At 43.3% G+C, this 288,358-nt stretch overlaps 1 protein-coding gene across 1 annotated transcript; it reads right to left on the reverse strand.

Annotated features, from left to right (window-relative positions):
* Positions 1-59,531: 59,531 nt before the first annotated feature.
* Positions 59,532-186,766, reverse strand: SLC5A5 (solute carrier family 5 member 5). The gene is made up of 16 exons (XM_082257497.1): positions 186,725-186,766; positions 183,699-184,066; positions 182,692-182,757; positions 182,560-182,611; positions 182,408-182,475; positions 170,060-170,214; positions 168,925-169,065; positions 148,538-148,667; positions 147,263-147,351; positions 115,565-115,677; positions 102,713-102,783; positions 102,533-102,619; positions 73,367-73,560; positions 64,789-64,892; positions 60,111-60,205; positions 59,532-59,850 (listed from the first exon to the last, which is right to left on the reverse strand). Exons 2-16 carry the CDS (start codon positions 184,059-184,061, stop codon positions 59,656-59,658), a joined length of 1,923 nt encoding a protein of 640 aa, XP_082113623.1. The 5' UTR covers positions 184,062-184,066; positions 186,725-186,766; the 3' UTR covers positions 59,532-59,655.
* Positions 186,767-288,358: the final 101,592 nt, after the last annotated feature.

Genomic DNA, 288,358 nt, shown 5'->3' on the forward strand with positions numbered 1-288,358 from the left:
ATCACAAATATAATAAATATCAAGTTATAATCATAAAGAAGTCCTAGAAATTTTTTTAACAATCTTGATTGTGCAAAAAACATTTCAGTTGTGATCAGAGGGGCTTCACCAGAAGAAAGCCTCCACCAACCCACCAAAGTGCAAACACTCACCTCTACTGATTGACCCCCACAAAAAATGTCAAACTCGCATGTTAGTCAGACACCAGGACCCAGGAGAAACTTTAACCATATAAACCAGGAGCTGCAGTCCTCACTGATTCAATCTGTATCTAACATAGCTTAGTGAAAAAATCCTGTGGAACCACAAGCCTCAAACACTTTCTTGCTCCAAATAGTCACACATGAAGGAGAAGAGTATACCGTTCAAACTCAAAGTAGAGAAAAACAAACCATAGTGATCACTGTGATATACCGTCTTTATTTAAAAAGCAAATTGCACTCACATAAGTACGTCAGATAAAAGTGCTCCTCAGTAAAAACTGCTGTGCACAAATAATGCTGTTCAGGAGGTGTCCCCAATGACATCATCCATTACGAAACACGTTTGGTGAAGTCACAGTGATCCTGGATTGAATACATTCTTGTGAGCTGAAGGGCCTTAAGCTTTCCATTGAGGTTTCTGTGGTACAGAAGTCATTCTTCACCTGAGCCACTGCTTCCTAAACATTGATGTTTACATCTTCCCACCGGCCATAAGTAAGTCATTCACCAGTGTCTTAGGCCTAATAATAACTCCAATGCATAAACAATGTCTCTTCATAAAACTGTTTACCTGTGGGATTTGGCAGAGTCATGTCATTAGTGTTGCAGCAATCTTCCTTGGAAGTATGCCCATAAAATAATCCAGCAATTAGGGTTGAGGGGAAAGGCAGGTTCCACCTTTCCACTCTATAAACAGCCCTGCCCTGTAATTAGCTCTCAAGTGTATCTCATTATATTAGTGAAATTTATCTTTACATTGATTCATCTTTCACAACCAAAAATATAAGTGCCAGATTGGTGCTGTGCAGGAAGCCTGCTAGAAATTGTATATATAGTCCAATGTACAGTATTCAAACAAAACTCCAAAGTTTGTGTAGACAAGTTTCCAAATGATTTTGAACAAAGTGCCAGCATTCTGTGCAGTTCAATTGCTTTGCAAGATAACACAAATTGTTTACAAAAGTGCTTCAGTGCTCCACCACCTATTCCACACCAGAGAACTCACCAGATAGCCATGACTACCCAGTACCGATAAGTCATGTAAAGCATAATGATCTCAGGGCATTCTCAATAATTATTATTCCCCTCAGTTTGCATCCAGGGGATTACTCCTTTATGTGCTGTTACTTAGTGCTCCTTTCACATGGGTTGTTCAGTTGTCACATTCAAAAGCAAAGGGGAATCGACATAGTGTAAAACCTTTTAATATTTATTAAAATTTGAAAATGTTCACACGCCTCCTACCCACATTAGTTGGTGCTATACCTTGCACCGAGGGTGTTCATAGTGCAGTACGGTAAAATCACTGAAGTGCTGGGCAGTATGCAAACCGCTCTCTACCTCGCTCGTTACCTTTCCCAGGTATACTGGCCTTCACTTCCGAGAGTACTCTGCTTGATGGTGTCACTTCCAGTCCCAGACTGATGCGTTTTGTCATACTGACATTATAAAGAGGTGTGGCCGGAGGTTCCTAATGCTCTTTATCTACTCGGCTGCAGCTAACTTGGCAATGCCACATTTCTCTCCCATTGGCTTGTTACACCTCCATGTGTGTGTGTGCACTCTCTGCCCACCGCTAGTACATTGCTAGCAGTGGATAACCAAGCGGCAAGCTGATTGGAATCTTACAGTGTATGGATGGAATATTACATCAATGTGCACCTATTAGTCATGCTCTACACATGTGGGAATGCATACTGCACGCCCGACAATGCAAAATACACAAATATCAAGCAACAAAAAACAAAAATATGTGTGAAAATAAATAATTAAGCACTATGAAAACAATAGAAATGACAGAATATACCTAAATAATACCAAATTAGAATACCCCTATGTAATATTCTGCACCTTGCCTATTACCTTATTACAATATATCATGCTGAACTTATATACACAATTGTATTCGACTTATTTGATTTTTCACAAAATTCATGATTGCTACAACACTATTGTTACATTAATTGTAATCACATATATGTTATTTAGCACCATACTCCTCTGGCTCAACTAGGTTTAACTGGGACACTGTAGAAAAATGCCTGTTAGCGCTGTCCTGACGCCAGCTGAATGCCGACCAACGCTTCCCGGCGCTTGAAAATACTGTTTGGCTGAAATGTATTGAAACTTCGACTTTAACTCCTTAGTAACTCAGAAGATCCAGGACTGTAGTAACACTTGACTCTTGACACTCTGTCTAGCTCAAAAGCCCTATGAATGGCTCCCTCCAGCCCTTCACTGACTGAGGTAGCTCCTTGTAACTGCTTGTGCTGCTGCAACCCTTAACACTGTACACTTGACTCTTCAGGGCCCAACCGCTGGCGCCCCCTTTACACTTTCAGGGTCATCTCATTAGGCACCCCCTCTGACACTTCAGGGTCCTCTCACTAGGCATCCCCTTGACACTAGCTGACTCCAGATCCCTGGGACCTTCACCGGAGTGGTCCCCTCTACACTAGGCACACCCTCAGGGGCAATTCACAATACTCACGAACTTTGAATGCTTTCCTGGAACTGAACCCCTCTATCTCCACTGGTCCTTGGCACACCGGATCCTCTCTGCAGCTTAGCTCTCTCTCTGTACTTTTCAGGTAGCCACCGAGACTCCCGATCCTTCTGACAGGAGAAGAGACAGCCGTACTCTCCCTCTTGGGACTCTACTTCCGCCAAAGTAACTGCGTCATGCATTCCCCTCAAACTTATACCCACTCCCAGAATCCTCTGCGGCAGAATCTGCCTTCTGGGGTAGATACAGGCATGAATGTGCCTCTGATTGGGTTTCCTCCACTACCCAATGAGAATCCTCTCATGGAGCACAGTGGGGAGACTCCCCTCTCAGCAGCCACACCTGAGAGACATGACAGCCCAGCTGAAAACCATGGCCCTGCTGTTAGGCAGCCAAGGCCCACTATACTTTGCCTAGCACCTACCTTGTAGGGTGCTACATCTATATTAAAACCTTATGGTATAAGGCTATCTAACCTATAAATCTATTTTGTTTCTTTTTGGGATATTTTCTTAGTTTTATCCTCACCTCTCTAATGTTCTTGTATTTTGTCTATACTATAAAACTTCAATAGTCTGGCATCTTTATTATGGTTCTCCTTAAAGTGGCTAGACATGCTGCGTTTATCATAGCCCTTGGTAATATTTTTCATGTGTTCACTAATTCTTCTTGTAAGTTCTCCAGCAATTCCACCCTACTGAATGCGACATCGGCACTCCAGCACGTAGGTTACATGCGCCAGTAAGCATGAAATAAAGGCTTTAACCTCATATTTTTCCAGTGGTTCTGGGTTCAAACCAGATTGTTTTCCTTTCTTTATGTTTAAAAGTCCTGCATGCAATACACCTTGTACATCTGTAAAATCTTTAACTATCTAAAATCTTTTACTGTCTGTCACCTTTTTTGGGGGATTATAACATGTTTTACTATCATGTTCCTAAGGGGTTGGGCTTTACAATAAATACACTGTAGTTTTTTTGGGTAATACGGTCTCTAATGTTTTGTCTTTTAGGAGGATAGGCCACAACTTGTTAACTCCCTCTCCTTCCTTATAATTCATGCTAAATTGGGTCAAAAATGCATATTCCATATTTTTCTTATCCTTTCTCTTTTGTTTCCAAATATTTTACCTCTACCTAATTTACTTCCTTGCTCCTTGGTTTCCAATAGTTTGTGCTTATCATGGCCCTTCTTTACAAAGCTGATAATCGGCAGTTCAGTTTGCTCATGGTCATTGCTGTCCTGGTCACAGTTCTTCCTGATCCTAATCATGTGCCCTTTAGGGATATTGTTGACCCATCGAGGATGGTGGCAGCTATGTGTTTGTAGTAAACTTTTGCGGTCAGTCTCTTTAAAGTACATTTTGGTTTATTTTGTTCCCTTCACTAAAGATGGTTAAATCTAAAAAAGTTATGACTTTGGGGCTCCATGTACCTGTAAATGTTATACCATATTGGTTGTGATTTATATTTTGCAAGAATTCTTTTAGTTTCGACTCACTCCCCTTCCATATTAGCATAACAACATTGACAAATCATTTGTAGAATATTAACTCATCTCTTCTTTTGCCAAAGATTTCTTCGTTTTCCAATTTTGCCATAAATAAGTTGGCAACACCAGGGGCATATTTCACCCCCATGCCAACACTCTTAGATTGTAGGTAATAGTCTCCATTTTACACCCTCCATGCCTTATTCACGGTTAACACTAGTATACAGGGCGTTCACATCAATAGTGGCAAAGATGTAATTATTTTCCCATTATTAAGAATTTCAACAAGCTGTCCACTATCTCTCAGTTATGCTGGTTGTTGTACCACCAATTTTTGTAGGAAGGAGTCAATATATTCCCCCATTCTGCTAAAAACAGAATTTATGCCGCTAATTATGGGCCTTCTCGTTGGTTTCTTTTTATTTCTATGTATTTTTTGGTGTGTAATAAATAACTGTCATTTTTGGTGCATTAGGTACCAGGTAACATACCTCCTTTTTATTAACCACTTCCCGCTCGCCCTATTACAAATTGACGGCGGGAATGTGGTTGTGTTATCCTGACCAGACGTCATATGACGGCGGCAGGATAACACAGCTCTGGGAGCCCCCCGGGAGCGCGCAGAGCGGCGATCGGTGATGCGAGCTGTCAGTCTGACACCCTGCATCTCCGATCTCGGTAAAGAGCCTCTGACGGAGGCTCTTTACCATGTGATCAGCCGTGTCCAATCACGGCTGGTCACATAGTAAATAGGAACAGCCGTTGATCGGCTTTCCTTAGTTCGTGCCTGACAGGCACGAGTAAAGGAGCTCCGATCGGCGGCTCCCCTGACAGGGGGGGGGGGGTCGGCACTGGTAATCAGATCATTGATTACCAGTGCAGACCCTCGGGGGGGGGGGATGCCACTAGATCCACCAGGGATGCATGACCCCAGGGATGCCCACTATGACCCCAGGGATGCCCACTATGACCCCAGGGATGCCCACTATGGCCACCAGGGATGGCAATCAGGGCTCAGGGAGCCCCCCATTGCCCTCCCCATCAGTGATGCCCACCAGTGTCCTCCCTATCAGTGCTGCCCACAAGTGCCCATCATTGCCATCCTTTAGTGTCGCCCACCAGTGCCCATTATTGCCCACCAGTGCCGCCTATCAGTGCCCATTAGTGCCCATCAGTGCCGCCCGTCAGTGCCGCCCGTCAGTGCCCACCAGTGCCACCTATCAGTGCCCGTCAGTGCCACCTATCAGTGCCCGTCAGTGCCACCTATCAGTGTCCATCAATGCCGCCTATCAGTGCCCAGCAGTGCCGCCTATCAGTGCCCACCAATGCTGCATATCTGTGCTACCTATCAGTGCCACATATCAGTGCCTATCAGTGCCGCATATCATTGCCGCCTATCAGTGCCACCTATCAGTGCCACCCCATCAGTGCCACCCCATCAGTGCCTCCTCATCAGTGCCTCCTCATCAGTGCCTGTCAGTGCAGTCTCATCAGTGCTCATCAGTGCAGGAAAAAACTTATTTATTTACAAAATTGTATAACACAAACAAAAAAACTTTTTTTTTTTTCAAACTTTTCGGTCTTTTTTTATTTGTTTAGCAAAAAGTAAAAATCGCACAGGTGATCAAATACCACCAAAAGAAATCTCTATTTGTGGGGGGAAAATGACATAAATTTGGTGTAGGTACAGTGTTGCATGACCGCGCAATTGTCATTCAAAATGCAACAGCGCTAAAAGGGGAAAATTGGCCTGGGCAGGAAGGGAGGGAAGTGCCCTGTATTAAAGTGGTTAAGTATCTTTAACCTTTTCCCTTTCTTTACAAATCTCTTCAATTTATTCATAACCTTGCTTGTATGGTTTTCTGGCAGGATTTTACAGTATCTCACAAAAGTGAGTACACCCCTCACATTTTTGTAAATATTTTATTATATCTTTTCATGTGACAACACTGAAGAAATTACACTTTGCTACAATGTAAAGTATTGAGTGTAAAGTTTGTATAAGGCTCCATGTACACGGGACGCTGGAAATGGCCGTTTAGGAGCAGTTGGGCGTTTTTTTCAGAAGCCCCTGAACCCATCTACATGTTATCTTATCTGTCCATGTACACCAGGTCGTTTACAGTCATTTGCAGGCAGTTGCGTTCAGGGACTGTTTTTAGAACGCAATTATTTGCGTTCGAACTTGTGTTTCCCGGCGTTTCAAACGCACAAACGCGTCCGAACGCGTCTAAACGCGTCCGAACGCGTCTGAACGCGATGACCCGCGTTTAACGTTCGCGTTTTTCCATTTTAAAGGGGAATAATTTTTTTGACCTCTAGGAACGCTTCTAAACGCAAACGCCCGCAAACGCTGCTAAACGCCCGCTAAACGCGGGTACAAACGCGACTGAACGGACGTTTCAAACGTCCTAAAAATTCCAGCATTCAAAGGGACTTTTAACAACGTCCCGTGTACATGGAGCCAATCAGTGTAAATTTGCTGTCCTCTCAAAATAACTCAACACACAGCAATTCATGTCTAAACTGCTGGCAACAAAAGTGAGTACACCCCTAAGTGAATATGTCCAAAAAGGGCCCAATTAGCCATTTTCCCTTCCCGGTGTCATGTGACTCTTTAGTGTTACAAGGTCTCAGGTGTGAATGGGGAGTAGGTGTGTTAAATTTGGTGTTATCGCTCTCACTCTCTCATACTGGTCACTGGAAGTTCAACAAGGCACCTCATGGCAAAGAACTCTCTGAGGATCCTTAAAAAAGAATTGTTGTTCTACATAAAAATTGCCTAGGCTATAAGAATATTGCCAATACCCTGAAACTGAGCTGCAGCAAAAAACAGATCATACAGCGGTTTAACAGGCCAGGTTCCACTCAGAATAGGCCTCGCCATAGCGACTAAAGAAGTTGAGTGCACGTGCTCAGCGTCATATCCAGAGGTTGTCTTTGGGAAATAGACGTATGAGTGATACCAGCATTGCTGCAGAGGTTAAAGGGGTGGGGTGTCAGTCTGTCAGTGCTCAGACCATTCGCCACGCACTGCATCAAACTGGTCTGTATGGCTGTCGTCCTAGAAGGAAGCCTCTTCTAAAGATGATGCACAAGAAAGCCCGCAAACAGTTTGCTAAAGACAAGCAGACTAAGGACATGGATTACTGGAACCATGTCCTGTGGTCTGATGAGACCAAGATAAACGTATTTGGTTCAGATGGTATCAAGCGTGTGTGGTGGCAACCAGGTGAGGAGTACAAAGACAGTGTGTGTTGCCTACAGTCAAGCATTGTGGTTTGAGTGTTATGGTCTGGGGCTGCATGAATGATGCCGGCACTGGGGAGCTATAGTTCATTGAGGGAACCATGAATGCCAACATATACTGTGACATACTGAAGCAGAGCATGATCCCCTCCCTTTGGAGACTGAGCTGCAAGGCAGTTTTCCAACATAAAAACCCCAACACACACCTTCAAGACAACCACTGCCTTGCCAAAGAAGCTAAGTGTAAAGGTGATGGACTGGCCAAGCATATCTCTAGACATAAACCCTATTGAGCATCTGTGGGGCATCCTCAAATGGAAGGTGGAGGACCACAAGGTCTCTAACACCCACCAGCTCCATGATGTCGTCATGGAGGAGTAGAAGAGGACTCCAGTGGCAACCTGTGAAGCTCTGGTGAACTCCATGCCCAAGAGGCTTAAGGCAGTGCTGGAAAATAGAGGTGGCCACACAAAATATTGACACTTTGGGCTCAATTTAGACATTTTAAGTTAGAGATTTACTCACTTTTGTTGCCAGCGGATTAGACATTAATGTCTGAGTGTTGAGTTATTTTGAGGGGAAAGCAAATTTACACTGTTACACAAGCTGTACACTCACTACTTTACATTGTAGCAAAGTGTCATTTCTTCAGTGTTGTCACATGAAAAGATATAAGAAAATATTTACAAAAATGTGTACTCATTTTTGTGAGATACTGTATATGTGCCTTCCTCAGATAGTATATTTCTCATCTCATTTTCATAACCCTCTTTATCTAAAACCACAATCCCTCCCCCTTTATCGGCCTACAACTACAGTATATTGTTTGCACTTTCCAACTTCTTAATGCCCCTCTCTTTATCCTTCTTCCTCTTCTTATATGTAATTTATAGATGTCTGGCTCATCCATCTCGTTTTAAAGACTTTGAGGCATTGGCTGTTTGATAGTTGTAGGCATGGACGAAGATAAGGGGGGGGGGGGGGGTTGGGGTGTCTGAAAGCCTCCAAAGCAGAGTTCTGGTTGTGAAAAAAGGGAGCTTTGCACTTGTCAATGGATGGGAACAAGGCAAGGTCCTGTGTTGATTCAGCTGCTGCCGCTGTCATGCTCCCCCTCCTCGCTTCTCACCGCTTTTAGATTTTGGCTCTGCTCGGCTCATCTCAGCTCGGCTGGTGGGCACGGCGGTCTGCTTGCATCTCATCTCGGCTCAGGTCAGCTTTGGCAGGGGGGGGGGGGGGGTGGGGTGGTCCACTGACATCTAGGCTCCACTCGGCTCGGGCAGGGAGGGGGGGGAGTGATCCGCTGATGGCTCAGAACGGCGCGGGCGGGGGGCAGTCCGCTGACCCGGTGCACACTGCACAGGGACATAAAGGCACCTTTGTTCAGACGTACTGCATGGAGGTACCAGGAGAAAAAAGATCAATTCCTACCCTCAGTGCCCTGGACTGCACAAGAAAATGAAGGTCAGTTCATGACAGCTCCATGCCACAGACAGACTGCCCTGCCATCTGCTGAAAATAATCTGAAGGGGGTCACGGATGTAAGAGGGGAGTAGGGGCTGTAAGATAAGGGTAGTCCATCCGCAGTCTCTGTTTATCTCCTGTAATCCATCCACAGTCTCTGGTTTTCTCCTCTAATCCATCCGCAGTCTCTGATTATCCCCTGTAATCCATCCGCAGTCTCTGGTTATCTCTTGTAAATCCCTCCGCATTCTCTGGTTATCTCCTGTAATCCATCCGCAGTCTCTGGTTATCTCCTGTAATCTATCCGCAGTCTGTAGTTATCTCCTGTAATCTATCTGCAGTCTGTGGTTATCTCCTGTAATCCATCCACAGTCTCTGTTTATCTCCTGTAATCTGTCCGCAGTCTCTGTTTATCTCTTATAATTCGTCCGAAGCCTCTGGTTATCTCCTGTACTCCGTCCACAGTCTCAGGATAATCTCCTCTAATCCGTCCACAGTCTCGGATTATGTACTGTACTCCGTCCGCAGTCTCTGATTTTCTCCTGTAATCTGTCCGCAGTCACTAATTATCTCCTGTAATACTTCCACATTCTCTGATTATCTCCTGCAATTCGTCCGCAGTCTCTGATTATCTCCTGTAATCCATCCGCAGTCTCTGGTTATCTCTTGTAATCCATCCGCAGTCTCTGGTTATCTCCTGTAATCCATCCGCAGTCTCTCTCCTTAAGCCCCTCCCACGATCATGTTTCGCCACACCCACGTTTTATCTCTGTGACATACCCCTCAGTCTCAAGTTTAAGAGTTCAGAGGTATCTTCTGTATGTATGGACTCTGCACATTATCACTTCTCTTGCCTGGTGTGCTCGGTTAACAAAAAATCAGTTAGTGTGCTGCCTTCCACAAGATGGTGCCCCGGAACACAATAGCACAGCAGGGGAGATCACTGTACTAACACTGTGTGTCTAACAGTGTGTCCTAGGCCTTAGACTGGACAATAGCCAACCTCACTGGGGAATGTTTATAAAACCAAGAAAAAATACAAATGTGCAGCGATAATGATGATAATAATGTCCGACAACATATAAAGTCCAATCAAAAAATTCATATAGGGAAAAATGGTGATGAAAAGAAATCCAACATGAAAAAATGATGTAAACTAGTTGTGCAGCAAATCCCAACACCAGTGAAGGTAAAAAATAGATTGCGCTCACCAAATGGATGGGATCCAAATACCATATAGTATAGGGGTCAAACAGGCTTGAAAGAGTGATGGAGTGTCCCAACAGGATTCACCGACCACGATGGACAGCGTGTAGATCTCCGGCGGATATGATTAGTCAAAGACTCCACTTCCACACGATGGATGGTGTATCAGAAAAAAGGGGGACATATATAGCGTAATATTGCTAAAAACAATTTATTTTAAAAGTAGCTGATACACTTACAGACATCCGTGAAAGAATAGCGTATATAGTATAAAACAGCTGAGCTGACTAGGTCCTCTTAACATGTTTCGGCATATGTGCCTTTTTCAAAAGATATTGTCAGCAAGTTACATGTCCTCTATATATAATATGTGGATGATATTCAGTGCACCTGGAGGAAAATTTTCATCCATCGTGGTCGGTGAATCCTGTTGGGACACTCCATCACTCTTTCAAGCCTGTTTGACCCCTATACTATATGGTATTTGGGTCCCATCCATTTGGTGAGCGCAATCTATCTTTCACCTTCGCTGGTGTTGGGATTTGCTGCACAACTAGTTTACATCATTTTTTCGTGTTGGATTTCTTTTCATCACCATTTTTCCCTATATGAATTTTTTGATTGGACTTTATATGTTGTTGGACATTATTATCATCATTATCGCTGCACATTTGTATTTTTTCTTGGTTTCACTGTTTATCACTCCTTTGTCTAGTGATTGGTGTCAGCTGCTTTTTACACTTTTGAGTTAGCGCAGTAATTTTGTTTTTACATTATTTTCAATGTTTATAAAAACTGGAAGAAGGAAAACCTGAAATCAGGTTAAATAGGAGGATCTGAGAAAATAGAATTAAGAATGTGATTGGTTACTATGAGCAACACATTGTTTTTCCTTTTCCTAGTCTTTATGAATTTATCGCAATTTGTTTTATTTAAAAATACTTTTATTTAGTACCTGCTGCTGAACCCCTCTCCAGAACAAAAAATTATCTACGGCCCTGGTTGTAGGATCCACCTTTGAAGCAAGGTACCCAGGATGCCGCTTACTCGTGGCCAGTGAGTTTTCGGTTTGTCCAAACATAGATCCTGCATGTGCAAGTTGTAAGGAAAGGATCAGCTGTCATCTGATGGGTTTCAAAGAATACTAATTACCCTTCCTTGGAATTCAGAAAAACTATTCTTTAGGTCCTCTTTTTAAGTATCTGCATATTGACCTTTTTCTTGATCGATGCTGTAACAGAACCTTGACCCACACTGTGTTTGTGGGCTTCTGTCAGTATACGGCTTCCTTTAGTCTTGAACAAAGATATCAAATCCTAACCGCCCCCATACAAAGCTAGCCGACAACTTAGATTTTTCTGGAACCTTCTAGTTTATTGAACAGTCACACAGAATTTATATACAGCATGGACATCCCCCTCCTGATCAGATTACCCCATCAGGTCAGGGGTTGCCTGATTACATCATCATATGCAGATGAAACTACACAGAAATAGTATTAACCTGAACTAATTATCTAGCCATCTAGACAGAAAAAATATGTGAGTTCATTAACAATCAACAATGGGACAGACAGGCTTAACAGAATCCACATCACACCTCAATACACAGACAATAGAAAGAGACCGCTAGTAACAGACTGTCCGTCTCTGACACTGAAGAACATGGAACAGAGGCCAATGTTATTTGCTCTTTCAATGAACATGTTCAGAATCAAACAGGCCAGGAATAGTCCTCGCATATTTCTCGAGATACATGGCTGACAAATATTACTGTCCCACTTGAAGCAATCCAAACCATATTCTCAGTGTCCATTAAGTATCTGTCTTTCACTCCCAGCGACGGTGAGTACCGTCACAGATGCTGTTTTAGATAAAACCTTTCTCTGTCTGACATGACCGTTTTGTGTCATTTTAATGTAATATATGCCTTATAAAACTTTTAAAAACTACAAGTTGTGCTCCATTGAGAGTATTAAAATGTAAATATTTGATAAAGTTCCATTAAGATATGCAACAGACTTGCAAGAAAAATGTAAAAAAGTATAAGTGTGTGTATATATAATATGTCAGAGATATGTAACTAAAAAATGTTATTTGTCAATTGTCCATGAAAAAAATGTAATCATTTATCGGTAAAAAGTGAAAATATAGCCCACACTGGTTTTGCTATTGTAACTAGTTAATTAAACAGATCAAACCCCATAATTTATCGACTGTGTTTCTGCTCTTAACATTGTTTTAAAAAAATTCTGCCCCCCCCCCCCAGCACCTTTTATATACTTTCTATACTGCCCTAAATTGCCTCAAAGCATCACTGACCATGGAAACTTCACACTGGACCTCATGCAACTTGGATTCTGTGCCTCTCCACTCTTCCTCCAGACTCTGGGACCTTGATTTTCAAATGAAATGCAACATTTTCCACAGTCCTTGATGATTTGCAGAGCCATGTCATCTGCTGGTGTTGGTCCACTGTGTTTTGTCAAGTCCGAAGTCAGCGCCTCCCTCTACCAGAAAATTCTAGAGCACTTTATCCTTCCCTCTGCTGACCAGCTTTATGGAGATGAAAATTTAATTTTCCAGCAGTAGGGATGAGCTTCGAGTTTGAGTCGAAGCTAAGTTCGACTCGAACATCGGTCGTTCGAGCGTTCGTCGAATGACGAACAAATGTGCTTCTTCGCGGGAAATTGGAGCGCCCATAATGCACTGCGCGCCCTCTGATAGATTATATCAGGTCATTGAGTATCTACCGGTCACTTGCATATACCCTATATTGATCTGATCTCTATCTATATATAGCGCAACAGATTAGATATCAGGCCATTGAGTATCTATCGGTCACTTGCGTATACCCTATGTTGATCTGATCTCTTTCTATATACAGTGTTATTGATTAGATCATATCAGGTCAGTGAGTATCTATCGGTCACTTGCGTATACCCTATATTTATCTGATCTCTATGTATATATAAGGCTATTGAGTAGATCATATCAGGTCATTGAGTATCTATCGGTCAGTTGCGTATACCCTATATTGATCTGATCTCTATCTATATATAGGTTTATTGAGTTGATCATATCAGGTCATTGAGTATCTATCGGTCACTTGCATATACCCTATATTGATCTGATCTCTATCTATATATAGAGCTATTGATTAGATCCTATCAGATCATTGAGTATCTATCAGTCACTTGCGTAAACCCTATATTGATCTCTATCCACATCATGTCCGAAAGGCCGACAAGGAGAGGCAGACGCTCATAGGCCATGAAGAGAGGGCAAGCAGCCTCTGTGTCCACAGTGAAAAGTGGTGGTCACACATGGTCGACATGGTGCATCCTCTGCAGGCCTGTACTTTATTTCCGGTGCTGCCCGTGTTATTCAGCCCCAACATGTGAAAGAGTTGGTGGAGTGGATAAATAAGCCATCCTCATCCTCCTCGTCCTCTTACACCCACGCTCACAGTAGTTTACCTTCCACTGCAGCTGCCAAAGCGGCCCATTTCACAGGCTCCTTCTCCACAGCTACTCCTTCTGTCGTCCCACTATCATGCACGGAGGAGTCATCTGAACTATTCGATCATAGTGTCAGTGACATGCTGCTGGAGGATGCGCAGCAATTTGAAAGCTGTGATGTTGGTTTGCAGGTTCATGAAGGGAATAATGTGAGCCTAGAGAGAGGGGGGTGACATTGACCGACAAGAAACTAGCTGTCATGTTCCCACAGCTGCAACATTCTGCCAAGTTTGCTCCAGTGACAAGGAGGGAGGGGATGATGAGGTCACTGACTTTACTTGGGTGCCTGACAGGATAGAGGAGAAGGGGGAGGGTGAGGAGGAGGCACAACTCCAATGAGGCAGGATGTGCTCCAGGGGCCGCCATAGGAGTAGTCAACCTATTGCATCACAGCACAGAGCTCCACAGGTGCAGGGTGCTACAAACTCCCCGCGGACTCACAAAAGTTCATTAGTGTGGGCTTTTTTCAGCACGTGTGCAGTAGACCTTAGCATTGCTCTTTGCAACATCTGTCTGAAGCGGATCAAGCATGGCCAGAACACCAGCCACTTGGGCACCACATGCTTGACAAGGCATATGACGACCTGCCATACAGTCCGTTGGCAACAGCACCTGAAAGAGCCACAAGATCAAAACAAGCATACTGCACCTTGCTACTCATCTGGGATCTCTAACCCTATACCTCATGTCTTCTCAAATACCAGCATTGATAGGGATGATGGTATAGCAATGAGTGCCACAGAGACTTGCACCCAATCTGCTAGCAGTACTCCACCGCTTGATTTGAGCAGCAGGCAAATTTCACTACCCCAGTTGCTGAACCATAGAAAGAAATACTGTCCCAGCCATCCACATGGTCAGCGTCTTAATGCCAGCTTGGTCAAGTTGCTAGCATTACAATTGCTGCCTTTTCATCTGGTAGACTCTGCTCCCTTTTGTGAATTTGTGGAATGTGCTGTACCACAGTGGCAGGTACAAAAAAGGCATTTATTTTCGTGTAAGGCCATTCCGGCTCTCTTTTGTCATGTGGAAGGTAGTGGTTTGGCCTCGTTAGACAGAGCAGTCAGCAGGAAAGTGCACATTACTGCTGACTCTTGGTCCAGCGGGCATAGACAGGGATTTTACATTTCTTTCTCAAGGCACTAGGTAACTCAGTGTTGCAGCTTGTTTTGCCACCAAACCTCCAAAAAGCTGGTGCTGGTTCTGCCACATCTGGCTACTCCACCACCTCCTCCTCTTCTTCTTCCTCCATGTCCTCTTCTGCTCAATTGTCCTCTGAAGCAGCAGTGCTCCCTAAGCGTTCAAGGGCCTACACAAGCAGTCAGGTTAAAAGATGCCACGCCGTGTTTCAGTTGGTCTGTCTAGGGGATAGGAGTCACATCGGTGCAGAGATTTTGTCAGCTCTGCAGGGGCAGGCTCAGAGATGGTTGACGTCATGACAGCTTGAGCCAGGAATGGTTGTATGCGTCAATAGCACCAACCTTCTCTCCGCCCTCCATCAGGGACACTTGACACATGTTCAATGCTTGGCACATGTCCTGAATCTGGTGGTGCAGCGTTTCATGACCAGATACCCAGGCTTCCAAGATCTCCTGAGGCAGGCCAGAAAAGTCTGTGGCCATTTCCGGCGTTCATAAAATGCCAGTGCTTGCTTATCTGACATTCAATGGGAATTCAACCTGCCCACCAACCGCCTCATTTGTGACATGCCCACCAGGTGGAACTTAACATTGGCAATGCTGAAGCAGCTGCACATGCAGCAGAGGGCCATCAATGAGTACCTGTGTGAGTATGGCACAAGGACAGGGTCAGGGGAACTTGGATTTTTTTTGCCACGCCAGTGGCTTTTGATAAAGAATGCATGCATCATCCTGTCATCATTTGAGGAGGCCACAAGGATGGTGAGCTGGGACAATGCCTGCATCAGTGACACTATCCCTCTAGTCCGCATGGATGTAGAGGATAGCATACAGCAGTCTTCAAGGGATGGTTTTGATTCCCCAGAAACCCCAGGAGTTGTACGTGGTTGGGGAGAGGTTGCTCCTGGCAATGTCATTCTTAGTGACCCAGAGGACTCAGAAACTCATGCCTCCTCCAACTTATGTTGCATGGGCTCCGTGATTCTGCAAAGCCTGCGAAAGGACCCGAGGATTCGTGCTATCAAGGAGAGCTATAATTACTGGTTGGTATCCATTCTTGATCCACGTTACAAGAGTAAAGTTGCAGAGCTCATCCTGCCTTCGCAGAGGTAGCAAAGGATAAAACATTTTGAGGAGGCCTTGAAAAAAAATGTGTGTACCACCTTTCCAGACACTGGGGGGTTAACATTCTCTTGACGTGTTTCTGAGGCATCGTTCAGCCAAAGGAGGATTGGTGGAGAAGGCGGCCGGCTGACCGATGCCTTTAAACAGTTCTTTAGTCCCCAGCAGCACCCAGGGCTGTTAGGTTTAAGGAATCATCGGCAGCATCTCCATCATATGGTGCATGATTATCTAGGCGCAAGAGCAGACTTGGAGACCTTTCCAGCTGAGCATCCACTGGGTTACTGGATCTTGAGGTTGGACCACTGGCCAGAACTTGCTCAATATGCAATGGAGCTACTGGCCTGTCCTGGTTCCAGCATGCTTTCTGAATGGATGTTCAGTGCTGCTGGAGGTTTTGTGACGGACAAAAGAGTGTGTCTGTCCACAGACTCTGTTGACCAGCTGACTTTTATCAAAATGAATCAGTCCTAGATCAACAACAGCTATCAAGCCCTTGATTCTGATGTAACTGATTGAATTTGCTAGGGGTCTGTCATCCCTTGAAGACTGCGTATGCTGCCTATCCTATTCCTCAACCTTGATTCAGCCAGCTTCCAACAATGTTTTTGGTTTAGGTCACTACCAACCCCCAAGGCCTAATTTTTCTGCACTTGTATGACAGGTGCATACAATTTAAATTTCGTATGTAATTTTTAACAGCAGGCCCTGTCCATGTGCCCTGTGCCCAGCAAGAGTAACTGTGAGGGGTTACGGTGTTCAGGCATCACCAACTCCAAAGGCCCAACTTTTGAAACCTTCATGACAAGTACATGCGATTTCAAATTTATATGGGATTCTTACCAGCAGGTCCCGTTCCTGCGCCCAGCAAGAGTATCTGTGAGGGGTTGGTTATGGTGTTCAGGCACCACAAACAGCAAAGGCCCAATTTTTGGGACTTGTATGACAAGTACATGCGATTTCAAATTTGTATGGAATTCTTACCAGCAGGTCCCATTCCTGCGCCCAGCAAGAGTAACTGTGAGGGGCTGGTTATGGTGTTCAGGCACCACCAACACCAAAGGCCCAATTTCAGTTTCAGTTCCTGCCGATACTAACCTTCCAGGTCCCCATCACTCCAGCCGGTTTGCATAGCCACCACCCAACCTTGGCCAGGTCAGATGACAGCACGCCCCCACTAGATCACTGATAAGAACACATATAACACTTGATCTTTGCCAATTTCAAATTGGTATGGAATTTTTAGCAGCAGGGCCCGTTCCTGCTCCCAGCAAGTGTAACTGTTAGGGGTTGCTGTGTTCAGGCACCACCAACACCCAAGGCCCAATTTTTCTGCACCTGTATGACAAGTACATTTAATTTGACATTTGTATGTATATTTGTATATGACATTTTTTCCTTTAGAAATGTCAGTATTGCTGCAGCAGGTTACATACATTGTAGAGATGCACTACTTTACAGGCACATTCAGGGGACCCCCCAGACACAATATTTGAAGGAATGTTTCATTTTTATAGTTTCACTTTAAGTCTCATTAAAATCAGTCAATCACTGCTCCTTTAAAAATGATCACTTTTAGAAACGATTTTTGAATTGCTACATGTTCCCCATACTTTTCAGTAAGCCAACATTTCTGTAGTAAAAAAAAATTTTTTCCATTGGTCTTATGTAATATTACAATTTTCTGAGATACAGAATTTTGGGTTTTCACTAGCTGTAAGCCATAATCATCAAAATTAAAGGAAAGAAATGCTTGAAATATATTACTCTGTGTGTGATGCATCTATCTAAAGTATACGAGTTTCAATTCATTTTTTGATGATCTTCCAATTTTTTTAGATGCACGTGTGTGGTGTGTGTGTGTGTGGTGTGTTTGTGTCTATAATTAGTAGAGTCCACCTGTGTGTAATTGAATCTAAGTATAAATACAGCTGTTCTGTGAAGCCCTCAGAGGTTTGTATAGAGAACCTTAGTGAACAAACGGCATCATGAAGGCCAAGAAACACACCAGGCAGGTCAGGGATAAAGTTGTGGAGAAGTTTAAAGCAGGGTTAGGTTATAAAAAAAATATCCTAAGCTTTGATCATCTTTGAACAGCACTGTTCAATGCATAATTAAAAAAAAATGAGAGTATGGCACAACTGCAACCCTAACAAGACATGGCATGTCCACCTAAACTGACAAGCCGGGCAAGGATAGCATTAATCAGAGAAGCAGCCAATAGGTCCATGGTAACTTTGGAGGACCTGCAGAGATCCACAGCTCAGGTGGAAGAATCTGTCCACAGGACAATTATTAGTCATGCACTCCACAAATCTGGCCTTTATGGAAGAGTGGCAAAAAGAAAACCATTTTTTAAAGAAAGCCATACGAAGTCCAGTTTGCAGTTTGCGATAACCCATGTGGGGGACACAGCAAATGTGGAAGAAGGTTCTCTGGTCAGATGAGACCAAAATTTAACTTTTTGGCCTAAAAGCAAAACCCTATGTGTGGCGCAAAACTAACACTGCACAACACCCTAAACACACCCACCGTAAAAACATGGTGGTGGCAGCTTCATGTTATGGGGATACTTTTCTTCAGCAGAAACAAAGAAGGTGGTCAGAGTTGATAGGAAGATGGATGTAGCCAAATACAGGGCAATCAAAGTAGGGCAAATAAAGTATGCAAAAGTTCACCTTCCAGGAGGACAACCTTAAACATACAGCCAGAGCTATAATGGATTGGTTTAGATCAAAGCATATTCATGTGTTAGACTGACCCAGTCAAAGTCCAGACCTAAATCCAATTGAGAATCTGTTGCAAGACTTGGAAATTGCTGTTCACAGACTCTCTCCATCAAATCTGACAGAGCTTGAGTTATTTTACAAAGAAGAATGGGCAAAAAGTTCACTCTATGGATGTGTAAACCTGGTAGAGACCTACCCGAAAGGACTTGCAGCTGTAATTGCAGCCAAAGGTGGTTCTACAAAGTAGTGACTAAGGGGGGCTGAATACAAATGCATGCCACACTTTTCACATATTTATTTGTAAAAAATGTGAAAACCATTTATCATTTTCCTTCCAGTTCACAATTATGTGCCACTTTGTGTTGGTCTATCACATAAAATCTCAATAAAATACATTTAAGTTTTTGGTTTTAACCCACTCACAGCTCTCACCCCTGCAGAATCACAACTTCTCCACAGCTGTCTCTCTGCAAAGCTGCCCCAACCCCTCCCCCTTTCCCTCTGCGGCTCTCTCACCTTTTTCGCAGTTTCAGTAGAATGTCCCCATTCTATAAGGTAGGGCTTTTTTTCCCAGCCTACTGTACGGTCTCATCTATGCAACATTACTTGGCAGATCAGTGTAGCACAGAGCCAAAGGGTTATCAAAATGCTTCACTCAGCTCCACAATGCACTTATCTGATAGGCAGCAGGAGGTGACAGAAGCTGCCTCTGGAATCACCTATCATAAAAATGTAAACAGTTGGGGCGCCTGGACCCAGGGCACCCATTAATATATGTAGGTAATATGCCTGGGGTGTCGGCACTAGCACACAAAAGCCAGTGGGGGAAGTGAGTAATATAGAAAATGTCCTCTACTGGCTTCTGTGTTCGGTCTGTGACAGCCTAGAGAGGAGAGGGCCGCCAGAGGTGTCAGAACGCCGGTCCGCCACGTTCCAGCAGAAAGAAAGCCCTGTTTATTCCTTCAAAAACAAGCAAAACAAAGTAGCTTTTTTTCAGGATAAACAAAACGGTCCATAACACTTGTAGCACAAATAAAAGATATGGCTCACTGCCTGCATAAACCTTGTACCATTATAGGTCACCAAAGCTCAGCAGTGTCTCAGTAGCCCAAACAGTACACAGCTACTTCTTGTAAGCTTGTCCTGCTCGACACCACACCTTATGAACACCTGCTGGCTGCTTCCTGCCCTTTTCAGCCCTCTATCACAGATGGGTTAACCCCTTCAGGACCAAAGTACCCTTAATCAAGGTTGGATGTTTTTTCCCACCCAAAATCTCTCCAAGTCTCTAAATTATAGGGCCCATATCAAGACTTACCCTTTTTTTAAAAAAAAAAAATGATTACATCCCCTGATTACATAAGAGCTGGGGGAGGAGAAGCAGCAGCAGCAGCAGCACACTGACCTTGCCAGCAAATTTTGGCTGTGTAGCGGAAGCATGTCTGGGCAAGTCTGATTGTTGGAGGCGAGCAGGCTGTGTTTCCAGCATAGCTAGAGAACTGACCACAATGTACTCTCCTGCTTAGTGTGGTCAGTTTTAATAGGAAAGCAGAGGGACTGGCAGGAACACCAGGGATCTCACACAAAGGAAGCAATACAAAGAGAACAGGATACTTCCTCATACAATTACATGGTACATCAGGCACATATCAAGAAAATGAAGTGTTGGGGTAACAAACGGTTTAACAATCCTGTCATAACTACAAATCAGTTTTGTCCTTTCTACCAGATCACCCCAGAACCCCCTCATCCTACATACGCTATATTACCAAAAGTTTTAGGACGCCTGCCTTTACACGCACATGAACTTTAATGGCATCCCAGTCTTAGTTCATAGGATTGAGTTGGCCCACCATTGCAGCCATACCAACTTAAACTCTTCTGAGAAGGCATTAGGAGTGTGTCTATAGGAATGTTTGACCATTCTTCCAAAAGTGCATTTATGAGGTCAGGCACTGATACGGACTAGAAGGCCTGGCTCGCAGTCTCTGTTCTAATTTATCTTAACCACTTTAACGCTGCTCACTGTGCTGCTACTGCGGCACAGTGGCTCGTTATCGTCTGGCGACATAGGTCTACATCACCAGACATTCCCCTCCCTCAGCGGCTCGCGCGCCGCATGAGGCTCGCTCCCGCTGTATTCAGTCACAGCGGGAGTCGGGCCAGGGGAGGAGCGGCTTTGATAACCGCCGCTCTTCCCCGATCGTCGGGGATCGAGTGTGGAGATCCGCCCGCTTGTGTAAACAAAGCGTACGGATCTCCTAAGTGACAGGCAGGGATTCAGCATAGCTAAACCTGCGATCTGTCCTTGTGTCACATAGTCCCCTCCCCCCACACACGTCAGTAAGCACCAGGCATACATTAACCCCTTGATCACCAATAAAAATTAACCCCTTCCCTGCCAGTGTCATTTTTACAGTAACAGTTCATATTTATAGCACTGATTACTGTAGTAATGTCACTGGTACCCCAAAAAGTGTAAAAAATGTCAGTCAAGGGTCCGATCTGTCCGCCGCAATGTCGCAGTACCGCAAAAAAAATCGCAGATCGCCGCCAGATCGCTACCATTACTAGTTAAAAAAAAAAACCCATGAAAATTACATAAATTTCCCGTAGTTAGTAGCTGCGTTAACTTTTGCGCAAACCAATCAAAATACGCTTATTGCGATTTTTTTTAACCAAAAATATGTAGCAGAAAACAAATTGGCCTAAAATTTTTAAAAAATTAGATTTTTACATTTTTATGGGGGGGAATTTCATATAAAAAATGTGAAAAAGTAGCGCAAAAAGTAAAATTCGCACAGGTGATCAAATACCACTAAAAGAAAGCTCTGTTTGTGGGGAAAAAAAGAACGTCAATTTAATTTGGGTACAGTGTCGCACGACCGCGCAATTGTCCATTAAAGTAACGCAGTGCCGAATCGCAAAATATGGCCTGGTCAGGAATGGGGTAAAATCTTCCGGTCTTAAAGCGGTTAAAAATACGCTCATTGAGAATTTTTTTGTCAAAGACATGTAGCTAAATACATTTTGGCCTAAATATATGTCAAAAATTGAATATATTGGATATTTTTTAACTGTCAAAGTAGAAAAATATTGTTATATTTTCAAAATTGTCGCTTTTTTTATTAATATCGCAAAAAAAAAAAAAATCGCAGAGGTGATCAAATACTACCAAAAGAAAGCTCTGTTTGTGTGAAAAAAAGGACGTAAATTTAATTTGGGTACGCGTTGCATGACTGCGCAATTGTCAGTTAAAGTCGCACAGTGCCGAATCACAAAAAGTGGCCCAGACGTAAGACAGCAAAATCCTCCGGTGGTAAAGTGGTTAAAGGTGTTCTATCGGGTGTAAGGGCCAGGATTCTGTGCAGGCCAGTCAAGTTCCTCCACCTCAAACTTGCTTATCCATGTCTTTTATGGACCATGCTTTGTGCACCTGCAGTCATGGCATCTGCATAAACCTAGAGATGATCCTATTAAAATTGTCAGAAGAACCCTGTGTCCCAAAAACCTGACAATGCTGATCCCAGAGACATCACCTGCAGACTGCAGTAGTCATTTTCAAAAAATCAAAGTTACTACAAGCAACTAGATTCCATGATGAAGTACCCCTTAATGCATCTTTGCCTGATTCCTCCAGACAATCCCTTTCTATGCCATGAGTGCCTAAACCGCTTCTAAATGCCCTCAAAGCGAAAAATCAAACTCAGAGGTTTCTCCTGTGACTCCTTTTAGGCCACTTACAAAACTTTCTGGGTAAATTATAACCACCCTAGATACCTTTGTGAGGCTTGCGACTGAAAACTCCTTTGCCAGGTCTACCTGTGCACCCACAATGTCAAAGGCAACAGAAAGGTTTTGAAAAGCAATCCTTGAAATCTGCTAGGGACGCCTGAAGCTGTTCTTTTGTTGGAACCTCATGACATCTCCCAGTGATTAGCTAATCCCTATACCTACCTAGCTTTTGACATTAAACCAATCTCTCCTAGCTACTGTGCCATTCCCTGCTTACCTTCACGACAATGCTTCCCTTAGGAAATCTCCTTCTGTGTGATCCTTTGGCAGACACCTGGATGACCTTCTTTCTAGGGCTTCCCCTCCTTTCCACTAAGAGCATATGTCCAATTGTGCCTTCCTATTTTTGATTATTTGAGCTACCATGTTTAACATTTATTGCTTAGCGACTCCTCCAATCCTACACCTTTCTTATTTTTCTTGCCCTCACAGGGTAACCACCTCTTCAAGCATTTGTGCAGGTCTACAGTTTCTACCTTTTTGTTTGTAACATGTGCCATTTGCTCTGAGCCAATGCTGTTTTCAAATAATCTGAACTGTTATACACTATAGACTTTTTTTTCATTGCTTACTTAAACACCATGTTTTACATCTTTTTAACCACTAGATGGCATCTAAACCCTTTAATCACATTCCGCACTATGAGGTTATTTTTATGCTTACATAGATTTCTTTACTTGTTACATTACCCTACTGTCTTTCACTCCAAACTCTCCCTTCCCGCTCCCTATATTTTAGTTGGAGACACCTCTCACCCTTTTTTATGTATTCTACCTATTTGCCCAGTGGCTAAACTAGACTTGAAATTCTCTACATTTAGTACTTGAGGGGTTCCTCCAAAAAAAGAAAACCAAATACTTTATAATGTCCATAAGGATATAATGAAAGACATTTCTCCAAGAAATTAATTTTCAAAGTGACCATATCCCCAATGTCAGATATAAAAAGGCTGCCACCTGATTTCATAGTTCCAATCAAAATGCAAAAACGAATAGAATATCCATAGCCTTTTACACATTTTTCCATTCTTAGGTCTTACAAAAACACATATTACTAAATGATTATACCCTATCTAACATTTATTCTCCAAACCAATACTAAGTGTGCTTCTTCTTCTCTATTACCTCTGGTCTTGAGCAGTTCAGCTCGTGCAAGCTAACTGTTGCAGGGGACTTCAGTCTTTCTTTTGGTCCTCTCCTAGACACAGTAGTTGTGGTGGTGAAGAGGGGTGTGGTAGTAGTGATGACTGATGAGTACAGGTAAACTGTTTGGGACACCATGATTTTTAATGGCAGGGCCTGGGGGAGGGGTTCATTATTGACGGCTTTTGTCCCGTCCTGTTTAAAATCAGCAGTCATCATTCCTATTGTAAAAAAGTAAACTGTGGAAAATTTAGACAACTATAGGCCAATAGGCCAATAGCTATGACCTCAGTACTGATCAAGTGCTTTGAGAGGTTGGTTGGTAGATTACCAGACAGTTTAGATCCCTATCAGTTTGCATATAGGGCATACAGAAGACGCTTAAGCTTTAATGCTACATGGGGCACCGAGTCATCTGGAGCACATAGGGAACTATATAAGGATGTTATTCATAGATTATAGCTCTGCCTTTAATACCATCATTCTCCACCAGTTAGTAAAAAAAAAATCTAAAATTGGATTTGCCTCTATTCAGTTATTCCTGGATAAGGTATTTTTAGTAAATCGCTTACAGATGGTTAAACTGGGTAAATGTGTCTCTTCCCAGCAAGAATTAAGTACTGGCACACCACAGGGTTTTGTGCTGAGCTCCTTTCTTTATGCATTATATACTTATGATTGTACCCCCTGTGACGGTGGCGGGTATCAGACCCCTGGCCTTCTCATCCAACTCGTGACCAAGGACCAGGCAATCTCACACCCTGCCGTCACTTGCGTAACAATGCCACTCTCAGCTGCACCCGGCACACCGATTTTCCAGCTTGCGGGACCACCATCTAGATGCCATCAGGCTGAGAGCGATTGTCACCGGGCCAATTAAACAATTAACCCTTTCTCTGCCACCACCCCTACGTTTGAGCCCAGCGGACGCTCGTAATTTTAGAAGTACCAACTATGACTTTAGAATAATCATCTGTAACACGCGCTGTCACCGCAGACAGGAGTGTCCAGAGGATTTATTCTAGACAGTAGCGCTCTTCAAGAGACAGGTTCTTTGGTTAGTTTGCGTTAAGAGCTTAGAGACAAAATTAACACTTCTCAAAATAAGGTTTAATTATAAAAAAGGTTAAAATTGGAGCAAATAAAAATATTTACAAAAAAATGGGTTACAAAGAAATAGAGACACAATTCAGCAATGTAGAAAACTCAGATAAAGAATTAGAAATGGAAATACTTGCATTCAATGTCCCAAGTGTATCAGAGTTTCAGAAGCTGAGCATGTGTGATCGGTTCTCCCACTTGTTCGATGTTCCTTCCTTGATGTTAAAATGAGAACTGAAAACTCATCTGCTTCTCTCCCTTTTCTCTGACCCGCAGGGGGTGTCACCAGAGGTCCTTGACCAATAAACACAGGGGCCATGGGCGGCCCTGAGGCTCAGAAAATTCCAAGGAACTTCCCGATTAGACAGATTTATAACAGAATTCATATCTTGAATGATGTAAGGGTTACATTCTTTAAACGGCTAGTTCCTCACTCCGCATGTGATTTGCTTTCAAACGATACCAAACATGAATATTTTTATCACACAGGGAATATCTTATCGCTCTTTTCTATTCCATGTGTGATAGGGGGATCATGCATGGTCTCGTTTCGTTCAGTATTTTATTTGGCATTCAAGTATATTTTCTAGAGACATATCTTGGTTGGTTTTAAAGTTCTGAAGTTGTGTGTAACTGTGGTCATTTTCCTAATGAACAATTTGGCTGTGGAATTACAACACAACCTGGTCAGCCGTAGTGGACATCTGCAAGGAAGTGCTGAGATAAGGTTTGCTTCGTTTATGACCCGGCCTGTACATCTGCCAGGATGTGCTGAGATAAGGTGTTCTTTGAAGCTCTGCATACTAACGTTAATTGGGGTGGGGTGGGGTGGGGGCTGGTGAATGAGTGACCTTTTGGTTTAAAAACTCTCATGGCTGAGCTCTGAGACAAAATGGTTGCCTGTGACAGCTTTTCAGGATATCCATCGCAGGATACCATTACACCCCCTATTAATGAGACCAATAGTATTATCAAATTTTCAGATGACACTACCATAATCGGTTGTATCACTAGCGATTATAAGGACCCATACAGGAAGGAGGCTGATAGAATAGTAGAATGGCATATAGAGAACAATTTGACCCTAAATATAGGGAAAACAAAGGAATTGATCATAGATTTTAGGACGAACAGGCCTGAACCACCACCGCTTTTTACTTACATTTCTGAAAACTTATCATGGACAATGAATGCATAGGTGCTAACAGTCCTGGATTTGCAGGACATTTCCGGAAATCAATGTCCTGGCCAGCTCCAGTCCCTGGAAGAACCCCGATAGGACAGCGGGAGTTTGTCACTGACACAGACTAGGGGCGGGCTGAGTGTATTGTTTTTACACTTCTCCTATCTACCTCTCTGTGTCTAGTTTATGCACTGTACTGGCCAGGATAGGTACCACCCCTTTCTCCAGCCACCTTGTGTCAAAGCTGTGCACACACTGTTCCCGGGCATTGCTGGCCTTGGATCCGTTCTTCCATGAGCATGAGTGCTTTGCATGACATTGGCTCATCAACAGGAGGAAGGTATGTGAGCACCATACCACAGGGCTGGAGGGGTCTGAACTAGGATGGGGCTTACAGAGGGGTCTTTACTGGGAGGGGGGCTTACAGAGGGATCTGTTCTAGATGTGGGGCTTACTGAGGGGTCTGTAGTGGGAGGGGGCCTTACTAAGGGGTCTGTACGAGGTGGGATTGCTTACTGAAGGGTCTGTACTGAGAGGGGGGCTTCTACTATTGAGGGGTCTGTTATGGGAGGGAAGCTTCTAATACTTAGGGGTCTTTACTGGGAGGGGGGCTTCTACTACGGAGGGGTCTGTACTGGGAGGGGGGCTTCTACTACTGATGGGTCTGTACAGGAAGGGAGGTTTCTACTACTGAGGGATCTGTGCTGAGAGGGAGCCTTTTACTACTGAGGTGTCTGTACTGGGAGGGGAGCTTCTACTACTGAGGGGTCTGTACTGGCTGGGTCACATCGTCTCAGGTCACAGCGAGGCTCAAACAAAACACAGGATCTCAAGAGCCATTTTGAGACTCGTAGAGGAGAACTTCTTCCTTCTTGTATCAACCAGGTCCCGCAAGCTACAGTTTGCCTAAATTAAGGTATGTAGTTGTAAACATATATGGACCAGGGCCGTCTTTCATAAGGAGGAAAAAGGGGCAGCTTCCCCAGGCCCAGTCATTGCTGTGGGGCCCAAAGAAGCTGACCTTCTCCTGTACTATACCTGCAGTCTCTGACCTTCTCCTGTACTACACCTGTAGTCTTTGATCTTCTTTTTTAGTACGCCTGCAGTCTCTGACCCTTTCCTGTACTACGCCAGCAGTCTTTGACCCTCTCCTGTAGTAGGCCTGCAGTCTCTGACCCTCTCCTGTACTACGCTAGCAATCTCTGACCTTCTCCTGTAGTAGGCCTGCAGTCTCTGTACTATGTCTGCAGTCTCTGACCCTCTCCTGTAGTATAACTGAATGACCCAGGCACTGCGCTCCTCAGATGGGGAAACTCCAAAGACTGAAAACATATAAGAAAGGAGGCACAGCCACCTAGTGCTTTACCCTTGGACACCTTTAAAATGTATTTAGAATGCCAAATGCATACTCACAAACATGAACAATAAAAATTGCTTAGAATAAGTCCACCACGATGTGGAAAGGGGATATCCCTATGTAAGGACCGCTGACCAAAATGCATTGCTACATTTCTTTGGTAAAAAGAAATCCCCTTTAGTGTATATCACTTGGTTTGTGTGAAAGTTATAGCGAGTACAAACTATGGCATATATACTGAAGTTTACACAGCTATAGACGTGATCAGCAACTTATAGTGTGACTGTGATAGTGTGGTGGGCAATCTGATGCTAACATTTATTGGGAGGGACACTAACTGACACTAATGTCCCTAGTGAAAATATTACAGTGATAATACTGTACACTGTACTAATGACAATAATGGGTAACAGGGGTGATCAGAGGGGCAGTCAAGGGGTAACTGTGTGCCTAACAAGTGTATGTGTGCTACTTTTACATACAGGATCTGGTCGTCTTTTCACCCTGAACTCAGGGTTGAATTCATGAAGAAGAAACAGCCAGATTGCTGTTCTGTGTTTGGGGGTTCTGTGTTTGTAAACTCAGAACTCTGTGCTGTGATTGGCTACAGCTAATCAGCAGGTATACAGCCAAAATTATTGGCTGTAACCTACTGAAAAATATGTACAGGGGCGCAAGCACACACACCTAAAAACCAGGAAGTGGACCACGGCGTAGTTGTACATTGCCCTGCCTGGTGGTAAAAGTACTGTTAGAGGGCAGCAAGTGGTTAAGCAGCAAGTAAACATGTTGTTCCTGAAGTTAATATATTGAAAGCAGATAAAATGGGTATTGCTGTTCGTTGCATATGAGACTGTATAGCCGCAGGCTAGTTAGCGTGCCCATGCTGACCCATGTCCACAGCCAAAAGCATCTACAATGGGCACATAGACATCAGAAGTGGACCACAGAACAACTAAAGAAGATGGCCTGGTCTGAATAAAAAGAAGTTCTTGGTCTGTGTGTGTTGCTTACCTGAGATGTCACTTGGATGCACTATGGGAAAAAGGCAAACTGGCGGAGCAGTGTGATGCTTTTGGCAATGTTCCACTGGGTATTCTTCGGGTTCTGCCATTCATGTGCATGTTACTTGACACATACAAGCTACCCATACATTGTTGCTGACCAAGTACATCACTTCATAAAAACAGTATTCCTTGGTGGTAGTGGCCTCTTTCAGCAGGATAATGTACCCTGCCACACTGCAAAAATGGTTAAAAAATGGTTGGAGGAACACAAGTTTGAGGTGTTGACTTGGCCTTCAAATTCTCCAGATATTGAGCACCTGTAGATGTGCTGGAAAAACAAGTCCAGTCCATAGAGACCCCACCTTGTAACTTAGGGGACCTAAAGGATTTGCTACATTTGCTACATAGTTTGGTGCCACAGATGCCTTCAGAGGTCTAGTGGCATTAATGCGTAAACGGATCAGGGCAGTTTTGGTGGGGACCTGCTCCATATGAGGTGGGTGTCATAAAGTTATGGCTGATCGATATACATTGTTAAAAAAATTTAAAGGAACACTTTGAAAACATATCAGATCTCAATGGGGAAAAATATCATGCTGGTTATCTATACTGATATGGACTGGGTAATGTGTTAGGAACGAAAGGATGCCACATAGTTTGGTGAAAATTACAATTTTCAACCCTAAAAGGGCTGAATTCAAAGACACCCTGAAAATCAAAGTGAAAAAATGATGCAGCAGGCTAGTCCATTTTGCTAAAATTTGATTGCAACAACTCATAATGGTACTCAGTGGTTTGCATGGCTTCCACATACTTGTATGCATGCCTGACAACATCAGGGCATTCTCCAAATGAGACAACGGATGGTGTCCTGGGGTATTTCCTCCCAGATCTGGACCAGGGCATCAATGAGCTCCTGAACAGACTGGGGTGCAACCTGGAGGCATCGGATGGACCGAAACATAATGTCCCAGAGGTGTTCTTTTGGATTTAGATCAGGCGACCGTAGGGGCCATTCAATGGTATCAATTCCTTCATCCTCCAAGAACTGGCTGCATACTCTAGCCACATGAGGCCGGGCATTGTCGTGCACCAGGAGGAACCCAGGACCCACTGCACCAGCGTAGGGTCTTACAATGGGTCCAAGGATTTCATCCCAATAACTAATGGCAGTCAGGGTGCCATTGTCTAACCTGTAGAGGTCTGTGTGTCCCTCCATGGATATGCCTCCCTGGACAATCACTGACCCACCACCAAACCGGTTATGCTGAATGATGTTACAGGCAGCATAACATTCTCAGTGGCTTCTCCAGACCCTTTCACATCTGTCACATGTGCTCAGGGTGAACCTGATTTCATCTGTGAAGAGCACAGGGTGCCATTAGCGGACCTGCTAATTCTGGTGTTCAATGGCAAATGCCAATCGAGCTCCAGGGTGCCGGGCAGTGAGCACAGGGCTCACTAGAGGACTTTGAGCCCTCAGGCCACCCTCATAAAGTCTGTTTCTGATTGTTTGGTCAGAGACATTCACAGAAGTGGCCTGGTGGAGGTCATTTTGTAGGGCTCTGGCTGTGCTCATCTTTTTCCTCCTTGTACAAAGGAGCCGATACCGGTCCTGCTGATGGGTTAAGGACCTTCTACGGCCCTGTCCAGCTTTCCTAGAGTAACTGCGTGTCTCTTGGAATCTCCTCCATGCTCTTGAGACTGTGCTTAGAGACACAGCAAACCTTCTTGCAATGGCACGCATTGATGTGCCACCAAGGAGGAGTTGGACTGCCTGTGCAACTTTTATAGGGTCCAGGTATCGCCTCATGCTACCAGTAGTGACACTGACCCTAGCCAAATGCTAAACTAGTGAAAAACTGTCAGAAAAGATGAGTGGTGGGAAGATGTCAGTGGCCTCCACCTGTAAAACCTTTTCATTTTTTTTGTTATTAGCCTCCACCTGTAAAACCCTTCCTGTTTAGGAGGTTGTCTCATTGTTGACCATCTAGTGCACCAGTTGTTAATTTCATTAACACCAAAGCAGCTGAAACGGATTAACAACCCCTTCTGCTACTTAACTGACCAGATCAATATCCCAGGAGTTTAATTGATTTGATGCTATACTCTGAGTATAAAGTGTTCCTTTAATTTTTTTGAGTAGTGTATATCATAGCAAAATACTTTTCCTTATTTGTCCTGGAGCTTGCAGATTAGAATATGACATCTGATGCTAGCTTTGGATGGTTGTTGTGTGTTACTAAACTTTGCTTCCTTTTCTTTTTACACAAACTGGTTTGACAACAGGGTGGGATAGGGTACAATCCAATGTATAGGACTAAAGGAAGGCAGCAAAGGCAGGTTAACCTGTACAGACCTGTCCAGCAATAACAGCTCTGCTCTTCATAAACAATACCAGTGCACTGCCAGTGGTGACAGCGCGCCACTGGAGGGTTTCGTTTTGAATGGGTTGTAAACCCTCATTTAAAAAAAAAAATGAAAATAACAAACATGCCTATACTTACCTGCTCTGTGCAATCATTTTGCACAGAGCAGCCCTGATCCTTTTCTTCTGGGGTGCCCCGCTGACACTCCAGGTCCCTTCTTTTTATCAGGTGCCCCCACGGAAAGCACCTTTCCATGGGAGCACCCACGTGGGCTTACTCCTGAGCCCCGCTGCTGCGTCCATTGACACAGACAGCGGGACTCGGCCCGCCCCAACTCCCACGTCACTGGATTTGATTGACAGCAACAGGAGCTATTGATTTGGCTTTTTTCCCCAGTTATACTTACCTAGGTGGGTGCAGCATCGGTGCCATGCTGCATCTGTCCCCCGGCGCCTCTTCACTGAAAACTGAGCGATCGAACACCGCCGATCACTCTGTTCTGACAGCTCCCCGAGCAGAGAGCTGATGACTGTCAGCAGCTCTCTGCTCCGCCCCCTTCTCGCTCATTGGAGCGCTGGGCTGTGGAGGGGCGGGGGGGGGGGTTGGCTCAGGCTTTCAGTGCCTCGCTGAGATTTCGAGTCAGGTGTCAGTCCAGGCACCTGGTGGATCCCGAACTTGATGGTCGTGATGATGCGGTGCCTAGACTGACATCTGTGAAGTCAGCAGTAGAGTTGAGCGAACACCTGGATTTCCGGGTTCGGCGGGTCCGGCACAACTTGAAAAAAAAGTCCGGGTTTGTGACCCAGACTTAACCCGAACTTGACCCCGATCCCGAACCCCATTGAAGTCAATGGTGACCCGAACTTTTGAGCACTAAAATGGCTCTAAAACAAACAATGGAAAGGGCTAGAGGGCTGCAAATGGCAGCAACATCTTCTTAAGAGCATGGCAAGTGCTCTGCAAGCAAATGTGGATAGGGAAATAACTTAAAATAACTTAAAAAACATAAAAATAAAAAAGAATCATCTTCTTGATCTAGGAGGACGAGGCCCATATGGAGTAGGAGGTTGAGGTGGCGGTGAATGTGGCAGGGTAGGTGGAAGCGGCGGTGGAGGAGGACGAGGTAGCCAACACTGGTTTTTGTTTTTAATTTTATTTCTTTTTAAATTAAGGTAAACCCCAAAAGAGTGAGAAAGATCAAAAATACAACATTGGCTGGGTGAGGCCGGTATACATGTCTATTCTGCACAAGGTACAGACAAGTCTTGTGGGATCCATGCCTGGTTCATTTTAATGAACGTGAGCTTGTCCACATTGGCTCTGGACAGACGGCTGCGCTTATCTGTGATAACGCCCCCAGCCTTGCTAAATACACGTTCAGATAATACACTGGCTGCAGGGCAGGCCAACACCTCCAAGGCGTAAAGGGCAAGCTCAGGTCATGTGCCCAATTTGAAAACCCAGAAGTTGAAGGGGGCAGACTCGTCATTCAGTACGTGTATAGTACATAAGAAACGGTAAGGAACTGTATATGGTATATGGTAAGGAATGGTGATGGCGGCGGGGGGGCTTTTTTCCCCCTTCTGGGTTGAGTCTGGCCTTGGAAAAGGTATGTGTCCCCGGTTGTGGGCCAGGCTCTCCCAAAGCTGTCTAAGTTCTGAGGCTCTCTGGTAGGGACGGGGCTGCACTGGTCTTGCCAGGGACCGGGATTCAGAAAAGCCTGTGGTGTATGTGCCCCTGGAGTGGCAGTCCAGGGGTGCCATAATTCACAGTGGATGGCAACACTATGAGTATGGTACCAAGGACACTGCACTTCCTACACACGTTTTGCACACCTGCCTCTAGGGCCGGGCCTTTTGGTCAGGAGTCAGGACCAGAGGAATTTTTTATTTCTGGCCGAAGGGCCTGCCATAGTATTGCAACGTGGCCCTAACCTTGCACTTCTCCACTATCCCTTTCCCCACTCTTATGTGTTGTGTGTCTCACGTTTTGTGTTTTTTATTGTGGCGGTACACTTTATTTTGCACAGTATGATTAGTAGGGTGTAGGTCCTTGGGCCTGTCCCTGAAAGTGTTGGCAGGGGGTGGATATGGCCTTCTGGCTTGGTTCACCCTCTCTCATGGGGTCCCTCTTCGGGAGAGCCCCACCTAGTACTTGGGGTGGTCTGTTTCAGCAGACCTCCTAAAGAACGGGGCTGCATGGTTTCGGCCAGGTTAGCCAGTGTAAGTACCCCAGTTCCTGTCAGGAGCCTTGTGCCCCGGGGGATCAGGGTCAGGGACCATGTGTACACCCTGTGCACTTTTTGTGTTTCACTTTTTTGGTGAGCACTTTTTTATGCACCCACCGGGTGATAGTCACACACCACGGGCTTAAAAAAAAAAAAAAACAGCTGGTGGTCCTGGTTGTTGTGGCGTGCCGACAAAGCTTTTCCAAATTTCATACATGCTAACCCTGCCTTCTGAGGTGTTGGCGGTGCCCTGGCTGCATTGGTGACCTCCTCCTCCTCTGCCTTCGCCTTGTGCTTCCACTGTGCCCCTGCTGTCAGGTGGGAATGCCATCAGCATAGCTTCGCGACCTTTTGGCTAAGATCAAGTGTAGTATCTGTTGTTATCAGTTATTCAGTGGGGGGGCGCTGTGCTGTCATCCGGCCTGACCAAGGTTGGATGATGGCTATGCAAACATTCTGGAGTGATGGGGGCTTGGAAGGAACCCACCCTCGGAGCCACTTGTGAATGACTGCCCTGAAAGCCTTGGAAATCATCACTGCTCCGGATGTGGAGGTGGTAGAGGATGAGGAAGCGGAGTAGGAAGAGTTAGCAACAGGAGGCAAACTGAAGCGCCCTGCAATCCTCGGTGGTGGAAGGAGATGCGTCAAACAAATTTAAAGGGTGTATCTCACAGTAACATAATCAGCAAACGCTGCAAAATTATTAATTTTCCCCTAAATGGGTGTTTATTGAATAGAATAATACAACAACAGTATCTAAAAGGGTGTATCTCACACGTACAGATACAGACTAAGCCGCAATTTAATATCTCTCTTTCCCTTAAATGGGTGTTTATTGAATAGCAGAATAGAACAACAGTATCCAAAGGGTGTATCTCACACATACAGATACAGACTAAGCCGCAATTTAAAGTGGAGTTCCACCCTAAAATTTATCTTCGGTCCATCTTCTTGCTCCGGGTCACCTGAAAAACAAATGGATTAGCGCAATTTTTTTTTTTACTTACCTTGTTTTAGAAGATAATATACTCACCTTACTTCCTCTTCCTCCCTCGGCGGCCACGGCGAGTCATCAGTTCCTAGCTTGCAATGATTCCTGGGAGCTGAACGTCATCGCTCCCAGGAATCAATGCGCCTGCACCGGCCCCGACGTCAGTTCCGGTGTGTAACGCTCCTGCGTTTTTGTAGTAGGCTGGATTTGCAGCTGCAGAATCTCCACTCAGTAGTCATGTAGAGATGTGTTGAATAACCAGATCCAACTCTCCAGACTCATCACTGTGGGCCTGTCAGCTTCAGCATACAGATATACACACTCAATAAGATGTTCCTGGAGTGATAGGATTTATATGATAGTATGAAGATGATGTGCTGAAGGGACAGGTGTGAACAGTGACAGAGATGGCAAGCACTTGATAGAAATGTTCAGGAGAGTATTAGATGGTATTAGGTAGAATGCAGATAGGTTAGTAATCGAGTATGGTAACAGGTGGTAAGGACAGCAGATGACAAATACAGGATAGACTAACCCAGTGCAAGGATAGATGATAGTAAACTCAAGAGCTAGCAATCTATGTAACAGTGCAGATGATAGAATTAGTATGCATAGATAGTAACAGTCCTTAATGTGCAGAGGTAGATAGTGTAAGTAAGGTTATGGAGGATTCCCCTGTGGGGTATTTATCACTAGTAAGGTTAGTAGTAGAAGGGTCCAGTAGTGAGGGAGTGATCCAGTAGCGAGATACAGGGATCAGTAGCGAGGTTTAGGTCTGTTCCAAGTAAAAGAGAATAGCTGGAGGTTCCGGCAGCAAGACAAGCTTGTAAGCATGTGGACACACAGGCAGGTTGAACGAACAACGTGAGAGAGAACGCCGGCGGTTGAAATAGCTGGTAAGGTGAGCTGTACTGCAGCTTTTCCAATAAGTTTCTTAATTGAGAAGGGTCCCAGAAATAAAGGTCCAAGCTTTTTGCTAGGGATCTTTAATCTTAAATTTCTTTTCGATAGCCAAACGAGGTCCCCAATAACATACTGAGGAGAAGGTCTTCTACGTAGGTCGTAGTACCTTTTTTGTTGGCTATGGGCGTGTGAGATAGTGGTATTAAGTAAATCCAGAGAGTCCTTTATTTGGGTAAGATAGTCTGAGGCTACTGGGTTACTTGATGGTAGGATGCGTGGTGGAAGAAGTGTGGGATGAAACCCATAGTTCAAGTAGAACGGACTTTGCTTAGTAGTACTGTGGGTTGCGTTGTTATAAGCAAATTCCACCAGAGGGAGAAGGTCCACCCAATCATCCTGTAGGTATGATGTGTAGCAACGCAGATATTGTTCTATACACTGGTTGACTCTTTCAGTCTGTCCGTTGGTCTGAGGGTGGTAGGGAGAAGTGAGCTTTCGCTCAATCCGTAATATTTGACAAAGAGCTTGCCAAAATTTAGAGATGAACTGTGAACCACGGTTGGATAAAAGAGTCTTTGGAATTCCGTGTAACTTGAACACATGTTTCATCAGTAGTTCCGCTGTTTGTTTAGATGAAGGTAGTCTACGGATAGCGATGAAATGTGCCATCTTTGTCAGGTGGTCCACTGACACTAGAATGGTATTAAATCCTTTAGAAGGTGGTAGTTCTACTATAAAATCTAAGGACACAACTTCCCATGGAACCTGGGGTATTGGTAGACTGCAGAGTAGACCAGATGGTTTTGTAGTGTCAATTTTGGACCTTGCACAGATGTCACATGAAGATACAAATTTTTGTACAGACGTCTTCATATCAGGCCACCAAAACTGCCTAGTAAGCAAATTAAGGGTTTTCGTCATACCCATATGTCCTGCCATGGGCACATCATGTGATAACTCCAAGATCTTGGTGCGCATAATAGGGGGTATGAGGAGTTTGTCGTTGTAATAGAGGAAGCCTTCTGCATCAGTACTTAGTTGTGGTGGAGGTGAATCCAATCCTATACTGTGCAAAATCTCTTCCTTCAGGGAACGAACAACCCCAATAATACGTTCATAGGGTATTATAGGAATAGAAGGGATTTCAGCGCAGTTATCTTCGGTTAATCGTGATAGCGCATCCACTTTTTTATTTTTGTCTGCAGGCGTGTAGGTCACTAAGAAGTTGAATCTTAGGAAGAATAATGACCATCGTACCTGCCGGTGGGAGAGAGTTTTGTTAGTCTGGAGGTATTGAAGGTTTTTATGATCTGTATATATGAGTATTGGTAACCGGGTACCCTCAAGTAGATGTCGCCAATTCTCCAGTGCCAGTTTTATGGCAAGCAACTCCTTTTCACCCACTGGGTAATTCACCTCTGGGCTGCTTAATGATTTTGAAAAGAAAGCAACTGGGTGGAGTGGTGAAGTATTTGTTGGTCGTTGGGAGAGAACTGCTCCTACTGCCATATTTGACGCATCTACCTCCAGAATATATTGGAGGGATGGGTCTGGATGGCGTAGTATGGGAGCAGAAGTAAAGCTTGATTTTAACAAGCAGAAAGCTCGATTTGCTTCTTCTGACCATTTGAATGGTTTCTTTATACTTGTCAGTTGTGTGAGAGGTCTCACAATGGCAGAAAAGGTCTTGATGAACTTCCTATAGAAGTTTGAAAATCCAAGGAATCGCTGTAATGCCTTACGAGTTGTTGGTATAGGCCAGTCCAGAATACAGGATATCTTGCTCATATCCATCTTAATTCCGGTTTTGGATATGATGTATCCTAGGAATAATATTTCTTCTTTATGAAATAGGCATTTTTTAAATTTCACGTATAGATTGTGTGCGAGTAATCTGGATAACACAAGTTTTACATGTTTTATATGTTCAGAGAGAGATCGAGAATAGATAAGTATATCGTCCAGATATACTACAACACAGACATCAAGTAAGTCTCTAAAGATGTCGTTTATGAACCTTTGGAAAGCTGCGGGAGCATTACACAACCCGAATGGCATCACAAGATATTCAAATAATCCGTATCTGGTTCTGAATGCTGTTTTCCACTCATCACCGTCACGGATTCGGATTAGGTTGTATGCCCCTTTCAGGTCTAATTTAGAGAAGTAAGTAGCCCCACGCACTTGTTCAATGAGTTCAGGGATGAGCGGTAAAGGATAGCAATCCTTTATTGTAATCGTATTTAATTGCCTATAATCGATAATAGGCCTAAGACTTGAATCCTTATTGCGGACAAAGAAAAGTCCTGCAGCTGTGGAAGAAGTAGAGGGTCTGATGAACCCTTTTGTCAAATTCTCATCCAAGTATTCCTTGAGATGAGAAAGTTCATCCTGTGAAAGCGGATAAACATGACCGAAAGGCAATTTGCTGTTAGGGAGTAGATCGATAGGGCAATCATAATCCCTATGGGGAGGCAACACTTGAGCATTTTTTTCAAGGAATACTTCGGACAGGTCCTGATAGCATAGTGGTGCAATCTCATCTGACACCACAGACAGGATCTTTCCATAAGATGGGAGGTTACACGTAATCTCGCAATAGTGAGAAGGGAAAGACAAAGTCCGTCTTTTCCAATCTATGATTGGTTGATGTGTGTGTAACCAGGGGAGTCCCAAAATAATAGAAAAATGGGGTGAAGATAGTATATCAAAAGTGGTGGTCTCCATATGAGACTCGTTAGCAGTGACAAGGAGTGCTTGTGTCTGGTTGGTGATTGGACCAGAAGATAGTGGAATACCGTTAATGAAACTAACAGAAACAGGTTTAGATTTTGAAATAATAGGTATTTTATTTAAGGTAACAAAACATGTATCCATATAGTTTCCACAAGATCCGGTGTCGATCATAGCCTTGGTGGTAATCCTAGTCTGGTCCCACTGCAATGTCAAATGAACAAAGAGATAGGGGTTAGAAAAGGAAGTCGTTAATCCTCCTAGCAAGACATGTGAACACTCACCCTCTTTTTTGCGGACAAGGGGGCAGACGCTTATCAAATGATCCGGGGATGCGCAGTACATGCAGAGGTTTCTGGATCTTCTTCTGGCTCGTTCAGTAGTTGATAAAGGTGGGCGTATGGTTCCTACCTCCATGGGAGTAGGGTCAACGGCCGAAATCCGAGAAGGACTAGACAATGGCATTCCCATTTTCTCAGCCTTTCTTTCACGCAGTCGCCTGTCGATGTTGATACTGAGTTGTATTAAGGCATCCAAGGTGCCAGGTAAATCCGCTCGGGCGAGCTCGTCCTTAACAGCTTCTGACAACCCGAGTCTGAATTGAGTTCGCAGAGATGTATCATTCCACCCTGAATCAAGGGTCCATCTTTTGAACTCAGCTACAAAGTCTTCTACAGGTCTCCTTCCTTGTTTTAAAGCCCTCAATTGAATATCAGCAATACTGAATATAGCGAGTTCCGCTAGGAATAAAGAATAGGAGTTGAGAAGCTGATCATTTTTCTCAAAGAGAGAGTCTGCCCAGGCCCGTGGATCACCCGTTAAGTATGAGATAACGGTACAGACTTTAATTTGATCAGTAGGGTATGTACTGTAACGTTCATGCGTTTTTGTTTGTGGATGGATTTACAGCTGCAGAATTATTACACTCAGTAGCCTTGTAGAGAATCTGTTGAACAACATATCCAACTCTGTGCAGGGATGAAGCTGCAGCCCCGGAAGTGACGGCGGGGCCGGTGCAGTGCATCGTGGGACCGAAGAGGACACAGAAGAGAATCGCGCTGGCTTCAGCTGCCCACACCTGAGATGGCAGCGCTTTGCAATACATGTTCAAGGTAAGTATTTCTTCTAAAAGGTAAGTGCAACCCGGGACAGTTCAGAGGCTATCCATTGTGGAATGCACTAGCCCTGACTGTCCCGGGGGTATTTTTATGTATTTTTTTTTGTTTTAGGTGGAACTCCGCTTTAATGGGTGTTTATTGAATAGCAGAATTGAACAACAGTTTCTAAATGGGTGTATCTCATATGTACACATGTACAAATACAGACTAGGCCACAATTTTATATTTTTTCCCTAAATGGGTTTTTATTGAAAAGCGGAATAGAACAACAGTATCCAACAGGTGTATCTCACAGTAAAATATGCAGACTAGGCCGCAATTTATTTTTTTCCCCTAAATGGGTGTTTATTGAATAGTGGAATAGAACAACAGTATCCAAAGGGTGTATCTCACAGTAACGTATGAATGAAAATTTTTATTGTTCCCTTTAATTGGTGATTTTTGAAGAGCAGATTAGAACACAGCAGTGTCTAAAGGCTTTATCTGTAATGTTCCGGTACCTTTGGTACCCTAAATTACACTTTCCACAAGTGTATGCGCCCTACCATTTACTTTTGGAAAGGTGCGCATACACCTTTAACCACTTCCATACCGAGTCATGTAAAATGACGTCGGCAAAGTGGTTGTCTAGATCCGGGCCGCCGTCATATGACGTCGGCCCGTTCTAGCTGCTACTGCGCGCCCCCGGCGGCGCGCAGCGGCGCGATCAGGGATGAGGCTCGTCCCTCGGACATAGCCCATCACTGATCAAGGTAAACAGCCAATAGAAATTGGCTGTTTACCACGTGATCGGCTGTGTCAATCACAGCCGATCACATGAGCGGCTCCTGCACGAGCCGCTCGTTCTCTCTGCAATGCGCGCCCCCGGGGGCGCGCAGAGCAGCGATCGGGGACGAGGCTCGTCCCTCGGACAGAGTCGATCCCCGATCTAGGTAAAGAGCCAATGAAATTGGCTCTTTACCACGTGACCGGCTGTGTCCAATCACAGCCGGTCACAAATGTCAACAGAGAACACGGTAACTAGCTGTCACCGTGTTCTCCTCCTCACACACTGATCCTGTGTGAGGAGGAGATTGTGGAAACAGCTGGTTACCAACTACAGTGCACCCTAAACACACTGATTGCCCCCCCCCCAATAAAGAGCACCTGTCACTAGCCCATCAAAGTACCCGAGTACCTGTCATCAGGTACTCAGATGACAGGTACTCGGGTACTCTGATGGGCTGGTGACAGGTATTCGGGTACTCTGATGACGGATACTCTGATGACAGGTACTCGGGTACTCTGATGACAGGTACTCGGGTACTTTGACGGGTACTCGGGTACTCTGATGACAGGTACTCGGGTACTCTGATGACAGGTACTCGGGTACTTTGAGTACCTGTCAACGGAGTACCCGTCATCAGAGTACCTGAGTACCTGTCACCTACCCATCAGAGTACCCGAGTACCTTCCACCTGCTCATCAGAGTACCTGACGCCTGAAGTACCCAAGTACTTGCCGCCTGCTCATCAGTACCCATCACTACTCTTCAGTACTCATCAGTACCTATCACGTATCAGTACTGATCATCAGTACCCATCAGTATAGTATCACCTATCACCTATCAGTCAGTGAGTACTACTCATCAGTACCTATCACCTGCCTGTCACCTGCCCATCAGAGTACCCGAGTACCTGTCACCTGCCTATCGGAGTACCCGAGTACCTGCCACCTGCTCATCAGTACCAGAGTACCTGTCACCTGCCCAACAAAGTACCCGAGTACCTGTCACCCTTCATACAGCCACCATGTCCAAGTCCAAAAAGGTTTATATACGTCGTCCGTTTAAACCTAAATACCGGTGTTATGGCAGCAGATAGCTGCCATAACCCTGGTATTTTTTTAAACGGTGGACAGTTGGCTTTCCGATAAGGGTGGTCCCAGCGGCGGATTCGCCGTGGGATCACCCTTCCGGGATGGCGGAAGAGGCGCCCCCCCCCCCTCCCGACGCGTTCCGGTCCTTTTCCCCGCTTACCGGACCCGCCGGCAGCGGGGAAAACGATCCGGTCCCGAATCCTCACAGACAGGATGTCGAGTGAGGGCAAGCTTGCCCTCACTTGACTCTATGGTCTTGGAGGACCGGAGCTACGGAAAATGTTGTTGCCTAGCAACCGGTTTAAAGGTCCTTTTTTTTTTTTTTTTCATTTTATATTATAATTATTTTTTTTTTTTTTTTTTTTTCTATCTTTTAGTGTACTTGTGAGATCTGAGGACTTTTTGACCCCAGATCTCACAAAAAAGAGGTCCTGTCGTGCCTATTTCTATTACGAGGAATATTTACATTTCTTTTAATAGAAATAAAAATGATCAATTTTTTTTTTTTTTCTAAACGGTGTAAAAATAAAAAATAATAAATAAAATAAATAGTAAAAAAAAAAAAAAAAAAAAATTAAAGCGCCCTGTCCCCGTTAGCTCGCGCGCAGAAGCGAATGCATACAGAAACCCCGCCCACATATGTAAACGGTGTTCAAACCACACATGTGAGGTATCGCCGCGATCGTTAGAGCAAGGGGAATAATTTGAGCCCTAGACCTCCTCTGTAACTCAAAGATGGCAACCTGTAGAAATTTTTAAATTGTCGCCTATGGGGATTTTTAAGTACCAAAGTTTGTCACCATTCCGTGAGCGTGCGCAATTTTGAAACATGACATGTTGGATATCTATTTACTCGGCGTAACATTATCTTTCACATTATGGAAAAAAATTGGGCTAACTTTACTGGTTTCTTATTTTTTAATTAAAAAAAGTGAATTTTTTCCAAAAAAATTGCGTTTGGAAGACCGCTACGCAAATACGGTGTGATAAAAAATATTGCAATAATCTCCATTTTATTCTCTAGGGTCTCTGCTAAAAAAAAATATATAATGTTTGGGGGTTCTAAGCAGTTTTCTAGCAAAACAACTGATTTTAGCTTGTAAACACCAAATGTCAAAAATAGGCCTAGGCAAGTGGCTAGGATGCATGATGATGCTCCTTGGATGTTAGGCCCCTCTATATGGCTAGGCTGTGAAAAAGTCTCACACATGCGGTATTGCCATACTCAGGAGGAGTGGCAGAATGTATTTTGGGGTGTCATTTTTGCTGTGTACATGCTATGTGTTAGGAATATCCTATAAATTGACAACTTTGTGTAAAAAAAAAAAGTTTTCATTTTTTTCCCACATTTTCCAAAAACCTGTGGAAAAAAATGATATGTTCAAACGACCCATAATGCCTCATAGAATATACGTTGGAGTGTTTGCTTTCCAAAATGGGGTCATTTTGTGGACTTTTCCATTGTATTGGTGCTCTAGGGCCTTGAAAAGTGTGATAGGTAGTAAGAAAGTTTTATGTGTATTTATGCTCCTAGAACGCCTGAATGTGCTTCTTGGACGTGGAGTCTCTTTTTGTGGCCGGGCTGTGTAAAAGTCTCACACATGTGGTATCGCCATACTCGGAAGGAGTAGCAGAATGTATTTTTGGGTGTAATTTTTGCTGTGTACATGCTATGTGTTAGAAATAGCTTATAAATTGACAACTTTGTGGGAAAAAAAAGAAAAAAAAAATTTTTTCTTCATTTTCCCAAGAATTGTGGGAAAAAATTACAACTTCAAAAAACTCACCATGCCTCTTACTAAATACCTTGGACTGTCTACTTTACAAAAAGGGGTCATTTGGTCGGTATTTGTACTGTCCTGACATTTCAGGGCCTCAAGAAAGGAGATAGGCAGTCAGTACATCTGGTGTGATCAATTTTCAGTAATTGGTACCATAGCTTCTAGACTCAATAACTTTCACACAGACTAAATAATATACACTAATTTGGGTTAATTTTACCAGAGACATGTAGCAGTATACATTTTGGCCCAAATGTATGAAGAAAATTTTATTTTTTGCAAAATTTCATAATTGAAACTAAAAAAAAGTGTTTTTTTTTCAAAATTTTTGCTCTTTTTTTGCATATATCACGAAAAAAAAAAACCCCAGTTGTGATCAAATACCACCAAAAGAAAGCTCTATTTGTGTGAAAAAAATGATAAAAATTGTGTTTGGTTATAGTGTAGCATGACTGAGCAATTGTCATTCAAAGTGTGAGAGTGCTGAAAGCTGAAAATTGGTCTGGGCAGGAAGGGTGTCAAACTGCTCTGTATGGAAGCGGTTAAGACTGGAGCTGTCATCACTCAGCGCCGGACTAGATGGCTATTTAAGGCGTCGGCTCTCACTCACATGTGTTCGTTCAAACACCCTTATCTGGATGCTAACCTTGCTTGAAGCTTCCATGCTTGCAAGCTTACTTCGCTGACGGAACCTCGCTGCGCTGATCCCTGTATCCCGCTACTGGATCATCCGCCTCTCCTGAACCACCCTTCGGCTGTATCGCTAATAGTGCTAAGTACCCCGCAGGGGAATTCTCTATAAACTTATACTAAGCTTACACTATCTAGCTCTGCATAGTAGAGACTGTTTATCACATCTGCATAAACTAGATTGCTAGCTCTTGAGACTACTGCTACTTTTCTGCACTGGGTTGATCTCTTTTGTATGTCCACCTGCTATTCTATCATCTGCTATCATACAACATTGCTAAACCTTCCTGCATCCATCTGCTACTGTCTCACCTTCAAGTGTCTATCACCTACCACCTCCACTCAACCTATCCCTCAAACCTTCATCATTGTGTTACCACATATATAAAGTCACTCTAGGAACCAGCTTGCTAATTGTGTGTATTTGTGTGAAAGAAAAGTGCGCTGATCAGTGATATGCTGCTCCCAGAAAAAATGTAATTAAATGTGTAATGAAGTGGTGCGCTATATCTAGATAACTGTGCAATAATTTGCAACCAATAAATTATACACCTTCAAAATCAAACAAAGAATGTGGTGCAATGTGTACAATGTACAATATTGTATAAAGAAAAAAGAAAAAAGTCCCAAGACACCAACGTGTCGATATTAGACAATCTTCAGTGATGTAATAAGTGACAGATGGTGTTGAAAACAAATGGTGACTTGAATTCCCTCCACCTGTTGGAATTCCTCCTTACCGGACGGAATAAAGTAAGTGCTCTCCTTAGCAAAATTAAACGATCCCAGTGCTCTAAAATCAAACAATGGTGATCCCCACCGTGCGTTCAAAGTGGCCCGCTGGGCTTCTTACCAGATGGATAGAGATAACATGCGTTGTTATATTCCTCTCAAACGAGTGTGTCTCTATATCCAGTTGGTATTGACGGCCTCTGATGGATATGGATACCAGATACTACTATGCAGCTCTCAGGCGAATCAGACCTTGTATGCAGATGGCACTGACAGCCGCTTGTTCAAAGCGTTAGGAAAGATCGTTGCATTCCAGTATAACAAATAGATCACAAGGAACAGTTTCTTACAGAAGTTCTTCACTGTTTTTCTCCTTTGGAAAGAACTGCAATCCTTGTTCTTTATACAATATTGTACATTGTACACATTGCACCACATTCTTTGTTTGATTTTGAAGGTGTATAATTTATTGGTTGCAAATTATTGCACAGTTATCTAGATATAGCGCACCACTTCATTACACAATTGTGTGTATTTACTGGCTGAAATAAGACCTTCCACACATGATGAGTCATTGAGGTTGGGAATGGTATCTCAGCATATCTCTTACATGATAACTGACGTGGAACTATTTCTGCAGCTGAAAATCCACACCATATAAGAAACGCAGGAGCGTTACAGATTGAACGAACCCAAAAAAATGGATTCAGCAGAAATAGCCACTCAGGTGACACAATTAAAACAGCAAGTATCTGCGTTAATACACGCACTTGCTGAATTAAAAGAAGACAATCAGGCTCTGTCGCAGCAGGTAATTAGACTGACACAACTTACCTCTGCTCAGTCCCCTGAACCCAAGATAAATCCCCCTTTGGTATTTACAGGCGATCGCAAAAAATTTCGCGAATTTAAAAACGCATGTGAGTTACTTTTTTTGCTAAAACCTCGTACCTACCTTACTGATCACATTAAGGTTTGTACTATTATTTCTTACCTATCAAGCGATCCTCGAACCTGGGCAGATTCTCTTTTTGAGAAAAACGACCAGCTTCTCAACTCCTATGCCTTGTTCCTGGCAGAGCTCACTAGCCTATATGATGACCCCAATAGGCAGAGTACTGCTGATCTTCAGTTAAGATCCTTGAAACAAGGAAGGAGGCCTGTGGAAGACTTTGTCGCAGAGTTCAAGAGATGGACCCTTGATTCAGAATGGAATGATGCATCTCTGAAAACCCAATTTAGGCTTGGCCTATCAGAAGCCGTTAAGGACGAGCTCGCCCGAGCGGATCTGCCAAAAACCCTGGATGCATTAATACAACTCAGTATTACCATAGATAGAAGACTACGAGAAAGAAAGGCTGAAAAGATGGGAATGCCATTATCCGTTTCCTCTCGGAGTCTGGCCGTTGACCCCGTTCCTATGGAGATAGGAACCATACGCCCACCGCTATCAACTATGGAAAAAGCCAAAACACGTAATGAAAATCTCTGCTTGTACTGTGCATCCCCGGATCACAAGATAAACGTCTGTCCCCTAGTCAACAAAAAGAAGGGTGAGTGTTCACATGTCTCTCTAGGAGGATTGACAACTTCATTCACTAACCCCTACATTTCTGTTTTTTTGACATTACAGTGGGACCAGAACAGGATTACTACTAAGGCCATGATTGACACAGGATCTTGTGGAAATTATATGGATATATGTTTTGCTGCTTTAAATAAAATTCCTATTATTTCTAAACTCAAACCTGTCTCAGTAAGTCTTATTACCGGTGTTCCGTTATCCTCTGGTCCGATCACCGATCAGACACAAGCACTTTTAGTCACTATTAACGAGTCTCATAGGGAGACTTCTACCTTCGATTTAATACCATCACCCCACTTTCCCATTGTGTTGGGACTTCCCTGGTTGCACACACACCAACCAACCATAGATTGGAAGAAACGGTCCTTGACCTTCCCTTCTTGTTATTGCGAGGAAACGTGTAACCTCCCGTTTTCCGGGAAGATTCTGTCTGTGGTGACAGATGAGATTGCACCACTATGTTATCAGGATCTTTCTGAGGTTTTTCTTGAGAAAAATGCTCAAGCATTACCTCCTCATCGAGACAATGATTGTAGCATTGATCTACTCCCAAATAGCAAATTGCCGTTCGGTCATGTTTATCCTCTTTCACAGGATGAACTTGCCCATCTCAAAACCTATTTGGATGAGAACTTGGAAAAAGGTTTTATTAGACCTTCCACTTCTTCCACAGCAGCAGGACTCTTTTTTGTTCGCAATAAAGATTCAAGTCTCAGACCTATCATCGACTACAGGAAATTGAATGCTATCACAATAAAAGATCGCTATCCTCTACCACTTATCCCTGAGCTCATTGAGCAGGTGCGTGGAGCTACCTATTTTTCAAAATTAGACCTGAAAGGAGCATACAATCTCATTCGAATCCGTGATGGACACGAGTGGAAGACTGCGTTCAGAACTAGATACGGATTGTTCGAGTATCTTGTGATGCCATTCGGCCTATGCAATGCCCCTGCAGTTTTCCAACGATTTATAAACGATATTTTTAAAGACTTACTAGATGTCTGTGTTGTGGTATATCTGGACGATATACTTATATATTCACGGACCCTGTCTGAACACATAAGACATGTAAGACTTGTATTATCGAGATTGCTTGCACATAATCTTTATGTGAAGCTGAAGAAATGCTTGTTCCATAAAGATGAGGTACTCTTTCTAGGCTACATCATATCCAAAACAGGAATCGAGATGGACATGAGTAAAATATCCTGCATTCAGGATTGGCCTACACCAACTACACGCAAGGCGCTACAGCGATTCCTGGGATTTTCAAATTTCTACAGGAAGTTCATAAAAAACTTTTCTGCTATTGTGCGACCCCTCACACAGCTCACTAGCATAAAAATACCATTTAAATGGTCAGAAGAAGCAAATAAGGCTTTCCACTTGTTAAAGACAAGGTTTACTTCCGCTCCCATATTACGCCATCCAGACCCATCCCTCCAATACATTCTGGAGGTAGATGCGTCAAACCTGGCAGTAGGAGCAATACTCTACCAACGACCTACTCCCACTTCACCACTTCATCCAGTCGCCTTTTTTTCTAAATCCCTGAGCAGTCCCGAGATAAATTACCCCGTGGGTGAGAAGGAACTGCTTGCTATAAAATTGGCTCTGGAGAATTGGCGACATTTACTCGAAGGCACCCAATTACCAATAATTATATACACGGACCATAAAAACCTCCAATATCTTCAGACTAGCAAAACTCTCTCGCATCGACAGGTACGATGGTCACTATTCTTTCTAAGGTTTAACTTCCTAGTGACCTACACACCTGCAGATAAGAACAAAAAGGCGGATGCACTATCACGACTAACTGAAGAAAATTACTTTGAAATTCCTTCCGTTCCTATAATACCTCACAAACGCATTATTGGAGTTGTCCGTTCCTTGAAGGAAGAGGTTCTGCATGGTATAAGGTTGGATTCACCCCCACCACAACTAAATACCGATGCAGAAGGCTTCCTCTACTACAACGACAAACTTTACATACCACCTACCCTACGCAACAAGATCTTGGAATTATCGCATGATGAGCCTATGGCAGGACATATGGGTATGACAAAGACTTTCAATTTGATTTCTCGTTAATTCTGGTGGCCTGACATGAAAACATCTATACAAAAATTCGTCTCTTCATGCAATGTCTGTGCCAGGTCCAAAATTGACACTACGAGACCATCCGGCCTACTATGCAGTCTACCAATACCCCAAACTCCATGGGAGGTTCTGTCATTGGACTTCATCGTAGAATTGCCTCCTTCCAAAGGATTTAATACCATCTTGGTGTCAGTGGACCATCTGACAAAGATGGCACATTTCATTGCTATTCGCAGACTATCTTCGTCCAAACAAACGGCAGAACTCCTGATGAAACATGTCTTCAGATTACATGGTATCCCAAAAACTCTTTTGTCTGACCGTGGATCCCAATTTATTTCTAAATTCTGGCAAGAACTATGTCACATACTACGGATTGAGCGGAAGCTCACTTCTCCTTACCATCCGCAGACCAACGGACAGACTGAAAGAGTCAACCAATGCATCGAGCAGTATTTACATTGTTACACTTCTTACCAACAGGATGATTGGTTGGATCTTCTCCCCCTGGCAGAATTTGCCTACAACAACGCAACTCACAGTACAACCAAGCAGAGTCCGTTCTACTTGAACTATGGGTTCCATCCCTCTATTCTCCCTCCACGCATCCTTCCTTCAAATAACCCAGTAGCCTCAGACTATCTTTCCCAAATAAAGGATTCTCTGGGTTTACTAAATACTACCATTGCACACGCTCACAGTCAACAAAAGAAGTACTATGATCTTCGTAGAAGACCTTCTCCACAGTATACTATCGGGGACCTCGTTTGGCTCTCAACAAAAAACTTGAGACTGAAGATCCCTAGCAAAAAGCTTGGACCTCTGTTCTTGGGACCTTTCCCAATCAAGAAACTTATTGGAAAAGCTGCAGTGCAGCTTACATTGCCAATGGACCTAAAAATCCATCCCATTTTCCATGTGTCGCTACTAAAACCCCATGTTCCGGACCAAGGAATAAGGCCTAATATTCCACCTCCCCCTCCTGTACAAGTTGAAGGTGGAGAAGAATACGAGATAAAAGAGATTCTGGATTCTCGTATCTACAGAAGAAGACTTCAGTACTTGGTTAGATGGAAGAACTATGGGCCCCAAGACGACACCTGGCTAAACACCTCTGACATACATGCCCCTAGATTAATCCGCAATTTTCATGCGAGATACCCGGACAAACCAGCTCCAGAGGCCTTCAGGAGCAGGCCTTAAAGGGGGGGTATTGTAATGTTCCGGTACCTTTGGTACCCTAAATTACACTTTCCACAAGTGTATGCGCCCTACCATTTACTTTTGGAAAGGTGCGCATACACCTTTAAGACTGGAGCTGTCATCACTCAGCGCCGGACTAGATGGCTATTTAAGGCGTCGGCTCTCACTCACATGTGTTCGTTCAAACACCCTTATCTGGATGCTAACCTTGCTTGAAGCTTCCATGCTTGCAAGCTTACTTCGCTGACGGAACCTCGCTGCGCTGATCCCTGTATCCCGCTACTGGATCATCCGCCTCTCCTGAACCACCCTTCGGCTGTATCGCTAATAGTGCTAAGTACCCCGCAGGGGAATTCTCTATAAACTTATACTAAGCTTACACTATCTAGCTCTGCATAGTAGAGACTGTTTATCACATCTGCATAAACTAGATTGCTAGCTCTTGAGACTACTGCTACTTTTCTGCACTGGGTTGATCTCTTTTGTATGTCCACCTGCTATTCTATCATCTGCTATCATACAACATTGCTAAACCTTCCTGCATCCATCTGCTACTGTCTCACCTTCAAGTGTCTATCACCTACCACCTCCACTCAACCTATCCCTCAAACCTTCATCATTGTGTTACCACATATATAAAGTCACTCTAGGAACCAGCTTGCTAATTGTGTGTATTTAGTTACATAGTAGGTGAGGTTGAATAAAGACAATAGTCCATCCAGTTCAACCTGTGTAGGTGTGTGTGGCTGTACTCATCTCACATACCCCTGAATGTTCTGATCCTTGAGATGTAAGTCTAAGAGTCTTTTGAAAGCCACCATACTACCCGCAGAAACCACCTCTTGTGGTAGAGAATTCCACAATCTTGTAGCCCTAACAGTAAAGAACCCCCCACGTTGCCTGTGGTTAAAACGCTTCTCCTCTAATCGCATTGTATGCCCTCGAGTCCTCATGCAATCCCTTCGAATGAACAGCTTTTTTTCTAAGCTGGGATCCCCATTAAGATATTTATAAATTGCTATCATGTCCCCCCTCAGACGTCTCTTCTCCAGGGAGAATAAATCAAGCGATTGTAGACGCTCTTCATAGTCAAGGTCCTCCAATCCCCTAATTAGTTTAGTTGCCCTTCTCTGGACTCTCTCCAGCTCCAACACATCCCTCCTGAGGACTGGCGACCAGAACTGGACAGAATACTCCAGATGCGGTCGGACCAGAGTTTTATAAAGTGGAAGGATTATAGTCTTATCTCTGGAATACATCCCTTTCTTTATGCATGCTAATATTCTGCTGGCTTTGGCAGCTGCCGCTTGACATTGCATGCTGTTGCCTAATCTATCATCAACCAAGACTCCCAGATCCTTCTCCATTTTTGATTCCCCCAAGGGTTCCCCTCCTAACGTGTATTGTGTTTTTATGTTTTTAGTCCCCAAGTGCAAAACCTTACACTTCTCCACGTTAAACCTCATTTGCCATGTCGTTGCCCACTCTGTAATTTTGTCCAGGTCATTCTGTAGGATATCTGCTTCATGCTGTGCAGTTATTGCCCTGGCCAATTTTGTGTCATCTGCAAAAACTGATAACGCACTACTGATCCCGTCCTCAATGCTGTTTATGAATAAATTGAACAAGGTTGGTCCCAGGACTGAGCCCTGGGGCACCCCGCTTACAACCTCAGACCAGTCTGAGTATGCGCTGTTTATTACCACCCTTTGGACACGCCCTTTAAGCCAATTCCGTATCCAAGAGCAAACCCTGCTTTCGATACCTGCAGACCTTATTTTATAAATTAAGCGCTTGTGGGGAACTGTATCAAACGCCTTAGCGAAATCCAAGTACACCACATCCACTGGTCTCCCCCTATCTAGCTCACAGCTTACCTCCTCGTAGAATGCTAAGAGATTGGTTTGACAAGAACGCCCATTTGTAAACCCGTGCTGATTACTGCTGATGATGTTGTTGTCTTTAGCAAACTCTACGATATAGTCCCTTATCATCCCCTCCAGAAGTTTACATACTATTGATGTCAAACTGACAGGCCTATAATTTCCCGGGATATGCCTCTGGCCCTTTTTGAATATCGGAATCACGTTAGCTTTCTTCCAATCCCCTGGTACATCTCCTGTCCTAATACTGTCAGCAAAGATCAGGAACAGTGGTCTGGATATAACCTTACTGAGTTCCTTGAGTACTCTCGGATGTACGCCATCCGGGCCTGGTGATTTGTTTGTGTTAAGTTTATCCAGCCTTTCCCTGATTTCACCCTCTGTTAGCCATAGTGGCAAATCCTGTGTATTACTACTAACCATACAGTCATGGTCAGTGTACCCCTCCGTTTCCTGTGTAAAGACTGACGAGAAAAAAGCATTCAGCACGGTTGCTTTTTCAGTGTCCTCTGTAACCATCCCCCCATCATCGCTAATTATGTGTGCAATATGCTCTGCCCTAGTTTTTTTGCTGTTGATATATTTAAAGAATTTCTTTGGGTTTTTTTTACTATCCTCCGCTATTTGTCTCTCAAAGTTGATTTTAGCCATTTTGATTTCGTGTTTGCTTTTCTTATTTGCCTCCTTGTATTGTTCGAAAGCCAATACAGTGCCCTCTGATTTATATTTCTTGAAGGCCATTTTTTTTTCCCTAATACGTTTTTTAACGTTACGGTTTAGCCAGCCAGGTTTGGCTTTGTCTCTTCTAAATTTATTTCCCATAGGAATGCACTGCAAGATGCCTTTGCCTAATATGTTCCTAAAGCATTCCCATTTTTCCTCTGTGGTCAGGGATCCCAGGGTTTGGTCCCAGTTTACCCTTTCCATCAATGAGTACAATTTTGGAAAGTTTGCCCTTCTGAAGTTTAGGGTTCTTATGTTCCCCACTTGCCTTGTTATATTGTTATTTATACTAAATGTGATCATCCTGTGATCGCTAGAGCCCAGGTTGTCCTGAACTACTACCTCCGAGATTATGTCTGGGTCATTAGTGATCAATAGATCCAGGACTGCATTTTCTCTAGTCGGAGAATCCACCAACTGTGACATGTAATTATCCAGTAAGGTTTCTGTGAATAGACGGGCCTTCTGTGAGTGTGCAGTCCCCTCTTCCCAGTCAATGTCAGGATAATTGAAGTCCCCCAATATGATGACTGATCCCAATTTTGCCACTTTACTTATTTACTGGCTGAAATAAGACCTTCCACACATGATGAGTCATTGAGGTTGGGAATGGTATCTCAGCATATCTCTTACATGATAACTGACGTGGAACTATTTCTGCAGCTGAAAATCCACACCATATAAGAAACGCAGGAGCGTTACATTATCTCACAGTAACATATAAAGGAAAAAATGAAAAAAAAAATGTTTCCCTTTAAATTGGTGATTTTTGAATAGCAGATTAGAACAGCACTGTGTGTAAAGGCTGTATGTCACAGTAACGTATAAATGAAAAACTGAAAAATAATTATTTTTGCCTTAAATTGGTGATTTTTGAATAGCAGATTAGAACAGCAGTGTCTAAACACTTTATGTCACAGTAAAAAAGGAAAAAAGTTTTTTTTTTTTTTAATCCAGATTAAGCAGACACATATGCACTGAGCTTGCATTACATGGCTGCTACACGTCACACGCCTAACAGGTTGGATACTGTTGTTGTTCTATTCCACTATTGAATAAAAAAAACCCATTTGAATGAAAAACTGAAAAATTATTTTTTCCCCCTTAAATTGGTGATTTTAGAATAGCAGATTAGAACAGCAGTGTCTAAACACAGTAAAATATAAAGAAAAAATATATATTTTTTTAAAATCCAGATTAAGCAGACACATATGCACTGAGCTTGCATTACATGTCTGCTACATGCCGCACGCCGCCCACCTAACAGACTGATAAAAGTTTTTTTTTCTCCCTCCTCCTCACTGGGCTCAGGTCAAGGCAAAAAGATTGTGCTCTGCACCCCCACACAATAAAATCGATGTACATCGATGTCTGATTAAAGAAGATTCTCCTATTCTTTCCCTGAAAGCAATCTCCAGCCTGCCCCTACAATAATCTCCTATCTCTCCCTCATATCAGCAGCAGCAGGAACCTGACCCTACAGTATTTAGAGCAGAGTGAAGTGCGGCGCTACGTGACTCCAGCTTATATAGAGGCTGGGTCACATGCTGCACTGGCCAATCACAGCCATGCCATTAGTAGGCATGGCTGTGATTGCTTCTAAGGGCACACTAGTTAAACGCTTGTTGATTGGCTGTCCTGCAGCTGTTGAAACCGCGCCATTAAAACGCGCCAAAACATTAAAACAGCGCCAAAACATGAAATAAAATTACCGAACAACGGACTGTATCCCGAATATACAGTAAAATGTTCGGGTCTGTGTCCGGGTACCGAACACCCAAAAGTCCGGTACGATCCAGAACAATACAGTCCGTGTTCGCTCAACCCTAGTCAGCAGAGAGCGGACAAAAACGGGTCACAGGAGTGCAGGGCGAACTGCACTCCTGTGATCCATAGGAGATAAACAGCCAAACAAGCTTTGGCCGTACATCTCTTAAGGTAAGTCTTTCATAATGTGCTAGTATTTGATGCATACTAGCACATTATGCCCTAACTTTCAGGAGGAATTTTATTTTTTATTTTTTGAGACTTTACTGCTGTAATATTTTTCTTGAGCAAATCTACTCCCTTGAGTTTTTCCACAATACAAGATGAGACCTCATAAATTTTAATGTAGCCATGACTGGACTACCATATTCTGAAAGTGCAGACTCACCTCCTGTTCCTTCATCATATCGCAGAGACTGGGAGAACGGAATTAAGTGGACTATAGTCTTCTGTAAAGTGATTACTATGTGGCTGGATTATTTAAGAACTATCTTTCCCAGCAAGCTCTGGAACAGTGGAGCATCTTGGGAGAGGCTATAAAAGTATTAGCTAAACAGGCTTGCAGCCTCTTGCTTCCTGGAACCCATCGTGGGCACTTCAGTCTAATGTGCAGAGAGCGAGACAGCAGATTGTGGCCTACTGCACACCGCCTGATCCATCTGCAGACTCAGCCCCGGTGGAAGGGATGTCCGTCGCAGTATTGCAGACATCCTTGCAGCATTGCTGATCGGATGGAGTTGGCGGAACACCCTGAGATAGCAGAGCGCAGCCATCCTGAGACTACAGAGTGTGGAGGATTGCATAGCTTGTTTCCCTAGGACCCTCGTTGATGGACATCAGGATTTGGTGAGAGGGCACCTGCTCAGAGGTTCAGACCTCATTTGTCACAGTTCTCTCTCTCTGAATACTGACACTGCAACTGAATTGGTTGCCAAATTGTAACGGTACTAACCGTCACTATGAGTGAAAGACAGATACTTAATGGTTTGGATTGCTTCAAGTGGGACAGTAATATTTGTCAGCAATATCTCTCCTGAAGTTTGAGGATAGCCTGTTGCCATGAAGTCTGTGACTCCAAAATGGTCAGAGCATTGATTGATGTGTATTCCATGTATTTCAATGAAGGAGACACACAGACTGTTATTGCAGGGTTGTCCTATTGTCTGTTTTGAGATGGAATGTGCTATCTGGCCCATTGTTAAATGTAAATGACCTCATATTGTTCTGTCCAGATGACTAGATAATTAGTTCAGGTTAATTCTGATCTGCAATTCCATCTGCATATGATAATGTAATCTGGGCCCTGACCTGGTCAGGAGAGGGGGGGGGGAGATGTGTCCCTGTGCTGTATATAAATTCTGTGTGACAGTTCAATAAAGAGTTCTACTTCACCCTCAATCTAGAGTCCTGTCTCTTATTGGGGGAATCTGCTACAAGGAATTGCTATGCTCTTCATACTCCCTTGGATAATCACTAAGCTCTTGTAAGAGCTTGTTGCTATTCCTGCTTCACCTCCGGGGAAAGAGAGCTTTACCCACTGGAAACTGGAGCCATGTAGTAGGTCCAGGGTGGGTGGGAGATGGCGAGACCCCAACCAAGCTGGTGGATAGGAGACAGCGAGACTCCAGCCAAGCTGCAGCGGTTCGTTGGGTCCGAGGTGGTTATGGTGTCTGGTGGAGTGCTTGGAGCCCTCGGGAAGCACTAGTTGCATCCGTCAAGGAGGTACCCAGTCAGGGTGCCAGTTAATCTGTTACATTAGTGGCAAGCGGTGGAGAGGTACAGATATCAGCCACCATGGAAGAGGAATTCGGAAGGAGGTTGTGAGAGATGCAGATGTAGCATAGGGGACCAGTGTCAGAGCAGGTCCTGCGAGGATGGCATGAGTCCCCAGCAGAAGTGCTGGCAACAGGGCAGAGTGCTACCAACCTCTGCTCAACACCCGCAAAAGCTACAGAGTTCCAGGAAGCTGGGGAAATCGGCCCCTTGCCCCAGCAATAAGCTGATGAAGTGAAGTTTCTACACCCAGCTGAAGCGCTGGCAGCCAGACATGTCAGTTTTGCTGAACTGCAGTGGTTTATGTAGGCTTTAGCTGATTGACAAGAATTCTACAAGTTATCATCTGAGTGAAAAGTAAAGCTCATTTATATTGTGTCAGTGTATTATTTAAAGGAGCATACAATATGTCTGAACCTAGAGTTTCAGGAGGGCTGGACGGTTAACAGGGTCATAGCAGTGCAGAAGAACATACACTTAACAGCAACCCTCAAGGGGGCAATGGTGCTACATTCAATATAGAATCTGAAATAGCCCATGAATGATCTAAAAAAATTCACTATGACCTGGTGAACAAATGTGGCGAAACACTTACCATTTTTACTCACCCTAGACCTACCCACATATCTATATATTCAATTACCTCCAGTAATAGCTATAAAATCTATAAAAACAAATAGATTGCATAGGAGTTCCTTAAAATTTACCCAAACCTTTATAATGTTTCAAACCTTCCACTACAGGCTGGGTAATCTTCCCAAAAAACAGAGGTTTCATTAAAACCCACTAAAACAGTCCAAGCTAGAAGCAAAGCAGAGATATTGTTAACCTCATTTAGCAGGGTCTTCAAAGACTCCTTATAAAGTCATGTTGTAAATAGGCTGTAATACTCCTATACACAGTATGTGGGTCTGGGTGTTGAACTAAAACTGAACTGATAAATCACAAGCTTTCAATTTGGGTTCATTTTTCATAATTCCTGCTATAATTGAGTAAAAGGGATTAACCTATTGTATAGAAAGATACAGTACCTATAAGTTAGACACAAACATATTTATATTCTAAGATCCAGGAAGCTAATAAAACACTTACATCTCCTAAGTGAGACATATATATTATCTATAGCCTGTTTGGTCTCTATGAAATTGTCATTTCAATCTGCTTAACAATATGTTGGTTGTTAGATTGTGAAACTTTGTCAGAAGGAAATATAGAAGTACAGTAAAACCTTGGATTGCGAGCATAATTCGTTCCAGAAGCATGCTTGTAATCCAAAGCACTCTTATATCAAAGCGGATTTCCCCATAAGAAATAATGGAAACTCAGATAATTCGTTTTACAACCATTTATTTATAAATCCTTCAATTTATAGTCCATATAAAAAGATTATAGCATTGCGATAGGTTGTGTAACCATAAAATGTCCATCCACAAACAGCCGCTTTCACAAGGGGATTGGAAGCAAAATCCAGCAGAAGCTACAGGGTATCAAAGAGAAGAGAGGCGCCTCTAAGTGTAGCAATATGGTTCCATTTAATGAAGGAATAACATTTAGCAACTCACAAACTCACATGGTTGATGAATAAAACAGGCACATCTAAGTATGCAGGGATCCGGGGTAAAGCTGTCCACATAGACCATCTTCTGCACCGCCGGCTGCCAGTCTGTAATCCTGACCAGGAAGACCACCCTGCAGTAAAGAGATCTGAAAGCGAGGGGCAGCATGGAAAGGATGACGTAGGTGACGCTGCAGAGGTTGGTCCTATGTGGACAGCTTTACCCCTGATGCCTGCATACTTAGACGTGCCTGTTCCAATCATCAACCATGTGAGTTGCTAAATGTTGTACCTTCATTAAATGTAACCATATTTCTACACTTAGAGGCGCCTCTCTTCTCTTTTATACTCAGCTGTGACTTGAGGCTACTTGTATATCAAGACATCGCTTGTATATCAAGTCAAAATTTATTTGAAAATTTTGCTTGTCTTGCAAAGCGCTCTTAAACCAAGTTACTCTCAAACCAAGGTTTTACTGTATTTAGAATTGTTGACATTAAGGCTGTGTCTGCTGAGTATAATAAAATATCAACACAACCCTCAGACCCTTTGGGTGTAATTAAATCAGTGACACTACATGGACAACAAAATGCTGTTGCATTTTTCTGTAAATATCTTTTCTGTAAATATTTCTTGCACTTTTTTCTCTTAACTTCTTTAAAACGAGCTTTGAAAATCATTAGGCTGAATCTCTAAATGCTCTTTGAAACAAGAATTTTTACTCTATTGTAAACTCGGTTACATTCTTGGTGGCCAGTGATAGACACTCCTTTTAACCACTTGCCTACTGTGCACTTAAACACCCTTCCCATCCAGGCCAATTTTCAGCTTTCAGCGCTGTCACACTTTGACTGACAATTGCGCGGTCATGCTACACTGTACCCATATGACATTTTTATCATTTTTTTCACACAAATAGAGCTTTCTTTTGGTGGTATTTAATCATCTTCGGTGTTTTTTATTTTTTACAAAAAAAAAGAATAAAGACAGAAAATTTTGAAAAAAAAAAAAAGTTTTTCTTATTTTCTGCGAGTAAATTTTGAAAATAAATTTCTCTCCTTCACTGATGTGCGCTGATGAGGCGGCACTGATGGGCACTGATAGGCTGCACTGATGGGCACTGATGAGGTGGCACTTATGGGCACTGATGAGGTGGCACTTATGGGCACTGATGAGGAGGTACTAATATGCCACACTGATGAGCACTGATAGGCGGCATTGATAGGCGGCACTGATAGGCGGCACTGATAGGCGGCACTGATGAGCACTGATAGGCGGCACTGCTGGGCACTGAGAGGTGGCACTGCTGGACACTGAGAGGTGGCACTGCTGGGCACTGAGAGGCGGCACTGACGGGCGGCACTGATGGGCACTGAGAGGCGGCACTGATGGGCACTGGCGGATGGCACTGATGGACACTGATGGGTGGCACTGATGAGCACTGATGGGCGGCACTGATGAGCACTGATGGGCAGCACCATCAGTGCCCACACTCAGTGCCCATAGTGCTGCCAGTCAGTGCTCATCAGTGCCTAGATGAGCAGGCACTGATGGGCACTGACTGGCAGCACTATGGGCACTGATTGTGGGCATTGATGGGGGACACTGATGGCGGGCACTGTGAGCACTGTTGGGGGCAATTTGTATGTTTTTTTACCTTTTAGTAATCAGGGCACTGGTGATCAGTGCCCTGCTTACATGTCTCTGTGTCCCCGGCGGCTGACGGCTCTCCCTCCTTCCTCACACTGCAGGCTCCGTGTGAGGAAGGAGCGCCGGCGATGAGAGATGATCTCATATGTTTACATATGAGATCATCTCTCATTGGATGGTCCGATCACGTGGTGAATGGCCGCTGTGATTGGCCATTCACCACGATCTGTGATCGGCTGTGTCCAAGGGACACGGCCGACACAGATTCTCCCCGATGCGCGCTCGCGGGAGCGCGCGGGGAGCCTGCTTCTGGGAGGCCGTTTAAAAACGACCTCCCGAAAATTTGAGTCCGCGCTGCAGCCGTATATAGGCTGTAGCGCGGATGCGAGGAAGTTAAAAGCCAGAACAACAGATGCACATGTGGTAGTGGCTACTGTGTGTGTGTAGAGGGCTAACAGCTCAGTTAACCTGCTTCAGTGATGTTCTCTTTTAATCTTCTGGTGCTTATACTATTGTCCCAGACCACAAGGTGGTATCTAAGAGCATCAAGGTCACCTTTTGGTTGGTAGAATAGTTGTATATTACTTTTCAGAGAATAAACTAACTCTGCACTAAAGAACGGAAACCTTTGTGTAGGTAGTTCTCAGAGATAAGCCGGCACATTATATATATATATATGTATATATATATATATATATATATATATATAGATATATATATATATATATATACACACACACACACAGTATCTCACAAGAGTGAGTATACCCCTCACATTTTTGTAAATATTTGATTATATGTCTTAATAAGACAACACTAAATAAATTACACTTTGCTACAATGTAAAGTAGTGAGTGTACAGCTTGTATGACAGTGTAAATTTGCTGTCCCCTCAAAATAACTCAACACACAGCCATTAATGTCTAAACTGCTGGCAACAAAAGTGAATACACTCCTAAGTAAAAATTTTCAAATTTGGGCCCAATTAGCCATTTTCCCTCCCCGGTGTCATGTGACTCGTTGGTGTTACAAGGCCTCAGGTGTGAATGGGAAGCAGGTTGTTAAATTTGGTGTTATTGCTCTTACTCTCTCATACTGGTCACTGGAAGTTTAACATGGCACCTCATGGCAAAGAACTCTCTGAGAATCTGAAACAAAGAATTGTTGCTCTGCATAAAGATGGCCTAGGCTGTAAGAAGATTGCCAAGACCCTCAAAATAAGCTGCAGTATAGTGGCTAAGACCAAATAGCGGTTTAACAGGACAGATTCCACTCAGAACACTCCCATACACACCTGCACACTCCCATCCGCTACCTTTGTTGCTTAAGGGGGAGCAGTTGAATGTGGTAAAAACAGCGCTCAACCATGTGTTTTTATCAACCTTCTAAAGCAAGTGTAAGCATGGCCTTAAAAATCTTTTGTTTGTTTTGTTTAGTGAATTTAGTGCTTGGTCACCTTAGATAAAATGTAAGCATGGCCACAGCAGTAGGAGATCCTTCAACTTTCTCCAGTGTCAGTCAGTCATAACTAAAATGAAAAGGGCCTTGCCAAGTACTACTCATAGTAAAGTCAAGTGTCATCTGAGATGTCATTGTCTTATACTTTTCAACCCATAAACCGTTCATATCCTGTTCCTATCCGGCGGATATGCACAGAGACATAGCAACAGAAAGTCACAACATAAAAAATTATGTTTATGTTTATTAAAAAAAAAATGTAAGGACTGTAATTATATTATATACATTGAAGATAAACCTAGAATACATAGATTTGCAGAAGCTTATAAAAATATATAACTTATAAACAAGATTCTCTGTCCACTTTGTTTATGGTCAAAAATGTAGGGCAAGTCTTGGAATGATGATTTGGGTCTTTGTCTGGGTAAACGGCATTTTCTGGATTCAGCATATAGCCACTATGATCTCTATGTGGGAACTTATTTTTTTTTTTCAATGTAGAATCTAGATTGATCTTATCTTCTGCTAGAAAATCCTAGGGTCAGAACATATCTATTAGTTTGTTGTCTTTTAAAATATAGTTTATCAATTAATTAATCAAAATGCCAAAATGTCTATTAATACTATAGCTGGGATACAAATGAATCATCATGCATAGTTGGCAGAATTGTTCAATTACAATTTTAATACAGGACCAAACAAACAGAAAGAAAGAAAAAAAATCATATGTAATGCATCATTGTTTGCTAATTAGATCTTAAAATAGGAGAATAATTCAGTATTCCAATCACTTACCTTCTCAGCTTTTTGTTTCTCCTCTGATTTTAAGTTGTCCCATACCAAGTCCCACCATAGCAAACCATGAGCTATTGTTTCTCTTTTGGTAGGTCCTAAATTATAAATGAAAAGGAGTCACCCAATCTGCATATATAATATCTATAACTACATGGAGGTAGCCATGCTTATTAGCTAATAACCCAAGAGCTCACTCTATCACTCTATCAGGAATTGTAGGCGTGCTGCTCTCCTCAGATGGGGAAACTCCAAAGACTAAAATCACAAAAGAAAGGAGGCACCTAGTAAAATCGCATAAAACAAGTCCACCTCAATGTGGAAAAAGGACATGTCCCTAAACGGTCCTAGCACAGGGACATGTTCTTTTCCACATTGAGGTGGACTTGTTTTATGCGATTTTATTCTTCATGTTTGTGAGTATGTTTTTGCATTACAAAACAATTTTCAGAAGGTGTTGAAGGGTAATGCACTAGGTGTTTGCGCCTCCTTCCTTTTGTGTTTTTAATGTTTGCTTATTACTCTGGCCCTGTTCTCTGCTTTACAAAAGACGCAATAGATGTACTTTACTACCAAATCTCATCATAGCAAAACATGAGCTGGTATTTCTCTTTTGGTAGGACCTAAAGTACATATGTATAAGAAGGATTCACCCAAAATCTATATCTATATGGAGGTAGCCATGCTATTTGCCTGTTACATACTCAGGCCTTCCTATTTTGCAGTATTAAGATTCAGAATCAGTATAGCCACATTCAACAAGGACAACACTAGGGCACAATAATAAACAGAACAAAGCACAATGACAAAAAAAAAAAAATATATATATATATATAAATATATAGAACAAAGCACATTATACATTGGATGTACTTTACTGCTCTTTCTTACAAACCAAATCTTTGAGTCAGCTGGCTCATTGCAAACAGTGCATAACCTATGTGGCTAGTATCCTATTCATTGGTTTAAGAATATGTCAGAATAATTGCACTGAGCCACAGAGAGTTGACCACAAATGTTTGCATTTTATTCAAAAAAAGCTATTTAGAAGAATAAGCTTACAAAAATGTTAAAGTCCTATCCAACTTACACTACAAAATTAACTCAAAATATGCACATAGTGAAAATACACTTTTCCATCAAAACTCTATAGTAGGAAGACATCATTCATTATTTATTATGGCCTGGAAAAAAATAAGTTTTATATTATTCAAGTAAATATGAAAAACTAAACTAAACTAAAAGCTTTGAAAACGCCCTGGAGGAGGGCGAAACGCGTTGACGCAACTTCCGGTTATGGACGAGACGGAACGTCACTTCCGGTTAGGCACTTCCTGGTCGCATAGTGGAACGCACGCCAAGCGCTGCTCACACGAGGCATATGATACATGCGCTTTAACAATATATGTTTGTAAGTAGGGATGATCGAACGGTTTGGGTCGACCATCGGTTCGGCCCGAACATTGGGTGTTCGAGGTTCGGCCGAATTTAGAACTTTTTGCCCAAAAAGTTTGGAATTCGGCAACCAGAACAGCCCAAAATGCAATGCTTCAGGAAATGGGCTTTAAAAGCCCGTGATTGGACCAGAACCATTAGCAAAAGCCAATTGAGGGGGCAGGAGAATGCTAGGAATGTGATTGGAGTGACTAGGGGGTCCCTAGACCAATCATTAGTGAATACGCCCCCCAGTATATAAGATCGCCCCGCCAAATTCCTAGCATTCTTATACTGGACATGGAAGAGAGTGGAAGCAGTTCTGTTAATTTTACTTTAAAAGTGTCATTTAGCTATTTTTAGTGTGAGGAAAGGGATATCTAGTGTAGTTAGAGTGCTCCTTTACACTTAAGTTAGCTTCAAAAAATTAGTTTCTGTAGGGAAAGTATGAAGTGCCAGGGTGACCGTAATGTAGTGTAGGGGAAACTGACTGCCATGGCAAGCTGACCGACTGACCAAACCCTTCCATACCAGGGTGACCGTAATGTAGTGTAGGGGAAACTGACTGCCATGGCAGGCTGACCAAACCCTTCCATACCAGGGTGACCGTAATGTAGTGTAGGGGAAACTGACTGCCATGGCAGGCTGACCAAACCCTTCCATACCAGGGTGACCGTAATGTAGTGTAGGGGAAACTGACTGCCATGGCAGGCTGACCAAACCCTTCCATACCAGGGTGACCGTAATGTAGTGTAGGGGAAACTGACTGCCATGGCAGGCTGACCAAACCCTTCCATACCAGGGTGACCGTAATGTAGTGTAGGGGAAACTGACTGCCATGGCAGGCTGACCAAACCCTTCCATACCAGGGTGACCGTAATGTAGTGTAGGGGAAACTGACTGCCATGGCAGGCTGACCGACTGACCAAACCCTTCCATAACAGGGTGACCGTAATGTAGTGTAGGGTGAACTGACAGTGACTGCCATGGCAGGGTGACCAAACCCTTCCATGTCAGGGTGACCGCAATAGAGAAATGATCATTTCTCTGAATAGCTTCGGAACACCATTATGGCTTCTCACCAGCAAGCATTTTTTATGCTGCAGGGGCTGCCACTGTCAGTGCTTTTTTGAGGACATGTTTGATGTCAGACATGACATCTGAACATGTGTATAGGGGGTATATACACATATATGTCTGAATATATACCCCTAGACATATATAGGTGTGATAGTAGCAGAAATAAATGCTTGCGCTAATGAAATCATTTACAGTAATATATTTCTGCTACTATCACACCTATATATGTCTAGGGGTATATATTCAGACATATATGTGTATATATACCCCCTATACACATGTTCAGATGTTTTGCCTGCCTCAAAAGAACCCAAAAAAATGCCAAAAAAACGCTAGCGTCAAAAAAAAAAATGCCCAGGTGTGTTTTTGCTGGCATTTTCTGGGGGGTTTTGGAGGCATGCAAAACATCTGAACCTGTGCACAGTACCACTATACACAAGTTCAGATGTTTTTCCTGACTGCAAAGAACCCAAAAAAATGCCTGCTATTAAATTAATAGCAGGCAATTTTTTGGGGTTCTTTGCAGTCAGGAAAAACATCTGAACTTGTGTATAGTGGTACTGTGCACAAGTTCTGATGTTTTGCCTGCCTCCAAAACCCCCCAAAAAATGGCAGCAAAAACACACCTGGGCATTTTTTTTTGACGCTAGCGTTTTTTTTTGGCATTTTTTGGGGTTCTTTTGAGGCAGGTAAAACATCTGAACTTGTCTATAGTGGTATATATACACACATACTTATATGTTTATACACACCTAGACATATATAGGTGTGATAGTAGCAGAAATATATTAGTGTAAATGATTTCATTAGCGCAAGCATATATTTCTGCTACTATCACACCTATACATGTCTAGGTGTGTATAAAAATATAAGTATGTGTGTATATATACCACTATAGACAAGTTCAGATGTTTTGCCTGCCTCAAAAGAACCCAAAAAAAATGCCAAAAAAAACGATAGCGTCAAAAAAAAAAATGCCCAGGTGTGTTTTTGCTGCCATTTTTTGGGGGTTTTTGGAGGCAGGCAAAACATCAGAACTTGTGCACAGTACCACTATACACAAGTTCAGATGTTTTTCCTGACTGAAAAGAACCCCAAAAAATGCCTTCTATTAAACCGGGAGAGAAGCTAACTACCGGACCTGAAAGAAAGTGTTCTAATACAAACAATCTTTTTTGTTTCTGGTTCTGGACATGCTACAGAGCTGAAACTTCACATATTATATTATATTTTAATGGTGGATACGGAGGCGGACTTTTACCCTACCCTTATCCAAGGCTATAAGAAAAAACATCTCTGAGATCCTGGCAAAGAGGGCTTATGTGCAATACACCCAAGGCTCAAAAATTCTGGCAATTTGGTGAGTGGGGAACCAAAAGGGGTCACCTATCACTTTGGAGCACCTTGAATAATCTTCAGCACCTGAGCACTTTATTTGGATCACTTTAAAGGACTTTGTCTAGAAATTATAATATTTATCACGGTTTTCATTTTTATGAATTTATAATATTTATGTCACAATTTATGTGCACTTTTATTAATGCTAGCTCTGCTTAATTTTGGTTTTTAATAAATTAAAATATGAAATATTGCATTTTAACCTCTTAGCGCTGGAGCTTCACGACCCTTTAAAAGGTTTTTGATACCGGGAGGTGAGGCGGGGCCTAAGATCACGTGACCGCCGTGATTGCCTGTCACAGCGGTCACGTGATCCAAACATTCCTGATCGCAAGGAGGGAACGGGAGATCGGTTAGATGAGGTGTGCTGGAAGCCCAGGTGTGTTGTTAACAATTCACGCAAATATGCAGCCCCTTGACGTTAAGGACCAGACACCAAGAGGCCGCACATTTGCATGCGGCCCTCGCAAAGGGGTTAATAGTTCACAGTCCTTTACTCTCCTTTCCTTACTCTCATATATTCAGCTCTTTACATTTTAAGCTATGCTGAAAGAAGCTCCTAGAGGTTTTATAAAGTTAGAGTCATCACAAGGCAAATCATCACAGCAGTAAACTTTTTCTTGGCTGTGCTGTTTCTTTATCTGTACTAATTATCTGTACTAATGGTTGCAAGCAACCTCATCCATGGGATAAACCAGCTTAATCTGTCAAAACGAAATAAAGCCAACACCAAATCATATTTCCATTTTGTCCAGATTAGATATATTACCTGTCAGTTGACTGATTATAGCTCCAAATACAATTGTACTAAAAGTGCCGAATGCACCATAGTACAGGTAGGATAAAGAGTAGAATTCATCTGCGATAGTTGGCCTGTTGGGCAAAAACAAATACATAAATAAAACAACATTCATACACTTCAAATTTACCTCTCCTTGGGCTGGTTTTAGACCTTAATTTTGCAGCAGTAAATATTATGCCCAGAACCATCTATAATAATAAAATGCAAGTGTCTCTGCGTCCAGTGTCCCTGTGTCCGTGGGATTGCGCTACTGCGCATGTGCCCCACGGACAGCTTTTGGGACGCAGAGAGACTTCGGGCGGCGGGCGGCGCTGGGTGGGCGTGTACAGGAGCTGATCCCTGCCCACCTTTCAGCATTCTATTCAGTATTGGCTGGCGTTTTGATCCAGCTGGGGAAGGAGAAGTACTTCACCTCGGTGGCGGAGAAGAGCGCGACTCCAGGGAAGAGGCCTGTCGGATAATGCCTCGAAGGCATTATCCGACATGACAGAGGCATCATCCGACAGGCCTCTTCCTCCGGAGCCGCGCTCTTCTCCGCCACCGAGGTGAAGTACTTCTCCTTCCCCAGCTGGATCTGAACGCCAGCCAATCCTGAATAGGATGCTGAAAGGTGGGCAGGGATTTGCTCCTGTACACGCCCACCCAGAGCCGGCGTCATGTCGGATAATGCCTTCCGTCGGATAGTGCATCCGACGGACTGCGCATGCGCGGTAAATGACATCACTCCAGCTGACTGCTCCGCTCAGCTGGGGTTGACGTCATTATTACGCGTGTGCAGTCCATCAGATTTATTTTTCGGCGGGAAGAACAGCTGACTGAGAAGAGGCGGGTATATAAGTATAGTAAATAATAATCATAAAAAGTAAATAATAAAAAATAAGAAATTAATGAAAAAAAACATTATATAGACATATATATATATATATATATACATATATATATATATATATATATATACATACATATATATATATATATATATATATATATACATACATTGTATATAGATATATATACATATATATATGTATCCTTCCTGATTGGTCAAAAGGCCAACCCCATGCCATTGGCCGAGGAGGAGGCGCCAGGAGGACTGAGGAGACGCGGGAAGTCGGGGACTGAACTGAAGAGAAGCTGCCATGACCGTGAGGTAAGTGCACAGATGGGTCTCGCGGGGCGGGATGCTGGCATCTCTGCATTGATTGGGGGCAATGCTGTGGCACTCTGCAATGGTTGGGGGCAATGCTGTGGCACTCTGCAATTGATTGGGGGCAATGCTGTGGCACTCTGCATTGATTGCTGTGGGCACTCTGCAATTGATTGGGGGCAATACTGTGGCACTCTGCAATTGATTGGGGGAAATGCTGTGGCACTCTGCAATTGATTTGGGGCAATGCTGTGGCACTCTGCAATTGATTGGGGGCAATGCTGTGGGCACTCTGCAATTGATTGGGGGCAATGCTGTGGGCACTCTGCAATTGATTGGGGGCAATGCTGTGGGCACTCAGCAATTGATTGGGGGCAATGCTGTGGGCACTCTGCAATTGATTGGGGGCAATGCTGTGGTACTCTGCATTGATTGGGGGCAATGCTGTGGGCACTCTGCATTGATTGGGGGCAATGCTGTGGCACTCTGCAATTGATTGGGGGAATGCTGTGGCACTCTGCAATTGATTGGGGTCAATGCTGTGGCACTCTGCAATTGATTGGGGTCAATGCTGTGGCACTCTACAATTGATTGGGGGCAATGCTGTGGCACTCTGCATTGATTGGGGGCAATGCTGTGGCACTCTGCATTGATTGGGGGCAATGCTGTGGGCACTCTGCAATTGATTGGGGGCAATGCTGTGGGCACTCTGCAATTGATTGGGGGCAATGCTGTGGGCACTCTGCAATTGAATGGGGGAAATGCTGTGGGCACTCTGCAATTGATTGGGGGCAATGCTGTGGGCACTCTGCATTGATTGGGGGCAATGCTGTGGGCACTCTGCATTGATTGGGGGCAATGCTGTGGGCACTCTGCAATTGATTGGGGGCAATGCTGTGGGCACTCTGCAATTGATTGGGGGCAATGCTGTGGGCACTCTGCATTGATTGGGGGCAATGCTGTGGGCACTCTGCATTGATTGGGGGCAATGCTGTGGCACTCTGCATTGATTGGGGGCAATGCTGTGGCACTCTGCAATTGATTGGGGGCAATGCTGTGGCACTCTGCAATTGATTAGGGGCAATGCTGTGGCACTCTGCAATTGATTGGGGGCAATGCTGTGGCACTCTGCAATTGATTGGGGGCAATGCTGTGGCACTCTGCAATTGATTGGGGGCAATGCTGTGGGCACTCTGCAATTGAATGGGGGAAATGCTGTGGGCACTCTGCAATTGATTAGGGGCAATGCTGTGGGCACTCTGCATTGATTGGGGCAATGCTGTGGGCACTCTGCATTGATTGGGGGCACGCTGGTCACTCTGCATTGATGTTCTCCTCCCCCCCCCCCAATTGCTCAGTCTAAAGGTTTGCGCTCAGAAATTTTTTTATTTGCTCAGCACAGTAAAAAATTAGAGGGAACGTTGGCGGCCGGTGTTCTGTCAGAAAACCCTACCCCATCAGATTTCCCTACCTATGTTATTTCTGGTGCAGGTTCGCCATGCACCAGCTGTAGTAGCATCAAACGTCTTACTGCGCATGCGCAGAATAGGTAGGGAATTTTGATAACATCGTAAGGGCTGAGGCACAAGTCCTACTGCGCATGAGCGGGCGCATGCGCACCAACGGATCGGGCAGCGCCATCTCTTATAACAAACATACATCCCATCTCCATGGCACACACTGCGCCAAACGGACAATCCTATTCCCTACCCACATGCGCACGCCCACTGTCTCATTGTCGGGTCGGCGCAGTGTGGGGCATGGGGATCGGATTGTTGGGTCGGTGCAGTGTCGGGTCAGCGCAGTGTTTGCCATGGAGACTGGATGGATGTTTGTTATAAGAGATCCCGCTGCCCGACCCGTTGGTGCGCATGGTTTTAAAACAGCACTGGGATGAATAGCCATTTCTCTGCACCATTTTAAAACAGCACCTGGGACTCAAGTATTTTAATTTGTGTTCAGAGAGAAAGGAATCAGCATGGTTTTTACAAAAAAGGCACTTGATGTAATACAACCTAATGCAGCCTATACACTATGAACAAACATTTGATCACGTATATTTTAACCGCTTGCCGACCGCCCACAGTATATTTACTGGGGCAGTCAGCCCCTCCTGGGCAAAGCGACATAGTACTACGTCGCTCGCCCAGGAGCCTGTAGGGGGCGAGCGCACGCTGCCGGAGGTACGCTCCCTCCCCCGCTCGTTCACGGCCATCCCCGCGAGAAAGGCAGGCGGCTGATGTAAACAAAGCCGCCTGTCATTCTCCCTGGTGTAACTGCAGAGACTATACGATCCTGGTATGTAGGATCGTATGTCTCTGTGGTTACATCACAAGCCATGCCCGTTGACAGTTAGAATCACGCCCCTAGGGACACACTTAACCCCTTGATCACTAATAAAGTTAACGCCTTCCCTGCCAGTGTCATTTTTACAGTAACAGTGCATATGTATAGCACTGATTACTGTAGTAATGTCACTGGTACCCCCAAAAGTGTCAAAAATGTTAGTCAGGGGTCCGATCTGTCCACCACAATGTCGCAGTCCCGTAAAAAAAAGGCAGATCGCTGCCATTACTAGTTAAAAAAAAAAAGACAATAAAAATGACAGAAATCTTTCCCTTAGTTAGTAAACGCAATAACTTTTGCGCAAACCAATCAAAATACGCTTATTGCAATTTCTTTATCGAAAATATGTATCAGAAAACAAATTGGCCTAAAATGTTAAAAAATTTTGATTTTTACTTTTTTTTTGGGGGGAATTTCATATAAAAAAATGTGAAAAATATTGTTATTTTTTTTAAATTGATGCTCTTTTTTTGTTTATAGCGCAAAAAATAAAAATTGCACAGATGATCAAATACCACCAAAAGAAAGCCCTGTTTGTGGGAAAAAAAGGACGTCAATTTAATTCGGGTACAGCATTGCATGACCGCGCAATTGTCCATTAAATTCACGCAGTGCCGAATCGCAAAATAGGCCCTGGTCTTTGAGCAGCCAAATCCTCCGGGGCTTAATTGGCTAAGAAAAGTCTCTAGCTAAAAAAGCATTGTACGGCACAAGAAATGTTTTCATGTTTGCAGCTAGGCTGTAACCTTCTAGAAGGGTTCTTTCCCCCTAAATTTGGCCAGGGGAGGGTGCCACAATGAGAAGATCTCTTTTTTTTGGACCTTGTCCTAGCTAGGGGCAGGTGCTGAAGGTCCAAAGAATAATAGCTGGCCTGTGCTAGGACCTAAGGTGTCTAATTGTATAGAGCAGTAAGGAGCAACTACGGCTATAACTGTCATTAAAAAGCTCACTAAGAATTCCTATCTCAAGGCCTGGGATAGTTTGCTAATTTTGGGTATCCTGTGCCCCTAACCCTCTCTATTATTTTTTATTAGGCAAATAAACTAGAAAAGATTTAAGTTATGGTCTTCAAAGTATTTTGCCCCACATTAAGGCAAGGGCTAGTCTGCCTACCTTCTTCAGGACTCAACCCTCACTTTCCAGGTGGGAGAAATGCTATAGTTGAATTTGACTGTATTTTCTGTTTTCCATGTTTTGATGAAAATTATGATTTAGTGATAGCGCTGCCTTTTAAGTGTTGTTGATTTTATTCTTTTGTCAAAGTTACATACTCTATCAGGTTTTATTGCTAAAAGTAGTGCTGTACAAAAAAGGCACACTAAAATAGATACAACAAAACAAAAAATTGATAAGGCTGCAAGCAAACAAAATAAAATAAACACAGTTATCATAGAAATAATATAAAGAAAAAACAAACAAGGGTGTTATTTAGCATTAACAATATTTTTATTCTTACCCACTATTTTGATTTATTTTGTCTAATCATATTTAAGAGCTATGCTTTTAGAAGTTAGTTTTAACAAGTATTTAAAGAGAAAACGTCAGTCTGACGATACCCATGTGTCTATTTAGCAGGGCTGAATTGGATTTACCCTTTTGTCTCCTCCAGGTCAGCTACCTTATATCCCCCCCCCCCCCCCCCCAAGGCTGCTTTGGATGCTGCCAACACCAATAATTGGTCCAGAAAACACAGAATTGTAAACATACTGACGTAACCACAAACATGTCCTCATAATCAGTAATTTAATGACACATGTTGCTGACCATCAAAACTGCCTAGGAAGGGCCTAGGAAAGGTAGGAAAGGAGGAGAGGGAATATTTCACTGACAACCAATGCCTGGGGGGGGGGGGGAAGGGCTAGTATTATGACCTTAAATGCCTGGGAAAGGCGGAGGATATATTTTACTGATCACCAATGCCTGGCAAAGGGGGAGGAAATATTTTACTGATCACCAATGCCTGGCAAAGTGGGAGGAGATATTTTACTGATCACCAATGCCTGGCAAAGGGGGAGGAAATATTTTACTGATCACCAATGCCTGGCAAAGTGGGAGGAGATATTTTACTGATCACCAATGCCTGGCAAAGGGGGAGGAGATATTTTACTGATCACCAATGCCTGGGAAAGGGGGAGGGATGTTGGATATTTCCCTGACCACTGATGCCTGGGAATAGGTGTAATCTTGTTCCCATTCCTACTGATGCGGGGGTGGGGGGTGTTCTAACTTTCATTGGAGCAGATGCTCAGGGAGGGGAGTGTTCTTCCTTCCACTGATGCAGGGGAATTGGTCCTATGCAAATTCAAGGGGGGGAAAAAAAAAATCTCTCTATTAATGACATTGACCCATTGACCACAGACATTTTTTCTTCAGCTTACTCCCAACTAGTGCCCATTTTTCCTCCTGTGACCAGCAAGTGTCATTGTGTTACATACATGAGATCTTAGATCTGGATATGCTGTCTGGATATGGATTTTACTTTTAAAGAATAAGGAAACAATTTAGTGTTACTTTAACTCAGTGGCGGCCAGTGTGTTGGGGGCGCAGGGGCGCCGCCCTCCCATCCATGCGTCCGGCCCCCTAATCTGCATGCAGGGCGCCGGATGCATGGAGCTTAATGGGGTTTTTTTTTTTTACATCACCTGATTAGAGCCAGAGGCTCTAATAGGATGATGCAAAGGGTGGGCTCGGGGCGCAGAGCAGTGCGTCCCGAGCCTACCCATTGTGTGACAATAGCGAATGAAAATTCGCTATTGCCACACCCATCCTCCTCCTGGCCAATCAGGAAGCGCGTCCGATATGCGCTTCCTGATTGGCTGCAAGGCAAACCCCATGCCATTGGCCGAGGAGGAGGCGGGAGCGGGAGGACTGCAGGAGACGTGCCGGGGGACACAGTGAGGAGAAGCCGCCAGGACTGAAGAGAAGCCGCCGCCAGGTAAGTGTATTGTTCTAGGGGGGAAGCCCACACTGCACGCACGCTGGTCTCTGCATTGATGGGGGCATGCTGTGGCACTCTGCAATGATTGGGGGCACGCTGTGGCACTCTGCATTGATTGGGGGGCACGCTGTGGCACTCTGCATTGATTGGGGGGCACGCTGTGGCACTGTGCATTGAATGGGGGCATGCTGTGGCACTCTGCATTGAATGGGGGCATGCTGTGGCACTCTGCATTGATTGGGGGGCACGCTGTGGCATTCTGCATTGATTGGGGGGCATGCTGTGGCACTGTGCATTGAATGGGGGCATGCTGTGGCACTCTGCATTGAATGGGGGCATGCTGTGACACTCTGCATTGAATGGGGGCATGCTGTGGCACTCTGCATTGATTGGGGGCATGCTGTGACTCTCTGCATGATTGGGGGCATGCTGTGGCATTCTGCATTGATTGGGGGGCATGCTGTGGCACTCTGGATTGATGGGGGCATGCTGTGGCACTCTGGATTGATTGAGGGCACGCTGTGGTACTCTGCATTGATTGGGGGCACGCTGTGGCATTCTGCATTGATTGGGTGGCATGCTGTTGCACTCTGCATTGATTTGGGGCACGGTGTGGCATTCTGCATTGATTGGGGGCACGCTGTGGCGCTCTGCATTGATTGGGGGCACGCTGTGGCACTCTGCTTTGATTGGGGGCACACTGGTCACTCATTTTTCTGTTTGCGCCCCCCCAAAAATTTGGAGCACCAGCCGCCACTGCTTTAACTGACAGCAATGGTCCTTAGGGGAAGCAAGTATACTGGTGACGTATGCATCACAGAACCCTTTACAAAAACAGCATACTGCGGTCTTTCCTTCAAGTTTCTATGTTCACATTTCTCATGTCTAGTCCACAGCTGCAATATTATGCATTTGGGAACAGATTTCTTGCCATACTAGCTGATCCTAAATAATAAACTCCTATAGCATAAAAAAGAAGAAGAAGAAATGCATGGTCCCCTTGCAGGATTGATTGGTTCCCATAACAGAAAACTGCATGAGAACAGTTTCAGGATTTTCTTTGGATGGATTACTTTCAGGCCTTATTTCACATAAATTGGCACTTGGCAATGGTTCTGTGCCCAGTTATCACCCTTAAGCAGACTATTAGCAGGCCAAATGTGTGGAAGTATCTACTGCTGTGCAAATAATAACCTCTAGATACTTGTACATATTCACTTACATGTACTTTCGATAGTTCATTCTTTGCTTGATTCAAAAAACTTGGATCTTTATTTTGGTAGATTTTAATTTGCTTCCATTCACTTTTCTCTACATGGCTTTGGTAAAGACTGTGCTTACCATGCTTGCTATGGCTGTGCAAACCTGTCTTCCTATGTAGCTTCCCCACATCTTTTTATGTTGCCTACCCCTAGAACTTTTTTTATCAAGTGAATTTTGCAATTGGTTTATTGTCAGTCAGCAAGGTATTCATCAATGAGGGTTGTTTTGAGACGGTCCTAGATAAAACTTCCCAAAACACTGGTACCTGATGCCGATAACACCATTATAGTTACACCTCTGGTTTTGGCAGAGTGGGCGAGTAGAATGCGAGCGCCACCTTTGGTGAAACACTAATACAAATTAAATGATAAACACTAAGGCTCCTTTCACCAATACGGACTGTTCATTTCATCAGTTCAGTCACGTCAAAATAAATGAAGTATTCATCAGTTTTTCATCAGTGGTCATCAGTTTTTTATCCATTTTTCATCCATTTTCACCTGTTTTTCATCCATTTTTCATCAATGCTCATCGGTTTTTTTTTTTTTTTTACATCCACTACCAATGCAAAAACGGACTGTTTGTTGGTTTACATCCCTTTTTCGACCAATCCGTTTTTTTACAAGAAGAAAAATAGAGCTTTGATCAGTTTAAAAAAACTGATGATGACGGATGTGGATGTAAACTGATGTAAATGGATGATCATCCATTTACATCCGTTTTTCCATAGAGATGCATTGATGTCCATTTTTCATCCCTCAACGGATGGATGAAAAATGGACAAACGGACAGCATGTGTTAAAGGGGCCTAAAACACAAATACATGCATGCATATGTATTGCATTTGTTACCTGTCTAGAGCCATAGTAATGTTTCTTGGAGGAGGAGAGCCATAGATGATTCCATCACTAGAGTTGTAAAGAGGACAGTGTTCAGCATAAGTGGGCAAAACTCCCATCATCTCTGGGGATGGGGGGTAGAGAATACCACCAACTGCTACCCAAAGAGATAAAATAAATCCCACAGCTAGCCCCGAGAATGCACCCTAGGGATAGGAAAAACATAATGAGTACAATAAATTCCAACTGTGAAATGAGTGTTTAAAACGGAAATTTAAACTTATGTGTTTGTAGAATAGGTCCTGAGACATTTAGAAATTGTTCCCCTGCCTATACCCTTTACCATAAAGGTATCAACCCCTATTCTTGCATTTCTAAAGAGGACTGCTCTTGTGCCTTTTCCCTCATATAGGATATTCCAGGTATAAAGTTTTGTTGTAGAGACTAATGCTACCAAGTCTGTATCTGTTCATAAAGAAACGAACATAAAATAGCATTTTATGTGTGAATTAAATTTGTCTTTTACAAAGGGGCAACCTGTAAAAAAGGATGCTGTATACTTATCTTTTTAGTGGCCTATATGTTAAAACCCCACCATGTTGCTGCTCTTCAGTTGCTGAAAGTATCTGATACGCTATATTACCAAAAGTATTGGGACGCCTGCCTTTACACGCACACAAACTTTAATGGCACCCCAGTCTTAGACCGTAGGGTTCAATATTGAGTTGGCCCACGTTGTTCCAGCTCTTTCCCCCCAGTCAGCAAGACAGAGAGGAGCAAAGAAAATGAAGAGGGCTGAATGGTTACCCGGGTTGCAGCCTCTCAGCGTTAGCACCGGTCTGTGAAGGGGATCGTGGAGCGAAGCATAGCAGGCATCACAGGGCAAGAGACTGGGGTGCAGAGCTCCATTCTGCCTGGCGTTTGGCACCCAGTGATTTCACCCCTCCCTCATGTCCGTGTCATCCGGCTCCTCCTCCCTGGTACATCTATGCTATGGTCAAGAACTCCGTGGCCATTGTTTCGCTGTATTTGGCAGCGTTGAGCAGAATGTCTTGGAATGCTGACGTCATAAGAGTTCCCTTCACTGGAACTAGGGGGCAAAGCCCAACCCCTGAAAAACAACCCCACACCATAATCCCCCCTCCACCAAATGATTTGGGCCAGTTCACAAAGTAAGGTCCATAAAGACGTGAATGAGCAAGTTTGGGGTGGAGGAACTTGACTGGCCTGACAGAGTCCTGCTCTGAACCCGATAGAACAATGTTGGGATGAATTAGAGCAGAGACTGTGAGCCAGGCCTTCTCATCCACATCAGTGCCTGACCTCACAAATGCGCTTCTCAAAGAATGGTCAAACAATCCCATCGATACACTCCTTAACCGTGTGGACAGTATTCCCAGAAGAGTTGAAGCTGTTATAGCTGCAAAAGCTCATGTGCGTGTAAAGGCAGGTGTCCCAATACTTTTGGTAATATAGTGTATATCTGGGTGCATCAAATACCTGCTCCCCCTGCCACATGTTGTAGTTTGTCTTGCTGACTCTTATGTCAATACAGGATACTTGCAGTTGCCAGGAATCAATGATGCAGTAAAGTTTTAAAACAAGTGTCACCGGAAAGGTAAGAATAAAGCATCTTTTTTTTTTTTTTTTTACCGGTTGCCTTTAATTTTATTTCAACACAATAGGTTCACTGTAATGTTTTTTTTTTTTTTTTAATCTGTGATTACATGTGTTTACATGTGTGGGAAATGCCACTAAAAATGTGATCATCTCAGGATGATGTGATGTTACTGAAATAATATATATCATTATATATTTATCTTGGTTACATCTATTAATACTAAGCTCCTGAGACTTTCATAGCCCGTAAATATTTATTATGTAAATGTTATTGACGGGTTCATTATTTACATAGAACATTTGCAAATGAGCAATTACACATACTTTGGTGTGGTTCAGAATGCGGCGGAAATATTTTTAATTTGTTTTAGCTAGCCAGTTCTGACTTATGAATCAATGTATTATTTTGTAGTAACATATCTTACGCAGACTTCATTGCTCTGCAGGATTGGGATTTAAAGGTAATCTAAATCAGGTTTGATTATCTATGGTGCCCACTCCTAGCAGGAATAAAAGTGACGCGAAATCAAAAATTGTGTAATTCTCATGAATAGGAGACGGATATTATAACATTTTTTTTATTCTATCCAAATCCCGATTGTTATTTTTGTAGTTTTTAATATTGCATATAAACATTCTACTAGATGGACTTGTGTCTTTTTTAAAACCTGACTAACTATACCATTCTGGATACTCATTTTAAGTCATCAGATGGAGCTCCAGACTCCTTTTGATATAATATCTTGGATATTCTGCCTATCGTTTACAGAGCTCAATAGCTCAGCATGAATTCTATATACACAAATGAACAATTCCTCACAGCCTGCATGTTAAACGGGTTCACACCAATCACACCTTTTGGAAAACACATATATCTCAGAAAAACCTATCATGGATGCATCTTAAAAAAAAAAAAATTAATTTGTAAAATACAGAAAATAACAAAAAAAAAAACATAATAACAAAAAACTCCAAAACATATGTTTAAGCATATGTAACTCTGTAAAATATATTCCCATTTAATTATAGCCTTTCCTTTAATGTATAACTAAAGGCAATTTATTTTATTTTTTTATTTTATTTTGTGTGAAGTGGAGAGGGTTTATAACACCTGTCAGTTTTCATTGCTGTTTGTTTCCCCGTTAAGGGGATTCACCCTCTCGATTTGTCTTGTTTACCATTATCATTGAAAGTAAAAGTAAATCCCAAATTTTGGGTTGTCCCCAGAAAAAAATCATAGCAAGTCAGATATCAGGAGTGGGCAGAGTCTCCAGAAGGAACCACGTTTTGATCGGGATCATCAGGAACGCACACCTCTAAATGCCGGCGAGGTAAGCTATCCTTAAGCTTGCTTAAATTTTCTGCCTTTCCTATGTGTCCTATCTGTCGGTTCTCAAGGAACCCGGACACACTCTCGGCTCGGACCTTTCTTGTTGGGTAACGTGTGTGTGTGAATGTGTTTGTGTCCCCCTTCATGGGTTGGACTGTGTGTAGCTAGGGAGAAACCTCTGCATTTCCCTGCGTTGACTCCTTGTGGGCGACCTGGGTCGAAGGCACATGGTAGGGTCAGATATAACCCACAGAGAAGAGAAGAGACAAGGAGGGTCTCTTAGTGAGTGTTTTGTCTATTGTCATAAACCTCTTCTTTCCACGGAGATAAGTGGAGACTACTCTTGTAAATCTGGAGGTTTGCCGTACTATTTGTTTTAGATGCAAGAGGGTATAGGCACAAGTAGAGAAGAGACTGGCCAGTCATTGTGGGCATTAAATGAAATAAGGGAATAAAGGGTGAGAGACTATCAGAAAATTCCCAGCGCAAAATGAGCGCTAGAGAATATATGAACTGAAGGCACGGTTCTGCCTATACTGAGCCCCTAGATAAATGGAATGAACAGACATTTTAAACACAGAGATTGGGTCCTGTGACTCTGTTCCTGCATATGCAGAGTTAACTTTTATTTAGAGTCTCAACCAGAAATTTCTACAACAATCGTGATTAGGGAAATCTTCCAATGGGGACACTAGTTCTGGGGATCCCCAAGAAATTCCCTCTATTTGCAGGGATTTCCTCTCACTTCCTGTTTGGCTATGGGACAGGAAGTGAAGGGAAATCTCTGCAATGGAACACAGATGACATAAAAAAAATCTGACAAGGGTTAGAACCCCCCTTGCTCTATCCAAAAAAAAAAAAAAGTTGTGCCTATAGTTCTACTTTAAGTATGGAAGTAGCAAGGTTTTCCAGCTATGCAAAGATATGTTTACAGTTGGATTAACAGAAAAGTTAAAGATTAGATATTCCACGTAACATTGTTGACACATTAAATTGTCCCTTACTATCACATTAGCCTTCAATGCCAATGCAAACACAGACTCACCCATTATGGGAGCAAAAATATAGCCTACAAAGGACAACTGCAGGTAACAAACACTTTGTAAACCACCGAATACCTTCATTAAAGGGTATGTTCAACTTCTCAGTCAGAATTTAACTTTTCAATAAATTAGAAGCCTTTTCTTATGTCTTCTCTGCCCAAGCCATCCCAATGTGCTTATCTCTCACCTACCCAGTCAATGGCAGCTTTCAATGTGCACCTCTCTGTTTGAAAAAATGAAAAGTTTGCAAAAAAAATGCATTTTGAGCCCTGACTTCCTGTATTATCATGTGACCTTCCAGGAAACTTTATATCCTATCATGTACTGCAGTGGTGTCAAACTCAATTTCATCGCGGGCCGCATCAGCCTTATGGTTGCCCTCAAAGGGCCGGTTATATCTGTGAGATCAGATGTCCAGAGCACCCCACGCCCCCTTACATGAGATGTCAAGAGCCCCCCCACCATCAGAAGTCAAGAGTCACCCACCCTTCCTTACATCACAATGCACCCCCTTACCCTGTGCTGCTGCCAGGAAGAAGATGCAGGTGGATCTGGGAGGAAGAAAGTACAGGGTCTGGAGGAGGACCAGAGAAGGGCTGGAATCAGCTTCCAGAGTCTGCTGAATGCTGAGACCAGGGGAGGCAGAGACAAGGTGGTGCTGTGGCTGCACAGAGAGGTGCAGGATCTGTAGGAGGAGTTCTGCCCTCCTCTCTGCTGTGGACTGCTGAGAAGGGGGGGGCAAAGACGAGCCTTTCTGCAGCTGTACAGAAGAAGAGAAGCGCTGGATCTGGCAAAGGAGTTCTGTCCTCTCTGCTGCCGACTACTGAGACAATGTGGGGGCAGAGACAAGAGGGGTGCTGCAGGAGAGGTGCGAGGGCCACATGAAATGGCCTTGGGGGCCGCATTCGCCCCGCGGGCCTTGTGTTTGACACATGTGATGTACTGCATCACAGAATAGGGCGTATTTTACTTCTGTGAACCAAGCCTCCCTCATTAATATACTACCGCTTGTTTATTTCCACCCACTTTCTTACTTCTTTTTAAGGTGGACGTACCCTGTACAATCTGATTGTACAGTCCCCTTTAGATCTACCATCAACTACATAGCGCAAGGGCCTGCCTGATTTGTTACAAATTGAATACATTCTTCAAATGGGTTCACCTATTCCATAGTTTTGTTAAATTTAACCACTTAAGCCCCGGGAGATTTTTTCCCCCTTCCTGACCAGGGCCTATTTTGCGATTCGGCACTGCGTGACTTTAACGGACAATTGCGCTGTCTTGCGACGCTGTACCTAAACTAATTTCACAACCTTTTTTTGCCACAAACAAAGCTTTCTTTTGGTGGTATTTGATCACCTCTGCGATTTTTTGATCATGCGCTATAAACAAAAAAAGAGCGTAAATTTTGCAAAAATAACAATATTTTTCACATTTTTTGTATATGAAATTCCCCAAAAAAAAAATTTAAAAATCAAAATTTTTTAACATTTTAGGCCAATTTGTTTTATGCTACATATGTTTGGTAAAAAAAAAAATCGCAAAAAGCGTATTTTGATTGGTTTGCGCAAAAGTTATTGCGTTTACTAACTAAGGGAAAGATTTTTGTCATTTTTGTTGTTTTTTTTTTAACGAGTTATGGCGGCGATCTGCAATTTTTTTTGTGGGACTGCGACATTGCGGCGGACAGATTGGACCCTTGACTGACATTTTTGACACTTTTGGGGTTACCAGTGACATTACTGCAGTAATCAGTGCTATACATATGCACTGTTACTGTAAAAATGACACTGGCAGTGAAGGAGTTAACTTTATTGGAAAGGGAGGGGTTAAGTGTGTCCCTAGGGGCGTATTTCTAACTGTGATCGGCTGTGGCTACTAGTGTAAGAACAGAGATCAACGGTCCTACATAGTAGAACCGTGTGATCTCCATTCTTACACAGGGAAGAATGACAGGCAGCTTTGTTTACATTAGCTGCCTGCCTTTCTTCCGGTGTAACGGATCGGGTCCGCCGGGCACACGCGCGGGGGGGGGGGTCCGGGAGCGCGCCTCCGGCGGCGCGCGCTCGCTCCCTAGAGCCTCACAGGCTAGCGACGTAGACCTACATCGCTTTGCCTGTGAAGGGCTGACCGCCGCAGTAAATAGTCGTGCGGCGGTCGGCAAGCGGTTAAAGCAGATTGTACAGAGATTGTACAAACCGATTGCATAGCATATTGCCAGCTTTATACAAGTACATGGGGTGAAGACATTAAGCTGTCAATATGCTTGTAATTCACATCCAGCTCAGGAAGGGGGAGGGTGTAAACACACCTGTTTCTCTTTCAGGCCCCATTCACACCTAGGGTAGCGGGAGTGCACATTTGTTGGTGCATTTTTCCTGCAACATGCAGAAGGCAGCCAATTAATTTCAAATGACTGCCCTACGTGCGACAAACGCAGCAAAGTAGCTCATGGGGGATTTTGCCGCTTTGGGGTTTGCACAAATGTATCCGCGCGTTTGTTGCTATTTTTTCACTCGAAAAAATGCGTGTTTGCTTCCTCATTTGAGGTTAACAATTAATGTCACCGAGAGCGCAACTAGTTCATTTTAGGTCTATAAAGGTTGCCATACACTATACAATCTGATTGTACAATTTCTGTACAATCTAATGGCAGGACACACCTATCTATCCAATCACTCTGTATCCAGTCAGGCGGGTCCTTTCATTACATAGTTGAGGGTAGATCTAAAGGAGATTGTGCAATCACAATTTATAGTGTATGGTGAGCTTTACAAACTTCCAGTGACACCCTTCTTCTGTTTTCAATACTACAGCTGTGCTCCACGTAGGCTGTTATGTGATTGCTCAGCTCCTGCACACTTTGCCAAGTGAACAATCTAGAACGTATGAGTAATAGTGAAAAATGAACCACTAGCTGCGCAAATAAATAGTGAACAAAACAAAACACAATAACATATGTGTGAATACATGAACCATATAAGCCATTAAATGTGAAGAAATATTGATATGTAAGAAAGTCCAACTCCACCGTGGAGATCATAATAAGCAATCTCCAATTAGTTCACAGACAGTCTAAAAAGAATAGTGATAGCTGATGATCAGGTGAGATTCCAGTGGCTGATTGAAATGAGGAAACACCCAGAAAGTCCTCCACCTCTGTGCTCCACTCCCCTCAGCAAAGCCACTCACCCCCACTTATTGCCCTCCACTCTCATGGACCAGGTAATGCGCTAGGATGTTCCACTTTGGCACACAGGATGTAGCGGATATTAGGTCCCCGGTGACTGGGCTGCCTTCCTTACGCTCAAATTTTGTAAGAAAAAAAGAGCCCCACTAGTGCAATGACGTCTAAGACCTTTAATCTACTCAATCATCCAAAAAAATGCACGTACATATATACAATCCTTAAAAGCACATCAATACATATATGCAATAAAAGCGGGGATTGGGGTGCTCACTCTCACGCCGCGGCACAATTGTCATAAGACGCTGGAACACAGGAGACTCCTCCGCTCACCTGACCGATCCTCCGGTACGCCATGTGGCCACGCATTTCGTCACTTCCTGACTTTGTCAAAGGGGGTGGCCACATGCTCTGACCGCCGGACTTATCACTAGTCACAGCACCAATGAGAAACTGACCCCACCTGAGCTCATTAACACTTGACACCGCAGGTCTATTTCACTGATCGGCATCCATATTCAACAGTGCCATTAACCCTCCTAATGTCAAGTATTATTGCACATACCGAGCAACTGCATGCTCTGATCGGCTCATTTGTTCAACTGTGCTGTGCTGCTTCGCAGCTTTAACTGTCTAGCAGTTGTTATTACATGTTATGTTATGCTATGTTATTGGTATCTTCCTTGCACCCCTGCTGTTTCTGGCTAGATGGTTTCTCCCATCCTCCATTTTCCTGCTGTAACTCCCATTTTGTTTAGTTGTTATGAGGAGACTGCAGAGTGTGGAAGCTGTGTAACTTCATTGAAAATTTACCTATGGAAAAGTCTCTATGTTTATGCCTTTGCTAACTTGAAGCATAAAGAAGCATTAGTCTACAAGGAGGTCACAGGTACAATCGATGCTGAGACAGAACAGTAAATTTTCAGGAATACACAGCTTCAGAGAGTACATTTCCATGAAGAATCCATCACAGGTATCTCTGCAGCTTCAGAAAGTACATTTCCAAGAAGTACTTGAAGTAAATTTTCAATGGTTTCATCACACAGGTATCTCTGCAGCTTCAGAAAGTACATTTCCAAGAAGTACTTGAAGTAAATTTCCAGTTGTTTCATCACACAGGTATCTCTGCAGCTTCAGAAAGTAAATTTCCAAGACTCTGCAGCTTCAGAACAGTGAGTACCACACTTGTCTGTGAGTCACCAGAAGCATTACTCTGCATATGAAACCAGCCACCTACTGAATGCTTCATTACTGTTACAGCCTTTTGAGGTGATCCTGAACTAGTTCCAGCAATAGCTAGCTATTGTATCAAATACCCAGCACCTCAGCCAGCCTGCTTAATAACAGAAGTCACTACTTACAGAGCTGAGCTCTGGCAGATTTCTAACAAGACACCAGAAATACAGTACTTATTATGTCTGACAGAGATCTCACAGAGTTACCTGCATTTAGTCAAGATAAAGCAGACTCCTTACTTCATTCTGCTCGTCCTGTCAGAGCCCCTCATCCATCCTTGAAGGCAAGGGAGGTTTATGAAGCAAGTAAGGAAGAAACATCTAGTAACCTGACTGCATTATGGGAAAAGACTTTAAGTTGTATAACAGCCACTAATGAAACTAGCAACAATTCTGAGCAATTGAACACTGCTCTCTCAAGGGTTAAGAAGGCATTTGAGAATTATAAAAGACTTTCTGAAAAGTACTATTCCCTATTGGCACATTCCAACATAGAGGAAGCTGCATTGGAATTAAAGGACTTTACTTCTAATGACCAGCAGAGGCATAGTACATATCTTGAAGCAAAGGCACAGATAGAAGGTAGATTGGCACAGCTACATGAGACTACATCCTGTAACTCTGCTTCTTCCAGACACTCAGGAAAATCTTCTAGGTCTGCCCGCTCATATCATAAATCTTCTTCTAAGTCTTTGCGGTCCTGCTCTATAAGGTCAATACTGAGTGACCAAATACTCAAAGCTCGCCAAAAGGTTGCAGTAGCCCAGGTTCAAGCCGCCTGCTCTGAAAAAGAAGCAGCCTTCAAGGCTCAGCTAGAAATTCTTCAGAAGAATAGAGAAAAGGAAGTAGCTTTAGCAGAGTTATTTGTCTTGGAACAAGCCCTATTGGAAGAAGAAGGAGCAGCTTGTACCAGCTTAGCTGCTTGTCAAGACCCTGTTGAAAGGACCCTACAGTTTGTCCTAACTCAGAACCACGACAATACAGTCCCACCTACAGTTGGAGATTCTTCTCATAATCATCCAGCAAGTGGATCAGAAGGCAATGTGTCGCCAAAGCAAGCTGGTCAACTAGATGCACCTACTAACAGAGACCCTCCACAACTACTGCACGTCACAAAATCAAGTGAATCTACCTACGCAGCTCATGTGCCACCACAACCCTATGTGCATAGAGATTACAAGGGCACAGCAGAAGACTACAGAATGAACTCTATACCCCCTTTGATACAGCTCTCTTTGACTTCAAATGCTCAGAGACCTTCAGTCGACAGACCCTTACCTTAATTAAACCCATCTGCAACACCTTTCTCTCTACCTACCAGCCAACATCAGATACCAACCATGGTCCAAGACGGCGCACCATCAGTAGACCCTGTGGCTATAAAAACTGAAAGCACTGACATTGCAGAGTTCAGCAAGTATATGATTCGACGAGAGTTGATTACAACTGGACTGTCTAGATTTGATGACCGCCCAGAGAACTACAGGAGTTGGAGATCTACATTTAAGGCGGTAACCAAGAACTTGGACATTGATCCTCAAGCAGAACTTGACTTACTAATAAAGTGGTTGGGGCTTCAATCTTCAGGACAAGTCAAGAGACTTAAATCTGTCTACATTTATAACTTTAAAGCAGGCCTTGATGCTGCCTGGGAACGTCTAGAACAAGACTATGGGAGCCCCGAAGTCATTGAATCTGCCTTATTCCAGAGACTAAACCACTTTCCTAAAATCTCTGTTAAGGACAATCATAAGCTTAGAGAGTTAGAGTTCGTACGGAAGGTTGCAAGATCCAAGAATGACCCAAGCTTCTTCTATCCAGATACAACCACCATTCCTTTAAGTACTTCAAGGGGTATTGCCACCAACAGTAAATTCAAGGATTTAAGGCATCCTATTGCCGTGGGGAAGACCGCGATAGCATCCAACGTCTTAGTTACAGACATCAAAGCAAGCAATCTTAATCAACAGTGTCCTATTCATAATGCGCCACACTCTCTCTCCAAATGTCGTGCATTTAAGGACAAGCCTATTGAAGAACGCAAGTCATTTCTCAAAGAGCATAATATCTGTTTTAAGTGTTGTGCATCCTCCGATCATTTAGCAGGAGACTGTAAGATCGCCATCAGATGTTCTCTCTGCAACAGTGACAAACATGTGGATGCTCTTCATTCAGACCTGTTCAAAAGGAAACCTTCACCCGGCAGCAACCCCAATACTACATCAGATGATGGTGGGGAGAGAACTGAGCAATATGCCAACCCCGTAACCACAAGGTGTACAGAGGTATGTGGAGAAGGGCTTTGTAGCAAGATATGTCTTGTAAGAGTTTTTCCTGAAGGATGTCCACAAAATTCCATAAAAATGTATGCCATACTCGATGATCAGAGCAATCGCTCATTGGCCAGTACAGAATTCTTTGACCTATTCAACATTCAAGGAGAGACCTGGTCCTATACCTTGCAGACATGTGCAGGAAAGGTCAATACTTCTGGAAGAAGAGCCCATGGCTTCGTAGTTGCATCAGAATATGAGGACACAGAGTTTCCTCTTCCAACTCTAATCGAATGTGATCAGATACCGAACAACAGAGAAGAAATCCCCACACCAGAGATTGCACGTCATCACCCTCATTTGAGTCACATTGCTAACTACATTAAACCACTTAACAAGGATGTTAAGATTTTGATTCTACTAGGGAGAGACATTCCTAGAGTTCATAAAATAAGAGAGTTATGTAACGGTCCAGATGATGCTCCTCAGGCCCAGAAACTTGATCTTGGATGGGTGATAATAGGAGAAGTCTGTTTAGACCAATCTCACAAGCTCTTGGATGTAGCTTCCTACAAAACTAATGTTACCTGTCAATTGATGAAATGTCCATCGCACTATTATGTGAAGGAAAGACTTGATTTTAAGAACGAAGTTCCATATCAAGCACTCCAAAGCATTAACTGCAAGCTCACTTCTCAAAAGGACTTTGGTGATTCAATGTACCAGACTACTTGTGATGACAACAAGATTGCCTCTTCAGTCGAAGACAAGGAGTTCATCAAGATTTTGGATGAAGAGTTCTTCAAGGACAATTCCAACAGACCCAAGTTTTTAATGGACCAGTCTTCTACAAACTCAGAAGAAGTTATCGATTTCCACCTGGAGGATCCAGATACTGATCCGGAAATCCGGCCTGAAGTTGTAGCATTGAGTTCCAACATCTGCTCAAGAAGAAATTTGGAGGATGAAGATGACTCCACAGATATGGGGGATGGAGCTGATGAATGGATGCAGGCCAAGACTCTGGTTAAGCCTCCGGACCAGCTGGAACTCAGCGACGCTGAACTTAAGGAGGAATTCACTCGTATCCTGACTGCAAACAACCCTCATGCCCCCCAGAACATTGTGAGGTACAGTTTTAAGGAACGGGCCTAAAAACCCATTAACATCGTGGTCCAGCTGGCCGTACACTTCTCCCTGGATGGAAACATGTTACACAAAGACTCTGATGAAGCGCGGCGACAGGGGGCGAAGTTGGGAGTCATTGAAGAGACTCAGACCAACGACTCCACAGAGCCGGGAGACAAAGATACAGATGGGAAGTCTGACGCTCAGGCTAGTGAAGAATGGACAGAAGGTGAGGAAATACCATCCAGGAACAAGAAGGAGAGAAAACTGACCAACCAGTTCAATTATAGCGAGAGAGCGTCCCAGAGCATTAACAAACCCCTGCGGGAGCGAGCTTCTCAGACAGAGCCACCTCCAAGGACCACCTTCTCCGCCACTGCAAACCAGTGGAAATTCAACCCACCACATGCTTCACACATGGGCGGAGCATGGAAACGTATGATTGAGATGGCAAGGCGCATACTGGATTCTATGTTGCTTGATGTGAGTTCTTCACGTCTTACTCATGAAGTACTTACTACATTCCTTGCTGAGGTCGCAGCAATAATCAACTCAAGACCGCTGACAGCTGTATCCACAGACCCAGAATGTCCAACTGTTTTAACTCCAGCTGCATTATTGAGCCAGAAAATTGGACAGATCCCAGCGCCAAAGAGCATCTTTGAGGAAAAGGACATATATAAACGTCAATGGAGATATGCTCAATACCTTGCAGATTGTTTCTGGGACAGATGGAGGAGGGAATACCTCACACTTCTTCAAGGACGTAAAAAGTGGCAAACCCAGAAGCCTAACTTAAAGGAAGGGGACCTGGTTCTTCTAAAAGACAAGCAAACCAATCGGATCCAGTGGCCAGTTGGAGTTATTACACAGGCCATTGCTAGTGATGATGGAAAGGTCCGAAGTGTGGAAGTCAGGATTGTAAAGGACGGGAGCCCAAAAACCTTCCTGAGACCAGTCACTGAGACAGTCCTAATTATGCCTGCTTCCAAAAATTCTGATTCAGTGTTATGTGTAGGAGTCACTTAGACCTCTAGCATAGTTAGCTTAGAGGAGAGGGCTACATAGCATTCTACTGTATGCAATGTTAATTGTATGTTTATGGAAAATAATTGTGTAGTGGTATCTCACGATACCAGGCGGGGAGTGTGCTGCCTCGCAGCTTTAACTGTCTAGCAGTTGTTATTACATGTTATGTTATGCTATGTTATTGGTATCTTCCTTGCACCCCTGCTGTTTCTGGCTAGATGGTTTCTCCCATCCTCCATTTTCCTGCTGTAACTCCCATTTTGTTTAGTTGTTATGAGGAGACTGCAGAGTGTGGAAGCTGTATAACTTCATTGGAAATTTACCTATGGAAAAGCCTCTATGTTTATGCCTTTGCTAACTTGAAGCATAAAGAAGCATTGGAGAACACCTCTGGAGTCTTTATTCATTGAGTAAACTATCTGTTAAAGCCATCATTCAACCTGCTGCACACACTTACAGACTGGGAGTCTACAAGAAGGTCACAGGTACAATCGATGCTGAGACAGAACATGTGCCATTAACCCTCCTAATGCCAAGTGTCAGTTATACTCAACAGGCAGCTGGATAATGGTCTCCTGCATATCCCTCTAGAGAATTTGAATCTAGAAGGCTTGCTGACTGACCGCTGTATATATAAAGCAATAGTTTAACCGTGTGTATGTTTAACCTTCCTAATGCCAACAAAACCAAACAGTTGGCCCGATACTAATGTCCTATTTAGCCATTTAGATAATCCAAAAAGCACGCTAGCGGCCCACGGTGTATACAAAAGGATACATTAGCCGTATGTACGCTTAACCCTTATTTACCTTGACCCGCACATCAAACAAATGGCGAATCCATCTATTTAATTGACCTTACCAGCCAATCAAAGCATACGGGAGGGTGTTTCACCCTTAAACATAAGCAGTTAGGTGTAATGAGCTCAGGGAAGGTGTACAGACTGTTTCAAAATAAAATAAATATACATCCAAAGAGGAGCTCATAAATGAGATGTAATACATAATGCTACATGTTAATAAATTACATTAAAATTAAATTTGGAATTAAAAACAAGGCGGTATAATAACTCCAGCGCTGATGACACAGCACAAACATGCTGTCACTAAAAAGTGTATAAAATATATGTCCATATCCTAAAAATATGTCCATATACTACAGAAGTACCACATAAAAAATGGAATAAAAATACATGTAAAATAAAACAAATAAAATCTGGAAAAAAAATCACACCCTATCCCACAGAAATTGATCTGATTGGTATTAATAATCGCTAATAAAGCAATTCAGATCAAGTTCGATGTTCATACCTGCTAGTTCTAAAGTTTTTAACAAGTAAATTCACTTGGTTTCACATTTTGAAATGTCCCTAACCCTATTTGATCCTCTCCAATTTGGGGGGACCCTTTCAACACCCCAAAATTGAAGACCACTCGGGTCCCTTTGGCAGGGGAGGGCTGGCAGCCTTAGGCCTGGGGGGCAAGTCCAGTCAAGTGGCCTATTGAACCATGGAATCAGCTCACCATCCATGCCCACCTGGTTTTGGACTGACAGCTGTATACAGTGTCTGGCCTCTACATTAATCCAGCCCTGAGTGCGGCCTTTTTACTAGTTTTTACCACTTTTTCAGAGTGGCCTGCAGGGCATTTGCCACCCTGCCTCCCTTGCCAGTCCTCCCCTGCCCTTTGGTGTGCTGTTCTAAAATGTTCTGAAACGCTGTGGTATTTAAAGCCATTTTTTATAATCTGAGCGTGTTCACCAACTCTTACTTTTAAAGTCCTTTTGGTCCATCCTATGTACATAAGATTACATGGACAAGAAAGGGCATACACTACATGTGTGGTATCACATGTGATGAACTGTTTGATATTAATAATGTTATCATCGCGGGAAGAGGAAAACGAAGATCTATTTCTTATATTATTGACCGCATGATGGCACGCTTTACATTAACCACAGGCCTTAAAACCCTTTCTGTCCGAAAAAAATTAGGCTGTAGAGGGGTCTAGTATCTTTCTCACCACATGTTGGCCAAAGCTGGGTGCCCTTCTGTAAATAAAGATGGAACCTGGGGCAGGACAGGTCCCAAAACCTTGTCCATCCTTAATATGTGCCAGTGTTTTTGGAAGATACTCTCTACCTCCTTGTACTGACTAGGGCTGAACGATATTCGATTTTCCCATCGACATCATGCGGTGAGCGTGGGCGATAGTCACATCGCCGGAACATGCAATGGAAGACAGTGTGGAAGGCAGAGAAGTCGGGACTCACAGTGAGTAGAAGTCTGCCCTGCAGCTAGTTCTCCTGACTGAGCGGTGAGCAGCGCGCCGTGAGCAGCGGCACAGCGAACCAATTATGCGTGCCTGCACACATGATTGGTTCGCTGTGCCGCTGCTCACGACGTGATTGGTTCGCTGTGCCTCTGCTCACAGCGCTCACCGCTCAGTCAGGAGAACTAGCTCCAGGGCAGACTGAACATGTCAGGGGACGGATGTCAGGCTGTGTTCTTCTACTCACTGTGAGTCCCGACTTCTCTGCCTTCCACCACACTGTCTTCTTAACCTGCTGTGATAGTTCCCAGTTCCCTACATTAACATTAACCCTGGCCTGTATGGTACAATCAGAAGGCTGTACTACTTCCCTACAGTAACATTAACCCTGTATGGTACAATCAGAAGGCTGCACTACTTCCCTACATTAACCCTGTATAGTACAATCAGAAGGCTGCAGTAATGTCCTACATTAACATTAAACCTGTATGGTCAGAAGGCTGCACGTTCCACGTGCCTGCACACGTGATTGGTTTGCTGTGCCGCTGCTCACGGCGCTCACCGCTCAGTCACAGCCAACATTCACAACATTCATCACTACTAAAAATGCACGACGAAGAGGATCCGCCGCAAAAAATATCGCAATATATATGGTTGGGGAAAAAAATATCGCAATGTGATTTTTTTTCAATATCGTGCAGCCCTAGTACTGACTATGGAAGTCCAATAAGAACGAAAATTGATGTATATCATCTCCCATTTTTGTCCTATTTTCCAAGCAATGACTTCTTGGAATTGAGAATCTTCTGTATCTCACCTTCTATGACCTGCTCCTTGTAACCCTTTAGAACTTGGGACTTGTTCCAAATAGTCCCTTTCGAAAGTACAATTTCTTCTAACTCACATTAATTGCCCTCTGGGTATATTCTTCAGCCACACCAGGTGATGTCCACTGTTAATAGATAAATAACTATTTTTGTCGGTGGGCTTAAAATATACCCTAGTTGAAAACCATCACTAGACCTAAAAATGGTTACATCTAAAAATTGGATGCTATTTTCATGACACCTAAAATCCAATTTGATGTCACAAGTATTATTATTTAACTTGGTCTTAAATTTGTCCAGACTTGTTTTAGACCCTTGCCATATAAAGACTATATCGTCTATGAACCTTTTATAGTACAGTAATTCAGGTTTATGTGTTTCATAGACGAACTTATCCTCCCACTCTGCCATAAACAAGTTTGCTTGATTGGGAGCAAACTTTGCTCCCATTGCAACACCTTTTATTTGGCTAAAAAATTCACCTTGGTACCAAAAGTAATTATGCGCAAGGCAGAAATCCATAGCCCTGCGCAGAAATACTTTATTGGAGTGGGGGATATCATCCCTTCTACTCAAAGCCCAATTTAGGGCAAGTAATGCGTCATCATGCTGTATAATAATATACAGTGATGACACATCAGCTGTTACTAAGAAGACGGGAGCATCCCTAGATATTTTTACTGTGTCTAGAACATTTAACTTGATCTGAATTGCTTTATTAGTGATTATTAATAGCAATCAGATCAATTTCTGTGGGATAGGGTGTGATTCTTTTCCCCGGATTTTATTTGTTTTATTTTACATGTATTTTTATTCCATTTTTTTTGTAGTACTTCTGTAGTATATGGACATATTTTAAGGATATGGACATATATTTTATACACTTTTTAGTGACACAGCATGTTTGTGCTGTGTCATCAGTGCTGGAGTTATTATACCGCCTTGTTTTTAAATTTAATTTTAATGTCATTTATTAACATGTAGCATTATGTATTACATCTCATTTATGAGCCCCTCTTTGGATGTATATTTCTTTTATTTTGAAACAGTCTATGTACACCTTCCCTGAGCTCATTACACCTAACTGCTTATGTTTAATGAGGAAGTATACCCTCCTCTGCAAGTTGTACCTATAGGTAAGCCTATGATAAGGCTTACCTATAGGTACTGTAAATATCTCCTAAACATGTAACATTTAGGAGATATTTACCTTAAATGCAGCCAGTGACATCTCTGGCGCATGCGCTCTGGTGCCGTTCCTTCAGAGCCCCGTGCCGTGATCGTCGGCTCCCACACGCATGCGCGGGAGTGACGTAATCGCGGCTCCAGCCAATCAGATGGCCGGGTGCCGCAAACCCAGATGAAGGGCGACAGAACATGTTGCCCATGAGAGAGGTGAGTGGTCGGCACATCGGGGCTTCGTTTTAAGGTAAGTATTTCATAACGAGCTAGTATGCGATGCATACTAGCTCATTATGTGTTTGTCTTTCAGGTGTTTTTTTTTCAAAAAAAAATTCAGAGGTTTACAACCTCTTTAAGGGTCAAACACCCTCCCATTTGATTTGATTGGCTGGTAAGGTCAATTAAATAGACGGATTGGCCATTTGTTTGATGTGCGGGTCAAGCTGGAGGTAAATAAGGGTTAAGCGTACATACGGCTAATGTATCCTTTTGTATACACCGCAGGCAGCTAGCGTGATTTTTGGATTATCGAAATGGCTAAATAGGACATTAGTATCGAGCCAACTGTTTGGTTTAATTGACATGCGGTATTAGGAAGGTTAAACATACAGTGGGTACGGAAAGTATTCAGACCCCCTTAAATTTAGCACTCTTTGTTATATTGCAGCCATTTGCTAAAATCATTTAAGTTCATTCTTCTTCCTCATGAATGTACACATAGCACCCCATACTGACAGAAAAACACAGAATTGTTGACATTGTTGCAGATTTATTAAAAAAGAAAAACTGAAATATCACATGGTCCTAAGTATTCAGACCCTTTGCTGTGACACTCATATATTTAACTCAGGTACTTTCCATTTCTTCTGATCATCCTTGAGATGGTTCTACACCTTCATTTGAGTCCAGCTGTGTTTGATTATACTGATTGGACTTGATTAGGAAAGCCACACACCTGTCTATATAAGACCTTCCAGATCACAATGCATGTCAGAGCAAATGAGAATCATGAGGTCAAAGGAACTGCCTGAAGAGCTCAGAGACAGAATTGTGGCAAGGCACAGATCTGGCCAAGGTTACAAAAAGATTTCTGCTGCACTTAAGGTTCCTAAGAGCACAGTGGCCTCCATAATCCTCAAATGGAAGACGTTTGGGACGACCAGAACCCTTCCTAGAGCTGGCCGTCCAGCCAAACTGAGCTATCGGGGGAGAAGAGCCTTGGTGAGAGAGGTAAAGAAGAACCCAAAGATCACTGTGGCTGAGCTCCAGAGATGCAGTCAGGAGATGGGAGAAAGTTGTAGAAAGCCAACCATCACTGCAGCCCTCCACCAGTCGGGGCTTTATGGCAGAGTGGCCCGACGGAAGCCTCTCCTCAGTGTAAGACACATAAAAGCCCGCATGGAGTTTGCTAAAAAATTAATTCTAAGCGGTATGTGTGGAGAAAACCAGGCACTGCTCATCACCTGTCCAATACAGTCCCAACAGTGAAGCATGGTGGTGGCAGCATCATGCTGTGGGGGTTTTTTTCAGCTGCAGGGACAGGACGACTGGTTGCAATCGAGGGAAAGATGAATGCGGCCAAGTACAGGAATATCCTGGACAAAAACCTTCTCCAGAGTGCTCTGGACCTCAGACTGGGCCGAAGGTTTACATTCCAACAAGACAATGACCCTAAGCACACAGCTAAAATAACGAAGGAGTGGCTTCACAACAACTCCGTGACTGTTCTTGAATGGCCCAGCCAGAGCCCTGACTTAATCCCAATTGAGCATCTCTGGAGAGACCTAAAAATGGCTGTCCACCAACGTTTACCATCCAACCTGACAGAACTGGAGAGGATCTGCAAGGAGGAATGGCAGAGGATCCCCAAATCCAGGTGTGAAAGACTTGTTGCATCTTTCCCAAAAAGACTCCTGGCTGTATTAGATCAAAAGGGGGCTTCTACTAAATACTGAGCAAAGGGTCTGAATACTTAGGACCATGTGATATTTCAGTTTTTCTTTTTTAATAAATCTGCAACAATGTCAACAATTCTGTGTTTTTCTGTCAGTATGGGGTGCTATGTGTACATTCATGAGGAAGAAGAATGAACTTAAATGATTTTAGCAAATGGCTGCAATATAACAAAGAGTGAAAAATTTAAGGGGGTCTGAATACTTTCCGTACCCACTGTATACCGCGGTCAGCCATCGTGCCTTCTAGATTCGAATTCTCTAGAGGGCTGCAGGAGACCATTAGCCAGCTGCCTGTTGAGTATAACTGACACTTGGCATTAGGAGGGTTAACGGCACAGTTGAACAAATGAGCCGATCAGAGCATGCAGTTGTTCGGTATGTGCACTAATACTTGGCATTAGCAGGGTTAATGGCACTGTTGAATATGGGTGCCGATCAGTGTAATAGACCTGTGGTGTCAATTGTTAATGAGCTCAGGTGTGGTCAGTTTCTCATTGGTGCTGTGAATAGTGATAAGTCCGGCGGTCAGAGTGTGTGGCCACCCCCTTTGACAAAGTCAGGAAGTGACGAAATGCGTCAGTGGCTTGGCCACACGACGTACTGGAGGATTGGTCGGGTGAGCGGAGGGGTCTCCTGTGTTCCAGCGTCTTATGACAATTGTGCCGTGGCGTCGGGACCAGAGTGAGCCCCCCAATCCCCGCTTTTATTGCATCTATGTATTGATGTGCTTTTAACCACTTCCATACAGAGCAGTTATACCCCCTTCCTGCCCAGACCAATTTTCAGCTTTCAGCACTCTCACACTTTGAATAAATACTTAGAGCTTTCTTTTGGTAGTATTTAATCACCACTGGGTTTTTTATTTTTTAAGTGAAAAAAGAGCGAAAATTTTAGTTTTTATTATAGAATTTTGCAAATAAGTAATTTTTTTTTCATAAATTTGGGCCACAATTTATACTACTACATATCTTTGGTAAAAATAACCCAAATTAGTGGTTATTATTTAGTCTGTGTGAAAGTTAAAGAGTCTACAAGCTATGGTGCGAATCATTGAAAGTTGATCACACCTAATCACACATGATGTACCGATGGCCTATCTAATTTCTTGAGGCCCTGAAATATCAGGACAGTACAAATACCCCCCCCCCCCAAATGACCCCTTTTTGGAAAGTAGATATTCCAGGGTATTTACTAAGAAGCATGGTGAGTTTTTTGAAGTGGTAATTTTTCCCCACAATTCTTGGGAATATAAAGAAATACGTTTTTTTTTTTTTTTTTTTTTTACACAAAATTGTCATAATAACAACACACAGTATATGCATACTTGCAATTACACCCCAAAATACATTCTGCTACTCCTCCTGAGTATGGTGATACCACATGTGTGAGACTTTTACACAGCTTGACCACATACAGAGGCCCAATATTCAAGGAGCATCGTCAGGTATTCTAGGAGCATACAGTAAATTACACATATTATTTCTTAACGACCTATCACACTTTTGAAGGCCCTGGAACACCAGGACAATGGAATTACCCACAAAATGACCCCATTTTGGAAAGCAAACACCCCAACGTATATTCTATGAGGCGTAATGAGTCTTTTGAACGTGTCATTTTTTTCCAGAGGTTTTTGGAATATGTGGAAAGAAAATGAAAACTTTTTTTTTTTTTTTTTTTACACAAAGTTGTCAATTTATAAGATATTTCTAACACATAGCATGTACATAGCAAAAATGACACCCCAAAATACATTTTACTACTCCTCCTGAGTATGGTGATACCACATATGTGAGACTTTGTCACAGCCTGGCCACATACAGAGGCCCAACATGCAAGGAGCACCATCAGGTGTTCTAGGAGCATAAATTACACATATAATTTCATTACAACCTATCACACTTTTGAAGGCCCTGGAGTACCAGGACAATTGGAAACCCCCACAAAATGACCCCATTTTGGAAAGCAAACACCCCAACACATAATCTAGGAGGCATGGGCTGCATGTAGGTACTCAGGTACTCTGATGGGCTGCAGACAGGTACTCAAGCACACTAATCGGCTTCAGAAAGGTACTCGGGTACTCTGATGAACTTCAGAGAGGTACTTGGGTATTCTGATGGGCTAGATACAAGTTCTCAGGTAATCTGATAGGCTGCAGATAGGTACTCGAGCACTCTGGGCTGGAGACAGGTACTCGGGTACTCTGGGCTGGAGACAGGTACTCGGGTACTTTGGGCTGGAGACAGGTACTCGGGTACTCTGGGCTGGAGACAGGTACTCGGGTACCCTGATGGGCTACAGAGAGGTACTTGGGTACTATGATGGGCTGCAGAGAGGTATTCGGGTACTCTGATGGGCTGGAGACAGGTACTCCGATATTTTGATGGGCAGAAGACAGGTACTCAGGTACTCTATTGGGCTGCAGATAGGTATTCTGAAGGGCTGGAGACAGGTACTCGGGTATCTGATGACAGGTACCCGGGTACTGTGATGGACTGGTGACAGGTACTCGGATAACAGGTACTTGGGTACTCTGATGGAATACAGAGAGGTACTCGGGTACTCTGATGGGCTGCAGAGAGGTACTTGGGTACTCTAATGGAATACAGAGAGGTATTCGGGTACTCTGATGGGCTGGTGACAGGTACTCGGGTACTCTGGTGACAGGTACTCGGGTACTCTGGTACTCCGGTGACAGGTACTCGGGTACTCTGGTGACAGGTACTCAAAGTACCCGAGTACCTGTCATCAGAGTACCCGAGTACCTGTCATCAGAGTTCCCGAGTACCTGTCAGAGTACCCAAGTACCTGTCATCAGAGTACCCGAATACCTGTCATCAGTCCATCAGAGTACCCGAGTACCTGTCATCAGAGTACCTGAATACCTGTCACCAGCCCATCAGAGTACCCGAGTACCTGTCACCAGCCTATCAGAGTACCCAAGTACCTGTCATCAGAGTACCTGATGGGCTGGTGGCAGGTACTCGGGTACTTTGATGGGCTGATGACAGGTACTTTGATGGGCTTTTGACAGGTACTTTGATGGGCTAGTGACAGGTACTCTTTATTGGGGGGGTCAATTAGCGTGTTTTGGGGTGCACTATAATCGGTAACTAGCTGTTACTGCAATCTCCTCCTCACACAGGATCAGTGTGTAAGGAGAACACGGTGACAGCTAGTTACCATGTCCTCTGTTGACATTCTGTGACCGGCTGTGATTGGACACAGCCGGTCACGTGGTAAAGAGGCAATTTCATTGGCTCTTTACCCTGATCAGGGTTGGACTGTGTCAGAGTGACACTCTCCATCCCCGATCGCCGATTTGCGCGCCCCTGGGGAAGTGCATGTGGTTCATGTATTCACACATATGTTATTGTGTTTTGATTTGTTCACTATTTATTTGCGCAGCTAGTGGTTCATTTTTCACTATTACTCACATGTCGATTTTATCTAAGTTGCAGCACAGTTATTGATTTATATATTCCAGTTTATATTATTTTGGAATTTGGTTTTGAAGCACAAGAGCTTTCAACACAATCTAGAACATATGGTACAAAACAATTGATTAGTAGAGGAAGACACTGGCTGTGTATTCAGTGGGAACAGTGCTCACTAACATTGTTTTCAGTGTTTGCAGATGACATCAAGCTATGCAGTGGAATAACATCCTTACATGAAGTCTCCAACTTGCAAGTCAACTTTAATGCACTGTTTAATTTGGCAAATATGTGGCAAATAAGGTTTAATGTTGATATGTAAAGTTATGCACTTGGGGGCTAAGAATATGCATGCATCATACATACTAGGTGGAGTAGAACTGGGGGAAACCATAGTGAAGAAGGATCTGGGTGTTCTGGTAGATCATAAGCTTGATGATAGCATGCAATGCCAAGCTGGTTTCCAAAACTAGCAAAGTCATTTCTTGTATTAACAGAGGTATAGATTCCAAATAGAAAGATATCATTTTACCCCTGTACAAATTATTAGTTTAGCACCCCACAGGTAGGTGCTAGGTAAAGTATAGGGATTTCAGCTGGCTGTCATGTCTCTCAGGTGTGTCTGCTGAGAGGCGAGTCTCCCCACTGGCTCCATGAGAGGATTCTCATTGGACAGTGGAGGAAACCCAATCAGAGACACACTCTACCCTATCTACCCCAGAAGGCAGATTCTGCCGAGAGGATTCTGGGAGTGGGTATAAGTTCTGAGGGAATGCATGACGCAGCGTCTTTGGTGGGAAGCAGAGTCCCAGGAGGGAGAGTACGGCTATCTCTCCTCCCATCAGAGGAAGCGGGTGTCCCGGGTGGCGGCCCGGGAATCTAAAGAGCGTGGAGTTGAGCTGCAGAGGGGATCCGGTGTGCCGAGAACCAGCGGAGAGAGGGGTCCAGTTCCAGGAAAGCCTACAAAGGTTGTGAGTAAGGTTCTAGGGATCCAGGAATCAGCTAACTGTTAAAGGTGGTGCCTAGTCAGAGGACCCTGAAGTATTAGAGGGGGTACTTAGTCACAGGACCCTGAAATATTAGAGGGGGTACCTGCAGTTTGGGCCCTGAAGAGTCAGTGTACAGTGTGAAGTGTACAAAGTTGAGAGTTTCAGCAGCACAAGGAGTGATAAGGAGCTACCTCAGCCAGTGAAGGGTTAGGAGGAGATGTTCAGTGACTTTTGAGCTACACCAAGTATCAGGAGTCAAGAAGTCTACAGTCCTGGAGTTTCTGAGTTACAAATCCAAGTTAAAGTCGAGGTTTCAGCACTAATTCAGTCAAGCAGCATTTGATGCGTCAGGTAGCGATGGTTGGCATTCAGCTGGCACCAAGACAGCGTTAGTGAGCATTTTTTGTACAAAGTCCCAGTTAAGCCTAGAAGAGCCAGATGAGTATCCCACTCATTCCCTTCTCCCATCCCCTAAGTACAATAAAACAAAACAAACTAAAGATGCTGGAATAGTCATTGTCTTAGCTCTCACACCTGAGTTCTCAACTTAAATGTGTTGGAAGTGTTACCGGTACTGATGTCAGACCCACCTCAGGCCCCAGGCCTGGAAATATTGCTACATTACTAAGACCTCATCTAGAATATGCAGTTCAGTTTTGGACACCAATTTACAAAAATGATATTGGGGAACTGGAGAAAGTGAAAAGAAGGGCAACCAAACTGATAAGAGGAGCTCAGCTGTAAGGAAAGATTAGAGGAACTGAGTTTATTCCCTCTGGAGAAAGTGAAAAGAAGGGCAACCAAACTGATAAGAGGAGCTCAGCTGTAAGGAAAGATTAGAGGAACTGAGTTTATTACCTCTGGAGAAAGTGAAAAGAAGGTCAACCAAACTGATAAGAGGCATGGAGGAGCTCAGCTGTAAGGAAAGATTAGAGGAACTGAGTTTATTCCCTCTGGAGAAGAGGAGATTAAAGTAGCAGTCCAGGCAAAACCCAACACTAAACCTGCTCTGTGTCACATTTTAAACCTAATCTATCTAACCCTGTAAAGCAAAAATCACTGTACTTATCTATTCTGCACCTGATCCGGTCCAGTCTCCAGCAGCGGAAGCTCTGTGCAAGAGAGGACCAAGAACTGCTGTGAAATGCCTTGGCGTCATCCGTAGACTTACTTTGGGGCTTCCATTGTCAGATGCCTCTCCTGCACACACCTCCACACTGAAGCTGTCGCTGAAAGCTGATGCTGGGCCTGGACTGAATCGGCTGCAGAATAGGTAAGTACAGTGATTTTTGCTTTACATGGTTAGATAGATTAGGATTAGGTTTAGAATGTGGCACAGAGCAGGTTTAGCGTTAGTTAGGTTTTGCTTGGACTTCACCTTTAAGGGGGGATATGATCAACATGTATAAATACATAAGTTGTCCATATAGTGAACTTGGTGTTGAGTTATTCACTTTAAGGTCAACACAGAGGACAAGTGGGCACTCTTTATGTCTGGAGGAACAGAGATTTAATCTCCAAATAGGAAAAGGTTTCTTCACAGATAAGAGCTGTGAAAATTTAGAATAGTCTCCCTCAAGAGCTGGTTCTGATAAACTCAGTAAACTGCTTTAAAAAAGGACTGGATTCTTTCCTAATTGTACATAATATAACTAGTGTTGCACCCTCCTATGTAGGTGCTAGTGAGAAAGTATAGTTGTGAGCCCTGTTTGCTTACCAGAGGGGCTGTAGGTAAATCTATATTGTTCTCTACCTACCAGAGAGCAGGATCGGTTTGTAGGGTCTGCTCAATGAGCTCAGTTTGCAATTCATTATGTCTAGAGAAGTGTTTCGCACTGGTCCAATGGGGAGGCATGTTGGACAGTGGGGTGCATAGGCTTTGATACACTCCTGGTGATTGGCAGGGGGCAGGTCACCTCGGTGCATTCTGGGATACTGTATAAAAGCCAGGATCACATGTGTTGCAAGGTCCTTGGCTGAAGATCAGAGTCCCGGAGGGAAGGGGCGGCTGCCTCTTCCTCTATAGCAGTGGCATGTGGTCGCAGGAGGTCATCCTGAGGGCCAGAAGAACAGAAAAGAGAAGCAGAACTCAGAGATCTAGGAGAGCTGACTGAGGGGGAGGCACTAGAGACCCTGGGGCCATAGTATCGTGAGTACAGGGACTTGTGTCAAGAGGCCTGACCTGAGGGGGGCCACCCCACATGTAGGATAGTCAGTGGACGGGTGTCAGCAGTGAAGAGAAAGAGGATGCTAGTGAGAGTGTTCTAAAGATAATTGCTAGTCCACAAAGTCATCTTAGGAAAAGAGACTTCATTTCTAAATTCACCCATAGTGGCAGGGTGAACAAACAGCCTGGCTGTACCTGAAGATAGGAGTCCTCAACCACTTGTGCATAGGTAATTTGGAGTATCCCACTATTCCCTTCTCTTATCCCTAATTTATAATAAACACAAAACAACCAAAATGCCCCTGGGCTGATTATTGGAGCAAGCCACTGAAGGAGAATGTAAGGACTTAAAAACTGTAATTTTTGTATGCTGGTAACTCAGGGGGACCCAAAAATATGAAATTTGGCAGTCCTTAAGAGGGCAGTGCTACACTCAACACTAACATTTATAGGTAAAGTTGATCCAGGGAAAATCCTATTGCCTCTCCTGTAATCAGGAAGGATTTTTTCCCCCTGCTGGAGCAAACTGGATTATGCTTTCTTGGGGGGATTTTTTGCCCTCCTATGGATCAACTGTGGGTATAGGATTGTTTATATGGAGGTTTTTGTGTGTGTGTGTTTTTTCTTTTCTATGTTTTTTGAACTGGATGGACTTTTTTCAACCAGTATAACTATGTAACTATGTAGAGGCATGATGGGAACAATCTCCTGAAAGGGGGGATAGGTGCAGTGTGTGTGCTAATGAAGTCCGCTGTTGAAGTACTTCTTTAGTTTACTAAGGCTGCTTTCACACTGATCAGTTTTTCTTTAGTTTTTGTGTTAAGAAAAGCTGAAGAAATATGCGTGAAGATTAAATCTTATGGAGCTCTTCACACTGGTCAGTTGCGTTTTTAAAAGTCTTGCATGCTGCATTTTTGGTGCGGTAAAAAAAGAACGCACCAAAAACACACCTCCCCAATGAAATGAAGGAGAAACGCAACAAAAATGCACCCGTGGTGTGTTTTAGATGCCATTTTGAAGTCACATGCCCTTTTTTCACAGGTGCAAAAAGCACCAAAAACACAGAAAAAAGCAGTAAAAACGCTGCAAAAACGCATATGCATTTTTACTGCATTTTTTAAACGAGCAGTGTGAAAGCAGCCTAACAGTTTTCTTATTCCAAATACCAGGACCAATACCAGGAAGTAATGGAGGAATTTTCTATAGAATACCCTGGAGGCTGAGGTAAGCCTGCCCTAGAATATAGAGAAAGCTTTTTCTTTTCTGAAACATAGTTACATTGATGGTCTATTGGTACATAGGGAAGCTGGAATTTAGAGGAAAAAAAGGTGAACTTTAAGGTAAATGTAAAACCTAATTGGAGGAAATGTATTGCGTATCATAAAAAATTGTTTGATTTTTAGTTTTTGGAGGGTTTTTTAGTCAAGTTGCAGTCAATAATTTCTTCTCTTCAGTGTGATATTTTTTGCAGTCTCTTTTACAACCAATTCCTGTTTGCATGCACTCCAACAGAAATTGCAAGTTATCGCTTATCTCAGGCTTCCCGATAGTGACAACAACTAAACATGCCTGTGCAATGAGCGTCGGCACGCCTGCTTATAGTAATTACTATAAGTGCATGTGACAGGTTCACAGTGTAGTAGAACAATTGGCAGACAAAGACAGATTTTTGTCATCCTATAAAAAGGTAATAAGTGCCTGAACAAGCATCTTCATGCCAGTATCACCAGGCATTGTTTTATTAAATTCTAAAAATTTAAAGAAATTGAAAATATCTTTAAAAAATGTAATTAATGTTTTATATTGTATGTATGTAACTATGTATATTGTAGGTTAAATCAGATATTAGCAATGGAGTTTACATCTACTTGAAATTGTATCTCTAGTCAAAAAAGGGTTAGAATTCCTGTCAGATTTTTATTGTTGTCTGAGCTGAGATCATTTTGTCCTATTTGTCCTTGTAACCACTGTCTCTGTTTTGGAAGGGGATTTCCTTTCTTTTTGGATATATTTCCTATCTCTTAGCATGTCATTTATACAGACACATCCGCAACAACCGTTCTCATATATTATACTGTGATTAGTAGTAGTTCTGCTACTAGGTGGTAATATTATGTTTAATGCTTCTATAATTTATTGTTCTCTCCAGTGAAACCACAGGGTTATGATGTTATTTCCTGTTTATGTGTTTCTGTTGTTTTCCAAAAAAACAAGAAGGGCTCAGCCAGTCAGGGCCATCTTACCGAATGGGCAGGGTGGGCAGTTGCCCAGGGGGCCCCGCCTGCCCAGCCCCAGCCAAGCATTAGTCCCAATTCCCGTGTGCATCCCGCCGCCAAACTTAGCAGGTGGCAAGCACCTGTCGGCCCTGCGCTGCTGTCAGGCCACTTGGGCCATGAAGGGGGGAGCCCACAACTGCAGGAATGCCTGTCCGCGTCCACGGGAACAGGCGCACACAGGACAGTCGAGTCTGTGTGTGTGTGTGTTCACCGTACCCAGCTGCCGAACTTGGAAGCGGTCATTAGCCTGGCACTGCTGTACCCATAAATATCGCCTTATCGATAAGTTGCATTTTTATTCTCATGGGTGATAGGTGTAGGCAGGGCCCCAGTGCACTGCATTGCCCGGGCCCTTTAATGCTCTTAAGATGGCACTGCAGCCAGTGCCGGGACAAGGCCATCTAGATCCCAGGGTGGACATGCCAAACTGTGTTCCCCCAAGATGTATGAGCATTATGTGTTAGCAAAAATCCCTCCCCCCAAAACAAAATTTAAGTCTAATCCACATGCTTACCCCCTAAGCATAAATTCCCCCCTGCTGAAATTCCCCCCACCTCTCCCAGCTCAAATCCTCTCTCTCCCCAAATTCCCCCAGCACACATCCTCTACTCCCGAACCCCCCCCCCCAGCACACATCCACCCCCACTTCAAATCCCTCCTCTTAGCACAAATTCCCCCCAAAAGAATTTCTCCTCCTAGCACGTATCTCCTCACCCTTCTACCATATCACCTCTTCTAGCACAAATCCCCCCCTACTAGCACAAGTCCTCCTCCTCCACTTCCTCCCAACTGAAATTCCCCCAAATTACCTTTCCTGGCACCCCCCAATTGCCCCTCTTAGAACAATTCCTATCCCCTAATGCGCCCCACAAATCCCCCCCCCCCAACTCCATGTGGTGCCCCCCCATCTCACATGATACCACAGTGCCCAGGGCAGCTGCCCCCCCCCTGTGCCCACCCCTTGCCCCGACCCTGGGCTCAGCCATGTGTCCAGCATGTTCTTGACTGATAACAGTCATATCTGCAGAACATTTCTATCACTCTCACTTCCCATTGTTTCTCTGTAACAGGAAATCTAGGTAAATCTCTCTATAATGGGACACAGACAGCAAATAGGAAAACAGACAGGGTTTGTGACCATTCCATTGGCAGTAATCAATAATAGAAAAAAACTTTGATTACATTTTAAAGGCAAAATAGGGTTGATGCTGCTGAGGACATACATACCACAGTGTTACATGAACTGGTAAATATTCCTAAGATAAAAACTCCAAGAAGTGGGCCACTGATTACTCCCATTATTGTAAAGGAGCCCTGTGTAAGAGAACAGAGAGCCAATAGTTAGAGAACACATAGTCAGAGAAACACTGTATTTCTTTTTGACTTGACTGGTCACCAGCCTAGTACCTGTAGAACGCCACCACCAAGCAGTGATGACAAGGCTGCTACTGTAATGCATGCACATCCATAAATGACAGCTGAAAAAAAAAGAGAAAGGGTATGGAAAATGTATTTTCTGTCATACTCCCTAAGTCACAATCAACACATTATTCATAACCAACACATTCATTAACTTATGTAATATATTAATGCATTTCTAATACAATGCAGAATAAAGGATGGTATACGTGCTCCTCTGCCCGTGAATACCACACCTACAAACAATAAACTGTGATAGTGTCAGCAATAGTAGGTGTGGGCAGCTAGGGTGTGGAATTGAAAAAGTACCCAGCATTTACTCAGGAACTCCACAAGAAGGTTTGGATTTTGCTGTGTTACAATCGTATTAGGTGGTTTGCCTCGCTGGCAATAGCATAAGATTTAACAGACAACTGACCTAAAGTACCAGTTCAACGGGCAAGTGTGTATTCGGAAAACAGAAGTCAAATGATAAGCTGGGGTTTAACAAGAGCCAGCCAAGACTCACAGAACATAAAACAGTGCAGCCAAATACTACAATATCTCACAAAAGTGAGTACACCCCTCACATTTGTGTAAATATTTTATTATATCTTTTCATGTGACAACACTGAAGAAATGACACTTTGCTACAATGTAAAGTAGTGAGTGTACAGCTTGTATAACAGTGTAAATTTGCTGTCCCCTCAAAATAACTCAACACACAGCCATTAATGTCTAAACCGCTGGCAACAAAAGTGAGTACACCCCTAAGTGAAAATGTCCATATTGGGCCCAATTAGCCATTTTCCCTCCCCGGTGTCATGTGACTCGTTAGTGTTACAAGGTCTCAGGTCTGAATGGGGAGCAGGTGTGTTAAATTTGATGTTATTGCTCTCACGCTCTCATACTGGTCACTGCAAGTTCAACATGGCACCTCATGGCAAAGAACTCTCTGAGGATTTGAAAAAAAGAATTGTTGCTCTTCATAAAGATCGCCTAGGCTGTAAGAAGATTGCCAAGACCCTGAAAATGAACTGCAGCACAGTGGCCAAGACCAAACAGTGGTTTAACAGGGCAGGTTCCACTCAGAGCAGGCCTTGCCATGGTCGACCAAACAAGTTGAGTGCACGTGCTCAGCGTCATATCCAGAGGTTGTCTTTGGGAAATAGACGTATGAGTGCTGCCAGCATTGCTGCAGAGGTCGAAAGGGGGGGGGGTCAGCCTGTCAGTGCTCAGACCATACACCGCACACTGCATCAAATTAGTCTGCATGGCTGTCGTCCCATAGGGAAGCCTCTTCTAAACATGATGCACAAGAAATCCCGCAAACAGTTTGCTGAAGACAAGCAAAAATAATGACATGGATTATTGGGACCATGTCCTGTGGTCCGAGGAGACCAAGATAAACGTATTTGGTTCAGATGTGTCAAGAGTGTGAGGCAGCAACCAAGCAAGGAGTACAAAGACAAGTGTGTCTCGCCTACAGTCAAGCATGGTGGTGGAAGTGTCATGCTCTGGGGCAGAATGAGTGCTGCTGGCACTGGGGAGCTACAGTTCATTGAGGGAACCATGAATGCCAACATGTACTGTGACATACTGAAGCAGAGCATGATCCCCCTCCCTTCAGAGACTGGGCCGCAGGGCAGTATTACAACATGATAACGACCCCAAACACACCTCCAAGATGACCACTGCCTTGCTAAAAAAGCTGACGGTAAAGATGATTGACTGGCCAAGCATGTCTCCAGACCTAAACCCTATTGAGCATCTGGGGGGCATCCTCAAACAGAAGGTGGAGGAACGCAAGGTCTCTAACATCCACCAGCTCCATGATGTCGTCATGGAGGAATGGAGGAGGGCTCCAGTGGCAACCTGTGAAGCTCTGGTGAACTCCATGCCCAAGAGAGTTAAGGCAGTGCTGGAAAATAATGGTGGCCACACAAAATATTGACACTTTTGGCCCAATTTGGACATCTTCTTTTAGGGGTGTACTTACTTTTATTGTCAGTGGTTTAGACATTAATGGCTGTGTGTTGGGTTATTTTGAGGGGACAGCGAATTTACACTGTTATACAAGCTGTATACTCACTACTTTACATTGTAGCAAAGTGTCATTTCTTCAGTGTTGCCACATGAAAAGATATAATAAAATATTTACAAAAATGTGAGGGGTGTACTCACTTTGGTGAGATACTGTATATCAACCAACAAATGGTATTGGTAAGTGCTTATAGTGGGGGCAATCGGTATTTGACCAAATTGGAAAAAATACACCGACCTAAGAGTCTTCTGGCAGGAATGAAGGCTGGCAGTCCACAGGGAATACATGGAAATCGATAATTCCTTTCAGTTTGCCATACATACCTATGCTGTTTGGTTTGTTGGTGAATGTGCTATATTTGACATTGACTACTGTTATGTAAGCATAAACTGGATCTTGCAACACGTGACATGAAACTATTGAATTTGCCAAAGATTATATTCACCAGTTTAATATAAACTAGCTTACATTTAAATTGCAACTTTAAACCCTGGCATTAGTCAAAGAAGTGGAGTCAAACAGTTATGAAGCATGTCATTTTAGAACCCAGTGACTGGCTTATTTCTTAAAGAGGAAATTCAGTGGGTAATGGGAAAATTAAAAGTCAGCAGCTACAAATACTATGGCTGCTTACTATTAAGAAACAAATAATAGTCCCTGGAGTTCAGCACTGCCTTTTCTGCAGCTGATTCACCCAGGGCTGCTGCTCCTTCCATGCTGCCATCTTGGTTTTGGGTGCCAGCTGTGACTTACTGATACTTCACAGCTGGCACAAGCACAGCCTAACGTGAGACTGGTCCTGCAACCTTCCGGGATGTATAACCTGAACCTATCATTCTGCAGGCAGAGGGAATCGGCAGGCAGAGGTGGCAATGAACTTGCCTAGGCGAGAAATGAGGAGGTGGTATCAGCAGGGCCGGTGCTTCCACTAGGCAAACTAGGCAGCCGCCTAGGGCGCATTGCCACCTAGGGGCGCAGCCACGAGTCAGCACTCACTCTGTCATCAATGATCCCTGTGAGCTGAGGAATGGGGCGGCAGTGGTGGAGGAAGAAGGGACAGAGGAAGATGCCAGGTGTCTGGGGCAGTGGCAGAATTACCAGGGCCTGGCTTTCCACCATTGTTGGGGGAGCCCCAAGGGGCAGGAAAGGAGCCCACCGGAGTGCTAGCTGCATAATGATCCTCTTCGTCTGGAGCTGAGCGGCCTAATCCCTGGGCGGGAAGTGACTCTCTAATCTGAGCTGGTGGACAGCCGGTCATTTCCCTGGGTCGGTATTAAGCATGGAGGGGAGGAGAGCTGAACCTGAGCCGAAGCTCGGCACTGGAGGGCGGCACCTTTACTGGAGCAGAAGCGACGAGGCAACGGAATGGTCTGAGGATGTTGGTGATGAAGGAGGTGCAGAACTCTCTGACTGCTGCTTCTCCCTCCACCAGGAGCCGGTTAGAGCTGTGGTGAGCACTGTGGTCCAGGAGAGGAGCGTCCTGGGAGAAGGAATAAGCAGGATCATGGTGAAGGAGGGCAGAGTGCAGGCCACTCTCTTCATACTGCCCAGTAAGTGTCCCCAGAACAGGGAATCAGGGTCCCTGGGTGTGACATGGAGGATCCCTGGTGTGAAAGAGAATTGCGGTCACCAGGTATGCCATGGGGAATCTGAGTCACCAGGTGTGACATGGGGGAGAGGGGTCACAAGTGTAACAGGGGTTTGGGGTCACCAGGCGTGCCATGAGGAATTTGGATCCCTGGGTGTGCCATTGGGGATTGAGGTCCCCAGGTGTGACATGGAGGAACATCAGGGTCTCCGGGTATGACATGGAGGAACATCAGGGACCCTTGATGTGACATAGAGGAACATTGAGATCACTGGGTATGACAGCATTACATGGAGGAACCATCAGATCAGGGTCACTGGATATGACATAGAGCAGTTTTTAACCCCTTCCCTTTTTATTTATTTATTTTTTTGGGGGGGGGGGGGGCGCAAGTAGCTGATCTTGCACCGGCCCTGGGTATCAGGAACCATGAAAAAAGGTACCTGCTCCCAAAAAAACAAAAAAATGCAGTTTCTGAGGAGCCTGGGGGCAGGAGGAAATTAAAACAGGTCAAAGTCATTTTCAGGTGAAGGTCTGCTTTGAGCAACTTAATCCTTTAAAAAAAATAACCCTTTTTTTTTTTAATATTTAATATGGTGTACTATAGCAGTTACTACAAGCCCTCAATGACGGTAAACATTGCATCTTTCTGTGAAGTACTACAACATAGAGGTGCTCTACAGCTTGTTCTCACAGTGAAAGCCAATTGTTGTGGTTAATTTTTTGTAATGTTTAATCTGATCCTCCTGCACGTGGCAGCTTCTACATCACTGAGTCACAGAACCAGTAAATTAATTATTGTGCATACAAGACAAAAAAGGCGAGTTAGTTATGCTTGTTTCTATAAATACTAATTTAATTGTGGAGTGCAGATCTAAAAGATACATGAAGATAATTAATTTTATTTGTTATCCAAGGAAGTTAGTTTGGTCCAGTATTCTATCTCTACTTATTACCATGCCCATATAAACCCAGTATCGGACTAGTCCCACAGAGATAAGTACAACGATTTTTAAGGGTACAGTGTCATCCATTAAACAGTTTAATACTCCCAGAGCACATCTTACATCTTTAACAACAGAAAATGCTTATTCTAAAATGGCCCAGTCCAAACCAGAGCTCAACTGAGATCCTGCTTCATGGCGGAAAAATGAGGCTAGTTAACAATGAGTTGAATCTTTGAGCCCAGAGGCTTCCCAGGAAGCATCTGAAAATATGTAGTTGTTGTAATAAGATGCTGATAATTTTAGTAAACCAGTGCCCAGTCTATGGACTTTTAAATCTTTACATATTTTAACTAGCAATAAATTAACTTTATTACAAGCCAATTTTGACCTCTGTAGCTGAAGCCACTATTGAGCAATAATTCCCAAAGTCTATAGCAGAGTGCAAAAAATAGGAGATTGATACAGGGATATGCCAAACCAGCCTGCAGTCCCTTCCCCAAACTAGTTCGTGGAAGAAACAAAAAACAGTGTCCCTGGGGAATTTGAATGGACCAGGCTGGAGATAATAAATATAGTAGAGAAAGTATAGAGGAAGTATGTAAAAATTAACATTTATTAATCCATTTAAAATCACAGATCACATGTATAAAGATAAAATATTGAAAAGCAAGGTGATCTACATATACAATAAATATTACATATATCCTGGTGAGGATGCAGATCAAGGGTTCTTGAGACAGGTAAGTGTATCCAACATGTTTCGGAATATGAGAATTCCTTCTTCAGGGGAAATGTACACAACCATACAATCACCACATCAACATCTAGGGAGTATACAAAACAATCCACCTTTCCACCTTTTTCCAGGGGTGTCCACTACACGGAAAATTTATTTGCAGCCGTTTGTTTAATCCTATTTGTTGGCCCCCAAGTCATTATCAGAACGGATGCTCAGCTTGCATATATTATGTTTTCAGCCCGCTTGTCTCTCTTCCTTTTGCCGGTCACTAGGTGTTCCCCGGCACGCAAAGGCCCCCGCAATGCCTGCTGGGGCCTGTAGTTTGGGTCGCTTGTATTGGGATGCGGAGGTACCCGGGCGCTTTGACGTCTCGAGTCCACCGCGCATGCCCACTCGAGGGAATTACCATCTTCCCGCGATAGCTGCCCAGGTTCGTGGCGGCGGTCATGTGACGTCGGGCGCCGCTGTGTCATCGGGGTGCGACGGCGTCCGACGCCGCATTGACCGGGGGAGCTCCGCATCGGTTTGGATCTGCTCACCCGCCCTCTGTTTCTTCCTCAGTGAGGGAGGAAGAGGGAGGGGGATGCACTTGGAAGCTTACAATGGGATATGACCACCATTTGGAGCAATGGGGACACGGATGGGGTATACATTGATTAGACCCTCCCCCCCTCCCCCCACACGGACACACACCTCCCTAATTAATTAATTAGGTAAGTACTATCACATGCAGCACATAAACACTCCCGGAGATGCATACCCCATTACCCTTGGGTCACTGCAGCGGAGTCTGTGCTGGTTTACACTGGACAATTTTTTTCCTGTCTTTCTGGGTAAGTGAAGGGTTTCCACTTTTTTCCCTGTCCCCATCAAAATGGATATGCCATTTGCAGTGAGTTATAGTTAATTCCTTTCCACCTCTTTATTCATCCCAGGTGTGGATCCATCCCTCCATAGGTGCTCCTTGTGACCACTGCGTGGACACGGCTTTTGGGACAGACGGGACGAATAGTGGGGACCCATAGGACCACTAGCACATAGGGGGGTTCCTACTCCCTTGTATGCTGCACTACGTAGAGGGGCCCTGCCGACATATCTCCATTTTATCCCATTTTTTTCTATTCATCGGTGCTATACCAGTGGGCCTCACAAGTGGCTTTGATTTAATGGCTGCATAGATATTTACTCTACTGCTTTGTGACACTGTTTTGCAAGGACTTATGCACATGCATCCTGCCTCTTTGGTAAGTTGATGCACCTGTATACATACTTCCTTTTATTGTAATACATCTTTATCTATATACATATACACATTCTAATATAGTATATGAATATCTTGAATCTCCTAGTTGGTGGAACTCCCTATATTGATGGAAAGATGGTTTTTACATGTGTACCATAACACTCATATTTGTTTTGTATACTCCCTAGATGTTGATGTGGTGATTGTATGGTTGTGTACATCTTCCCTGAAGAAGGAATTCTCATATTCCGAAACATGTTGGATACACTTACCTGTCTCAAGAACCCTTGATCTGCATCCTCACCAGGATATATGTAATATTTATTGTATATGTATATCACCTTGCTTTTCAATATTTTATCTTTATACATGTGATCTGTGATTTTAAATGGATTAATAAATGTTAATTTTTACATACTTCCTCTATACTTTCTCTGCTATATTTATTATCTCCAGCCTGGTCCATTCAAATTCCCCAGGGACACTGTTTTTTGTTTCTTCAAAGTCTATAGCAGAAGTGCCAAGGTCACTCAAGTTCTTTTCTCTCAGCAGCTTAGCTAACCCTGTTCTCCCATCCCAAAGATCCTGCTTAGTTTTTATAATAGCAATGAAAAGGCTACAAGGATAATGTGCCACTGCTTAGAGGGGAATGAACTGTACTGCTGAGAGAAAGGACTTGAGTACTTATGCTTGAACTTTAAAGCTGAATTGCTCCACAATGCCTGCAGAGGTCATTGACATTTTTTGTGAAGTTAGTTTTCTTGTTAGGAATATGTAGTGGTTACAGATTCACTTTAAGGAAAATTATGGTTGTTATTTAAAATGTACTTGACTTTAAGGAACACCCCTTTGTTTGGGAAAATGTGAAAAAAATAACGTAGGAAATTCTTCAAGGAGTTATTTCCAATCAGCGTTTTGCCCAAGTCCACAGAATGGACAACCACTAAGAACAGAGTAGCATTGTTACATTCCATTAACAAAAGAGCACACAAGCACAGCACAAGTGAGACCATTTAGTAATTTAAAATTCAAATAAAAAATGTAAAGAATATATCTCAAACATCCATACAGAAGTAACAGCATCAAAGCAGAATGAGTATGGATTGTTCCAGTAATATACCCTTTCTAAACCAACCTTTTTATGGACAAAGGTATGAGAAGGCCGAAAAATTAGAGCGCTTGTTAATATTGCAAAGTAAACAAAAAAGGACGATCTTGGCATGAGTTACAAGAAAACAACAGTGGACTGATATCTGTGATTAAGGAATTAAAATATGATAACGGTACACTTAAACACAGTACAGTTAAATTCACCACGTGATAATAAACTTTGTAAAAGCATTAATTTCTACCAAGAGAGTTATGTAAATAAGTCTGAATCTATTAAAGGGGCCCTGCCAGTATAGAGGAAAAAGTCTGTAAAAGAAGACGGTAAATACTTACCTTCCTTGTGGACTATGTTCTAAAACTCCAGAGGCGTAACTAGAACCTTCAGGGCCCCGGTGCAAGAAACCATGAAGGGCCCCCTGGACCACTGGCACCCTGGGGCCCTTTACTCTCGTTGCGGGGCCCTTTATTATGGTCCCGCAGCTGGACCCTTTCACAAGTTCTGCAGTGGGTCCCCTTCCTGCCATCTTGGGGCCTCCCCACGGTGGTGGAATGCCAGGGCCCTGTCGCAAGTGTGACCTTTGCGATCCTGGAAGTCCACCCACTGATGTCGGTAGTTTTTATTTTTTGGTATTTTAATTGTATTGTTTTATTTTTTTTTTTTACAATGTCACTGACTATGACTCTGTCCATTCAGAAAAGGAAGGAGCTGGTAAAATTACATATTTACCAACCCCTTCCTGGTTCTCTATTGTGACATATCCCCTGTAGCAGCCGGCAGGAGAGGGAGGGAAGGCAGCACAGTGGGGAGGGGGGACCAGGGGAACACACAGGGCCCAGAGACAGCAGAACACAAGTGAATTGGATAGGAGGAGTGGTGGGGGCAGCATACAGAGGAACCAATCTCCTCCATTTTCCTCCTGCAGCTACAGAAGGAAAAAGGAGGACAGTGATTTCTCTACATGCTGCCCCCGCCTCCCCTCCTATTCAGGTGTACGGGGGAGCCACATGGGCCCCCTTGAGCATGTAGTTACGCCCCTGTAAAACTCCATGTAGCTGATTTGTGGTCCCGGCAACCATTAGACACTTCTGGGTGTATTGAATATCTGCTCACCCATTGCACACTGTGGTTTCTCTCCATGGCTAATAGTCCTGTAAGGACACTTGTTGCGGAGAGAGAAACCACAGCACGTGGAGGGGGATTAAGTATTAGAAGCAGTTTGAAGTGTTTGATACCTGTACTAGCCATATTTTAGCTATGTGGCAGAGTTTTAAGGCATGGTCTGCTGGAAAGGTAAGTACAGTGCCTTGAAAAAGTTTTGTACCCCTTGAAATTTTCAAAATGTTGTCATGTTACAACCAAAAAGTAAGTGTATTTTATTGGGATTTTATGAGATAGAACAACACAAGGTGGCACATAATTGTGAAGTGAAAGGAAAATGATAAATTGTTTCAACTTTTTTTTTACAAATAAATATGTGAAAAGTGGGGCATGCATTTGTATTAACCCCCTTTACTCTGATACCCCTAACTAAAATCTGATGGAACCAACTGCCTTAAGAAGTCACCTAATTAGTAAATAGATTCCACCTGTGTGAAATTAATCTCAGTATAAATACAGCTGTGCTGTGAAGCTCTCAGAGGTTTTTTAGAAAACCTTAGTGAACCAACAGCTTCATAAAGGCCAAGGAACACACCAGACAGGTCAGGTATAAAGTTATGGGGAAGTTTAAAGCCAGGTTAGGTGTTAAAAACATTTCCCAAGCTTTGAACATCTCACAGAGCACTGTTCAATCCATCATCCGAAAATGGAAAGAGTATGGCACAACTGCATACCTACCAAGACATGGCCGTCTATCTAAACTGACAGGCCAGGCAAGGGGAGCATTAATCAGAGAAGTAGCCAAGAGGTCCATGATAACTCTGGAGGAGCTGCAGAGATCCACAGCTCAGGTGGGAGAATCTGTCCACAGGACAACATGCACTCCACAAATCTGGCCTTTATGGAAGAGTGGCAAGAAGAAAGCCATTGTTGAAAGAAAGCCATAAGAAGTCCCATTTGCAGTTTGCGAGAAGCCATGTGGGGGACACAGCAAACAGTTCATCTCCATCCAATCTGAGGGAATTTGAGTTATTTTTCAAAGAAGAATGGGCAAAAATTTCACTCTGTAGGTGCACAAAGCTGGTAAAGACATACCCAAAAAGACTTGCAGTTGTAATTGCAGCAAAAGGTGGTTCTACAAAGTATTGACTCAGGGGGGACTGAATACAAATGCATGCCAAACTTTTCACATATTTATTGTAAAAAAAATTGAAAACCATTTATTCCTTCCACATCACAATTATGTACCACTTTGTGTTGGTCTATCATATAAAATCCCAATAAAATACATTTACGTTTTTGGTTGTAACATGACCAAGGTGGAACATTTCAAGGGGTATGCATACTTTTTCAAGGCACTGTATGTACCTTCTTTTACAGGCTGACCATAAATTTGATCCCTGCACTAAGGCGTAACTTTGAAAGTGCCAATCTCTTTGCTTGTTTTTCTACAGCTAATTCATTGTAACAAACAAATAAGAATGGCTGATTACTAGGAGTCATATAATGAACTTAATTGTCCAAAAAGAGGGAAATATATATTTATCGGAGAAAGGTCATTATGAAAATAACTATGATGTTTTACAAGTTGTTATGGATTGATAAAATAGGATATAGACCAGATATACTATATGATTGATGTTGTAGTAAGGTTAGAGATTGAGAATCTCCAATCAAAGTATGAGATTAATTTTGTGCTATTCTATGATTATGCAAATAGCAGAGTGGCATAATGCTTCCTTATTATCAATATGACAAATATGAAGTGACCTAGATTAGTCCTCCTCCAGGAAGAAGCTGGGGTGTCCCCGGGAAATAGTTAGTACATTGTGTGTATGTATTACATGGCTATGTGGAGCAACAGCAAGCACCAGCTGATGTTAAGTGCTAGAATGGATAACAACCACGCAACTGGAAAGATGTGTAGGCAACAATTCACTTCTCAGCATAAGCATTAGAGGCCTCCCAATAACTTCCATAATTTTGAAAACCAAGAATATTTGAATAAATAATTGCAGAATGTGAGCACTATATTAATTATCTAGCATGGTAAATACAGCATGTTAAGTCCCGGTTCACACTGCCACGACTTGTCAGGCGACTTGGTCGCCTGACAAGTAGCGCTCCATTCTGTGCAATGAAACCGTTCTAATCAGAGCGACTCAGTGTGAACCGGCTCTTAATCTCAGAAAAAATATCTTTATTAGTAAACGCAGGCCAATTTATGAATACCTACAGTACAGAAAGACATGTGGAACTTTTTTGGGGAGTTTACTAACAGCAAGATATATCCAGCTTGAGTGACTGTAGAAGGTAGTGAATTTACAATCCATGAACTGCATGAATGGACTGCTTGAGGAGACATTAATGGTACTGCATGTAGAAATGTCCTGAGTCGTTCAAAATTGTGTAAAATGTATGTATAGCCAAAACATTTTTCTTCATAAAGAAGGGTGGGATTGCTAACTCCTATTAGGTTATATTTTACCTGTGTACTGCTGGGGATATTTTCCATTACTTCCTGTTTTGGAGATGAAACAGGAAGAGAGAGTAAATCTTCCTTACATTAGGGGAATTTACATAGTGCTTTTATAGCAACTCTGAAATGTAGGATTTCTTCTTACTTTTTGCCTTAGAGGAAGTGGTCATCAGGACAAATAAAGGGATATATCTCCCTTAGTTGGGGCACAGACCACAATAAAAGTTTGGCATTGGGTCTAACCTTCCCCCACTCTATCTGTAATTGAAAACATCTTTAGTATTTTCTTACAGTTTAATGGATAACAGTGAACAGGTAATATGAACCTTTCAATATTTATACTCTTACACGTCCACATTATTAAATATCCGTGACAAAATCCTTTCAATTTTCAAAAAACGTTACATCTTTTATTATTAAAGTCTAAGTTCACCTTCAAAAAATAGTAAATGCACATTTTTTTGCAGGGAACCTGTAAAGCATTGCACTCACGATCAGCAGATCATGGGTGCAATGTCAGGCTCTTGCAGTTTGTCAGTTATACTGTCTGCCAATACCTCAGATACAGGCAGGCAGTTACTGAAGTCCAGGAAGCTTAATGGACTACAAAAGTGGTCACCAGCGCCCTAGCAGTTCATTGAGAACTACAAGTCTTCAGCCACAATGGCTGATGGTAGTTGTAGTTCATTCATTCATTCATTCACTGAACTCTTTGAATGAATGAGGCGGCTGTGTGAGTGGAGAGCCGTATGGCCACATTGTTTTCAAATTGTGACAGCCAGTGCAGCTAGAAGGTCCCCCCTGTCACAGGGAGGGGCTGTTCAGGATGTGGGGTGGTGCATACTCAACATGTTACATGTTACACCTTAAAACGATTTTTACTCTAAAAAAAGATCCTGTTCCTTTAAAGCATGTTAAACAGTATTATGCTTGTGCAGTGTTATTTGTCCCTTTCTATGCTGTAAAAAACCTAGTTGATCTTGCAGGTTCCTGTGTCCCCCTGTGTGTGCTGAACACGCTAATCATGACTGCTGATCCACGAACCCATGTTAGTTTACTTGCCTTCCCCTCTCCCCCTCCCTCCCTGCTTGTCAGTGTGTGAGACATCTCCTCCTTGCCCCTCCCCTCCGGCTGCTATTACATTTGTTCATAAAGTTAGTGATTACAATTACTGACAGCCCATCTGTAATACCAAGATATACTGTGCAGTGTCTTTGTTTTTTTTAAACTATGCATCTAAATACCTTTCACATCACCGGTGTGTGGTCATGTGACCTCCCGCCTGACGTCAGAGGGGAATCTCAGCCCCTCCCTCTGTAGTCCTCAGAGATCGGGGAAGGAGAGCGGCAGGCAGTAATGTTTCTTTTATTTCAGAAGAGACATTGCATGTTTCTTCTGCAAAAAAAAAGACTGCCTGCTCACATTTTTAAATGCTGGACTTTAGTTCCGCTTTAAAGAAAGGTATTTATTCATTTATTTCCGCAGTGTTTAATCTGAAAATGTATTGCAGGGGGCATGCCTTATCCTTTGGATGTGGAAAAACTATGTAGGTTTACAACTACTTAATAATATTAATAAGTAGAAGCAGGGTAAGCAAAGAATTGATACTCACAAAGTCCCTTTGAAATGTAGGTTAGTTTTTTCACTGAAATGTCTGCCTTATTTGGCTTAATTAGATCCTCAACTGTTACTGCAGCCATGGCGTTAATACTTGTAGATGCTGTGCTGAAAAGAAAATATTGCAAATCGTTAAAACATGCAACATTATATATTATGAAGATTATTATGATTATTATAATAATAGTTTATTGCACCATTATATTCCATAATGTTTACTGTACAGTACAGAGACTATTCACACAACTGAACATAAAAGGAATATAATAGTATAAGGGAACTGCTTTTTAAAGCTTGTAGTCTAATTGGCAAAGAATAATAAAAATGACATAGGTAATTAAAACGGAGAAGTCATAAAAAATCAGCATGTATGAAAATACAGTATATCAACCTTCCATGCATTCTTTTACTGAGAGCAGAGATATCACAGAGCTCCCGATAGTTACCCTGATCTAAACCTGTTCCCGGCACCGTAGGCTCAATTCTTCAACACCTGAGAGTTCCAGCTCCTCCGCTGACACTCCTGATACACTTGGCTGTTCTTTTCTCACCATGGTCACCCACAAAAAAAAAGGATGAAGGCAAGTGGTCAGAGCACCAACATGGCGCCTCCCACAACAGGTGAGAGGAGCCGTTATCCATGATGTCTTTGCTTGTGTATCAGTGTGGTGAGCTGATTAAATGCATGGTATTCACATATCTATGTGAGTGGTTATAATCCCTTTGTTTAGTTTTAAATAAATCATTTGAAGCAGAGAGCACTATGGTTTTCCATTTTTATTCTATGGTTACACATGGTTGATCGAGACTCTGACAGAAGAATAGCGTGGTTCAGGGACGTTTCTTGCAGGAGTATTTCAGCATCCAGTAGTGGGATCATAGTCTGGAGGTGAGCAGGCAATCTGTCTAGAGGTGGTGGTCACTAAACACTTTGGATTACATTATTTGAACTACCACTTTGAGTTATCACAACAGTGGAGTAGATATTCATAGTTGGGACTTTTTGTGACACTGTTTTACATTGCATCTACCAATTTAGTTGTTATTACATTATTGATTTTACTATGTATTTATGGTTGCGCTGCACTGAATGTTTGCACTTTTTTTTGGCTTGAAGAGAGACTGGTGGACACACTCTGGTAGGTGTTGGCAGCAATCAAAGAGGGCCTCAATTTTAGGCCATTAATTATTATTGTGAGATTATTGTGAGCACATAGTTTAGGTGATATTTGTGCTGATTATATATTATTTAATAGCCTCCTGCAATGTACTCCTCGTGGTGCAGAGCAGACTAAGGAGACTGTGAGTAAACCACCTAAAACCTCTAAGGCAAATGCCAGCAAACCACCTCGTGATATGTGGTTCTAAGCCCAAAAGCTATCAGGGCTGGCTGAACCTATGGGAAAGGCAGAGTCGGATGATATTGCAGAGAGGGATGCCACAGAGCAGGAGCAGGAGGAGGAGGAGGCGGAGGGTGACACAGCTTTGACGGCCATTACTGATCAGCCAGAACACCATTCAGCAGAGATAGAGGAAGGCGAGGAAGAGGGGGAAGGTTAAAGTGAGCAGCCGACCTTAGCTGAGATCCTGCGGATGGTTAATAAATGTACCACATTGGTAATATCCTGCTATCTGTGCCCTACAGGAGACTTACCTCACCACTGACTCGGACTCATGTTTAAATTTTGCATGGGTGGGGAAAGCATATCACTTTACTCATACCTCCTTCCCTCGGGGCGTGAGTGCATTGATACACAGCTCACTGGATTACCAAGAACAAGAAATTGATTGTGTTTTGGATGATGATAGGAGATACTGTATGTAATTTATTATGTCTTTTATTTTCATTGAAATGTATACTCACTTTTGTCTACATTCTGCATCCATATAATCACCAAGTGCTTAGGGTAGTGTGGGAATATCAACTGGGTCACCCAGATGTTCCTCTATACATCATGGGGGACCTTAACTGTTACCTGGACCCGGCTCTAGACAAACAACCTCCTGCTACTGCAGAGAGCAGTATTTACTGCTAAAGATGCATGTAATTGGCCATAAAAGGGGTATAGGGGTCCGGGTACTGCCCTGTGGGACATCAGCATCAATGCAAAGAAAATATTTAAAAAAAATTGTTTTTCCAGGAGAAGTGATTTTAATGATGCCTAAAGTACAGCAATAAAAATGAAAAATTCCTTTACAAATAGTGCCTGGGGAGTCCCCTTAGTCTGCCTGTAAAGTGGCGCATTTGTGGCATGCATAGAACATGCTGCAGCAAAACTGACATTTCTATAGAAAAATTTAATTTATTCACGGTTATAATTGCTGGCAACTGGCTATTGAAAAAAACGGCCAAAAACAAAAAAAAAAAAAAAAAACAGCATGCCCCCCCCCCCCAAATCCATACCAGATCCATATACATGCCCTCAACATGAGATAGGGGGGGGGGGTGTTTTGCTTTGCAAAGCACCTTGTCTTTATGTTGAGGGACAGGGTTCTCTTCACAACAACCCTGGGGTGGGGTTGTGGGGGTATGCTGAAAGGGGGCTTATCGGAATCTAGAAGCCCCCTTTAACAAGGGGGCACCCAGATCCCAGCCCCCCCCCATGCGAATGAGTATGGGGTACATAGTACCCCTACCTATTCACCAAAAAAGTGCCGTAAAGTTATAAACACAGAGACCAAAGGGTCTGATATGCACTGGGGGGGGACCCCACGCATTTATTTTTTTACTATTTTCTTACCATCAATATTTATTTTTTTATTCAGCTGTCAGCAGGGAAGACCATTGACAACTAATAAACTCATCGGTTGTTAAAGACGCCATGGCCGGCTTTCCAGGCCTGCTCCTTAACAACCAGCTTTTACTGCACCCTGATTGGGCAAAGCTTTGCCCAGTTAGGGTGCAGAATGCCATGTGCAGCACGCAGTGCATTGCAGGGTGTTCGGTGGGTATTGCAAATTTGAGTGTTCCCGAGCGGGGCTAACAGGCAGTGTTCAGCCGGAACTCATGCTCAGGCCCGAACCATTTGCCCAACTATATTCGCCACACGGCCTTAAAAAAAAACCTAATTGATGAGGTGGACTGGACTGACCCATGGCAGAGCAAACACTTGGGGAAAAAACAATTTTTGTGTTTCTCAAAGTCTCATTTGTCCTTATCCCGCATAGACCTCTGCATTTAATAATGCTCCTTTGGGCATCTCTGACCATTCCCCACTAAATACTTATTTGGAGGTTTGTCCAAACCCCCTTGAAAGCTGAATTCCTTCTGGTTAAATTTATTCCCGTCCTATGGACAGATAGTTACCAAAATCACTGAATTCTGGCATATTCACACAGGTCATCCTAGTGCTGGTGCTCCTAAATACTGGTAATACACAGATATGTGCAAAATTGCAAATGATGTGCAAATTTACAAATGCATAAATATGTAAGCAGACCATATGAAGAAATTCATAAAGGTGCAATAGCTGAAAGTGCAAAATCTGTAACCATAAATTCATCAAAAGTGCAATGCCTGAAATTGCAATACTATATAAAAGGTGCTTTTCTGTGCAAAAATTGCAATTATATACTGTATGTATAGAATCAAACCATAAAATTATATTAAATAAAAGTGCAATATTATAGTGCAATAATTACTGTGCAACAATAAGGTGCTCAAGTGTATATATAAAAAAGCGCACAACAACTGTGCATCATAAACTGATTACAATAAATAGTCCAAATAATGAGTCCTTTGTGCAAAATATGTGATAGGCCAACGTGATGATGCATAACACAAGCAGTAATGGTGGCACCCTCTGAAACACCGCCAAACTGTGGAAAAAATGCAGACTCACCAGATGGAGTTGATCTTTGTTGGCTTATGTTAACTAAAGATCAATTTGCGCTTTGGGGTCTCCATATGTAGGATGGCTTGTGTCCCAATGGATGAAATTCCTGTGAATGATCTCAGAGGGCGAGATAAGGAAGAGGACTCCTCATGGTGTAGTATATTAAAAATAGTCCGTATTTATTGGTAGATAAAAAGTGTATAAAAATATACAAATCCAGCAGACACAGTTCAAAATGATTGGTAATGGCCCACACTGTCTCCCGTGATCTGTCCAGTGCCTTAGTGGTCAACAGTAGCCAATACAGGGAGCACTCCCGGAAGTAGGACAGAATGGCGTGCGTTTCAGAGCGGGCCCAGAACGAGGCAGTGTGCGTGTCAACTTTATGCATTTCGTCACAGAATCCTTACACACATACCTAAAGGATATAGCATTACTTAGCTTGTCCACTATTCATAAGACCCAATTAAATGCATTTCTCACACTGGAGGAACTTCAAGTGGCAACCGGGATGTTCCCTAACTCGAAGGCCTCAAGGGAGGATGGTATTCCTATAGAAGTATATAAACAAAATGTGGACAGTATGCTACCTAGATTGCTAGCAATGTTAAATGAGGCAAAGGAGTGTAAACGTCTCCCTTTATTTATGACCAAAGCCAATATTGTCTTGTTATTAAAATTAGATGAAGACCCCCTAGGCCCCGGTTTGTATAGACCCATCTCGGTTCTCCAAAATTACGTCAATATTCTGGCAAAAGATTTGATAGCACTGAGCGGACAGATTTATGGGTCCTCATGCGTACGTTTGGCTTCGGGGAAGGTTTTATTGCATGGGTACAACTGCTGTACAATGCTCTTAAAGCAGCAATTCGAGAGGCAGGAAGGGTGTCATCAAACTTCAGTCTATACAGGGGCACCAGACCCCACTGGCCATTGAGCCCCGTGCAGCTCTCATTCATTCTAACTCTGTTATCAAAGAATTCCATTATGGGGAACTCCATGAAAAATTAATGTTATACGTAGACAATACCATGCGGCTTCTGGGAGATACCTCATCATCCCTGCGAGAAGCCATGAGGGTCATACAGGCATTTGGTCATTACTCGTTATAAACTGAACTAAGTCCTCCCTCATGCTCTTAGATAGGACGCCTACAGCAAGTTAAAGGGTTCACTAGGTTTAGCCCCATATGGGATAATAAGCACTACAGTGAGCTTGGAAAATTATAATATGGCCTGAAATGGCAACAATATGAGGTTATTCAACTATGGCAAATCTTTAGTAATGGCAAATTACGTACTTTTTTGCTCTACAAATACAGTTTTTTTTCTCCCCTCATCTATGCAATTTTATTATTTGCAACTTCAACATGAGATCAGGACCCAACAAGGTGCTGATTTATGGCTACAGAGCACCACTTCCATTTTCAATTACATGTACGAGGTAACTTCCTATAAGGGGTTCATATCTTGCAGCTATGCATTACTTAATATGTTCCTTCCAGATTGTACGAGTAAAGTGATCTCCTAATGGGAACAGGATGTTGGGACCCTTGAAGAGGAACAATGGGAAGAGGCTTTATGAGCGGTTACTCAATGCTCTCCTAAGGTTGCTCAACTTCTACGCCACTAGTGAGCTCCTAGTCCACTATGCACCTGATAGACTAGTTAAATTGGGTGTACGTGATGACCCCACTTGCACTCCTTGCATTAGGGATCATGGCAATCTGATACATCTTCTATGGCTATGCCCAAAACTGCATGTATACTGGAAGGGGGTTATAGGCACTATTAACCGGGTCTTTCCGGGTCAGATGGAAGGAGAGGACCCTAAACAATGTTTGCTGGGTATAATAGATGATGTTCCCGCTGGGGACACCCCCAGCATGCAATTTTGAAGGGCCTTAAGGGCCGTGCCTTGGCATGCACCCAGAGGAGGAAGGGTGCAGCCATGCATGCCTAATTCAACATGGGATGCTGTCTCTGAAGCCCATAAACACATCCATGCATCGGCAACTGTCCCTCCTTGTCCGGCCTTCGTGCTGTGTGGGGAGGTTCTGAGGGAGCTGCCTGGGGAAGCAAGCATAGAAGCCAGACTTCTGTGTTTACAAGTGACAGAAGAGAGGTAACAGTGAATATGGCCAACCCAGGGCCTATATAAAGGTAGGGGCCTGGAGCTGCAGCTCCAATAGCTCCTACGTTAATCTGGCCCTGAGGAGGACGAGGTAGCCAACACTGCTTCTTTTCAGAAATTTTAAATGAGGGTACACCCCAAAAGAGTGAGAAAGAGCAAAAATAGAACAATGGCTGGGTAAGGTCGGTATCCATCGCTATTCTGCAAAAGGTATGGAAAAGTCCCGTGGGATCCATGCCTGGTTCATTTTAATGAACGTGAGCTTGTCCACATTGTCTCTGGACAGGCGGCTGCGCTTGTCTGTGATAACGCCCCCAGCCGTGCTAAATACCCGTTCAGATAATACACTGGCTGCAGGGCACGCCAGCACCTCCAAGGCGTAAAGGGCAAGCTCAGGCCATGTGCCCAACTTGGAGACCCAGAAGTTGAAGGGGGCAGACCCCTTATTCAGTACGTCTAGGCGTGTGCACACATACTGCTCCACCATGTTGGTGAAATGCTGCCTCCTGCTAAGACGTTCCATATGAGCTGCTGTTGCTGCTGTTTGTTGTGGCGTGCTGACAAAGCTTTTCCACATTTCGGCCATGCTAACCCTGCCTTCTGAGGTGCTGGCGGTGCCCTGGTTGCGTTGGCGACCTCTTCCTCCTCCTCCTCCTCTGCCTTGTGCTTCCACTGTGGCCCCGCTGTCAGGTGGGAATGCCAGCAGCATCGCGTCTACCAGCGTGATGGTTGGTGACCCAGGTGGTGGTGTTGCTGACAGATCGTCTGTTTGCGGGGTGGCAGGTGCCGGTATCACTACAGATGTGGCTGGAGCGGCCGAGACTGCAGCAGAAGAGGAAGCAGGATGAGCCAGAGACGTTTCTTGGCTTTGAAGGTGTCTACTCCACTGCAGCTCGTGCTTTGCACTTAGATGCCTGATCATGCAGGTTGTGCTCAGGTTGAGAAGGTTTATGCCTCGCTTCAGGCTCTGATTGCACAGGGTGCAAACCACTCGTGTCCTGTCATCAGCACATTTTCTAAAGAACTTCCACGCTAGAGAACTCCTTTGAGCTGACTTTGGTGCACTCGTTCCCTTGCTGTGTTGGGCAGTAGCAGGCGTAGTGTCTAGGACACGGCCGCTCCGCTTCTGCACCCTGCTCCCTCTTCTGCTGTGCTGGTGGCTCTGTGCGACCACCGCCTCTTCCTCCAAACCACTCAGGTCACCTGCATGACGTTCATTCCATGTAGGGTCGAGGACCTCATCGTCCTCCACATCATCTTCCACCCAGTCTTCACCCCTGCCCTCCTTGTCGGTCTCCACAGTGCTGAACGCCGCAGCAGTTGGCACCTGCGTTTCGTCATCATCGGAGACGTGCTGCAATGGTCCTTGCATGTACTCATCTTGAGAAGTAAGTGGTTGGGCATCGCTGCACTCAATCTCTTCCACTTCTGGGGCAGGGCTAGGTGGATGGCCCTGGGAAACCCTGCTGACAGAGTCCTCAAAAAGAACAAGAGACTGCTGTATGGCTTGGGGCTCAGACTGCTTGCCTGATTTGCAAGGGGGTGAGGTGAAAGACGGTTGGACATCGGCTGCAGGTGCCAACTCTGACCTTTCTGCAGTAGACTGGGTGGGAGACAATGTGAAGGAACTGGAGGCACTGTCAGCAGCAAACCAATCTGCTATCGCCTCTCTGTGTTCTGGCCTCATCACTTCTAGAGGCATATGATGCCCTACCAAATACTGATGCAGGTTCTGTCGCCTACTAACACTTGAGGAAGGTGTTTCACTTGTGCGTGTAGCTAGCACAGATCGACCACGTCCTCTCCTTGCAACAGGAGCTCTACCAGCAGCACCACGACCCAGGCCACGGCCCCTATTTGACGGTCTCCTCATATTTCTGTAATTTAAGATCTTGCCCTAGAAAGGTGTTCATTGAATAGCGGAACAAAACAACAACAGTATCGCACGGGTGTATCTCACAGTCAAATATGCAAAGTATGACGCAAATTTAATTTTTTTCACCCCAAAAGGGTGTATATTGAATAGCGGAATAGAAAAAAGGATATAAAACGGTGTATCTCACACGTACAAACACAGACTAGGCCCCGATTAAAATTTTTTGTACCCTAAAGGCAGGATGAGGAAGAGGAGTAGGAGGAGCTGGGAACAGGAGGCAAACTGAAGCGCCCTGCAATCCTCGGCAGTAGAAGGAGATGCGCCAAACAAATTTAAAAAGGTGTATCTCACATGTACCGATACAGACTATCCCGCAATTTAATTGTTTATACCCAAAGGTTTTGATTAAATAGCGGAATAGAAAATATGATCAAAAAAAGTGTATGTATCTCACACGTACAAAACCACACTAGGCCCCAATTACTATTGTTTGTACCCCTAAAAGGCTGGATGAGGAGTAGGAGGAGTATGGAACAGGCAGCACCCTCAAATCTTCAGAAGTATGAGATGAACCCCAAAAACTTGGAAAGGTGGATCTCACACGTACCAACACAGACTATCCCGCAATTTAACTGATCCCCAAAGGTTTTTATTGAATAGCGGAATAGAAAATATGATCAAAAAAAGTGTATGTATCTCACACGTACAAAACCACACTAGGCCCCAATTACTATTGTTTGTACCCCTAAAAGGCTGGATGAGGAGTAGGAGGAGTTTGGAACAGGCAGCACCCTCAAATCTTCAGAAGTATGAGATGAACCCCAAAAACTTGGAAAGGTGGATCTCACACGTACCCACACAGACTATCCCGCAATTTAACTGATCCCCAAAGGTTTTTATTGAATAGCGGAATAGAAAATATAATCAAAAAAAGTGTATGTATCTCACACGTACAAAACCACACTAGGCCCCAATTACTATTGTTTGTACCCCTAAAAGGCTGGATGAGGAGTAGGAGGAGTATGGAACAGGCGGCACCCTCAAATCTTCAGAAGTATGAGATGAACCCCAAAAACTTGGAAAGGTGGATCTCACACGTACCAACACAGACTATCCCGCAATTTAATTGATACCCAAAGGTTTTTATTGAATAGCGGAATAGAAAATATGATCAAAAAAAGTGTATGTATCTCACACGTACAGAAGCACACTAGGCCCCAATTACTATTGTTTGTACCCCTAAAGGCAGGATGAGGAGTAGGAGGAGTTTGGAACAGGCAGCACCCTCAAATCTTCAGAAGTATGAGATGAACCCCAAAAACTTGGAAAGGTGGATCTCACATGTACCAACACAGACTATCCCGCAATTTAACTGATCCCCAAAGGTTTTTATTGAATAGCGGAATAGAAAATATGATCAAAAAAAGTGTATGTATCTCACACGTACAAAACCACACTAGGCCCCAATTACTATTGTTTGTACCCCTAAAAGGCTGGATGAGGAGTAGGAGGAGTTTGGAACAGGCAGCACCCTCAAATCTTCAGAAGTATGAGATGAACCCCAAGAACTTGGAAAGGTGGATCTCACACGTACTAACACAGACTATCCCGCAATTTAACTGATCCCCAAAGGTTTTTATTGAATAGCGGAATAGAAAATATGATCAAAAAAAGTGTATGTATCTCACACGTACAAAACCACACTAGGCCCCAATTACTATTGTTTGTACCCCTAAAAGGCTGGATGAGGAGTAGGAGAAGTTTGGAACAGGCAGCACCCTCAAATCTTCAGAAGTATGAGATGAACCCCAAAAACTTGGAAAGGTGGATCTCACACGTACCAACACAGACTATCCCGCAATTTAACTGATCCCCAAAGGTTTTTATTGAATAGCGGAATAGAAAATATGATCAAAAAAAGTGTATGTATCTCACACGTACAAAACCACACTAGGCCCCAATTTCTATTGTTTGTACCCCTAAAAGGCTGGATGAGGAGTAGGAGGAGTATGGAACAGGCAGCACCCTCAAATCTTCAGAAGTATGAGATGAACCCCAAAAACTTGGAAAGGTGGATCTCACACGTACCAACACAGACTATCCCGCAATTTAACTGATCCCCAAAGGTTTTTATTGAATAGCGGAATAGAAAATATGATCAAAAAAAGTGTATGTATCTCACACGTACAGAAGCACACTAGGCCCCAATTACTATTGTTTGTACCCCTAAAAGGCTGGATGAGGAGTTTGGAACAGGCCGCACCCTCAAATCTTCAGAAGTATGAGATGAACCCCAAAAACTTGGAAAGGTGGATCTCACACGTACCAACACAGACTATCCTGCAATTTAACTGTTCCCCAAAGGTTTTTATTGAATAGCGGAATAGAAAATATGATCAAAAAAAGTGTATGTATCTCACACGTACAAAACCACACTAGGCCCCAATTACTATTGTTTGTACCACTAAAAGGCTGGATGAGGAGTAGGAGGAGTATGGAACAGGCAGCACCCTCAAATCTTCAGAAGTATGAGATGAACCCCAAAAACTTGGAAAGGTGGATCTCACACGTACCAACACAGACTATCCCGCAATTTAACTGTTCCCTAAAGGTTTTTATTGAATAGGGGAATAGAAAATATGATCAAAAAAAGTGTATGTATCTCACACGTACAAAACCACACTAGGCCCCAATTACTATTGTTTGTACCCCTAAAAGGCTGGATGAGGAGTAGGAGGAGTATGGAACAGGCAGCACCCTCAAATCTTCAGAAGTATGAGATGAACCCCAAAAACTTGGAAAGGTGGATCTCACACGTACCAACACAGACTATCCCGCAATTTAACTGTTCCCTAAAGGTTTTTATTGAATAGGGGAATAGAAAATATGATCAAAAAAAGTGTATGTATCTCACACGTACAAAACCACACTAGGCCCCAATTACTATTGTTTGTACCCCTAAAAGGCTGGATGAGGAGTAGGAGGAGTATGGAACAGGCAGCACCCTCAAATCTTCAGAAGTATGAGATGAACCCCAAAAACTTGGAAAGGTGGATCTCACAAGTACCAACACAGACTATCCCGCAATTTAACTGTTCCCCAAAGGTTTTTATTGAATAGCGGAATAGAAAATATGATCAAAAAAAGTGTATGTATCTCACACGTACAAAACCACACTAGGCCCCAATTACTATTGTTTGTACCCCTAACAGGCTGGATGAGGAGTAGGAGGAGTTTGGAACAGGCAGCACCCTCAAATCTTCAGAAGTATGAGATGAACCCCAAAAACTTGGAAAGGTGGATCTCACACGTACCAACACAGACTATCCCGCAATTTAACTGATCCCCAACGGTTTTTATTGAATAGCGGAATAGAACATATGATCAAAAAAAGTGTATGTATCTCACACGTACAAAACCACACTAGGCCCCAATTACTATTGTTTGTACCCCTAAAAGGCTGGATGAGGAGTAGGAGGAGTTTGGAACAGGCAGCACCCTCAAATCTTCAGAAGTATGAGATGAACCCCAAAAACCCCAAATATCATTCTGCTCTGCTGCAGGCCACAATTTAATTTTTTTAACCCAAGGCTGTATATTGAATAGTGGAATAGAAAAAAGTGTATGATTTTTGAAACCACTCAATAATAGCACAAGTGAACTGAACACTGAACACAGCAGTGTATGATCAGTCAGCACAGCACAGCTGAAGGAAAAATGCTGCACACAGTGACTGATAGAAAAATACTTTTCTCCCTCCTCCTCAGTGGGCAAAAAAGATTGTGTTCACTGCACCCCAAAAAGATTGTGTTCACTGCACCCCAAAAAGATTGTGTTCACTGCACCCCACACACAGCAAAATTGATGTGGACCACTGACTACTGCCTATCTCCAGCCTCTCCCTAAAAGGATTGATAAGATCGTAGATCGGGTGACTGCAAACCCCACCCCACACAGCAATATCGATTGTAGTTTGTAGAACACACTGTCTGACCCTAAAAATCAGCAGACTCTCTCCCTAAAAGGATTGATAAGATCGTAGATCGGGTGACTGCAAACCCCACCCCACACAGCAATATCGATTGTAGTTTGTAGAACACACTATCTGACCCTAAAAATCAGCAGACTCTCTCCCTAAAAGGATTGATAAGATCGTAGATCGGGTGACTGCAAACCCCACCCCACACAGCAATATCGATTGTAGTTTGTAGAACACACTGTCTGACCCTAAAAATCAGCAGACTCTCTCCCTAAAAGGATTGATAAGATCGTAGATCGGGTGACTGCAAACCCCACCCCACACAGCAATATCGATTGTAGTTTGTAGAACACACTGTCTGACCCTAAAAATCAGCAGCAGCCTCGCCCTAAAATGCCTACAACTCGCCCTGCCTAACACACTCCGACCTGTCCCTCAATGTGCAGGGAAGGGATGGCTTGCCTGGAAAAGTAGTGGCGGCTGGGCACGACGTACTGTGGGACAGCCACCGACATAAGGTTTTTAAAACTGTGCGTCTCCACCAGACGGAATGACAGCATTTCAAAGGCCAAGAATTTTGAAATGCTGGCATTCAGGGCCAGGGATCGCGGGTGGGTAGGGGGGTACTTCCTCTTCCTCTCAAGTGTTTGGGAGATGGAAAGCTGAACACTTCCATGGGACATTGTGGAGATGGTTGGTGACCCAGGTGGTGGTGTTGCTGACAGATCGTCTGTTTGCGGGGTGGCAGGTGCCGGTATCACTACAGATGTGGCTGGAGCGGCCGAGACTGCAGCAGAAGAGGAAGCAGGATGAGCCAGAGACGTTTCTTGGCTTTGAAGGTGTCTACTCCACTGCAGCTCGTGCTTTGCACTTAGATGCCTGATCATGCAGGTTGTGCTCAGGTTGAGAAGGTTTATGCCTCGCTTCAGGCTCTGATTGCACAGGGTGCAAACCACTCGTGTCCTGTCATAAGCACATTTTCTAAAGAACTTCCACGCTAGAGAACTCCTTTGAGCTGACTTTGGTGCACTCGTTCCCTTGCTGCGTTGGGCAGTAGCAGGCGTAGTGTCTAGGACACGGCCGCTCCGCTTCTGCACCCTGCTCCCTCTTCTGCTGTGCTGGTGGCTCTGTGCGACCACCGCCTCTTCCTCCAAACCACTCAGGTCACCTGCATGACGTTCATTCCATGTAGGGTCGAGGACCTCATCGTCCTCCACATAATCTTCCACCCAGTCTTCACCCCTGCCCTCCTTGTCGGTCTCCACAGTGCTGAACGCCGCAGCAGTTGGCACCTGCGTTTCGTCATCATCGGAGACGTGCTGCGATGGTCCTTGCATGTACTCATCTTGAGAAATAAGTGGTTGGGCATCGCTGCACTCAATCTCTTCCACTTCTGGGGCAGGGCTAGGTGGATGGCCCTGGGAAACCCTGCTGACAGAGTCCTCAAAAAGAACAAGAGACTGCTGTATGGCTTGGGGCTCAGACTGCTTGCCTGATTTGCAAGGGGGTGAGGTGAAAGACGGTTGGACATCGGCTGCAGGTGCCAACTCTGACCTTTCTGCAGTAGACTGGGTGGGAGACAATGTGAAGGAACTGGAGGCACTGTCAGCAGCAAACCAATCTACTATCGCCTCTCTGTGTTCTGGCCTCATCACTTCTAGAGGCGTATGATGCCCTACCAAATACTGATGCAGGTTCTGTCGCCTACTAACACTTGAGGAAGGTGTTTCACTTGTGCGTGTAGCTGGCACAGATCGACCACGTCCTCTCCTTGCAACAGGAGCTCTACCAGCAGCACCACGACCCAGGCCACGGCCCCTATTTGATGGTCTCCTCATATTTCTGTAATTTAAGATCTTGCCCTAGAAAGGTGTTCATTGAATAGCGGAACAAAACAACAACAGTATCGCACGGGTGTATCTCACAGTCAAATATGCAAAGTATGACGCAAATTTAATTTTTTTCACCCCAAAAGGGTGTATATTGAATAGCGGAATAGAAAAAAGGATATAAAACGGTGTATCTCACACGTACAAACACAGACTAGGCCCCGATTAAAATTTTTTGTACCCTAAAGGGAGGATGAGGAAGAGGAGTAGGAGGAGTTGGGAACAGGAGGCAAACTGAAGCGCCCTGCAATCCTTGGCGGGGGAAGGAGATGCGCCAAACAAATTTAAAAGGTGTATCTCACACGTACCGATACAGACTATGCCGTAATTTAATTTTTTACACTCCAAAAGGGTGTATATTGAATAGCGGAATAGGAAAAATTTTATAATACGGTGTATCTCACACGTACAAACACAGACTAGGCCCCGATTACAATTTTTTGTACCCTAAAGGCAGGATGAGGAAGAGGAGTAGGAGGAGTTGGGAACAGGAGGCAAACTGAAGCGCCCTGCAATCCTCGGCAGTAGAAGGAGATGCGCCAAACAAATTTAAAAAGGTGTATCTCACATGTACCGATACAGACTTTCCCGCAATTTAATTGTTTATACCCAAAGGTTTTGATTAAATAGCGGAATAGAAAATATGATCAAAAAAAGTGTATGTATCTCACACGTACAAAACCACACTAGGCCCCAATTACTATTGTTTGTACCCCTAAAAGGCTGGATGAGGAGTAGGAGGAGTATGGAACAGGCAGCACCCTCAAATCTTCAGAAGTATGAGATGAACCCCAAAAACCTGGAAAGGTGGATCTCACACATACCAACACAGACTATCCCGCAATTTAACTGATCCCCAAAGGTTTTTATTGAATAGCGGAATAGAAAATATGATCAAAAAAAGTGTATATATCTCACACGTACAAAACCACACTAGGCCCCAATTACTATTGTTTGTACCCCTAAAAGGCTGGATGAGGAGTAGGAGGAGTTTGGAACAGGCAGCACCCTCAAATCTTCAGAAGTATGAGATGAACCCCAAAAACTTGGAAAGGTGGATCTCACACGTACCCACACAGACTATCCCGCAATTTAACTGATCCCCAAAGGTTTTTATTGAATAGCGGAATAGAAAATATAATCAAAAAAAGTGTATGTATCTCACACGTACAAAACCACACTAGGCCCCAATTACTATTGTTTGTACCCCTAAAAGGCTGGATGAGGAGTAGGAGGAGTATGGAACAGGCAGCACCCTCAAATCTTCAGAAGTATGAGATGAACCCCAAAAACTTGCAAAGGTGGATCTCACATGTACCAACACAGACTATCCCGCAATTTAATTGATACCCAAAGGTTTTTATTGAATAGCGGAATAGAAAATATGATCAAAAAAAGTGTATGTATCTCACACGTACAGAAGCACACTAGGCCCCAATTACTATTGTTTGTACCCCTAAAGGCAGGATGAGGAGTAGGAGGAGTTTGGAACAGGCAGCACCCTCAAATCTTCAGAAGTATGAGATGAACCCCAAAAACTTGGAAAGGTGGATCTCACATGTACCAACACAGACTATCCCGCAATTTAACTGATCCCCAAAGGTTTTTATTGAATAGCGGAATAGAAAATATGATCAAAAAAGTGTATGTATCTCACACGTACAAAACCACACTAGGCCCCAATTACTATTGTTTGTACCCCTAAAAGGCTGGATGAGGAGTAGGAGGAGTTTGGAACAGGCAGCACCCTCAAATCTTCAGAAGTATGAGATGAACCCCAAAAACTTGGAAAGGTGGATCTCACACGTACTAACACAGACTATCCCGCAATTTAACTGATCCCCAAAGGTTTTTATTGAATAGCGGAATAGAAAATATGATCAAAAAAAGTGTATGTATCTCACACGTACAAAACCACACTAGGCCCCAATTACTATTGTTTGTACCCCTAAAAGGCTGGATGAAGAGTAGGAGGAGTATGGAACAGGCAGCACCCTCAAATCTTCAGAAGTATGAGATGAACCCCAAAAACTTGGAAAGGTGGATCTCACACGTACCAACACAGACTATCCCGCAATTTAACTGATCCCCAAAGGTTTTTATTGAATAGCGGAATAGAAAATATGATCAAAAAAAGTGTATGTATCTCACACGTACAAAACCACACTAGGCCCCAATTACTATTGTTTGTACCCCTAAAAGGCTGGATGAGGAGTAGGAGGAGTATGGAACAGGCAGCACCCTCAAATCTTCAGAAGTATGAGATGAACCCCAAAAACTTGGAAAGGTGGATCTCACCCGTACCAACACAGACTATCCCGCAATTTAACTGATCCCCAAAGGTTTTTATTGAATAGCGGAATAGAAAATATGATCAAAAAAAGTGTATGTATCTCACACGTACAGAAGCACACTAGGCCCCAATTACTATTGTTTGTACCCCTAAAAGGCTGGATGAGGAGTTTGGAACAGGCAGCACCCTCAAATCTTCAGAAGTATGAGATGAACCCCAAAAACTTGGAAAGGTGGATCTCACACGTACCAACACAGACTATCCCGCAATTTAACTGTTCCCCAAAGGTTTTTATTGAATAGCGGAATAGAAAATATGATCAAAAAAAGTGTATGTATCTCACACGTACAAAACCACACTAGGCCCCAATTACTATTGTTTGTACCCCTAAAAGGCTGGATGAGGAGTAGGAGGAGTATGGAACAGGCAGCACCCTCAAATCTTCAGAAGTATGAGATGAACCCCAAAAACTTGGAAAGGTGGATCTCACACGTACTAACACAGACTATCCCGCAATTTAACTGATCCCCAAAGGTTTTTATTGAATAGCGGAATAGAAAATATGATCAAAAAAAGTGTATGTATCTCACACGTACAAAACCACACTAGGCCCCAATTACTATTGTTTGTACCCCTAAAAGGCTGGATGAAGAGTAGGAGGAGTATGGAACAGGCAGCACCCTCAAATCTTCAGAAGTATGAGATGAACCCCAAAAACTTGGAAAGGTGGATCTCACACGTACCAACACAGACTATCCCGCAATTTAACTGATCCCCAAAGGTTTTTATTGAATAGCGGAATAGAAAATATGATCAAAAAAAGTGTATGTATCTCACACGTACAAAACCACACTAGGCCCCAATTACTATTGTTTGTACCCCTAAAAGGCTGGATGAGGAGTAGGAGGAGTATGGAACAGGCAGCACCCTCAAATCTTCAGAAGTATGAGATGAACCCCAAAAACTTGGAAAGGTGGATCTCACCCGTACCAACACAGACTATCCCGCAATTTAACTGATCCCCAAAGGTTTTTATTGAATAGCGGAATAGAAAATATGATCAAAAAAAGTGTATGTATCTCACACGTACAGAAGCACACTAGGCCCCAATTACTATTGTTTGTACCCCTAAAAGGCTGGATGAGGAGTTTGGAACAGGCAGCACCCTCAAATCTTCAGAAGTATGAGATGAACCCCAAAAACTTGGAAAGGTGGATCTCACACGTACCAACACAGACTATCCCGCAATTTAACTGTTCCCCAAAGGTTTTTATTGAATAGCGGAATAGAAAATATGATCAAAAAAAGTGTATGTATCTCACACGTACAAAACCACACTAGGCCCCAATTACTATTGTTTGTACCCCTAAAAGGCTGGATGAGGAGTAGGAGGAGTATGGAACAGGCAGCACCCTCAAATCTTCAGAAGTATGAGATGAACCCCAAAAACTTGGAAAGGTGGATCTCACACGTACCAACGCAGACTATCCCGCAATTTAACTGTTCCCCAAAGGTTTTTATTGAATAGGGGAATAGAAAATATGATCAAAAAAAGTGTATGTATCTCACACGTACAAAACAACACTAGGCCCCAATTACTATTGTTTGTACCCCTAAAAGGCTGGATGAGGAGTAGGAGGAGTATGGAACAGGCAGCACCCTCAAATCTTCAGAAGTATGAGATGAACCCCAAAAACTTGGAAAGGTGGATCTCACACGTACCAACACAGACTATCCCGCAATTTAACTGTTCCCCAAAGGTTTTTATTGAATAGCGGAATAGAAAATATGATCAAAAAAAGTGTATGTATCTCACACGTACAAAACCACACTAGGCCCCAATTACTATTGTTTGTACCCCTAACAGGCTGGATGAGGAGTAGGAGGAGTTTGGAACAGGCAGCACCCTCAAATCTTCAGAAGTATGAGATGAACCCCAAAAACTTGGAAAGGTGGATCTCACACGTACCAACACAGACTATCCCGCAATTAAACTGATCCCCAACGGTTTTTATTGAATAGCGGAATAGAACATATGATCAAAAAAAGTGTATGTATCTCACACGTACAAAACCACACTAGGCCCCAATTACTATTGTTTGTACCCCTAAAAGGCTGGATGAGGAGTAGGAGGAGTTTGGAACAGGCAGCACCCTCAAATCTTCAGAAGTATGAGATGAACCCCAAAAACCCCAAATATCATTCTGCTCTGCTGCAGGCCACAATTTAATTTTTTTTAACCCAAGGCTGTATATTGAATAGTGGAATAGAAAAAAGTGTATGATTTTTGAAACTACTCAATAATAGCACATGTGAACTGAACACTGAACACAGCAGTGTATGATCAGTCAGCACAGCACAGCTGAAGGAAAAATGCTGCACACAGTGACTGATAGAAAAATACTTTTCTCCCTCCTCCTCAGTGGGCAAAAAAGATTGTGTTCACTGCACCCCAAAAAGATTGTGTTCACTGCACCCCAAAAAGATTGTGTTCACTGCACCCCAAAAAGATTGTGTTCACTGCACCCCACACAGCAAAATTTATGTGGACCACTGACACCTGCCTATCTCCAGCTTCTCCCTAAAAGGATTGATAAGATCGTAGATCGGGTGACTGCAAACCCCCCCCCCCCCACACAGCAATATCGATTGTAGTTTGTAGAACACACTGTCTGACCCTAAAAATCAGCAGACTCTCTCCCTAAAAGGATTGATAAGATCGTAGATCGGGTGACTGCAAACCCCACCCCACACAGCAATATCGATTGTAGTTTGTAGAACACACTGTCTGACCCTAAAAATCAGCAGACTCTCTCCCTAAAAGGATTGATAAGATCGTAGATCGGGTGACTGCAAACCCCACCCCACACAGCAATATCGATTGTAGTTTGTAGAACACACTATCTGACCCTAAAAATCAGCAGACTCTCTCCCTAAAAGGATTGATAAGATCGTAGATCGGGTGACTGCAAACCCCACCCCACACAGCAATATCGATTGTAGTTTGTAGAACACACTGTCTGACCCTAAAAATCAGCAGACTCTCTCCCTAAAAGGATCGATAGGATCGTAGATCGGGTGACTGCAAACCCCACCCCACACAGCAATATCGATTGTAGTTTGTAGAACACACTGTCTGACCCTAAAAATCAGCAGACTCTCTCCCTAAAAGGATTGATAAGATCGTAGATCGGGTGACTGCAAACCCCACCCCACACAGCAATATCGATTGTAGTTTGTAGAACACACTGTCTGACCCTAAAAATCAGCAGACTCTCTCCCTAAAAGGATTGATAAGTTCGTAGATCGGGTGACTGCAAACCCCACCCCACACAGCAATATCGATTGTAGTTTGTAGAACACACTGTCTGATCCTAAAAATCAGCAGCAGCCTCGCCCTAAAATGCCTACAACTCGCCCTGCCTAACACACTCCGACCTGTCCCTCAATTCTATGCGGACACAAATGAGTTTTGCCTGCCTGTCTGTCCCTAATCAGCAGCCAGCACGTTGATGTGTGCTCTGTCCCTGAACTAAACAGCAGAATGACGCCGCAGCGGCGCTGCCTCGAACTTATAAAGACTTGGTCACATGCTTCAGATGGCCAATCACAGCTACTAATACATTTGTAGGCATGGCTGGGATGGCTTAGGCACACCAGTTAAACGCTTGTTGATTGGCTGTTGAAAGCCCGCCATGAAAAGCGCGCCAATGCATGCAAAACCTGGAAATAAAACGACCGAACACGGATTTTTACCCGAATATACAGTAAAGTTTTCGGGTCCGTGTTCGGGTAACAAAAATCCAATTATTCGGTACGAACACGAATAATACAGTCCGTGTTCGCTCAACGCTACGCAGCAGCACTAATAACATTTAGGGCATAATTGTTGTCCCCCCTTCTATTGCACCCAAGCACCATATTTCCATCCCACTCTCTATAATAAAAAGTTATAAAAATCCCCCCAAAAAATCCCCATCATATCCGAACAAGGAGAGACAGACGCTCACATGCCACTAAAAGAGGGTACGCAGCTTCTGTGTCCACAGTGAAAAGCTGTGGTCGCGAACATGGTGCATCCTCTGCAGGCAGGGCACACTAGTCCTTTTTTTCCAGTGTTGGCCTTGTTATTGAGCCACAACATGCAGAAGAGTTGGTGGAGTGGATAACTAAGCCGTCCTCCTCCTCCCCATCCTCTGTCACCCAGGCTCATACTAGTTTGCCTTCCACCGCAGCTGCCAAAGCGGCCTATTCCACAGGCTCCTTGTCCACAGCTACTCCTTCCATAGCCCCACCGTCATGCATGGAGGAGTCACCTGAATTATTCGATCATAGTGTCAGTAACATGCTGGATGCGCAACAATTTGAATGCTCTGATGTTGGTTCCCAGGTTGAGGAAGGGAGTAATGTGAGCCTACAGAGAGGGGGTGCCAATGACAGACAAGAAACTAGCAGTCATATTCCCCCAGCTGCAGCATACTGTCAAGTTTGCTCCAGTGACGAGGAGGGAGGAGATGATGAGGTCACTGACTGTACTTGGGTGCCTGAGAAAACTAGAGGAGGAAAGTAAGGAGGAGGCACAACTCCAATGAGGCAGGATGTCCTCCAGGGGCCGGTTTAAGGGCAGCCTTCGTTTTGAATCACACCACTGAGCTCCACAGGTGCAGGGCACTGCTAACTCCCTGCTGACTTCCAAAAGTTCATTGGTGTGGGCTTTTTTCAACACATGTGCAGCAGACTGCAGCGTTGCTCTTTGCAATCTCTGTCTGAAGTGGATCAATCGTGGCCAGACGACCAGCCACTTGGGCAGTCAATTGGCAACAGCACCTGAAAGACCCACATCTTAAAAAAATGCAGACTTCTCCTTGCTCCTTATCTGGGATCTCTGCCCCTACTATACCTCAAGTCTTCTTAAAACCCTGCACTGAGAGGGATGATGGTAAAGCAATTGGTGCCACAGGTACTTGCAACCAATCTGCTAACAGTACACCACCTGTTAATTTCACCAGGCCAATTTCGCTTCCCCAGTTGCTGAACCATAAAAAAATGCTTTCCCAGTGTCAAGATCTTACCTTTCTCCTGTTGGCAGCCATCTTGGACATGTGCTTACTACTGCCTCTTATAAACTCTTACTACTGCCTCTTATAAACTCTGATTGCATCATCACTTGCCTGCTGCCTGGGTGTCGCACAGTGATGATGTTGGACATCTGACTATATCTATCACCTGATGAGTTGCAGTCCTTACCCTTGCGTTTGTGCTCCAAGGTGTTAGCAGTCTTTTGTTCTCCATGTTCCTCTGTGCATGACCTGGATTGGCTGATGACTCTCCTGGCTCTCGACTTTGCATCAGCAGACGACCCTACAACGGCAGACGACCAGACATCGGCAGACTACCCACTTCTGGACTTGACCACGGCTTGGATGACTACCCGCTTCTGGAATTGACCCCGGCTTGTTCCTGATCTCGCTTCCTCACTCTTGCTGTGTGTTTATTGTTGTTTGCTTCAATAAACTGCTTTATCTTACCTGCATTCCCTTGTGTTCTGGTTTTCTGGCACCCTGATACCCAGCCATCCACATGCTCAGCGTCTAAATGCTAGCTTGGCCAAACTGCTAGCAGTACAACTGTTGTCTTTTCATCTAGTAGACTCTGACCCCTTTCGTGAATTTGTGAAATGTGCTGTACCACAGTGGCAGGTTCCAAAAAGTAATTTCTTTTCACATAAGGCCATTCCAGCTCTGTACCATCATGTGGAAGGCAAAGTTTTGGCCTCATTGGACAGAGCGATCAGCAGCAAGGTTCAGATTACTACTGACTCGTGGTCCAGCAGGCATGGTCAGGGATGTTACATTTCCTTTACGGCGCACTGGATTACTCTGTGTAATGTTCCGGTACCTTTGGTACCCTAAATTACACTTTCCACAAGTGTATGCGCCCCACCATTTACTTTTGGAAAAGGTGCGCATACACCTTTAAGACTGGAGCTGTCATCACCCAGCGCCGGACTAGATGGCTATTTAAAGCGCCGGTTCTCACTCACATGTGTTAGTTCAAACACCCTTACCTGGATGCTAACCTTGCTTGAAGCTTCCATGCTTGCAAGCTTACCTCGCTGACGAAACCTCGCCGCGCTGATCCCTGTATCCCGCTACTGGATCATCCGCCTCTCCTGAACCACCCTTCGGCTGTATCGCTAATAGTGCTTACATCTGCATAACTAGATTGCTAGCTCTTGAGACTACTGCTACTTTTCTGCACTGGGTTGATCTCTTTTGTATGTCCACCTGCTATTCTGTCATCTGCTACCATACAACATTGCTAAACCTTCCTGCATCCATCTGCTACTGTCTCACCTTCAAGTGTCTATCACCTACCACCTCCACTCAACCTATCCCTCAACCTTCATCATTGTGTTACCACATACATAAAGTCATTCTAAGAACCAGCTTGCTAATTGTGTGTATTTACTGGCTGAAATAAGACCTTCCACACATGATGAGTCATTAAGGTTGGGAATGGTATCTCAGCATATCTCTTACATGACTACTGACGTGGAACTATTTCTGCAGCTGAAAATCCACACCATATAAGAAACGCAGGAGCGTTACACTCTGCTGGCTGCTGGGAAGGATTCAGGACAGGGTTCAGTGCTGGAGCTTGTTCCGCCATGCGTCCAAAAAGCTGGTGGTGATTCTGCCACATCTGTCTGTTCCACCCCCTCCTCTTCTTCTTCCTTTATGGTCTCCTCTGCTGAATTGTCCCCTGAACCAGCAGTGCTCCCTAAGCGTTCAAGGGGCTACCAAGCAGTCAGGCTAAAAGATGCCATGCAGTACTTCAGTTGGTCTGTCTAGGGGACAGGAGCCACACTGGGCCAGAGATTCTGTCAGCTCTGCAGGGGCAGGCTCAGAGATGGTTGACGCCATGACAGCTTGAGCCAGGAATGGTTGTATGCGACAATGGCACCAACCTTCTCTCCACCCTCCGACAAGGACACTTGACACATGTTCCATGCTTGGCACATGTCCCAAATTTGGTGGTGCAGCATTTCTTGAACAGGTACCCAGGCTTACAAGATGTTCTGAAGCAGGCCACAACTGTCTGTGGTCATTTCTGGCGGTCATACAATGCCAGTGCTTGGCTTGCTGACATTCAACGGGAAATAAACCTGCCCACCAACTGACTCATTTGTAACATGCCCACCAGGTGGAAATCAACATTGGCAATGCTGCAGCGTCTGCACATGCAGCAGAGAGCAATCAATGAGTACCTGTGTAAGTATGGCACAAGCACAAGCTCAGGGGAGCTTGGCTTCTTTTCGCCACGCCAGTGGCTGTTGATAAAGGATGCATGCACTGTTCTGTCACCATGTGAGGAGGCCACAAGGATGGTGAGCCATGACAATGCATGCATCAGTGACACTATCTCTCTAGTCTTCCTGCTGGAGCACACGCTTCATGGAATAATGGACAGGGCACTTGAGACAGAACAGCGGGAGGAAGAGGAGGGCTTCTTTTCCTCACAAGGCCCCCTTTATGCAGATACCATTCCTACAGGGCCGCAAAACACAAAGGAGGAGGAAGAGGAGGATGATTGTGGCAGCATGGATGTAGAGGATAACATACAGCAGTCCTCAAGGAATGGTTTTCATTCTCCAGAAACCCCAGGAGTTGTACGTGGCTGGGGAGAGGTAGTTCCTGACAATGTCATCCTTATGGCACTTTTCCACTGCAAGTACCGGCTCGGCTCCACTTGGCCCTGCTTGGCCCGGTTTGGTTTTCCACTGCATGGTACCGCATGGTACGGTGTAGGAACAGTTCGGTACGGTTTGCTTTTCCACTAAAATAGTACTAAAGTAAGTGGGTGGGATAACAACGATTCTCTGACCAATCAGTGGCTAGTAGTGACAAACAGTCAAGGCTGCATGCAAAGGATTGTGGGATATGGTACCGGTACGGCCCTCTTAGAACCACAACTGAGGTGGTACTGTTTTTGGTACTGTTTAGAGAGCCGTACCGTTCAGTTCCATGTAGTGGAAAAGCGCCGCCGTACCGTACCGAACCATTCCTACACCGTACCATGCAGTACCAGCAGTGGAAAAGCACAAAAGCGAGCCGAACCGTTCGGTTCCATGCAGTGGAAAAGCACCATTAGTGACCCAGAGGACTCAGAATCTCATGCTTCCTCAAACATACGCTGCGTGGGCTCCCTGTTTCTGCAAAGCCTGCGAAAGGACCCGAGGATTTCTGTTATCAAGGAGAGAGATCATTACTGTTTGGCAACCCTTTTTGATCCACGTTACAAGGGTAAGTTTCAGAGCTCATCCTGCCTTCGCAGAGGGAGCAGAGGATGAAACATATTGAGGGAGCCTTGAAGAAAAATTTGTGTAAAACCTTTCCACACACTGGGAGGTTACCAGTGTTTCTGAGGCTTCGTTCTGGTCAAAGGAAGAGCAGTGGAGAAGGCGGCCGGCTGACTGAAGCCTTTAAACAATTCTTTAGTCCTCAGCGCCCAGGGCTGTTAGGTTTAGGCAACCATCAGCAGCGTCTGCATCATATGGTGCAGGATTATCTAGGGGCAAGAGCAGACTTGGAGACCTTTCCAACTGAGCATCCACTGGGTTACTGGGTCTTGAGGAAGGACCACTGGCCACAACTTGCTCAATATGCCATCAAGCTACTGGCCTTTCCTGCTTCCAGTGTGCTTTCTGAATGCACATTATGTGCTGCTAGAAGTTTTGTGACGGATAAAAGAGTGCGTCTGTCCACATTCCACTCCATTGACCGGCTGACATTTATCAACATGAATCAGTCTGTCAGGATCAGTGTCATTACGTGGGTCACCTGCTGGTGGCACTGTTTCTGGAACTGAGGGGCGCAGTTCCAGGGCCCACCAGCGGGTGTCTCCCAGCAGCTGGACTGTTCTTTTAATTAAGCTGCACCTGAGGACTGCTGAGGGAATATAAGCCCGCCCTTCACTGAGGCTCAGTGCTTCAGTATTTTCTCTGCTAGCCGTGTCCCTGTCTGATCCTGAAACCTGTATCCTGAATGCTGTATTCTGATCCTGTTCCCTGTACCCTGCTTCCTGTACCTGGCTCCCTGCTTTCCTTGTCTCCTGTCCCTGTCCTGTCCTGCTATTGTTTGCTCCATCCTTTTGTATATAGTTTGTTAGGTTCTATTGGGGTTTTGTACTGTTATCATTTATATTTTGTTTACTTGTTTATGGTCACTGGTGTTGGTATTGGAGTGTGTCATTTTGCTTAATAAACTTATTTACATCTTTATCCATCTTGGTCCTGATTCCTTGGTGCAGCCAACTGATCTGATCACCCTTGCTGGATGCCTGCATGTGGTATCCCTGACAGAATACTGAAGCCACTAACGATCAGATCGGTTGCACCTGGGAATTAGGAATTTTCTGGTTGTTGCAAGATGCAGTCAGAGGAGGTCTTTTATTTTTCTTTGCTTGTAACAGAAGACAGGGAATATTGTCGCCAAATTTTGAAAACTTACACTAGCGAGCAGTTGTTGGAATGCATCCGTCTGGCCCACTCGTTTGTTGACCAAGGCAGAGTTTTGTTCAAAGAGATTCAGCCACTTATTCAGCTCTGTGCAGAATTGGCTTTATCTAATACCCCTAAGGGTGGTGATAATTATTCTCCTCCTTTTAGTGTCTCTCAGGTGGTATCTCTTGTGTGGCTCTTGGAAGATGATAAACCCTATTTTATTGAACATTATTCAGTGTATTCTCCAGAGGCCCTGTTGGATTGCATGACTGCTGTATATTCTCTAATCAGACAAGGGGGTTGTAAATTGAGTTTTGTTCAGGCCTTACTGCAAACCTGGTCAGATCTTTCCAATTTAGCATCAGCTAACTCACACCAATCCACTTCTGCCTCTGGACACCAGTTTTCTCAAAGTTTCTCCTCTCCGTTACCCGTAGCAACCACAGCTGCAGTTAGGTATGGTTTGCTTTCCACTGCTTGTTCATATCTTGGCTTAACGAGTTGCACTTTTCCTGCATTTAACCCTGTGAAAACTTCCTCTACTACCCTGTTGCCCATAGCAACCTCTCAGAAATTCTCCTCTGTAACTGTCTCTCCTTTTCCACCATCTCCCAATACTGCCATTTCACTTCCATCTACTTCACAATCTATTCATAGCCCTGCAACCACTAGCAAGATTCCTGTATCTAAACCTAAAAAGAAAAGGAGATTTTTCCCAACACATACAATTATACCTGTTACCCAGCCTGCTGATCCGGTGCCTGTTTCTCAGCCTGCTGTCCCAGTGCCCGCTGTTCTGATGCCCGCTGATCCAGTGCCCACTGATCTGGTGCCTCCTACTGAGCCTGCTGATCCAGTGCCCACTGATCCAGTGCCTCCTACTGAGCCTGCTGATCCAGTGCCTGCTGTTCTGATGCCTGCTGATCCAGTGCCCGCTGATCTGGTGCCTCCTACTGAGCCTGCTGATCCAGTGCCCACTGATCCGGTGCCTTCTACTGAGCCTGCTGATCCAGTGCCCGCTGTTCTGATGCCTGTTGTTCCAGTGCCCACTGATCGGGTGCCTCCTACTGAGCCTGCTGATCCAGTGCCTGCTGATCCAGTGCCCGCTGATCTGGTGCCTCCTACTGAGCCTGTTGATCCAGTGCCCACTGATCTGGTGCCTCCTACTGAGCCTGCTGATCCAGTGCCTGTTGTTCTGATGCCTGTTGTTCCAGTGCCCGCTGATCCAGTGCCCACTGATCCGGTGCCTCCTACTGAGCCTACTGATCCAGTGCCCACTGTTCTGATGCCCGCTGATCCAGTGCCCACTGATCCAGTGCCTCCTACTGAGCCTGCTGATCCAGTGCCCACTGTTCTGATGCCTGTTGTTCCAGTGCCCACTGATCCGGTGCCTCCTACTGAGCCTGCTGATCCAGTGCCCGTTGTTCTGATGCCTGTTGTTCCAGTGCCCGCTGATCCAGTGCCCACTGATCCAGTGCCTCCTACTGAGCCTGCTGTTCTGATGCCTGCTGATCCAGTGCCCGCTGATCTGGTGCCTCCTACTGAGCCTTTTGATCCAGTGCCCACTGATCCGGTGCCTCCTACTGAGCCTGCTGATCCAGTGCCCGTTGTCCTGATGCCTGTTGTTCCAGTGCCCGCTGATCCAGTGCCCACTGATCGGGTGCCTCCTACTGAGCCTGCTGATCCAGTGCCCGCTGATCTGGTGCCTCCTACTGAGCCTGCTGATCCAGTGCCCACTGTTCTGATGCCTGCTGTTCCGGTGCCCGCTGATCCAGTGCCTCCTACTGAGCCTGCTGATCCAATGCCCACTGATCCGGTGCCTTCTACTGAGCCTGCTGATCCAGTGCCCGCTGTTCTGATGCCTGTTGTTCCAGTGCCCGCTGATCCAGTGCCCACTGATCGGGTGCCTCCTACTGAGCCTGCTGATCCAGTGCCCGCTGATCTGGTGCCTCCTACTAAGCCTGCTGATCCAGTGCCCACTGATCTGGTGCCTCCTACTGAGCCTGCTGATCCAGTGCCTGCTGTTCTGATGCCTGCTGTTCCCGTGCCCGCTGATCTGGTGCCTCCTACTGAGCCTGCTGGTCCAGTGCCCGCTGTTCTGGTGCCCGCAGATCCGGTGTTTCTTTCTCAGCCCGCTAATCCAGTGCCAGCTGATCCCGTGCCTGCTGTTCTGGTGACCACTACCCAGTCTGCTGACCCAGTGCTTGCTGTTCCAGTGCCCGCTGACCCAGTGCCTGCTGTTCCGGTGCCTGCTGATCCGGTGTCTCTTACTCAGCCCACTAATCCGGTGCCAGCTGATCCCGTGCCCGCTGTTCCGGTGACCACTACCGTGCCTGCTGACCCAGTGCTTGCTGTTCCAGTGCCCGCTGACCCAGTGCTTGCTGATCCAGTGCCCGCTGAGCCACGGTCTGCCGCCCTGTTTGATGTGCCACTGTCTGTTGCCCAGCCTGGTGTGCCACTGCCGGACATCCTGCATGCCGCTGGCGCTCCCCTGCTTTATGTCCAGCTTGCCTTCAGTCCCAGTGTTGGGACATGTGTTGCAATGAGGGCAGGTGTATCCCTAATGTTACGCCTCTTCAGGAACTTGACCTGTGGGGTGCCTAGACGGCTTCCAGACCCTGGTGGTGGGGCGCATGATCAATTGCTGGACTCTGGTGGCACGCCTTCTGGCAAGTTAAAGGCCTTTGGCCTAGAGAGTGCTAGAAGACCCACAGACATGGAGGGGAGACCTTTTTGGATTTTCGGGGTAGAAGCACAATGGAGCGTCCGGAGGCTGCTCCTTAAAGGGGGGGAACTGTCAGGATCAGTGTCATTACGTGGGTCACCTGCTGGTGGCACTGTTTCTGGAACTGAGGGGCGCAGTTCCAGGGCCCACCAGCGGGTGTCTCCCAGCAGCTGGACTGTTCTTTTAATTAAGCTGCACCTGAGGACTGCTGAGGGAATATAAGCCCGCCCTTCACTGAGGCTCAGTGCTTCAGTATTTTCTCTGCTAGCCGTGTCCCTGTCTGATCCTGAAACCTGTATCCTGAATGCTGTATTCTGATCCTGTTCCCTGTACCCTGCTTCCTGTACCTGGCTCCCTGCTTTCCTTGTCTCCTGTCCCTGTCCTGTCCTGCTATTGTTTGCTCCATCCTTTTGTATATAGTTTGTTAGGTTCTATTGGGGTTTTGTACTGTTATCATTTATATTTTGTTTACTTGTTTATGGTCACTGGTGTTGGTATTGGAGTGTGTCATTTTGCTTAATAAACTTATTTACATCTTTATCCATCTTGGTCCTGATTCCTTGGTGCAGCCAACTGATCTGATCACCCTTGCTGGATGCCTGCATGTGGTATCCCTGACACAGTCCTGCATCAACAGCAGTTATCAAGCCCCTGAAGCTAATGTAACTGATTGAATTTGCTAGGGATCTGGGATTCCTTGAAAACTGCCTATGCTGTCTATCTTATTCCTGAATCTTGATTATGCTAACTTCCAACAATGTTTTTGGTTTACGGCACCACCAAAACCCAAGGCCCAATTTTTCTGCACCTGTTTGACAGGTGCATGTAATTTCAATTTTTTTTAAAAAAGTGCGTCTGTCTACAGACTCCATTGACCGGCTGACATTTATCAACATGAATCAGTCCTGCATCAACAGCAGTTATCAAGCCCCTGATGCTATTGTAACTGATTGAATTTACAATGGGATCTGGGATTCCTTGAAAACTGCCTATGCTGCCTATCCTATTCCTGAATCTTGATTATGCTAACTTCCAACAATGTTTTTGGTTTACGGCACCACCAACACCCAAGGCCCAATTTTTCTGCACCTGTTTGACAGTAGCATGTCATTTCAATTTGTTTTTTCAAATTTTTACCAGCAGGGACCATTACTGCGCCCAGCAAGAGTAACTGTGAGGGGTTACTGTGTTCAGGCACCACTAAGGATGGGTAAACAGTTTAGGCTGAGCATCATTTTGACCTAAACATCACCCATTCAGGTGCTCGCCTAACACCTGAACTTTCTAAGTTCATCCTCCAAACGCACAGTCAATAGGTTGTTAAGGGTTCCCTGCTGACAGCTGAATTAAAAAAAAAAACTGTAAAAAGAAAATGTAAATGAAAAAAAAACTGGGGTAAAAACAGCTTACCCCATGACAAAATTAAGAAGAAAAATGGCGTGGGGAGCCCCCTAAAATCTATACCAGGCCCTTTGGTTTATGTCCATCTACATGAGCTCTTATAGTGCTGCAGCACTTTTCAAGGCACAACATCAGGACACAAATGGATTTACCTGTGCAAACTTCCTCCTGGGCTAAAGTCCCGCTCACACAACACACTGTAGGACAAGCCAGAAGTTCCAGCACAGTACAGCACCATATCACAGCTTATGCCTGGTACACGTTACATTTCTTTTCGCTCAACCCAGCACGCTGAAGGAAAAAAAAGGGGGCAGTCGCTGTAATAACTATGCAATGTTAGTAGAGCGATCTCTCCACTGTGCTGTCCTGACAGGATGACTGCTCCCTGCAAGAACACACTGGTCAACGCTCGCATCCAGTAGCTACAAGTGCTGATCGAATGCTGATCGGCTGCCGGTTTTCCAGCATGCTTGTTCGACAGAACAACGGTTTCTGTTGGACAAGCAGCTGTACACACAGGCCGAAGATCGGACAGTTTTTACGTGTGTACGGGGCTTTACCCTCCCTGCACAGACTGTCAGCTCTCCCTAAACTACTCCACCACACACTTGTAGGCAGGTTGCCTACAGGGGAAATGATTTCTGTTAGAAAGCGAGACATGCTGCCCAGGCTGGGAAGGGGTTAAACCTGTCTGCAGTTCCAAGTCTTTTTGAGCTCTGGCCTCTCCCCTGTGCTGTAAATAAAAGGGGATGAGCTCTGCATACAGAGAGCTGCTGCATGGGAAGAAGACATAGACAAGCCTGAAGAATAAATCTTCAGCTGGGAGAAGAAATGCTGCACCTTGCAATCTGTTGGAGGCACCAGAGTTCCGGAGAACTTTTAAGTCATGGAAAACCCCAGCAGTGACTACTTTGCAGAGGTATGCCTGGGCAGCCACAAAGTTGTAGATAGAGTCAGGGATTGGACTTGTTCATATTGGACTGTAATGTTGAAGTCTCTCCAGTAAAGTTACATTAACTGTCCTGAGCCTAGTCTGAATTTTTTCAAAAGGGTGCATGTTGGTTCTGGCATATGTAAAGAACCAGGTTCTGTAAAGCACAAAGGAGTATGAAGTAACACCACTTTAAAATGGGTTAACTTGGCAAGAGAAGGAAGAGGAATGCCGTTGCTAAAAGTAACAAAGCACAAGTTAAAGACACCAAGTGACCAGAAGTTAGGTGTGGTTCCTCCGGTAGTGGTGGAGTCATTGTTTGGCACACTCCCTAGCAGTCAGATTCCAGTAGCATCCGAAACCAAACCCGTGTTACTGAGATCCCTGGTCTGGTCACATAGGTATGGGAAGTAAGGAGTTAACAAATGCAAGCATGAGGTCCGCACTAGGTGCACAGTGGGACCCAATTCTGTTACTGGGAGTGAAGTACAAGAAGTACGCTGGACTGGTGGAGAGGGCGCAGGCTCAGCACGTGCCTTCTAATGCAAGAGAATGAGAGAGAATGAGTCAATAGACAAACAGGCAACAAAAATGGTGAAAGCTCTGAGGGATAAAACACATCAGGAGAGACTTCATTCACTTAATATGTAGAGTCTGGAGGAAAGAATGGCAATGAGAGACATGACTGAAAACTTTAAATAAATGAAGGTGTGAATAAGATTCAGTTTGTGAGTATTTTCAAAATGAAGCTAAGATAAAGAACACAGGGACATGAGCTCAAACTCACAGGAGGAAAGTTCAAAATTAATTTTAATTAAAGATTGTAAAACCAATAAAAAATATTTTTCCCAAAAAATTATTTTACTGAAACAGTTTATGCTTGCCCTAGACTTCCAGTAGAGGTAGTGAGTCAATCAACAATAAGTGAATGTAAGTGGATTCAAACATGCTTGAGACAAGCACAAACATAAATAAAAACTTAGACAAAAACGTAAAAAAAAAAAATATATATATATATATATATATATATATATATATATATATATATACCTTCTTTTTTTTGCTATTACTCTTCTATGTTTCTACATCTACTAATCATTTGACAAAAACAATGTAGTATCTTACCTGAGTGTTCCACTGTATGCACAAGCAAGAAAAAGACCTGGAATTCCAGGATAATGTTCAAATATTTCCAGCACCATGAATGGGATGTACTGTGAAGGAAAATATACAGAGGGTGAGTAGTATTATTTTGTCACAAAGTCACTCATAGAGGGAACTGCATAAAACAAAGAAAAATGTATTTAAAATTTATTTTAATTTTTTTTTTTTAAATATTGTAGCTGAGCGGTCCTTAGATGTGATGACTGCATTGGATTTTTCCAGGCTTTTATCCTATCATTTTTACTTTTTGATTTGCCATTGACAAACTACCTATCCTAGGGTGGTAACACACACTCTATACACAGTATCTATAGAGGAGTAGCTTTGCCAACCCGGCAACCTGACAGCAACAAAACACTGTTCAATTATATATTTAGAGATCAGAAGGGAAGAAAGAAAAAGTTAATTGTTAAAATATACTTATTCTTTTAGTCTGCTTACAGCTTTGCAGCCCCAGATACCATGATCTGCATAACTGCCTTATCTGGGCCTGATAATGTTAGGTAAAGCATTAACATCAAGGGCTACTGTGTATACACGTATTAGGAGTTGACATCATACGTAATGACTATTAATAATGACCAACATGGCCATACCTCCTCTGAATCTGGAGTACAATGCTCATATCTACTGCCTATGTATGCAACATTGACTCATGATGTGTTAGTAAAATGGGGTGACAATTGCAGGGTCAGAAGTGTAACTTAGAATATACTTTTCCTTTAGGACTAAGACATAAATGAAGTAACCCCAAAATATTTTTTTTAAAGTAATAAGAAAGTGCCTTTTTCTAAATTCTAATCCCTGGAAATATCAGAATTTTGTGAGCAAAGCCTTTTTCTATTATTGTAATCCAGGGGAAGGTAGAAAAGATATTGCTTGCACAATTACTCTCCCTATTTAACAAAATTATTATGAATATACAATATTTATTCTTATGCATGAATGTAAAAGGAATCCCTTGGTATACATTTATATGGGTAAACTAATAATCACGAATCCCAAAAAGATAGATAATAAAGTTGTAGGGTGTTTGTGAATGCTATTTACACCCACTATTTACAAATATGTTTTTTACTGATTGTAAAATCTATGCCAGTATGAATTTAGTCCACCAAAATAATCATTGACGTATTCCTAACAGTAATACATGTTGGGTGATGAAGTAGAAGTAGAACTCTTTTTGCAGCTATAAACAGTACTTTTAAAAAGACAAATAGATGACTATATAACTACCTGGTCAGGGGCAGAGACATAGCCAGCAAGTAGAGGGTCACAGTTTACGTATAATGAAAACATTATGATTCCACAGGTGACCGCACTTGACACAATGACGCAAAGGCCCACTTGATTTACCAGGATCGCTCTGTAAGAAAAAAAAAACTCTCAGGCATTCATTCAACCGAAAACGGTAATGAGAGGTTAGTGTTTTTTTTTTTTTAACCATTTTTATACTGATTATAAATATAGACTTCTGGCTGGTTCTTCTGCTATTGGATACACAGAACAAGCCTAGAGTATGATAATAGCATGATGCTACTAATATTCTGTGATATAAATGTGTGAAGTGATTTGATCACTCAGAAGATAGAAGAGACTCAGAAGAACCTTATTTCATTCCTGCAAAAAGTATCAAAGTGTCTATGGCTATGTGTGTGCAGATCCTACTGAAGGATAATTCACAATTACTAAGGGCATAGCTATTCTAACTGCAATCCAGCCCCATGTCCACAAATGACGTGCACAGCAAGAGTCTTCTTCCTGGGGTCACACACATAATACACTGCAGATCTCTTGTAGGTATGCGATTCCCAAAAAACTTTTAGTTCGGTTTAGCCATCATCCCGAGATAATATTTTGAAAAGGGGTTGGTGCCTCAGGTCAAGGTGTGGGACTTTATGGGCTAATATATTCGTTCATAGGTGAGTATAATTTTCATAAAATTGATTGAGATGTTTTAATAACATACAAAATATGATGAATATATTTTGAAAAAAACAAAACAAGGAATATAGTACATGAGGTGTATGGGTTATAGACCCATTAGTGGTAGTGAGAAGAGAAAAAGTAGGGAAGGAGTGACATGGTAAAAAAACACCTCTCAGACCCCTTAACTATATCCATGCTAATAAAAAACCTTGTGTATGTGGGGAGGGTGTGCAAATAGTGGTTAAAGCTGCTACTGTTATTCAGTGCCAGATGAATACGAATAATAATTGAAAATGGTGGGGTGCGCTAAAACAAATATAGGAATCCAACAAAAATAAAGCAATAATCAAACTATAAATGTAGGATATTAGGTGCATGATATATTTCAAAAGTCCATAATGAATAAATCATGAGTGTCCATAGTGATGAATTCAAACTGATAAACGTGAAGAAAAAGGATTCTTGAACTTCAGTGTGAAAACCCACCACCAGGTGAAATTCCTCCTTACCAGACGGAAATAAGGTGCACGCAAAATACAAATCAACTGTTGACCACCAACTAAAGTGCTTCCAATCTCCAAGTGAAACACCCAAAATGGTCCCTTACCAAACAGCAGGTAGTAAGTGCTTGTTTTTCAATGATATCTACTACTTCCTCCGATGTCTCCAGCCTACAGCAAGGTGACTCTCAAACCACAGAGCCAATGGTTCACAAGCATAGGATATGAAGAACAAAAGCAGCCAATAGTGTGATATCTTCTACACAGTTTAATGAAAAAACAGTATTGCACTTACAGGAGATGATTGGTGAATCGGCATAGATAGTATTTTATGCAGGGATTTCTTGAGCTAGCTCGCGTCCGGCTGCAGCACGGACCACGAGCGATCATACGTGACGGTTACGCCTGTCACGTATGTTCGCGAATGAGTGTGTATAGTATGTGCAGGCGAGGAGTGCGAGGGTAGAGAGATAGCAGTATGTGCACTGGAGGAGTGCGAGGGTATAAGAGTTGGAAGCATGTGCAGGAGAAGAGTGCAAGGGAATGAAAGTGAGCAGTATGTGTGGGGGAGGAGTGCTAGGGAATGAGAGTGGGTAGTATGTGCAGGGGAGGAGTGAGAGGGAAAGAGAGGGGTGTGGAAGGTACAGTATGACAGCAGGTAGTATGTGCAAGAGAGGAATGTAAAGGGTATGAGAGTGGGAAATATGTGCAGGAGAGGAGTTTGAAGGGTATGAGAGTGGGCAGTATGTGCAGGGCAGGAGTATGAGGGTAGGAAAATGGGCAGTATCTGCAAGGGAGTGGTCCAGAGGGTATGACAGTGGTCCATATATGTGAGAGAAGCGCAGAGGGTATGACAGTAGACAGTATGTGAAGGACAAAGAGAAGAGGGTGAAGGGTATGACAGGGGGAAGTATGTACTGTAGAGAAATGTGGAGGGTGTGACAGTTGGTAATATGTGCAGGAGAGGAGTGCAGAGGGAATGACAGGAGGCAGTATGTCCAGGAGAGGAGTGCAAAGGATATGAAAAGAGGCAGAATGTCCAAGAGAGGAGCTCGAAGAGTATGGCAGGAGGCAGTATGTCCATGAAAGGATCCCGAAGGGTATGACAGCCAGTAAAACATGCAGAAAAGGAATGCAGAATGCAGGACAGAACACGATCTCACACATGGTGTGAGCAATAAACTGATAATAAATAATAAATGTACATATATGCAAATACTATATGGTCAAATATGGCAATTTGTTGCTTTGGGTAAGCACTCCAGTTCTCACAATCTCCCATTAAAAGCATGGGACATCTATAGTGCAAGCATTTTAAACAGACTGCCATAGAGATTTCCCATTTTTTTTAAAAAAAATGAATGTTATTTGCTTTCCTGCGCTTGCACTCTCTCCCAGCTGTGATGAGAGTTGTACCTCTTGTATGAGTACAACTGTTTTTGTATCTCTCACTATATCATCATGCTGTAGAGAGCCTCCTCCTTTGTATATAAGACCTGAAAAGTTTAAGTTGCCCATTAGGGATGGGCTCTGTGTTCGACCCGAACATCAGCTGTTTGGATCGCTGAACACACGAACAAATGGGGCACTCGGTGGAAAGTTTGCCCGCTGATGAGCGCCGAATAATACACTTGCGCTGTTGCAGTGCATTGATTGCTGATGATTGGCCAAAGCATGCACCTGACCTGTATGCTTAGGCCAAGGCTGCTGCTTACATGGAAGCCGTGTATAGTATGTGACGATGGAGATTAGGCAGGTAGTTATTAGATAGTGAGTTCAGATAGTTAGTGCAGTCAGTGTTGTGTACAGGCATAAACCACTATTAAAAATGTATTGCTATGCTGTATTCCTGGGTCCCCTCTTGGTGCTTCCCAGGTTTGGTGTCCCTGTCACTTATAGTCCATGAGCAATGTCATGTCAAGCCGACCAAGATTTCCCATAGATGCCAATGTTAAAGACAGGGAGCAGTGCCTTGTCAAGCTGACCAAGATATCCCATAGACGCCAATGTTAAAGACAGGGAGCAGTGCCATGTCAAGTTGACCAAGATTTCCCATTGATGCCAATGAGCCCTGAGAGCTAAAATTTGGTCTAGGCAGGAGGGGGGGGGGGGGGGGGGGCTTGAAAGTGCCCTGTATTTAAGTAGTTAGGGAAACCTTGTGACAGAAAATAAAAAAAATAAAAAACGGCGTGGGTTCCTCCCCAAAATCCATACCAGACCCTTATACAAGCATGCAGCCTGGCAGGCCAGAAAGGGAGGGGGGTAGAGGGCGAGCGAATGCCCCCCCCCCAAACTATACCAAGCCCCTTGCCCTCAACATGGGGAGGGTGCTTTGGGGTGTTTTATAATAAAGGACTTGCCGAAAACCGTTTCCTGTGGTTTTACTTTTTTACACTTTTTTGGTGAATGGGTACGGATACGATGTACCTGATACCCATTCACATAGGGGGGGGGGGCGGGATCTGGGGGCCCCCTTGTTAAAGGGGTCTTCCAGATTCCAATAAGGCCCCCTCCTGCAGACCTCGACAACCACATGGGGAAAGCACCCACCCCCCCATGTTGAGGGCATGTGGCCTGGTATGGTTCAGGAGGGGAGGCTCGCTCGTCCCCCTTTTCTGACCTGCCAGGCTTCATGCTCAGATAAGGGTCTGGTATGGATGTTGGGGGGGGGCCCATTCTGTTTTTTTTTTATTTTGGCGTGGGGTTGCCCTTAAAATCTATACTAGACCCAAAGGGCCTGGTATAGATTAGGGAGGGGGACTCTATGCCCTTTTAATCATGTTTTTTTTTTATCTGTATTGCCAGGAGCCGACAATACATTACAGCCGTGAGCAAGTTTAAATGACATTCTTTCCTTTAGAAATATCAGTATTGCTGCAGCAGGCTACATACATCGTACAGATGTGCTACTTTAAGGGGACCCCCCAGGCATGATATTTAAAGGAATTTTTCATTTTTATAGTTTCACTTTAAGCATCATTAAAATCACTGCTTCTTAAAAACGATTGTTTAAATTTTTTTTTGCATTTATACATTTCCCCCAGGGCATTTCTCCAATCCTCATACACTTTTTATGGCAATAACTTGCATATAAGCCTTTAAAATTAGGACTTTTGATTTTTCATGTTCATGTCCCATAGACTTTAATAGAGTTTTCATGTTCGCTACAACTTTTTCCCTGGTGCGAACCTAACAGGGGGATCTTCGGCCCATCCCTATTGGCCATAGACGGATAGTTGTTTTTTTTTCATCCAGCAAGTTGAATGAAAAAAAAAAGATTCCTTTATCCAGCAAATGAGGTGAATGGAGGTATCCCCCCATTGGGACATTGTATTTTGACAGCGATAACCACAACAGTTTAGGATTTTGCTACTTCAATTACAAGTAGGCATCCATGGGTTTCCAGTTATTTTCGGTCAATTTTTCTATTTTTGTTCTGTGTTTTTAATTTGAAAATTTTCTAACTTGAGGAGCTTTATTGGCAGTTGCAACCATGCACAATACAGGGATACTCAGAAAAAGTCCAAGCAGGTTTGTCCTGTACGTCATTTAGGAAGAAAAAAACAAGGCAACAAACAATGCAAGATGGCTTTATACAGCATAGAGGGCTGTTAAAATCCCAAGAGCCAGGTAGTCAATGCTCCTCCACCAGTTCTCCTGTGGAGCAAATTTTTAAAATTTTCACACAAAAATGTTAAAAATCTAGGTAATGTCAGAAGGCCTGGGGACTGAAGAGGATTAGAGAAATTTAGCATCACAGTAACCCCTCCTGCATAGGGCTATTGAGACAGTTATAAAACTTTTTAAAAATTTTTGGGACTACATTTCACTTGATGTGAACGTATGCCTTTAAATAATTTTAAGTATTGAACAGAAAAGTTTAAAAAAGGGTAAAGGAAATTTGTGGGGAGGGGGGAATGATTTGCAATGGGAGGGAGGATTTGTCGGGAAGAGAGCAATTGTGCTGGGAGGAGAATTTGGGGAAGAAGAGGGTTTGTTCTGGCAGGGTGGATTTTGGGCAAAAAGGATTTGTGCTAGCAGGATAATTTTAGGAGAGAGGATTTTTGCTGGGAGGGATTTGGGAAGAAGATGATTTGTGTTGGGAGAAAGAATTTGGGGGAACATGATTTTGTGCAGGGGGTAGATGTGTACTGTGAGGAAAGAAGGGGAGGGGGGCAAAGATTTGCATGAGGAGAAGGAGGGATTTTTTGGCATTTTTCTTTGGCCTTGCAGAAGGAATTTGTGCTGGGTTGGGGGGTGGTGAGCATGCAGATTAGTGTTGGGATTTTTGGGTGGAGAGGGGAAATTTCGCTAAGAGGGGAAAGCATTGCATTTGGGGAGAATTTAGCTCTTACCTGACCCCTCTGTGCATTACACACCCCTGACTCCATCACTCTCTTTATTTTACCCCAGCACTCTATACGTTACACACTCCTAAACCCCTGCACATGGTGCATTACACACACTTGACCCCTGCACTTTGTGTGGTTTATACTCCTGGTCCCTGCACTCTGTGTGGTACATATTCCTGACCCCTGCATTCTGTGCGTCATACACTCCTAAACCAGGCACACACCACAGCTGTCAGGGCACCAATGGCAGGAGAAGGTTTCTAGGACAGAGCATCTGTCAGGGTAGCAACGGCAGGAGAAGGACTCTAGGACCCAGCATCTCCACCAGCACTTCACATGGGCCTTTACGAGGAAGCCTGTCAGTGTTTGAAGTTGCTGATTGATCTTCAGCTTGTTTCTGTGATTCTTTGCTCCTGTGATCCCTAGTTTCTGACTCGGCTTGTTCCTGACTTGTCCCCTGTCTGTCTCCAGTCTGTGACCCTGGCTTGTCTAATGGATACCCACTGCCTGCTTCTTGTGTTTGACCTCGGCTTCCACCTGACTTTGTCTGCTCTGCTACTTACCTGATTCATGATCCTGGCTTGTGTTGACTATCCTACTGTCTCAGTGATTCTACAGACCTGTCAAATCTCACAGGCGCCACCTTCCTGCAGATGCTGTTGATCAAATCAGCAGTGTTCCTGACTCCATCTGCTAGCAACTCCAAAGACGACATGTGCTACTTTGTGCCCGACTCCTCCTGTCTCACCTCCAGGGGAGTCTGGAACTTAGCCATAAGGGAAGCCCTCTCTCCATAGGCCTCCAGCACCCGGTACCTGATAAAAGCACTGTGCGTTATATACTCCTAACACTTTCACAATTTGTATTATACACCCCTGCACTCTGTGTTTTACAGATTCATGAACTCTATACACTATATTGTACATTACTTCTGACCAAAGTGTTTATTGTTTCAACAATTGCTGATTGCTAAACCATCCCTGAATATTTTAATGAAATTCTTCTTTAAGGAAGGCTCAGACACAGTGTTAGCTGTCTGTCAAACATTTGTTAGGAGAGTAAAAAAAACTATGTCCCACGTCATTTCATGCATGCGGCGGCTGTTTTTTTTTTTTTTTTAATGCCAATTTTAATCTATATATTTTTTAAGGGTCTATTAGGTCTTAATGTTGCATTTCCCATCAGTAGTTGACCAGACCATCCTTGGGCCTAGGAATATGCTGGATTAACTGTTAATTGATGGGTGTCGGTGCACAGATATATACATTGGTCTGCTGGTTGCCTGTTAGGATTTGACAAAGGCGCGTACCCCGAAACATGTTATCCTGGCAACAGGTGTGATGCTGACGATTTTTACTCTTAATGACGCTAACCATATTTCCTCCCACTGACCAATGATGCGGATAGTTTTTCCCACTGAATACTGATGCTCACCATTTTCTCCCACTGGCGCTCACATTTTTTTTCTTCTCACTGATGCTAACCATTTTTCCCGCTACTGACCATTGACACTAACAATCTTACTTTCCGCTGACCACCAACAGTGACTATTATTTTTTATCCCACTGACATCAGATGGTCTTTACTTTTTAGCCAATTGTGCCCTAGGTCAACCTCTTTGTATGTTCTCCCTCCACAGCTGGCCTTAAAGTGATTGTAAATGATCACCTTGTAAAACAACCCATTCAGTTTAAAAAAAGAAAAAACACTATAAATACCTTTTTTTCCCTATTTTAATAAGTGATCACATTCCCTCTGTTCTCAGCTGTATAAGACCTGGGGGAGGAGAAGCAGCAATACACTGATCTTCCCAGTGAAAGGCTGTGCAAGGGGATGTGTCAGGACAAGTCTGATCATTGAAGGAGAGAACACTGACACAGTGTGGTCAGTTTTTAATAGGACACCACAGGGACTGAGAGGAACACCAGGGATTTCACACCAGGAAGCAATACAAAGAGAACAGGATGCATTTGTATACATTGTACATGGTACAGCAGGCATTTATCAGGAATATGAAATGTTGGGTTTACATACTCTTTAAGGTTCAACTATAGCTGTTTAAAAACAAAAACAAAAAAAACACATAAAAATAATAATAAAAAAAAAAAGAATAAGGCCCCTTTCACACTTAGAGTCCATCGGCAGACTCAGTTTTTCTTAGCGGGGGATCGATCTGCCGATCCCCCGCTGAGCCGGCGGATGGCAGCTCTGTCTCCGCGCTGTGTGGGGAGACAGAGCTGTCAGGTCCCGCTGTTCTCTATGGGTGAATCGGATGAGAACGGACCGCCTGTCCATTCTCATCCGATCCGCTGGACGGATGGAAAAAAGGTTTCCATCCGTTCAGATTTGACGGACCGGATTGGATCGGATGTCAGCGGACATGTCTCCGCTGACATCCGATGCCCGATAGAGATGCATGGGGCATCCATTCAGATCCGCCTGAAAAACTGACTGGTGGATCTGAAAGCTCCGCTAGTGTGAAAGGGGCCTAAATAAGGTTTTGTTATTACAGAATGCATGAGATTTACTAAAGCTGGTGCACACAGAAACTGGTGCAGCTCTACATAGTAACCAACCAGCTTCTAACCCCAGCTTGTTCAATTAAGCTTTGACAATAAAACCGAGAAGATGTTTGTTTACAATGCATAGTTGCACCAGATTCTGTGTGCAGTTAAAAAACTAAAATCTGTTTTTTTTTTTTTTTCATTTTAAGTTATTTCTTACACACAGCATAGGCATAAATACAAGTAAACCCCAAAAATGTTCTGCTACTCCTCTTGAGTATGGGGATACCACATATGTGAGACTTTTTCACAGCCTAACTGCATAGAGGGTCCCAAAATCCAAGGAACGCCTTCAATCTTTCAAGGAGCATAAATTATGTGACTATTTTTCTGACTACTGGAACATCAGGACAGTGAAAACACCCATAAAATTACCCCATTTTAGAAAGCAAACTCCCTGGTGTAGATACATATTTTTGAAAAGGTCAACTGTATATTATACAATGTGTCATAGCTGTGGTTTACATTCATAGAGGGGAAGGGTGTGGAGTCGGGGAAACAACACTGTTATATTAACCGGGAAAGGTAACCCACTTACATCTGGGGCTCAGCAAACAATCTCCTGTAGGCCCTATATAGTCAGAGAGCCACGGCAACCATGAGGTCCTGAAGAAGCGTGCGTCACGCATGCGAATTGCGTTGACGTCACGCGCCTAAGCCCGCCTCATACCAGGAACCCTGTACATGCATTTGTGGCCGCAGTGATTGGGCACAGTCGAAAAAAGAATTTCTGGTGAATGTGACGAACCGGACTTCCGGTACCAATGAGGAGACAGCTCGGAGACCGCGGGACTGGATACAATTTTTTTTTTCCCCTGGAAACAGACCGAAAAGGAAAACTGCCAGGAGATGAACCTCTGAGCCAGTGCCGGGGATGGAGAACTGACTGCGACCAACAGGTATTTGAGGGTGGCAGAATCCATCGGAGAAGCGGTAAGCAACCTGCTAAAGTTTATGCACTAAGATATACTCACCATCTCCACCTGCCCGTGTTCGGACTGTTTATAGTAGAGCCATACCTGATGTGAGCCCCCCCGGTGTTACTTCAAAGCATCTCTCCCCGCAATAGCACTGTGGACTCCCGGGTGCAGTTCCCTGTCAAGGTCCTCTTCCCCGCTGAGTCTCCCCTCCTCCATCGTCTGTTCCGGACTATCAGTCATCCTGCTAGAGCTTATTGGAAAATTTCATCCCTATACTCATTGGTCTTTGTGACCCACTTAAATCACAGGCTGTTCTGAGACCCCCCTGCCTAAATCAACTCTGCAATTAAATTAAATGTGGGGACCCATGCATTCACATATCCTCTGGAAAATACTGCATCAATGTGATATAGTAGCTGTATAATCAAAATGATTAAGCGATACAAGTGCTTCATCTCTCAATCAGAGACTTATCCATGATTCCTCTTGACCACTAAAGGAAGTATATGTCTGGAAATTCCCCACATGATCATACATATTTACAGTACCTTTTATTTCCAGAAGAGCTCTGGCATTGATGTTCATCAAACTGGCCACTGTCAGTAATATTACTATTGTATGATACCACAGGTCACTTTGGCATGCGAGCAAGCATTCAGTGAATGTGGCAGTGAATATGGTCTGTTTGGACTAAACACTGCTGTTCGCTGAATTCCTTGCCTGAATTCCTTGCCTGAGAGGTTCCCTGATTATATGGTGAGGTATGAGGCATGTGAGGTTTTATGCTGTCTGTCTTTTGAGTTTTTCTGTGTCTGGTCTCTCAGTGGTGTCACTATCCCAACTGGCGGGAAGTGCACTAGATGTAATTCATGTTCATAATTACAAGCTTCAATAAAATTCTTCACTATTTTAGACTTGTCAGTATTGAGCATCCCCTGCTTTGCAACCCCTCAATGTTACCAGTGTTGGTATCCTTTTTTATCATATTCTCTGTGGTTTACATTCCTCCTCTCTTTTCTAGGGAAGTCTTGCAGTGCTTTTTTTTTTTACAAAGAAAGTCTTTCAATACTTTTAATTGGTGTACCTGCTGGATAACCAGATTTACCTCTTGTCACGCCGAACGCTCCGGGTCCTGCAGCGTCCCCGGAGCACTCGAGGCGTTCTGCGGGTAGCGGCGCTCCGGTCACCTTCCCCGACCGTGAGCACCGCTCCCCCCATCTCACATACATTCGGTCCGCGCGGCGGGACGTTCCCGTCCGCGGACTCCACTCACCTCCCGCTCGGCTCCCACTCTGTCTTCCTCCCGGCGCGCGCGCCACTGCTCTAAAATTTAAAGGGCCAGTGCACCACTAATTGGTGCCTGGTCCAATCAACCCTAATCATATAAAAACCCACTTCCCCTTCCTGTCCTTGCCGGATCTTGTTGCCTTTTGTGCATTTTCATGCTTTTCCAAATCCCATATGTATTTATCTCGGATTGACCTATGTCTGAGTACCCCCTTCATATTACCCTAAGGACATTAGATACCTCCCAAGAGGAATATCAGGACACTCCCCCCTGGTGATCCATCTGGAAGTAAGGCCCTCAATTACTGTGTCCCCCATGGAAGCTTTATGCCTTTTGGCTTAACCTCTTTCCCTCACGTGTCACTATACATCTATTCTATTGCTGATTTTTTTGCAGCCCATGAGAATCACGCTGATATAACACAAAGTTGGGATGCCTTTAAAGCATTCCTAAGGGGTATACTTATAAGCAAAATGAATGTAGTTAAATGAAACATAAATGGTTTGACAGTTGAGCTCAAGCAGCGGGCAGACCAATTGGATTGTATTTAGACAATCCCATGAGCTCTACTAGGGGGTCTTGGCTGTCTGCTCAGGATGCACTGGGCCATCTGGTATCACCCTTGCAGATAGGAAGCGATTTTTCTCTAAGCCAGCATTCTATTAGGAGAGAAAACAAAAGGGGAGTTTATTAGCCAGGGTTGCAAGAGTGCAGCACTCTGGATGCACCATAGATGCCTTTCGGACTGGGGATGGTAGGTTAGCCACTACTCCGGATTCCATAATTACGGAAATTGTCTCCTTTTATTCCACCTTATACCAATCAAAGCAAGTATACACATCCAAAGATATCTTGACTTATTTGAACAGTAACCACCTACCGAAACTGTCCCTCCAAAACCAAGAAATGCTGACTCCCCAATTACATTGGAGGAGCTGCAGCAGGCAACTGCCACATTCCCTAACTGCAAGGCACTGGGGGATGATGGTCTGCAGGAAGAGGTATACAAACAGCATGGGGAGAAAAAATTGCCATTCCTGTGAAAAGTGCTTAAAGTGGAGCTCCAAGCACCCTCAGAAAAAGATAAAAGTCAGCAGCTACAAATATTGTAGCTGCTGACTTTTGATATTAGGACACTAACCTGTCCAAGAATCCAGCGGTGTCTTCACCTGAGCTTATTTTACAGTTGGCTCTCGGGTGCCAGTGCCATCTTAAGAGCATTAAAGGGCCCCGGGCAATGCAGTGCATTGGGGCCCTGCCTACACATTCACCAACGAGAATAAAAATGCAAATTATCAATAAGGCTATATTTATTGGTAAAGCAGTGCCAGGCTAATGACAGCTTCCAAGTTCGGCGGCAGGGTCCAGTGAACACACACACATGAATGGGAGTCAGACACGACTGTGTGTGCCTGTTCTCGTGGAGGCGGACAGGCATTTCTGCAGTTGTGGTCTCCTCCTCCACGGCCCAAGTGGCCTGACAGCAGCGCTGGACCGACTGGCGCTTGCCACCTGCTAAGTTCGGCAGCGGGATGCACACGGGAATTGGGACTAATGCTTGGTTGAGGCTGGGTCCCTGGACAGGTGGGGCCCCCTGGGCAATTAGGGCCCCCGGGCAACTGCCCAGCGTGCCCATTCGGTACGATGGCCCTGTCGGGTGCTACCACCTCTATCTAGGCTAAGGGAAACTAGCAGTGAAGCCTTGTGGCTGCACAGCCTGTTCCCTACTGCACTTTGTAAATGGCGCGGCGGCAGGGAAAGGAGGGGGGACGAACTTCTGGGTGAGTTTGCCGTGGCATAGTCAGCCGGAAGTTGGAGCGGGTACCTGTCAAATCCCCGAAAAGTGCCAAATGTGGCAGAGGTCTACAGCTGTCAACTTGCGTACATTGTTTCTCAACATACAGGCCAGGGCTGATAACATGGGTAGCAGGGCTCTGCTGTCTGGGTAGATTTCATCTACATTCCTCCTTGGCATGGGCACCCGACAGGTGTTTCCCTGTCATGGTTATTATTCGCACTGGTGATTGAACCTTTGTCAGCTTCCATTAGGCAGAACCTGGATATAGTGGGATTCCAATTTGGTGCACTGCACAAGAAAGTCATGTCAAAGTGAATAACTCCACACCAAGTTGACTATATGGACCCCTTATGTATTTAACCACTTTAATACAGGGCACTTCCCTCCCTTCCCGCCCAGGCCAATTTTCCCCTTTTAGCACTGTTGCATTTTGAATGACAATTGCGCGGTCATGCAACACTGTACCTACACCAAATTTATGTCACTTTCCCCCCACAAATAGAGCTTTCTTTTGGTGGTATTTGATCACCTCTGGGTTTTTTCCTTTTTGCTAAACAAATAAAAAAATACCGAAAAGTTTGAAAAAAAAAAAAGTTTTTTTGTTTATGCTATACAATTTTGTAAACAAATACGTTTTTTTCCTGCACTGATGAGCACTGATGAGACTGCACTGACAGGCACTGATGAGGAGGCACTGATGGGGTGGCACTGATGGGGTGGCACTGATAGGCGGCACAGATAGGCGGCACTGATATGCAGCACTGATGGGCACTGATATGTCGCACTGATAGGTAGCACTGATATGCAGCATTGGTGGGCACTGATAGGCGGCACTGCTGGGCACTGATAGGTGGCACTGACGGACACTGATAGGTGGCACTGACGGGCACTGATAGGTGGCACTGACGGGCACTAATGGGCACTGATAGGCGGCACTGGTGGGCACTGATGGGCGGCACTTATCGGCACTGACGGGCAGCACTGATGGGCACTAATGGGCACTGATAGGCGGCACCGGTGGGCAATAATGGGCACTGGTGGGCGACACTAAAGGATGGCAATGATGGGCACTTGTTGGCAGCACTGATAGGGAGGGCACTGGTGGGCAGCACTGATGGGGAGGGCAATTGGGGGCTCCCTGAGCGCTCCTTTACTCGTGCCTGTCAGGCACGAACTAAGGAAATCCGATCAACGGCTGTTCCTATTTACTGTGTGACCAGCCGTGATTGGACACGGCTGATCACATGGTAAAGAGCCTCCGTCAGAGGCTCTTTACCAAGATCGGAGATGCAGGGTGTCAGACTGACACCTCGCATCACCGATCGCCGCTCTGCGCGCCCCCGGGGGGCGCCCAGAGCTGTGTTATCCTGCCGCCGTCATATGACGTCTGGTCAGGATAACTCAACCACATTCCCGCCGTCATTTGTCTATAGGGTGGGCGGGAAGTGGTTAAACATGTTGATCATATCCCTCCCTAATCTCCTCTTCTCAAGAGAGAGAATAAATTCAGTTCCTCTAATCTTTCCTCATAGCTGAGCTCCTCCATGCCTCTTATCAGTTTGGTTGCCCTTCTCTGCACTTTCTCCAGTTCCCCGATATCCTTCTTAAGAACTGGTGCCCAAAACTGAACTGCATATTCCAGATGAGGTCTTACCTATGATCTGTACAGGGGCAAAATGATATCTCTCTCTGGAGTCCATGCCTCTCTTAATACAAGAAAGGACTTTGCTTGCTTTGGAAACCGCATCTTGACATTGCATGCTATTATTAAGTTTATGATTTACCAGAACACCCAGATCCTTCTCCGCTATGGATTCCCACAGTTCTACTCCCCCTAGTATGTATGATGCATGCATATTCTTACTTTCTTAGCATATAGAGATTAAGATTTTTTTTTTTTTTACTGTATATGTATAGGCACCTTGTTCTGATGAGACAACTCTGTCATACAGTAAGAACTTCAGCAAAAGCAATTTTAGCAAAAGTGGCCTCCATTTAATACTTGCCTAGATCCCCATTTTGTATAAAACCGTGAAATAGAGAGAGTCTTGAATGTCAGTCATAGTCGTTAAGACAATTTTTTACCTAGATATTTACCTAGAAAAAGAGGCTTTCTCACCCAAAGCTCTACAAGGCCTACATGCTCCAGGACTTATGACAAATAAAAAGTATGTTTTCTTTATATCAGACAAAGCCATATACACTATCCACAATCCCATACCTCCCCACTTTTTGATATGGGAATGAGGGACACCTATTAGCAAAAGTATGTAGGCATAGGACACACCCCCCTGCCATGTCCCCTTAAAGGACAATTATACAAAAAAAAAAGATTAGTTAAACAAACAAATGCTTTTTTTAACACCACTATTCCTTTTTTCTATTGGCTTTAGGAATTTACAACTACAGCCATTTCGAAATTGGTTGAAAGGTTTAGCATTGGGAAACACCTTTTGAAAGATAAAAGGTGCATTTTATATACAACTATATATATCAGACCAAAATGACGGACAAATGAGGAGGAAAGAGGGACAGAGGGACTTTGTTCCAAATCAGGGACAGTTGGGAGCTATGCAATCCTGCCAGCTAGTGCTTCATGGGATGTAAAACACATTATGGTATAGCTTTTATTTCTGTTTCTGAAAGAAGCACCCACTAATAGAATGAATGAAGTTGATAACATAGATGTGCAAAGCGTATTGCATTTGGGTGTGCACCCCAAAGCTCAAACACACATGCCTTTCTCTGCAGCCCCAGCTGCACTGCACACTGAATGAACAGGATAGTGGTCTGTGCTGAGCGGCTTCTTGTTGATTCACAAACTGAAATATAGTAAACACCATTTACTATGCTTCGGTTATGAATGAACACAGTAAGTGAGTGTGTTCACTGTGTTCATTTAGAAAAGGAAGGGGCTGGTAAATTACATATTTGCATGCAACACGGGGGAAGCCCAGGCAAAAGGGGGAATCGGCACCACACACAGTGATTAGAGTGTGCCCAGGCACCCCTGACACTCTACCTGCGCAAGCCAATGGTTGATAAGATGTATTTACATAGAAATCTATGAAAAAATTGATGAAATTGAATTTTTGTTCTTATCGTAAAATTCTTCTCTTGAGAGTTCGGTGAGGGACACATAATTCAGAGACAGTAGGGTTATATTGCCACCTAAAGGAAAAGTTGGACACTAGGAAACAAAAAAACAGTGATCAGCCAGGTTCAGTGTCACATGATTCCTTAGTGTTACAAGGTCTCAGGTGTGAATGGGGAGCAGTTGTGTTAAATTCGGTTTTATTGCTCTCACTCTCTCATACTGGTCACTGGAATTTCCACATGGCACCTCATGGCAAATGACTCTCTGAGGATTTGAAAAAAAGAATTGTTGCTCTACATAAAGATGGCCTAGGCTGTAGGAAGAGTGCCAAGACCCTAAAACTGAGCTGCAGCACTGTGGCCAAGACCATACAGCGGTTTAACAGGACAGGTTCCACTCAGAACAGGCCTCGCCATTGTCGACCAAAGAAGTTGAGTGCACATGCTCAGCGTCATATCCAGAGGTTGTCTTTGGGAAATAGACGTATAAGTGCTGACAGCATTGCTGCAGAGGTGAAAGAGGTGGGGCAGCCTGTCAGTGCTCAGACTATACCTCGCACACTGCATCAAATTGGTCTGCATGGCTGTAATCCCAGAAGGAATCCTCTTCCAAAGATGATGCACAAGAAAGCCTACAAACAGTTTGCTAAAGACAAGCAGACTAAGGACATGGATTACTGGAACCATGTCCTGTGGTCTGATGAGACCAAGATAAACATATTTGGTTCAAATGGTGTCAAGCGTGTGTGGTGGCAACCAGGTGAGGAGTACAAAGACAAGTGTGTCTTGCCTACAGTCAAGCATGGTGGTGGGAGTGTCATGGTCTGGGGCTGCATAAACGCTGCCGGCACTGGGGAGCTACAGTTCATTGAGGGAACCATAAATGCCAACCTGTACTGTGACAAACTGAAGCAGAGCATGATCCCCTTCCTTCGGAGACTGGGCCGCACGGCAGTATTCCAACATGATAACAACCCCAAACACACTTCCAAGACGACCACTGCCTTGCTGTAGGTAAAGGTGATGGACTGGTCAAGCATGTCTCCAGACCTAAACCCTATTGAGCATCTGTGGGGCATCCTCAAACTGAAGGAGGAGCGCAAGGTCTCTAACATCCACCAGCTCCATAATGTTGTCATGGCGGAGTGGAAGAGGACTCCAGTGGCAACCTGTGAAGCTCTGATGAACTCCATGCCCAAAAGGTTAAGGCAGTGCTGGAAAATAATGGTGGCCACACAAAATATTGACACTTTGGACCCAATTTGGACATTCCCACTTAGGGGCGTACTCACTTTTATTGCTATTGGTTTAGACATTAACCACTTGCCGACCGCCGCACGACTATCTACGGCGGCGGTCAGCCCCTCACAGGCAAAGTGACGTAGGTCTACGTCGCTCGCCTGTGAGGGTTTAGGGAGCGAGCGCGCGCCGCCGGAGGCGCGCTCCCGCTCCCGCGTGGTCACGGACCCCCCCGCGCGTGTGACCGGCGGACCCAATCGCCGCCGGCCACTCTGCGATCGGCGGGGGAGAGGGAGAAAGTCAGGCAGCTTGTGTAAACAAGCTGCCTGTCATTCTCCTCTCTGTATGAGAGATGATCACATGGATCTACTATGTAGATCCATTGATCACTCTGCATACAGTTGAAGCCACAGCCAATCACAGTTAGAATCACGCCCCTAGGGACACACACAGCCCCTCCCTCTCAAATAAAGTTAACCCCTTCACTACCAGTGTATTTTTACAGTAACAGTGCATATATATAGCACTGATTACTGTAGAAATGTCACTGGTAACCCCAAAAGTGTCAAAAATGTCAGTCAAGGGTCCGATCTGTCCGCCACAATGTCGCAGTACCGCAAAAAAAATCGCAGATCGCCGCCATAACGCGTTAAAAAAAAAAACAACAAAAATGACAAAAATCTTTCCCTTTGTTAGTAAACGCAATAACTTTTGCGCAAACCAATCAAAATACGCTTTTTGCGATTTTTTTTACCAAACATAGGTAGCATAAAACAAATTGGCCGAAAATATTAAAAAATTTTGATTTTTACATTTTTTTTGGGGGGAATTTCCTATAAAAAAAAGGGAAAAATATTGCTATTTTTGCAAAATTTACGCTCTTTTTTTGTTTATAGCGCGTGATCAAAAAATCGCACAGGTGATCAAATACCGCCAAAAGAAAGCTCTGTTTGTGGGAAAAAAAGGACGCCAAATTTGTTTAGGTACAGCGTCGCACGACCGCGCAATTGTCCGTTAAAGTCACGCAGTGCCGAATCGCAAAATACCCTCTGGTCGTTTAGCAGCCAAATCCTCCGGGGCTTAAGTGGTTAATGGCTGTGTGTTGAATTATTTTGAGGGGACAGCAAAATTACACTGTTATACAAGCTGTACACTCACTATTTTACATTGTAGCAAAGTGTCATTTCTTCAGTGTTGTCACATGAAAGGTAGAATAAAATATTTACAAAAATGTGAGGGGTGTTCTCACTTTTGTGAGATACTGTATTTTCAACTTGTATCCAGACACAAAAAATAGTCTTTGAGCTTGTTTTTGTTGTTTTATTAGGGTTGATAACTTGGTTTGGGTAAAGGGGTTATGGGATGCCCAACTTGACTGAAACGATAGATGAGCACAACTTCCTCCCATTGTGCAAAGATCCTGGACTGTTCTCCTTCCTGGTCCTTCTAGTCTTTGGTGATCAAAAGCAAAAGTCACTTAAGGACTAGAAGCTCTTGTGGGATAATTTACTAAAACTAGAGAGTGAAAAATCTGGTGCAGCTGTAGTTGGTAGCCAATTAGCTTCTTACTTCAATTTGTTCAATTAAGCTTTGACGAAAAAAAAATGGAACCTGATTGGTTTCTATGCAGAATAAATTACCTCTATGTGTTGTAAGCTGCATTCAGGAGTATCTCCAATTCCTCTTTAGAAATTGCTCCCAGATCTACTGACTACAGGAAATACCAGCCCTCCGAGATAGGAAGGGTTAAGCACAGTGCTGTCCTTCTAAAAAGGCTTGCTACATGTGGCAATCCTTCTTCTTGAAAATCCCTGGTTGTGCTGATGGACTCACTCTGTTCTATTTGCTCCTTGCTGCTCCTCAGGCAAGATTCCTTGCTGTCAGGATATTTCCAAGCCATACAGAGCCCAGCCTGGAGGCAGAGCCCCCCCTCAGACTCAGGGGTCCCTCCTAGGCCACTGACAGACTCCTCATCACTCCATCTTCCACACAACTCCCTTGCTGGCATGGCTCCTCCATATTTAAGGGCTGATTTATCCACCCTGCCAGGACATTCTGCCTGGGGATTGGCCAAGTTCCCTCAAGTGCACAGATCAGTCCCTCCTGGCCTTCACCCACTAACTTCTAGAAGTTTCTCCAAATTTTCAGATCCAGGGGAGGTACCAGAGACCTGCCTCTGTGAGTCATCCAGTCATAAACTGCAGTAAACCCTAACCCAATTTCAGACTCACAATCCAACTGTAGCACCCTACAAGGTAGGTGCTAGGTAAAAGCATATTTGGCCTAACAGCAGGGCCATGATTTTCAGCTGGGCTGTCATGTCTCCCAGGTGTAACTGCTGAGAGGGGAGTCTACCCACTGGCTCCATGAGAGGATTCTCATTGGGCCGTGGAGAAAACACAATCAGTGGCTCATTCAGGCCTGTATCTACCCCAGAAGGAAGATTCTGCCGCAGAGGATTCTGGCAGTGGGTATAAGTTTGAGGGGCACGCATGACGCATCGTCTTTGGCAGGAAGCAGAGTCCCAGGAGGGAGGGTACAGCTGTCTCTCCTCCTGTCAGAAGGATCGGGTGTCTCGGGTGACTGCCTGAGAGTCCAGAGAGAGAGAGCTGAGCTTCAGAGAGGATCTGGTGTGCCGAGGACCTGTGGAAATAGAGGGGTTCAGTTCCAGGAAAGCATGCCAAGTTTGCGAGTACTGTGAATTTCCCCTGCCGGTCTGCCTGAAGTGTAGAGGGGACCAGGGATCCGGGAGCCAGCTAGTGTCAAGGGGGTGCCTAGCAAGAGGACCCTGGAGTGTTAGAGGGGGTGCCTAGTGAGAGGAAATTGAAGTGTAGAGGGAGCGCCAGCGGTTGGCCCCTGAAGAGTTAAGTGTACAGTGTGAAGTGTACAGTGTTAAGAGTTGCAGCAGCACAAGCAATTACAAGGAGCTACCTCAGCCAGTGAAGAGCTGGAGGGAGCTGTTCACCGGACTTTTGAGCTAAACAGAGTGTCAGGAGTCAAACGTCTTACAGTCCTGGATCTTCTGAGTTAATCTGAGAATTAAAGTTGAAGTTTCAGCACAGTTCAGCAGAACAGTATCTTCAAGCGCCAGGGAGCGTTGGTCGGCATTCAGCTGGCGTCAAGACAGCGCTAACAGGCATTTTTCTGTACAGTGTCCCAGTTGAACCTAGTTGAGCCAGAGGAGTATCCCACTCATTCCCTTCTCCCATTCCCTTTACAAAATAAACAAAACAAACCAAAGATGCTGGAATGGTCATTGTCTCAGTTTCCACACTTGGGATTTCAACTTTAATGTGTTGGAAGTGTTAACGGTAACAATGGCAGAACCATATCAGGCCCAATGCCTGGAAATATTGCTACACAACCATGAGTCATAACATAAATTTGCCTGCTACAAGTGAATCAGTCTTTCCAATGGAAGAAGTAGCTGAAAGATAGGCACACATAGAATCTAGACTTTAAATCTATTGCTGAGGGTGCACCAATATGGATAGCTGCATAAGAGGCCAGTTCAAGCTTCTGTATGTGTAGAGAAGTCTTGATTAATGTATAAATAGAAAAATTTTAAAAATGGTTAAACTTTTCTCAGTACAGAAAATACAGTATATTCTCCTACGATAAACCTGAAGCGAGCTGGGATTGGGAGGGGTTAAAACTGGCTGTTACTTTTTTTTGTTTTTTTCTTGCCAGTGTTCAAATACTTCTGTAGGCAGCATCATAACCCAATTGTCTCTGGAGCCTGTATCCTCCAATTAAAGAGCAATAAAGAAAAAACATTTCCAGTCTGGTTTTATGAAGGATCACAAAATGGGATAGGAAGGTTCAGTATGCATGGACCAGCATAAATTATAGTATTATGCTTATAAAATTATAGACACAATAAGCAGGGAAAAACTGAACAACAAGAAGTAGTTCAAGCAAGTAAATCCAAACTCACAATTTTGCTTGACTTTCTGTTTTACAGGATATGTAGCGCTGAACTTGTGCTTGATTAACTCCATACATTGACAGCCACAGGAATGTGCTTCCACATACAAAGGTCCAGAAAGTATAGCGCCTTCGAGGATCTGGGTCAAAGCTGAAATAGAGAGTTAACTTATTCCACTTATTCCACTGATAGAATTATACTTATTTTGTTATGACTTGATTTTTACTTTTTTGTGCCTTAATTTCTGGCAATTGTTCAAATATCTAACAGAAGAAATCTAATCAGGGACCGCAGAGGGTGTTTGCCCACTGTACTTTTTTTAGTGACCCAGAGTGGAGACGCTTTTCCCTGTTCAGGCCTCATTTGGAATGGTACCACAGCCTTTACTCTTAGATGTCATATGACCAAATGCACAAAGCATTGAGGCACATGCAGTCCTTGGCCATGGTTGGCAGAGGTAACAGAAAGTGAAGCAGCAGCCAAGGACACTTTGATAGCACCTGTTCTAGGAAAGAAGTATTTGGTTGTCAAGAGACCATTTTTCATGGCAGTCTTCAAGTGGACTAGCAGGCCTAAAGTATTTTTTTTTTTTTTTACTTTGTGACTGCTTTACTAGAATAATTGTACTCATTGTTTACCATCAAACTTTAACAGAAACCAAACTAGTTAGCTGTCTAAAAGTTGTGTAAATGCCCCCTTAGCAAAAATATTTTTTTCAGTGACGTGCTTTCTTTTATAGAATTTAACAGGCTTTGCCACTGTACAACAAACAAGACTGAGAGTTGTGTTGTGATCATGTGTTAAAGGAAGATGAATGATTTTTTTTTTTTCGTTATGAGGTTGTATTATTTATATCCAAGGTAAGTCTTACCTTTGCCCTAGCAGGTGAAATCTAGAAGTGTGATGGCATGATTTTTAGTGCTGCTTTAAAATATGCTTTTGAAAAACAGTGCCGTGCAAAGCAGTGCATGTATCATATAAAATAGTCAGACTTTTATGAATGTAGCAACATGTTATTTAGGAACCAATGTTGTCCATTTTTTGGCCAATGTTCATGCTATATTTCATCTTTAGTTTTCTCAGCACAGTTATCTAATCCAGCAGTATTTATTTATTTTCGTTCATGCTTGCAATGTATACTTACTCCCCAAAATTAATCCTGGAGTAGTTTCTTGCAATATCCAATACTTCAGTAGCTCCACCCACTAGCAAGGAACCGCGAATAGCTATTGCAAAGAAACCTGCAATCATAACCAGCACCTGAAACACATCTGTCCAGATCACAGCTTTCATACCACCCTTGAAGCAACATAAAAAAAAAAGTAAATGTTAAAGGTGTAATACACTAAAAATGTTTTATGTGGATATTATTCAACAAATATCTGTTTAGCTGATCATGAACTTATTGTACAGCACAGGTAAAAGTTCAAACTCAATAACCACTGCTACACTGTTCTTTAGCAGACCTCTTTCTAGAACTTTATGCGTGAGTTCACACTTGAATGCTCCCCCTTGACTACAGCTTTTCCAAAATTGGGAAAATATAGTCCAGGGATCCATACAGCATCTAGAGTGCATTGCGAAAGTATTCGGCCCCCTTGAACTTTTCAACCTTTTGCCACATTTCAGGCTTCTAACATAAAGATATAAAACTGTAATTTTTTTTTTTTTTTGAAGAATCAACAACAAGTGGGACACAATCGTGAAGTGGAACAAAATTTATTGGATATTTCAAACTTTTTTAACAAATAAAAAACGGAAAAATTGGGCGTGCAAAATTATTCAGCCCCCTTAAGTTAATACTTTGTAGCACCACCTTTTGCTGCGATTACAGCTGTAAGTCGCTTGGGGTATGTCTCTATCAGTTTTGCACATCGAGAGACTGAAATTTTTGCCCATTCCTCCTTGCAAAACAGCTCGAGCTCAGTGAGGTTGGATGGAGAGCGTTTGTGAACAGCAGTTTTCAGTTCTTTACACAGATTCTCGATTGGATTCAGGTGTGGACTTTGACTTGGCCATTCTAACACCTGGATATGTTTATTTGTGAACCATTCCATTGTAAATTTTGCTTCATGTTTTGGATCATTGTCTTGTTGGAAGACAAATCTCCGTCCCAGTCTCAGGTCTTTTGCAGACTCCATCAGGTTTTCTTCCAGAATGGTCCTGTATTTGGCTCCATCCATCTTCCCATCAATTTTAACCATCTTCCCTGTCCCTGCTGAAGAAAAGCAGGCCCAAACCATGATGCTGCCACCACCATGTTTGACAGTGGGGATGGTGTGTTCAGGGTGATGAGCTGTGTTGCTTTTACGTCAAACATAACGTTTTGCTTTGTTGCCAAAAGTTTCGATTTTGGTTTCATCTGACCAGAGCACCTTCTTCCACATGTTTGGTGTGTCTCCCAGGTGGCTTGTGGCAAACTTTAAACAACACTTTTTATGAATATCTTTAAGAAATGGCTTTCTTCTTGCCACTCTTCCATAAAGGCCAGATTTGTGCAGTATACGACTGATTGTTGTCCTATGGACAGAGTCTCCCACCTCAGCTGTAGATCTCTGCAGTTCATCCAGAGTGATCATGGGCCTCTTGGCTGCATCTCTGATCAGTCTTCTCCTTGTATGAGCTGAAAGTTTAGAGGGACGGCCAGGTCTTTGTAGATTTGCAGTGGTCTGATACTCCTTCCATTTCAATATTATCGCTTGCACAGTGCTCCTTGGGATGTTTAAAGCTTGGGAAATCTTTTTCTATCCAAATCCAGCTTTAAACTTATCCACAACAGTATCTCGGACCTGCCTGGTGTGTTCCCTGTTCTTCATGATGCTCTCTGCGCTTTAAACGGACCTCTGAGACTATCACAGTGCAGGTGCATTTATACGGAGACTTGATTACACACAGGTGGATTCTATTTATCATCATTAGTCATTTAGGTCAACATTGGATCATTCAGAGATCCTCACTGAACTTCTGGAGAGAGTTTGCTGCACTGAAAGTAAAGGAGCTAAATAATTTTGCACGCCCAATTTTTCAGTTTTTTATTTGTTAAAAAAGTTTGAAATATCCAATAAATTTCGTTCCACTTCATGATTGTGTCCCACTTGTTGTTGATTCTATATCTTTATGTTTGAAGCCTGAAATGTGGCAAAAGGTCGAAAAGTTCAAGGGGGGCCGAATACTTTCGCAATGCACTGTATTGTGAAAAGAAGGCTCTCTTTTTTTGCTCTATGTCTGATTTCGCATACTGTATATAATCAGACATATTGTAGTGGAAAAAAGTTGAGAAAATGTGAAGGAGATCTCAATGAGTTAGTCTCAACTTGTTCTGAGGTTTTACTGGTACCACATACTCTGATACAAGACACTGAAAAATAGAAAGTTTCCTACCAAGAAGAACTTTTGGACTTTATAGGTACCACACCAAATTAAAGATAAAAAGAAACATTTTATCATACAAAACATTAAAAAGATTTAATATCAGATATCATGGTATTGTTTCAAAACATTAACATTTACAGATTATGCAAGTATATTGTATGAAGTCCCAGTTGATCACAAAGGGGATCTCAATTAGGATTCTTCATCTCCTTCATCTCCCCACCGCCACCACCCCACCCACATGGCGGATCGCAACTGCCATGTAGAGAAGACATTCAGACGTCACCAATAAGCATATAAAAATTGTATATAATGGATACAACTATAGTAAACCGTATAAAACAAATAATGTATGCACCTATGTAAGAAAAAAGAGAAAAAAAAAAAAGAATATGGTGCATATATTATTTGTTTTATAGGGTTTACTACAGCTTTGCTGTATCCGTATTCACTTTTTACAATGTACACTGGCATAATCGCAAAGCTCCCAACTGTCCCTGAATACGAGGGACTGTCCCTGATTTGGAACAATGTCCCTCTTTCCTCCTCGAATAAAGAAATAAAAAGAGGACGCACCGGCCTAGTGTATTATCCTCAGGGTAAAAATGGTTTTATTGTATAAAAAATATACTCACAAACAAACGCTTTACAAAGGCATATCACATCGATAATGGCTGCAATGTCCAAAGTATCACATCCTAGATGAAATGTCCATGATATTGGCTAAGGCGTTTTGAGGTCCTGCCTCTTCTTCAGAGCCTACTGAGCACTGTCTCTGTATGAAACTATATGCACATCAGCACATATGTATGGCTAGATTTGCACATATGGATATACGCATGCTCGGTGCATGCATACAGGGTGGAAACCCATAGTTGTTGTTCACTCATAATCATGGCTTGCTAAGAAACCATGTAGTTGGTGAGACATACCCAACTACATGGTTTCTTAGCAAGCCATGATTATGAGTGAACAACAACTATGGGTTTCCCCCTGTATGCATGCACTGAGCACCTGGATATGACTTGGGCGAGTGTGACATCAGTGGAACGCAGGGCACAGCCATAGTCCTTGACTGCGGCAGTGACTTGAGTTCCACCCACCCGCCCGGCATAGCATGGCTGTACCTGGAGCAAGTGAAGCTCTGCCCCAAGAGCAGGCTTACGGAGGACATTAGAGTATCTCAGCAGATATCACTTAGCGTCCTAAGACAATCGGCATAAACCCTCTTTTTCTTTTCTCTCCCCCCCCTCCTTTCTTGATTACATCTGGAATATGATATGATGTTTATCATAAGTTTTGGACACTCTGCTATTTTGCACATCAACTGTTAATGAGGTCTTAAGATGTTTTAGTATGTTTTTTTATATCACTAGACCATTGTTATTGTGTGTATAGACCTGAGTTGGGTCAATGTGGTGAGTTGCCTGGCAACGGTATGCTAATGAGCATCATGCAAACACACGCCTCATTGGGGTGGGCTAAGTGTCTGGTCACTCCTTTGCCTTATCATATCTGATGGTATAAGTAGAAGGGTTTAGACACTGCTCAGTAGGGTCTGAAGAAGAGGCAGGACCTTGAAATGCGTTAGCCAATATCGTTAACTTTTCATCTAGGATGTGATACTTTGGACATTGCAGCCATTATTGATATGCCTTTGTCAAGCGTTTTTGTTTTTGAGTATATTTTTTACACAATAAAACCGTTTTACCCTGAGGATAATGCACTAGGCCGGTGCACCCTCTGTTTATTTCTTTATTCTAGTATATCCAGACATCCCCAGTCTAGAGAGGGCAGCAAGGTGGTATTTATCCAAACTGATTTGGATGAAGAATCTAGAGTAAAACCAGTTAGGGGCCTTTCTTCCAGCACAGGAGATGTGTTTTTTTATATACTGTATGTTGACCTCTTTCCTTCTCATTTGTCCCTCATTTTGATCTGATCTATATAGTTGTATATAAAATGTACTTTTTATCTTTTAAAAAGTGCTTCTCAGTACTAAACATTTTATCCAGTTTCTACATTTCTGCATTTGTAAACTTAAAAAAAAACTGTATAAAGGAATAGCAGTGGTAAAAAAAAGCACTTGTGGGTTTGACTAACATATTTATTATTTGTATAATTCTCCTTTAAGGGGGCGTGGCAGGTGTGTGTGTTCTATGCCTACATACTTTTGCTAAAAGGTGTCCCTCATTCCCATCTCAAAAAAATCTACAATTGTTACATTGTTTTGAAACAATACCATAAAGTCTGATATTCATTTTTAATCTCCTATTTATAATGTTTTGATTGATAAAATGATTGTTTTTTTATCTCTAATGTGTGCGTTAAAGGGGTACTGCAAAACCCTGCCCTCCTCTCGATATTCTTTACCTACTACAATATTCCTTCTAACATGTTAATCTTCCAAACCTTGGACTGCTCATTTCCAAAGCATCTTCTGTCTTGTATCAAGGCCTTACACCATAGACCTTTTTGTCACAGCAGACAAATTTCTAACAGCATTTTCTTCCATTAAACCACACAAAGTCCCAGACTCTGACAGACTCTCAATTCACTATTACAAAACATTTTGTTCACTCCTGAGTTGGGAATTTAAAATCATACAATGTTATCCTAGGGACAGGAGAGATCCTTCAAGACATGCTATATGCTCACATTTCTGTCATACCCAAGTCGGGAAAAGACTTAACCCTGGGCTCTAATTATTGCCAGATCTCTTTACACAATAAGGGTTGAAAAAAAAAAAAATAATAAAATCTTATGCCTCCTACTGCACTTTTTCACTCTAATAGATCTTGACCAAATTGGCTCTGTCCCCACTAGGGAAGCCAAAAATAACACCACTCCTCTTCTGAATATCTTACGTGGAACTTCATTGTGCAAGATCTTGCTCCTATTAATATCTACCAAAGCATGTGGAAGCATTGGTCTTGGCTTGAAATTTTCTGTGTTGGATTAAGGCAATTTAATCTCATCAAACTGCAGCGGTTTGCATAAGGCTCTTTTTAAATATTTAACAGAGATGTATAAAGTACTAGAGACCCAGACTTGAGTAAAAGTACTCTAAGTGCTCTATCAAAAAAGTGACTTGAGTAGACGTTGAAGTGCTCTTTAAGCACCACACTTAAGTAGAAGTACTAAAGTATTCAACATTTTTTGTACTTAAGTATTTCAAGTAGTTTATTTTAAAATGTACTACTCAAGTACTGAAAGTAAAAGTACAAGTATTGTGTTATGTAGTTATTAAAGAAAGTAGTCAAAAGGCCAGGGCCCCCCTCCCATTTTAGATCCCCCTTAGAGCAGGCCAGGGTCCCCCTCCCATTATAGATCCCCTTAGAGCAGGCCAGGGCCCCCCTCCCATTACAGATTCCCCTTAGAGTAGGCCAGTCCCCAGTCCAGTCCCCCCTGCTGAAAGAAGAATATATTCCTACCTCCATCTAGTTCTCCCGCGCTGGGCGGCCGCCCTGCACAGTTCCCAGAGACAGTCTAGTAGTCTAGACTCTAGTAACTCACAGTCCCTCCCCCAGCCAGAGCCCTGAGAGATCACTCCGCAGGCAGGTGTCTCTCCTCTCTCGCCACCACCACTTCACTTGAGAGCCGAGCGGGAGGCGGGAATTGGGCCGAGCCGAGGGAGGACAGAGGTGGCGAGGCTCTGCCCCTGAGCCATCGCATCGGGTCGGGGATTGGTTGTGACTTTTGAGTCTCAGAGACAGTGAGACTCGAGTAAAAAAAGTCAGCCGCGGTGCGGGTTTGGAATGGAATGATTCATAACATTTTTATAATTGTAACGATTAACGATGCAGCACATAAAAAAAATATCGGAGTAAAAGTATTAAAATGTACTGAAGTAAAAGTGGAAGTAGGAGAAAATAATGATACTCTAGTAAAATACAGATACCGCCTTTTAGTACTAAAGTACAGTAGTGAAGTAGCTCTACTTCGTTACTATACATCTCTGATATTTAACATTACAAAATGATATCTGGCAAGGCTGTCCCCTATGTCTATGGATGATTTACCCTGAAATTTCCTTGCCAATTCCAATGAAGGAAATCATGGATTATTATAAGAAGGAATACAGGCACTAAAAATCCTCCTCATGTAAAAACAACAGGCATGGCTGGGATTCAGATTATCCCCATTGTCAGTCAGATGTTTAGGGCCAAATTCCCCCTATTTGCCTCCTTTATATGCACAGACCTCCAACGCTGAAGCAAAGCCTATTTTTTCCTGGTTCAGGAACATCCTAATGATGAGCATCCTCCTACTCTTCTAATACAGACTATACTTAAATGTTTTTTAATGAAAGACATAGGCTTCCTGGATCCATGTCTTTACTACACACCATCCCACATGGCAAGAATAAATTGGTGCAATAATGCACCTATCAAAATAAATATAGAAATCTAAGTGAGGTTTGGGACTTTTCATGTACATCCTTGGTTTAATAACCACCACTCAAGATACTTGTTTATACCTCACATACATACCTATAAGGTACTCTACAGTAGCACATTTGAGATATTCAATTATTTTTTTCTTTGCTGATTTACTAGGATGTATCCCACTATCTCCAGATATTATCCAATGGTGGTCCTGCTGACCTTCCGCCACGATCCTCTCCCACAGCTCCCGGGAAGTTGATGTTATTCCCTATGCACCTCCAAACTACCTCATGTGACTTTTGCTATTTTATCAGTGCCAACAGGTATATCCCTACTCTCCCCTTTTTTCCTCTCCCTTTTCCCTTTCCTTACCCCCTTTTTCCCCCTCCCCTCCCCCTTTGTGGCCCTTTGTTATACCATACTAACAACCATGCATTTTATTATAGAAACGCTTATACTTATATACGTTGCATCTGTTCCTGATGATTGGTCACAACCATGAAACGCGTAGAGCTGTTAAGGATGCCACGTCATGATTATTATGTGTCTACCAACCCGTTATGTATTGCAATGAATTTTAACCCTAATTTGTTTATATTATCTATATTTGTGTTAGTCCATATTATCCAATTGGACACCATTGACATCATTATGTGCAATCGTATTATGCTTGCTGCAATGGGCTGTCTCATGCATTTCTGAATGTCTTCCACCATTAATGATATATCCATGTCATTTTGGTTTGATGTAAGATGTATGCATATACTCATTAATTAAATATGATGTTACGTTCTCTATGTTTTTATGTTATTTATCAGTAATGACCACCACTGTCATTATGTTATGATGTTAACTTATGCATCTATTTATTAAAATATAACATACAACTATGCTGTTATGGATTTTATATGCATATATGCAATATTTACGCCAGCCCATTGATACATTTATATACAATTCCCCTGATTGCTGCCAATGTTTCATTTAAAGTCCCAACCTCCTTTTGTTTTTTATATATGCATAGGGATGGACGATTATGACCCTACCCTGTCGTTTCCTCATTTAAAGTCCCAAATTTTCTCTCCCCCCCCTTTTTTCAATACATCCTTGGTTTAATAACCACTGAGCCAACACATTATATAAAATCATTTGTACATAACTTTTTTTTAGAACATTATACAATTTTAAAAGACGGGTTTGTCCTGAAAAAACAGGTTAACACACTGCATGTCCAGGGTGATGTTATCCTGGATTCAAGACCTGGTTTTGTGTCTTTTAGCCAACACATTTTGCGGGCTGACTCATTTCATTAGGGCCTCAGATCCTATCAAATACTGTAACAACAAAATGTTTCATGTAGCAAAATCACAAATTAATTTCTCTACAAAGCATCTTTTGTTATCAGAAAAAATATACATATATTTTCCACATTTATTGCGACATTCCACTTAGTGGGGCAATGGATATTCCATGGTATAATTCATTATATTTTAAAAGGTATATATCGCAACATTACCTGTATAGTATTCCATTAGAGAGTGGTGGCAAGTAGCCTGGGGAGCCCATGGGGAACGTCTTTAAAGCCCCAAAAAGAAACACCGACTGTCAGGGACATTCTGGCCATAGTGCTATTAATGCTCAAAGGCAGACGCAAATGCGCACGCGAGATCCCGCAAATGCCCACTGTGTCAGGCACACGAATCTGCGCATGCACACGAATATTCGCGCACACGTGAACGTGCGCCAATAGACATTGGCGCCAATTTAGAAGTGCAGCACTAATTCTTTGCTGTCTGATCTGCAGCTGTACCTGTGTTCCTGAAACCTGATCCTGTTACTCCTGTGTATGACCCAGCTTGCCTTTGACTCTGTTGAATCTCTCCCACCTTAACCTTGGCCTGTACCTGGACTTTGCTGTTGTCTTTTGCTCATCTGCCTAAACTCACTTTGCTGATCTCTGCCTGTACCCTTACTATTCTTTGCCTACTGTCTATGTCTGCATCTGATTGTCTGTTACCAACCCGGCTTGTCTGACCATGCACCCTGTGTCTCTTCTGCTCTGCATGCATCTGCCTGATCCCTGCTGCCTGCTGCCACCAGCCCAGAATCTGCTGGCCTGCCAACACCTGCCGTTTTACCTTCTGGTCCACCCTGGTGATATATCCACCACATGGAAGACGATCCAGGCACCCATTCACCACCACGCTCTTGTGGCCACTGTCACAACATCAGTCGTCCATAAGCCAGGGATGTGTGAGAGGCCTTCCCTCTGCACGTCAGGCTCAGCCGTAAAGTATGTGACACTCACATAGGACCAAGATACCAATCGTCTTGCCCCTATGTGGGTGTTTCTTTTTGGGGTTATGGAAACAATCCCCACGGGCTCCCCAGGCTACGTGCCACCACTCTCTGATGGAATACTATACAGGTAATTTTGTGATGTATACCTTTTAAAATACAATGATTTATACCATGAAATATCCTCCACCCAGCTAGGTGGAATGTTGTAATAAATGTAGAAAATATATGTATATTTTTTCTGATAACAAAAGATGCTTTCACATTCAGATGGAATGTGAATGTGGCCTGCAACACATAGGTAGAACCACTAGGGAACTCAAAGTCAGATTAAGAGAACATGTTAACAATATCAAAAAGGGTTTTAAATACCATAGCTTATCAGATCATTTTAGAAAATATCACAACAGGGATCCAACTAAAATGACCTGGCATAGACATAATAGAAAGACACTGGAGAGGTACACACATGAAGAGAGCTGTGTCACAAAATGAAACTATATGGATACATAGTTTATGTACTTCCACACCTCTGGGGCTCAATGTGAAGTTGGACATAAACTGCTTCATCAATGATTAAATAATTAAGATTAAACACATTGATGACAGTTTAGCTATATTGAGGTCCTCTTAGTTTACATGTTTTTTTGATTTATCGTGTCCTTGCATGAATTAATGGTTCTATATATTCTTTTAACATACATAAAGGGTCACCAAAAAAAATGGTTTATAATTAACAGTTTGGATGATCCCTCTCTATAAGCCAAAGGTAGTTTTATTTGTTTTATTGTGTATATCCTATCATATACAGAATTGCAATTAGGATGTAAGCCATTATAATTTGTGGAGTTTTATAGGTTAATTGTTGCTCTGCTTCCGATGTGTAAGGGAAGGTAAGCGATACAGGATATGGATAGTTGATTGTGACTTGTTCCGTGATACTGTTGGCTATAGAACAGCATTATTAGTCTAATACTATTTTGGGTGTACCAATATGGACCCTTCGGCGGAACTTCCATTACACACGGGAAGAAGAATATTATAGGATAAGGCTGGGTGTACTAAGATGGAGAACGGAGGTGTCTACACAGGTAACGACCTACCAGGAAACAGGTCTCAATAGGTGGAGTGGGAGGACAGCTGAGAGTAGTGCGAGTACAATCAGCACGCATATATAAACACAGACCAATAACTGACCGACTTAGCTTCTGAAGACGCCCAGTGGGAGGGGCGAAACATGTTAAGTGAGGTCGGTCAGTGACTAGTATCTCCCACATGAGAACACGCCAAGACAGTTTTTGGATTTACTTCTGCTTTTATTAATCGTTTTTATGTAAGTGCAATTGCGTTTTTTCTTTAGTTAGGGCCCTTTCACAGGGGCTTTCCAATCAGGCCCGCTTGTCAGTTTTTTTAGGCGGACCTGATTGGCTGCTCCATGCACCTCTATGGAGCAGCGGATGTCAGCGGTGACATCTTCGCTGACACCTGCTGCTATCCAATCCGATGTGGTTCGTAAAATCCAGACGGATGGAAACCCTATTTTCCATCTGTCTGGAGGATTGGATCGGATAGGATCGACTGAAAACAGACAGGCAGTCCATTTTCATCCGATCTCCCATAGAGGAGAGCTGGGATCGGACAGGTCCGTCTCTGCCAAGTAAGTGGATAGATCCCAGCTGAGCAAAATGGAGCCTGTGTGAAAGGACCCCAAAAGTCAACAGTTTATTTTTACTATGAATGTTCTCCTGTCCTTTTCATGGTGATACCTTGCTGGTTTCACATTTGGAGAGTGAAATGGAGGAGAGGAGGTGGTGATAAGGAGTGATTATATGGTCATATGCCTAATTTGGATACCACTAACAGCCAAGCACCAATATGTGGAAGGAGCATATAAAGTCAAAGCCTGTTTGATGCATACAGCTGGTGAGTGGGGGCACATAGAAGGGGAGCATGCCACTTTGGATTCACATTGCAGCAAGATTCACCTAAAGTTTATGGACTTTTTTTTCATGTTAATGGACTATTTGATTTGATACTGAACTTGTATCACTAGCACTTTTTAACACTGTTAGCACTTTATTTTTCGCACTTTACTAAATGTTTATTTTGTATCACAATAGATGAATGTGTTACTCATTATTTGAATGCACTTTATTAGGGAAGTGCTTTAGTCACCACACACTAAAAGATGCTGCATGTAGAGAAATGAATTTGTGATTTTGCTACATGAAACATTGATTGTCATAAATGTACATGTTATTACAGTATTTGACAGGATCTGAGGCCCTGACAAAGCGGGTCAGCCCGCGAAATGCGTTAGCTAAAAGACACAAACCGGATCTTGAATACAAAATAACATCACCTTGGACAAGCAGTTTGTTAACCTGTTTTTATGGAACAAACCACTTTCTTTTAAAATTGTATAATGTTTTAAATAAAGGTATGTACAAATGACTTTATATAACGTGTTGGCTCAGTGGTTATTAACCCAAGGAAGTACATGAAAAGTCCCAAATCTCACTTAGATTTCTAGAATCGTCTCTCAAGGCATGGTACTTCCTTAGGGTGCATATTGATTGACTCTCTACCCTCACATACAATACACCATCAAAATAATTGTTCATCCATGAACATGACTTTCTACCTATACTGTTGGCAGTGTTTCCATGGTTACCTCGCTCACTTACCTTATCCACTTTGTCCCAACCTCTCAACTAGACCTAACTGAATTCATTTCACTCAAAATAGAATGTAAGTACAACATAATCACAGAAAATGCATACTAACTGAGGATCCATCAAAGGGTTTTGATAACACCAAGAACGGCAAACTCTCTTTGTGTAAACAGCCAGGATCTATATTTTATAGGAGGACTTCCTTTATAATTATAATCTTTGTCATTTTGTTTTATTTATTTTGTAATATTTCTTGTATAATTTCATATCACTGTTAGTACTTACTGTAAAAAAAATGAAAAATAACTTTGGTTGTTTTGGAATGTCTTAGCCAGGAAAGCAACTCAAAATGCAGATAAGTGTTTTCCCTAAGGTATGCTTTTCTATTTGCTGCAACCCATGTTGCTACTGGTTTCTATCCTTTAACATTTTTGTATTTTTCCTTTCTATTACTCTTTTTCACAATTTAGACTAAATAAAACGGCAAGTGAGGTTTCAAAATTGGGGAAAAAACAATTACAGATCAATTAATTATGTAATGTTAAAGAGGGAAATTATTAATGTCTCATTAATAATGTCTCATTCATAAGATATAAGGAAATAAGGATTACGAAATTCCAGTTAGCAATTAATGAATAATACCTGCTTCCAAACAATTACCACTTCTGTCTAAATTGAAAGAAGTATTACAGGTTCAAAAAGATATGTCTCTGTGCCAACATACTGTAGAGAGACTGAGATCAAATTGTCTGAACTCACCAGTGATGTATACAAGGTACATATCGCTCCAGTTGAAATCAGAGATGCCCAAATATCCAGCCCGGTTACTAAGAGAAAACAGAATGTAAATGATAAAACTATATGTAGCTCTAGTTGTCTGTGTTAAGTTCAAGTACTAGCAAAATAACAACCTTGGTTAAGAATTAGTGCAGGAGCATAGATCACAATTCCAGTGTATAATGTCTGCGGAGTGAGAGGAAAACATAATTAGGACTTCATATCAGCTTGGCCAAGGTAATAGCCCAAACAATAAAGTGACTTACAGTGCCCACAAGGAACTGGATAGTGCCACAGAGCTGAACACTTCTTGAAAACCTCATCGCCAAATACTGTGTGTAAAAATGAGACAATGATTATGTGGTGTCATGGAGGAAAAGATAACAAATTGGTTGGATAAAAAATTAATAACAGAGCAAAACAATTGTATAACTAAAGGTTCGAAACAATAAATATGTATGAACGACTTTCCCCTGGGGTTCCTGTTCCATGTGCCACCCATTCCTCTTAGCCATTACCGCAAGTCGGTATTGCGGCATTTTTTACGCCTGATTTCCTGATAGTTGGCTTGGATACCTGTGAGAGCTGACTGGATCCGCCTGGTTAACACCATTATGGAGGCGGAGGAGTGGGTGGCGAGGTTTAGGGATAGACATGAGAGATTCTATAGTATTTGGGCTGCCTGGATACAATATATTTCTGGTTTGGCATGGGCGTCCCAGCCTACGTCCCTTACTCCACTAATTGATGCTCTTGCGATAAATAGATGTGACTCGAGTCGTGCTACATAATGTCAGTGCGATTTGACGTTGTCACGGACGAGGTTCTTTTCTTTTTTCTTTGAGTGTTTTAGACCCTCGGAGCTCTCTTCCACCACCAGCATTTCTGATCTAAGATGTAGTGCTGACTGTTATGGTTTTTTTCTCCTTTTTTACCCCTCCTCACTATTTCTATTCTTTTCCCTCCCCTCTCCACACATTCTCCCCTCTTTATGTCTTGAATTACAGGTAGTAAACTCAGGAATGATATGGCATTCAGTAATTGTAGCTCACAGAGATGCTAATCGGAAAATCTAGAGACCTTTATTGTTCTATATCAGAGATGATAACCTGTAACATGTTACTCATAACTGGGCATTTTGCCCAATTTCTTGTACACTACCTAGGGTTTTTCTTTGTGTTTTGTAACAATACAATAAACAATACAGGAAACAATAAATATGAAATATTTTATAACAAGACATAAAGAGGCACTAAAACTGTAAATCCCTTACTTGGTAGGTGCTGGTGATCCCAAGTCTGTAGAACACTGGCATAAAAAGGTAGGCTGTAATTAAGCTGTTTAAAATCTGCCCAAGGCACATCTGCAGGAACTTAGCACCATATCGATAGGTTTCAGCTGGAACTCCAAGCACTTGCACTGCAGACATAAAGCTAGCAGCAAGCGATAAACCAACTGGGACAGCTGACATACTCCTGCCTCCAGTAAAAAAGTCATCAGAGGTTTTTTGCCCTCCACGGGACAGAGCATAGAAGAGTCCAATGCTTGTGGATCCCAACAGCATTGCTGCAAAGACACCATAATCCCAGAGAGAGAATGTCAGCTTGTTGTGCTCATACGGGACATGACTTTCCATTAGACCTAAGCATAATAAACAGAAAAAATAGCACAAATGAAAAATATAAATGCGTCCATCCAGGAGCAATACAATCTAATAGAACACTAACATGAAAAGACTGTTTCTGCTTTAGAAACTTGTACAAAGCCTGAGGAAGTGACCTAAGTGATTCCAAAAGCTTAAATCTTCAATAACTTAAAGCGGTATTAAACCCAAAACCCAAAATGTAATATGTTGCAGCTTAGATGTAGTGGCTGCATTAATTTTCTTTTTCAGGATTTTTTCCCTCTATTTTCCAATGGTGATCTGGCCAGTAACACACCTCCTCTATTATACAGACACCACTGCCAGTGGTAAATTATCTCATCCCTGTAACTGCAAGACACTTTCACACAGGCATTCCAATCACATCCACCTGTCAGTTTTGTCAGGCGGACCTGATCGTATGCTCCATGCATCCCTAAGGAGCAGCGGATGACAGCGGAGACATCTCCGCTGATACCCGCTGCTATCCGTTCCGATCCTGTCTGTCAAATCCGGAAGGATGGAAACCCTATTTTCCATCCGTCTGGAGGATCAGATCGGATTGGATAAGATCGGATGAAAACGGATAGGCGGTCCATTTTCATCCGATCTCCCATAGAGGAGAGCGGGGCTCTGACAGGTCTGTCTTGGCACACAAAGCGGGAACAGAGCAGGCGATCCGCCGATCCCCACTGAGCAAAACGGAGTTCGTTGGGCGCACCACCCGTGTGAAAGGGGCCCAAGACAGTCTTTCTGTTAATAAACAGCAGACTTACTGGCTGAATTACCAGATGAATATAGAAGAAAGGAAGCCTAAAAATGGAAACGAATGCAGCCATCACATTTAAGAGTTGGAAAGATGCAATTAATAAATTTTTGCTTTTGTGTGTAATACTGCTTGTTAAACAATAAAAGGTATCGCTTAAACTACAAACATCCTGAATTGATGGAAGGCTAACATGGTACAAGACTCTACTACTGCTTAAAAAAAAAAAAGAATCAATATTTAAAGAAAAACATTCTCTACCTCTACCTTCTGATACCTTAAATACTCTATGCCCTAGAGCAAATATGTCCATTCTGACCCAAAAATAGCTTTGCTAGGGATTATATGGGAAGCTACTCTTCCATCTGATATGCATGTGATATGGCTTCGGGCTATGTATATAGCCTGTAAACCCATATTGGAGAAATGGATATCAAACTCCTCACCAACAACTGCCCAATGGTCTGATATGATCAATTTCAATTTACAAATGGAGATACTAACATACAAACATAGGAATTGCACCCAAAAATGTAAATAAATTTGGTGTGGATGGCTAGACTCCAACTTATCTACACACTCTGTTGTGTCTACAGAGGAGGTCATGGAAAGTTAGCAGTGTATCTCTGATCTGGGATAATTGTTTGTATATGCCATCAACATGCAGTCTTTAAATTGAGTATATCTGATTGTCTTGAATTTTTGCCAATTTCATAAAAGAAGAATATAATTGTCAATCTATTATTTTGTTAAATGGTCTTGAGCAACAGAGATTGTACAATCTGGAAATCGCATAAACTTTTTATGTTTTTTATCTTTATCTTTTTTTTTTGTTTTTTGGAATGTTTTGGAATGTTTAGTGGGAATGTTCTGTCTCGTCTTAGTTGTTTTGTAAACTGCAAAATATCTTTTTGTCAATAAAAAATACCTGATTAAAAAAAAAACACATTCTCATTTATAACAAGGATATTAGACTTGTTGCCAATTTCATATACGAAGAATATAATTGTCAATCTATTATCATGTTAAACGATCTTGAGCAACAGAGATGGTACAATTTGGAAGTCACATAAGCTTTTAATGTTCTTTATCTTTTTTTTTGTTGGAATGTTTAGTGGGAATGTTCCATCTGTCTTAATTGTTTTGTAAACTGCAAAAAAATATTTTTGTCAATAAAAAATACCCAATCAAAAAAAAAAAAAAAAACATTCTCATTTATAACAAGAATATTAGACTTGTTGCCAATTTTATATACGAAGAATATAATTGTCAATCTATTATCATGTTAAACGGTCTTGAGCAACAGAGATTGTACAATTTGGAAGTCACATAAGCTTTTTATGTTTTTTATCTTTTTTTTTGGAATGTTGGGAATGTTTTGTCTGCCTTTAGTTGTTTTGTAAACTGCAAAAAAATATGTTTGTCAATAAACAATACCTGGTTAAAAAAAACACATTCTCATTTATCACAAGGATATTAGACTTGTTGCATAAGCTTTTTATGTTCTTTATCTTTTTTTTTGTTGAAATGTCTAGTGGGAATGTCCTGTCTGTCTTAGTTGTTTTGTAAACAGCAAAAAATCTTTGCCAAAAAAAATAAAATACCTGATAAAAAAAAACACATTCTCATTTATAACAAGGGTATTAGACTTTAACACTATTATAAATGATTTGAAAACTTTTTGGAAATAAATAAATAAATAAATAAATGATTTAATAACATAATTACACGTTTTTATGTGATATATATTATTTTCTTTAATCTTTGCTATTTTAATTATTTTTGTTTTATTAAAATGAAAATAAATAAATAAATAAATAAATACAAATAAATATGGTTAATGTTTTTTACCAGGAGATACAAGTACATTTAAAGAGATTCTAGCACTTACCTGAGATAGATTTTTGAAAGCTCCAGGAGACCTTTAGTTTGCTGCAGACACTTGACAGGCCAGGAGGGAGGGAGAAGGTGTTTTAAAGGATGAAAAAACATGGAAAGCAGAGGGAGGAGTCTGGACATCTTACAGCACTCTTGGGCTGCACAGCTATCTGAACAGGTTAAACGACTGGCTATTATAATAAACCTGTCAAGTATTCTTAGATACCACGTTTTGTTCACCTTTGTATTTCATAATAGAGCATTCAGTTTCCAACGTGCCATAAAGCTTACATTTACCTAAATCATTTTTTTTACTGCTTTCTGGAATAACAGGTAGTGTTAATCATCACATTATATTAAAAACTGAGGATTTATAAAAGACTCTCTCACAAAATGCTGTCAATGTCGAAATAAGAGGTATACCTCCAAAGAAGAAAGTAAATACTTACCTTTCCCGCAGTTCCAGTTACCAAGCACTGCTTGATTGAAAAGAAATCACCCCACTGAAATGTCTGCAGAATTCCAACACTTCCAGGAATGTTGATCTCCTGTGTCCCCTGTTGCACTCAGTGGTTCCTTCCATGGACCTCTACCACACTACAGGACACAATGATAATCAAGAGGTTGGTGGAGTACATGTAGTATGGTAAACAGGAGATCACCATGCACGGTGGCACAAGCAGCAGGATTTAATCGCTAATTTCAAGGTACGTTTTTTTTTTTTCCTTGTCATTTATTTTTGTGACAGAGTCACTTTAAAATGATATCCAGTGGAATTAGAGGCAGATTTACTAAAAGAGTTGTGAATCTTTACAACATTCTCTCCAGTTATCCAGTCATGTGAAAAGCACCTTCCTGCTTACTTATTTCTTCAGCACATGATTGGATAATTGAAGCGAATAGTCACACAATTTATTGTGTGAAGATGATCAACTTGTTTAGTAAATTGCCCAATAGCAGGGGCGTAACTACAGGGGTTGCAGGGGTTGCAATCGCTACCGGGCCCCATGCTCCAGGGGGCCCGGTAGCAAACCAGTGGGTGAACTTCCAGGATCGCAAGGGTCAGACTTGCGACTGGACCCTGGCATTGCACCTCTGTGGGGAGGCCCCAAGATTGCAGGAAGGGGGCCCACAAGATTGCAGGAAGGGGGCCCACTGCAGAACTTGTGAAAGAATCCTGCTGCGGGACCGTAATAAAAGGCCATGCAACTAGTGCAAAGAGCCCCAGGATTAGTGGGAAGAGCCCTGGGCTTGAAGGTAAGGGCCCTGGCCAGGGGTCTGAGGGGCCCTTCATGGTTTCTTGCATCAGGGCCCTGAAGGTTCTAGTTACGCCTCTGCCCAATAGGGTTATTTTTGTATGATGCAGATCTGCATAGTTGATGGTATGATTACTGTTGGCAATCACTATGTAATGCTTGCAGACACCATCTGTACTAGGCTGTGAACCCAAAAGCAAACTTGTTTTATATTGCAGCTCACCAATTCTTAGATGTAATGTTTGTTTTCTTTTTTTATGCTTTCTTTCCTTTTTTTTTTTTCATCTGGCGATCCTGCCAGTTAGAGTCCATTCACACTGCCACGACTTTGTGAGGCGACTTGTGTGCCCTCAAGTCGCCCCAAGTCGCTTGACATAACAAAAGCAATGTTAATCAATGCGTGCCGTCTTAATTGGCACTACTGAAGTCGCTCCGACTTCAGAAAAGGGTCCTGTACTACTTTGAGTTGACTTGTATCCGACTTGTCCCATAGACTTCAATAGGAGTCGCCTCCTTATCTTATTTGAAGCGACTTGTGATACGACTTTCCATGAAGAAGAAGGACATTAGCTAGGCATTCCCCACATTCCCCACTGGACTCCAGAACCAGAAACAAAAAGATCGTTTGTCCAGAACCAGAAAAAAAAGATAATTTTTCTTAGGATTTTTAGTAGCAAAGGGATATGGCTCCACTCCTTTTACACCTGGGTGTTTTTGTTGTAGGCGTTTATTGGGCATTTTTTGGGCGTCTTTGGAGGCAGGCATGACATCTGAACTTCTGTATAGGGGTATATATACACACACATATATGTATATATACACATACACACATATAGGTGTGATAGGAGCGGAGCCCTAGGCCTGCAAATAATTTTCATATATGTGTGTGTCTATACAGAAGTTCAGATGTTACAACGCCTACAACAAAAACGCCCAGGTGTAAAAGGAGCGGAGCCATATCCCTGTGCTCTTTTTTTTCTGGTTCTGGAGTCCAGTGGGGAATGTGGGGAATGCCTGGCTAATAAATAAAATGGCCAAAAAATGCCCAATAAACGCCTACAACAAAAACGCCCAGGTGTAAAAGGAGCGGAGCCATATCCCTGTGCTACTAAAAATTCTAAGAAAAATTATCTTTTTTTCTGGTTCTAGACATGCTACAGAGCTGAAACTTCACAGGTACACTTTTTAGACCCCCCCCCCCAGACACTAATCCAAAGAAATCTCATTTTTTTTTCAATAGTTTTTTCAATAATTGGCTCTCTATCAAAAACGACAATTTTTAAGAACTTTTTTTGTGTGATTGGCCAAATACAAAGACGTCTATCATACAAGTCGCGCTGAATACGCGCAAAGTCACGCTGAAAGTCACGCTAACAAGTCGCCCCTTATGAGGCGACTTAGAGGTCGAGGCAGTGTGAGCCGGCTATAAGTCTGTTGTTTTTCAACAGAAAAAGCTACCCTGCAGATGTAGAAGTTAGAGACATGGGTGCTTTCAATGCTCAGCTTTTGTTCATTTATGTTACACCTTTATCCCAAAAGCAACAAAACTGTTGCTGTCCTATCTCATTAGCCTTCCCAGTTCTTTTACTGGACTACAGATTAGTTGAGGGTTAATTTACTAAAGAAAAATAGGATGTGCGCTTTTACTCTGCAGGGGAATTTCCCCTTAGCTTAGTGTGTGAGCTGAAGCTCTGCTGACATCCGTCATCAAATCACGTGCAAGCAGTCCATCATGAACTCTGCTGCCAGACTCATCCACCTTGCAAACCACTCAGTGTCTGTTACTCCTCTTTGCCAATCCCTCCATTGGCAGCCACTCAACCTACAAATTAAATTCAAGTTACTAACCATAACTTACAAAGCCATCCATAACTTGGTGCCTGGCTACATCACTAATCTGGTCTCAAAACACCAATCAACTCGTTCTCTTCGTTCCTCCCAGGACCTCCTGCTCTCTAGCTCCCTTGTAACCTCTTCCCATGCTTGCCTCCAGGACTTCTCCTGAGCCTCTCCCATCCTCTGGAATGCTCTACCCCAATCTGTCTGACTATCTACTACTTTGTCTACTTTCAGACGATCCCTGAAAACACATCTCTTCAGAGAAACCTATCTGGCATCCACCTAACAACTGTACTTTTATTTTAGCCATCAGCCCACCCCCCGCGGTTATTACCTCTTGTATCTCTTGACCCTCCCTCTTAGATTGTAAGCTCTAACGAGCAGGGCCCTGTGATTTCTACTGTATTAACCACTTAACACCTGCGATTGACGGTGACAAAGTGGTTGCATTATCCTGACCGGACGTCATATGACGGCGCGCAGAGTGGCAATCGGTGATGCGGCGTGTCACTCTGACACATCGCATCTACGATCTCGATAAAGAGTCTACTGACATAGGCTCTTTACCATGTGACCAGCTGTGTCCAATCACAGCTGGTCACATAGTACACAGGAAGAGCCGTTGATTGGCTTTCCTTAGTTTGTGCCTGACAGGCACGAGTAGAGGAGAGCCGATCTGCGGCTCTCCTGAAGGGGGGGGGGGTCTGCACTGGTAATTAGATCATTGATTACCAGTGCAGACCCTGGGGGGGGGGCCACTAGAGCCACCAGGGATGCCCACCCATGACCCCAGGGATGCCCACCCATGACCCCAGGGATGCCAACCTTGGCCACCAGGGATGGCAATCAGGGCTCAGGGCCGCTAGTGCCCTCCCCATCAGTGCTGCCCACCAGTGCCCATTATTGCCCACCAGTGCCACCTATCAGTGCCCACCAGTGCCGTCCATCAGTGCCGATCCGTGCCGCCTATCAGTGCCCAACAGTGCCACTTATCAGTGCCCACCAATGCCGCATATCAGTGCTACCTATCAGTGCCCATCACTGCTGCCTATCAGTGCTACCTATCAGTGCTGCATATCAGTGCCACCCCATCAGTGCCACCCCATCAGTGCCATCCCATCAGTGCCTCCCCATCAGTGCCTCCCCATCAGTGCCTATCAGTGCAGCCTCATCAGTGCAGGAAAAAACATATCTATTTACAAAATTGTATAACATAAACAAAAAAAAGTTGTTTTTTTTTCAAACTTTTCGGTCTTTTTTTTTTATTTGTTGAATAAAGGAAAGGTTTGGGACTTTGAGTGAGGTGGAGACCAGAACGCTGGGAGACATGGGTAATAAAAACATTTTATTACTGTACAACATCAATAGACAGTACAACATGTAAAATAGCAATTCATGTATAAACAGCATATTACAAACATATTGATCAGTCTGATGCATTTGCTGGTACACAAAATATGCATAAAGAGTATAAGGACTATGGCACTTCGTATTGGCCACACAGTCCGAAGTTGCTACATTATTGCCATACTGTAGGCGGTCTGCAGGGTGCACCATGGTAATAAAGGTTGAATCAAAAACTTGCTGCAGCAGTCATGGACCTTATAGATATCATGTGTTGAATCACACAGAATTGCAATAATCTTTCAATAGGTAAGTAACTGTTTAAATTGATTGAGTAGCGATTAATTTCTGTATAGTAGAAACATTTATGACATCCTTGTAGCTCTACGCGTTTCATGGCTAAATACCACTCTTCAGGAGCGGATGCCAAAAACTCTGTAAAAAAGTATACATGTAAAAAGTATAAATGCAACTATCTGTTAATCGACTAAAATCGCATATATGAAAATGAGGAGGGAGGAAAGGGTTATCCAATCCTATGGTTACTTACAAGATGGCTGTCATTAACAAAGTGCGGCTCTGTGGGCGCAGGGCATCGCATGCGCCTCCCCCGGGAGCTGTGGTGGTCATCCCCGCAGTCCCGCACAATGCACCACACATATCACCATAAAAACGAAGTGCAGAGTAATGAAAACATGTGGGTTGCGGCTGTGTTGCTGTGAAGAGGCAAAAAAAAAAAAAAAAACTACTAAGAGTCTGTAATAACAAAAGTATGGGAAAAATGGCATGTGTAGAAGTGGTGGACCAAAAAAAAAAAAACTCTCCACAGCCCAAAAGAAAATAAAAAATAAAAATAAATAAATATAAAAATAAATATATAAAAAATAAAATATAAGTAACGATAGGAAATACTCCAAGAGAATCAGTCAGAATAACCAAGTAGTAAGTAGGTGCAGTATATCCAAAAAATAAAGAGTATACAGCAAAATATAAAAAATGTGGTTACCTTAAATGACTGCATCAAGTGTTAGAGTAGTATACATGTGTTAGAAACATAGAAACATAGAATGTGTCGGCAGATAAGAACCATTTGGCCCATCTAGTCTGCCCAATATATCTGAATCCTATGAATAGTCCCTGGCCCTATCTTATATGAAGGATAGCCTTATGCCTATCCCATGCATGCTTAAATTCCTTCACTGTATTTGCAGCTACCACTTCTGCAGGAAGGTTATTCCATGCATCCACTACTCTCTCAGTAAAGTAATACTTCCTCATATTACTTTTAAACCTTTGCCCCTCTAATTTAAAACTGTGTCCTCTTGTGGTAGTTTTTCTTCTTTTAAATATGCTCTCCTCCTTTACCGAGTTGATTCCCTTTATGTATTTAAAAGTTTCTATCATATCCCCTCTGTCTCTTCTTTCTTCCAAGCTATACATGTTAAGGTCCTTTAACCTTTCCTGGTAAGTTTTTTCCTGCAATCCATGTACTAGTTTAGTAGCTCTTCTCTGATCTCTCTCTAGAGTATCTATATCCTTCTGGAGATATGGCCTCCAGTACTGCGCACAATACTCCAAGTGAGGTCTCACCAGTGTTCTGTACAGCGGCATAAGCACTTCTCTCTTTCTATTGCTTATACCTCTCCCTATACATCCAAGCATTCTGCTGGCATTTCGTGCTGCTCTATTACATTGTCTTCCCACCTTTAAGTTTTCTGAAATAATTACTCCTAAATCCTTTTCCTCAGATACTGAGGTCAGGACTGTGTCAAATATTCTATATTCTGCCCTTGGGTTTTTACGCCCCAGGTGCATTATCTTGCACTTATCCACATTAAATTTCAGTTGCCAAAGTTCTGACCATTCTTCTAGTTTTCCTAAATCCTTTTCCATTTGGCGTTTCCCTCCAGGAACATCAACCCTGTTACATATCTTTGTGTCATCAGCAAAAAGACAAACCTTACCATCGAGGCCTTTTGCAATATCACTTATGAAGATATTAAACAAAATTGGTCCCAGTACAGATCCATGAGGTACCCACTGGTAACATGACCTTGTTCTGAATGTTCTCCATTGACTACAACCCTCTGTTGTCTGTCACTCAGCCACTGCCTAATCCACTCAACAATATGGGAGTCCATGCTCAATGACTGCAGTTTATTGATAAGTCTTCTATGTGGGACAGTCTCAAAAGCTTTACTAAAATCTAGATATGCAATGTCTACTGCACCTCCACCGTCTATTATTTTAGTCACCCAGTCAAAAAAATCTGTAAGATTTGTTTGACATGATCTCCCTGAAGTAAACCCATGTTGTTTTTCATCTTGCAATCCATGGGATTTAAGATGTTCCACAATCCTATCCTTTAATAGGGTTTCCATTAATTTGCTACTATTGATGTCAGACTCACTGGTCTATAGTTGCTCGATTCCTCCCTACTACCCTTCTTGTGAATGGGCACGACATTTGCCAATTTCCAATCTTCCGGGACGACTCCTGTTACTAATGATTGGTTAAATAAATCTGTTAATGGTTTTGCCAGCTCACCACTAAGCTCTTTCAATAATTTTGGGTGTATCTCATCAGGACCCTGTGACTTATTTGTCTTAACTTTAGACAGCAATCTTAAAACATCTTCCTCTGTAAAGACACATGCATCAAATGATTCATTAGTCATCCTTTCAAGTGGAAGTCCTTCTCCTTCTTTTTCTTCTGTAAAAACTGAACAGAAGTATTCATTAAGGCAGTCGGCTAGCCCTTTACTCTCTTCTACATACCTTCCGTCCTTTGTTTTTAATTTAGATATTCCTTGTTTTAATTTCCTTTTTTCATTTATATATCTGAAGAATGTCTTATCCCCCTTTTTCATAGACTGAGCTAGTTTTTCTTCTGCCTGCGCTTTAGAAGTTCTTATAACTTGCTTGGCCTCTTTCTGCCTAATCTTGTAGATTTCCTTATCTTCATTGCTCTGGGTTTTTTTATAATTACAAAATGCTAGCTTTTTATTTTTAATGATTTGGGCCACTTCTGCTGAGTACCACAGTGGTCTCTTCCTTTTTTTGCTTTTACTGACAAGTCTAATGCAATTTTCTGTTGCCTTCAATAATGCACCTTTTAAGTAGTCCCATTTCTCCTGGACTCCATGTAATCCGTTCCAGTCTGATAAGGACTCATTTATGACTAATTTCATTTTTGAAAAGTCTGTTTTTCTAAAATCTAAAACTTTTGTTTTTGTGTGGGGAGACTCTTTCACAGTTCTTAAATTAAACCACACTGACTGGTGATCACTAGATCCCAAGGTTTCGCCTACAATGACATCATATACCGAATCCCCATTTGTGAATACCAAATCCAGAATGGCCTCCCTCCGGGTTGGCTCCTCAACCACTTGTTGCAGAGACAACCCCAGTAGGGAATTTAGAATATCTGTACTCCTGGTAGAACTTGCTATTTTGATTTTCCAGTTTATATCTGGAAGATTGAAATCTCCCATAATTATAACTTCTCCTTTCATTGTCATTTTAGCTATTTCTTCAACTAGTAGATCATCTAGTTCTTTAACTTGACCAGGTGGTCTATATATCACACCTACACGAGTTACTGCATGATTAGCAAACTGCAACGTAACCCAAACTGACTCTATGTTGGCCTCACCAACTTGTATTAGGTTAGATTTAATGCTATCTTTCACATACAGGGCCACTCCTCCTCCTTTCTTGCCTTCTCTGTCTCTTCTGTATAAAGAGTACCCTGGTATGGTTATGTCCCAGTCATTTCTTTCATTAAACCATGTCTCCGTAACAGCCACTAAATCTACATTCTCAGATGCCATTATTGACCCAAGTTCATTGATTTTTTTACCTAAACTGCGAGCATTTGTAGAAAGACTCTGAGCTTATCATTTCTTAAGCTCTGTGCTTCTGACCTGTTCTGGCATTGTTTCGGGGGGCAATTGGACTCTTGTATTTTCACTCTTTTGCCCCCCCCCCCCTTCCTAGTTTAAATACTCCTTCGCAAATTCTTGGAGTAGTTCACTAAGTACATTTGTTCCTTTGAGAGAAAGATGCAAACCATCTTTTTTGTACAGTTCCTTTCTATTCCAAGTAGAGCTATCATGAGAAACAAAGCCAAATCCTTGCTCTTGACACCATTTACTAAGCCATATGTTGAACTCCTTTATGCGCCTCTGCCTATCATTCTGAACATTATGCACAGGCAGAACTTCAGAAAATGAAATGGTGGATGCAAAATCCTGTACGTCATTACCAAGTGTGATAAAAGATTTTTTCACCTCTGACACTTCATTGCAAGCCAATGTGTTCTCTCTCAGATCCTGGGTCTGAATGACCTGTGGCAAAATAGGGGATATATATGTGCATCAGCACAACCACGGGTGCCTCCCAGCGTCACGTTGATTGCTAATTGGTAAAAGGTGTCTCCCAATTAAGGCAAACCTACTGCTTTTGTTTAGCAAAAAAGAAAAAACCTTGCGGTGATCAAATACCACCAAAAGAAAGCTCTATTTGTGCGAAAAAAATGACATAAATTTGGTTTAGGTATAGTGTTGCATGACCGCGCAATTGTCATTCAAAGCTGAAAATTGGCCTGGGCAGGAAGGGGGTGAAAGTGCCCGGTATTGAAGTGGTTAAAGTGTCGTGTATTTTTACTGTCCACCCTCAAGTTGTAAGGCACTGCGTAAACTGTCGGCGCTATATAAATCCTATATAATAATATAATAATAATAATATGTAATTTTTTTTTTTCCTTACACATGATCAAGTGTTTTTTTGCAATGTTGAAGAAAATAAGGAATAGGTAGGTCTGAGTAATTGAGCAAAAGACAAAATGGCAGGGTTGACACCAATCTAATGCTGTGTGTTGTTAGCCCATAATTGTACTTCGGAGCTGAGTGCATTTCTGGCAGATGAACAGGTATTTTTCTGTACTTGCAGGGATAAATTATGGGGAAATGCATGTACCACATTTTTTATTGTTTTGTCTTTGATATACACCCCAAAGCTGTTGCCCGTGTATTGAATGTTCAGTTCTCTACCATAAGCCGTCTCCAAAGGCATTTCAGAGAATTTGGCAGTACATCCAACCGGCCTCACAACCGAAAGCCACTTGTAACTACACCAGCCCAGGACCTCCACATCCAGCATCTTCACCTCCAGGATGGTCTGAGACCAGCCACCCGGACAGCTGCTGCAACAATCGGTTTCCATAACCAAAGAATTTCTGCACAAACTGTCAGAAATCGTCTCAGGGAAGCTCATCTACATGCTCATTCATCATCCTCACCGGGGTCTCGACCTGACTGCAGTTCTCCATCGTAACCAACTTGAGTGGGCAAATGCTCACATTTAATGGCGTCTGGTAATTTGGAGAGGTGTTCTTTTCATGGATGAATCCCATTTTACTAAGGTCTTTGAGTTCAGCTCATGACAAATGTGGGGAAAAACAAGTGTTGCGTTTATAATTTTGTTCAGTATAAAACGATGGCCAGGCAGGAGCACTACTATTCTGGATGGATGTCATCATATAATTTCCTCCAGGTGCACCCCTTGTGTGTGCCCTAGGTGCTGTGTAGTGACGCAATCTGTTACTCACTGGACATCTGGAAGACAGATCGTTGTACTGGGCTGGCCCTGGTTTAATGTGACCGCTGATAAAAAAAACATTCAAAAAATTGAGAAAAAAAAATATATATTTTTTACATACTGTCACCAGTCAGTGTCCCTGATCACTGCCACGCCAGTCATGTGATGACGCTGTGCTGCTCTGGTGACAGTAGGTAAAATAAATATGGGAAAAAAAATGATTTAATCTCTTCCTTTTCAAAAAAATTACGACAAAAAAATACAACTTAAAAAAACTCACCATGCCTCTTACTAAATGCCTTGGACTGTCTACTTACCAAAAAAGGGGTCATTTGGGGGTATTTGTACTGTCCTGGCGTTTTAGGGCTTCAAGAAATGAAATGCTGTCAGTACATCAGGACTGATCAATTTCCAAATATAATGTATATACCATAGTTTGTAGACTCTAAAATTTTTATACAGACTAAATAATAAACATTATTTTGGATTATTTTTACCAAAGAAATGTAGCAGAATATAGTTGGGACTAAATTTATGAAGAATGATTATTGGCAAAATGTTATAACAAAAACAAAGAAAAATGTGTGTTTTTTTTTTTTTAAATTCAGTATTTTTCCATTTATAAAGCAAAAAAAAAACAAAAGAAACCCAGTGGTGATTAAATATCAGCAAAAGAAAGCTCTATCCGTCTCAAAAAATTATAAAGATTTAATTTGGGTACAGTGTTGCATGACGGAGTAATTGTCATTGTCATTCAAAGTGTGACAGCACTAAAAGCTGAAAATTGGCCTGGGCAGGAAAGTGTCCTATTAACCTCCCTTGCGGTCTGATTGTGTCAGAATTTTTGTGCTAAAAGCGGTACATTCTTTTGCATTGAAATATGTTGTTTTATATTTTAGCCCTGTAATTCTTAGGAATAACTCACTTAACCACTTTAGGACAGGAGGATTTTCCTGCTTTACGTCCAGGCCACTTTTTGCGATTCGGCACTGTTACGAATTTAACTGACAATTGCGCGGTCATGCAACGCCATACCCAAACAAAATATACGTCCTTTTTTTCCCCACAAACAGAGCTTTCTTTTGTTTGTATTTGATCACCTCTGCGCTTTTCATTTTTTGCAATATTAATAAAAAAAAGCAACAATTTTGAAAAAATAACAATATTTTTCTACTTTGACAGTTAAAAAATATCCAATATATTACATTTTTGTCCTATATTTAGGCCAAAATGTTTTTAGCTACATGTCTTTGACAAAAGAATTCTCAATGAGCATATTTTTAACCGCTTTAAGACCAGAAGATTTTACCACATTCCTGACCAGGCTATATTTTGTGATTCGGCACTGCGTTACTTTAACGGACAATTGCGTGGTCGTGCAACGCTGTTCCCCACAAATAGAGCTTTCTTTTGGTGGTATTTGATCACCTGTGCAATTTTTACTTTTTGCGCTATAAACAAAAAAAGAGCGACAATTTTGAAAAAATAATAAAACAATACCACAAAACAAACAATAATATATGTTGGTGTGATCCTCCGCGCTCAAGAAATAATACTAGAATAATATAATATACTGTAAAAATGCTGCTACTTCAAAAGAAAGTCATACATAAATCAAAATTCATCACAGAAAACATGGGTTATTTTTCTTAGAATTTCAGTAGCGCAGGGATGGTGTTACCTCCTATCATACAGTGCAGATAAGCAGAAATGCATAAATTGCATAAATAAAGCAAAAACCAAGTCCTTCCAAAAAGTCTTTATTTTATGTAGTGCCAAAGCAATATGTAGTGCCTTCAATGTAGGGTCCTAGGTGTCAGTTTATAGGAACCACCACACATTGTCACCACCACCAGTACTGGGGAGAGATAGCTGAAATGAGGACTCACCAGAAGACCATGCCTAACCACTCCCATGGAATAGGCATATACAGCATAAACACCTTAAACCTCCTCCTGGTATCTGCTGCTGCCGCTCACCTCCTCCTCTCACTCACAGTGTGTGGAAAACAAAAGAACAAAGCACCTCCATAGTGTGATACCGTTTTATAAAGCAAATTTATTTCAACAAAAATATCACACTCAATTGTTCACAGATAGATAAAAGCATTGCTCATAATGAACCAGGTGAAGATCTGACAGCCTGGATAACACTCTGCGGCAGACGCTGCATTCACAGGACTCCAGAAGCTCCTTCCCCGTCTTACACACATACACAGTGGACGCCGTATATAGCCACGCACCGATGCATTTCGTCATTTCCGACTTTGTCTCGGGGGCATGGCTATACAGCACGGCTATCCAACTAAATAGGGAGCTCGCGACCCGCCTCCCTCCATATCCAAGAAGTGATGCGGGGCGCCGCACACCGGCTTCTAATGCCTGAGTCTTGGGAGCTGTCAGCAATGCACTGATCTAGCACAATGCACCTTTACATTTAACCTCGTTATATCACCACGATACCGAGCTTGTATAATTCCCGGACCGCATTGAAAAGAATTGACAAGCAGCTCCCTCTAGTGGTCAAAAACTGAAAACAGTTTGACATATGTGACTAATCACTATACACACAATAAAAAGAGATATATAATATGCCAATTCAGGGTACATCTATTTAACAGATAGCATCATCCCCAGAATTCAGATATCTGAAGCAGTGTATATACCTAAAATACATAACTGCAAATATGCACATATATATAAACATCAACACTCATATGAAATAAATCTGTGACAACATATTCAAAATTGGAGTCACATATTGCACCAAATAAATTATTCAAGACTAAATGAATTCATATAATAAATACATCATATAAAATACATCAAAGGGCGTGGCTTGACGTACGATGCGGAAGGCAGCACACTGAGGAGTAGCGGGAGGTGAGCAGCTCCACAACAGAGGCGTGAGGCTTGGCGCCATAGACGGTCCCTGACGATGGGCAGGGTGTCCCCCCACACACACTACACTGCACAGAGCAGTAAACAGCAGCGGACATCCTCGGCGATGGCAAACCGCAACATCTCGGACTTATTCAAGTCCCAAACAGCCATGAGGAGCGACATGAGGGTGGACAAGATGGCGCTGACCGACGGAGAGGAGGAAAACAGTGAGTACTCCCAGCACTCATCGGAGGAAGGGGTAAACAAAGGGTCCATGGAGGATCCACCTCTTACACTCACCGTGATGAATAACATTGCAGCAGATATTAAGTCCACTTTGTCAGCGGCCATTACCGATTTAAAAACAGACTTCCTTAAACTTTCTGAGCAATTTTTGGTGGTTGAACAGGCGGGCGCCCATAGAGATAGGTCAATTGGAAGATTAGAACATATAGCTGTTTCCCATGCGGCGCATCTGATTGAGATCAATAAGAATCTTGAGGACTTGGACAACAGAGGGAGACGCTGTAATTTAAGAATAAGAGGTATCCCGGAGGATGTTATGCAGGATCAAATATATCATACCTTGCAAAAAATGTTTAATTCATTATTGGAGAGACATGAAGATGCAACAATTGATTTTGTATGGGTACACAGAACACTGCGGGCCAAAGGAGCAGATAGTGGGCCTCCTAGAGACATTATATGTTGTTTTCAAAGCTTTCAAGTGAAAGAGGAGATTATGTATAAAGCAAGACAAAAAGGAGAAATTAAATATAATGAAATACAGGTGCAGATATTTCAGGATCTTTCTCAGATCACTCTGAGGAACAGAAGAGCTTTACGTCCCCTCTTAACAGTTTTGCGGGAAAAAGATTTGAAATATCAATGGAGGTTTCCCTTTGCACTAACAGTGACTTTACAGGGCAAAATGCATACTCTTTCTCCCAATGATTTGGGCGAATTCTGTGAAGGCTTACAGATTCCAATAATGGAACTCCCGGAGTGGTACCAGGAATATAAACTACCCGTATTAAACGAGGATGATGGACGTTCACTTAGACAATCACCAGAAAAAAGATCCCAGAACAAGAAAAGCAGGAGCAATAGAACTGGAAAATAGAAATAGAGACGCTTTGCAGTAAAAAGGGGAAAAAAAAAAAGGAAGAATATATATTTTGAAGTAGCCAAGTATAGAGGGAGACGGGAGGGAGGGGATTTTTTCTTTTTCTTTCTTTGAGATGAAGGGGGTGAGTGGGGGGGGGGGAGGATTCCCGGCCCCCCTCTTCCCCCCTTTCTTTTTTTTCTTCCCTTTGTATCTCCCCCCCCCCGTCCCTTTCTGACTCACCGTCTGCCTCGTAAACAATTTTTTTTTTTTTTTGGAGGAGCTGTTCCCCGTGTGTTAGAGCTATTATATATAGAATAATCTGTGAGTCAGTGCTGATGTGGAGTATGAAAGGGGATTTGTGTCCCCTTTCCCCTTTTTTTTGTTTTTTTGTTTGGGATCCATCAGCACTGGTATTGAGTGCTTTTTCTACTCGTGTTAGTCTCCCACTAACCCCCACCAGGGGTTTTGCTCGGTTCTAAATTGAGAACCGAGTAACACCCCCGCTTTCCTTTTTCTGAAACTTAATCACAGACATTTAGCCACTCTGAGATTTTGGAACCTAGATACTCTTTTCTTAAAGCAGAGTTCTATCTATTAACAAAACTTTGCTTATCACTGGGTTATACTAGTGGGGTGTTTTCTTTCTTTTTTTTTTTTTTCTCTCCTTTTTCTTTTCCCTTGGTTGGTTTTTTTGGTGAAGGGTAGGAGGAGATAGGGAGGCACCGAGTCGGACGAGAGTAACTGAAATAAGGTATTAACCATGACTTATAAATCGGTAGGCAAACATATCACGGTATTATCTCATAATATACAAGGTCTAAATATCCCAGAAAAAAGGCATTTTGTGCTTAGAGAGTTGAAAAAGGTGAAACCACACTTTGTATTTCTGCAGGAGACACATTTTAAACAAACTAACGTGCCAAAATTGACCTCAGCATATTTCTCCACGGCGTTTCACGCAACCAATCCGACAGATAAAACAAAAGGGGTATCTATATTGATTAGTAAGACAGCGGGTTTTCAGGTGGACACATCTTTATTGGACCCCAATGGAAGATATGCATTTGTGAGAGGGATATATGCAGGAATTCCCACGACTCTCGCAAACGTATACTTCCCGAATAGGTCACAATTGGGATTCTGTCAGAATATGGTAAATATGCTTTTGGGATTTGCTAGAGGACGAGTGATAATGGGGGGCGATTTAAATATACCACTCCACCCATTGCAGGATGCCTCAAATAAAAGTTCGTGCATACGGTATAAGACCCTGGCCCGGATAAAAGAATTAATCCATTCATTGAATTTGGTAGATTCGTGGAGGACCTTACATCCCGACGACAGAGATTTTACCCATTATTCAGCGATACACAATAGATATGCACGTATCGATTATCTATTTATCACACAACGGGATATAGAGAACCTTTCACAAGCACGGATTGGGACACAGGTACTTTCGGACCATGCACCGATATCCGTAACTTTAAAAACAAATAAGACTCCCAGAGCTTTCAATTGGAGACTGAATGCTGAGCTAATTGCGGACCCAGATATTAACTCCCAGATAACACAACAAATACAATCTTATTTTAGTTTAAACACATTACAAGAGACCACCTCGATGGTTAGATGGGAGGCACATAAGAGTGTTATAAGGGGAGAACTAATTCAATTAGGTTCACAACGGAAAAAAGAAAGAGAAAAAGTGGTTCAAACGCTCATGCATTCAATTTCCAATTTAGAAAAAATGCATAAAAGGTCTTTATCAGTAAATGTCGCAACTGAGTTGTTACAGAAACGGAAAGAACTCCAACAGATAATCGAGACAAAAGCCAAAAGGCTATTTTTCTTTCGAAAGGGGATCTACTATGAACATGGAGATAAGAGTGGAAGATTTCTTGCGAGGGCCCTTAGAATTGATCAGAACTCTAACACTATAACAGGCGTTAGGAATGCAGCAGGTAAAATAGAATCAGCAGCGGATAAAATCGCAGCACAATTTCACACGTTCTATTCGTCTCTGTATAATGTTGCACCACAACATAGATCCCCGGATTTTACGGGCAACAGAGCTACCAATATTGCAGCTTACTTGGCGAATAGTGGACTTCCAAAACTCACAGAGGAAGTGAGTAATGATTTGGATCAACCTATTACAGAGACGGAACTACGTCTGGCACTGAAAGAAATTAAACCAAATAAAAGCCCGGGCCCCGATGGATTTAGCTCCGTATATTATAAACAATATGCAGATATTTTATTACCTCAATTGGTACCGGCTTTGAACTCCCTCATGGACCCGCTGCAGGCCTCACCTGCATTCCTCCATGCACACATATCAGTTATCCCCAAAATTGGGAAATCAACACATGAATGCGCTAACTACAGACCCATTTCTCTGTTGAATACGGATCTGAAGCTATTCTCTAAGGTACTGGCTAACAGAATTAAACCAAATTTGTCTACAATAATAATGGAGGACCAGGTGGGTTTTGTAGTGGGCGGAGAGACTAAGGATAATGTTATCAAGACGCTTAACTTGATACATTATACCCAACAGCGAAATGTCGAGGGCCTTCTTGTATCAACAGATGCAGAGAAGGCCTTCGACAGAGTAGCATGGGACTTTTTGTTGGCAACCTGCAAATATGTGAATTTTCCCCCTAAAATGTTGAGTTGGATAGCCTCACTTTATCAATGCCCAACGGCAAGAATTAAAATAAACCATCTTTTTTCGGAACCAATCACTATAAAAAATGGGACCCGACAGGGATGCCCGTTGTCACCATTATTATTTATTTTGACGATAGAACCCTTCTTGAGACATATAAGGGCAGATGAATCAATACAAGGGATGAAAGTTAAGGAGAATACGTATAAAGTAGCGGCATATGCAGACGATTTGTTATTTTATGTAACACAGCCATTGATTACAATGCCAAATCTGATGAAAGCTTTTGAAAGATATAGCTATATATCAAATTTTTGTATAAATTATTCGAAATCCGAAGTACTCAATTTAAACATACCAGAGAATAAACTGTTACAAATAAGACAAAAAAGCCCCCTCAGATGGGTTACGGGAGCCCTAAAATATTTGGGTGTGTGGATAACTCCGAGTTTGGAAACTTTGTATTCTAAAAAGTTTTTGCCATTACTTAAACAGATTGAATTAGATTTGAAACAGTGGCATACCAGGTTTTTTTCATGGTTTGGGAGAGCAGCCATTATTAAAATGGTAATTCTCCCAAGATTGCTTTATCTGTTCCATACTTTGCCAATTAAGATTCCTAATAGCTATTTTACGAAACTCGGAAGGATCCAAACCCAATTCATTTGGTCACATAGACAGCCTCGAATACGGCACAATTTGATTGCGAGAAGGAAAGAAAGAGGAGGAATGGGAGTACCGGATTTCCGATTATATTATAAGGCTACTCAGCTTACACGAATCATCGATTGGCACTGTCATGAATCAAAGAAGGCGTGGGTAAAGTTGGAAGCGGACATTATAGAGTGCCCACTACGATATTTACCTTGGATAGCCTGGCAAAAATGTCCGGCCAGAGCGAAGGCTCATCCGTTAATAAGACAAACAATAGCGACGTTTCATGGAGTGATTAAACTTCATGATATTTCAAGTGTACCAGCGCCCCTCATACCATTGACAAATAACCCAGAGTTTACACCAGGTTACTCAGATGTTTGGCTTAACGCATCAGAAAATAGTGAATTTAAAATTGCAGCGCACTTCTTTAGGAATGGCGTTCTTGTGGGACAGGACCAACTTAAACATACATTAAATGCTCCGACTATACCTTTTTGGTCATATCTACAGTTACACCATTTCCTAAGTGAACCTACAAGGAAGAAGGCCTGTGGGGGACAGATTTTGGCATTTGAGCAGATATGTCTGGATCAAAAGCCTTTTAAAAAAGCGACGTCATATACCTACACGCTGTTACTCTCTAGTGTAAAAATTAAACCAGATAAATTTAAGGAAAATTGGGAGAAAGCATTACAAGTATCAATCTCAGATAAAAAATGGGCGTCAGCGTGTTCTATGACACACAAATGTTCAAGGAACACTAGATCTCAAGAAAATGCGTATAAGCTTCTTACCCAATGGTATATGACACAGGAAAAAATTAACAAGTGCTTCCCAAATACATCTGAAATGTGCTGGAGATGCGGCCAATCAGTAGGAACATTATATCACATCTGGTGGCAGTGTACAAAGATAGCTGAATATTGGACTCAGATCAGGGAGCTGATTGAGAAAATAGTGGGCACAGCAATTCCATTAACTCCTGACTGTTGCCTGTTACATATTACAGAGGCCGCAGAACAAAGGTATAAAAAATCAATAGTTTGCTACCTTTTGAATGCGGCAAAATTAATGATACCGAGATATTGGAAATCTACCTCAGTTCCATCAATTAGAGAATGGGCGTTTACAGTGAGAGATATTTACAACATGGAAGAGACCATGGCCATTGCCTCGGACAAAATAAACAAATTTCAATTAAGATGGAGGCCATGGTATATCTTCCAATGTTCAGAGGGATTTTCCCAACTTATAGGCGCAGGATCCGACTCGGTGCCTCACGTATGATAAGATACATAAACATTGAAATTTCTGCCTCCTCCCCCCCTTTTTTTTTTTTTTTCTCTCCCTTTTTTCTTTTTCTTTATTTTTAATTATTATATGAAAATTAAGATTGTAAAGATTTAAAACTTTAAATATGTGACACAATGGAATATTGAAATTTGGTCAACATTGCAAATGTAGAAGTGCTTGTCGGTATCTTTTGATTTGAACAGAATTATTGTGGAAATAGTACTCTATGGGATATAGGATATCAATGGTTGAATAGCAATAACATTGGTGGTTTTATGGAGGGGGGGCGGGGGGTAGGGGAGGGGGGAGGAGAGGGGTTGGGGTTTTTTTTTTTTTTTTTTTTTGGGTGTGATGGTGGCAATGGTGTGTGGTTATTGATATGCACAATTTTCTATTTATGGAGAGGTGTGATTTATGAGCACAATTTTGAGAAACACAATAATAAAGGGAGAAAGGTCAGAGGTGTGGAGAGGGGGGCTTCTACCCCTCCCTTCTTTTTCTCCCTTTTTCCCCCCTTTTTTTTTTTTTTCCCCTTTTTTCACGAGATATGTGAATACACGAGGAATATAAATATGGATTTTTAATCCTCTGACACAGATGGTGGAATGTGAGTCACATTTAATATTACACTAAGAATATAAGGTGTTAGGGGAGGGATAAGGGGGGATGTAATTCTTTACACACCACCCCCCCTTCCCCTCCCCCCCCTTTTTTTTTTTTTCTCTTCTTCGTTCCTCTTTTCCTGTCTTCTTTCTCTTTTTGTCTTTCCCTCCCCCCCATCTACCCTCCTCTCGCCACATTCTCTCTGTATCCTCGGATAATGAGGGGTTTTAAAGGAATAAACAAGAATATAAGGTTGGGGGATACTTACTTTGTAGCTGACCATAGAGTACTGTAGATTATACCATATATAAGGGTTTTTGGATAAGTTGTTTTTGCTTTGTGTCCACTTTAAAATAGAGACACCAGACAAAACACAAATTATTCTTACAAAAATGAATTTATACTGTTAAGAACTATACGTTGACGGTTTCGAGATTAAATGTTTTAGATAATATGTGTCTTTCACAAACACTGTACACGTATGTTTGTAATCTTTAAATTTTTGAATGCTAATAAAACCAAGATTGAAACAAAAAAAATAAAATACATCAAATAAAATCCATCACATAAAATCACTGCAGTGAAGCTGGAATGCTGCATAAGTATTATTAATATTAATATAAATACATTCAAATTAATGTTAAAATTCATAAGAATAAACTTAATCAATATTTGTGCCAAGGGGGTCATCACAATAAAACCTGTGCCTATACTCAAGAAACATATTAGGGAAAAAGAGGGGGATTAATATGATCTTAATTTAAGCATCACTGATAAAACAGTTAAGATCAAGTTCTATGTTTAACCCCATCGGGTCAAGAGATTGCGTTAAAAAAGTCCATTTTGTTTCACATTTAGAGAGCTCTCTTACCCAACTTGAACCTCTCCAGGATGGGGTAACTCTCTCAACTCCCCAAAAATGCAAACCCCTGGGGTCCCTTTGATGGTATTGTCTGAAATGAGCAGACACATTATGCTTTCCTTTCCCTTTTAAAATATTGGTTATATGTTCACCTACACGTTATTTTAAAGTGCGTTTAGTGCGTCCGATGTACCCCATATTGCATGGGCACATCAGTGCATAAACTACGTGAGTAGTATCACAGGTGATTAAGCTTTTAATCTTAAATTCCTTTTTAATAGGGGGTACATTAAAGTTATCCCTTTTCCTAGGATTGATACGGGCAACATGACAGGCTCTGCTTCTCCCTCATGCAAAAAAAACGGTCCTTTCCGGAAAAAAGGCCGTGTTAGGTGGGTCCAAAACCTTTTTCACTACTTGGCTCCCAAAATTAGGAGCTTTCCTATAGATGAACAAGGGTTCCTTTGGCAACACTTTGCCCAAAGTTTTGTCCATTGCCAGAATATGCCAATGTTCTCTGAAGATGGCCTCTACACGGCGGTAATCATCAGGGAAATTGGACAAAAAACTCCACTCGCGCGAATTATCTTTAGATCTCATGTTCCTACTAATTTTATTTTTGTCTAACAAAGTATCTCTTGAGGTAATTCGTACATTCTGGATCTCTCTATCCAAAACATCTTCTCTATAGCCCTTATCTAAATTTCTCTTTAATGACATTAGCTTGGGATAAAAACTCATTATCATACGTGCAATTCCGCCTTAAAGCTGGCCCCTAGGGATGTTTTTCAACCACGTGTGGTGGTGTCCACTTTGGATCGAGAGATAGCTGTTCCGATCAGTTTCTTTAAAAAACACATTAGTGGTAAAGATAAAACCTTCTCTCCGTATCCATACGTCTAAAAAGTGGACCTCTTTCTCACTCCATGTAAAATCCAATTTAGAATTATTATGGTTTTCATTCAAGTGGCACATAAAATCCCGTAAAGATGATTCAGACCCCTCCCATATAAAGATAATATCGTCGATAAATCTTCGATAAAATCTCAATTGAGGTCTGGATTAAAAACAAATTTGTCCTCCCATTTGGCCATGAATATATTTGCTAGGCTGGGTGCAAATGGCCGAATGGGAGGACAAGTGGTTAAATCTGTCTAAACAAGAGTCTACTAGACATCTCGGGTATGATAAAGTTTGAAACACGAAATCATGAATTATAATAACCTCCCTAGTGGTATTTTCAAGTGTGGCTCGGGATTAATATAGAGAACCAAAAGCGGTAACCAAGAGCCACACTCAGGATTACCCCAAATAAAACTCACCTTCCCCTGCGATCCCCTACCGTCCTCCCCCGCCACCCTCCAGCCATCCTCCCGCTGTGTGCTCAACCGATGCTGGCAGCTGTCTTCCAGTTCCCTTCCCTACGAGCGTTGCGACGCAGGGGGGTGAAACCGGCGGCAATTTCAAAAATGGAAATACACCAAATGACATGATACAAAGTTGTGATCCTAACGGATTACACTGTATCATGCCATTTCACCACAGGATTTCACCTGGTGGCTTTTCCAGTGCCCTGCCTGTGCTTTTCCAAAATAGAGAACGACCATGGCATCCAAAAAGCGATTTTAGATGAACTGAAGAACAGCAACAGTTACTTGAAGAACTGAGCGATAGTGATAAGTGGGAAAATTCGTCATCGGGTATGGAAAGTGACTACAGCGACGATTCTGATGTCTCTTTCTGGCACATAGCTCCTTTGGAAATTCTGAAGAATTCTGAAGAATTAGGGGCAGTTGTATTCTGCCCCTAATGCTAGGATACATATTAATGGGGATCTTCCAGAGTCCTTCTCGCTCCATAGAGGCACACGGCAGGGGTACTCATTGTCACCCCTGCTGTTTGCCCTTGCAATTGAGCCTCTGGCCTCTGCTATAAGATATTCTCCACAAATAGTGGGGTTTAGGCATGGTGTGGGGGAGGACAAGGTTTCGATGTACACAGATGATACTCTTTTATATTTGGAAGATGCAGATGCCTCTTTGTACAAAGTCATGTCTTTGATCAATAGATTTGAAGTCCTATCTGGTTTTTCTATTAACTGGAGCAAATCTGGGCTACTCCCTGTAGACGTTCTGACGCAGCCTCTTCCTTCTATGGCATGCAAGCTCAAAATAGTTACGTCCTTTAAATATTTAGGGATACAGATTATGGTTGATCCCCTGGAATATTTGCAATTGAATTTACTTCCCCTTCTTAGACAACTCCAACTTAGGTGTACTACGCGGTGTAAACTGCCTTTAAATATTACAGGTAGAGTAAACTTGATAAAAATGATTTGGGCTTCACAGCTACTATATATTTTTCATAATGCTTCACAGTGGATACCACGTTGATGGTTTCAACGTATTGAAACCTTGTTTAGAGATCTTCAGAAATGACAATCCTATCCCACCTAGAGTGGGACTTTTATATTACTACGCAGAAAGGTCCTACATTTTTGCTGATGAAAACAATTTGGTCTACATTACACAGCGGTGTCCGCGGCAGATCGTAGATACTTTACTGCCTTTTTCCTGATATTGTTTGTGAGTATGTTTTTTAATTGAAGCAATAAATCTTTTAAAAACGTCCTTCACTATATATGGTCTTTTTTCTCTGGTATTGGGTCCATGGAGGAATCCCGGACTATATTTGAATAAGAATACCTGGAACAACTTGGCATTTCATAGGAGAAGTCTTGGTGCAGTTTCTTATGCCAGCGGTTACAGGCTTTATTGATTCTTTTTTCTGGTGAGTGGGGAACCTGGAGGGGTCACAATCACCTGGAGCACCTTTTATTGTCGTCTGCACTGGAGCACCTTGCACTATATTGGTCAATTATATATGACTGGACTTTTTTTTATCATATTTATTGTACCTACTTTATATTTATGTGGTTCATTTATTTTATCACATTGTGCACAATTTTATTTCAATTTTAGTGTGTAGATATTTTTATTTGGTTTTATGCTAGCGCTGTTTAATAATAAGGTTATATATATTTGAACTTCGTAGCTTCACAATAAAAACTCTTTTCTGATTAAAAATGACAGTTTAAATATAGGATAAATGATGGAAGCACCACTTTATGTAAAAATATATCTGTGAATTGCGATGCGCAAGTTCAATCTCATATGGCATAGCTGGTTGGACATCCCTGGTTTAGCCCCTCCACATTTGGTAATGGATAGACTTCTACAACTATAAGCATAGACAGCCCCTTATTAATAGGACCTAAGTCTTTTTGTACCCAGCAACTGTTTATGCTGCTTTGTTTCTGCTTCTTGACCTTTTGATGTGATGTATACAAGAAAAGAAGGAAAAGACATTCTCTGTAATTCACAGAAAAATAACTACTATTTGTATGCTTTGACCATGTTTTGTTACTTTGGTTTGTTTTGAATAATTGTACCTTATCCGATCTCTGCAAATCCTATATGATTTGTACTGATCTAAATTTTTCTCTGATCTTTTATACTAATAAAAAGAGTTTGGATTAAAAAAAAATATATATATATCTGTGAAAATGTAATGCATGTACACCTACATAGGTTGAATTGGATACACTACTGTCTTTATTAAACCTTATCCTACAATGTAAATATGTTTATGGTGGTGTCAGTACAGTACTGATTTTATATAGCGGGTAAAATAAGTATTGAACACGTCACCATTTTTCTAGCTAAATATATTTTTAAAGGTGCTATTGACATGAAATGTTCACCACGTGTCGGTAATAACCCATGCAATTCATAAATGCAAAGAAACCAAAACAAATACGTTCAGAAAATAAGTTATATCATATATAAACATAAGTTATATATATATATATATATATATATATATATATATAACTTATATGTAATAAAATGGAATGACACGGGAAAAAGTATTGAACACGCTAACTGAAATAAATTTAATACTTTGTACAAAATACTTTGTTGCTAATGAAAGCTTCAAGGCGCCTCCTGTATGGAGAAACCAGTCGCATGCATTGCTCAGCTGTGATTATGGCACATTTTTCCACAAAAAGAACTCTGAAATCTGAAAAAAAAACTGTTCTTTCCATAGATTTTCTATTGGATTCAAATCAGGTGATTAGCTGGGCCATTCTAGCAGCTTTTCCCTCTTTGAAAGCAATTGAGAGTTTCCTTGGCTTTGTATTTGGGATCATAGTCTTGCTGAAATGTCCACCCTTGTTTCATCTTATTCATCATGGTAGATGGCAGCAGATTTTTATCAAGAATATCTTGGTACATTTTTCCATTCATCCTTTCTTCAATGATATGAAGTTTGCATGTAGTGTATGCTAAAAAACAGCCCCACACCATGATGTTCCCACCTCCACTGAAGTGATGATGTGCAGTGCCATTTGACCTCCAAACATGGTGTGTTTCATGGCATGGAAAGAGTTCAATTTTGGTCTCATCTGACCAGACTATATTCTCCCAGTATTTCACAGGCTTGTCTAAATGTTGAGCAGCAAACTTTAAATGAGCTTCAACATGCTTTTTCTTCAGCAATGGTGCTCTTGTGTGGTGAGCATGCATACAGGCCATGGGGGTTGGGTGATTTTCTTTGAAATTACGCTGCACAACAAAGTTTTTGCTTCTTGTAAATTGTTGGGTGTTCCTTATAGATTTTTGGCTGCTGATCATGAAAATCACATCCAAATATACCCATTACATATAGTTTCATTGAAATCTTCAGTTTTGTCAAGTTTTGTCTTATATTTGTATCCAAAAATTAAAATTTCTGAACAATGTTTTGTGCAGTCTGGGCATGTCCAGGTATGAAATCAGGCCAGTTTGGAAGCTGTTCCATGGAAGTATGTAGCCTGGGCATGCCTGGGCAGGCCTGAAACCAGCTTGACACTGTCTCAGCAGTCTATTAAAGTGGCTTGCATACACAGATGCTGCTCATTGGATTAATATAGTGTTTATGTCTTGTTTTAGAATATTTGTATTAAGAGGGGCATGGACTCCAGAGAGAGAAATATCATTTTGCCCCTGTACAAATCATTAGTAAGACCTAATTTGGGATATGCAGTTCAGTTTTGGGCACCAGTTCTCAAAAAGGATATCGGGGAACTGGAGAAAGTGCAGAGAAGAGCAACCAAACACTGATAAGAGGCATAGGGGAGCTCAGCTATGAGAACATATTGGAGGAACAACATTTATTCTCTCTTGAGATTAAGGGGGGATATGATCAACATGTATAATTACATAAGGGGTCCATATAGTGAACTTGGTGTTGAGTTGTTCACTTTAAGGTCAACACAGAGGACAAGGGGGCACTCTTTATGTCTACAGGAAAACAGATTTCGTCTCCAAATACGGAAAGGTTTCTTCACCGTAAGAGCTGTGAAAATGTGGAATAGACCCCTCCAGAGGTGGTTCTGGCTAGCTCACTAGATTGCTTTAAAAAAGGCCTGGATTCTTTCCTAGTTGTACATATTATAAATAGGTACTAATATTTATAGGTAAAGTTGATCCAGGGAATATCCGATTGCCTCTCGAGGGATCAGGAAGGAATTTTTTCCTCTGCTGTAGCAAATTGGATCATGCTTTGCTGTTTTTTTTTTGCCTTCCTCTGGATCAACTGCGGGTATAGGATTGTGTATATGGGATTGTATGGTTGGGTTTTCAATACTGTTTTTTTTTTTGGTTGAACCAGATGGACTTGTGTGTTTTTTCAAACTGACTAACTATGTAACTATGTAATATATCATTGCCTCAGTAGCACTGTAACAAGTAAGTTAGTTGTTATAGACAGGACGATTGGTGTTGGTCAATATATTTCGTCAATGTCATAACAGCCGCGATACATTCTTCTATATTTGACTGTATACGCTTGTTCATCAGAAACGCTCAATGACTGCTCTTGTGAAGAAAGCATATCATCTGTACTTCTGCTGTAAAGTTGGTGATCAAGACAAGGAATGGACATTTGTTGTGTGACATGTGCTGTCTGTCTGAGAGCTTGGCTCAGAGGTGTCTTATGTGCACACAGAGAATAAACCAAACTCTGACAGTCAGTTCAGTCATTAGTTAGTTCTAATTTTATTAGTTCCTCTTTTGTCTTTATAAAGACTGAGGAAAATCATTTCCAGGAAATAGTCATATATAATACGTATAAGGTGGTGATTGGATGATTGGAGTATCTATGTGTCTATGTCTTCCTTCCAGGACATGACGAGGTCTTATTTTGGGTGTAGTGTCCCTGTTCAGGCGCCATCTTGCTTCTCCGAACGGAGGGGTGATCTAGCTGCATTTTGAGTAAGGTAGTAAATCTCAGCAGTAACATATATACATATATACAGAATACCATAAGGTGAAATAGGCATTTCACTAATATAACCAGTATTACATCTATTACAGAGGCACTCAAAAGACAATGCCGTTTGCTGTCCCGATGATATGGCAAAAACAGAAAGACCATGTGACGGACTGTTATTTCTGTTTGACTAATGTGTCTGGTTTCTCTGCCAAAAACAAGAAGTCAATTGAATACCCTAATCTGCCTTCAGCAATGAGACCCCTGCCACATGACGACAGTCTTCCAATTCAGAAACCACCAGAGGAATGGACCTTAGATGGACTTCTCAAAGCATAGACAACAATGAAGTGCAACATGTCACTCAAGATTCATTTCCTCAACTCGCACTTGCAAATCTCAGTGCTGTCAGTGACAAACATGTTGAAAGGTTTCACCAGGACATTGCTACAATAGAAAAAGGATATCAGGGCAACTGAAATCAATACTTGCTGACTACTGTTGGACACTGCAACGTGATGCACCGGACATTGATAACAAATTAAAATCTGGAGTGAAACACTTTCAAATGTTGAACCTAATAGCGTATTAGAACCAAACAGGATTACATATGTTATTGCTGGTACACAGGTAACTGTCAATTTCTCAGAGTTCCTACCTGATGTAGCAAAACCAAAACTGTATTTGTGCATACCCACTAGTTACCTATCACAATCAGTAAACACTTTTCAGGAAGCAAAACTTTTCACAGAAATTGTTGTGCAGTGTTATTGTACTTGCTCATTCCAGGTCTTTCTGATGCTCTCTACAAGTAGTTATGGCTCTTGGACAACTCATCTGATAATTATTTTCATTCCTCTGTCAGAGATGTCAAGTCGTGGCCAGTTTATGGTGAAATGATTTTTTCTATTAAAATGATTCTTGTGCTGAATTGATGTGAATCTTGCGATTCGCATCCATTACCCTTGAAGCGCATTACTCCCCCATTAATTATTGATCAGACTGTTTGAGGTACTAGTTACTGTACGAGCAGCATCAGGGGTACAACTATATTTAATCTACGCATGACAGCGCAAGAATCATTTTAATGGAATGAAATCTTTTGTAATCTGTCACCCAAAACCGATTCCTGCTGCAGTCATGGATGTGTTCAATTTTATTGAAGAGAGGAACATTAATCTAGATGAAATTTTTAATATGGAGAGTAATAAGAAAGAGGGTGATATGGTAGGACTTATAAGAAAACAAAGGCACAATATGGAAACCACACCGAATCACATCCATTACCCTTGAAGCGCAGTACTCCCCCCATTAATTATGGTGAAATTATATTCTTTCCACTTCGGGATTATAGCCCCAGCAGCGCTCACTGGAACATATAGAAGTTTAGAAGTCCTTCTGTAACCAAGGCCATCAATGTGTTTTTCAACAAAAAGGTTGCAAAGGTCTTTAGAGAGCTCTTTGCTTTTACCCATAATGAGATGTTTCTTGTGTGACACCTTGGTAATGAGACACCTTTAAGAGGTCATTAGTTAAGACTGAACCAGCTGATAATAATTTGCCCTGACAAGGGGTAGGATTGCTTTCTAATTACTGATAAATTTCAGTTGGTGTCTTGGCTTTCCATGCCTTTTTGCATCTTGCTTTCTTCATGTGTTCAATACTTTTTCCCTGTGTCGTTCCATTTTATTACACATAATTTAATTCCTGAACTTGTTTTAGTTTCTTTGCATGTATGGATTGCATGGGTTGTTACCAACATGTGGTGAAAATGTCATGTCAATAGCACCTTTTGAAATATATTTACCTAGAAAAATGGTGACCTGTTCAGTACTTATTTTACCCGCTGTTTATGTATATATTGTATTATCAGATATGGAACAGTGGTTTAAAACCAGCATAGTAAAAAAAAGTTGAAACATCATTTGGGAAATTAATAATCGCCAAGACACTTTTAACCACTTCAATAGTGGGTACTCTTATCCCCTTCCTGTCTAGGCCAATTTTCAGCTTTCAGTGCTGTCGCATTTTGAATGACAGTTGCACGGTCATGCAACACTGTACCCAAACTTACTTTGTATCATTTTCTTCACACAAATAAAGCTTTCTTTTAGTGGTATTTATTCACCACTGGGTTTATTCTTTTTTTGCTAAATAAATAAAAATAGACTGAAAGTTTTGAAAAAGAAAACCCCTATTTTTCTTTGTTTATATTATAAACTTTTACAAAGAAATAATCGGGACAAATCAGGATTTTTTTTTTATTTTTTACACATTTTGTTTGCTTATAGCAGTGAATTACATTGCTAAAAGGAAGCATTTTACTTAATGAAACTGAATCATTTAGTCTGTCTTGTTGTAATTAGCTGTGATTGGTCAAAGCTAATTACATAGTACCGATGGGCTGGGATTGGCCCTGTCTGTACCATGTGATCAAATTGACCAATCACAGCTAGCAACACAATATATGGCATGAAAGGAAGCCATCCATTGTGTAAAACTGTCATGTGACCTGCTGTGATTCTTCACGGTGGTCACATTGTACAAGCAGCGAGTCGGTAGTCTAATTGGTTACAAATTGCGCGGCTGCGTGGCCCTGCCATCGCTGCTTTCTAACAGGATGTTATATGATGTCCAGTCAGGATGGGAGAGCCACCGCCTGGCCATCAATCTGCTATTGGCCAGCCAGGAACTGGTTAACACTTTGGAAAGTCTTCAGTTCTACAAACATGTAAAATGAGAAAATATAGTCATAATACAAAAAGCATGAGTTTTCATATATTGGAGACTAAAGCTGATTTAAGCCCTAGTTTGTGCTGGGTAGAGCAATATTATTCAATGTCAGCCATGGAACCTTCTTTACTTTTGCATTAGTTACCAACAAAACACAAAGGCTATGCAAGCAAGTCATTTAGGTTTTTTCTTCTGTGAAGCACTTGTCATCAGCTAACAAAGATAACGGTCATGTGGTAGAAAACTCCTATTGAATTATGGGCTCTTTCACACAGGCGTTCCGATCAGATCTGCCTGTCAGTTTTTTAGGCGGATCTGATCGGATTCCCCATTCAGCCCTATAGAGCAGCGGATGTCGGCGGTGACATGTCCGCTGACACCCGCTGCCATCCGCATCCGATCCTGTCCGTGAAATCCGGACAGATGGAAACCCTATTTTCCATCCGTCCTGGGGATCAGATCAGATGGGAACAGATGAGAGCGTGTTGTGAACAACAAAATTAATTGTGCTTAAAAAATGATAAATTAATATACAATTTATAACGGTGCAATATAATAAAATGAATCAATTGCACTAAGTCATAAGTCCATTCAGCATATATAGATGGTGGAGAGTCCACTTAAGGGTGAAGATCCCAAGATGTGAAAAGCAATGCAAACAAACAGTCACCCGTGCGGATAGGCAAGATGGCAGCTTACCGCAATGAGATGGCCTCCAAATTAATGGATGGGCCACTAAGAGCATAAGGTAATAACTCCTATGGACTGGGTTCTCTCCTCTGCATGAACGGACCAAGCTTCGCTAGACTGCATCAACCCCTCACTCGCTCATAGGTCCAGAAACAACTCCGATATGTGTGGCAATATGTAGAGGATAAAAGCATTCATAGCGTAATCCCGTTTGGCGGTATAAAAACAGCTTTATTTAAGGTTCTACTTACATGGCAGTAGATCAACACAAGCGAATAACATGTAAAAAGCGGCGTCCCGCTATAGTCGATACAAAGCCGGCGTCTTGGGGGCGTGGCAAACGCGATGTCCGGAACCTCCCGACCGGTTTCGTCAGAGTGACGTCGTCAGGGGCGTGGTTACCGGACATCGCGGTCACGCCTTACAAATACCCCATGCAAGGATCATATCCGGAACCTCGTCCAATCACGAACGGAAAGGGCGGAAGTGACGAATCTGACTTCTGGCCATTGAGGGCGGAAGTACACTGATAAGACAGCAGCACCAAGGAGGACAGAGGATTCAGGGCAAAGCAACTAATTAGCCATCCTCAATTAAACTAATCAAATAAGGACAGCAGTAGTTACTTAAGCAAATGATATAAGAAAATAAACTTGGTATCGTATGAAGAAAAAACGGGACTAAATGCATATAAAAATTACCGATGTTAACAAGCGCCATCTAGTGGCCTAACAATATATTGTCATAAAAATCAAAATTATTTGACTTAATGGAAAAAAAGAAAAAATAAGGCCAAAAGGCAGATTGCAGCACTTTTCCCTTTTAACTCATAACCCTACATTTCAACCTGACAATGATCTCTAGCTGGTCAGCAGAAACAAGAGTCATAAAACTTAGAAAAAAATACGACATAATAACAAAAAATATATAAATAGAAGATTTATATTCATACGCAAATATTGAGTGGAATGGAGCATAATTTTGCTTTTCCCGTCTCGGCAACATTTAAAGCGGTTCTTTTAAATTCAAGTTCTCTGACTGAAGACTTCTTCACCCAATCATAAATTCATGTTGAAGGAGAAGGAAAATAATATTCTATTCTGCTCTGCTATACATCCCAGGTGGCTTTCAAATATACTTGAAACTTGCTGGGATGCTTCCTCACTTCCAAGGCCAAGCAACAGCAGAAACATCTCCAGATTTCCTTTAACAACATGGCTTTTACAAAGATTCAATTTCATTTTGAATCCAAGTATCTTGTCACTTGAAGTCAGGATATTTTCTCCAGAACTTTGTTTTGAAGGTTCATGTGATTAAAAATGTCAGCCAAGTATGCCAGTTTCTGCAGCCATTCGTCATCTTCAAAGCACTCAGCAAAATCTGACCTACTAATTTCTTGAAAGTACTCCTTTAGTTCTTCTTTCAGCTCAAACACTCTGTGGAGAACTCGTCCTCTGCTAAGCCACCTAATTTCTGTATGTAGCAGGAGATTTACGTTGTCCTTCTTTATGCTTTCACAAATAGCTTGCTTCCTGTGCCTTTTTACTAATGGAGACTTTTTAAACAAAAGCTGCACTTTGCTTGCTTTAAAACTCCAATAGCCGTTTGAAATAATCGGCACCTTTAGATCCTACATGCCCATGGTTTCTAGTAAAGTGTCTTTTTAGTTTTGCTGGAGCCATTCCTGTATTTGTAAGTTGTTTTCCACAGATAAGACACAATAGAATGGGACAATGTGGATCACATGTTCATGAAAAACCCATAGTGTCAATGAATCCCTGTGAGCCGCCTAGCGTATAGATGCGCATGCGCAGGGTATTTCCAGAAGAATGGCCAAACAGGCTATTTAAAGGGATCCCTATCGTATTTCCTTTGCTGACTGATCTTCAGCTGTGCCCCGTGTCCTGGTTGTTTCTGCATGTTTTCCCATTGCTGACCTGGCGTGTTCTTGACCTGACTTTGGATTCCGCTTCTGCCATGCTGTTTACCTTTGACCCGGCTCTGTTCCTGACTTTGGCTCTGCACATGACTTGGTACCTCGCTGCTCACCTGTTGATGACCCTGGCTATTCCTGAGACTCCGTTCCTGCCTCTGATCCTGGCCCTTGGTTCTACTTGAGTGCTTGCTTGGCTGTCTGCTGCACCAGTTCTGTATACCGATGTATGTTCCAGCCTCTGGAATCCTGACAATCTGCCTATCCAGAACTATCAGCATAAGTGGAGTACCCCTTTAACTCGGACCAATCTTCTGAACATAACTGCTGTTCCTGCTTCTCTGGGTCCATGGGCTCCTTGGAGTCGCATTCCTCGCTGCGGGTTCTGCAATCAACACCCACAGGCACTCGTGTCCCTCCTGTCCCTTGGCACCCTCTATCTCATCCTCAGTGGGGCCAGGGCGGGAGATATAAGAGAGGCCGACCTCGTCAATTCAGTCTCTTATCAGGTACATGACACATAGTAGGTAACTTTCACTGTAAAGACAGACTTTTTTTGGGGGTCAAGCATTGTGCTGGTGCATGCAAAAGACTCAGAATGTTGTAATTCTTCCTCACTAGCCTTATCAGAATTTTCTGTATTAGAAGATGAAGGTATACTATCCTCTTGTACCTCCCTTCTCCTCCTTACAAAATGCCACATTGGACCTTGAACCATTTTGTTTTTAAAATAACTAGAAAAAAAAAAACACAATAGTATACTTCTGTAAATTAACTACACTATCACTAATAACTGTGCATCATATAGCAAAAGTCTTTCTGCAATGCAATTATTCCACAAATATGGTTCTCAGTGCTAAACCTACACTACATTGCTGCAAAATCCACCCTCCAATGCAAAATATCAACACAATTGAAAAACTCAACTTATCTGCACCTGTCTCTGCAAGGGCACATAGAAAACTTTTTTCTCTGTGCACAAGCACAGTGCAATTCTGGAGGTTACCAGGGCACAGTGCAATGTGGAGGTCATTAGGGGAAAAGAGCACAGTACAATGTGAAGGTCACCAGGGCACAAAGAAAATAATTTTTCTGTGTGCCTTGTTGACGGCACAGCACTGGTATCATGTATGTACACATTTTTCTGCATTGAAATCACACAGTGTAACATAGTACTCACAAGAGTTGTTACTGTTCCGTCAACTGTGTGTACTTTTGCCTTGGAAGTGCTGCTTCCTGTAGGTAGGTTTCAGCCAAGTCCTGAAGCTGCAGTGTTGTCCCCGTTTTGTAACAGTCAACCCTGCAAAAAGTAGTAAATTGGTGATGTTAGTAAAGGGACAGAAAGCAGAGCACAGGGAGTCACCAGGGCAGAGCACAGGGGGTCAGTACAGTACAGAAGAAGTTGATGACTTACAGGTTGTTGCTGTTCTGTCCACCGCGTGCACTCTTGCTTTGGAAGTACTTCTCCCTGTCAGTCGGTTTCTGCCAAGTCCTGAAGCTGCAATGTCGTCCCCTGTTTTTTAACACAATCAGCCCTGCAGAAAGTGGTAAATTGGTCATCATAGTAAAAGGACAGAGGGAAGAGCCCAGGGGTCACTATCGTAAAGAAGAGGTTTAGGTCTTTCCCAAAGAGGACAGCATAATACAAGAGTTCTTGCTGTTCTGTCCACCATGTGCTCTCCTGCTTTGGAACAACTGCTTCCTGTAGGTAGGCTTCAGACAACACTTCTTCAATCTGAAAGGCCTGAAAATGTAAGTCCTGAAGCTGCAGTGTCATCCCTAATTTTCTTAGAAGGAAGAGTACAGCAGGGAGACCAACATGGCACAGTACAACGTGGGAATCACCAGTTCACAGCACAGGGAGTTGCTTTCATCCACATGCAGAGCAGCACAGGGAAGCTGCTGTAACATGCCTTATATCCCCTTGATCCAAGCTGGGACAGACAGAAGAGGAGGACCGGTGGGGAACAGTGCACTATTTGACAGCGTTAATAGAAGTCCCCAGGGGTTCCCCCGCAAATCAATATTGTGGTGGTTATATATCTGCCCAATGTAGTTTTCAATATGCACTGATGCATTGAAATCTGATACCTCCTCTGTAGTTGTGGCTCCTGTGAAAATCAGAGGGCAGCACCAGAGAGGAGCGAGAGAGCAGGAGCATGTGGCTGGATCAGGGGGTGACATCCTGTGTATGGCAGTACTGAATGCAGAAGGGGGGATCAAAGAGCTGGGGCACGTGGCTGGAGGAGACTGATTGTAGCAGGAGTTGAGATCATAGCTTTATGACATGGTATTTTTCTTTAATAATACTATTATGAACTCACATCCTGCTAAATTCAGTCTGTTCCAGCTGTGTGCTTCCCCTCTCTGCTTCATCACTTCCATACACAGATGCCACCTCTGGCTTCAGTCACATGCTCCATCTATCTGCCTAACCCCAGTCTGTACTATTGACTGCTGCCATACACATACAGAAGATCTTACTGCAGCTGTAAGTATGGCATTCCCCTCCTAATCCAGCCATGTGCTCTCTTCCCCTCCTGCCCACACACGCAGCAGCTCTAAGAGTCTCCCCTCTCAATCCATCCAGCCATCAGGCATGACATAGCTCTATGTTGTCTGGCTGGCAGCTCTCAACTCCCAATCCAGTGATGTGCTATGTGTCACTGCCGGCTCTGTGCCTCCTGCCACTCTCATGTCCCAACAAAGCAGCCATGTTCCCCTGCCAGCTATGTCCACCCCCCCACATCTCTGATCTCCAGTCGTGTGTTCCGGTGGCTCTCTGTTCCTTCCTGCAATCTGCATAGACACTTATAGCTGTGGTAATGCAGAGTGCAGAGGAAACAAAGACCTGCTGGAGCACATTGCACAGTGCAGGGGGGAGGCAGAGAGCTGCTGTAAGAGCTCGCCTTCCGATTGAGCCACGTTTTCCTGCCCGGTAAGCACTGTCATATGCATACAGAAGACACCTCCTTCTTCAGCTTCCGCTTCCATCTCTGCACTCCTACTCTGCTGCGCCATTGACCTTATAGGAGCCGGAACTAAAAAAGGTACTATCAGGTATTCATGCGTCCTGATTGTCAGCGTGCATTTAGCACAGCATTAAAAATACATTGAGCAGTATACATCCGCCATGATGTAGATTTCCTGTGGAACCTCCGGGAGCTTCCTGCTGAACCCTGGTTGAGAAACACAGCTCTATAATGTGTATCTGTCTCAATTAAGAGCAACAAGTGTGATTTCTGTATGCTGCCTTGTTCCTCTGCTATCAGCATGAATCACTTCTGACAAATTTTCTTGACACAGAGAGAAAAAAGGTGACAGTGGAGGGAATTCCAGCTGAGTGACAGCCTCAGCACTGTTTCTGTGTGCTGTGTGAAGGAGGGTGTGTCCCTTCCCTCAAATCAACTCTCAGAGCTCTCTTTACTGAGCTCTGCAGAATGTAACTTCAGCTCGCCGCCCCCCCCCCTTTTTTTCTGACAGCTCAGATGAGTTTATAATTTCTGGACTTTGAACAGATGTAAGAGAGGAGAGGACTGCAAATAAACAGGCACAACCTATGTAGGAGGATTTGTCTCATCTCTGTGTATCAGCTGAGGCTGAGTATATGTAAGAGTTTACAACCACTTTCTGTTGCGGTTACAAATCTGGTGGAGAAGGCTTTCTCTTCTTATACCTTTATTGAAAATACCAGAGCAAGCTGAATGCAGTTCCAAATGTAAGACTATGTCTAAATAAGTTGAACCTGAATTCTAAAAGGTATCATGGGAGATCAAAAAAGCAACAGGTCGCTACAAAATAGCTACAGATTTTTTCCTTAAAGTGGTTGTAAATCCTTACATATACCCATTGAAGTGACTATTCTCCAATGATACACATAAATAAAAACAAATCCTCCTGCAAAAGCTGTAGCTACAAATCTGCATCCATTTGTCCTGTACAGCCTGGCAGCATCTTTCAGCAGCAGCAATGCAGGTGGCAGGGATCTGAATTCACACACTGAGCAGGAGGGATGTTGAAAATAATTGTATAATCGGTGCAACATGATTCAGCCTTGATGTCATACCGGTGCACCCCTGTCAGAGTCTTCCCCTTCCTTTTCCTCTCCTTGTGTATGTCACACAGAGCAGCGATCTCCCGCTGTGTCACGTAGCTTGGATCTGAAATGCTCGGCGGCCGCTGTAACAACGTCCCGCCTCCTTGACCAACTCGTATGATAGACGGCACACTGATTCAATGTCAGAAATTCAATTGGTGTGACGTCTATCATAGAAGCCAGTCTAGGAGAAGGGACTTTGTTGACAGCAGCCACGGGGCAATTCAAATCCAAGCTCCGTGACACAGCGGGAGAGCGTCGCTCCGTGTGATCCAGGTACTGGTGAGGCTACATTTGATGGGCATAGTGAGGCTGCATTTGATGGGCACTGATAAGCTGCACTGATGGGCACTGGTGATGCTGCATTGATGGGCACTGGTGAGGCTGCATTGATGGCCACTGATCAGGCTGCACTGTAATTGCTGAACTGATGGGTTTTTGATGAAAACCATGGGCAGTAAACATGATACCTCATGAAATGCTAGAAGCAGGAATGACTGTGATAAATCCATACACGCATATCCACTATATTGGGTGTCATCAACAGAATTGGTACCTATACATCAGAACTTAGGTTGTACTATCGTTGAGGGAACAGCACATAATTTTGTGCAGACAGTACCTATAGCATCCATCCTTTATTTCCATCAACCAATATATTTATATGAGCAAGCAAAAAATTGGGGGAGCAGACCCTGAACATGTATATCTAAAGCCGGTGCAGCTATGGACCAAGCAACATGTATATTAAAAAAGAATAGCGCAACCATGCAAAAGAAATGACTATCAAATATGGAGACAATCCATAAATAAAAATGGGGGTTTAGTCCCACCATATGGCCATATCGTGCTCAAGCCCACCACTGCGTCAAAGTACCCCATTATCAGTGGGTCCTACACTATCCATAAAAAAGGGGTGAATCCAGCCTCTCTTACCCTTGGAGACAACACTCCTTGCTGGGAAGGTGTGCTAATGCACTGCAGGGGACTCCTCCTATATCTACTTGGTGGGCTTGAGCACGATATGGCCATATGGTGGGACTAAACCCCCATTTTTATTTATGGATTGTCTCCATATTTGATAGTCATTTCTTTTGCATGGTTGCGCTATTCTTTTTTAATATATTTATATGCTCTCAGCTCTGAGAGCCCTGATATCCATGTAACATATTAGATGTTTAACAGTTACTACCAGTAGATAAGTGGTAAATAGTAAGTGCAGACGTCGACAGGATACTGTAAAGCTGATTATCGGCTGACAACCCTGTTGTTTCCTGATTCTCACCTCAACCTTATTCCCAGTATGGATTTACTAACTGTCTTTTGCAAAATGTATAAAGTATATATAGCTTGACGGGTGTGTGTTTTTAGTGACAACGTTGTCCCAATTTAACCTATTGTGTATAGCTTGCTTCATGTGACTCCGTTTAGTTTCATATTTGATATTTAATAAAGTTTACTTAACCTAGGACAGACCGAGCTTGCCTCATTCCCTTCCTCTCTTGCAGAACTCCTGTAAGTCCTTCCCAATACTTTTGTGCATGGGTTCTTCTTGGCTGCACCAGGCAATGAAGAGAATCACTCATTTAAGCACAGGATTAACACCTTGTCCGAAAGCATGCTCACCAATGCCTGGGACCTGGCGAAGGCCACGGTCATGTGAAAGTCAAACATTAGGGCATTCCCTCAACTCAGAGATTAGCCACTGGTGTGTTGTATGCAGAGTTCTTCCAAAAGATATTTTCCAGTGTCCTACACACTTGAATAGGTGTATGTGTTGCATTAGGAGGGACATTCAGAGCCTATGCCTACTTCACTACTCAACGTACCTGTTACCTCACTCCCGAGCACACCTCATGTGTGCTCAGTTTAACCCGTCTTGTTCCATACCAGATATTAGGTCTCCCTAATGCTAGTCTGTTCCCAGTGACTGACAGGGACAGACAGCCAGGGAGGTCACCGAATGCTGATCGCCCTCACTACTGAAGAACCTGTCACCTATTCAGGTACCACACCAATGACTGGTTGCTGTTCTTCCTTTTGGTTACTCATGTTGACTTAATTGCAAGGTAATCTTTTGTTGTAGAGATGTTTCACAAACTCAAATACTGATTCAGACCCAAGTCCTTAGAGAAATATACCAGGACCCCACATACACCTCTTGAGTAACTTCAAGCCAGGCTTTGGGCAGAGTAGAAAACTTTACTGAACATTAGGCAGAATATACACAATATGCATCAATGTCCTTTCCCTAACTAAATTTAACCGTGGCTGCCCCAGCTTACCTATACTGGTGTAGCATCTTTATGAAAAGTCGAAACTGGTGATAGCTCGAACATAGGAGTTAATGTCCTGGGAGTGTTCTAATGGGTCTGCATTCCAACAAGCTTCTTAGAACATAATTTGGAGTCTTGGTACTTGCATCCTGAGCGTGTTCCAGGGTTCCCCTTTCATTCTAGGTTGCCTCTCATTCTAGGTCTCCCGGATCTGGATCTCTTCTTTTTTATAACACACAGAAGGGAGGCTGGACCCCAAAAGAAAACCTGGGCAGCCTGTAGATTAATTAACCAAGAATAGGCAACCCGCCTTCATGGCGCTATGTGAGTGACAAATGTTTAGAGATTTACCAGCAGTTCTCAGATTTGGAAATTGTCTGTAATTAAGACCAACTCTGAGTTGGTGTATAGTAAGTACACCAGTAATCAGGTGATGTTATTACCCAGATATTTCAATGCCTATATTTGAAATATACATTTTCACTGGGTGGGCAGAGCCTGATGCGGAACTGAATGACTAGTCATCAGGTCTACTTTACTTTTGATTGACATGGCAACAGGTAAAAATGTTTTTGGACTGAATAGTGGCTATGGATCTGCCACTATAAAATGGACCTGATGGTCGATCCAGTCTCCCCATACCCCATCAGGCTCTGGCTACACCGAGTACAAAAATGCTCAGCCATGCACCTGTCAGTGTGATGGACGCAGTGCCCAGGAGGAGGGCAGGAGTGAGTGCTCTAGGGAAGGAGTGTTTCTGAAAGGTACATGAATCGGGCGCAAGCACTGACACTTTCGGTGCTGCGCACTGATAGAGCTTTTTTATGAATTCCCCCATTAGTCCCTAAAAGAAGCTTGGGGATCTCTCTGAACATTTGTCATGTTTACAATATTGTTGTGTGGAGTACAATTTATGTGAAAGGGCTTCTAAGGGCTACCAAATGAAAAAGGTTAGGAGCCACTGCTATAGTATATCAACATTTTTCAGTCTGTATAATTTGAGGTTGATTATGCATGACTTTATAAACTGTCGGACTGATTTACTAAAGGCAAATAGGATGTTAACTCTGTAAGGGAGTTTCCCCTTAGCTTAGTAGTGAAGATTACCTTTGCAAAGAATAACCAATCAGTTGCAAGGAACAGAATTTTTTTTTATTTTTTCCTGCACATGACTGGATGATTGAAGTCAGCAGAGCTTCGCCTTAAGAAGCTTGGAGAAAAATCCCTTGTAAACCACAAATTCTCTTACAAAGTAAACTGTCTATTTGCCTTTAGTAAATCAACTAAACTTGATTTACTAAATCAACTTGTGACTCAACCTATTTACATAGATCAGTAATATTAGTGCACATAAATTATCACTTGCGTGACAGTAATATCCAACAGAGTTCATAAGCATATTAGTCCATATTGTGTTGGCCCTGTAGCTTTTAGTAGCTTAAAGCTCACTAAATTTATTTGGACAAGAGCAATTACTCATTTACACAGAAAAAGTATTTTCCATCATAAGTAACATCCACAGAGCATGGTGTACAGATAGCCAAGGGATTGCATACAGCACAGGATGGCAGCTGCTCATGCCCTGGTATTGGCAATCTGAATGCCCAATTAATATTGTCACATTCACAGAATCTGTGGCTGCTCTGAGGACTGATGGTAGATGGTAGTACATGGGCACAGCAATGCGTTTCAAGGTAAGCACAGTCTTTGTCAAGCCTCCCCATAGATGCTAACACAGGAAATTTAAGCAAGAAAGGTACTGACAGGTGGAGCACGAACCTAATGCAGGGCAAACATAAGTAATTACATATAGAATAATGCAATAAATTATTCTGATGGACTACAAGGCACAGTTTATCAATGAAAATTAACATAAATAAAAACCTCAAGAATAAAAAAAATATAAAAGATGTTTTCTAAAAACTCTTATTTTTACTGTATCTGTGTACATGTACACACAGTGTGATTGGGGGATAAGCTCATTTTACGCCAAAAGGTTGTAATATGACAAAGTTTCTCTTGTCATAAATAGCAAAGAAATGTTTCCAAAACAGAATATTTATACATCAAGGAAATCTTTGTTACAATCTACACAACTATGCAGCACAGTGGAGGTTTGTTTTTAAAGTACTATGTATTAAGCAATCTATAATCAAAATCTACCTTCCCGAAGAGTATACATATGCAGTACATCATTTTCCATATGTCGGTGTTTTGGGAGTAATGAATCCTTGATAAGCTTCTTCCGCAACCTCCCTGTTATAGCCATTCAGTGTAGTATACAAAAGAAAGAGAAAAATGGCCCAGATGGGACTTTAAATGAAGTGAATGCATGAGTCGCTGATGCATAAAAGTAGATTTTAATGAGTAAAAAACATGTAAGCAAAGACATGCATTGACCAACAGATGGAATACAAATATGGCATGGCAAGATTTCAACAGCAATATTGATATAAAAAATCATATATTATGGAGTAAGCAGGATACACACAAAATTGTCTTAAATATAATGTACAACATAGTAGAAAACTCGACGCGTTTCATGGGTCTGTAGCCCACTCATCAGGAGTATGTACAGGTAAACCTGTCAAAGGAATAAAAGACTTGTATGTAATGTCAAAAACCAATAGATGTTGGGGATAAATCAGCAAGTATGGATTTTCAACAATTGTATGACCCAAGTGTGGAAACCATACTTACATGGAGCCATATTTCACTGGTGAAAGCAATATTGCCCAATGGTGGGGGCGCTCATTGTGTGACCCGGGAGCTGAAGGAACATGAGTCCACGGCAATGAGACGGGGAGCCAGGCGAGGACACTTGTGGTAAATAATGTCTGAGCATGTTTCATAGCTCAGCACTGGATAGAAAAATGTAGGTATTTTATATCAGAGTATAAGAAGTACAATGTATCACTTAGTAGTAGCCAGAAAGGATATGAATGTATAGCACAAGGCTAGTGTAAAGACCAAGCCAAACCCAAAAGAAAGTGAACTAAAATAGCAGAGTGTGCTTGTCTGAATGTGATCAGAGTGATCCAAGAGGGATGACAGCGAAGTGTGGAAAATAGAAAGGTAAACGAGTATCAGAGTGTGGGAGATACAATGTATCAATTAATGATAGCCAGTCCAAACCTAGAAAATTTAATAATCTTAATCTTAATGTGATCGAATAATAAAAAGAGGGGCAACAACAATGTATGGAAGATGAAAAGGTGGGGGAAGGAAATATATATTACACTGGGTTCTACCGTTGCAACTGAGAACTATATAACTGATACGTCAGAGTATAAAATTGTATGTGCTAGTAGCAAGGGTAATGACATAATCAGAGGATAATGTGTATCAAAGTATGTCCAGGTGGTGCAAGTATGAGAACCCAGAAAATTAAATGAATGATGGGAAATCCCAGGATTGGGGTGTTGTAACCGTGAGAAAAGGAGGAGGAGAAAAAGGAAAAGGAAAGAGGTGACTGAGGTCTCATGGATTAAGGAATGAACAAGATGTAGTGAGAAATGAGTGAACAATTGCCAGACTATGTGATAAGATGAAGCCCAAAAGCAGCATCAAGGAGTGCTATGCTGAAATGTGAGTGTGTTGTGTCCAAGCCATTCCTCACCTGGGAGCCCTCATCCACTGCAGGTGGTTCCTTGTTCCTAACGCCATGTAATGGTTTGGGCAAGCACACGCTGGCAGCATGTGCACATCAAGTGGAAGCAGCCAGGATTTGGCCACCAGTCACAACCAAGGATAGTAATCTCTGCATATACTGTAGATGTGGACGCCGCAGGTGCGGTGAGTGCACTTGAATAGCAGGACCATGGCGCCGATATACTGTATATAGGTGGCCCCATCCTAGGGGGGGAGGGTGGGGACAGCAGGAGAAAGAAAACCTTCCCCATAATATATCGCAGCTCCCGGTGTAGGCAAAGCACCACCACCAGAGGGAGCGCATTCCAGCAGTGAATTGCATAAGCACAAATTTTGACAAATTGGATATAAATAGTTTGTATATTGTCTTGTGAGACTAAATAAACCAACACTATTGTAGTGCATTGGTAGGACTCCGGCAGCATAAGACCATAAATGGGCACTTTTGTGGGTGTCTTCCACCCTATACATATGTAAAAACTGGGAAATGGTCTGATGTTGTCTATAACATCCACTTCCATCCCTAAATCAAGCAAGAAAGAGAAAAATGGCCCAGATGGGACTTTAAATGAAGTGGATGCATGAGTCGCTGATGCATAAAAGTATACAAAAGAGTTTATTATAAAATGTAGTTAAAAATTTTATGGAATATAATCCATGTGGAAAAAATATTGGATTTATAATCTTAATACTTTAATACCAAAAGGCCTCAATACTGAACTCAATCTTAAAATGTTTTTCGAGGACTAATTCTAAGAGTTAAAAATCCTCTCCTATATTTACCTTTGTAATTTTGTTTTGTGTCTAAGAACTTGATCATTCATAGACCTAATGCATAACCACCTATAATTGAAAGATATATGTATATACTGAACAAAATTATAAACGCAAAACACTTTTTTTTTGCCCCCATTTTTCATGAGCAGAACTCAAAGAGTGCCAAAGGCCATCGAATGTGAGCATTTGCCCACTCAAGTTGGTTACGACGATGAACTGCAGTCAGGTCGAGCCCCCGATGAGGACGATGAGCATGGAGATGAGCTTCCCTGAGACGGTTTCTGACAGTTTGTGCATAAATTCTTTATTTATGCCAACTGATTGTTGCAGCAGCTGTCCGGGTGGCTGGTCTCAGATGATCTTGGAGGTAAAGATGCTGGATGTGAGGTCCTGGGCTGGTGTGGTTACACGTGGTCTGCAGTTGTGAGACCCGTTGGATGAACTGCCAAATTTTTTGAAACGCCTTTGGAGACGGCTTATGGTAGTGAAATAAACATTCAATTCATGGGCAACAGCTCTAGTGGACATTCCTGCAGTCAACATGCCAATTGCACGCCCTCTTTAAAACTTGCGACATCTGTGGCATTGTGCTGTGTGATAAAACTGCACATTTTATAGTGGCCTTTTATTGTAGCCAGCCTAAGTGATCGGCCGATCACTAATATCTATAATTTAACCGCTAGTGATTTATTCATATAGAAGGTTATTTTGTATGGTCAATTGTCTTAATTACTTATTCCATTGAGGATCTAGCTGTTGATTCAGCGCTATCTAGTTGCCTATAAGGGCCTTATTGAATATCAACTGCAGGTTTTTTCCAGCACTCATAATAGAATCAACTGCACTGAATATGTGGCTAGATCTATATGCCTATGCTGACTTTCAAGTAGATTACTTGGTTCCAACACACTGGATCACTATCTGGATTGTTTTTAACATTGTTATTTGTATGTTTTGTCATTGTCCAATTGTTGGAAGACGTGGGGATTTTTTTCCAAATGGATTCCCGCATTGCACCCGACTTGCAGGCAGTTCACACTGCCATATGCAAACTGCTGGGAGTGTCGATACAACGTTAACAATGCTCCCAGATTAGTTTGCATATTGAAGTGTGAACTGTCAGTTCAGACAAGAATCGGTACACCCATGCGATCTGATTCTGGTATCGACCAAAAAAAGGGTCCTGTCTGACTTTGGTCTGAATGGGAATGCAAATTCAGTCATGCAATCTGAATGGCTGAATTTGCATTGCACAGACATCGCATGTGATTTGCACAGCAGTGCGATACGAATCACATGAGATGTCTGACATCACATAAGTGTGAGTCGGCATTAGATGTACTGCCTATCTTTCACATCTTGTACTATACAGCTGTTCCCCCTTTTTTTGTCTGTAAATTACTTAGGCAATTACCACACCTAATTGGTGAGTCAGTGAGTACATTAACCCCTTCATCACTAGGTGATATCCACCTATTTTTTTCCCTTTCTTTTTTTACTCCCTGTTATAGCCTTTATCGAAAAAAATGTAAATACAAATTCTGCTCTGGTCTGTGTAATCCTCATCCTGAGTTCAGTTCTTTCTAAAGCAGCAGAACTAGCTTTTCGGTATGAATTAAATTCACTTGTTCCGATTGAGTGAAGGTAGGGATTTCCTGCAGATGATTTAAAGTGATTTCTGCCGCTAATTTTACCATCTTTATTTTCCAATGATAAATTCAAAACTAATAGTGAGGTGGAATTAAGTACTGTCTTTACACAATATTTAACAAAGGGCTCTTAAGAGGAAGACAGTGATGCCAACCCCCTAAAGTGAAACTTACTGACACAACACAAAACAATTACTGACAGCCATTTTTTTTACTGACATGACACACACACTTTACTGACAGAGCCAATTTGTTTACTGACACTTCAAAAAAGTACATAAAATGACTGTTTTAGGTGCAAAACAGTGTCCTTATCAATACAGACATGTAGCTAGTAGCAATGTATTTAAGGTATAACAAAAGGCTAAAAACATAGTTCTTCTTTTATATGAAGGTCAGGTTAATATAACCCAGAAAAGAGTTCTACCTTACATCTTTACAGTGCAGGAGGAACTCTGCGGACCCTGATGTAAAAGGGAACACTATGGACTGTGCTGTAAAGGAGAAATCTGTGGAGTCTGATGCAAGGGGGAATGCTGCAGGCTCTAGTGTAAAGGGAAACTTTGATGTAAGGGGGTCTCTGGTCACCAGAGGCCTATCCTTATACAGGAGTCCACAGAGGTCCCCTTTACATCACAGTCCGCAAAGAGTTTCCCCTTACATCAGTCTCCAGAATTTCCCTTTACATCACAATCTGTAAAGTTCTCTCTTACATCAGAGTTCCCCTTTACATCAGAATCTGTAGGGTTCCCCCTTACAGTGTAACCTGATGTAAAGGGAAACTCTGCTATATTAGGGAATGCTGCGGATCCTGAAATAAAGGGGAACTCCGATGTAAAGGGGAATGCTACAGACCATGATGTTTAGGTTATCTGTGGTCATCAGAGCCCCCCCTTCATCAGAGTCTACAGCATTCCCCCCTTACATCATAGTTCACTGTGTTCCCCTCTACATCAGAGTTCCCAGTTACATCAGGGTCTGCACTCTGCAGAGTTGCCCTTTACATCAGAGTTCCCCTTTACGCCAGAGCCACAGATTTCCCCCTTAAACTGTAAAGGAGAATCCTGCAGACTCTGATGTAAAGGGGAACTCTGAGGACACTGATATAAGGGAGAATGCCGGAACCTCCCGATGTGGGGGGGGGGGCAACTAGTGACCAGAGGCAGAGACCACATTTTGCAGAGTGAATACACTAAGACAGGGGGCGGGGGGTTACTGATATAAAGGGAAACCTTTATATCAATGTTCCCCCCTTACTTTAATGCATTCACCCCGAGCTTCCCCATTACATCAGTGACCCCCGCAGTCTTTGTGTGGCCTGGGTGGCTGGAATGGAGCTGTCACTGACCTGACCTCCTCCGTAGGACTACTCAGGTACAGGGCAGTGGGAACACATGCCCATATTTTTTTGGGCAGCTGCCATCCATTACAGACATTTTATGGAGAGTGTAAATATTTTTTTATGACATACATACTCTCCGTAAATTTACAGTTGGTTGGCAACCCTGGAGGTAAAGGGGACCATCCCAAACAACGATACTATCATCAATGTATCATAATATACTATATTAGAGGCAAAAGAGTTATAAGCCCACTGTTAAATTTGCATAGCTTGGTGGAACATTTACACCCATAGCTGTACCTTGAATTTTTACGTAATATTCATTGTTGAACCAAAATATTTATGCTCTAAATAGAATTTTGTACCATTCAAAATAAACTGGGCCTGTTTGTGATGTAGCTCAGAAGCCATTAAAGTGGTTAAAGTATATGTGAACCCTCACCTTGCAAAACAACCCATTTAGTTTAAAATAGAAATGAAAGGCAAAACATTGGTGTATACATATAAAACACATTACACAGGTTTTTTTTTTCCTTTTTATAAGTGATAACATACCCTCTGTTCTCAGCTTCATAAGGCTAGGGTAGGAGAAACTGCAGCACACTGGTCTACCTAGTGAATGGCTGTGCAAGGGGGGCATGTCTGCACAAGTCTGATCATTGGAGGAAAGTAGGTTGCGTTCCCAACACAGCCAGAAAACTGACCATGCTGTGGTCCCGTTCCTAGTGTGATCAGTCTTTAACCGCTTGCCAACCGCCGCAAGTACATATACTGCGGCGGTCAGCCCCGTGCAGGCAAATGTCGCAGTCCCGCAAAATAATCGCAGATCGACGCCATTACTCGTTAAAAAAAAAAAAATGACAAAAATCTTTCCCTTAGTTAGTAAACGCAATAACTTTTGCGCAAACCAATCAAAATACGCTTATTGCGATTTTTTTTTTACCAAACATATGTAGCCAAAAACAAATTGGCCTAAAATGTTAAAAAATTTTGATTTTTACATGGAGGGGGGGAATTTCATGTGAAAAAATTTGAAAAATATTGTTATTTTTGCAAAATTGTCTCTCTTTTTTTGTTTATATCGCATGATAAAAAAATCGCATAGGTGATCAAATACCACCAAAAGAAAGCTCTGTTTGTGAGAAAAAAAGGACGTCAATTTCATTTGGGTACAGCGTCGCACGACCGCGCAATTGTCCGTTAAACTCACGCAGTGCCCAGTAGTCTGCACAAAGATACTGTACAAGTCAGATTACAGGCATCCCCTGCAACAAAAATGTAATTTTTTGGTGAGAAACTCCCAATAGAAAATCATGTTTTAGGCTGGCTATACACTATACAATTTTCTTGTACAATTTTTCTTTGGATTTAACAAAACCATATAATATGAGATCATACCTAAACACTTTCAATGTGTATGCAATCAGGCAGGTACCTTTGCACTACATAGTTGAAGGTAAATCTAAAGGAAACCAAACAACAAAAGTTGTATAGTGTGTATCCAGCTTTAGACTGAGTGATGGTTAGGTGCAGGTTTGGGGTTCAAGGTAAATCTAAAGAAAATTGAACAAGAACATTGTATAATCTATGGCCAGCCTGAAAGGATGCAGGCCCAGCAGCTTTCCTTATTAGAGTCTCACAGGTGCTATAGCTGATTGATAAATATGAAACCACTCCAATTAGACTCACAGTCCCAAATTGACACAAACACACAGGGATTTATTCAGAATAACAAAAGGTAGCAATCTGCAGCAGTTTGTTAAAATCCATGCAATGCACATAGATCACCCGGGGGGGGGGGGGGGGGGGGGATGTTGTTTTTCTAAACAAAAGTGGAGATACGCTTTAGGTAAATTTTCTAAGTTCTACCCAAAATACCAACTAATAGAAATGTTTTAAAAAATCATTGGATCATGCTTTTGCAGGACCCTAAACTAGGACCCAGCCTACCAGACAAACACAGATTTGTTCTTTCTTTTTTTTGTTTACAAAAGTTTTTATTTGAAAGTCATATACAAAAGAAAAAGGAGCAAGAGTACATGCAAATCAAATACAGTATCACATACCAGAGCAGGCCATGAAGTCACATTAAACAACAAAGGACTAATACATTTCTCAGTAATACTTCAAGTTAGGACAGTGCAGATTATGATAACAGTAATTCAAACAGGTCATAACAGTAGCCAGATGATAGGGTAGAGATTGATTGCACAGTCATTCGACTATAGGCAAAGTGTTAGAGTTCCAGACGAGTTCATTGAATGGCCGGATCCCAAGGATCCCATTTAGCATGGTAAGCTGGCATAGAGCGGTGTAGGGAATGGAACACTTTTTCTGAGAGTTTAATGCTTTCCATCCTGGATAAAACCTGAGACCATAAGAGAGTATCCGACCTCCAGTTCAGGGCAATCATCCACTGAATGGAGGACATCAAAGTGTGAAACAATCTGGATTTGTGTATGGGGACCCCGGGGACACGTGAGTAAATAAGGCAAATTTTTGGGGAGAGGGTAGTGCCCGGCGCAGTTATAACCGGAAGCAGCTTCTCAGCTTTCTCCCATATGGGCCGCAAGAGACTACAATTCCAGAAGAGGTGCAGGAAGGTGCCCTTCTCTATGCAGCCCCTAAAGCAGAGGGGGGACACCTCATCATAAAAAGTGTGCATCTGAGAGGGGGTCAGGTACCATCTCGTGAACAGTTTAAGGGGTGATTCCCTACTTGCGTTGGATCTTGTACTTTTACGTAAATTACCCAACATTCCCTGCCATTCTGGAATGGAAAACGTGCATCCCAATTCCTCCTCCCATTTGATCATATATTTATGTTTATCTGGAGCAGAAAACTGTTTAAATGGTTGTATAGTAGTGAAATCAATCCCTTACCTCTGGGGGAAGAGCAACAGATATTTTCTAATGGGGTATAGGGGGGGGGGGTGTAGTGTTAAGGAATAATGAGACTGAAAAAATTATTTTATAACAATATAGTGGTGGGCTTCTGAGGTTGGGAGTTTATGAATAGATTTGAGTTGGTCGAATGAACCAAAAGAGTTACATACTGAGAGGGCCTTAAGGGAGACTAGGCCTCTAGAGATCCATGGGTGCAATACCTCTTCACTCAAAGGGAGGGAGCGAGTATCAGTGTGAGCCAGAAATGAGGTAAGGGGGGGGGGACCTGAGAGATCAATCCTAATGAGTACCTATACTTCCACCATAATTGAAGCAGATGTCTGATAATCTTGTTGGAATGGGAAATATGTATTTGGGTGATTGTTTTGTTCCATAGAGTGGTTTGAAGATAGTGGGGGGTAACTGAGTCACGCTCGAAAGCTAGCCAGGGCAAATCCTCCCCCTCAGAATGCCATTGGGCCACTTGTATAAACTTCACAGCTAGATAATAAGACCAAAGGTCTGGGATGCCCAGGCCACCAGACATTTGTGAGGTATAAAGGACATGTCTGTTGCACCTGGGCCTCCGCCCGTTCCATATAAATTTAGATAATTCACGTTGAAATGAGACAATGTGCGATTTGGGTATATTTACAGGAAGGGCTCTGAAGAGGAAGAGCAACTTAGGGAGAATGACCATTTTTACTGCCGTGATCCTGCCCAGAAGTGATATATAGTATGAGGCCCATGTCTTAAGGAGGAGGCTCAATTTTTTAAAAATTGGAGGAAAGTTAGAGATATACAGGGAATCATAATGAGGAGTGATCTGTACACCTAGGTATCTAAAAGATTTAGTGCACCACGAGAATGAGAAACATTCCCTTATGGACGTTTGCATCCAACCTGGCATGTTCAGTGGCATAAGGGAGCATTTGGATATATTCACTCCTAGACCAGAGATAGAGCGGAACCCATCTAACTCGATCAGCAGCTGTGGTAAGCATAAGTGAGGCTCTGATAGAAATAATAAGACGTCGTCTGCGTATAAGCTCAGCTTATATTCTCTCCCACCCTTACAGTAACCTTTTATCTTGTCATTAGATCTGATAGCACATGCTAAAGGTTCAATGGCCAGGGCAAAAAGCAGGGGGGAAAGAGGACACCCCTGTCTGGTGCCTCTTTTGATTTGAAAGAAATCTGAGTTACAGCCTGGCTGCCGGACCCTTGTTTGAGGGGAGTCATACAGGGCCCTACAGCCGTGGATGAATCCACCACCCAGTCCAAATCTTGGCAACAAATTTTCCATATATGACAAGCTGACGCTATCAAACGCCTTGTGAATATCAAGGCTGACAAGGCACGCTGGAGTTTTCGAAGAGTTTGCATCCTGAAGTATATTGGCAACTAGTCTGATGTTATCAGTGATCTGTCTGCACGGAATAAATCCTGTCTGGTCTGGATGGATTAGCTGCGTAATGTTAACTGCCAACCTGTTGGCCAAGAGGTGGCCAAATAGCTTGAGGTCATTATTCATGACCGATATGGGTCTGTAATTTTGGGGAAGTGAGTGATCTTTGTCGGGTTTGGGGATGAGGGACATATTTGCGAGCAACATTTCGCTTGGAAAGCTACCTCCCTGGAGTATCCAGTTGAAAAGTTTCGTTAGTCTAGGGATGAGGAGAGAAGAGAACGTTTGATAATAAATTGCGGAAAAGCCATCTGGGCCCGGAGCTGTAGAAGTTTTTAGTGATTTAATAATTGTTTTGAGCTCTTCTTCTGAACATGGTTCTTCCAGACTGTTTCGTTGCTCTATCGTAAGGCTTGGGAGGTGTATTTTATCAAGCCATGCATCTAATAAGGAGTGAGGTGTTGTAGAGGGTTCTGATAGGAGAGATTTATAAAAATTTGAGAAAATCTCTAATACTTTCTCAGGGTGGGAGACCATTTTACCATCTTGTCTTCTGAGTTTATAGACATGAGTGGGTCTAATTGCATTTTTGAGTTTCTTGGCGAAAATTGAGGAGGATGAATTGCTATTTAGAATGAATTTGGCTTTTGACCATCTAAGTGCTTTTTCTGTATCATTGGAGAGGATTTCATTTAGAGCTTTACGTTTGGTGGAGATTTGGTCTAGGAGTGCGGGGGATGGGGAATTGTAAATTTGGTTATAGAGATTGTCCAATTCCTTAGTCAAGGATCTAATGTCAGCCAACCTAGAACTATTCCGTGCAGAGGCCAATGCTATAAATCTACCCCTGATCACCGCCTTGTGCGCAGTCCAGATTGTGGAAATTGGGGTGTCACCTACCTCATTAAGTCTAAAATATTCCTCCAAAGTGGAGGATACCTGAGCTACCAATGCAGGGTCGTTAAGCAGGGAATCATTCAACCTCCAATTAAAGGAAGATCCGCCCATCCCTATCTTGTTAACTTCAAAAGAGACTATCTGATGGTCGAACCATGGACATGTGTGGATTCGGGCATCCGATGAGTTTGCAAGAAGGATTGGTGTGCAAAAGTTATAATCAAGTCTTGCAAAGCTGTCATGAGGGTGGGAATAGAAAGTGTAGGACCTAATGCCAGTGTTGTGGGCCCTCCAAGCGTCCACCAAGGGTGGGAGGTCAGATTAAAATCTCTCCCAACAATCATATGGGGAGATTCATATCTGCTTAGTGTATCAAAAAAAATGGTTAAAAAAAGAGGTTTGGGCATCATTAGGAGCATAGAGAGATGCAATAGTAATCCACTTGCCACATATATTCCCCTTGAGTATCAAAAATCTGCTGTCAGGGTCGCAATAAGAGGAGGAAATATCGAACATAACACGATTCCGAATGAAAATTGCAACTCCTCTGGTTTTGTTGTTATATATGGAACACTTAAAATGTTGAAAAGACTTATTAAAGAATTTCGGTTGTTTGTCTGTGGCAAAATGCGTTTCCTGGAGCAGCACAATGTCTGCCTCCAGTCGCTTATATTGCCTGATCGCTTTGTTTCTTTTGTTAGGGGAATTAAAGCCCTGGACATTGTGTGTAATAATTTTAAGCCCCATCTTGGAATTTTAGGGAGCAAATATCGTCCTTGAAGGGGTAATTAAATGAAAGTGAATACAAAAGCAGAGGTGGTGTGACAGCAGATTGAGATAATCGAGGATACCGTACCCGAAAAGGCATACGTCTCACAACCACAAATCTACCACTAACACTGGGTACATGCCCAATTGTGTCCGGGCTGATAAATCCTGGTTGCGATTGGTAAGGTATTACATGGTATTGAGTAAATGACTTTCTTTTTACTGTAATTTTAATTTTAGAAAACCAATAACGAAGTGAGGTTAAACAGATAACGAAAATTATCAACATCTTCAACGTTATGTGGGGGATGGGTGAAAGAAACAGACCCATCAAGGAAAACATAGACCAATGGACCAAAATGTCCATTACCCGCTCGCGGGAATCCGCAGCCCAACCGAAACAATGCCTGTAGCTCGCAATGAGCCGAAGCGCGGCTAGGATGTGAATCAGCGCGAACAGATCTGTGAGGAAAAACCAGCGGGCGCGGGGGGGGGTGGGAAGGAGAGAGAGAAGCAAGAATAATATCCAACTAGGAGCATGCCATAAAATATAAAAATGAGGAGTCAGAGAAAGGTAAATGACTCTAGGTGCCCAAGGTGAAGGTGCCCGTATCATTATTAAATATAAGAGGACCGATGAAGTGCTGGTCGGCCGACCGGGACTGGGCAGGGGACAAAACAACAGGCATCAATAGGCATAGATAGGCGTCAATAGGAAATAGGCATCCAAAAGTATCAGTCACGTTAAGCTAAGTTATTAGGTGTAGCTCCTATGAATTGGACTAATGGCAGAGATAAGACTGAAGTTTAAACTGTTAAATGGAGCCATCTCTGAAGGGATTACGCCATCTGCGTTGGTCGCGTCTGGTGGCAGGTGTAGACCATATTGGTGAAGGCCTAGGAGTCCCCAGCTGCCTGGGTTCAGGTTCAGCTGCAAGGAGGCCCAGCTTGATAAGCAGTTCCTTTCCCTCAGCCACATTATATACCACGTATACTGAGCCATTGTGGGGGACAGTGAGCTTAAATGGAAAGCCCCATCTGTATCTGATCCTTGCCGCTTGGAGAACTGAAGTGACTTCTTTCATCTTATGGCGTTTTTCCAAGGTGGCCTGGGAAATATCCCGGAAATATTTGGATCCTGTTCCCTTCCAGCACTATGTTAGGGGTATTCCTAGAAGCACGGAGAATGTCCTCCTTCACCAGAAAGTCTTTGAGACACAGAATTACATCCCTAGGGGGCTTGTCTGGTAGAGGCTTGGGACGTAAGGCTCTATGGATCCTGTCACAAAGAAATGCTGACTGCTGGTTTGTCAGGGAGCAGATCTTTAAAAAGCTTGTTAACTGCAGGAGGGAGATCAGCTATGGATTCAGGCAATCCCCTGAGACGCAGGTTGTTCCCGCGATTACGATTGTCCAAATCTTCCACTTGAGATTGGAGCAAGTTGTAATTTTCTGACAAGAGCTCAAAATCTTTTCTGAGGTCGTTGTGAGCTAGTGATAGTTCATCATGTTTCGCCTCAAGAAGATCTGTGCGCCCTCCTAGTGCAGCAATTTCTTGTGTTAAAGTGTTCGTGGATTTGTGGATTTCTGTCTGAAATTTATCAGCCAGCTTCTCATATATGGCCGCAAATCCAGCGTCCAGGTCTGCCTTAATGATGTTCTGTGAGTACTCACGGTCTCCTGTAGTGAATGTGGAAGAGGGAGGTGGAGAGGACGATACCTCCGGCGGCGTGGAGTGTGTCTGGGCACCATCTTTGGTCATTTTTGTGACCTCCTTGGTGCGGAGCAAGTATGTTGTCAGGGAATGCTGTGGCGGGCGGCCCCGTTGTTTCTTTTTGGCTGACGGCATGCACGGAGGGTTCCTACGGGGGTGCGAGCGGTAAAAAGTTGAAAAAGAGTCATTTTGGCCCTATGGAGAAGGCTTCTCTCTCTCCCCTCCGGCGGAGCCGAGACTTTAGCTTCCGTCCAGCTTCGTGCCGCGCATGCGCCCCCCCAGATTTGTTCTTTTAGAAAGGCCCATACATTAACCCCTTCCCACCGTCACCTCCTAGCCCTTTAGGAGGTTTTAAATGCCAGGAGGCAGACATTTAGATCACGTGACCACTGTGATTGGCTGTCACAATGGTTAGATCACCGGAAAGCTCCCGATTGCAAGAATGCATTGGGAGCTTTCCGGTGCACATTGGTCTCTGTGCTGGGAGCATGTAGGGTGCGTGCTTTCAGCACAGAAAGATGTTTTAAATGTATGCATATATGCTGCCTCTTGGCATTAAAGCCCACCTGCCAAGAGGCCTCATATATGCGGGAAGAGGTTCAAATTAGAATAGTCCCTAGTAAGTTACAAATCATGAACACAAAAAAAAAACCATGAAAAATATATTTTTTTCACATTGTAATCTTGTGGGTATGTACCAGTGCAAAAAATAGAAAATGTGCAACTTTGTTAAATGTGGACAAAAAATGTTTATTGGTGGTAATGGTAAAGTATTCCACTCTATGGTTTTTCAAAATTGTTTCTCTGATTTTGTTGTTTATTGCCTCTCTTGCCCATGTGGCCTTTCTATATGCTGGGTAAACAATTAGAACTACGAGGTATAGATTTGGAGGAACATTGTAGGCTGATTGAGAATGGGAATCCAGATCCTAGCCATTTCCAGACATTTAGCACTTAAACATATTAAGCCTACAGTTGGTCTAAGAGTCTGGGTTATTAAGTGCAAACAAGAAACGATGGTCGTGGGACTTTGAATGAGGCAGGTCACTAACTGAAATACACAAAAATATACAAAAATAAAATTCTAACATGGTAGTTTATTGTACATTCAGTAATTAATATAAATATATCACATCAATTGCAAATGTGATGCAGACATGTATGCAAAAAGGCTAACATGGAGAAATACATCTAAAAAACAATGAATATAATAATAATTGAATAATATTACATAGAAAAAAATATGATCATCTCTGAATAATATATCTATGCATCTGTGTGGCTCTACGCATTTCGTTGTTCCCTGTTCACTCATCAGGAACTTGATGCAAAAAGATACCTGTTAATATAACTTTGTATAAGAATACACAAAATCTCAAAAAAAAAAAAAAAAAAAAAAAGGATGACCTTATCACCTATATGTCGGCATTGAAAATACCAGCATCTGGGGGGGGGGGGGGGGGGGGGAGAGGCGAACGTGCCAAAGCAAACGTCTGACCCGGGGCAGTGACAAGGATAAGCCACCCAATCCAACCCGGGGGGGAGGGAAAGGAGAGAGGAAGGAGGCAGCCGAAGGGCAAGCCAGGACATCTGGAACCATTCTGTAAAATGTGAAAACACATATATACCAAAATTGATTTAGAAAAATATATTGTATATTAAGGGGGGGGGGGGTATAAATATATACATGCTGATTGAGTATATAGAAAATAGTGTCCAAGAAAGTGTCAACCAGACCCAGAAAGTGCCAGGGTACTAAAGAAAATCTGTAAAAGGTACAAAAAGGTGCTAAGTGACCAAAAGTGAATAAAGGTGGAAACCATAGTGCATAATAAAAAAAAAAGACCAAAAAGAAAAAAAAAGAAAATGTGACCCCAGTGACCAAACAGAAGAAAAAAGAAAATTGAATATAGCATAGTGCAAAGAGGGTAACATAGACATCTCAAAAATCTTACCTATAGTGTTACATTTTTTGGCCTCAATATACAGTATTTATGTATACTCTTCTTGGTAAGGTAGATTTTTCATTATACTGTATATTGCCTATTGCATGGTGCTTTAACCCCTTCCTAATCTTAATGTCTAAGCACAATTTTGCAACTTTGACAGGTGTTAGTAAAATCCGTACATATCATCATCACAACTACTTTGTGCATCCAGGTGGATTATACCTTGTTTTTTTTCAGATCTCCTTATTTTCTTTTATTATCAACGAAAATCTGGCCATATTTTTTTTTTTTAATTCAGCTGTATGCTTCTTGCTAATTCTATAACCTTCCAACAAAGAACAACTCAAACTAAATTCTCCTGGTCTTGACGATCGCAGCGATACCACACATGTGTATGCTAGTTGTTGTTTGTACCCGTAGTATAGCCCAAAAAGCACATTTTGTTTTGTTTTTTATTCTACCTAAAACACACTGACACTGACTGATACTAATTAAAAAAAAAAAAAAGAAATGCTGTCAAAAAAAAATACTGACCATGACCTTTGACCCAGACCTTGACTCAAACACTAACCCTGAAACTGACCTAGATCAAACCTTGATCTTGGTATTTTTTGTATTTTTTAAATTATTATTTATTAAATTTTTACACGCTCTTTTTTTTTTTTTTCTTAAGATGTATCCCTCTCCTCCATTCACAAAGCGAGAAAACAGGAGGAGGGCTTAACAGTGACTGATCACCACTGTGATAGCCAGTCAGAGGCCATCACAGCGATCAGGTGACCCAGAATCAGGAGTTCCGGGTCCCGATCGTTAGTACGGGGCCCGGGGCTCCCGCTGAGACCTCGGTCTCTGTTCGCATGGCGCGCTCCCAGCACAAAGAGAGATACGCAAATATGCGGCCCCACAGAAAAATGCCCAGTCCATTGGGGCCACATATTTGCGTACGCTTGACGTGAAGGGGTTAAACATAAACCTCCACTGTGCTGCATAGTTGAATAGATTGTAATGAAGATTTCTCTGGTGTATAAATATTCTGTTTTGCAAACATGTTCTTGTCATGTTATTTATGACAAGAGAGATTTTGTCATATTCTAGCCTTTGGGCAAAAAAATGAGCTTATCCCCCAGTGACACTGTGTGCACATGTGATCAAGAAAATCCCACGAGCAACCAAGTGTTACTATAATTGCAGCAACACTCCACTATCTCACACAGTGCAAATAATATATACCAAACATGCTGCGCAAAAATATATAGTGAACTGAATATATGAAAACATTTCATACATAAATAACCTCCAATGCGTGTATAAACATATATAAACAATGTGTGCACATGTACACAGATGCGATATATAGAAAATTTTTTATGGAACATCTTTTATTAATGCCTGTGTTATTTATTTAGGTTTATTTGTATGGTTGAGCTTTTGTTTTGTAGTTCACCAAGATAATTTTATTGCATTATTATATATGTTATTGCTTATTTTTCACTTTTTATGATCCTCATATTTTTTCTGTACAACTACCATAGTCTTATGTAGAATTTCAGTTATGCCTCGTACACACGTACTGATCGTCGGCCAAACGATCTGCCGTCTTTTGTCCAGGGCTGTCGTGTCTGTTGAAAACTGCAAAAGACTGCACACTAATTTTGTCGGCCAACAACAGCCGACTGCAGAAGTGATGTCATGTGATGGTTAACTTTCCCTGTGTTTTTTCTTTTCTGAGCATGCCCAGTCTTGCTAATCTGCTGTGTGTCGGACGAAATCTGTACTGACTGGCGAACAATCGGCTGTTCTGGTGACGGCCAACAAATATTTTAATGCCTGCACACCCGATTCTGTTCGGCCGAAAATGCGCTGTCGACTGTCTGAAGCATCATACTAACAAGCCTACAATCGTCAGCCGATTATTTACGGCCGACAATCGGTACGTGTGTACGGGGCATTGGTTCTGTGGCAGATTGACTGCACCCTGTAGTCTGATAGAACTGCATTTATGCCTGTTACCCAAGCCTACATTAAGACTGCGCCGCACTGCTCCTTACCTTTCCTGTTTAAAATACTCTTGTTACCGTCTACAGGCAGGTTTGACAAAGGAGGTGTTTACTTTGAAACCCGTTGCTGTGCCCACTTATTTAAAGGAGATGCAATGTAGAGCTGTGACTACACATCTGGTTTAAGGCATTGTGGATTTGCATTCATGATATGATGGAGATGGAGATGGCGGTGACGTACTGGAAGGCATGTGAACGAAGGAGACTCGGATACACCAGGGACCAGGAACCAGGTTTGATTAGGCTGTGACTATTCCCACTCAGACCGAGCTATAGGATTGGCTCTTTACACTCGGACTGTTGGGTTTATGATGGAGTGTAGACTTTGAATCCAGACCCATACACTACGGGCTTTAGCCTATCAATCTGAGTGGTCATCCTGCTGAATACTCCATATTTTTTCCCTGCTGCTCTGACTTATATATACTGCTCACTGGCCACTTATTCTCATAGATAAAACTGCTGCATTGACATTCGCTGCTGATTTTCTACTACCTGCTATTTCATGATACAGCTGCCGTACTTAGCCTTATGTCTCGTTAATTACCTTTCATCAGATGGACACCTGTTGTCTAGTAGCCCAGTCCATTGTTTAGACGTTCACTTCTCTGGGCTGTGCCCGAATTACTGCTTCACTATATGAATCCAGCAGGCTAATGCCTCGTACACACGATCAGATCATGGTACGAAAAAAGTCGCTTTCGAATTGATCGCATGATATTCTGATCATTAGTACACAGCTTTTGACAGCCGATCATGACATTTCGTCCAACAAAATCCGAAGGGACAAACACAAAAACTTTTGCCATACGATAGCCTAGCGAACAACAATCGTTTAATCAGTACAGTATGTGTCCCCTAAAAATAGATAGACAAAGACCACGCATGATCAGAAACACAAAAATAACCCAGAAAAGGCCTGGCTGCTATTGTTTTTGTTTTGCAATATCCGATATGTAGCTTCGCAACCAGGAAGCTTTTCCAGAATCGTACGAAAAAAATCATACATTTAGTACGCATTGTTGAATTCGATACTAATACCATGCAACAAAATGCGAACGATAAGTTGGCTAATTATCTGATCCTGTGTACGAGGCATTAGACTTTCACTTCTCTGGGCTGTGCCCGAATAACTGCTTCACTATATGAATCCAGCAGGCTTTGTGTCCATGATATGCTATTGTTTGGCGCTCACCCACTGAATCAGTTCAATGACGCAGCATCTTTAGAATACTGATTACCTATACTTTTGGTGGCCATACTCATTGATCTGTATTTGTTCTGTACCAGGCCCATGATGCTCTTAATCCGGCCCTGGATGAACTGCCAAATTCTCTGAAACACCTTTGGAGACAACTTATGGTAGAAAAAGGAACATTCAATTCACGGGCAACCGCTCTGGTGCACATTCCTGCAGTCAGCATGCCAACTGCATGCTCCCTCAAAACTTGCGACATCTGTGGCATTTTGCTGTGTGATAAATTTGTAAATTTTAGAGTCTCCTTTTATTGTGGCCAGCCTAAGGGCTCTTTCACACGGGCTTTCCGTATGTCCGCAAATCATCCTATTTTTTGGCATTGCGGATGTCAGCGGAATACCATTCGCTGACATCCGATTTCCTTCCTTTCAGTTCTGTTCCGTTTTTTGGAACGGAACAGAACCCTATTTTTCCTCCGTTCAAAAAATGGAAAGGAAGGAAAATCGGATGTCAGCGGTGTCATCCGCTGACATCCGCAATCCCCATAGACTTACATTAGGTCCGCATATCATCCGCAAATGGATGGGATGATATGCGGACCTACGGAGCGGATGACAGAAATGTCATCCGCTCCGTGAAAAAAAAGGGCCGCAGCGGAGCTCTCACACGGAAAGCCCGTGTGAAAGAGCCCTTAGGCACACCTGTGCAATAATCATGCTGTCTAATCAGCATCTTGATATGCCACACCTGTGAGGTGGATGGATTATCTCGGCAAAGGAGAAGAGCTCACTGACACAGATTTCGACAGATTTGTGAACAACATTTGAGAGAAATAGGCCTTTTGTGTACATAGAAAAAGTCTTAGATATTTGTGTTCATTTAATGAAAAACGGGGGCAAAAACAAAAATGTTGTGTTTATAATTTTGTTCAGTGTATTTTCATAACACTGAAGAAGTGAGTTTTTTACAACCCCTGAACAGCTTTGGATTTTTATTGAAAAATTTCTTTATCATATAATATTGTCCTATTAAGGATCATTCACAAAAGTCAATAGACAAATTAAGCTGCAAATTGACACAAATTACAAATTTTAAAAACTCATAGGTTGGTTTACTAAAGACAAAAAGGCTGTTCGCTTTGCAAGGGAATCTTCTCTAAAGAAGTAATAGAGTCATAGAGTGGCTACTTACATTGAAGGGTGGCTAGATAGTTATGGAGTACAAGGATCATGGACAGGTGATAGCCAATCTGACATGTAACTGGGTCCCCCTTATATGTGCATACAACAAGTGGTATAGACCAATATGTGAAGTGTCATGAGTGGAGGAACATCAGATGATCCTGGTGCATAGGTGTGGGAAGTACTCATGATACTTTTTTTCCAGGTCTCCAGTGTCTCCACCCCTAATCAGCTCTCCTGGACCTCTGGGTTCAGCTCCTTTCTTCTGGCTCACCAGGCCGACTGCCTGTGACCATACACCAACTGCTGCAGAAGAGGAGGCAGCCGCCACCCTCCTTACGGGACTCTGCTCACCAGCCAAAGATCCTGAGCAAATGTGCTCCTGGCTTTTATACCACACCCCAGAATGCACCGAGACAGCAGTCTGTGCCTATCACTGGGGCTGTATCAAAGCCTGTATACCCATTGGTCAGGTTTTCTCCACCGTCCAGTATGCCTCCATATTGGACCAGTGTGAAACACTCCCCTAGACCAGATGAATCACACACTGAGCACCATGAGCAGACCTAAATCGCAGATCCTGCTCTCTGTTAAGCAGAAAGCAATATAGAATTTACCTGCTGCTCCTCTGATAGGCAGACAGAGCCAAACTATACTCACTCTCTAGCACCTACCTAGGAGGGTGCTACACATGTAAGATTGGCGATCACTCACTTGTCCACGATCCGTGTACTCCATTGCTATCTAGCCACTCTTCAATGTAAGTAGCCACTCTAGTTCTTGATGCTATTTAGTTTTGGTTATTCCAATGGTGCGCTTACAGCGCATCGTCACTCCCTTCCTCCCCCATGTTAATATTTGGGGGAGTAGATTCGTTTAGAACATAGGTTCTAAATATTTGTGCTGGATCCTCCCTGCCCTCCCCCTTATGTGTGCATATGTTTCTTTTTAATACTAGGAATGGCCTTTGCTTTCATGTGATCCTCGTGAGCTCCTGTGTGCGTGGTTTGCGGTGCACCCAGTTTTTTATTACTTCCCATCCTCCATCAATGCTCCAATGCTTTGGTTGCCTATAAGTCTGTAATGTAATGGGGTATGTTTATCCAGGTGTATTATGTTATTACTGAATCTGATCATATAATGTGAGTATATGTTTTCTTGATGACAATTTTGTGGATTTACCTGTAACTATACTACTTATATTATTTCTATACTGAGTGATTATGTATATTCATATATCTGTTAATATGTTTATAGAATGGAGTATATTGCGCTCATCCCACCTCCCCTTGAAGAAGGAATTTTCCATATTCCGAAACATGTTGGGAAACTTAGTGAGAACCCCCTGTTCACATGGGTCTCTGCATCCATGAGATCCAGCTTGGCTTCCTTTCTCAAGTTCATGATATTAGCTATATACAACATTGTATGATGATTTATTCATTGTTCCTAAAGTGTATTGGGATTTTTATCACTTTTACCTCATGTACCAAATAAAAACTTTGATTTTATACCTGCATTTTGACACCACTTGCTGTCTGTAAAGTCCCAATGGGGGTTCTTTTTTCTTTTGTTCGTTTATTTAAAGGGTAAGAAAACAATCAGCCAACCTGCGGATATATTTTGAGCTTTGAAATTCTCATAGATTAGGGATTGGCATCATGCACACATCCCTGAAATCCTGAGACCATGATCAGATTGTCACCACAAACTACCTGGATGTTCTAAAGCAGTGCTCCCCAACCTTTTTATCGCTGCGGACCGGTAAACGTTTGACAATCTTTCCGTGGCTCGCTTGTTTTAAAATCAGATAAAGTGCACAAATCCGGCAGCATACACTTAACTGTGCTCACACCTCACAATCGGAAACAATAAAAACATAAAATAGTGTTGCGCCAGCTAAAATAACTGTGAAATATATATAAATCACAAAAGATGACTGTGCCCCCTTTCAATGCAGAGATGCCAGCGTGCCCCCTTTCAATGCAGAGATGCCAGTGTTCCCCCTCTCAATGCAGAGATGCCAGCGTGCCCCCTTTCAATGCAGAGATGCCAGCGTTCCCCCTTTCAATGCAGAGATGCCAGCGTGCCCCCCCCCCCCCCGCCCACGAGACCATTGCACTTACCTCAGGCAGCGGCAGCTTCTCCTCAGTCCCCCGGCGTCTCCTCGAGTCCTCAGTCCTCCCGCCTCCTCCTTTGCCAATGGCATGGGGTTTGCCTTGTGGCCAATCAGGAAGCGAGAGGACCCGATTCCTGATTGGCCAGGAGGAGGAGGATCCGTGTGACAATTTTAATTCGCTATTGTCACACAATGGGGGGCTCGGGGCGCACTGCTCTGCCCAACGCACCGGCTGCCACTGACAGTAAAATAATTTAAAGTTCCTCGGGCGACCCGGTACCGTTTGATCCATGGACCGGTACTGGTCCGCGGCCTGGGGGTTGGGGAACACTTTTCTAAAGGACCGCTTGACATGTCCTCCTCTTCTGTATTGCCTTAAATTCCAGGAGACAGGTAACTCTCTACAGGGCTCCATTTCAATTAGATATCTGGCCTGACAGCCTCTAGATAACACTCCTCACACTCCACACTCCTCTGACACTCCACACAACTAATCACTGGTCTGACATTGCCATAGTTATCTGCTGTTTAACCACTTCTGGACCAGAATGATTTACCCCCTTAATGACCAGGCCATTTTTTGCAATTTGGCACTGCGTGAATTTAACTGACAATTGCGCGGTCATGCAATGCTGTACCCAAACAAAATTTACGTAATCTTTTTCCCACAAATAGAGCTTTCTTTTGGTGGTATTTGATCACCTCTGCAGTTTTTACTTTTTTGCGAAAGAAACAAAAAATGAGCAAAAATTTTGAGAAAAATTTACATTTTCTACTTTTTCTTATAAAAAATATCCAATAAACTAAATTTTTGTCATACATTTAGGCCAACATGTATTTAGCTATATGTCTTTGACAAAAAAATCTCAATAAATCTCAATATTTTTATTGGTTTGCGCAAAAGTTGTAGCGTCTACAAACTATGGTGTGTATACTGGAATTTACGCCGCTTTTACTTTCTGACTGCCTATCTAATTTCTTGAAGTGCTAAAATGGCACGGCAGTACAACCCCCCAAAATGACCCCTTTTTGTAAAGTAGACATTCCAAGGAATTTCCTGAGAGGCATGTTGAGCCCGTTGAATATTTAATCTTTTTGTCACAGGTGTTTGAAAAATGAATGACTAAAAATAAAAATATTTTGTTTTTACACAAAGTTGTCATTGAAATGATATGTTGCTCATGCATGCCATGGGCAGGGTTTTTTTTCAGGTGGAACTGAGTGGAACTTAGTTCCACCACCTCTGGCTCAGGACCTCTGCTCCCTGCTCACCACTATTACTTATAAACACAGGAGTCCGGCTTCTGTGTTTACAAGTGACAGTTTGTCTCCCAACAGCTCCAACAGATCTGATCTCCTGAGTGGCACCCACTGAGTGCATGATTGGGACAATGCCCAGGGTGCAGTGCAGATGCCAACATCCCCACTGGATGATTACCCCACCAGTGAGAGAGGAGGAACGAACTACAGTGTGTGGGGAAGTAATAGAACCGGCTTGGTGCTTCATCTTAATACAGCAACAAAAGTAAGACATGTGGAAGATGGTGGAGCTTTTAAAGCGGAGTTCCACCTAAAACAAAAAAAATTACATAAAAATACCCCCTTGACAGTCAGGGCTAGTGCATTCCACAATGGATAGCCTCTGAACTGTCCAAGGTTGCACTTACCTTTTAGAAGAAATACTTACCTTGAAAAGGTCTTGTCCAGCGCTGCCATCTCAGGTGTGGGCAGCTGAAGCCAGCGCGATCCTCTTCTGCGTCCTCTTCCATCCTCTTCGGTCCCACGATGCACTGCACCGGCCCCGCCGTCACTTCCGGGGCTGCAGCGTCATCCCTGCACAGCTTCTGGGCATGCCCAGAAGCTGTTTAGCAAGGTATGACGCGCCTGCACCGGAACTGACGTCGGGGCCAGTGCAGGCGCATTGATTCCTGGGAGCGATGACGTTCAGCTCCCAGGAATCATTGCAAGCCAGGAAGTGACGGCGGCGGCCGTGGCCGCAGAGGGAGGAAGAGGAAGTAAGGTAAGTATATTTTCTTCTAAAACAAGGTAAGTGAAAAAAAAATTGGGATTATCCATTTGTTTTTCAGGTGACCCGGAGCAAGAAGATGGACCGAAGTTCAATTTTAGGGTGGAACTCCCCTTTAAGGAGGTTGGGAGTAGATGGGGGGCAGTGGAGGTAGCGGTCAGAGCCGAAGAGGTTTGAAAGTGAGATGTGGATGGAGGATGCAGAGGTAAGCAGCTGTGGAAAACGTCTGTACTCTGCACTCTGTATGTGTAGTGCACCCCTGAACTCTGTGAAATGTCTATATTAATTCCAGCGCTAGTGAGTCAAATAGGTATATCAAACTTATTATCAATAGTGAATAAATATTTTCCTTGAAAATAAGTGTACATAAATGAACATTGATTATGTATAAATAGTGAAATTAAAAAAGATATGCAGCTGCTGCAACTCTAAGTAAATTTTAGGAAATATATAGAACCAAAATTAAGAAGCGCTAGCATAAAAAACTACAATAACAATTCAAGTGATAAAATATGAATAAATAAATAATTCAATTGATGAAAAAGTCCTTGTGAAGTGATCCAAATAAAGTGCTCAGGTGCAGAAATAATTCTTAAGTGCACTTTAGAATTATTTCTGCACCTGAGCTCTTTATTTGGATCACTTCACAAGGACTTTTTCATCAATTGAATTATTTATTTATTTATATTTTTATCACTTGAATTGTTATTGTAGTTTTTTATGCTAGCGCTGCTTAATTTTGGTTCTATACACCCCTGAACTCTGCACTCTGTATGCAGTGCACCGCTGAACTCTGCACTATGTATGATAAAAAGTAATTAATCAGCGCTAACCAAATAGAAGATGAAAAAAGATAATACCCCAATAATAGCTAAATAGCCAGATATGGGGACCAATGGCCGCCAACATAAAAGTGCATTCACCCTACACCAGAAACAACCAAAAAATAAAAACTGTGTAGCGCCAAAGGATGAATACATTAAATATACACAATGAGTGTCAATTAACAAACCATCTGTGTCTATAAATGAATAAATACGTATAAAAATCTATCACAATCAAAGTGCAAGTGCTCTTAAATTATGTGATAAAAAGACAATCAAGGTGATAAAAACTATTTTGGTGAAAAAACAATTGTTATGATAAAGAAATAATATCACAATAAGTGCTCATTCAAATAAATAGTCACACATATGCATACAATAGTGTGAAAATAAAAATCCAAAAAATAAAAATATGTGCACCAAAGTCCATAGAAGTGGGTGATGATCTTCTAAACTGTGTAGGTATCAAGAAAACAGGTGCTAGTGCTTGGATAACTAAAAAGTGCCTTAGTGCATAAATGATAATGCTGGCCGCTTACCTCCTGGTTTGGCTCACAAGTTATAATGAGCCAAACCCGCTTTGTGCACACACAGGTGCTAATAGGTGTGGGTGGGTAGCTTCCTCCTGTCCTCCCTCTGTGCAAATTTACTCCAGGTGAAAGATGACCAGATCCGCAGTGTCACTGACACTATGAAGGGGATAGGGTGGTCGCCTCCTCACACTCCTATCTCCACCATCATGATACGATACATGTGTAAAATAAATACAACAATCTAGTGCTCTCTGTAACGTATACTTTTATTGGGGTAAAAAAACAGAAAACCACTCACATGAGTTGGCACTAAGTCAGTGCGGGCATGGACAGCGATATGGGTACTACAGCATGTGCAGGATCCTGCTGAGGAAGTCGTGGTTTCAACTTAACACGTACGGGGGAGGATCCTGCACACGCTGTAGTACCCATAGGAGCACTTGCACTTTGATTGTGATAGATTTTTATACGTATTTATTCATTTATAGACACAGATGGTTTGTTAATTGACACTTATTGTGTATATTTAATGTATTCATCCTTTGGCGCTACATAGTTTTTATTTTTGGTCTGCACTATGTATGTAGCGCACCCCTGAACTCTGCGCTCTGTGTGTAACCCCCCCTTCCCAAACTCTGCACTCCTGGTATATAATGCCCCTTTAGGACCCTCCCACTGTTAATGAAATTTAACCACACCCACTATTTGATACTGTTCAGAGTTGATAAAGTTTGGGGGGGGGGGTAGAGGTTGAGTTCCTGTACCTATTTTCTAAGAAAAAAAGCCCTGGTCATGGGTATATATGGAATTACACCCCAAAATACATTACATAGTCAGTCAGGTTGAAAAAAGACACCAAAAAGTCCATCTGGCTCAACCAATAGAAATAAAAAAAAAACAGTAAAGGAAACCCAACCATATAATCCCATATACACAATCCTATAGCCTCGTTTGATCCAGAGGAAGGTGAAAAACCCCAGCAAAGCATGATCCAATTTGCTACAACAGGGGAAAACAATAATTCCTGATCCCCCGAGAGGCAATGGGATATTCCCTGGATCAACTTTACCTATAAATATTAGTACCCATTTATATTATGTACACCCAGGAAAGAATCCAGGCCTTTTTAATCTAGTGAGCTAGCCAGAACCACCTCTGGAGGGAGTCTATTCCACATTTTCACAAGTCTTATGGTGAAGAAACCTTTCTGTATTTTAAAACGAAATCTGTTTTCCTCTAGTCGTAAAGAGTGTACCCTTGTCCTCTGTGTTGATCTTAAAGTAAATAACTCAACACCAAGTTCACTATATGGACCCCTTATGGATTTATACTAGTGATCGACCGATATCGGTTTTTCGTTGCCGATACTGATACCAATATTTTGCCGATCGCATATCGGTATCGTGAATTAGTGGCTTCTACATAAGAAAGCCAACCTCAGCGCTTGCTTTAGTGTTAAACTTCAAGAAAAAAGTGCTGGCTGTGTGGGTGTGTACCAACAATAGTATACAAAATATACAAAATTACTGTGCAAAGTAAATACTGAAGCAAGAAAAAAAAAAAATATATATCAAATTAATAACAATAAGTGCAATAGTGCAATAAATCCCAAAGTGCTTAGTGCTTATATCAAATAGCTGTGTTGCACTATGCTCGTGCTTATAGAGTCAGTGTGTGGACGATACTATAGCTCAAATGAACAAATAAGTCCAAAATAAAGTGACCACAGTCTATAAGGTAGGTGCCAGTGCTGGAAATAAAGTGCTATTCCCCTTCAGCTTCCAATAAAGCCGGCTCTCATCCATGGGACGTGCTCCACCCGTGTATAGAGGGTTATAAACACTCACCAGATATGATGGGTCCTGACTGCCTTATAGCAGCACGACCATAAACGCTTGTGTGGTGTCCCTCACTGGGTAGGAAGTAAATTAGATCCGATCCGGTTCCTTTGGCCCGTGCTTACAGGCTCCCTAGAGATCTCTCTCCTCAGTAAGGGCCATGTGGGGAAGCAAAAAGGACTCCAAATTGTGTAGTATTCTCAAAAGGTTTATTTCCCATCAGGGTTGAATCAATAAAAACAAAGGCATAAAATCTATAAAATCCATATAATGGTGCGTGACCGTCACAGTAAAAACAGAAGGACTAGAGCGGAGCGCGGTACCTGCAATGCCTTGCATGTACCTTCCGGCTTGCGTTCCACTCGGGCCCCTCGTGACATCACGGCGTGCGTTCCACCTTACACGTTTTGTCACCACGCTGACGTCCTCAGAGATTACCCCCATAAGGTAAAATCTTTGCGCATATCGGTATCGGCCGATATTTTCACACATTTAAAGATTTGCAATATAAACACAAATTTCGACAAAAAGCTGTTAATAAACATGTTGATCTTTATTTATTAACATTTTTAACATTCTTCACACCTTAACTGCATGAAAACTGATAGGAAAAGTGCACTTGCAGGGGCATCAGTTTCACATCATCTGATTGTGCATTAATGAAATGCATAATAAAACTGCTGCAGTACTGCACTCACTCACTGCAATAAATCACTACTCAGTGCAAAACTGCTAGAAAAACAAGCTAGACAAGAAAACAGCTAGACAACAGCTACACAGTGGATTGGACTGGAGTCAGTGGACTACCACTGCAACTGCAGCAGTCATGCAAAACTGCTAGAAAAAAGCTAGGTAACAGCTAGACATTGGATTGGATTGGACTCTTTGCAGTAGGGCACTCACTGCAACTACTGCAGTCAGTGCAAAACTGCTAGAAAACAAGCTAGGCAACAGCTACACAGTGGATTGGACTGGAGTCAGTGGGCTACCTCTACAAGAGGGCACTCACTGCAACTACAGCAGTCAGTGTAAAACTGCTTGAAAAAAGGCTAGGCAACAGCTAGACAGTGGATTGGAGTCACTCAGTGGACTACCTCTGCAGTAGAGTACTCACTGCAACTACAGCAGTCAGTGCAAAACTGCTAGAAAAAAAGTGAGGCAGCAGCTAGACATTGGATTGGATTATACTCTTTGCAGTAGGGCACTCACTGCAACTACAGCAGTCAGTGCAAAACTGCTAGAAAAAAAGCTAGGCAACAGCTAGACAGTGGATTGGATTGGAGTCACTCAGTGGACTACCTCTGCAGTAGGACATACACTGAAACTGCAGAAGTCAGTGCAAAATTGCTAGAAAAAGCTAGACAAAAGCTAGACAGTGGATTGGAGTGGACACTACTCTTTTCAAAACTCCCAGTCAAGTAGAACGATATTATACTGCAGAAAGCAGAACATTTCAGCATGTCCATCATGGTCACCTGTTAAGGCCCCGTTCACACAGGGGCGATCCGACTTCGGGGGGCGACCTCCGAGGTCTTCATAACATAACTTCATAACATTGAAGTCTATGGCGGTCGCCTCCGGGTCGCCCCAAAGAAGCTCCGGACCCTTTTTCTAAGTCGGAGCGACTTGTGTCGCTCCTATTAGAACGGGTCCGCAGCTTCCCTATAGAAGGCGACCTACGGCGACCTGTGAGGTGTCCAGGTCGCCTCACAGGTCGCCTTAGTGTGAACGGGGACTAAAGGTCTTCTGTTTTGTTCATACAATGCTGCCACTTCATAAACATGCTCAGGAGGAGTGGAGGACAGAGTTGCAGAGAGAGAGAGAGAGAGAGAGAGAGAGAGAGAGAGAGAGAGAGAGAGAGAGAGAGAGAGAGAGAGAGAGAGAGAGAGAGAGAGAGAGAGAGAGAGAGAGAGAGAGAGAGAGAGAGGTATCTTCTAGCATGGGAAGCAAGTCTTTTGTAGCGTGCCTCATTTTCTTTCCACCACTGACTGATGACTTCTTCTGTCAATTACTGCTTCTTTCAAATAGAGATGAAGTTCATCATCCAAGCTCATAGTTGCAGATTCAGAAGAAATTAAATCTTCCGCACAAGGCCCCAATAAAACACTGAAAATGTCCTGATATATTTGACGATGATGAAGAAGATTCCTGTTTTTGCAGCATCCTGTTTTTCATAAAAATAGTGTTCTGGACTTGTCTTTTTGGCAGGAACCTCCTGCACCTCCTGTTGAATATCTTCTGTCAGCCATTGTTTCACCTTAGCCAATACATCATCAGAAGAGAAAGCATGGTTCTTGTATCAAGGATTCAAAAGACTTGCAAGCATAATATTTTTAATCTCTTCATGCTTCTCAAAACATATATCGGTCAAAGCTCTTTGGCTTGGCAGACAATCATTTGAAAGTTGGAGGGTGTTGTGTGCCATGACCCTGAGGTATGACATATCGGCAAGCCTCATTCCTTTCCGCATGTTTGCTCTACTGTCTCGAAGTTGTACAAGCATCACTCTGTCTTTGTTGATTCCCCATTCTTCAAGCATGCCTAGAAACATTTCTATACTGTACTCAGTGTGGGATCCTTGCATCACTTTTGTATTCAACACCAATTGCCTTTTTGTCCATCCGCTGTAAATGAAGTGGCATGTAAGAATCATTAGTGACTCTGACTCTGTTTTTGACCAGCAGTCCGTCATGAATGAGAGTGAGTTGCCAGCATTCTCTGGTTGCAGCATAGCCTTTACTATGTCAACGACCTTTTGGTGAAGCTTTGCCAGCATTTCAGGTCGATAATACTGCTCACTCTTCAGTGTGTAGCTTGGCTCAAAAGTATGGACATCAACCGTTGAAATCCTGAGTCAGACACCATTGTAAATGGCTGGTTATCAGTGACAATCATCTCTGTGATTACTCTGTCCAGCAGTTGAGGTCTTCCATCTGAATCTAGACAGTGACATGTGTTTTTTTTTTTTCAAACATATCTGTTATTGTGGCCTGGGATAGTGGAGGAGGTATTGAATCAAAATCACATTGATATTCATTTTGTTTTTTCTGTGCTGCATGATACAATTCATTATGATAAACTCTTAGATGGGCCCAAAGATTTGACGTATTTTTGTTTTTTGCAGTTACTGATTCCATGCTTATGTTGTTTGTACATGTGTTGCACACTGCTGCTGGAGAAGGTTGAGATGAGAAATAGTCCCAAGTCCCAGACCACACTTTTACTTTTTCTCTCCTCATCCATCTCCATTTCAATTTGAAAGACACAAAAATATAAAAAAAATGGCTTGCTTATGTTGCTGGCATCCTGCTGTGGGTTGGTGGCTGAAGCCTGGCAGTGTGGGTGGTTGTTTGCTGGCACCCTGTTGTGGGTTGGTGGCTGACGCCTGGCAGTGTTGGTGGTTGCTTGCTGGCACCCTGTTGTGGGTTGGTGGATGACGCCTGGCAGTGTGGGTGGTTGCTTGCTGGCACCCTGTTGTGGGTTGGTGGCTGATGCTTGGCAGTGTGGGTTGCTTGCTGGCACCCTGTTGTGGGTTGGTGGCTGACGCCTGGCAGTGTGGGTGGCTTGGCGTCACCCTGTTGTGGGTGGCTTGCTTTCCGGAACACTGTGGTGGCTGGCTGGCTGGCTTGGTGTCACCCTGTTATGGGTGGCTGGCTTGCACGAACACTGTGGTGGCTGGCTGGCTGGCTTGGTGTCACCCTGTTATGGATAGCTGGCTTGCAGGAACACTGTGGTGGCTGGCTGGCTTGCAGGAACACTGTGGTGGGTGGCTGGGTTGGTGTCACCTTGTTATGGGTGGCTGGCTTGCAGGAACACTGTGGTGGCTGGCTGGCTTGGTGTCACCCTGTTATGGGTGGCTGGCTTGCAGGAACACTGTGGTGGCTGGCTGGCTTGGTGTCACCCTGTTCTGGGTGGCTGGCTTGCAGGAAAACTGTGTTGGGTGGCTGGGTTGGTGTCACCCCGTTATGAATGGCTGGCATGCAGGAACACTGTGGTGTCTGGCTGGCTGGCTTGGGGTCACCCTGTTATGGGTGGCTGGCTGGCTTGGTGTCACCCTGTTGTGGGTTGGTGGCTGATGCCTGGCAGTGCGGGGATGCTTGCTGGCACCCTGTTGTGGGTTGGTGGCGGACTCCTGGCAGTGTGGGTTGCTTGCTAGCACCCTGTTGTGGGTTGGTGGCCGATGCCTGGCAGTGTGGGTGGTTGCTTGCTGACACCCTGTTGTGGGTTGGTGGCTGACGCCTGGCAGTGTGGTTTGCTTGCTGGCACCCAGTTGTGGGTTGGTGGCTGACGCCTGGCAGTGTGGGTGGCTGGGTGTCACCCTATTGTGGGTGGCTTGCTTGCCAGAACACTGTGGTGGCTGGCTGGCTGGCTGGCTTGGTGTCACCCTGTTATGGGTGGCTGGCTTGCAGGAACACTGTGGTGGCTGGCTGGCTTGGTGTCACCCTGTTATGGGTGGCTGGCCTGAAGGAACACTGTGGTGGCTGGCTGGCTTGCAGGAACACTGTGGTGGGTGGGGTGGCAGGGTTGGTGTCACCCTGTTATGGGTGGCTGGCTTGCAGGACCACTGTGGTGGCTGGCTGGCTTGGTGTCACCCTGTTATGGGAGGTTGGCTTGCAGGAACACTGTGGTGGCCGGCTGGCCTGGTGTCACCCTGTTATGGGTGGCTGGCTTGCAGGAACACTGTGGTGGCTGGCTGGCTTGGTGTCACCCTGCTCTGGGTGGCTGGCTTGCAGGAACACTGTGGTGGGTGGCTGGGTTGGTGTCACCCTGTTATTAGTGGCTTGCATGCAGGAACACTGTGGTGGCTGGCTGGCTTGGGGTCACCCTGTTATGGGTGGCTGGCTGGTTTGGTGTCACCCTGTTATGGGTGGCTGGCTTGCACGAACACTGTGGTGGCTGGCTGGCTGGCTGGCTTGGTGTCACCCTGTTATGGATAGCTGGCTTGCAGGAACACTGTGGTGGCTGGCTGGCTTGCAGGAACACTGTGGTGGGTGGCTGGGTTGGTGTCACCTTGTTATGGGTGGCTGGCTTGCAGGAACACTGTGGTGGCTGGCTGGCTTGGTGTCACCCTGTTATGGGTGGCTGGCTTGCAGGAACACTGTGGTGGCTGGCTGGCTGGCTGGCTTGGTGTCACCCTGTTCTGGGTGGCTGGCTTGCAGGAAAACTGTGTTGGGTGGCTGGGTTGGTGTCACCCCGTTATGAATGGCTGGCATGCAGGAACACTGTGGTGTCTGGCTGGCTGGCTTGGGGTCACCCTGTTATGGGTGGCTGGCTGGCTTGGTGTCACCCTGTTGTGGGTTGGTGGCTGATGCCTGGCAGTGCGGGGATGCTTGCTGGCACCCTGTTGTGGGTTGGTGGCGGACTCCTGGCAGTGTGGGTTGCTTGCTAGCACCCTGTTGTGGGTTGGTGGCCGATGCCTGGCAGTGTGGGTGGTTGCTTGCTGACACCCTGTTGTGGGTTGGTGGCTGACGCCTGGCAGTGTGGTTTGCTTGCTGGCACCCAGTTGTGGGTTGGTGGCTGACGCCTGGCAGTGTGGGTGGATGGGTGTCACCCTATTGTGGGTGGCTTGCTTGCCAGAACACTGTGGTGGCTGGCTGGCTGGCTGGCTTGGTGTCACCCTGTTATGGGTGGCTGGCTTGCAGGAACACTGTGGTGGCTGGCTGGCTTGGTGTCACCCTGTTATGGGTGGCTGGCCTGAAGGAACACTGTGGTGGCTGGCTGGCTTGCAGGAACACTGTGGTGGGTGGGGTGGCAGGGTTGGTGTCACCCTGTTATGGGTGGCTGGCTTGCAGGAACACTGGTGGCTGGCTGGCTTGGTGTCACCCTGTTATGGGAGGTTGGCTTGCAGGAACACTGTGGTGGCCGGCTGGCCTGGTGTCACCCTGTTATGGGTGGCTGGCTTGCAGGAACACTGTGGTGGCTGGCTGGCTTGGTGTCACCCTGTTCTGGGTGGCTGGCTTGCAGGAACACTGTGGTGGGTGGCTGGCTTGGGGTCCCCCTGTTGTGTGAGTGGCTGGCTTGGTGTCACTCAATCACGCTGGCCAGTTCTGTTGTTGTAGGTCAGATGGCTGGAGGCTGGCACCCTGTGGTGGGTGACTGAGGCCAGGGCCTGTGGGTGGATGGATGGCTGGCACCATGACCGGACTGGACAGCAGCTGGCTGTACAAGAGGCTGTCTGAGGCATGGGAGGCAGTCTTAAGGCAGAGAACGTGTGCAGCGGGCAGTGAAATGGCATCACGTATGGGCCGTGCAGGCGTGGGAGGCGGTGTTAGAAGGCAGAACGTGTGCGCGCAACATACGCGATGACGTAGTGAAAATATGTGCAATATCGGTAAATCTGAAGGCCTATTCACATATATCGGGGAAAGTGCATATCGGCCCCTGATATATCGGTGTTGCCAATAATCGGTCGATCTCTAATTTATACACGTTGATCATATCCCCCCTAATCTCCTCTTCTAAAGAGAGAATAAATTCAGTTCCTCTAATATTTTCTCATAGCTGAGCTCCTCCATGCCTCTTATTAGATTGGTTGCCCTTCTCTGCACTTTCTCCAGTTCCCCAATATCCTTTGTAAGAACTGGTGCCCAAAACTCTGAACTGCATATCCCAGATGAGGTCTTACCAATGATTTGTACAGGGGTGAAATAATATCTCTCTCTGGAGTCCATGCCTCTGTTAATACAAGAAAGGACTTTGCTTGCTTTGGAAACCGCAGCTTGGCATTGCATGCTATTATTAAGCTTAGGATCTACCAAAACACCCATATCCTTCTCTGCTATTGATTGCCCCAGTTCTACTCCCCCTAGTATGTATGATGCATGCACATTCTTAGCCCCCAAGTGCATAACTTTAACATTTATTAACATTAAACCTCATTTGCCACATATTTGACCAATGAGGTCAGCTTGTAAGATGGAGACATCCTGTAAGGAAGTTATTCTTAATGTTACTTTTAATCCCAGACCCTATATTGATTATATAGATATTAAAAAGTAAGGGTCCCAACACTAAACCTTGGGATATGCCACTGATCACCTTAGACCATTGAGAGTAAGAATCATTAACCACTACTCTCTGCATTCTATCTTTTAGCCAATTTTCTATCCATTTACAAACTGATCTTTCCAAGCTGTAGACTTTACCTTACACATTAGCCATGTGTGGGGAACATGTGTGTTTTGCAGCAAGAACTCATCTATGTGGTCTTTTATTAAACTCTCCAGTATCTTCCCAACTATACAAGTTAAACTAACAGGTTTATAGTTACTTGGCAAATACTTTGATCCTTTTTAAATAGAGGCGCCACATTGGCCCTACGCCAATCCAGTGGTACTATTTCAGTCCTTAATGAGTCCTTAAAAATTAGAAACAAAGGCTTTGAAATTATAGCGCGCTATTCTTTTAGGATGTGTGGGTGGATGCTACCTGGTCCAGGTACTTTATCCACCCTTATTCTGTCTAAATATTTCTGGACCATATCACTTTTGAGCCATTGTGGATGATTTGGGGCTGTGTCAATACTGTCCTCATTATGGTCACGAGCTCCCCCATGCTCCTTTGTATACACAGAGCTGAAGAAAGTATTTAATAAATTTGCCTTCTCTTTGTCCCCAGTCACCCACTCCTGATTATTTTGTAAAGGGCCTACATGCTCAGACCGAACCTTTTTACTATTAGTATATTTGAAGAATTTTTGGGGTTTGTCCTATTATCTTTTGCAATTTGTCGTTCATTTTGAATTTTTGTGTCCTTGATTTCCTTTTTACATATTCTGTTATATTCTTTGTAACAATTAAACAAAACGATAGTGTTCCTTCATTTTTATATATTTTGAAAGCTCTTTTCTTATTTGTTATAGCTTTTTTAACTTTGGCCGTGAGCCACATAGGTTTTATTTTTAGCCTTTTAAACTTATTGCCCATGGGAATAAACTTTGCAGTGAGTTTGCAAACAGTCTTTTTGAAAATTTCCCATTTCTGTTCTATGCTCATCTATGCCAATATTCCCTCCAAGTCTAAATCCTGGAGAGCAGCCCTCCATCCTTGGAAAATTTGTTCTCCTAAAGTTAAGTGTTTTTCTATTTCCTGTATGTGTTTTTTGCTTACAGCTAACATTAAATGAAATGATATTATGGTCACTGCTACCCAGATGTTCTTTTATATGAACATTATTAATAAGCTCTGCATTGTTTGAGATTACCAGGTCCAACAGAACATCATTTCTAGTGTAAACTGTACCATAAAATTGTCTTGTAATAGGTTTATACATTTTTGCCCTTTAACTGTTCCAGCAGTGCCATTACTCCAGTCAATGTCTGGGTAGTTAAAATCCCCCATTATTATCACTGTCCCAGCCCTTGCAGCCCTTTTGATCTGTGCCAGGAGCTGAGTCTTCACCTCCTCATTAATACTGGGAGGTCTATAACAAACTCCAATGATAATCTTTGTATTACGCACACCCATGTACTTTTCCACCTATACTGCTTCAGACTCATCACACTCTCCATCAACTAGGTCTTCTTTCACACTTACTTTGAAATCACTTCTCACATAGAGACAGACACCACCACCCCTCCGTTTTACCCTGTCTTTCCAAAAGAGAGCATAGCCAGGAATATTAATAGCCCAGTCATGTGAAGAATTAAGCCAAGATTCAGCAATACCAATTAAATCATAGTTCTCCTTGTGCACCAGAGCTTCCAACTCACCTATTTTGCTTGGCAGACTTCTGGCATTGGTGAACAAACACTTTAATTCATTGCCCCTTTTTTGCAAACCTATTTTACATATTTTTTATTTTGGTACAAATAGTACCATTTCCAATGGTTGTTTGTAACATGGGAACCTTCTTATCCTCTGCCATAACTCTCCCCCATTTTTCCCCATTCCACCCACCAAAAGGGGCTGATCCCTGTCTGACCTGTCTGCCCCATTATAATCTAATTCACCCTCCCCACATTCTGCTGCTTCTCCTGAGTATGGGGATACTCCATGTTTGAGACTTTTTGGCAGTCTAGTCACGTACAGGACCCCGAAACCCAATCACCGCCTTCAGGCTTTCTAAGGGTATAAATTGTTAATTTTACTCCTCACTATCTATCACAGTTTTGGAGGCCATGACATGCCAAGACAGCACAAACCTCCCCCAAATTACCCCTTTTCGGAAAATAAACACACTAAGCTATTTGCTGAGAGGCATGTTGAGTGTTTTGCCGATCTCAATTTTTGTCACAAAGTTTTGGAAATTGAAAAAAGAAAAAAAATGCAATTTCCTTTTTTTTTCTTAATTTTCCAAAATAAATGAGGGCTGCAAAATACTCACCATGCATCTTAGCAAATACCCTGAGGTGTCTACTTTTCGAAAATGGGTCATTTGGGGGGTTTTGTGCTATCTTGGCATTTCAGGGCCTCCAAAACTGTGATAGATAGTGAGGAGTAAAATCAACAATTTACACCCTTAGAAAGCCTGAAGGCGGTGATTGGTTTTCGGGGTCCTGTACGCGGCTAGACTACCAAAAAGTCTCACACATGTGGTATCCCCTTACTCAGGAGAAGCAGCATAATGTATTTTGGGGTGTCATTTCAAATATATTCATGGCATGTGTGAGCAATTATTATTATTTTTTATAATTATAATAATTATTATTATTATTTAGTGACAACTTTGTGTAAAAAAATAAAAACAAATTGGAATTTTTCCGAAACTTGTGCAAAATATAACATATTCCATGGACTCACCATGCCTCTCAGCAAATAGCTTGGAGTTTTTACTTTGGAAAATTGGGTCATTTGGGGGGGGTTTGTGCTATCTTAAAAATTCAGGGCCTCCGAAACGGTGATAGGTAGTGAGGAAGTAAAATAAGCCTATTTAGGCCCTTAGAAAACCTGAAGGTGGTGATTGGTGTTTGGGGTCTCGTACACAGCTATGCTCCCAAAAAGTACTCAGGAGAAGCAGCAGAATGTATTTTGGGGTGTCATTTCACATATATCCATGGCATGTGTTAGCAATATATAATTTAGTGACAACTTTGTGTAAAAAAAAAAAACAAATTGTCATTTTCCCGAAACTTGTAGCAAAATATAAAATAATCCATGGACTCAACATGCCTCTCAGCAAATAGCGTGGGGTGTCTACTTTTGTAAAAGGGGTAATTTGGGGGGTGTTTGAACTGTCCTGGCATTTTATGCTCAATTTTAGAAGCTTATGCCACACATCACCCACTCTTCTAACAACTTGAAGACCAAGCCTTTTCTGTGACTTTTTGTTTACATGAAAAAATACATATTTTTTTTACTAGAAAATTACTTTGAACCCCCAAACATTATATATTTTTCAGTTATGCTCAGTATCCTGTAGGCCTCTTCACTAGTGTACCTTTCGTTTGACATACATTTACAGGTACCTAGTGTGACTCACTGGTAAAAAAGCACCATTTCAATCGCTACGAAAAGAAAAACGACTAGTCAGATCAGGCCTGACTCTGCTAACACTGCGGTTTTGTGTGTTGTGTATTGGAATTGACAGTAATCTGTTGATTGCTGCACTTTTGGGATGGTCAGATGGGCTAGTGATATAGTGATCAGAAAAAAGATCTGTACACTATAAAAGTGACACTGTGACAGGGCAATGAAGGGTTAACTGGGGGTGATCAGGGGGTTAAATCTTTATTGGGGGGGGGTGGCAGGTACCCTAAACCTATTTGGGACAGAAACTAACATTCTCCAGCACTAAATGAAGTCACAAGGCACATTATTACAGTAATCAGTAAAAAAGCTGACAGCGAGTGAAAGGGTTAACTGGGGGGTGATCAAGGGGTTAAATGTGCCTATGTGTACTTGTGTTCTGATTTGTGTACTCACTGTTAAATGCTCTCTTCTCTCCTGCTGGAACCAAAAAGGGCTCCACGAGGGAAGAGAGCATCATTTCCTGTGCCTGTGTTTACAAATCACTCCCACACGCCCCCGCGCCCCACGTACGATCGACGTAGCCCTATGTCGGTTTGCGCAGGAGGGGCTGCCTTTCACAGTAAATCTGCGGCGGGCAGTCGGGAACAAGTTAACCACTTGCCGACTGGGCCATAGTTAAATGACGGCTACAGCGTGGTCGGCTTATTCTGGGAGGGCGTACAATGACGTCCTCCCAGAATCGAGGTCCGCGCGCCCCCTGGTGTATGCACACGGAGCTGTCTATGTTTGTCCCGGGATCATCATGGATCGTGGTAAAGGGCCAATGGCCGCGGCCCTTTACCACGTGATCACTCCGTCCAATGACGGAGCGATCACTTGTCAACAAACCGGCGCATGTCCAGTTAATTTCTCCCCTCTCTTCGCACACTGTACACAACGATCAGTACAGTGTGCGAGGAGAGGAGAGAAACTGCAGCTGCACGCCTCCTCTGCCTCCTCTATACTTCAACTGTGCCTCATCCATGCCACATCCATGCCTCATCCGTGCCCCATCCATGCCTCATCCGTGCCTCATCCATGCCTCATACATGCCACATCCATGCCTCATCCATGCCACATCCGTGCTCATCCATGCCACATCCATGCTCATCTATACCTCATCCATGCTCATCCATGCCACATCCGTGCCACATCCATGCCTAAACCGTGCCACATCCGTGCCTCATCTGTGCCCACCCATGCCACTGTAGTGCTCATCCATGCCACATCCGTGTTCATCTATGCCACATCAGTGCTCATAAATGCCACATCAGTGCTCATACATGCCACGCCAATGCTCATCCGTGCCATATTGCTCCTCCATGCCACGTCAGTGGTAATCCATGCCACATCAGCGGTAATCCATGCCACATCCATGCCACGTCAGTGGTAATCCATGCCACATTCATGCCACGTCAGTGCTCATCTGTGCCACATCAATGCCACGTCAGTGCTCATCCGTGCCACATCAATGCCACATCCGTGCCACGTCAGTGCTCATCTGTGCCACATCCATGCCATGTCAGTGCTCATCCGTGCCACATCCATGCCATGTCAGTGCTCATCCATGCCACAGCAGTGCTCATCTGTGCCACATCCATGCCATGTCAGTGCTTATCCGTGCCACATCCATGCCATGTCAGTGCTCATCCGTGCCACATCCATGTCATGTCAATGCTCATCCATGCCACATGAGTGCTCATCAGTGCCACATCCATGCCACATCAGTGCTCATCAGTGCCACATCCATGCCACATCTGTGCTCATCCGTGCCACATCCATGCCACGTCAGTGCTCATCCATGCCACATTAGTGCTCATCCGTGCCACATCATTGCTCATCCATGCCACATCAATGCCACGTCAGTGCTCATCCGTGCCACATCAGTGTCACTAAAATGCTTATCAGTGCCCTACAGTGACTCACAAAATTGTAATGGAAAGTCAGGAAATGATGGTGCTCCCTGCATGTTGGGCCTCTATATGTGGCTAGGCTGCGGAAAAGTGTCACATATGGGGTATCGCCATACTCAGGAGGAATAGCAGAATGTATTTTGGGGTGTCATTTTTGCTATGTACATGCTATGTGTTAGAAATATCTTATAAATTGACAACGTTGTGTAAAAAAAAAAAATGCTTTTTCATTTTCTTTCCACATTTTCCAAAAATCTGTGGAAAAAATTACATGTTCAAAAGATGCATTATGCCTCCTAGATTATGTGTTGGGGTGTTTTCTTTCCAAAACGGGGTCATTTTGTGGGCATTTTCATTGTCCTGGTGCTCCAGGGCCTTCAAAAGTGTGATAGTTTGTAATTTTTCCTTCTAGAACGCCTGATGGTGCTACTTGGATGTTGGACCTCTGTATGTGGTCAGGCTGTGAAAAAGTCCCACACATGTGATATCGCTATACTCAGGAGGAGTAGCAGAATGTATTTTGGGGTGTAGTTGCAAGTATGCCAAAAAATTTCATATGGGTAAAGTGTTACATGACTGAGTAACTGTCATTCAAAATGTGAGAGCACTGAAAGTTGAAAATTGGTCTGGTTAGGAAGGGGGTTTAACCACTGGAGGATTTTCCTGCTCTACGTCCAGACCACTTTTTGCAACTCGGCACTGCGTGACTTTAACTGACAATTGTGCGGTCATGCAATGTGGTACCCAAACAAAATTTACGTCCTTTTTTTTGGTGGTATTTGATCACCTGTGCGCTTTTTATTGTTTGCGATATTAATAAAAAAAGAGAAAAAATGACATTTTTAACTTTGTCTTTTCAAAAATATCCAAAATACTCAATTTATGTCATATTTTTTGGCCAAAATGTATTTAGCTACATGTCTTTGACAAAAAAAATTTCAATGAATGTATTTTTATTGGTTTGCGCACAAGTTATAGCGTCTACAAACTATGGTGTAAATACTGAAATTTACGCAGCTTAAATTTCTGACTGCCTATCTCATTTCATGAAGTGCTAAAATGGCAGGGCAGTACAAAACCAAATTACCACTTTTTGGAAAGTAGACATCATAAGGAATGTCCTGAGAGGCATATTGAGCTCATTGAATATTTCATTTTTTGTCACAGGTGTTTGAAAAATGACTAAAAAAAATTTTTTTTTTTTTTACACAAAGTTGTCTTTGAAATGATATATTGCTCACACATGCCATGGGTATATGTGTAATTACACCCCAAAATATATTCTGCTGCTTCTCCTGAATACAGGGATACCACATATGTGAGACTTTTTGGGAGCCTAGCTGTGTACGGGACCTCGAAAAACCAATCCCCACCATCAGAATTTCAAAGGGCGTACATTTTTCATTGCATTTTCTCACTACCTATAACGGTTTAGGAGGCCCTGAAATGTCATCACATTCTACCTGGATATTTAAGGAGTGGTTGGCCTTTCCTATTCCTGTACATATTGTCCTTAAATGATAGTGCAAAAAGGCAACATGGGTACAGTCCATTGCACTGAGCACATTGGATATTCAGGTATAAAAAACATACATTTTACAGTAATTATTGCACAATACATTGCTACAATGTAGTACTGCCCTATGCTGTTTTTTTTTTTTTTTTTTTTTTTTGGGTATAAAAGTTCAACACATAAAAGATGGTTTGAGAATAAATTTATATTCTATAATATTCTCTGTTCTATCAAGCTGTCTTTGTAAATGTTTTGTCTTTGCAAATGTTTTACAGTTTTCTATCATGCAAATTTTCCTACATTTGTGTTCATGTTTATCTATGATTATCCTTGCATATTTTCCATTTTTCTATTGAAGTCACTGTGAATGCTCACCAGGGGTGTACCTAGAGTATTTGGCACCCATATCTGCCCCCCCCCACCCACCCAGGTGGGTAGGCGACGCACTGCACATCAACATGTCATCAAGTGATGTCGTGTGTAGCGACTTGGCGCACTGCGGCCCAGGAACCCAAAAAAATCCTCCTCCTCCTCTACAAAAACGTTGCTGACTGACCTGAGATGCCAGACAGAAATACTTGTAACTCGCAGTGGCACACTTACTATGTGCTAGCAAACAGGATATGGGTCCCAGAAAAAATGGGGTTTAAATACAGCAAGCACTCAGAGAACAAAATTATATAAAAATGTCAAAAGTAGCAGCCAGAGAGAGGAGGCCGGGGACCCCCCGGGCACTTACTATGTGCTACTGCCAGTGGGGTCACTAGGATTGGTGTCACCTGGTGACACTCCCCCCCAAAAGATTTTCCTGTTTTCTGAAAGTGCGCCAAGGATGCAGCAGGCAGGACTTTTGGTGCACTTTTAGAAAATGCAGAAAAAAACGCGCAACCTAATCGAAATCTAATGGACTGCAGCTATAACTGTGGGTAAAATGTAGGAAGACGGCCGAGCTCTCCAAGATGGCCGCTTAAGCCCGGAGCTCCGTGCCACCCCGGCATTATATCCCGCCTTGAGCCGGTGAATAGCCGCCTTTCAGCACCCAGAGACTCAGGATCGATAGCTCACGACTCCAGGATCCGGTACATGTCCCACAGTCAAGTCAGGAGGGATCTCAGACCGGAATACCAGGCCACATTAGCGGAGACCGCTCGCTCTAAGATGGCGGATCCGGCGCCTCACACAGCGGAGATGGAGGAGGGAGGAGGGAGATCACTCTCAGGCCGTCCCTGCTACAAGCGGCGCTCAGCACTTCACTCCAAGAGGCACAGTGAGTGCACAACTGCTTCTCACCCCATCGCCAGCATCCACAGAATCCCTGTTGGGACAGATGGCGGCGGATTTCTCACTGTCCCCGGCCTGTGATTCTCCCGTCACGAGCCAGAACAGCCCTGGCCTACTGTGCACCACTAGGCCTGACCTCCCCACACCAGAAGATATTATTTCTAAGATGTCGGTCCTCCTGGACACAGGACTCACTCAAATTGCATCTAAAATTACATCTGACCTCAGGATTGATTTCCAAAACCTGGGATCGCGCATGGAGGCGATCGAAAACAAACTGGACATGACAGTAGCTAAGACTAACCAGCATACCGGTCTGATCCAAACTCTGCAAGAACAACTGGACTCTGCCTTACTCAAAGTAGAGGACTTGGAAAACAGGTCTCGCAGGGAAAACTTTAGATTGAGAGGACTCCCGGATACGGTCACAGATATTACTTCAGCCATTCATAGCCTGATCAAAGATCTCATCCCGGAGATTCCGGATCACAAGCTAGAGCTGGATAGAGCCCACAGGGCCTTAGGCCCCCCTAGAAAGGACGGTAGCCCTGAAGATGTGGTAGTTAAGCCACACTTTTATACAGTAAAGGAGGAAATCATCAAAAGGGCAAGGAATGTCCCGCAGCTCACTTGTCTCGGACATCAGGTTCAAATCTTTTCTGATTTAGCTCCATCTACCATTCAACGACGAAGGGCACTGAAACCACTACTTACCGTCTTAACACAAAAAGAGATAAAGTATTGGTGGGCATTTCCTTTTGCCCTAAAGTTTTCCCATCGAAACAGAACCTACTCATTCTCCAATCTTCATGAAGGCGAAAGACTGCTCCTTCACCTCAACCTTCTCTCGCAGTCACCGGAACAACAGACTCTATCTACCAGCTCGGGCTCCTCCAAACGCCCCAACCCGACAAGCCCTTTGACGCCCGTGTGGAACAGATCTAAATTCAAGCGCTCCAAGGAATGTAACCCTCCATGAACTTCCCAGTCACTGCTTAACACTCTTCACCCATGAGGACGAGGTCCTCCACAGTTACTTCTCTCTGAAGTCCATCTTCCACCTGGTCACACCTGACTCACTGTATCTCCAATTGGGTTGATATGCTGACTGCATTCCCCCCCTTATTGCAAATTTTTGCTCCCTATGCAGAACTCCTCTTTTTGGTTTTTATTTTTTCCCCCTTTCTTTTTCTCTTCGCAACAATAGGTTTCTTTTTTCATGCGGGGCCAGGAACTTACACTGCTACGAATGTTCTATTTTGTTATGTGGATATCCTCACCTTCGCCCCATATGGCATCTCTGCAACCAATCTCAACCCATGCCTGTTACAAGTTAATGTAGTCTCTAAGCCTAGTTTTGTATTATTTTGGCTCACCCATTCATGAATGCTTTGGTATTCCTTTGTTATATTTCAGTTGGGCGGGAGCCCTGCCGGAGTGGTCGGATGACGCCTCCACCTGTCACCGGGGAACTCTCTATTCTGGTCTTCCCTGTGTGGCAGATCCCGTCACCCACATCAGGGGGACGGGAATTTGTCTACTTATCTAATCGGATTCATGCAGACCACAATCCGCTCACGAGAGTCCTTTTTGGACATTGGTCTGCGACTTTTCTCTCTTATTTCTTTTCTGATCTCTCCCTTCCCTCTTTTCCCTGCAGCCGTGCTCCAGAGTCGTGCTGCTCCATCTTGCAACATTCCACGATCCATCCTATCACGAACTAGCAAATGCCATACTGTGAAAGCCACATGTGGGGTAAGTGGTTTACTGTTCCATGGGCTTTCCTCCTTCAGACATGATGTCTTCTTCTAAGGTCTCCGCCCCACGTCTCCGCATAGCCACCCATAATGCTCAGGGTCTCAACTCGCCCTTGAAACGCCGGAAAGCGTTTCAGGAATTACACCATGGGAAAATTGATGTTCTCATGCTTCAGGAAACACATTTTCCAAAAGCATATAAACCCAGTTTTCTCCATGCCAAGTTCCCCACCTCTTACTTAGCAAACGCAGAAACCAAAACACGTGGTGTTGCGGTTCTATTCACCAAGTCTTGCAGATTCACGTGTACCTTGGAATAAGCGGACGAGGAAGGTAGATTTTTGCTAGTCAAGGGCACAATTGATGGCCAGTTATACTCCTTCATGTCTTATTATGCCCCTAATCACAATCAGTTGACATTTTTTCAATCTATGTTTAAAAAGCTCCTCCCACACTTGGAGGGCCATATAATTTTTGGGGGAGACTCCAACACAGCTTTCGATTTCAGCTTGGGTAAGTCCAGACCTCGGGATCCCAGTCATTAAGACCCCCTAAGTACAGCTTGAAAATAGCCAAATTGCTTCACCAAACCGGATTGATAGATTGCTGGAGGGAATTCAATCCCACAACCAAAGATTATACTCACTTCTCCCATCCACACCAGACGTACGCACGCATTGACCACATTCTAATGTCTTCTTCTTTACTTCCGTATGTCCACTCCGCGTCCATTAAAGACACGGTGTGGTCGGACCATTCAATGGTAGTGACAACGATCTCCCGGCCGCACCCCACTAACGCCACCTTCCACTGGAGACTTAACGAATCTATACTTAGCGAGCCCTGTAGGGTATCTGAAATTGCAACGGCTATCTCCGAATACTTCCTCCTCAACGATACAGGGGACACCTCCTCAGAGGTACTTTGGGCGGCTTATAAATCCACTATTAGGGGCAAACTAATCCAAATGACTTCTAAACTTAAACAAGATAGACGGGCACATATTGACAAATTGGACCAAGAATATTCTCTCCTACTCTCCAAACACAAGGCTAACCCCACTTCAGTTCCCATACGCCTACTGGATGAGGCCAGGGTCGCACTTAACCTGGCCCGAAAAGTACCTGAGATGGCAGGGAGCCAAGTTCTATCACCACAGAGACAAGATAGGCTCCATGTTAGCATCTAAACTGAGACCCCAAGTTCGTGCGACCCACATACCCAAGTTCTCTATTCCAGGGGGCCAGAAATCCCAAAATCCCAAACATATACTACCGACCTTTGCAGACTTTTTTTAGACAGTTGTACTCATCTGATAAGACAGGGGTTGATCCAGATCTGGATGATTTCCTTTCTGACCTCAATATTCCTACCCTATCTTCTGACCATAGAGATGTGCTTGACGCACCCTTTACAGAGTCGGAGGTCGCAGCGGTTATCAAATCGCTTAAGTTGGGCTCGGCCCCTGGCCCGGACGGGTTCTCTAATTTGTATTACAAAACTTTCCAAACATCTTTAACCCCTCACCTGGTCAGATATTTTAACACTGTACACTCAGGCAATCCACTAGATAAAGACAGTAACTCTGCATTTATCTCAGTGATCCCCCAGCCCGATAAGGACCCTGGAGAGGTAAGCAGCTATAGACCCATATCCCTGATTAATAATGATTTGAAAATACTAACTAAAATCCTAGCTAATAGGTTGTCCTCTTTTATAACTACATACATCCATAAGGATCAAGTTGGCTTTATGCCAGGCAGGCAAGGTCCGTACCAAATTAGAAGGGCAGTGGACATTATCACAGTTATCCAATCAGGATGGGATGGCTCGGGCGCCAGGAAGGACTACTGCTTTCAGTAGATCTGCAGAAAGCATTCGATTCTGTCAAATGGCCATACCTTTTCGCGCTACTAACCAAATGGGGATTTGGTCGCAAATTCATGGGTATCATGCACTCCCTATACTCAACACCCACAGCTAAAGTTAGGTATCAGGGGTTCTACTCAGACCCTTTTCCAATCTCAAAAGGCACAAGGCAGGGATGCCCCCTCTCACCACTAATCTTTGCAATACTGTAGCCATAGATACTTTGGCGTTGGCAATCCGTGCGGATCCCAACATCAAAGGAGTCTTCTGTGGACCTTCCGAACACAAGTGTGCCCTGTTTGCGGATGACCTCCTATTATTTGTCACATCCCCTACGACTACTCTCCCGAACATCTGTTCCTTATCCTTACTGGACAAATTTGCAAAAATCTCGGGACTACGGGTGAACTTTGCCAAATCCTCCATTCTTAATGTCTCAGTCAACCCCCAGGAAGTCCTCTGCCTTCAATCTTCTTTCAAGTTTAAGTGGAGCGAGTCTCATAATAAATATTTCGGCATAAACTTATCTTCCAGAATAGAACATCTTTATAAATTGAACTACACAGCAATCTATCAATCCTTGGGGAGGGAATTGGCGGACTGGTCTTCCCATAATTTATCTTGGCTGGGCAGAATTAACTCAATTAAGATGAATGTACTTCCGAGATTATTATATCTTTTTAGAGCGTTGCCTATTCCCATACTCAGGGATCAGCTTAAAAAATTTCAAAATACAGTACTGAAATTTATTTGGGGCAAATCGGGTCATAGACTGCACCGCAAGATACTATTTAGGACACGAAAACAAGGGGGACTGGGTGTCCCGAATTTCTGGGCTTATTACCAGGCAGCAAGGCTAGCTCAACTCTCTATAGTGTACTCACGGTTTGAAAAACCGGACTGGGTTCAAATGGAGAGACAGGCAGTACCAACGTACACATTGGATTTCCTTCTTTGGACCCCATCTAGACTATGACCGCCCATCCTAGCTCCTACGCTTTCGGCATCTCTGGGATTGCCTAAAAACCCTGCCGGCCCTGACATCCTCACTTCAACCGCTCTCCCATATTTTTAACAACCCAAGATTCCCACCGGGTTTGAACATCAAAGCATTTCGATGGTGGCTAGATAAGGGTCTCTACCGTATAGGGCAATTCTTCACTTCTAGGGGGCCTTACTCCCTGAAACATTGTTACGACAAGCTAAAGATGCCTAAAACAGAAACCTTCGGGTTTCATCAAATCCTTCACTTCCTACAATCAATTTCTACAGGGATGGTTCCCCCAATATCATTTACGGAGTATGAGACGTGGTGCGGAAACTCAGAGGAACAAAGGGGTGGCATATCACTGATATACTTATCTCTAATGTCTGAAGGATCTAAACTATCCTACATGGAAGCATGGGAAAAGGACCTGGCGGAGTCATGGGAGGCAGAGGAATGGGGATCAAAAACATATCCCTGATTGAGGCAAACATAAAAGTTTCGAATCGCTGGTACTTGGTGCCTACGAGAATCCATAAAATGTTTCCCTCCTCCTCTCCACTATGCTTCCGGGGCTGCCAGAGTCCTGGTGATATGCTCCACATATGGTGGGATTGTCCACAACTGAGAGGCGCATGGAATAGAGTATTCCACATGATATTCAAAGTCACTGGACTCAGAATCCCCAGACAGGCGGCCATCGCCTTGTTAAATGCTACCAAAAATACCTAAACACACACAACAACTATTGTTTTTTATTTTCCTGGGGGACAAAATGACAATTGCGGCAGCATGGAAACAATGAACGGTGCCTATCAGGAAAATCAGAAATAAAATTACGTGGATCATGTCACAAGAGAAGATGGTGGGCACACTAACGGATACGGTAACTAAGTTTGATATGATTTGGGAACCATGGGCAGCCTACTTGGGAATATCCTTTGTTCCAGGCTTAACTTAAGCTATGAAATATGGACATGCCTCTCCGGTTAACGGCTGCTTCCTCCCTCCCCTTCCTTCTCTCTTCCCCCACGCTTTACCCCCCTCGTTCTTTTCTTTCTTTCTTTCTTATTAAGATCTGGGTTGGTCCACCTTGACAGGTTCTTCATCTAAGCTTTTGCTCACGATATCCCCCCTCCTTTTCTCGACCTGCCTGAGGAGAGAGGGTCATGGATAGGATATCGCTGCCTTACTTTTTGTATATCCAGTTGTAGGGAAGTTTGAACCCTCTTTACACGGTCTAGACTGGACTTAACATATACTGGAAGTCCTTTTTCTTTCTCTTTTGATCACTTTATCTGTTTATATTCAGTATCATAACTCCTGGAAATGTTTATGGTTATATATCCTATTGCTAGAGCAATTCAAGCATTACGAACACTTTTGGACCCCTTCTCTCATGTAATTGTAGTTTGTAACCCAGTTTACACTTGCTACGATTGTTGTAATTCTTATGTTCTTGTTCTTATTACACCAAAATAAAAATTTTTGAAAGATAAAATGTAGGAAGACCCCCCTTTACATTACACAGCCCCCGTACTTCTGAATCCCTTTACATCACATAGCCCTCTTCCTCTAGACCTCTTTACATTACACAGCCCCCGTACTTCTGGACCCCTTTACATTACACAACCCCTGTAATTCTGGACTCCTTCACATTATACAGCCCCCCATGGACCTCTTTACATTATACAGCCCCCCTAATGGACCCCTTTACATTATAAAGCCCCCCATGGACCCCTTTACATTACACAGCCCCTCCCAGCTCTCCCCCCTCATACATTATTAGGGAATGCAGTGTGGGAGACACAGGAGAGTGGAGCAGGAGGCACTGTCTGAAGCAGAACGGGAGAGAGAGAAACAGCAGCCCTGAATAAACAGCGGGAACTGCCGGAGTTCACTTTGCAGGTTAACAGCAGGTGATTGGTTGCTAGGGGGTCCTAGCAACCAATCACCCACTCATTAACTTAGAAAGTAAACTTCAGCAGTTCCCGCTGTCTATTCAGGGCCGCTGTTTCTTTCTCTCCCGCTTTGCTTTAGACAGTGCCTCCTGCTCCGCTCTCCTGTGTTAGTGAACGGCAGGGGCAGTCCGGCAGCCTGCCCTCAGTGTCACCCCTCAGGCAGGTGTCACCCTGGTGCTCCCTGACCCCCCCCCTTTGTTGGTATGCCACTGATGCGCACTGATGCACAGATTTGGAAACCAGCTGGATAGACCATTACACATTATATATCAGTGAGAACAATGCAATTATCCTGCTATTAATACTGTGGTCCCTAAAAATCCTGTGAAATATGCCTCTGTGCAGCAGTGAGAAAAAATATCAAGTGCAACGTTGAGTACTAAATAGTCCTAGGAGGGGTCAAGGAGATGACAGTTCTAGAAATGCAATTGATCATATAATAGCTATTTAGGGACATACTGTACCTTTAAAAATAGGTTTAGATGAAACTCTGGCAGGTGGCATTACCACCACGTTCCTCCGAATTGATTTCTGGAAGTGCTGGGATCTGGTCCTAATCTGTTTGCTCAAGGTCAGAATTGGACAGCAGATTGTGCTGCACACAGCAAACCACAAACATGTCCCCTATTTTTTCCAGACTATAAAGTAAAAATCTCCCAGACATGGCTACGCACCAGAATGGCCGCTTTCCCTGCATGGTATACTAACCGCATTCCGGTTAGTCATCCTACCTGCCTCCAGGAACTCTTTGTATGCTTACTTGATGAGCTTATGAAAATCTACTATATTGTAAGTGTACATCCACATGTTTACTTTTAAATAATAAAGTTATTGGAACATATTACACTATCTGGGATCTTTTCTTCCTTATATTGTATTGGAGAGCATTGTAGACCAGAGATTACCCAAGGGGCCCCATCTACACCTACTTACCAGTATTAAGCCTGCTAGACCCTTATGCAATACTGCCTAGGGGTCCACAGCATCTGGTAAGTGGATCCACTTTGGGGGGGGGGGGGTGCGAACACAGGAGGCACAGCTCAAAATAATCACCTGGATGTTTCAAGTTTGAGCACTTTCTTTCACTGGACACTTGCTTATTTATCATTGAAAATTTTTTTTCTGATTCGTTTGATTTTTATAGTGTTTTAGCACTGGAACTTTATATTCACTTATCCACTAAAAGAAGACATGTATTTTTGGATTGTTTAAATTTATTTATCTATTTTTTTATGATTTTATATACATTATATATCAGTGGTTCTTAACCTTGTTGGAGGTACTGAACCCCACCAGTTTCATATGCGCATTCACCGAACCCTTCTTAATTGGAAAAATAAAATATGATTTTTTCAAATTCAAAACATAGGTATATATTATTTTAGGTATATATTTATACATAGGTGCACAAAATGAACAAAACCATTAAGAACAAAACCATTAAAACATGATTTTCACACAAAAACATCATAATGAATATTTACTGCAAATTAGTGTGACTTCTGCTGTTGTCTTTCAGAGACCAGTTCAGAAATGCGCGGTTTTATCTTGGCAAATGCCACTCTCATGTCATTTTCACAACAAAGTCTGTTCCCTTTATTTGTTTTTATGTCCAGCATCCTCCCTTACAGCAGGCCAGGGTGAGGCGAGGTCCCCATCCCCCATGTAGATCACCCCCTTTACAGTAAGCCAGGGTGAGGGGGATCTATATGGGGGACCCCGGACCTCACCTCACTCTGGCTTGCTGTAAGGGGGAGATCTATATGGGGGGCGGGACCTCTCCTCACCCTGGCCTGCTGTAAGGGTGGATCTATATGGGGGACCTCTCCTCACCCTGGCCTGCTGTAAGGGGGGATCTATATGGGGACGGGACCTCACCTCACCCTGGCCTGCTGTAAGGGGGGAGATCTATATGGGGGACGGGACCTCACCTCACCCTGGCCTGCTGTAAGGGGGGATCTATATGGGGGACGGGACCTCTCCTCACCCTGGCCTGCTGTAAGGGGGGGATCTATATGGGGGACCTCTCCTCACCCTGGCCTGCTGTAAGGGGGGATCTATATGGGGGACCTCGGACCTCACCTCACCCTGGCCTGCTGTAAGGGGGGATCTATATGGGGGACGGGACATCGCCTCACCCTTTCCTGCTGTAAGGGGGGAGATCTATATGGGGGACGGGACCTCACCTCACCCTGGCCTGCTGTAAGGGTCCCCCATATAGATCCCCCCTTACAGCAGGCCAGGGTGAGGTCCCCCATATAGATCCCATGTCCCCCATATAGATCCCCCCTTACAGCAGGCCAGGGTGAGGTGAGGTCCCGTCCCCCATATAGATCTCCCCCTTACAGGGTGAGGTGAGGTCCGGACCCTGGCCTGCTGTAGGGGGGATCTATATTGGGGACCCCAGAGTGACCTAACCTCACCCTGGCCGGCTGTAAGGGGGATCTATATGGGGGACCCCAGAGTGACCTAACCTCACCCTGGCCTGCTGTAAGGGGGATCTATATGGGGGATCATGTCCCCCATATAGATCCCCCCTTACAGCAGGCCAGGGTGAGGTGAGGTCCCGTCCCCCATTTAGATTTCCCCCCTTACAGCAGGCCAGGTTCCCCATAAAATAGATCCCCTTTACATAGTCTTCTCAGTGTTCTCACACAGTCAGCCAGACAGTCAGTCACTAGACTAGTACAGCCAGTACTACTCCAGTCCTACCTTTTTTTCACCTGTGTCCCGACTTCCGATCACAGGCTAGGTTTTCCTCCTGCAGGCTGCAGCACCACTGTCACCACTGGCTCTCTGGCCTCTCACCTGCCGGCTTTTTCTGCTGCTGCGGCTGCCTGGCCTGGTGGTTCTCTCCCGCGCTGCTCTGGGCGGCCACTGCACGGGTTAGTCCCTCCCCCAGATAGTCCCTCTCTGGACCGCACGCCTGGCCTGTCTCCCCCCCCCCCCACCACTCCACAGTGGGCGACGCCAGCTCCAGCTGGATCGGATTCAGCCAGGAGCCGAGCTGCACAGCCAGCAGTGAGAGTGAGCCAGGGGCAGAGAGAGCTGCAAGTGCGCGCTGACTCAGCGGGCGGCGGCGGCCAGCCTATCATGACAGAGTGAGTGACATGACACTGCGGAGCAGATGCGCCCCCCCAGATGTTGCGCCTGGTAAGGCAGGCCCCCCCTGCACCCCCCATGCTACGCCACTGGATGTTATGTATTTCCATGATGACGGCGCGGAGCGGGAGCGGAAGGACATGCCCCGAAACTGGAGAAATAGTCCCTGACAGCAAAGTGGTACTAGCGGAGGGTGTGCCGAACCCTCGAGACTGACCCACCGAACCCAGGTTAAGAACCACTGTTATATATGGTTTAGTCACGTTAATCATTAGGTCATGCACTGTCTATAGCGCTGTGTTTTAGTTGTTTATGATACGCACCGGAATCTGCTTTTCACAACGCCAAATGTCCATTCAATCACTATTCAGACTTTCAGCTGCTAAGGATCAGTGCTTTAAGTGGGCCGGTACGCACCGATACTCAGTACCGCCACTTCCAAATATGGCTCTTGAGCATACCGCCACCTCCTTGTGCGCCTTAGCATACTGGTACGCTCATTTCCCACTCCAGAGCCAGACCAGTCACCACCAGTGAGTCCCCCTGCTCCGGAGTCCCAGCCCAGGCCAGCAGCAGTGGCAGAGCTGCCACACTGCTGGTCTGTACTGCAGTGCACTGGTTGCTATCGCCGCCCGGCGTCTAGCAACCAGTGATGTCATCTGAGGAGGAGGAGGGCAAGGCCCCAGCATACACTGCGGAGCCTCCTTCCTCCTCTGCTGCGCGCTGAGTGGAGTGTTGGCTCCACCCACCTCCTTCCTCCAGGCCAGCACAGCACAGTGAGTCCCGTGTGTCAGCCTCAGCCTAAAAATGTGAGTAGGAGCAGTTCTGGGGACCCTGATGTGGGATGGGATAGGAGGGGATGGGGGGCTCTGTGAGGACCCTAATGTGAGAGGGGGTGCTCTGTGGGGACCCTGATGTAGGATGGGATGGGATGGGGGGCTCTGTGGGGACCCTAATGTGAGGAGGGGGGGTGCTCTGTGGGGACCCTGATGTGGGATGGGATGGGGGGGCGCTGTGGGGACCCTAATGTGAGGAGGGGGGTGCTCTGTGGGGACCCTGATGTGGGATGGGATGGGGGCTCTGTGGGGACCCTAATGTGAGGAGGGGGTGCTCTGTGGGGACCCTGATGTGGGATGGGATGGGGGGCCTCTGTGGGGACCCTAATGTGGGATGGGATGGGGGGGGCTCTGTGGGGAACCTAATGTGAGGAGGGGGGGTGCTCTGTGGGGACCCTGATGTGGGATGGGATGGGGGGGCTCTGTGGGGACCCTAATGTGAGGAGGGGGGTGCTCTGTGGGGGACCCTGATGTGGGATGGGATGGGGGGATCTGTGGGGACCCTTATGTGAGGAGGGGGGGTGCTCTGTGGGGACCCTGATGTGGGGTGGGGGGGCGCTCTGTGGGGACCCTGATATAAAAAAAATGTATAGGCTATAATAGAGTACCCTTGAAATGACAATGAAAAAAGGTGCGCGAACCAATATGAAAGTGTAAAAGGAGCACTGTGATGAAGTGAATGTGTGAAAAAAAAGGAACTGAAAATTACAAAAGTGCGCTATTACTAAACAATAAAACAATAAACATTGTCCATATGTGAAAAAATCCAAAAAACAATGCAGAAAACAATGAGGAGTTCCAATCCCAGAAGCCGACTCTTCAGTAGAAACGCGTCGGGGAGCCAGCCATGCTGCTACAGGTCCCGTTTCGCACTGCAGGCGACCGCGACTTCTTCTGAGCATTTTGCTGTTAACCTCAAAGGATGTTTGTAAGTGTTTTTACTAGGGATGCACCGAAATGAAATTCTTGGCCGAAGCCGAAGCCGAATAATAATAAAATGTTTGGCCGAAGGCCGAATACCGAACGCGGTGTTTCGCATTTTTTCCATTTATTTTGCCAATTTTTTGTCCTCTCTCTTGTCCTCTCGTGTGTCTCTCTCTCTTGTCCTCTCACTCTCTCTCTCTTGTCCTCTCATGTCTCTCTCTCTCTTGTCCTCTCATGTCTCTCTCTCTCCCTAAATGTTACTGTAGGGAATGGGATTCAGTGCACACTGCAGCCTTTTACCATAGGGTTAATGTTAGTGACACTGTAGGGATTGGGAAGGATGCTGGGAATGGAAATCAGGAAGCATGCAGGCAGCCTTGTAAATTTTAATTGCAGATACAGGGCACTGGGCAGGTCAGGGTTAATGTGGTAACATCAATTACTCAGTGACAGTCAGTCAGTGTCAGTGTGGACTCGATCAGATTATAGTGACAGTCTCTCATAGTGGTGGTAGTAGGAGGCTGGAGGTTGACTAGTAGGAGCCTGGAAAGGAGCACAGCCGCATACATACATTACTCACTCGTGCACTGCAGCCCGCCCGACACATTCAGTGAGTCTTACTCTCCTCCCTAGTTTTTTCAATGGCACATTCAGGAAGCCAATCACGCCGTGAGTAGCGGCACAGCGGAACCAATCAGGTGAAGAACGGTGATGTGCTCGCGCCTAGGAATTTTGATAAAGTATATTGGGAAGCAGCAAGTAATTCAAGAACACTACTATAGTAGTGATCTCATGGGTAAGTAATGGATATATAAAAAGACTGCGCTACCCTGGTAATTTTCTGTGACAGTATAAAATAAAAGTGCAAGTGCAATCTTGTAAACAATGCTCATATAATACCTTATTGCTGAATGTTCAAATAATAAAGCAATAAATAATCAATAAATAATTACTGTGGGATACCGTGATGACTCTTAAAATGCACGTGCTTGAGTAATGAATAAACTATATAAAATTGCTTTCCATATATAAATGTACCACACAAAAATTAAAATATAATAAATATATGTGAAAGTCCAGTAAGAATAAGTCCATAAAGTGAATACAAAATAGTATTGCACATACTATTTTGTATTCACTTTATGGACTTTCACATATATTTATTATATTTTAATTTTTGTGTGGTACATTTATATATGGAAAGCAATTTCATATAGTTTATTCATTACTCAAGCACGTGCATTTTAAGAGTCATCACGGTATCCCACAGTAATTATTTATTGATTATTTATTGCTTTATTATTTGAACATTCAGCAATAAGGTATTATATGAGCATTGTTTACAAGATTGCACTTGCACTTTTATTTTATACTGTCACAGAAAATTACCAGGGTAGCGCAGTCTTTTTATATATCCATAAACAATGGTTCCAAGAGTACCGAACATGACCGCCTGCAGTGCGGAACACGTGCTGTGGCGTGACGGCGTGGCTACTCCCCCCAATGCGTTTCTCCTTATCAGGCTTCGGCTGGGACCTTCAGGAAGGTTCTCCTCTCTCGGAAGAGAAATGCTGGAGCTCTGTCAGAGTGACCATAAGGTTCATGGTCACTTCCCTTTAAGAAGAATTAGAGTGGAGACTACGAGCCAGGCCTTCTAACTGTCTGACCTCACAAATGCGCTTCTGGAAGAATGGTCAAACATTCCCATAGACACACTCCTAAGGCCTAATGCACACAGAGCATTTTTACAGCTGGTTTTAGGAGCGTCTGGTGTTTTTTTTTTTGCCTTTTAAATGGCCTTCTATGTTATTCTATGGCCTCATGCACACATAGGCTTTTAGGAGCTGTAAGTGGCATAGGCATGTTTAAGCTGTAAAAAAAAAAACCCAGGGCCAGCTCGTTCTTGAGCAGCAGCATCAGCAGCATTAAGCTGTAAAAACTCCTGACGCTGCTAAAGGCTGCTTAACACCACATACAGCGTTAGGCCAAGTCAGACGTTTTTTAAGCTATAGTAGTTGGATTTGAGGCTGGAAAATAGAAGAGGGCAGAGAAAGGCTGCTAAACGCTAGCACTGCTAAACGTGGTTAAAATGTGGCTAAAACATGGCTAAAACGTGGCTAAAATGCCAATACAAAAGGCTTCCAAAAGCACGTTTTTACAGCTGCTTTTTCCTGGCATCTTAACTGGCTTTGCAGCTTGTTTTTTTAAATGCCCTGTGTGCATGAGGCATTAACGTTGTGGACAGCCTTCCCAGAAGAGTTTAAGATGTTATAGCTGCAAAGGGTGGGCCAACTCAATATTGAACCCAACAGACTAAGACTGGGATGCCATCATAGGCGTGCACACGGGGTGTGCCAAGTGTGCCTGGGCACACCATAATTAGCCCATAGTGTCCAAGGTGATGAAGACCACGCTCAAAAACTCAATACAACGGGAATTGTGTCCATAAACTCTTAAACAAAGAGACTCTTGATAATGTCAGACATGCTGACGAACGTGTCGAGTATAAGAACGCCGTTACGTCATTTCCGATCGGTGGAACGCAGGCGGAACGTGGAGGTGCGTTCCGGTTCCGGATAGAGCTACTGCTTGTTTTTTCCACCTCTCTGGCTACACATTATGGCAATGTAAGTTGATATTATTTTTAATAAATGCAGTTTTAATATACTACACTATGGTAGCCTCCTCTCTTCCTCTTCATACCTCCCCAAATTATGATGGGACCGAGTGAACTGCTATAGCCTGTGATATGAGATTGAGCAAGGGGTGCTTCAGTACCTTTATATAAGGAGATTGCTGTGGAGATTGATCTATATCTACTGCCAATAATCTCGAGGCATCTGGTAAGTGGGCTGTGCATGTGGTGTCGGAAGAGGAGCGCACAAACCCACGTTTGAAATTAGTGGCAATAAAGGGACCCACCTTCCAAAGAGCTGTTTTTTTGACACAAGTTTTTTATGGACACAATTCACGTTGTATTGAGCCTTTATCACCTTTGACACTATTTCTAAGCTTCGGAGGTGGTGCAATGCTGACTGCTGAATTCTGTAAAATGCAAACCCCTGAACACCACGAACTGTACACTGCGCACCCCTGAACTCCACACACTACACTGCGCTCCCCTGAACTCTACACACTGTACACTGCGCACCATTAAACACCGTGCACCCTTGAGCTCCACACCCTGTAAACTGCGCACACCTGAACACCGTGCACCCTTGTACACTGTTCACCCCTGAACACCACACACCCTTGAGCTCCGCACCCTGTACACTGCGCACCACTGAGCTCTGCCCTCTGTACACTGCACACCACTGAGCTGCGCACCCTGTACACTGAGCACCACTGAACTTTGTACCCTGTACACTGTGCACCACTGAGCTAGGCACCCTGTACACTGTGCACCACTGAGCTCTGCACTCTGTACACTGCACACCACTGAGCTGCGCACCCTGTACACTGAGCACCACTGAACTTTGCACCCTGTACACTGTGCACCACTGAGCTAGGCACCCTGTACACTGTGCACCACTGAGCGCTGCACTCTGTACACTGCACACCACTGAGCTGCGCACCCTGTACACTGCGCACCACTGAGCTATGCACCCTGTACACTGCGCATAACTATGCTCCGCACTCTGTATACTGCACACCACTGAGCTGAGCACCACTGAGATTAGCACCCTGTACACTGCGCACCGCTAAGCTCCTCACCCTGTACACTGCGTACCTCTGAGCTCCGCACCTTGTACACTGCGCACTCCTGAGCTCCTCACCCTGTACATTGCGCACCTCTGAGCTCTGCACCCTGTACACTGCGCACCCCTGACCTCCTCACCCTGTACACTGCATACCTTTGAGCTCTGCACCTTGTACACTGCACACTCCTGAGCTCCTCACCCTGTACACTGCGCACCTCTGAGCTCCGCACCCTGTACACTGCGCACTATTGAGCTCCACACCCTGTACACTGCGCACCACTGAGCTCCGCACCCTGTACACTGTACACCACTGAGCTTAGCACCACTGAGATCAGCACCCTGTACACTGCGCATCCCTGAGCTCCTCACCCTGTACACTGTGTACCTCTGAGCTCCGCACCTTGTACACTGCGCACTCCTGAGCCCCTCAGTCTCTACACTGCGCACCTCTGAGCTGCGCACCCTGTACACTGCGCACCACTGAGCTCCGCACCCTGTACACTGCACACTACTGAGCTGAGCACCCTATACACTACACACCTCTGAGCTCCACACCTTGTACACTGTGCACCCCTGAACTCTGCACTCTATATACTGCGCACCCCTGAACTTCCCGTGGTTGAGTTCCTGCACCTGTTCTCTGAGGAAGAATATATATATATATATATATATATATATTGTATACACACACATTCACGCATGTATGCTTGAGCTTTGAGGTGCACACCCTAATGCAATAGTACTAATGCTAATATACAGTACAAACACAATAGAATTAGCTGACTGGTTTATAGTCTAGGAGGAAGTTAATAACTAAAGGGAAAATACAAATCGTTTCTTCCTTATTGAGTCACACATTCTGAAATCAAACCTTTTATTTGGAAATTCCATGAGAAAGGTTGCTAATTAGGCTCCAGGAAGGGATTTCACTTTATTCATTCGAATTCCTTAACACTTCTCATCTTTAATGTCACAAACTGTAATAATTTTCATAGAAATTGTACTATTCTGTATATCACTGCCTTTACGTAATCAGTTCAGCACAGCAACCTGTGACTTAGTTTTAAAAATAAAATATGTATCGTGTGCTGGATATATTTGCTCAGATATGACTCAGATAAGCAATGTGCTATATTCTTTATCATGTGAACATTTTTTTTTTTTTATTTTTTTTTTTTTAATGACTTACTTTAAAACAGTGTGTACAGCACACTTTTTCACTTTTTGATTTCTGTTTGTCATTTCTTTTGAAAACATAAATCCTTCACAACATGATAAGAGTACTAAAGAATAAACTTTCCCTGCATTATACATTATACTTTCAAAAGTATTGGGACGACACAAGAACTTTAATGGCATCCCAGTCATAGTCCGTAGGGTTCAATATTGAGTTGGCCCACCCTTTGCAGCAATAACATAGAGTGTGTCTATGGGAATGTTTGACCATTCTTCCAGAAGCGTATTTGTGAGGTCAGGCACTGATGTTGGACAAGAAGGCCTGGCTCACAGCTTCTGCTCTAATTCATCCCAAAGGTGTTTTATCAGGTTAGGGTCAGGACAGTCAAGTTCCTCCACCCCAAACTCGGTCATCCATGTCTTTATGGACCTTGCTTTGACTTTTTGCTCTGGATTAACCAGAGATGGCATATAATGCCACATTTAATTTTCAAGATCATATGGCAAGGTCCACCTTGCAGAGGCTTCAGTCAGAGACATCAGAGACGTATGGTATTAGTAGTGGCAGTCTAGACAAGAGGGATAAATATTGTTATCCAATTAATACTAGAAATGCAGCCATTGAATCTTTTCAGGCTCTTGTTGAGCAGGAAGTTGTAGCACTTGAGGAGAGAAAATCTAGTCATCGAGTCTTAGCCAGGGACAATTTAATGAAAGCAGAGAGAGCCACCATTGCCAGTCTTAAATTCTGACATGACATAGTTATTCGGGGGGGCTGACAAGGGCAGGTCAATAGTTGTTCTCATTGCCAGCAACTATAAAGATGAGGCACTTTGGCAGTTACAGGATATATCCACCTATCAAGTTCTAAAGGAAAATCCCACTGTTGCCTTTAAACAACTTTTTGATTTACTAGACCCAGGCAAAGAAATGGGTGTTTTAAGTCCTCAAACAGCAGAATATCTCATGGTGGATTCTCCTATGACTCCTGTTTTTCACCATCTACCAAAACTTCACAAGAACGTCTATCCCATACAGGGAAGACCAATAGTGGCTGGCATTGGGTCTCTATTTGAGAAATTAGGTCAATGGATAGACCAGCATCTTCAACCCCTGGTGTCAAGATTACCTGGTTATATATAAAAGACACATCTGCAGTGCTAAGACACATACAGGATGTCAAATGGAAAAGCCACTATAAAGGGCCGCTGATAGGGGGGGAACCACCAGTTCTCGTTTAGGGGCCCAGAGCACACAGGGGGGCCCATGAATGGAGGTTGATTAGTGATGAACAATATTTACAGAAATCCTCCTTTAGCACCTGAAATCTGATCTCTCCCCCTCTCCCTGCTGCCAGCTTTTATCTACTGAGTAAGAGACAGTTGTCCCCCACTAATCCCTCCATGTAATGGCCCCCCTCCCAGCCTGGCTCTAATGCTAGCTCTGCTCCTGAGTTTGTTGTCTCTGTAACTTTGTTTCTCTCCCTTCTCTTCCTATACTCCTTGTCCCAGTGCAGTTTAGTGTGCTTTATGTAGCTGGGCTTCCCACTCCTCTCCTCCAGACTGCTTCCTGATCTATGCAACGTTGCTTCTTCTTCCCTTAACTTTCCCTCTGCAAATCCATGTATCAACTCCTTCTATTTAACCATTTACTAACTGATCTGGCAGTAGTAAACTCCATTTTTTATCTTGTATCTACAAGTAAGCCTAAAATAGGGCTAACCTGTAGGTATAGTGAATATTTCCTAAGATATTGAGAGAGCTGTGCTGTGCTGTGACCATGACACCAGCGTGTGCATGCTTGTGAGTTACATCATCAAAGTTTTGCCAAATGACTGGAGCCCAAGAATCCAGAGAGAAGACCAAATAAAGATGGAATCTCTCTTAATAGTGACAGCACATCGCCGGAGAGATCCAGTTTTTAGGTTAGAAAAAATATAAGTAGGGGCTCATTCACACAGGCTATGTGAAGAAGGGGTTTGGGCTGGAGCCATCTGTCATTCTACGGAGATACATCACCTGAAGGAACACAGCCGCAGGCCCTACTTGGACAGGTGTGCGGGTGAGCGGTCCCCAAATGCACATTGTCTGTGTTCGGGCTGTACACCTGCATCCCCAGGCCTGTCAAATTAGGACCTGCAGATGTGTTTGTACAGCTCCAGGTGGCTCAAGCCACATAAATGAACCACTGATTCACACTGCACAGATCACAGCACCCATGTGCATGAGCCCCAAGACCTCATTCACACACAGATTTATTTATCAACTCAGATTCATCTTTTAGATTTACCAGGAATTCTGTGAGTTATGTTGTATTTGTGTCTGCTAGTAATGATTTTATTGTATTTTTATCAAATTATAGCTTTCATGTTTCCGGGGGGGGGGGGGGGCTTTCAGGTAGTTTGTATGGGGCCACACCAATCTATCAGCAGCCCTGCCACTATAGATTGATAACTTTAGATGTCAATTCCCCATACTCGTGCATTTCCCACGATCTTGCTCTTGAGGCCCTTAGATTTCACCTTACACATTACAGTATCTATAATGAAGATTTAAAATAATTTTTGATCTTGGCAGTGGATTTCCTACTGACACATAACTATTTTGTCTTTGACCAGACTTACTATTTTCAGTGTAAGGCTGCATCTATGGGCACTAGATTCTCACCGTCCCTAGCAAACTTGTACATGGATTGGTGGGAAGAGAATTTTCTCTTCTCCTGCGACAACCTATGTGCCTGTTCCATACAGTGGTATGGCCCTACATAGATGGTATTCTCTTGGTCTGGGACAGTTCTAGCATGGACCTGACATCCTTTGCTTCTTATGTTAATGATAATCCTTTGAACCTTGAATTTAGTTTTGAGTGTTCAATGGATACCATTCATTTTTTTGGTTTAACTTTAGTGGGAGACAATGCCCATTGTACTGTGCCCACTCACACCTTTTGCAAGGAATGTGCAGGGAATTCTTTTACTTCTGGCTTCTAGTTGCAATCCAGCACACACGATTCGTTCCATACCAATGGGTGAGTTTATCAGAGCCAGGCGTAATTGCTCAACTGAAGATATTATTGTGAATGAATGCAAAATCATCATGTCAAGACTCAAAGGGAGACAATATAATGAACAGCGCATAAGTGGAGCATTTTGCCTGGCTTCTGAAAGGGATAGAACATGCCTTTTAGGAAGTTCTGGTCGTGACCA

Source organism: Pelophylax lessonae (assembly GCF_965119305.1).
Source record: "Pelophylax lessonae genome assembly, chromosome: 1".
In the NCBI taxonomy this organism is placed as follows: domain Eukaryota; kingdom Metazoa; phylum Chordata; class Amphibia; order Anura; family Ranidae; genus Pelophylax; species Pelophylax lessonae.

Coding starts and splice junctions, on each gene's coding strand:
- SLC5A5 (XM_082257497.1), bottom strand. CDS start 184,061: ATGGAAAGTCATGTCCCGTATGAGCACAACAAGCTGACATTCTCTCTC. Junction 170,215..182,407: donor GTACCTTGTATACATCACTG/GTGAGTTCAGAC, acceptor TGTTGCTTCAAG/GGTGGTATGAAAGCTGTGAT. Junction 115,678..147,262: donor GCATACAGTGGAACACTCAG/GTAAGATACTAC, acceptor TTTTCTTTTCAG/CACAGCATCTACAAGTATTA.